Source organism: Balaenoptera ricei, chromosome 7 (assembly GCF_028023285.1).
Source record: "Balaenoptera ricei isolate mBalRic1 chromosome 7, mBalRic1.hap2, whole genome shotgun sequence".
In the NCBI taxonomy this organism is placed as follows: domain Eukaryota; kingdom Metazoa; phylum Chordata; class Mammalia; order Artiodactyla; family Balaenopteridae; genus Balaenoptera; species Balaenoptera ricei.
Window position 1 is genome coordinate 103,241,671 of NC_082645.1, and position 266,969 is coordinate 103,508,639.

General features: G+C 48.4%; 16 protein-coding genes and 2 long non-coding RNA genes across 53 annotated transcripts; 7 read left to right on the forward strand and 11 right to left on the reverse strand.

The window, feature by feature from the left end:
* Positions 1 to 9,130: 9,130 nt before the first annotated feature.
* On the reverse strand, positions 9,131 to 15,618 carry IHH (Indian hedgehog signaling molecule). Its single transcript, XM_059928716.1, has 3 exons — positions 14,950 to 15,618; positions 12,283 to 12,544; positions 9,131 to 10,549 (listed from the first exon to the last, which is right to left on the reverse strand). The coding sequence occupies exons 1-3, from the start codon at positions 15,259 to 15,261 to the stop codon at positions 9,891 to 9,893; spliced, it is 1,233 nt and encodes a 410-aa protein (XP_059784699.1). The 5' UTR covers positions 15,262 to 15,618; the 3' UTR covers positions 9,131 to 9,890.
* Positions 15,619 to 28,578: 12,960 nt separating this feature from the next.
* Positions 28,579 to 103,863, reverse strand: NHEJ1 (non-homologous end joining factor 1). Of its 3 annotated transcripts, none has more exons than XR_009504298.1 (9): positions 103,750 to 103,863; positions 100,585 to 100,761; positions 99,925 to 100,137; positions 92,187 to 92,325; positions 91,549 to 91,607; positions 37,901 to 38,133; positions 30,252 to 30,369; positions 29,565 to 29,683; positions 29,006 to 29,095 (listed from the first exon to the last, which is right to left on the reverse strand). XR_009504298.1 is itself a non-coding variant. In XM_059928717.1 (8 exons), the coding sequence occupies exons 2-8, from the start codon at positions 100,759 to 100,761 to the stop codon at positions 29,021 to 29,023; spliced, it is 900 nt and encodes a 299-aa protein (XP_059784700.1). In that variant the 5' UTR covers positions 103,750 to 103,860; the 3' UTR covers positions 28,579 to 29,020. The 3 variants fall into 3 exon arrangements, 1 of the variants encoding a protein (XP_059784700.1); XR_009504299.1 differs by having other exon boundaries at positions 100,585 to 100,865; XM_059928717.1 differs by lacking the exon at positions 37,901 to 38,133 and having other exon boundaries at positions 28,579 to 29,095; positions 103,750 to 103,860.
* Positions 103,864 to 104,543: 680 nt separating this feature from the next.
* On the reverse strand, positions 104,544 to 113,115 carry SLC23A3 (solute carrier family 23 member 3). Of its 8 annotated transcripts, none has more exons than XM_059928721.1 (13): positions 112,689 to 113,115; positions 111,310 to 111,506; positions 111,025 to 111,182; positions 110,814 to 110,911; positions 110,528 to 110,601; positions 110,015 to 110,196; positions 109,568 to 109,660; positions 109,304 to 109,425; positions 107,895 to 108,148; positions 107,273 to 107,378; positions 106,823 to 106,990; positions 105,710 to 105,805; positions 104,544 to 105,267 (listed from the first exon to the last, which is right to left on the reverse strand). In XM_059928721.1, exons 2-13 carry the CDS (start codon positions 111,472 to 111,474, stop codon positions 104,975 to 104,977), a joined length of 1,809 nt encoding a protein of 602 aa, XP_059784704.1. In that variant the 5' UTR covers positions 111,475 to 111,506; positions 112,689 to 113,115; the 3' UTR covers positions 104,544 to 104,974. The 8 variants fall into 8 exon arrangements, with proteins under 8 accessions (XP_059784704.1, XP_059784702.1, XP_059784705.1 ...); XM_059928719.1 differs by having other exon boundaries at positions 109,304 to 109,412; positions 109,568 to 109,691; XM_059928722.1 differs by having other exon boundaries at positions 109,304 to 109,412; positions 110,011 to 110,196.
* Positions 113,116 to 113,192: 77 nt separating this feature from the next.
* Positions 113,193 to 119,302, reverse strand: CNPPD1 (cyclin Pas1/PHO80 domain containing 1). Of its 3 annotated transcripts, none has more exons than XM_059928728.1 (9): positions 119,220 to 119,302; positions 117,788 to 117,875; positions 117,227 to 117,335; positions 116,607 to 116,688; positions 116,322 to 116,442; positions 116,108 to 116,236; positions 115,139 to 115,200; positions 114,649 to 114,766; positions 113,193 to 114,414 (listed from the first exon to the last, which is right to left on the reverse strand). In XM_059928728.1, the coding sequence occupies exons 1-9, from the start codon at positions 119,273 to 119,275 to the stop codon at positions 113,869 to 113,871; spliced, it is 1,311 nt and encodes a 436-aa protein (XP_059784711.1). In that variant the 5' UTR covers positions 119,276 to 119,302; the 3' UTR covers positions 113,193 to 113,868. The 3 variants fall into 3 exon arrangements, with proteins under 3 accessions (XP_059784711.1, XP_059784712.1, XP_059784713.1); XM_059928729.1 differs by lacking the exon at positions 119,220 to 119,302 and adding an exon at positions 118,777 to 119,192; XM_059928730.1 differs by lacking the exon at positions 119,220 to 119,302 and adding an exon at positions 117,978 to 118,052.
* Positions 119,303 to 119,371: 69 nt separating this feature from the next.
* On the forward strand, positions 119,372 to 124,629 carry RETREG2 (reticulophagy regulator family member 2). The gene is made up of 9 exons (XM_059928727.1): positions 119,372 to 119,731; positions 120,022 to 120,128; positions 120,856 to 120,886; positions 121,249 to 121,384; positions 121,790 to 121,874; positions 122,178 to 122,321; positions 122,483 to 122,577; positions 122,732 to 122,867; positions 123,124 to 124,629. Exons 1-9 carry the CDS (start codon positions 119,451 to 119,453, stop codon positions 123,735 to 123,737), a joined length of 1,629 nt encoding a protein of 542 aa, XP_059784710.1. The 5' UTR covers positions 119,372 to 119,450; the 3' UTR covers positions 123,738 to 124,629.
* A 988-nt stretch (positions 124,630 to 125,617) lies between these two features.
* On the forward strand, positions 125,618 to 132,167 carry LOC132369234 (uncharacterized). The gene is made up of 3 exons (XR_009504301.1): positions 125,618 to 126,064; positions 126,170 to 126,380; positions 131,906 to 132,167. It is a non-coding gene; the product is annotated as an uncharacterized LOC132369234 (long non-coding RNA).
* A 4,481-nt stretch (positions 132,168 to 136,648) lies between these two features.
* ZFAND2B (zinc finger AN1-type containing 2B) lies at positions 136,649 to 139,624 on the forward strand. Of its 6 annotated transcripts, none has more exons than XM_059927420.1 (10): positions 136,651 to 136,742; positions 136,867 to 136,939; positions 137,229 to 137,323; positions 137,551 to 137,682; positions 137,811 to 137,962; positions 138,098 to 138,310; positions 138,386 to 138,446; positions 138,532 to 138,599; positions 138,934 to 139,006; positions 139,227 to 139,624. In XM_059927420.1, exons 2-10 carry the CDS (start codon positions 136,885 to 136,887, stop codon positions 139,269 to 139,271), a joined length of 894 nt encoding a protein of 297 aa, XP_059783403.1. In that variant the 5' UTR covers positions 136,651 to 136,742; positions 136,867 to 136,884; the 3' UTR covers positions 139,272 to 139,624. The 6 variants fall into 6 exon arrangements, with proteins under 6 accessions (XP_059783406.1, XP_059783403.1, XP_059783405.1 ...); XM_059927422.1 differs by having other exon boundaries at positions 139,331 to 139,624; XM_059927424.1 differs by having other exon boundaries at positions 138,215 to 138,310.
* Positions 139,625 to 139,744: 120 nt separating this feature from the next.
* On the reverse strand, positions 139,745 to 147,061 carry ABCB6 (ATP binding cassette subfamily B member 6 (Langereis blood group)). Its single transcript, XM_059928731.1, has 19 exons — positions 146,173 to 147,061; positions 145,711 to 145,848; positions 145,265 to 145,451; positions 144,970 to 145,071; positions 144,619 to 144,802; positions 143,882 to 144,003; positions 143,248 to 143,357; positions 143,000 to 143,065; positions 142,702 to 142,827; positions 142,469 to 142,545; positions 142,317 to 142,380; positions 142,120 to 142,205; positions 141,850 to 141,907; positions 141,530 to 141,634; positions 140,930 to 141,104; positions 140,674 to 140,786; positions 140,337 to 140,431; positions 140,197 to 140,265; positions 139,745 to 140,007 (listed from the first exon to the last, which is right to left on the reverse strand). Exons 1-19 carry the CDS (start codon positions 146,719 to 146,721, stop codon positions 139,899 to 139,901), a joined length of 2,535 nt encoding a protein of 844 aa, XP_059784714.1. The 5' UTR covers positions 146,722 to 147,061; the 3' UTR covers positions 139,745 to 139,898.
* Positions 147,062 to 147,401: 340 nt separating this feature from the next.
* Positions 147,402 to 156,994, reverse strand: ATG9A (autophagy related 9A). 4 transcript variants are annotated; one of them, XM_059928734.1, is made up of 16 exons: positions 156,840 to 156,994; positions 155,796 to 155,850; positions 155,247 to 155,378; positions 155,082 to 155,125; positions 154,161 to 154,225; positions 153,201 to 153,362; positions 152,868 to 153,009; positions 151,882 to 152,630; positions 151,648 to 151,801; positions 151,363 to 151,542; positions 150,713 to 150,961; positions 150,333 to 150,511; positions 150,114 to 150,231; positions 149,099 to 149,321; positions 148,756 to 148,901; positions 147,402 to 148,473 (listed from the first exon to the last, which is right to left on the reverse strand). In XM_059928734.1, exons 3-16 carry the CDS (start codon positions 155,347 to 155,349, stop codon positions 148,468 to 148,470), a joined length of 2,520 nt encoding a protein of 839 aa, XP_059784717.1. In that variant the 5' UTR covers positions 155,350 to 155,378; positions 155,796 to 155,850; positions 156,840 to 156,994; the 3' UTR covers positions 147,402 to 148,467. The 4 variants fall into 4 exon arrangements, with proteins under 4 accessions (XP_059784717.1, XP_059784715.1, XP_059784718.1 ...); XM_059928732.1 differs by having other exon boundaries at positions 155,796 to 155,853; XM_059928735.1 differs by lacking the exon at positions 156,840 to 156,994 and adding an exon at positions 156,494 to 156,731 and having other exon boundaries at positions 155,796 to 155,853.
* Positions 156,995 to 157,200: 206 nt separating this feature from the next.
* On the forward strand, positions 157,201 to 164,108 carry ANKZF1 (ankyrin repeat and zinc finger peptidyl tRNA hydrolase 1). Its single transcript, XM_059928744.1, is given in 15 exon segments — positions 157,201 to 157,334; positions 157,601 to 157,750; positions 158,988 to 159,099; positions 159,323 to 159,423; positions 159,545 to 159,762; positions 160,135 to 160,246; positions 160,345 to 160,487; positions 161,100 to 161,328; positions 161,521 to 161,667; positions 162,350 to 162,646; positions 162,649 to 162,780; positions 162,886 to 163,034; positions 163,166 to 163,318; positions 163,447 to 163,532; positions 163,760 to 164,108. Coding segments are annotated over 14 exon segments (2,148 nt in total). The 5' UTR covers positions 157,201 to 157,334; positions 157,601 to 157,602; the 3' UTR covers positions 163,881 to 164,108.
* GLB1L (galactosidase beta 1 like) lies at positions 162,887 to 174,595 on the reverse strand. Of its 3 annotated transcripts, XR_009504302.1 has the most exons (19): positions 174,390 to 174,595; positions 172,892 to 173,018; positions 172,544 to 172,710; positions 172,138 to 172,288; positions 171,580 to 171,640; positions 167,699 to 167,793; positions 167,426 to 167,600; positions 167,279 to 167,337; positions 167,054 to 167,175; positions 166,904 to 166,944; positions 166,588 to 166,706; positions 166,194 to 166,268; positions 165,985 to 166,074; positions 165,741 to 165,854; positions 165,321 to 165,452; positions 164,628 to 164,843; positions 164,104 to 164,463; positions 163,140 to 163,658; positions 162,887 to 163,039 (listed from the first exon to the last, which is right to left on the reverse strand). XR_009504302.1 is itself a non-coding variant. In XM_059928737.1 (17 exons), the coding sequence occupies exons 2-17, from the start codon at positions 172,958 to 172,960 to the stop codon at positions 164,200 to 164,202; spliced, it is 1,950 nt and encodes a 649-aa protein (XP_059784720.1). In that variant the 5' UTR covers positions 172,961 to 173,018; positions 174,390 to 174,595; the 3' UTR covers positions 164,035 to 164,199. The 3 variants fall into 3 exon arrangements, 2 of the variants coding, with proteins under 2 accessions (XP_059784720.1, XP_059784721.1); XM_059928737.1 differs by lacking the exons at positions 162,887 to 163,039; positions 163,140 to 163,658 and having other exon boundaries at positions 164,035 to 164,463; XM_059928738.1 differs by lacking the exons at positions 162,887 to 163,039; positions 163,140 to 163,658 and having other exon boundaries at positions 164,035 to 164,463; positions 172,892 to 173,030.
* Positions 174,596 to 174,629: 34 nt separating this feature from the next.
* STK16 (serine/threonine kinase 16) lies at positions 174,630 to 178,074 on the forward strand. Of its 4 annotated transcripts, none has more exons than XM_059928741.1 (8): positions 174,630 to 174,684; positions 175,048 to 175,237; positions 175,818 to 176,037; positions 176,288 to 176,421; positions 176,594 to 176,714; positions 176,840 to 176,935; positions 177,343 to 177,464; positions 177,578 to 178,074. In XM_059928741.1, the coding sequence occupies exons 2-8, from the start codon at positions 175,152 to 175,154 to the stop codon at positions 177,714 to 177,716; spliced, it is 918 nt and encodes a 305-aa protein (XP_059784724.1). In that variant the 5' UTR covers positions 174,630 to 174,684; positions 175,048 to 175,151; the 3' UTR covers positions 177,717 to 178,074. The 4 variants fall into 4 exon arrangements, with proteins under 4 accessions (XP_059784724.1, XP_059784725.1, XP_059784723.1 ...); XM_059928742.1 differs by lacking the exon at positions 174,630 to 174,684 and adding an exon at positions 174,706 to 174,753; XM_059928740.1 differs by lacking the exon at positions 174,630 to 174,684 and adding an exon at positions 174,757 to 174,842.
* Positions 178,075 to 179,529: 1,455 nt separating this feature from the next.
* LOC132369238 (tubulin alpha-4A chain) lies at positions 179,530 to 181,521 on the reverse strand. Its single transcript, XM_059928739.1, has 3 exons — positions 181,281 to 181,521; positions 180,821 to 180,969; positions 179,530 to 180,574 (listed from the first exon to the last, which is right to left on the reverse strand). The coding sequence occupies exons 1-3, from the start codon at positions 181,459 to 181,461 to the stop codon at positions 179,603 to 179,605; spliced, it is 1,302 nt and encodes a 433-aa protein (XP_059784722.1). The 5' UTR covers positions 181,462 to 181,521; the 3' UTR covers positions 179,530 to 179,602.
* A 4,834-nt stretch (positions 181,522 to 186,355) lies between these two features.
* Positions 186,356 to 199,452, forward strand: LOC132368821 (tubulin alpha-1D chain-like). Its single transcript, XM_059927543.1, has 4 exons — positions 186,356 to 186,394; positions 197,018 to 197,240; positions 197,572 to 197,720; positions 198,469 to 199,452. Exons 1-4 carry the CDS (start codon positions 186,356 to 186,358, stop codon positions 199,450 to 199,452), a joined length of 1,395 nt encoding a protein of 464 aa, XP_059783526.1.
* Positions 199,453 to 199,881: 429 nt separating this feature from the next.
* On the reverse strand, positions 199,882 to 204,590 carry LOC132369245 (uncharacterized). The gene is made up of 3 exons (XR_009504304.1): positions 204,330 to 204,590; positions 203,667 to 203,856; positions 199,882 to 199,946 (listed from the first exon to the last, which is right to left on the reverse strand). It is a non-coding gene; the product is annotated as an uncharacterized LOC132369245 (long non-coding RNA).
* DNAJB2 (DnaJ heat shock protein family (Hsp40) member B2) lies at positions 204,357 to 213,752 on the forward strand. 6 transcript variants are annotated; one of them, XM_059928755.1, is made up of 10 exons: positions 204,357 to 204,450; positions 205,144 to 205,244; positions 205,921 to 206,030; positions 207,104 to 207,157; positions 207,345 to 207,467; positions 208,213 to 208,305; positions 208,537 to 208,639; positions 208,829 to 208,899; positions 209,762 to 209,968; positions 212,563 to 213,752. In XM_059928755.1, the coding sequence occupies exons 2-10, from the start codon at positions 205,180 to 205,182 to the stop codon at positions 212,823 to 212,825; spliced, it is 1,089 nt and encodes a 362-aa protein (XP_059784738.1). In that variant the 5' UTR covers positions 204,357 to 204,450; positions 205,144 to 205,179; the 3' UTR covers positions 212,826 to 213,752. The 6 variants fall into 6 exon arrangements, 5 of the variants coding, with proteins under 5 accessions (XP_059784738.1, XP_059784737.1, XP_059784736.1 ...); XR_009504303.1 differs by lacking the exons at positions 204,357 to 204,450; positions 212,563 to 213,752 and adding exons at positions 204,679 to 204,866; positions 211,076 to 212,003 and having other exon boundaries at positions 209,762 to 210,866; XM_059928754.1 differs by lacking the exon at positions 204,357 to 204,450 and adding an exon at positions 204,679 to 204,796.
* Positions 213,707 to 233,165, reverse strand: PTPRN (protein tyrosine phosphatase receptor type N). Of its 7 annotated transcripts, none has more exons than XM_059928748.1 (23): positions 233,051 to 233,165; positions 231,545 to 231,595; positions 231,182 to 231,295; positions 228,111 to 228,207; positions 226,363 to 226,624; positions 225,924 to 226,278; positions 225,371 to 225,493; positions 224,732 to 224,766; positions 223,755 to 224,029; positions 223,475 to 223,561; positions 223,066 to 223,145; positions 222,832 to 222,896; positions 221,948 to 222,166; positions 221,322 to 221,522; positions 221,074 to 221,221; positions 220,839 to 220,912; positions 220,555 to 220,632; positions 220,323 to 220,442; positions 219,072 to 219,238; positions 215,557 to 215,610; positions 214,853 to 214,917; positions 214,564 to 214,637; positions 213,707 to 214,357 (listed from the first exon to the last, which is right to left on the reverse strand). In XM_059928748.1, exons 1-23 carry the CDS (start codon positions 233,163 to 233,165, stop codon positions 214,286 to 214,288), a joined length of 2,931 nt encoding a protein of 976 aa, XP_059784731.1. In that variant the 3' UTR covers positions 213,707 to 214,285. The 7 variants fall into 7 exon arrangements, with proteins under 7 accessions (XP_059784731.1, XP_059784730.1, XP_059784728.1 ...); XM_059928747.1 differs by having other exon boundaries at positions 225,371 to 225,496; XM_059928745.1 differs by having other exon boundaries at positions 225,371 to 225,523.
* Positions 233,166 to 241,834: 8,669 nt separating this feature from the next.
* On the reverse strand, positions 241,835 to 247,016 carry RESP18 (regulated endocrine specific protein 18). The gene is made up of 6 exons (XM_059927426.1): positions 246,911 to 247,016; positions 245,143 to 245,247; positions 243,960 to 244,092; positions 243,690 to 243,729; positions 243,479 to 243,568; positions 241,835 to 241,885 (listed from the first exon to the last, which is right to left on the reverse strand). Exons 1-6 carry the CDS (start codon positions 247,014 to 247,016, stop codon positions 241,835 to 241,837), a joined length of 525 nt encoding a protein of 174 aa, XP_059783409.1.
* Between the last annotated feature and the right edge of the window lie 19,953 nt (positions 247,017 to 266,969).

A 266,969-nucleotide genomic window follows, 5' to 3' on the forward strand; every position in this document is an offset into this window, starting at 1 on the left:
ATAGGTTTTGGGTCATTGTGTTTCCATTGTCATTTGTTTCTAGGTATTTTTTGATTTCCTCTTTGATTTCTTTGGTGATCTCTTGGTTATTAAGTAGTGTATTGTTTAGCCTCTATGTGTTTGTATTTTTTACAGATTTTTTCCTGTAATTAATATCTAGTCTCATAGCGTTGTGGTCGGAAAAGATACTTGATACGATTTCATTTTTCTTAAATTTACCAAGGCTTGATTTGTAACCCAAGATATGATCTATCCTGGAGAATGTTCCATGAGCACTTGAGAAGAAAGTGTATTCTGTTGTTTTTGGATGGAATGTCCTATAAATATCAGTTAAGTCCATCTTGTTTAATGTATCATTTAAAGCTTGTGTTTCCTTTTTTATTTTCATTTTGGATGATCTGTCCATTGGTGAAAGTGGGGTGTTAAAGTCCCCTACTATGATTGTGTTACTGTCGTTTTCCCCTTTTACGGCTGTTAGCATTTGCCTTATGTATTGAGGTGCTCCTATGTTGGGTGCATAAATATTTACAATTGTTATATCTTCTTCTTGGATTGATCCCTTGATCATTATGTAGTGTCCTTCTTTGTCTCTTGTAATAGTCTTTATTTTAAAGTCTGTTTTGTCTGATATGAGAATTGCTACTCCAGCTTTCTTTTGATTTCCATTTGCATGGAATATCTTTTTCCATCCCCTCACTTTCAGTCTGTATGTGTCCTTAGGTCTGAAGTGGGTCTCTTGTAGACAACATATATATGGGTCTTGTTTTTGTATCCATTCAGCCAGTCTATGTCTTTTGGTTGGAGCATTTAATCCATTTACATTTAAGGTAATTATCGATATGTATGTTCCTATGACCATTTTCTTTATTGTTTTGGGTTTGTTATTGTAGGTCTTTTCCTTCTCTTGTGTTTCTTGCCTAGAGAAGTTCCTTTAGCATTTGTTGTAAAGCTGGTTTGGTGGTGCTGAATTCTCTTAGCTTTTGCTTATCTGCAAAGATTTTAATTTCTCCATCAAATCTGAATGAGATCCTTGCTGAGTAGAGTAATCTTGGTTGTAGTTTTTTCCCTTTCATCACTTTTTTAAAAAATTATTTATTTTAGGCTGCGTTGGGTCTTCATTGCTGTGCTGGGTTTTCTCTGGTTGCGGTGAGTGGGGGCTACTCTTTGTTGTGGTGTGCGGGTTTCTCATTGCGGTGGCTCCTATTGTTGCGGAGCATGGGCTCTAGGCACGTGGGCTTCAGTAGTTGTGGCACACGGGCTTAGTTGCTCTGCCGCATGTGGGATCTTCCCGGACCAGGGCTCGAACCCGTGTCCCCTGCATTGGCAGGTGGATTCTTAACCACTGTGCCACCAGGGAAGCCCTCCCTTTCATCACTTTAAATATGTTCTGCCACTCCATTCTGGCTTGCAGAGTTTCTGCTGAAAGATCAGCTGTTAACCTTATGGGGATTCCCTTGTATGTTATTTGTTGTTTTTCCCTTGCTGCTTTTAATATTTTTTCTTTGTATTTAATTTTTGATAGTTTGATTAATATGTGTCTTGGCGTGTTTCTCCTTGGATTTATCCTGTATGGGACTCTCTGCACTTCCTGGACTTGATTAACTATTTTCTTTCCTATATTAGGGACATTTTCAACTATAATCTCCTCAAGTATTTTCTCAGTCCCTTTTTTTTTCTCTTCTTCTTCTGGGACCCCTATAATTGTTGGTGCATTTAATGTTGTCCCAGAGGTCTCTGAGACAGTCCTCAATTCTTTTCATTCTTTTTTCTTTATTCTGCTCTGCAGTAGTTATTTCCACTATTTTATCTTCCAGGTCACTTATCCGTTCTTCTGCCTCAGTTATTCTGCTATTGATTCCTTCTAGAGAATTTTAAATTTCATTTATTGTGTTTTTCATCCTTGTTTGTTTGCTCTTTAGTTCTTCTAGGCCCTTGCTAAACGTTTCTGTATTTTCTCCATTCTATTTCCAAGATTTTGGGTCATCTTTACTATCATTACTCTGAATTCTTTTTCAGGGAGACTGCCTATTTCCTCTTCATTTGTTTGGTCTGGTGGGTTTTTACCTTGCTCCTTCAACTGCTGTGTGTTTCTCTGTCTTCTCATTTTGCTTAACTTACTGTGTTTGGGGTCTCCTTTTCGCAGGCTGCAGGTTCATCGTTCCTGTTGTTTTTGGTGTCTGCCCCCAGTGGGTAAGGTTGGTTCAGTGGGTTGTGTAGGCTTCCTGGTGGAGGGGACTGTTGCCTGTGTTCTGGTGGATGAGGCTGGATCTTGTCTTTCTGGTGGGGAAGACCACATCCGATGGTGTGTTTTGGGGTGTCTGTGACCTTATTATGATTTTAGGCAGCCTCTCTGCTAATGGGTGGGGTTGTGTTCCTGTCTTGCTAGTTGTTTGGCACAGAGTGCCCAGCACTGTAGCTTGCTGGTCGTTGAGTGGAACTTGGTCTTAGCCTTGAGATGGAGATCTCTGGGAGAGCTTTCACCGTTTGATATTACGTGGAGCCAGGAGGTCTCTGGTGGACAAATGTCCTGAACTTGGCTCTCCCAACTCAGAGGCACAGGCCTGACACCCAGCCGGAGCACCAAGACACTTTTGGGAAGTCTGAGGTCTTCTGCCAGCGTTCAGTAGGTGTTCTGTAGGAGTTGTTCCACACGTAGATGTATTTCTGATGTATTTGTGAGGAGGAAGGTGATCTCCACGTCTTACTCTTCCACCATCTTGAAGGTCTCCTCTTTCTTTCTTTCTTTCTTTCTTTCTTTTTCTTTCTTTCTTTTTGGCCGCACCATGTAGCTTGTGAGATCTTAGTTCCCTGACCAGGGATCGAACCTGGGTCCTCAGCAGTGAAAGCACAGACTTCTAACCACTGGACTGCCAGGGAATTCCCCTGAGTTTTCTTAAGTTGGGCATCCAGAGGTGTGTGCAGAAGCCAGATGCAGACACACCTGGAGTTTATGAGGGTAACAGGGTACTTCTCAGTTCATGTTCATGGACCTTTTGTCAAGGCCCGGCAAGTTTCTGCTTGCAGGGGCACTCTGAGAAAACGTGGCCAGCAACTGTCTATGGGAATATCCAGCCCCTTTCTCAGGTCTGGCCCCAAACTTTGAGCACTTTTTTCAACATATAACATTTGGGTTTTTTAAATCTCTAGTAGCATTCCTTTCTTGACAGTGTATAACTCCTTGCTACCCACTAGCCCAGATCCAGGAACTTCCTTCCTTCCAGAAGGCTCTTCACTACTCCAAGAGTTTGCTATCACCAGATATCCTGCTACCAGAGTAGATATATAGCATTCTTTCAATCGAGTGTAGAGAGATATGCTTTTCCAACCCTCCCCCTTGTCTCTCTCTGCCCCGAGTCTATTCCAAGTCAGTGTGTCTTCTCACACTGCCCCTTTAGAAGATGAAGAAGCACCACACCTCCTCCAGCCTCATGCAGACTCCATTTTAAAAAAGCTTTTGTGTAAAAGTATATTAAAGGCTTCTGGAGAGCCTCAGGAGATGCCTTCATCAAATCCCATTCCCTCTTTGCCCTTTGTTCTGGTTACCATGGCTGTGTAAGAAATATCATCAAGATTATCAAGATTTCAAACAACCGTTTTATTTTACTTATGATTTTGTGGGTCAGGAATCAAGAAGGGCTTGACCAGGCAGTTCTTACTTGGACTCTCTCATACAGTTACAGTCAGATGTTGGCCAGGGCTGCAGCCTCCTGAAGGCTCCACTGGACTGGACCTCCAAGATGGTGCACTCACACAGCTGATGGTTGATGCTGGCTGTCGGCTGGAAGCTCAGCTAGGTTATGGCTGGGAACACCTATCCATAACCTTTCCAGCTTGGTAAGCTCAGGGTAGAACCAGGCAGAAGCTACATGGCCTTTTCTGACTTAGTCTCAGGCCAGATTCAAGGGGAGAACAGTGTCAAATAATTTATGGACATATTTTAACCATTGCCACTCCCATCAAAATGAGATCCTCTCACAGCATCTAGAACTTTGTTTTTCCAGGACCACCTTCCTGGAAGGTTCTTAGCTACCCCAGCCCTAGCAGATCTTTAGGTGGAGGCTGGGAGTGCATTCGTCCCATTCCTCATCAGTTCCCACCTCCCTCAGTTTGCTGCTGCAGGGGACCTGAGTTCTAGTCTGGACTCTGCTACTGTGTGATCTTGGGAAAGTGACTTCACCTCTCTGGGCCTCAGTTTCTTCTCTGCAAAGTAGGAATTGAAAATAACCTCACTTCACAGGATGTTAGGATTTTAAAAGGATTTTATGTAAATAGCAGACCCAGCAACTGATGCTCCTGATTGTGGAAGAAATATCTGTGGACAAGTCATTTTCCCTCTTGAAGACTTAGTTTATATATCTCTGCAATGGGGGGTAATTGCCTTATCCTGCTTCCCCATGCACATGAGAGGGGTCTTACACGGACTGCAGGGAGTGCCAGCCCAGAGATTGAGGCTCCCCAACCCCTACCTGGGTGGGAAGCCCCCTACGTCTATTCCCTGTGCGTGCAAAGCAGCCTGGGTGTGGCTTGAGGCAGCGCAGGCTTGCAAGGTGGGGCCGCTATCTGCCCTACCTGGCCTTATCAGATCCGGGCTGGCCACAGCTTGGCCAGTGGAACAAAGAGGCTTTGAAAACAAGGCTGGGGTGTGGGATGTGGGCCCGAGCTCCCGGAGGTGCGCTCCACCCAGGGGACAGAGGGCATGGGTTGGGAGAGCGGCCACCGCCAACACCTGCCAGAAGTTTTCCTGCAGCAGGGGCACCGTCTGAGGTGGGGAGCAGGGCCTGTGCTCCCCACTGAGGGCCTCCATTCCTTCTTTGGGGTGTTGCCTGCTCCAGCACTTCCCACCAGGCCCTCACCTCTGCCCCTTTTATGGGGTGAAGCGTTTCTCCCCTCTTACTTCCATTTCCCCTCCTGGCACCTTTGAGCCCCAATCGCACTGGCTCCCAGTCCTTGGCATGCCCTACAGTTCTCCTCCGTGCATCTGCTCCCAATGACCCATCCACCTACTCTTGCCCAAGTCGCACATACCCAGCCCAAAACCACTTCCAGGAAGTCCCCAGACATTGTACATCCCATCCCCACCCCTGGTCATCTCTCCCTACTTCATCCCGTGCGACACTGTAGGGAACTTCTCTCTAAATTTTCACCACCTGCAGAATCTGGCTGAGCCTGGCAGAGGCCCAGGCCCATCGAGGCCAGAGTTTAAGGTTGTACGAGTTATACACTGCACAAGGGCTCTAGACTGGGCAGACAAGGCCGGGGGGGGGGGGCCTGAAATCCAGACGTTTTGCATGCCCCGCATGACCTCAGTGTGAAGCCTTCTCCTAAACAGACTTCCTGGCGCCAGGCCAGGAGAGTTGTCTTTTCTAGTTGCATCTCCTGAAGGGGCGTTTTGCTAAGATTTTTAATGGAGGGTCACCTGTTTCCGGTTCCCATCTTGGGGCTGCAGGTGCTAACAGCAGGCCTGGCTGCCTAAAGGATTGTTGCATTGGTTCAGCCCTTCCCAACACGGTGCTGCTCACTGTCAGAAGCCACTCCATAGGCAGCCCCTTTGGGCGGGAGCTGGGGGAGAGGGCTGAGTGTGAGCCACAGGGCTTTGGAAGAGCCGTGCCCAGCGGTGATGGGGTCTTTCCAAACGAGAGAGGAGGCTGCAAAGACAGCTTGGGGATGGGTACCTGAGGAGAGGCCTCACACAGACTAGTTGGGAAGGCAGGTGCAGTGGTCCCCGTGTTGTGGGCAGTCTGCCCAGGCAGCTTTAGAGGCCTCACAGCCAGGAGCTCCCCTACTTTGTCTCCTGGACTCCCACAAGCCAGGTATCCCCGAGCACCTGAGACTTCAGCATGGTCTTCTATTTTTTTTTTTTTTTTTTTTTAGTATTTCTTTCTTTCTTTCCTTGACTGCGCTGGGTCTTAGTTGCGGCATGCAGGATCTTTTAGTTGTGGTATGAGGGATCTTTAGTTGCGGCATGCGAACTCTTAGTTGTGGCATGCGGGATCTATTTCCCTGACCAGGGATCGAACCCAGGCCCCCTGCATTGGGAGCATGGAGTCTTAGCCATTGGGCCACCAGGGAAGTCCCTCAGCATGGTCTTGCACCTTGCCTGGACTGGGATATCAGGGGCTACTCTCAATCTCCTCCCCATGCACTTCCGGGATGAGGGTAGGGGTGCAGGCAGAGAGAGCAAGAGCCTGGAGGGTCCCTTGAACTCAGGTAGACCAGCCTTGGACAATGAAAAGAGAGGATATCTATATGGGCAAGAAATCCCTGGACATCTCCCTTGAAGGTGCAGACACTAAGGCCAGAGAAGGACCAAGGTCAAGGGCTTGGGGGAGCTGGATCTCATGTTTAAAAACCCAAAGTTGATGTGCGCCCCTTCCTTGCCCTCATTGCTCACCTGAACTGGCTTCAAGTCCTGGTCATTCTGCTGCCTAAATGTCACCTTCTTTCTGACCCCATGGCCACCTCTTCAGTCCAGGTCACCAACTTCTCTGCCCAGCAAATGAACTCCCTGCTTCCACAGCTGCCTCTCTGGTCTGTGCTCCACAGTGCAGCTGGGTGGGCTTTCTGAAACAATCTAGTCTTTTCCAGACTTCAAACCTCCTGGGTGCTCCCCAAGCCCCCGAGATAAAGTCCAAATTTGGGGAACACAAGGATCTGTGTTGTCTAACTCCGGCCAGCTCTCTACATCAGCTTCGCCATGCCCACCTGCGCCAGATGGCTTTGAGATGCTGACCTGATGCTGGTTCCTCCAAGCCTTTGCATTTACCATGTCTTCAGCCTGGATCTCTTCCTTTACTTAGCTGCCATGCAAACTTCTCCTTGCTCTACCTGCAGCATCCTCACCTCCAGGAAGTCTTCCTAGTTCCCAGCATCTCCATGGCACTCTCATAGCCCCTGTGAGGACGTCAGCCATAACACTCAACATATGGTGTGGACCTTTGTCTCCCCATGCTGCTCCCTGCCACCCGGGAGTTCACTGAGTACAGGGACTGCCTCTTTCCCTCATTCTGACACAGTGCCTGGCACAGGGTGTCTAGCAAACGATGACCAAACAATGACCATTGTGGATGCAGCTGCCTTGGGGGCTGAGCTTAGGCCCGAGAGGAAAGGCAGGCATGGGGCCAGTAGCTACCCGGGCCTGGGCAGTATGGTTGACCTTCCTCTGGGCCTCGGCATCGTGCAAAGGATAAGCAAGCTGGGTTCTGGTGGGAGGGATTGAGGCCATCGCACTGCAGAGGCGGAGGATGACTTTCCAGGCTGTTTCTGCTTGTCCAGCTGGCACTGTCACTGCAGTTCTGGGCCACTATTCCCAGAAAAACTGCAGGGCCTCACCTCTACCCCAAGGTTGGTCTTTTGAGGGTCTGAATTCAAAGTGTTTTTCTGAATCTTTGCAGCCATCTCTGTCTGAAGAATAAATGTGTTTCCTGAGGAGATTCTTACAGAACAGAAAGGTCTAGGGACACCAAATGGCTCTGTGTCTGCAGGACAAAGTATGCCCAGGCCCCGTAGGAGAGGCAGGTAGTCCCCCCATAGGGGAGAGTCTCGATCTCTCTCCCCCGAACCACCCTCTCCCCCACCATGCAAACTTTCTATAAAAGAACGAATGTGCAAATGAATGGACAAGAGCCTCCTGACCTTGACCTTTTTTTTCTCACTGCAAATGAGTTCATAGATGTTCTGGACCCTACGAACCTGGTCCATGAGAGTCTGCCACAAGGTGATGAGTAGTACACTCTAGGTGGTCTGACAAAACAGATTTCCGGTCCTGAAATGCTGAGCGTGCCTTCTGGAAAGGACCCAAGTTCACCAAGGGAAAAGCCTTGTGGTAAGAACAGTGGACCTGCGAGCAAGATGCATGGGTTCAAATCCTGCTTCTGTCACTTGCTGCATAATCTTGGGCAAGTTACTTAACCTCCCCATACTTCTGTGTTCTCATCTGGAAAATGGTAAGATTACAGTATATACCACATAGGGTTGTTATGAAAATGAAGTGGGTGCTACATGTAAAGCACTTAGAACAATGCCTGGCAATGGTTAGTCTTCATTAAATGATAGCAGTTATCATTCTAGTCTGTGGGGGCCTATTCCTCCCAGATGACACAGTCTCCAGGGCAATGAAGTTTTCTCTGGAGTTTTCCTTCATGGAAGGGGGGATGGTAAGGTAAGAGTCTGGGCAGTCATGCCCCCCCCCACCACCTTCCAACACAGAAATCTCTGTCAGAGGATAGAACCTGGGCAGGGGTGTCCTTTAACAACTGGCTCTCCATGGTCAGGGGAGCTCTAATTTGTAGCATATGCCAATTTCTATGGTGTAAATATGCCCACTATGGCCCATTTCAACTGGCTCACAATATTCCTGAAAATTTAACAACTGTATCAAAGGACCTGGGAGTCTCAGATGGTCTATAATGAGTACAGAAAAACCTGCCATGGGATACAGAAACCAAGAGAAAAGGAAGAAGGGAGTCATCGTGTCTTGGCAATAAACTGGCATCCTTTAGACTAAGCAATGTTTCTCAAAGTGTGGTCCATGGACTCTCTGCCGTGTTTGGGGTATTTGTAAAAATAAGTTCCTGGGCCTCAATCTGGATCTATTAAAGCAGAATCCTGAAAGTGGGACCAGGAATCATTTTTAAACAAGCTGCCCAGATGATTCTGAGGTTTGAGAACTGCTAGGTTAGGGACCCCTGACTTACCCAAGAAGTCAGGATGGGCCACAAGGCAGGTGTGAATTCTACAGAATATTTTCATACCACGGTTCATTATCCACTGTGAAAAATCAGAAATTCAGGCCCTGAGAAAGACCAGAATAAGCAGGGAAAGCACCTTAAATCAGGCACAAGGAGATTGTTCTAGATGAGTGAAATGACCATGGACTAGTTACATCAGTTCTTTCTCTGGTCTAACTGTTTAGGGCAAACTTTGGAGTCAGCATGGAAAGGCCTTGCCTGGCACAGAGCACAGCTCTCTGTTGAGACTTTGCAGACCTACTGGGTGAGAAAGGGCCCAGAGAGGGGGTGGGAGCTCTGGAGGTTTTGTCCTTGGAGGAAGGTGAGCACAGCCCTGGACAGCCCCACCCATGGCTCCGGGCTATCTGTGTATCGGCCCTACTCGGCATCCTGGACACTAGGGCTCTAACAACTTAAATAATTTTTATTACAAAAGGAAGAAAAGACCAAAACATCCCCAAAATTTTCCCATGGGCTTCCCCCTCGGTGCCAATAAATAAGGTGGGGGAGACTGACCGGAGGAGGGGTGGGGTCATGGTTCAGCAGAAGTGGGAATGCAGAGCCTGGGCAGGGGTGGGAAGGACATCCCGCCCCCTCACCCAGTCCTGGCACTATGATCACATTGGCCGGAACACAGAACTCTACACTGATAGCAACAGTCTCTGGATGTGTCCCGAGGAGCGTGGCCAGAGAGGAAGGTTAAGCCTCAGGATGGCCAGGCTGGCTGCCCCAACCTGCAGCCTTCTGAGTTCTAGGCGGCATTGAGTCCAGCCAGCTCCCTGCTGGCTCCCAGGGAATCTAGCAGCATCAACTGAGGTGCAAGCCCACTTAAGAGGGGCCTAAGATGGATGGAATGAGCCCTCCCCATTGGGGGAGGCAAGTATGAAAAATCATAGTGAGAGCTGGCTGGGTTGGGACCCACTGGTCTCTAGGATAGAAAGAGAGGCCACCCCCCACTGCCAGCTCAGCTTGCAGCTTTGTCACTACACCATGATGGGGGTGGAGGACGCTGGCATTGCCCAAGTCTCAGTGATGTATACCTGTGGTGGAGGAGATGGTAGAAACCAGTGTCCTGCTCAGGTCCCTTCCAGGGCCAGCGCCCTCCTGGCAGGTAGGCCTTTGGACCCATTTGGGCAGTTCTGGGAGGGCAGTAGAGGGATCCTTTCAGCTCCCTGACCCAGCCATGCCCAGCGAGTGGAAGCTGCCCTCTTCCAGCAAGAGACGTCCCAGGCGGTAGAGCAGCTGGGGGTACCAGTGCACACCCTCCCCTGGGGTCCAGCTGCCCCACGCCAAGCTGTGAAACAGTCGCAGGGGCCAGAAGGCCAACTGAGCCAGATGGTGGTCAGCCACGGCCGCGAAGCAAGAGGCCACCACGTCCTCCACCACCAGCGTCCCGTGCCTCGTTAATGGGGCGTAGGCCCCAAGGGCCACATGTGTGGAGACGGCTGCCACTCGGGCAGGCTGCAGGCCTGGGACCCCCGCCACCAGCACATACTGGCCGGGCTGCACTTGGCTGGCAAACGTGGCCCGGAAGTGGGTGGCTGGCTCTGTGTGATTGTTGGCCGTGAAGAGCAGGTGGGCGGGTGTGAGTGCCAGTCGGCGCGGGGGGTCCTGGGTCTCGATGACCTGGAAGGCCCTCAGCCTGTCTGGTTCGCGATCGAGGAAAATGAGTACGTCGCTGAAGATGGGGTTCCCATCCTCCCCCATGGCCAGCACTCGGTCTCCTGGCCTCACGGCTGACAAGGCCACACGTGCCCCACTCTCCAGGCGCACCTGGGCTCCAGCAGGGAAGCAGCCGCCTGTCTTGGCCGCGGCCGAGTGCTCTGTGGGAAGAAGGGACATGAAGGCATTACTGCTGTGGAGCTTGGATTCCCAGTCACAGCATCCCTCCCCAGTCCAGCCAGAGTTCCTCTTGCTCCCAGGCTGCCCCCCATCGCCATATCCTGTCCCCTGCACCCACTTTCCATGCAGCTTGGAATCCACCCCAGCCCACAGTGTGACCTTCTGCCCTCCTCCCTAGCCTAATGCTTTGCCAATGAGAGAGCATACTGAGGCTCCAAGACCCAGTGGGTGTGAGGGAAAGGGCCCCCCTGAAGCCCAGGTGAAGCCCCCCCCATCTGCTCCCAATCCTGACAAGGCTGTGAAGTAGTCAGAGAGGCCAGAGGTCAGCTGAGCCAAGCAGTGGTCAGCTGTGACTTGACACCCAAAAGCTGCAGCTTTGTCGAGAAAGCAAGTTGCTTAGCACCTCTGGCATCTGGATGTCCCATTATTTCTCACCCATTGCTCAGATGCTCCCCAAAATTGCCCTCTCAGACTGACACCCCAAGTTCTGTGCCAGAACCGGCCCTTGGAGCCTATACTCCAAGGGAGAGGAGGATCAGTCAGTGGCGAGAATACAGACTCCTGGGGAAGCTCAGAGTGAATGGCCAGGCCAGGGTGTGGCTCAGTGGCAAGGGTGAAATCACCATCTTCAGTTCATGTGCTGGGTCCTTGTGCGGGGACGGGACACAATGGCATCAGTGGATGGGATGCAGAATAGTGTTTGGGGGTTAGGAGTTATGAAGGCAAGTGGCCACCCTAGGAGCTGGCACCTGGCCGACGTTAGCAGGTGAAGGGTTGATGTGACTTGAAGCAGACACAGTTGACAGGGAAGTGCTGAGGGGAAAGGTCAGGGTGGGGTCACCACTGTGAGCCCAGGTGGGATCAGGAATAGTAAAAGCCTGCCTGGTCTCAGTGTGCCAGGTCTGTGAGTGTGACAGCTGCATGGGGCCGGCATGGAGGGCTGAGCCTGCAACGAGGGGGGAACCACGCTGGCAGTCACACAGGAACCATTTGAAGCATCCATGACTGGGTTCAATGCAGGTGACAGGGACGCTGACAAGATTTGAGGGAGGGGACGAGGCCCCAGTGCCTGCCAATTCTGATCAACAAGGCGGCCAATCTGGGAAAATCCACTTTATTAAGTCCACTCTGTTTATTCTTGCCCTCATGGCTGGCTTTGCCCCCAAATGTCCAGCTTCAGGGCCCTGGAGGAGAGGTTGGGGACGCCTGCGCCCCCTGAGAGGGGCGTACACAGTGCCTTAAAAGGCCTGACCTGCAGCTGGGCTGTGGGTTCTGAACCTCTGGGCTCTTGGCTCCCGCTCAGGCACGCTGCTGTCTGGGCACACTCTGGCCCCTGGTCCCACCCCACCCCCTAGCGTTCTGCACCACACTGGGTGGGGAGGCCGTCTCTGTCAGCCTGGCTTCCTCCATCTGGCCAGCTTGCTCTGTCTTGCACCTCCTGCGGCAGGTTCTGGACTGTGGACCGCCAAGTCAGCACCCAGCGTCGCTGGGACAGGGCCCTGTCTCCCTAGGCTCCTGCCATGACACTATCAGGCACGGGTCGAGCAGGTGGTCAGGAGCAGCAGCGGGGAGCGCCGCGGACGTCCTCTTCCCCGGGGTCCCCGCCTCCATCCCTGGGAGGGCCTCTTCACCTTCTTGGCCCCGGCGGGCCCAGCGCCGCCTGTCCACGCCCTGCGGCCCCGGCCCCGGGCCCAGCCCCCCGGCAGCGGCTCACCGGACTTGACGGAGCAATGCACGTGCGCCTTGGACTCGTAATACACCCAGTCGAAGCCGGCCTCCACTGCCAAGCGCGCCAGCAGTCCGTACTTATTGCGGTCGCGGTCCGACGTGGTGATGTCCACCGCGCGACCTTCATAATGCAGCGACTCCTCCGAGTGGTGACCATCTTCATCCCAGCCCTCGGTCACTCGCAGCTTCACCCCGGGCCACTGGTTCATCACCGAGATGGCCAGCGAGTTCAGGCGGTCCTTGCAGCGCTGCGAGAGGAAAGGAAGCCGAGTTAGGGGGAGGAGTTGGCCCGCGTGCAGGTTACGGCGCAGCCTCGTCCCTCACTCGCCCACTGCACTCGCTGGAGTCGGGAAACCGGGGAGGGTGCTCTGACCCTCTCTCTTAGGAACAGAGAGTCCTAAAGTGCTCCTTCCCTTCTAGCATCAGCTGCCCCAGGGACCTGGCCCGCGCGGTGGCGCCACAAATCTGGATCCGCTCACCCTTGGGGGCTTTTCTCTAAGCTCTCTCTCTCTCCTGCTGGGATTACTGATCCCTCCACAGACAGGGCTCCACCTTTTGAGCGCCGGGTCCCTCGGTCTCACCGCGGTACCAGGGACAGGGACCGCCTGCTGCCTGGAGAATAAAGGTGGTAGCAGAGCTGACGGCCTGCAGCCGGCCTGCTAGGCGTGCAAGGCTCGAGGTGCCCAGTAGGTGTCACCGTAGCCCCAGGGCTGAGGCTCCCGAAGCGGCCAGGGCGCCGCAGGCGCGGCAGGTGCGAAGCGCCTCAGCAGCCTGGGGGGTGTGTTGGAGGGGAATCCCAAGCCTGCCTGGATCCCTCGGCGCCACAGAGCATTCCTGCTGGGACCCTCATGATCCAAAACCGGCCCGCACCCGCTCAGGGGAGGCGGCAGCCCGGGAACCAGAAGCTGATGTAAAGGCCAGCGCCTGGCCTGGCCAGATGGAGGACCACGCGGATCGTCTCCGCTGCAAGGGGTGCGCTCCGGGTTGATAAACCCAGGCAACGTTCTTCCTGAGTCGAGAGCCCTCAGCACCTCTGCGCCGCCCCTGTCTGGGAAGGGACCCGAGAAACAGAGCGTGTGATCTCAGGGAGCCGGCTTCATGCTCCGCCTCCCATGGAGTGGGAGTCGAGCCGCGCCCTGGGGGAAGGACGGCAGAGATCATCGTCTGTGCTGGCTCCCTTCGTGCCTGGAGCCCAAGGGACCCCGCAGTTGACTGAGGGGAGGGGCCTGGGGGAGAGGGGCCTTTCCACAGTCCTTCACTTTGAGGTGCCAGGCGCTCCCAAGTGTAGGCAGCCCATGTTTCGAACTACCCCCACCCCTCAGAGCCCAGGCCCCACAGACTCTTGGACTCGGTCTCCCAGGAGCCAACAGCGGCTAAAACCCAAGGCCCTGTCGGTCCTCCCAGGATGCATCCCAGGCTGCAATCTAGCTGGGGGCGCTCACTGCCCGGGGAGGGAGCTCCGCGTGTTCCTTGCCGCCAGGCTTCCAGCCACCCACCTATGTCCGCTCCGCGGCCCCTGCTCCCCGCCCCTCTATCCCCCACCACCCCTCCCCTCCTCGGGTCCAGAGCCCGGGCACGCGCTGTCAATGATTGCCCAGCCCGTGGCCCGGATCCTTATCTGCATTCCTCGGCGCCCGGCCCGGCCCGGCCACCAGCCAACCTTCGCCCCGACACCCGCCGGCCAGACCCGGCGCCAGGGCGCATGCTGAGGGCCGTGGTCTAGCTGCCGTTCCCAGAGCACCTAGAAAGCAGGCCGCCTGCCTGCGGTGGAAGCCCCGGGAGACCACTAAGGAAGGGGACGGAGATCTCTTCCCTTGCGAACCCGGCCGCAGGGAAGAAAGTTTGCTCTCCGCCACCCCCTTCCCGAGGCGCTTGGGTTGAGCGCCGGTCCTGTTCCGAGCACGCAGAGACTAAAGTTAGCCCTGCTGTGGGGCTGCCCGGCATCCCAGCCCCTCTCTTTCAATCCATCCCCGCCACCAATTCCAGGGACCCCCCGCCCCCTCCAAGTTCGGTCTCAGAGCCCGGAGGCCTGGCACCTCACCCTTCAACTGCAGCTGCGCCGCTCAGCTCTCGGGACAGACACGTGGGCTTGCCCTTCAAGTTCCCTTCCCCACCTCCACCTCCTGGCTCTAATATTCCCCGCTGTTCCTTAAACCCAGACCCCGCCGGGGCGCTGCTCCAGGAGGGGGCAGCGCTGAGAACCGAGAGCGCACGGGAAGGAAAGGCCAGTGGGGCCCTCCGCGCCCGGAGCTTCTTCGCCTCAGGGGTGCCAAAGCGCCTCGAAATGAAAGGGGCGTAGCCGTGCGGAAGATTAGGCCGGGAGGGACTGGTGCATCCCGGAGGCGCAGGAGGCAGTCGGGTAGAGGTACCTCCAGGTGCCGCGTCTGACCTGAGCTGCCAGCACTCCGGCGCAGAGGGGCCACCGCCAACCGGCTGGGCTGTGGCTCTTGGCAGCGGGGAGCTCTTCTCACAGCCTCCGGCGGGCTCGGGGAATACTAACACACCGCCGGGACCCCGGCCGGCCCATCTCGGCGAGAGGGGCAAGTGCCAGGGGGCGTGCCAGCCAGTCAAGGAAAGGTGCCAGGGGGCGGGTAGGGCCGGGCAGGTGGCGGTGCTTCGGCGGCGGCGCCCAGCGAGGGCGGTTCGCGCTCACCTGGGTCATGAGGCGGTCGGCGCCTGTGTTCTCCTCGTCCTTGAAGATGATGTCGGGATTGTAGTTGGGGGTGAGCTCCTTGAAGCGCTCCGAGCTGCGCGCGATCTTGCCTTCGTAACGCCCGCTGGCGCCCAGGGTCTTCTCGGGCACGTTGGGGCTGAACTGCTTATACGCGAGCGGCACGAGCTTGCGCGGCGGCCGACGGCGGCTGCCCACCACCCGGCCCGGCCCGCAGCCCCGCGCCGCCGGCACCAGCAGCAGCAGCAGGAGCAGGCAGAACCGCAGTCGGGGCCGGAGCCGGGCGGGAGACATGGCCGGGGAGCCCGGGAGACCGGCGGGAGAGGACGCCTGGTGGGCTGACGGGTGGGCGAGTCGACGGGAGCGCTGCGGGGGCTCAGGCGTCCGGGTGGCTCCGGGGGGCTCCAGGTGGGGGCGCCATGGGCTGCGCGGCGCGGCGCAGGGCCGGCGGGACTCAGGTGCGGGGCGGGGGCCCGGGGCCCTGGCTGGTGGCGGCGCTCTGTCCCCTTCGGCGCCTCGACTCTGAGCTGCCCGGCTCGCCGGCCGCCAATAAATAGGCCGGCCCGTTTGTTTTGGCAACGCGGCGACGGCGGGGGGCGGCGGGCGGCGGGGCTGCGGGCCGCCGGTCTGGGCTGGGCTGGCCGGGCCGGCGGGCTGGCGGGCCCCGCGGTTAGCACCCCGGCCCGGCGGTCAGGCGGCTGGGGCGGAGCGGGAGCTGCTGCCGTCTGCGGCGCAGCCCGGGGCCGAGTGAGAGGGGAAATGGAAGAGATCCGGGCTCGGGCCCCGCGCAGACCGCACCCTACCCATGTCCCTGCCTCCTGTGCGCTCGACAGCAAACCTGCGGCAAGGGCAGCACAGCCTCCTCCCCCTCGGGCGGGCGGCCGCGGCACTAGCCAGCCCTCGTCCCGCTCGCTCCTCCGCCGCGCGTCCGCCCGCCCGCTGCCCTTGGCGCCCCCTGCACTGCCTGAGTCTGCCCTCCCCGCCCGGACGCGCCCCACCCCGCCTTGGCCTCGCCTCTGGGCTCCCCGCGGCTCCGGGGTGCCCCGCCAGGAGCTGCCACCCCCACAGAGACCGCAACCCACGGCGCGGCCGGACGCGAGGGGCGGGGGGCAGTGGCCGGACCGCATAGCCGCCTACGGTGTCCTTTGCGGGGAAGTAAACCCAAAAGGCAGGAGGCCGCTCATAACCTGGTGCCCCACCCTGGCCCAGGAGGCGCGCCCTCTCAGCTTGCTGGAGCTGAAATTCTGTATCAACCCGGTGCACATCCCACGGCCGTCCGGTCTGAAGCTGGGAGTGGGGCATTCAGCCTCATGAAGAGTAAAGGGGCGGGGGGGTTGAGTTGGGAACACTGTTAGAAGAAGCAAGATGAAGTTGCGAAGGAATAGGCCAAGGTGTAGAGAAGAGAGGCTAAATGGTGACATCAACAGAATACGGGAGAACCCCGACTGGCCACGTTGAAGACGAGCTGGCACAGATCGCAGGGGCCGGGGCTTGCTGAGAATGCAAAAAATGATTCAAAGCCGCAGCACACAGGAGCTGCTAAATAATTACTCTCTTAGTTCTACTTCACAAATGAAAAAGGCCAGAGAATGCGTGGTGGCAGTCAGAGATATAAACATGGGTTGCATGTGTATTTTAATATGACATTCAGGAAAGCTGAATGAATTAGGATTCATTCTGTTAAAACAAGAAAAGACAAGTGTGTTAAAAACAAACACCACCACCACAAATTATGTAATTTGTTTGCAGTGTTTTCTACAAATTCAATCAAGATAGAAATAAAAGGGTTTAAAAATTCTCATTGCAAGAATATTAATACAATAGGTACTGCTTATGTGCCTGATATATGGAAGCTATTAGACATTATTATACTAAGCATTCTACTTGCATTATCTAATTTAAACTTACAACTCCAAATGAGCTATTATCATCTCCATTTTGAAATTTTCATTTTCAAAAAAACTGCAGATTTTGCAGTTCAGAGAAGAAAAGCAACTTGCTCCTGGCTGAGGGATTCACCCCCTGCCCCCCACACCAACTGACACCAGAGCCCGGGCCCTCACTGGGCAGCACTCAGCCATCCAGTACAGCCTGGGTTTTGGACACTGGTAGATTTTCACAGATGTGCTCACATTTTCTCTGGATCGATTTTATGAACACAAATTCAGAATTGGAAGGGACTCAAAAGAGAGTGTTTAATCCAAGCACTTCATATTACAGAAAAGGAAACTGAGGCCCACAGAAGGGAATTTAGGACGGCTCCACCAGGGTGGAGGGATGTCTGTCACTTGGAAACAAAATGGCTCGTTTCCTTTACTTCTCTTTGCCTGTACTTCCTCCCCACACCGCATGTTCGTTCTTATATTTGCATTCAGATTCTGTGTCTCCCAGTTACAGATTACTGTAACATTGCTTCTTTTCCTTGAAAGCTTCCAAAGTGCTTTAATGTATGTTTTTCGGGGTTCAAGAACTATCCCTGCAATATTCCCCACCCCCTCCCTCTCTCCTGCTCAGAACCTCTCCCAATCCAGACAAATAAGGGCTCTCTGTTTTTCAGAGGTCCAAAAAAGAAAATCCCATAGGCTCCCATGGTCACCTATCCCGGTGTTTTATAATAACTTTTTAGAGAAGTTTTGCTTTAAATTCAATCTTTCTTTCTTCTGTCTCAAATGCAAATTCAACTCCTTTCCTCTTTTTCTGGCCATAGAGATTAGGGCCATTATCCTGCTTATTATCCAGTATGCATGGTCTTGAAGAGTTGTTAAATTCACTTTCAATCTTCTTTTCTCCAAGTGAAAGACAATTTCTTTAAGCTTCCCTCAGAGGTTCTACCTTATAACCATTTATTAACTTTACCATTCTTCCTCTCATTTCTTCTCTTAAGCTGTGATCCTGTTGAATACGAATCTCTGGTAAAGATCTGATCAGCGTCAAATAGGAATTACTTATGCAGTGCGGATATAGCTTGGCATCAGGGGTGCTTCCACAGCAGGGCAACCTTGTTGGTTTAGATTGTGCTCCACTAAGTCTAGACCCTCCTCGGCCTAGCAACTTAGGAGCAGTGACCAGGGTGTGTCCTGGGAGAAGCAGATGGGGGGCTAACATTTATTTAGTCCTTTCTCTATGACAGGTGCTTTAAGCACTTAGCAAAAATCTTCAGAATAACCCTCTGTGCACAGCAATTATTCTCATTTTACCAGTATACAACTCTAAAGCTCTAGAAGTAAAGTAATTTGCCTCTGGTCCCACAGTCAAGACTTGAACCCAGAGCTTTTTTGCTCCAAACCTATAATCTTTTCTCAGGACACAATGGCCATTCAAGATCTGAATCTCAAATTTAGGTCGGCTTCAGTCCGATCTCCTTCAGTGGAGGAGGGGTGAGAGAACGACAGAGATTGGAAGCATCATAATTTCTACAGCAATGACCTTGGAGCACTTTTAATCCAATTTGGGGCCTAAGGACCTTGGTCATTTCTTAGCTGCCTATGTTCTTAGCTGTTCAGTTGATGTAGGGTAGCTTCTGAGTTGGGGCAATCCACTAGACCTATCAGACAAAGCCTGGCTCTTTTTCTGGTCACTGCCAGGCTTTTGCCTGCAGTAAAATTGGAGAACCGAGGTGTGTCATTCTGGAGGCACCAATGGCCTGGGGTCTGAGCAGCAGCAATAGAGCCTTATCAAGGCACCTCACATCTGAGTCCTGGGCCTGTTGGTAAAATCACTTTTCTTCTCTCAACTTTGGATTTCTTCTACCCCTCAACCATCTCTATTTTGAAGAAAACAAAGTAAAATCTATTTCTTTGGATAATATGATTTTTTGCTTACAAGAGTAAAAGTTGGGAAAATAGTTTGGAAGGAAAGGGAGGGAGGAAAATACACCATTAGAACCTGATAATTTAAACATCTGTTTAGTAGATTACCATGTTGGCATTTTTAGTCAGTCTTGAATTTAACACTATAGTACAAATACACTGTACTAATAGTGATACACACACACACAGTGTAGGTCCACACTTCTATAATCAACTAGTCTTTTTTCTCCTGACCCTGCTTCTTGACCAGATCAATCCTGCTCTAAATCCACAGGTGCTAAGCCACAACCAGACAAGTTTCAGGAATGCAGTTAGTCAAATATCCTCCACTGATTCAGTGCACAGCAGCCCTGGCTCAGTAGAAAGAACACTAAGGCCTGGAGTTGGCAGATCTGTGTCTGAAAACTCTCTTTGATACCTTTTACCTGTGTGGCCTTGAGCAAGTCACTTGACTTTTCTGAATTTTAGTTCTCTCATCTATAAAGTGAAAATTAATATCACCTACCTTGTAGGGTTGTTAAGAGGGTTAAAAATACAAGCTGTAAAATACAAATCTTATGTATAATTCATTTTCATCCTCTGGACGGTTCACTGGCGGTAGCAGTTCTCTGATTCTTATTACTCGTCCACCGGAAATACATCAGGATGCTCATATATGTGAACCCAAGACAGTGGTGGGGATTAAGAGGCCCTACTTCTTTCTATTAGGGAAGCATCTACCTTGTGCATGCTAGCGTAATAGGCACAAAAGGATGGCAAATGCAAACAGAAAAGTAGAAGACATAGTTGTCCTCAAGGTATATACTATTTAACCTCAAATCATGAAAATAAAAGGCAGTTACAAAGCCATGAATGCCATTCATAAACGAGTACAGAATAATGCATTCTAAACTAGATAGATTAATAGATAAGATGAACTTGATCTAGAAGAATATGGAATTAAGAAACAATTAGCCTGGGGTTAGACCTCTTGGAAGAGATGTTTTGAAGGAGGGAAAGGAATGACTGAAAGAAATGAAGAGGACACTCAGGAAAGGACAGTGGCCCAAGCAAAGATGCTGGCCCTCGTAATCATGAAGAGCCAAGTTGGATGATCTAGTAGAGGGGAGAAGCCCTGATATTATCTGATGTAACCGTCACAAAAACCTTATGAAGTTTACACAACCATCTTCATTTTATGAATGAGAAACTGAGGTTCAGAGCTTCTAAGTGAGGAGGTTGGAGAAGTTGGAGTTAGAATCCAGGCCTGTCTGACTCCATAATAATCCAGTTTCTTGGTGAGTGATTCCTAGCGCAAGCATGCTGGGTTGCTGACCTCTGTTCAAGTCACTCATTTTCTCTCTAAATCTAGGAAACTCTTATTATCTTCATCTTGGGCTTTTAAAATTCATACTCTCTTTGACTAACCATTTCCCCAACTGGTTGGGATCATTCTGACTCCTACTGTTGATTTTTTGAAGAGGTTAGCAACTCCACCATATTTCACCCATATGCTGAAATGAAAGAAGCATGCCTGTCTTTCAAGCCTCTGATCAGTGCAGAACACATTTGGAGATCCAGTTAGAGCCACTCAAAACTAACAATGCTTTAAAAGCTGGCTATTGATTAGAAATGGGAATGTCAAGTTACCTTTGTCCTAACAATAAGCTCATTACAAGGCACTTCAGAGAGATTGAAGCATTAAAGACCTTGCTTTGATGACTTTGACAAGGTAGGAAAAAGTAGCAGAATTAGTTACAAAGAGAGTATTTTCCCCTCAAGTCAGAGACTAAAGACTGTGTGAAACTCTTATAGACAGAAAGACACTTGCAGACAGAAAGACATACATATAAATATATTTCTGTATATGGATGATAACATGTTTACTAACTAATGGGCTTTACTTCCATCCCAGTGTCTCTATTTGGGAAGAAATTAGTTGCTTAAAGAGAATCTTGGAAGATACTAGTTCAGTGAATGAATGCAGTAGAGGGGGAAGGGGTTCTACTCTTTTACTACTCAAGCGATGCTCCTGACATGCCTGTCAGCTTTCTGTAACTGGGTCTGTACTAGTCCACCCACACTCTCTCACCCGTCTCTCTTGGTCAAGATAGCACCCTAAGGATGCTGGATCTATAGCCAAGGATCTATAGCCAAAGAAAGCAAGAAGGTGTACAGTAACTTACTTTTTAATAACGTGTATTCTTAGTTTCTGTAAAATGACAAATTCATTCTGTTATGGTTATAGCTAACAAAATGGTATTTAATCCCCACTCTCACCTTATGACTGGTTGCCCCAAACAAAAAAGATTACATCCATTGATATCCACAAATTTCTAAAACCACTTCAAGATACTGCTGGTGTGGAGGGGTATGTGTGTGTGTGTGTGTGAGTGTGATAATCCTTCTTCATATATTCACTCAACAAGTATTTCTGAGCATCTACTAAGTGCCAGACACTGGTGAGGTGCTCAAGATGTGAGAAAAAAAAAAAAAAAAAAAGAAGATTCCTGCCCTTATGGAACTTTATTCTAGTGGAAAGGCATTGGGGAGACAAAAATAAATATAAAAATAAAAAATATTACTATATATAAAATAGATAAACAACAAGGTCCTACTGTATAGCACCAGGAACTATATTAAATACCTTGTAATAACCTATAATGGAAAAGAATATAAAAAAGAATCACTTTTCTGTATACCAGAAACGAATACAACATTGTAAATGAACTATATCTCAATAAAAAATAAAAATAAAATAAAAGTAAAAAAGCAAATATGTATTATAATGTGTTAGAAGGGAATAAGGACTGTGAACACAAAACATGAAACAGGGTAAAAGGTTGAGAGTACAGCCAGCCTGTGGGCAGCGGTCCGAGGCCAGGAGGCAGGTGGCTCTATTAAGTAGGGGGGTCAGTGGAGGCCTCATTCAGATGGTGTGATTTAAGCTAAGAACTGAAAGAGGTGAGGGCTTCAACCAAGCAGATACCTAAGGGAAGAGCGTTCTAGGCAGAGAGAAATGCAAAGAGCAAAGGCCCTCAGGTGTTTGCCTATTAGAGAAATAGCAAGGAGACCAGTGAGATCAAAGATGAAGCAAGGGGGAGATGGAGTGAATAAGCTTGACTTTCTACTTTCTGATCATGAGAGTGTTTTTCAAACTTTTTATGAAGCTCAGAGTGAAGATAACTTATCCTTTAAAGAGATTTATGTATTCACATGTAAATACAGACACAGTGCAGTTAAGTAAAGGCAGGTAACAGAAAGGAATTTATCCATAGGATTCTTTTAAATTTTTTTAAAAAGAGATACATACTCATGGCTCTCACTTTCTACTTCACACACTTGAAAAACTTTTGGGGAAAAAAATGTATGCTTTAAATATCATCTTTGGATTGTAGACTTCTTGAGAGCAGAAGATATGTCTTTGTGGCCATAAGACAGCAAGTAGCATAATGCCCCATTGGTGGGAATGCTAGTGATTAAGCATTCAATATATATATGAGTTAATACATGTCTAAGTATTCCTGTTTCTTATTGAATGTGGGTTTTTCTATCTCATTCCCAACACATTTCCAACAAACCCGTGCCATTCCTTTGCAGTGATTTGGAATGTTCCTGTTGGACTTTCCCATTTTGCAGTTCACGTCTCTGTACAGTGTAACCAACTTGGTTTCTTACATCCCCTTTCCTGGTCAGGACTATAGCCCATTCTTTAGAGATTCCATGGGGGATCTTTCTTCACACTGAATTCTTCCCACTAGTTGCCCAAGTTTAACTGTTGAAATGTTTTCCGTCATCTTTAAATCATCTTGGTATCAGTTTCATACCTGCTTCAATTTGATTTGATGACTGCCATTAAGGTATTTTTGAGATTCCCACACAGAAGCATACACATCTCTTAGATTCTTAGTCCAAGGAAGTATTTCCCAGATGTCTTTCTGATGGGAAGCTCAGCTCCCACCAAGCAGTCCCTGCTTTAAAATGGCTTTGATGAATGACCCACAGGAGCCATGCCAGTCCCTGAATCATCACATAGCACCCCAGGTGGGAAACATCAAATGTCCTCTGCTGTTGCTCCACTCCTGCCCTATATGAAGAGATTAAATACCTGCAGTTTCGTTTGGCACAGCTCTGCTATTTTCATTCTTCAAATCCTAAAAATGCATACACTTTGACCGTTCAATAGTCCACGGTGCTGGAACTAGGGCCTCGCTGTACTTCACCTCGTTGACTGATGACACCTCCAAAAGCAGTGTGGTGGCAACTTGTGCCCAGTGGGTGTGTGACAGCCAAGTACAAACTCAAAGTTGGCCACTTCACAAGCTGGGTGCCCTAGGATCTACAACAGGAACGTTCGCTGCCTTTTCCCGAACGTAGCACGTGTTAATTTTCCCCTTTAGCACAATCCAGACACTGCATCTTTTTTTTTTTTCCCAAAATGCCATTGTACAGCTTACCTATTCCCTCTGTCCTGCTATTCTAATTATATAAATTACCCTGCCACAGTTAATTCGTACTTATTAAAGAGAGCACCATAATGGACATTACCACTACCAGAAAAGCACTCAAGTTGGGGTATCAGTATCACCTTCATACATCATCACAGTATTATTTATATTGCAGATATATCAGGTTACTAATGAAACAGAAATATTTATTACCAGCTCCCCTTCCCCCAACCAGTGCCTTCCTATTCCCCCATATGTGACATACGACCAACTGGCATTGCTTTGTGCCCTGGAAGCACCAGGCAGTAGTAATAAATGAAACTGGCGGTCTTTCCTTCTCATCTGGCAGGAGTCTTTTTCTGTCTTGAATAAGGGATTTCTTTACCATCCAGGATTCCCAGCAGTACTGCTCTTGACCCCTGAACACACACCCAGACCCAGCGGGGGCTTCCCCACCAGCTCCAACTCGTTTCACCACCCCCTGCTCGACCTTCAAGGCCTAGAGTGGGAGGAGAAAGACAGGACGGAGTGCCAGTCGAGAGGATTACCCTTCCCCTACTCCATCCTCCCTTCTCTTGTCACCCATTTCTGACTGGCTGTCGATCCTATCAGGGGTCCATAAAGCCAGGAGGACTCTGGCCCAGGAGAGGGGGGTAGGGGTTAGGCAAACAGGCCAGGGAGGCAGCTGGTTGAAATTTAACCACAATATTCTTGGTCTCTATTGTTTTGAGTGAGGCCCAATATTTCCACAGCAGGATTATAGGATCTGATTAACCATGTTAGACAACAATGCCAAGCTGGGATGGGCTTCCCCTTCCAGCTTCCAATATGAAAAAGTAAATACAACACCCAGATTTCAGAAGGGACTCCCAGCAGCCCCCCAAGCCCTACTCCCCAATTCTAACCCCAAAGTGAGGGGAGGGAGGAAGAGTGTGACACTGCATGCTCCTTTAACTCCTGGCCCTCGGCCGCCCGCCGGCAGGACGAGTAACCTGGCACAATATTCCCAGGTGAGTCAATGACTGTATGCTCCCCACACCCTGGAGTTTTCCAGTGCTTCTTCCGGGTTCCCCTAGGCTGGCCCAGATTCTCAGGAACCCATGAGAGTTAGGTGCTGAGAGGCTAGCGCTCACTCAAAGGGTCCAGGATTGTGGAAAGCACAGCAAAATCTGTTGGGTTCCAGGACAGAGAAACTGAGGGCAGGTAGGATTTCACAGCTTTGAAGAGACTGAGCCTTTGCTAGAATGCTTTGGTGCTACCTCATGACTTCCCATATGCCAGGGTAGAAAAGTGAGACCCCAGAATTGAGGGGAAGCTTAAAGCCCACCATAAATCAAAGTCTCAGGAGAAAGTATTCCTTGATAGGTCTGGGATGGAAGACAGAGGACAGATGGGTTTCTAGATCCTCAAGTAGAGATGGATTCCCTAGGGTCCCTCGCCCATCACAGACAGACAAGCTACCTCACACCCTCCCCCCTCTGAATGTTTCCCCTCAGGGTGGGATCTTCTGAAGCCCTGTCCAAGAGAACATGGAAGAAAAATAGAGCATTAAGAAGCCCTCAACAAGAATACCCTGTAGCAGCTTCCAGGAGGTCACAGCAGCTAGGGAAAATCCTCTCTCCAGAGCGTGGGCTCCCTTCTCTTCTGGCATTTCTCTCTGTATCTAAGTGCCTAGCAGAATCCACTACAGTTCTGTGAGTCTGTATATTTACTCATGTTGGTAACAGGGACTAGGAACCAAGGGTCCTGAGCTCTGAGTTTAGTGGCTTCCTTGTAGAATGTCACTTACTCCTTTTGAACAGTTTCTTCTTCAGGAAAATTAGAAGACAGAAAAATACTTCTGGAAAGAGCTCAGAAAAGCATATCGTGATTGTACGAAAACCCAGTTAACATAAAGTTGCACCCTTTAGTAGTATAATACCAACACCAACACAGTGATATTTTTTGATTTAGCGTTAAAAACTGACCCTGTTCTCAAAGAGTATATGCCAATGTAAGGATGAAAACAAAAAGCCCATAGGAAATGTGCATATAAACACTGATTATATTAACAGCACAAATAGTGAGGAGGTGGGCAGAACAGATGAAGTGAGCTTACTACATCACAAGGAAGGGTAATTAAGAGGATTTTAGGTTTCCCCGATATTCTCTGGAGCAAATCCCCTTAGCTTCGTAAACAGGAGGAAATGAAGGACAGAATAATTGGAAGAAGGAAATGCCCCTGGTGACAATGTCAAGAACGAGACCAAATCTAGGACGAGGAGAAAAGGCACGGGCTTTTCCATCCCCACTCCCACCATCTCTGTACAGAGAATGACACACCGGCTCCTGTTTATCTCCCCAGCAGACCAGGGAGGAGGAGGTAAGGGCTTCGGAAAATGGGAGGTTTAAGTGAACAGGAACGCAAGAAAAGGGAGTTCAAACGGACCACGGGATAAAATTAAGAAGTAGCGGGCTGAGTATTCAGGAGACTTGAGCATCTCTCCCTCCCCCAAGTGCTCACCGAAGGTGAACTGTATCAGACCCGTGGAAGGATCTTGGTCCAACAGGAACAGATTCTTTCCAAGTCCAGAGTACAGGAGCTCAGATCTCACTCTTTGCCACTTTACACCCTAGGGACTCCAGGGCTAGCTCCTCAGGATTCAGTGGGCAGAGACTAGAAGCTCCTTCCACCCTTTTCAATAATTTTACTACCCCTTGGAGACACTCCTTGATCTGGAAGATTGGCTGACTGGTGACAGAACAGAGAATGACCCTCGTGGGGTTTTCCAGGACCCAGCTCGGGCTCTGCCCTCAGGGTTGCTGAGAAAGCCCTCGGTGAGGCCTGAAGAGAGGAGGTGCTGCCCAGCTGGAGTGCTAAGGGATGAAGATTTCTCTCCCAGCAAAGAGCTGGCCTGTACTGGCTGACCGTGGGGGAGGGGTGAACCACCAGCAGGGCCAAGTAGGCCTTGCAGCCTAGGTGGCGCTATTTCTCTACTTTTTAGGTCAAGTTCCTGCAGGAACTTCCTCGAGGTCCCTAGTCCTGCTCCTGGTTTGCTGGCTTGCTGCTGTAAACCACCTTATATTATTTTTTTTTCTAAAAATACTCCAAAGCAATTGAAAGAGTCCCTTCTCCCACCAGCCAGCCCTGGCCCCAGCCCCGGCCCCGAGGAGCGGGTGGGTAGGCGGGGAGGTGGGCCACTGCTTTATTAAACACAGGGAAAACTAATATTTACGGAATAAAATTTATGGAGCAGCCACGAGAATTCGACCCTTTTATGTGCATGTGGAGTGGGGCTGGGCCAGCCTGGGGGCCTCAGGGAGGGGCCCAAGCCAGGGGGCAGGGCTGGAATACAGCCTGGCTAGGCCAATTTGTCAAGGCAGGGATTTCCCTGGAGTTGCCCTGGGATGAATGATTTTCAAACACCACCCTTTGCGTTGGGGGGCAAGAGCTTCAGAGCAAGAATGACTGAGGCAGGGCCTCGGGGAGCAATGTTTCTCTAAGGGTGTGTTTGGGCAATACCCCCATGGGGGCAGCAACCTCTGGGGATAAAGGGGGCAGTGGGCGGGGAGGTCATTAGGCATACTCTTACTTAACCTTTTTAAAAAGTTACACATTCTTTTGAGAACACGGGGAAAAAAAATTATGCTCTTAAGATTTTACTTATAATTTTAGGGGATTCACAAACCCCTGATCCCGCTCTGATTAAAAATGCCTGCTCTTGAGACTGTGCTCTTAGGGCAGAAGGATTATCTAGGGTGAAGAACCCTTATTCTCCCCCAGCTTGCTGCAGAAATCTTTCCATTTTTCATGTGGTCTCATACCTTGAAATCTGGCCATCTAAATTATGCCAAGAGAAACTAAACTACAAAGTCAGTCATCTGACGGATTGTTTTTACATAGTTCCCAATTCACTTCAATGACAGTCACTACCAGGGCACAGACTGGGTCTGAGGGTAAAGAAAGCTATCAGCAGCAACTGGGAATGAGCCCTGGTGGAGCTCTCGCAGACTCTGCCAGCAGGTAAAGGCCTGGTGGTAAGTCCTGGAGTCCGCCAAGGTGCCTCCCTTGAAGAGCTAATAGGGAGTAGAAAACACATCCTCTTTGAAAAGAGGCAGCGTCATGGGAGAAAGAAGGACATTACATCCTTCCTGGAAAATGTTTTTGGTAATGTATGTAATAATGCAGTTTAGAACTCAGCTGTCTGGGTTCAAATTCTGGCTGTTACTTATTAGCTGTGTGACCTCTGATAAATCACTTAATCCCTTCAAGACTCCATTTCCTAGTGGGTTAACAGTATCTTCCTCATATGATGCTGTGAGGATTCAATGTCAGGCACTCATTAGAGTACCTGGTATACATTAACTGGTAGCTGTTTATTATCGTTATTATTATCATTATTATTTTATGATTACTTGGATCATCCTCTTTCCCCCAAGACTTGACATGGGGACAGACACACCAGTCCCAGCCAGAGAGGACATGTGGACGAGGAGGCCTTTGACCATCGTAAGTAACTAAATCAGAAAAGGCCTCTACCTAACAGCTCCCAGTGAACATCTGAGTTCTACTTCCCTTCCTGTCTCTCCAAGGTAAAGTTTCAGATGGTCTTACCTATAGAGGAAAACCTAGCAGAGAAGGCCAAGGAACTCTGAGAATCCTGGTCTGCTAAATCTTCTTTTTTTTTTTTTTTTTTTTTGGCCATGCCGCGCAGCTTGTGGAATCTTAGTTACCCGACCAGGGCCACAGCAGTGAAAGCACCGAGTCCTATCCACTGGACAGCCAGGGAAGTCTCAAATCCTGCTAGATTTGTCCAAAGAGTTCACTTTCTAACTAAGATTCTGCCTATCTCATACAGTCTTTACATTTTTTCCTGCTAAGCACTATTCATTCTATACATCAATTCTTTTGGTTCCAGAGAACTCCTCTGGCCATATTTCCTGTTCCCTGTCATCCTATCTTTTCTAGTTCTTCTAGTTACTGTGTTATTTGAAGTGAAGTGAAGGATGGGAAAATAAAATTCCTTTTTCTCCCACTCCAGGAAACTAACTTGGCCCTAGGGCTCAGAGCTCTTTGTAATTTCAATCCCATATTCAATCCCGTATTAACCTGTTGTCTATGCCTTGGAAATAGACAAAAAACACCCCATATCAAGTTGGACCAAAGAGCACAGAAACCATATGTTCTGCTATCTTGTGCCCACCATGGAGAGAGGTCTCAAGATCAAAGCGCCCGAATGGAGGCTTAGCACAGGCCACAGAAGAGAAGTATAAGAAGAACCTGAAGGATTAGACCGAGGGCCTAGACTTCATCCAGAGACAACAATGGGGTGGGACCCAGTAAAGTGAAGTGAGTTGGTTATGTGTTCCACAGATAAGCAATCTCAAAAGCAGGGGAGTGTGAGTGCTTTTTATTCCATGCTAAAGAGAGGAGAGGGTCTCTGAGGAACACCTGGGACTGGCTAGGGACTCTCAAGAAAGGTAGACAAGGCTTCCTAAGCATGCTGTGCCTTTTTGCAGACCTGCCCCATATACCTAAAGTCCATGGTAGATCCTGGGTCTAGAGAACCTTCACCAAAAGAAAGGAGGGCATGGGATTCCCAGAGACTGGCTTCCACTCGGACAGGGAAGGCCAGTGCCCGATGGATTGGAGCCAGGATTCCCTCAATTAATAGTATCCATGCCTGTCAACATGAACTTCAGTTATCTCGCCCTTACAGTGGAGTCCCTGACTGTGTAACTCTGTGTCAGAGATGCTGCTGCCACAGGACCTCCTTTCAAGGTGACACTAGGAAACTACTCTCCGAGTCCATCCTCAGCAGTTGAGACAGCGACAGGTTAACTGAAGAGCCCCCTTAGCTTCTTCCTCTTGACCTTCAACAGCTGAGGTCTCTGCATAGGGCCTGAAGTAACCTAGAAAAAAAGGAACCCAAGTTAATAGAGGTTTTGAAGAGTTCCACTTAAGTTAGGAAAAGAAATTCCTTCCCCCCATGGCTCTGGTTAAGACGGGTGGCTGACGCAGGAGTTTTGAAGTCCATGTCAGGCAGTGAATGTGATATAAGACTCTATGCAGGAGATACGCACATCACTTCTCCCCTAGGCAACAACCTCATAGACCATCACTGCAAGTGCGATAAGGCAGAAAAGGAGTCAAGGTCCATCATTCAGAAGAACTGCAGAGAGGAGACAGCAAGGGAAGATGCAAAAGACCATGACTCTCCATCCAGAAATCCACAATTTAGATGCCTGGTCACAAATATCCCCCAGTGTTGTTAAGGCAGTGTCAACTAGGTGACAATTCCAGGGACCACTCGCTTGGGAGCTATAGGTGCAGACTCTCCCAAATCTTGAAATGCTATCTAGGAAGCTGCTCATGACTTACTGTGGGCTCTTTTTCAGGCACTGGGAGGGATGGTGCTGAGGAGACCGGCTCTTCTGGCTGATTCAGAAGTTGGCTATCAGTTTCTTGTGAGGAGGCACTGCTTGAGGTCTGGGGATCTCCTGAAATCCGAAAGATCAAGGGAAGATAGTGATGACTGCCTTCTTCTTACCAGAAAGGCATTAGCATTTACCAAGCATTCTGATAAAGGCCAGGCTTTGGTACTAATATGTAAACAGACACAAATCCACTTCCAACTAACTTCTGGAAAGCGCTGTTTCTATGATGAAGATTCTCCAGGACCACTTTAACCACGTAAGACAAGAGTTTCCCTGACCCAAAACAGCTCACTGTTCTTCTACATATTACCTGTCATGTCTCAGGTAGGGAGATTAATTTTTTTCCTGGTTCTCTCACTAATTCTCCTAAGCATGTAGACCAGTCCTAATAAAGCTTTCTGCAGTGATGGAAATGTTCTGTATCTGAGCTGTCCAACCTGGTAGCCACTGGACACATGTGGCTATTGAGCACCTGAAATGTGCAAATGAGGGGATGAATTTTTCATTTTATTTAATTTTTATTTATTTAAATTTAAATAGTCACTATTGGCTAGAGCTACCATATTGAACAGCACAAACCTAGACCCTAACTCTAACCCCAGGGAGACCAAGTACCTCTAGAGCTACTCACCAGTGCCTTGAAGCTTCTGTCCCACTTGGATCTCTTGTCTGGTGACTGCCATATACAGACTCTGTAGATTTGTGACAAAGGGTTTTCCATCACCAACACTGCATGCCTCTGGTAGTTTCTACAGGGGAGAGGAGATGCTATCATTGGTGACATGGTATTGCTAGAGAAAAGAAACTTGATATCCCACTGGCAGAACTGGCATCAACCCTAAAAGAATTTATATACAGAACTTAGATCCAATATAGGACATCCATATCTAAACCTGTTAGGACCAATATAAAGACCTCTTGGGAGGTCTTCTCCTCTGAAAGGCAACTCCAAACAAATATCTTTATTTCCTTCAATGCTTATGTCTATTACGTTTCCCCATGAATACCTCATAGGTTTGTAGGTTCTTTTGTCCAAAAGGATGACCTCTTAGAGGGCTGTTTTACGAAATCATCTTCCCTAAGTTGTCCCTGAGTTGTACAGATTACTATTTTAATTAAATTCACTCCTAAACTTCTATACTGGAGAGAGAAAAAGGATGAAATCCAGGAAAGGGGAAAGAGAGCAAAATGGGAATGACAGACTGAGAGACAAGAATAAATTATGGAGCTATGACATTCAGTCAAAGGAGATGGGAGAAACAAAGTTTTCAGAGCTTTGGAGGCTTGCCTGCCATTTTATGTTCCTTATGCAATCCCATTGTGCTTTACTATAATCCATGAACTCACAATGGGGGTGATATTTCCCCCCAAGTGGGGAGAAAATTTGCTCTTGGGGGATGAAAAAAATCTTACTCATTTAAAGTATAAAGCACAGATATACAAATAGTACATAAACAGAATTTTGGTTTATCTATGGTATTAAAATTTCCTGAGGGGGGATGATTAGGAAAAAATGTCTTAAAAGGTTCCTCAGGGAGGTGATAATGAAAAAAAATTGAGAAACACTGCTACAATCACATTATATTTATCTATTTCCTTCATTATGGAATGAACTGTGGATTTATATCCACAGCAAAATGCTTTGCCTAGTTCAGGTTTCATACACTTGGCTGAACTGAGTTTAAGTAATGGCTGAAGACTTAAGAAAGTGCAATAAAAATGAGATGAAAGAGTATGGTGTCCAGTGGACCTAAACCTGGCTGTACTTCAGAATCTTGGAAAGGGCCCAGAACCACTTCGTCTGTCCCTATGCATGCAAATCGCCATGGCTCCCAGCCAAGTTAGCAGGTTCTCCAAGGGAAGCCATGCCAGCAGCTCACATGGGAACAAGCCCAAGAATCCTGGATTGGCCCACATCTCATGTCAAGGGCACTCTCTCTGTGCTATAAGGGCATTCATTTCTGAAAACCCACTGTGGGAGAAGGATGGAAGAGAGAAAGTGGGAGAAGCAGTGAAGTAGTTGCTGAACCATGGTCAAGATTATACAGCTCTTTCCCTGAGCATGGTGGTAGCTGAAAAACTTATTGATCCCCGGGAAATGTAACATAGATTTCTACTCCAACCCTACTCACATAAAGACTGTATCAGTCTTGGACTTTCACTGGAAACCACAGACAATCAGTCAGGAGTCTTGAGTGCAGACGTTGCTTCCAGCAGTAATCTCACTAGGAGTATAACAGCCCTCTTCAGCAGCATTCCCTGAGGAATGAACTGAAACAGGCCACGGACCTCTATCTCACCTCACTCTCCTTCCTAAGTTCAGCTCTCCAACCCCCAAGCCACCTCCTCCAGCAGAAGGTCCTCTACTCTATGGCCAGAGAGCCCTGACAGCAGAGAGGCAAATGGCTGTTCTCCGTCCTCACATCTCATGTCTCTGGGATCTCCCTTCATACTGCTCAGGAAGTGTGGCCTCTCTTAGGGTCACCCACACACAGTTTGGTAGGCACTGCACTGTCTGTACAAACAGGCCAGGCAGAATCTAGGCAGTCCAGGGTCATCTCCTCCTGCCCTTTCTATGGAAATAAACAGACTCATAAAATTTCCAGGGTGACCTTTAGCCAGTTCATATACTTAGTCTCAAAATGAAGTGCCAGAAATAAAAGGCCACTGGAGCTACTGCTGTCCTGGACCTAAGTCCAAATCCAGAAGCTGTATCTTAGCCCTTCCTCCATCCTTCCCCTTCTCGGGGAGATCTGGTCCTGCAGCTGCTACCAAAGGTCATCCCACCCGATTGTCTATTCTCGGAAAAGTACTAGGAAGAGAATATTGGTACATTTCCTGCATATTTACTATGTGCTAGACACTGCTCTAAGTATTTAAAGGTATCAACCCATTCTGTCTTACTCACTGCTATTTCCCTGGCACCTAGAACAACCTGGCCCACAGGGGATGCTCAATAACTATGTATGAATGAAGGACTATGGTAGGCATTAGTATGACCCCATCTTGCTGAGGCAGTTACAGCTAGTAAGTGGTGGAACAAGATCAGAATCCAGACCATGTGGCTTCAGGGCCTTCGCATATAGCAACTACCCTATTTACTTCTCTGAAGCATAGAATTTTAGTCTAAAGGGCAATACAGGCTTCCCCAGGATTACAGCCCTTAATTCCTTGCATCACAGATCATCTGCATATATTCCCATCCAGTTCAGAAACAAGCTCCCTCAGGGGACAAGAAAAACACAAGCAGATATAAAGGAGGCAACTGGTCCTACCTGGAACTCTCAGAGGGCTGAAGGGCCATACCCTTAATCCTGTTCTAGCTGTTCCCCATCATCACTGATTCCTTGGGCATCATTCTCAGAATATGCTAGGGAAGACAGGTGGTGAGGCCTGAGCCTGGGAAGGAGAAATATTAGTTCCCTGTGCAGGACAATGGTAGGGGTGAGCTGGGGCGGGCAGCAGAGATCAAAGGGAGAAGCTGGAGTCAGGACTAAGAAAAGCAAATAGCAGTGCCCCCTGCTATAAGTACACCTGAGCCAGGAGCAAGGTGTACCAGCCACAAGCGGGTCACTGCCCAGAATGGGGAGGGGAAGAAGAGCCAGGTCAGTCTACTGTATAATATGTTCATCTGATTAACCCAGAATCAATTCTACTCAGCAGAAAGGTTACTGAGATTCTACCATGTGCCAGGTACTACAGGACTGGGGGAGGGGAAGTGGATGCACCAGTCCTTCCCTCCTCAGAACAGCACAGAGTTAGTCTAAAGATAAATAAGTCAGGGCTTCCCTGGTGGTGCAGTGGTTAAGAATCCGCCTGCCAATGCAGGGGACACTGGTTTGAGCCCTGGTCTGGGAAGATCCCACATGCCACAGAGCAACTAAGCCCATGCGCCACAACTAACTAAGCCTGTGCTCTAGAGCCCGCAAGCCGCAAGTACTGAAGCCCGTGCACCTAGAGCCCGTGCTCTGCAACAAGAGAAGCCACCACAATGAGAAGCCCGCGCACCGCAATGACGAGTAGCCCCAGCTCGCCACAACTAGAGAAAGCCTGCACGCAGTAATGAAGGCCCAATGCAGCCAAAAATAAATAAATAAATAAATAAAAATTAAAAAAAAAAAAAAGATAAATAAGTCAGAGGCCCTGTCTCAAAGAGTTTACAGTCACACATGGGACAGAGGCAGATGCAGGTATCCCCCGCTTTTTGAAAATTTGCTTGATGCCACTTTGCTTTTAGGAAAAGCCTACATTAGTACCTGTTTTTGCTAACTGGAAGAAATCCAAAAAAGATTTTCTCTTTTATGAAAAAAGGTAATTGCTCCTTCACTTTACCCCATTTCAGCTTATGAAATGGTTCATAGGAGTGCTCTACTTTCAGATAGAAGGAGGAACCTGTATGTGTGTGTGTGTGTTTTTCAGGCATTATGCTATAACAGAGTTATAAACAAAGGGTAATAAGAACCCAGAGAAGAAGGAAGGGACAAAGTCTCACTGAGAGTCCTGCAAAACACTTCAGAGGTGGTGACATTGAATTAAGCCTTTGCAAGGTTAGACTTTGAATGTGGTGGAAGTATCTGAAGCACAAAGGTGTGAAAAGACAGGACAGGTGGACAGATCTCATGGGAAATGAGACTGGAAGGCTAAATTCATATCCACGAGATGGCAAAGGACTTTGTTTTCTGAATTAAGGATATGCCCATGGGAATCCCTTTTGTTTCACAAAGTGGCTTTCTCTGCTATACAACTACTTGCCAAGGCTTCCTTGGCATCAAACTATTACTGATACAACATTGAGGAGTCAGAAGTTTCCTCAAGGTTTCCCTTTCTAGGCTTTCTGCTACATTTAGAACCTCTTCAGTACTTACTGCTGGTACTGTGACCCTTTAAGAGCCACAAGAGCTACATCCCTCTCCTGTCTCCAGTAGCTCTGTTACTCTCTCACTTCCAGTCCACTAGGACTTTGGCCCCTGCTATACGGCCACATCAGAAGCGTTAGGAAAACCAAAGTTATAGAAATCATAAAGGGCATTTTATTTCCCCTTCTTGTCCCTATGGCAGCCCATGTTGGTTGCTAGGCCCCAAACTCCCCTCCTTTAACCATAATTCCCATCTTCACTGAGTCTAAAACTCACTCCCAGTGGTCTGGAAATTCTAAGACCCCCTCCTACCCCATGATCCCAACAGGATCTGTTGGAGCAATCCCAACTGCCATTTTCAACTAGAAATAAAAGGTCCGATCCTACCCTCACTCCCCACCCCCATCTCATCCCTCCTTTCCTCTGAGGCTGCTTCAGAAAAGAAACCTTTAGAATCCTGGGTAAGGAAAGGCTGGACCCCGATATACTGCTTACCCTACTCAGTATGGACCCACAGGTGAAGTATAAAGGTTTAAAAGACAGAAGAGAAGGGAGAAATGAGCAAACTGGAGCCCCCAGCACTAGCCCTGAGTAGGTCTTTGGTTCTGCCACCAGCCCCAGAAGCTGGCACAGCCCCAAGGCCCTGACACTGACCATCACAGTATCATAACCGCCAGGGCAGGGCCCCCAACACGTGATTTCCCAAGGGTAAGAATCCTCTCCTCCCTCTTGCAATGTGGTAAACTGCTGTACTGGATACAAACTTCCCTCCCTAGGGGGCCCAAGTCAGGTTAGGAAATCATGGTAATCTTCATCATTAGCTCCTCCTTGCGGTAAGAGCATACTGGAAAACCCTTCTAAGGTCTCAGATTACCAAAGGTTTACCAAAATAAATAGGGAGGAACAAGAAAACTGGTTTGGGAAGAGGACTCCAAGGAGAAAGACTCTTCAGAATAGAATTCCACCCCCCCACACCATCCATTCATTCGGCAAATATTTACTGATTACCTACAGTGTTCGCGATGATGTGGGTGCTGGGGATACAGTATATTGAACAAAAGAGATAAAAATTCCCTGCCCTCCTGAAGTTTACATTCTAGAGAGGGGAGATCAACAACAAACATAGCTAATTAAACCATACTCTCTATCATATGGTGTTAGCACCACAGAGAAAAATAAATCAGCACAGGTTGATTATGGGATGGGGCAGGAATGTGTTGCAATTTTAAATAGAGGTCAAAGAAGGCCTCACTGAGAGATGACACTTTAAAAAGACCTAAAGGAAAGTAACAGGACGATCCACTGGCTATCTAGATCAAGTGACCAGATTCCCAGTTTGCCTGGGTCAGTCCCAGTTTGTGCTTGTTGTCGTTTATTAGTAGAGCTCCTTTTCTCTCTTATAAGTGTCCCAATTTGTATGATAAATTAGATGGTCACCCTATATCAGAGGAAGAGTATGGCAGGTATGTGGATATGTGTCTGTGTGTTTATTTGAAATCGTGAGATAATGTAGCATATGATCTTTTATTCTGTAAGATGGGAAGCCACTGGAGTTTATAAAGAGAAGAGTGAAATGATCGGATACACATTTTAAAAAGATCACTTTGAATGTAGAAAGACAAGTGGGCAGATCTGTTAGGAGGCTGCTACAATAACCAAGTGAGAGAGGATAGTAGCTTGGGCCTGGGTGGCAACAGTGGAGGTGGTGAGAAGTGATCAGATTCTGGATATATTTGAAGGTATGGCCGATAGGATTCATTGATGGATTGGATATAGAACGTGAGAGGAATCAAGGATAACTCTACTCCAGGGCATAAGGCAGATGTTACAGAGGGATGATCAGAAACCTAAAATAAAATCAGAGATAACCTGAAATGGCTCCTGGGTCGACAACACAGACTCAACCTGGGTAGTAAAACAGGGAGACTCAGTGGGAAAGGTGAACCCAATGCCCAAGAGAAGTATCAGAAAGTTAAAAAAGAGGAAGCCATAAGTGGCTCTCACTCAAAGAGGAAGAAGCAAAACTGTCTAGGAATTAGGGGGGGAAAAGTCTCAGAAAAAAAGATAAGTAGAAACAAGCTTTAAGTTCTGGCTTTAGAGTCACAAAGACTCAGATCTGTACCTAAGGTCTTCTAGTTGCTAGCTGTGACATTCTGGGCAATTTACTGTATTTAATCAACGTCCTATTTTAAGAGAAAAAAAGAGATGGAGGGTTGGGTAGATATGGGGGGTGGGGAGGGAGGACTGAGACAAACAATATCTACATCATAGAGTTCATGAGAGGATTAAACAAGCGAGTAGAGTAAGTACCCAAGAAATCTCTGTCCCCTCCCTCTGCAAGACAAAGGAGGCTCAAGAAATGCCCTAATGAGCTCTAGTACTTAGAGAAACCAGGGTCTCACCCAATTGTTAACCTTTCCCCACTGCGTGCCAAAGCATATGATCTAAAGATTCAGTGACTACTCAAAGCCCAGGTCAGGGAGGTACAGTCACAGAAACCCAGCTAGTAACCTGTGGGTAGTTCACTGTCCACTATGGCCACACGAGCCCAATCCTCAGTCTCCAGTAAGGACCAAGGTCCTGGCTTTAAACTCTGACTTTGCCAGTTAGCAGCTATGTTACTAACTTCTTTTAGCCTCTGTCCCCTCACCAGAACAATGAGGAGACCAATACCTACTTTTATGAGACTGATAGAAGGATTATATGAGGTAATACATGTAAAGGTTGCCTGCTCCATATAAATTATGTCTCCTGACCGCCCCTCAAATGCTCTTGTTGCCTCTCAAATATCTCCTTTACTCTCCCAATGTGCAGGACCTACCCAAGAAGCCAAGGTTTCACCTTCATTCTCCTCACCCTCTTTTTTTGGGAGGTGGTGGGTATAACAGTGGAGAGTAAAGCTTCCTATTCCAGAAGCACACAAAGCACAAACAGCTTACTCCCTGAAAAACTTTAGTTAAAGTCCAACAATGATTCCACCAGGAACCCTTTCTCACTGCCGTTTCCTGCTCCCCAATGAGGCCTGGGCTCCCCAGTGAGGCCTGGGCAAGAGGCTCTGCTATGGTGTTTCCATTGTAAAGTAATATACACTCAGTAAAGGCTATTTGGAAAGTAGAAAAACGTGACCTGCAGATATATCATTCAAACAGTCAGTCATATGTTTTTGATGGGATTAATCTCACAGCTTCTTCAGAGTTTGAGAGGGAAAAAAAAAAACGTTAATAGGACAGAGAAAAGAGACGTGGTGGTGATGTCCAGGTTTTCAAAAGACAACCGGTTCACTCTCCCTTCGCCTCCCTTGAAATTTTTCCACAGCAGCTCACTTGGATGAGGTGTTTCAGGCAAGATCTAAGCCCAAAGGGTCCCTCTGTGTTGTCCCTCACAGAATACGCCTCTGAATTCCCTCAGTTCACTGATCACAAACCTTGGTGATTTGGGAGAGACCCGGCGCTCTAAGGATACGAGGCACGCTGCCCTTGAGATCGTATGCGAAGTCGACGAGACAGCTGACCTGCTCCTGTGTTTGGTCTGGTTTGGCTTTGTTGGGTCTGTGTCACACAAGGCCCACCCTGGCCATTGTGCCCTGCCGCGGCTGACCTCACCATGCTCTCCCGTCGGCCTCCGGTTCCTGAGCACCCACCCACTCGGCACTGGGCTCTACTAGGGAAAAAGCACAAACAGATCTGAACTTAATCTTGTGTTTGAGACCTTGCAAATTAATTATAGTCTACCTCAGCCCTCCCCACTTTTAAAACTAGGTGGGAGAATGGATGCATGCATACACTCACCTATCCAAGCATGCGTACATGCAATCCAGTTAAATCATTACATCGCTTTCTTTGTGGTCTGCCCTTCAAAATGGGATAATTTTGCTGCCTCACTCTCCCTCACAGTGCTGGAAATGCAACCATGACAAAATAGGTGCAGAGTTCCAAAGAGTTTGAGATAAAGTCCAGATTTTTCTGGTTCTACTTGAGGCCTAGGTAGCTCCCCGAAGTGCACAGTCAGAAGAGAAGGGAGATGGGAAGAAAGACTATAAAGAGAGGTCCAAACAGAAGGCTTGAATAATGTTAGTAAGATGAACATTTTGGAATGCTTTCAATGTACTAGGTACTAGGCTAAGCATTTTAATCCATTATCTCAATTAATCTCCACAGTAAGCCTACCAGGTAGGCACTAAAATCATTCTCATTTTATACAGGGGAAAACAAAGGCTCAGAGAGGTTATGAAACTTGACTAGGGCCACAGCTAGAAAGTTGCAGAATGGGGCAGCAGAAGGCCCAGGAGGCTGAACTCCAGAACATACACTTGAACCACTTCACTGTATCTCCTCATAAAATCACCCACTGAGACAGCCATTTCTCCCTCCCATCCCCCAGCTCCCACTCCCCAGAAGGAGGTTGGTCCCTGTTCTGAGACCTAGTGGTACTAGAATGTAGCTCTCTCACCTTCCTTCTGAAACCTCCAAAGAGCCCAAGAGACTGATAGAGGGAAAAGACAAAATACCCTCCAGAGAAGGAAGGCCTTACTTAATTAAGTCCTTGACTGTCCTCCAACAGGACTAGAAAATCAGAAAAATGAATCTCTGGTATGGGGAGGCTCTAGACTCTAAATCTCCTTTTAAAATAAGTACAGCCCCTCAAAGTCATAGCAGGAAGGCCCCTCAGCTCTGCCCCAAAAGAAAAATAATGGTAAAGGGAGTGGAAGTGAAGGTGGGGGCAGGGGCCGCCGCTCTCATAAGAGCCCTTTGTGGTGGCTGCCTCTGAAAGGAGGTTTTGCTAGACAAGGTGGAACTTCTCAAGGTGACAAGCAAATGGTACAGCCTGAGCGGTGACCCTCTGCTCGCTCGTAACCACCCCCTCCCCTCCGGAGGGCCAGAGCCTACACTGTCCCCGAAGCCCCACCCAGCGCCAGCACAAACCGCGGCTTTCTAACTAACAAGCAGCAAAGGGGCTGGGGGGATGCAAGTGGTTTCCTGGGGGGGAAGGAATCCTCAGAGCCCCTCAGAAAGCGCAGTAGCAACTCTCATTCCTTCTTTTTCTACTCCCACTCCTTCTCCAGGAAGAACAAGCAGCTCCTGTCAGCTCTGGCTCAGGGAGGGGGCGCCAACCAGCCCATCGGGGACAACCAGTCTGAAGGATAGTTTAGCCCCTCTCTCAAAGTCAGCCACCTCACTATCCTTTCTCCAAGTGGAAATGAAACAAGGAGGTAAAAACCAAAAAGAAAAGAGCATCAGGTTTAAGAACAAAAAGAAAATCACAACAATACAGCAGGTATCTGACTCTGAAAGCTTGTGATCCCTGCCCTGTGCCATGAGCACTACACAGGAGCACATATTTCATTTTTTCCCTCTATCAGTGGAGAAGAGAGGACAGTCAACTGGGTCTGTAGGGCACAGAGGTGATTTAGAGGACCCGGTAGTATTATCTGTAGGACCTCTACCACCAAAGGGATTCTCTTTCACTCCCCATTACACGCTTGACAGCTGGGAACACAGCCCACGGCGGCTGTGATCTCATGGGCTCCTCGCCCCCGCCCTTCCTGTCCTCTCCACCCCACAGAATCTTCCTCTATACGGCGATGCACCGCCTCCCCATAACACACACACACACACACACACACTCATGATAAGGGCCTGATCTTTATGACCTTAGGTAGGCAAAGATTTCTTAACAGGACATAAATCATAAAGGAAAAGATTGATAAATTGGACTATATCAAAGTTAGGAACTTCTGTTCATCAAAAGATACAAATAAGAGAGCAAAAAAGCAAGCTATAAAGTGGGAGAAAATATTTGCAATACATATAACCAACAAAGGACTCATTTTCAGAATATTTGAAGAACTCTGAAAAATCAATAAGAAAAAGACAAATAACCCAATAGAAAATTGACAAAAGGCTCAGTCATAGCTAAGTGATCAATAATTACATGAAAATGAACAGAACCTCATTAGTCACTGGGGGAGTTAAAAAGCCACAGTAGGATACCACTACATATTCACTATAATGGCTAAAAAGAAAAGGCAGATAATACAAGTGTTGACAAGGATGTGGTACAACCAGAACTCTCATATACTGCTTGTATGAGTATAAATTGATATAGTTGTTTTGGAAAACTGTTTGGCAGTATCTACAAAATCTAACATATGTATAACTATGAAGCATCCAACACAAATGGGTAAATAAATTGTGGAATAGTCTTACAATAAAATATTATACAGAAATGAAAATTAACAAAGTACTACTAACATGGATGAATTTCATAAAAATTTTGTTGAGTGAAAGAAGTCAGACACAAAAGAGTACATACCATATAATTCCACTTATATGAAATTCAAAACAGGCAAAATTAATCTATCATATTAAAAGTCAGGACAGTGACCCTTTGGGGGTGGTAGGTACTGAGTACTGGAAATTTTCTAGTTCTTGATCTGGGTGCTGATTACACAGCTAGGCTCATTTTGTAATTCTTCAGGCTGTATGCTTATGATAGGGGCAGTTTTCTGTATGCATCTTATACTTTGACTTTAAAAGTTTATTAATAGAAGAAAAACAATTTGGCAGTTCCTCTGAAAGTTAAACATAGAGTTATTATATGATCCATATAGTTATTATATTGCACTCCTAGGTATATACCCAAGAGAATTGAAAACGTATGTTCATACAGAAACTTACACACAAATGTTCATAGCAGTTTTATTCATAATAACCCCAAAGTGGAAAATGACCCAACTGTCTATCAACTGACGAATGAATAAACAAAATGTGGTATATCCCGATAAGGGCCTATTATTCTGCCATAAAAAGGAATAAAGTACTGATACTTGCTTCAATGGATGGACCTTGAAAACAATGCTAAGTGAAAGAAGCCAGACACAAAAGACCATATACTGTATGATTCCATTTGCATGAAATATTCGAGAGGTGAATCTACATAGAGACAGAAAGTAGATTAGTGATTTCCAAGAATGGGGGGAGTGGGGAATGGAAAATGACTGCAAGTGGATATAGAGTTTCTTTTCGGGGGTGATGAAGAGGTTCTGGAATTATATAGTAGTTGTAGTTACACAACTTTATGAATATTGTAAAACCACGGAATTATACACTTTTGCTTTATACTTTTTTGGTAAATGTTATGGTATGTGAATTATATCTCAATTTTTCAAAAAGATTTTTTTAAAAAGATAAAGTCTCTACTCTCCCACACTCCTCTGCCTGTCCTCCACTCTGTTCCCTCTGTCAGGAATAGATTCTCAGGCTCCCAACAGGCCTGGACAACTTTCAAAGGACTTTAACACAGTCAGTGGAGCAGATTCCTGCCTAGTGGCTGAGTAACTGGCGTTAGCACAGAATGGGGACAGAGCACGGGATCTAGGGTCACATGGGCCTAGCTTTGAAAATAAGCCCGCCACTTACATATTCTTTTTATGATCTTGGCTAAGTGTCTATTAATCTCTTTGAGCCTCAATGTTCTCTCTATAAAATGAGTAGAATAATTCTTATCAATGAGGGTTGTTGTGAGGATTGTTAAATGAGATCATGTACATAACATATTAATTCTGCTCTCTTGGAGTTCCAAGGAACCTCAGCTACCTGAAGGCAACCAGAAGCACTTTAATTTGGCAAAACAGTGTGGGCTCTGGAGTTGAATTGCTTACACTCAGATCCCAAGTCCATTACTTTATCTTTCTAAGCCTTAGTTTCTCCAGTTATACAATGGGAATAAGAATACTACGAGCATTTTAGAGTAATTCTGAGGATCAAATGAGATAACGCATGTAAAGTGCTTACTACACTGTCTGGCACATAGAAGGCACTCAATAAATATTAACTGTTATTATTAATTCAGCCATTAATCAAAACTGTTGACTATGCCAGATAGTGTGCTGTGTCCTAAGGATAAGATGGAGTTCACTGCCTTCAAGGAGCTCATAGTCTGGTTGGGGAGTCAGACACATAAACAGATAATTGTTCTTATGGCTGGGCACACACTGGAGCCTTTGATTGTCAGTCAGCAACACTAGGTCTAAGGCATTATAAAACCAAGCTGGATACGTAAGGAATGGTGTGGGGTGGGGGCAGCGGTGAACAGACTAACCATGAATCAACAGTAGACCCCTTCTTTTTTCTATAAATAGCCTACAAGAACCTAGATAAATACGCAGGCAGACATCGACTTCCTCCTCAGCATTGCTACTAACTGGCCAGGGGCTTAAGGGCATCTCCTGTATATCTGTCTCCCCCTACTCTTCAAGTGGCTGGTTCCTTCTCATCTTTCAGATCTCAGATCTCAGTTCAAACGGAATTCTCCTGGTCCCCTTACCATATCATCTAAAGTATTTGTTCTTATAGCACTCTATTCTTTTTCCTCAAAACAGTCATAATAATTTTCAATTATTTATGTTTACTTGTTTCCTTTCTCTCCCAGTAGACTGTGAGCTCCTAGAGTTCAGGTTCATTCAGCAAATATTTATTGAGTATCTACTACGTGCCAGGCTCTGAATTATGTGCTGGGAATTCAGTTTGGGGGTATAGACATGGCCACTTCCCTCACGGAGCTTATACTCTATATTTGTTGCAGAGCTTTGGGATGGAAGTATATCCCAATCCTGGCTGAGGACCTCTTCTGATTAGCCCAGTTAGAGACGAGCCCTTGGCTGCCAATCTCTCACTGAGTCAAAAAAGCAAGGGGCTGGAACTCTTGGGACGTCTTAGTTCTTCCTTTTGCAGTCCCAGATTCCCAGGCTCACAGTCCAGCAGAGTTTAAGTGAGGGCGAACAGCACAACCTCAGAGACATTTCAGCAAGTTCTTTCCTTATAAAGCTATTCATATCAGCATTCTAAAAGCAAGAACAGTCGGTATCGGGCAAGGGATGTACTGTCTGGGATGGGAGGTGGGGATAGGGAGGCCAAAGTCTCCTTTTAAGTCCTGCAGAGGAGGAATAACTCGAGTCCTCAGCACTTTTCAAATTCAGTGCCCTGAGATTGCTGCTTCCCATAGTCTGAGCTTCTCTAGCATTGATCCTCACCATCCCAAGGCTGCTTCCTGCTAAAACTAGCCTGAGGTCTAGGGATGCTCCATTAGACTTTAGTAAATATATTCAGCAGCAAACTCTCTGGGGATAGGCCAAGAGAACATTGTTTCCCAGGACTGGGAGATAATAAAATTGAAAGGAATATTTAAAAAGCTGCCTCAAATTCTTTGTTAAATGAACAAGAGTGTACATACACACACATACACACAAACACACACGGAATCAATCCTTTATTGATTGATTGATCAATCAATCAGTGTGACTCTGATCCCCTGGCCCCAACTAATTAGACCAAGGGTGGACACCTGACCCAAGAGAAGTCAATCTCTAGATCAACCAGATTCTCTTCATTGGGTGTGTGACCCAAAAGTCACAGCATGGATGCTTAGCTTTTTGTGTGTGCTATGGACTCCTTTGCAGTCTGGTGAAGCCTGGGGACCCTTTTTAAATGCATAAAATAAAATATATAAGATTACAAAGGAAATAAATTAATTAAAATGCCATATTCAAATATTTTTAAAATGTGGGGACTTCCCTGGTGGCACAGTGGTTAAGACTCCGTGCTCCCAATGCAGGGGGCCCAGGTTCAATCCCTGGTAAGGGAACTAGATCCCATATGCACGCTGCAACTAAGAGTTCGCAGGCCACAACTAAGGAGCCCACGAGCCGCAACTAAGAGGAGCCTGCCTGCCGCAACTAAGACCTGGTGCGACCAAATAAATATTTTTTAAAAATAAATAAATAAAATAAAATGTGTAACAGAATAATATATGTACTTCTTTATTAACATATTAAATTATAAGATCTAGTAGTGGGTCAAATAACCACCAGAATTTCAAGTAGTGATGAGCGTAAATTATATTTCATGATATCTGTAGCAACTATAAAATGATATGAAAATATCTGTGATTTCTATTGGTGACAAAGTCACAGATACTGCTAATGACATGGTGAATTTTGCTTACATTTGTTTATTTTTTTAACTGAAATATAGTTGATTTATAATATTGTGTTAGTTTCAGGTTACAGCAAAGTGATTCAGTTATATATATATTTTTTCAGATTATTTTCCATTATAGGTTAAGATATTGAATATAGTTCCCTGGGCTATACAGTAAATCCTTGTTGTTTATCTGTTTTTTGTTTTTTGGTGGTTTTTTCTTTTAATTAAAAAAAAATTTTTTTAACATCTTTATTGGAGTATAATTGCTCCACAATGGTGTGTTACCTTCTGCTTTACAACAAAGTGAATCAGCTATACATACACACACACACCCATATCTCTTCCCTCTTGCATCTCTCTCCCTCCCACCCTCCCCATCCCACCCTGCAAGGTGGTCACAAAGCACCGAGCTGATCTCCCTGTGCTATGCGGCTGCTTCCCACTAGCTATCGGTTTTACATTTGGTAGTGTATATATGTCCATGCCACTCTCTCACTTTGTCCCGGCTTACCCTTCCCCCTCCCCATGTCCTCAAGTCCATTCTCTAGTAGATCTGCGTCTTTATTCCCGTCCTGCCCCTAGTTTCTGTTTATCTGTTTTATGTATAGTAGTTTGTATCTGTTAATCCCATACTCCTAATTTATCCCTCCCACCCTCTTTCTCCTTTGATAGCTGCAAGTTTGTTTTCTATGTCTGTGAGTCTATTTCTGCTTTGTATATAGATTCATTTATATTATTTTTTAGATTCTACATATAAGTGATATCATATAATATTTGTCTTTGTCTGACTTACTTCACCTAGTATGATATTCTCTAGGTCCATCCATGTTGCTGCAAATGGCAATATTTCATTTTTTTATGGCTGAGTAATATTCCATTGTATATATATATATATATATATATATATATATATATATATATATACCACATCTTCTTAAACCAATCATCTGTTGATGGGCACCTGGGTTATTTCCATGTCTTGGCTATTATAAATAGTGCTGCTATGAACACTGGGGTGCTTAAATCTTTTTGAATTACAATTTTCATCTTTTTGGGATACACGCCCAGGAGTGGGATTGCTGGATCATATGGTAGCTCTATTTTTAATTTTTAGGGAACCTCCATACTGTTCTCCATAGTGGCTGTATCAATTTACATTCCCACCAACAGTGTAGGAGGGTTCCCTTTACTTAACACCCTCTCCAGCATTTATTGTTTGTAGACTTTTTGATGACAGCCATTCTGACCTTGTTTATGTTTATAATAGAGGAAATGCTAAATTTGTTACAGGTTAATGAAAATAAAGATGCAATCCCCCCCGCATCCAATTCATGAAACCCTGAATTCTAAGCATGAATTCTCAAGGGACCCATGGATCCCAGGGTGAAAAACTCCTGCTGTAAAGACTCGCATTAGATAACAGTGCTTGCTTACTTAGAAAGGCCATGCAGACCTAGTCAGAGTTAGCAGTAAGGCAAGCCAAAGCCACATGTCAGTCAATAGCTTATAGGAGCAGAAACAAACCTGTCAGTGGGTCTTGAGATGAGCGATCTTGAGATCCCAGAGAAAGACGCTAACTTTCCAGTTCCTGAGAGACATGGTTAGGTGTCCTGAAATTAGACACGGACAGATCTCCTTGTGCCTTTTCAGTAAATTTCCTTTTTACCTAAGCTAATTGAGGGGATTTTCTTCCTTACAATTAATTACTGAAATAATCCTTTAAACAAATGAGCAAACTGAAACATGTTTATAATATACTATGTTTATTTGTGTACATTAACATCCTACTGGATTATGAATTCCTTAAGAGTTCAGAGTATGTATAATCTTAATTCTGTAAAGCCCATAGCTGCTGATGTCCATGAGCTCACTATAGCAGATACTAACAATATCAAATGCGTCTGAGGAGGAGGGAAAGCTGCCTTTCTTCTGCCCATGTGGCTAAACCTGGCAGGCAAACATAGGCAGTTTAGATAGTGAGCTCATAGGAGCCTGACGAAATGGATTAGGATGAAAAATCAAGAAAGAGGTCCTGGTACCATCTGAATCATTGTAGAGCTCTAGGTTTAGGGAGGGCAAGAGCAAGTAAAAATACTTCAAAAGACAGTGAAAACCAAATCAAATCAAACATCCAAATGAAAATGTAAAAAATATTTAACACAACACTGCAGTGACTACCAAAGTCCAAGCATGGCAAACCTGTTGAGGGACATGCTCTTCAGACTTGTACCAGTGCCTGGCCCCCCTGAACTCTTAGTTTAAAGAAGGGCACAGATTCCAAGAAATCTGAGGTTCTAAGAAAAAAAAAAAATTCTGGATACAAAGTCACTTTCCAGAAAATCAAGAACCTGGCAGGCTTCAAGGTTAGGAAGTTGAAGCGCTAGCAGGTTAATTGTTAGGCCTGAGTTACCTGCCACAGTTCAGCTCAAAATACTCATTCACAGCAGGACACCTGCCTAACACATAGCTGGGGTGGTGATGGAGGGGTGTGACCCAAAGTTGTCCAATGATGACTCTAAAATCCAGTGCCTAGGGAAAACTAGGCAGGCCTAATGAGGCATTAAAGAGATGCCAGAAAAAGATGGAATACTAGGAGAAAAGTGGAGGTTAAAAGATACACTTCAACCAGACCACGACTCAGAACAGGAGTGTGGTCACACTATGCGGGAGTTGAGGGTGGTGGGAGAAGGGGGCTGGAGAAACAGAGAAGTGTGTCTCTGCAGAGGGGTCAAGGCAGGCTTGATTAGGAGGGAATTTTCCTAAATGGATGTAATCAGGCTTGAGGCTAAAAGCTGCTTTCTGAGCCTTTCTAGTCCCTCAGCCCGGGATTTCTGCATCCCTTGTCCATTCTCCCCGCTGTAGTCCAGGGACCACAGGGACTCGAAGATGCCTGGATCATTTCTAGGTACAGTACATCTCACACTCCTTTGGATCTAGGTTTCACTGAGGAGGAGACAATGCCCTGGTTACCTAATTAAGCGTTTCCTAACTGATACACTCTCCACTTCCTCGTAGGAAGCCATAATCTTGTGGGTTTAAGATTCCCACTGAGTTTGCTAAACTCTTATCCTCAGGTTCACTTAGGAGGCAAGAACAGGCAGCCCTGACACCAGGCTGACCCTAGGGAACAGAACAGCTACTCCAGGGTTCATCTCCAGGTGAGGGGACGAAGGAAGGACCAAATCTAGGCTCTGGTTACAGGGCATCTGCAACACCTGCTGATAATAAAACATTATCTGTCAAGGCTTTGGCCCTCCAACCCACCAAAACAGAGGAAGAGGGAGAGGAATTTATTCCTTCTGATGCCCACCCCAGGGGCCCCCCACCCCCACTCCACCCCAAAGGCCACTAGCCAGAGTAGAAAGGCACCTAAGGGAGGGTCTAAAGAAAAGACTGACCAAGAGATGTGAAAGGCTGTACTGGTCCCTTCCTAGAAAGGGAAGGTGGGCAGTGGATATGAGAGAAAAGCTAAGGAAACACTTGGCCAAATCAGCTTTCTTCCTTTCCCACTTCCACTGAATCAAGTTACAGAGGTGGCTTTTGTAAGATCTGTGGGAGAATAAAGCAGAGAATGGAAAGGAAATATTCAATTTGAATATGTTGAGTTTGAGATGTCTATTAGACTTTCAAGTGGAAATGTTGAACAAGCAGCTGGAAACACAAGTGTGGGGTTTGGGAAGATCTGGGCTGGAGATACAGGCGTAAAGATGGTATTTGAAGCCAAGAGATTGAATGCAGTCAGTCAGAGTGAAGGTGGGTAGAGAACAGAAGAGGACCCAGGACTGAGTCCTGGAGGGAGTGCAGAAGAGAAGGAATCAGCAAAGGAGTTTGTGAAGAAGTAACCAAGAAGTGGAAAATAAAGCCAAGAAAGTGCACAGCTCTGGAAGCCAAATGAAGATAGTGTGTCAAGAAGGCCTGGGTGACCAGCTGTATCAAAGGCTGCTTGTAGATCAAAAAAGATGAAAACCAAGAACTAACTATTGGACTTGGCAGTGAGAAAGTCAGCAGCGACCTTTTCAAGAACAGCTTTGGTAGAGTGAGAGTCAAACCCCACTGAAATGGTTTTAAGAGAGAACAAGAGAGAAATTGAGCATCATGAAAATAGACAACTCTTGAAAGCAGTTTTGTAGCAAAGGGGGCAGAGAAGTAGGGTAGTAATTACTGGGCAAAGCAGGGTATCAACAGAAGGATTTTTAAGGTAGGAAAAATAATAGCACATTTGTATGCTAATATGATAAACTTATAGAAAGCAAAAAGTTAGAGAGGGGAGAATTACCGGAGCAATTTCCTTGATAGGTAACATGGAATCTAATTGCACAAATAGAGGGACTGCTTTCAGATTGATAGATGGCTAATTTATCTATGCAAACAAGCAGAAAGTCAGTATATGAGGGTATATATGTTAGCAGTAGGTAGAAGTGGTGGCGTAAGTCTGTTACCATTCACTTCTTATTGATTCTTCTTTTTCCCCCAGCAAATTAGGAAGCAAGGTTAAGGTGATAGGGACTTAAGGAAAGAGAAGAAGGTATGAAATAGTCATCTAGAATGATGGGAGAGTGAATGGATTAGGGAAATATAATATGACTGCCTGGCATTATTAAGGGTGCACTTGAAGTTCTTGGTCAAGAATTTAAATTGAAACTAGTCAGCATGCTTTTTTTTTTTTTTTCTGACTATATCTGGCTGCATATGCAGGTATGGAAGAGGTAGAAAAGTTGGGTTTAACTGTATATGACACAAGAGATGGGCAACAGAATCAAGAGTGCATGCAAAGAAGTGATTATAATGATTGACCATAGAAGCTGGGTAAGGAAAGGAAGCAGGACATCAAAGGAGTCAAGACAATGAAAAGGAGGGTAAGGTCAATGGACTGGCCGTCTCTGTGGAATTAAAGGAATGTTGAGTCGAGGTAGAGAAGGAGAGCTGGAATGATAAGAAAAGGAAATGGTTGGAAAGTAGGATGTATAAAATTGAGATTACGGAGGGGTTGCGATAACTGGTGATGACAAAGTCCAGAGTAGACCCTAGAGCAGCTTCTAAACAGTGGCACTACTGACCCTTTGGGTTAGACAGTTCTTTGTCATGGGGGCCATCCTGTGCACTACAGGAGGCTGAGCAGCATCTCTGGATGTTACATACCACACTAGATGCCAGCAGCACCCCACCACAAATGGTGACAACCAAAAACGTCTCCAGACATTTCCAAAGGTTCTCTGAGGGCATAACCTCCCCTTGTTGAGAACCAGTGCTCTAGAGTATGTCCATAGTAATCAGTGAATGAGACAGAGCAGAAGTCAAGGTAATCAGAGAAGACTGGAGAAAGTGGTGGTGAGTCAGGAGCTAAAGTCCCCAAGAAATGAGTTGGAATGACTCAGAGTCAGTGCGTTACAACAACAATGAAGAATAATGGATGATATAATCTTATGACACGAGATTCAAAGCCAGGCTTTTTAGGGAAGAGGAGGGAGAACAGTCGGAAAGTAGCAATTAGAAGCACGGAGGTCGCGTAGCCCACCTTCAAACTCAGTGGTAAGAGGACTATGGGAGAAGAAATAGCTACCATGTGAGAGGGGTGTAAAAAAGAAACATCCTCAGGGGAAAGCCAGGTTTCTGAGCAGGAAGGAGAAAGAAATGCCCAGAGAAGAGACTGAAGCTAAAGAAGATTCTGCTGATGATGTACTATTAATTCCAGAAGGCACAGTGGAAGGGTTCAGCAACTGGGGAAGGCTGGGAAAAGAGGACAGGATGGAGGAATGCAAGATGTGTTCCTCAAACTGGAAGGTGGAATCCAGTGGAAGGTTCACTAAGGGGAGCGGTGGTGTAGAGGACACAAATCTTCAGAACAGAAAAGAAGGAAGCCTCTGTTATCCTGGCACGAAGGTGGACACAAGGTAACAATCTGCTGGGAATACAGCACATGCCACTAGGAGTCATGCTATAATTACCAACCGGAGGCTAGAACTAGTCTAGAACAAAAGGATAGATTTCTAATCTCCAAAGAATAGCACCAGCTTTAATATTAGGAAGTCAACCAAACAGACACATATCTCTCAAGAGATGAGAACAGGGTTTTCAAGAGTCCAGGAGCTAAGGAAACTTTCAAGAAGTGTGAAGCTTGTGTAAGGTTAGTGAAGATAGGCCTAAAGACCTAAGTAGAACTCTTGGGGCCCATTAGGAAAGTGCCTTCCTCGTTAGATTAGAAATTAGGGCGATCTAAGAGGGCCGGAGGAGCTCTAAAGAAGCAATGAAATATGGCCAAGAATCCAGAGGACTTGATCTCGTGCTTACAGTCTGGAAGAGAATTAGAATTTGTAAATTCCCAGAGGGACTGAGAATTATCCCACCGGCAACACACCCACCAAGCCAGACAAGATTGAGGAAAGGAACAAGGACCAGTGGGCCCCGGAAGCTAAACCAATCAATCAGTCTAAGAAGAAGCAAAGAACTCTATCAGGATAAGGAATTGGTGCTGGGTAAACTCATCCATTTATTTTTCTTCCTTTTAAAAAAATTACAGAGAAACATACTGACTTAACACTTAAGTTTACACTTAACACAAGTTTAAACACTACAGAAGTATATAAGTGAAAGACTCCCTCTCTTCACCTCCAGTCCATTCCTCAGAGGTAATCACTGTGAACAATTTGGTGTATATCCTCCCAGACATTTTTCTATTCTTTTTTTTTTTTTTTAAAGTTTAATCTTATTTATTTATTTATTTTTTATTTATGGCTGTATTGGGTCTTCGTTTCTGTGCGAGGGCTTTCTCTAGTTGTGGCAAGCGGGGGCCACTCTTCATTGCGCGGCGCGCGGGCCTCTCATTATCGCGGCCTCTCTTGCCGCGGAGCACAGGCTCCAGACGCGCAGGCTCAGCAATTGTGGCCCATGGGCCTAGTTGCTCCACGGCATGTGGGATCTTCCCAGACCAGGGCTCGAACCCGTGTCCCCTGCATTGGCAGGCAGATTCTCAACCACTGCGCCACCAGGGAAGCCCATTTTTCTATTCTTATGTAAACATACACAGAGGTGATTTTCCCCCTAAAATGGGATCATATTACACATATTTTTATGCATTTTTCTTTTTTCACTTAATAGTATATCATGGCCATCTTTTTAAGTTATAGACAGGTCTACCTCATTCTATTTAATGGCTTCTTTGTATTACATTGAATGGATAAACCATAATTTTTCTTATTTACATAACAGTAGGCATTTAAACTGTTTCCAATTTTCCTATTATAAAGAACGCTACTTTGAACATACTTGTGTATATCTTTGCATGTTAATAATTCTACAGATTACATTCCTACCTGCTGGATTAAAGGATATATCTGATACTGCCAAAAATTGCCCTCCAAAAATAATGTATCAATTTACCTTCCCACTAAAATTGTATAAAGAATGCCCAATTCCCCACACTCTTGCCAAAACTCTAATAATCCATCTTAATTTTTGCCAACTGATAGGAGAAGATCGCATTCTTGTTTTAATGTGAACTCCTTTTTGTTTTGTTTGTTTGTCTGTTTAGGTAGGGAAGGATATTTCAGTGTAATGATAATGAGAACTAATTTCAAATCCATTTATATACATAAACATTGAACCAAGGGATGCCATCTTTATTAATATACTGATTGCTAAATGGAAAGAAATATGAGAAGAATAATTATACACATAACCAGTACCTTTGAGGGTTTATTGTGTGCCCAGACACTGTGAAAAGTACCTAAGTATATTATCTTATCAAGCTCTTACATCTCTATAGGGTACATTAATATACCCATGTTACAGAAAAAGAAACTGAAGCCAGATAGGTTAAGTATCTTTCTCAAAGTCATACAGCTAGTAACTGAGTAGAACCATGCTCTGAAACCAGATCACTTGACTCTGGGGCCCCCACTCAGACAAGTTAAGTAACTTGCTCAAGTGAAGTTGCACAGCCAGCAAGTGGTGCAGTCAACCCAGACTGTCAAACCCAGGCCTGTCTAACTCCAGAGCGTACATATGTAAGGTGTTTGTTTGTTTAGTAGAGCTTGCATTATTTATATGAATAATGTAGTGATGGTGTGGGGAAGAATTTAGTCCTAAGTAAACGTGGGTTTTTTTTTTGTTTTTTTGGTTCTGGTTTTGGTATTTTGGGTTCTGTTTTGTCTAAGGTTTAAAAAAAAAAAGTACTGAGATTGCCTTGGTTGAACTAACAGCAGAGCCGCTCAGTGCATGACTCCAGGGCATCATACTTTATGTGAATGGAACTCACTGGAGTTGTGCAGTACACAACCTGCAGGGCCAAATGTGGTGGCCCCAGGACCAGACACAGACTGACTAAAGGAAAAGGGATATTTCTCCCATAATTAGGCCAAAAGAACTAAGGGAAACAGAGTGGCCCCTAGTGGTTCAGAATGGTGTTAACAACCACAGAGTCTAGCTAGAAATCTCCAGAACTGCTGAACTAGGGTAGTTGCTGTAGTGAAATCAGGAGATATGAAAACTAATTGCTGCTCTCTCTACCTAGAGGGTTCCCTTATAAGAGAATGCAAGATATAACAGGACTACTCTTTAGAGAACAAATGGTTCCCTAGGAAACAAAGGGGAACAGAGGATAAGTAGCACCCACATCTTGGGTGTCAAGAATAAGATGCCTACAGAATAAATGAAGAAAGGAAAAGAAAATTATTTTACTAATCTAGAGAAGGTGGTAGAGAAGAGGGGATACATAAATAGACTCAAGACTAGATAGTCAGTCCTGGAAACTTCTTAGCAATCTTATAAAAGGCACCGCCCCCTCCAAAAAAAAAAAAAAAACCTAGAAAATTAGGAGAACCTTGAAAATGTTCTCAAGGGGGAAAATGATGCTAAAAGAAACCCAGATGTGGTGAATATAAAATGAATGGAATTTTGGATTCATTCCTACTGTCAGCCTCTCTTAGAATTGAGGCAAAGGCAATTGCAGACTTGGGAAGAAAGGCTTAACTTGACCAAATTAAAATGGCCTAAAGCCATGAAGAGACCATGGGTAAAACAGAAACATACATCAGCTGGGCAGAAGATGGGCCTTGAGAATCAGCACAGTAACTGAAAGAAATGGAGCAGATTCAGCCAAGGTAAATATGATTATAGTATCAATCACATGCTTGATTGAGAAGCGGATATTCTGGTTAATCATATTTTCTGGTTTAATATTTACCATTTGTTACATATACAGATTATCAATTTTCAAAGAATTCAAAAGTATACTGTAAAGTAAAAATAACAGTAAAATAGAAGACATCTCATAATCTTCTAATGATATGGGGTGTTTATCAAAAGTATCAATCATCACTATTGCCTAAGGCTTGTGCAGAATCTGGTCTCTGTTACTGACATGTCAAAAATCTAGCTAAGAAGAAATAATCTAGAAAGATGGAGATGGCACCACATAGGGAGATGACAATGCCCAGAGGGTTAAGAGACATGATCTTTTTCAGTTCAAAGGACTTAGTACAGTAAGAAGCATGATGAGTGATAATAGCAATGGGACAGAGGAAAAAGGTCACATTCGTTTAGACAACTCACTGGACTGTCAGTTCTCTGAGAGCAAGGACTTTGTTTTGGTCACTGCTCTATCACCACATCTAGCACAGTGACCGGCACACAGTTGGCACTCACAAATATCTAAAGAAGGAATGAGTGTTGCTCTGTTTAATACGCTCCTTTCCCATTCTCTCAAAAAATATTTCTGGGAAGAAAGAACGAATGTTGTTTGCTGTGTCTAATATCCTTTTCCACATTCTCTACTTAGGGAAATTCTTATCCTTCAAGGTCCAGCTCAAATTTCTTCTCTTTCTCAAAGTCTTCCCTGATCCCTTCCTGCTGCCCACAACCCTACCTCCTTCAAAGAGCCAAAAATCAAACCTACTTTATTCTCTTCTTCCAGAGCACATTAGTTCGACCCATATTTGCTCTCATTTCATTCTGCACTGCATTACAGTTCAGTATATACACGTCAGGGGCCCTTCCACCGGGTTATAAACTCCTTGGGGGCAAAGTTCTGGATACAGTTATTCTTGAACCCCCATCTTCTAACATAATACCTTGCAAATAAATAGTCATTACCTAAATGTCTGCTAAGTTTAATAAAGTAGAATTATATTCTTGGTGTCTAATAAGAAGGAAGCATATAATAGGTGCTCAAGAAATGTTTACTACATGAATGAACTGAAAGAAAGACAATACCAACAAAAAAAAAGTTCCTTGCCTCAAATCCCAGGGCTGGGAGGCATCAAGCCTTGAAGTTAGAGAAACGGTCTCTTTATTGCCTGGTTCATGTGCCCAGTATCGGGCATTCTGGCACCGAAACTGTAGAGATAAGTTTGGGGGAGCTCCAGGAAGAGTCACATAACTGACTTGGGGTGAGGGAGAAAAGGATAAAAAAGGAGTGATTAGGGGCTTAAGCCAGGCAGATGGCCTATGACGTCTGAGACTGGACACGATAACCTTCTGCTAACATTGGGAGAGTGTAAACACCCAAGAGGGGAGGAATTGTTTAGCCTGGTCCAAAGAGCTAAAAGTAGGAGAAAGGATGAAACAAGGGATGGAAGATCAAAGCCCTGGGACAGGAAAGCCAACCAGGAGAGACACTGCTCTCCCTGGACTGAGAAAACAATGTCATATACATTTTCAGATATCAGCAAGTGTCATTATCCTCATCTTCAGGCCTAAAGGAGGTCTACAAACAGACGGATTACTGAAACTAGAAGAACTGAAACCTAATATCAAAGAGCCTATGCTTGGAACAGAAAGTCCTTTTACCATTATGCAAAATATAGTCCCATACTCAGTGTTATTAAAGCAGTGTCCAAAAAAACCATTGCTTCAGACTGCACCCGAAAGTAAAAGCACCTCCAAGAGAAGATGAAAGAAGAAACGGTAAAGAGAAAGAGATCAGCAAAGCAACGGGCCTGGAATCCCGTCGTTCAGTAAAACACATGAAATCTCCCATCTGTGCTCTAATTCACTATTTTCCATTTTACTCTAACAAAGTCATCTCTCAAAGTGGAGTTTGCTGAAAATGTATTCATTACTTCCTACGCCCAATCCCCTCCAAGTCTGCTTGCCGGCCTCTCAGAGAAGTATTAGTGGGCTTTAATGCTGCCTACAACATTCATAGTAAGTGCAGTGAGTGGTAGAGATAGAGAAGATATGGTTTCCTGCTTCAAAGAACTTGTAATCTACTTGAAGAGACAAAATATAAATATGTGAAAATAGCCAGAAAATAATTGCAAAGAAACATTTGATATATGCAAGGAAAGAAGAAAAATATGTCCTGAAGAAGAAAAATAGAAATGGACTGATTGAAATCAATATATGGGTTTATAAAAGCTCGAAGGAACCTTATGGGATAGTCTATCAAGATTGCTCATTGACAGATGAATTAAACAGAAGCCCAGGGAGCTTAAATAATATGTCCAAGTGACAAATAAATAAGTGGAAGAACTGGAATTCAAATCAAAGTAACACCACTGTTCATTGCAGCATTCATTACAGTAGCCAAGTTATGCAAGCAACCTAAGTGTCCATCGATAGATGAATGGAAAAAGAAGATGTATATATATATGGGTGTGTGTGTGTGTGTGTTGGAATATCATATATATAATGGAATATTATATATACAATGGAATATTATTCAGCCATAAAAAATAAAATCTTGCCATTTGTGACAACATGGATGGATCTAGAGGGTATTATGCTAATTGAAATAAGTCGGACAAAGATAAATACCCTATGATCTCACTTATATGTAGAGTCTAAAAAGCAAAACAAACAAACAAAACAAAATGAAAACAAACTCATAAACACAGAGAAAAATGGGTGGTTGCCTGAGGGGAGAGGGGTAAGGGAGACAAAATAGGTGAATGGGATTAAGAGGTACAAACCACCAGTTATAAAATAGATAAGCCATGGGGATGTAATATATAGCATAAGGAATATGGTCAGTGATATTGTAATAACTTTATATGGGGACAGAGGGTTAGTAGACTTATCATGGTGATCATTTCATAATGTGTGCAAATGTCAAACCATTATGTAGCACACTTGGAACTAACAATACTGTACGTCAACTATATTTCAATAATAATTTGAAAAGTCAAAGTATTCTGACTTCAAATCCAGGGCAGATGACGGGAACAAATGCAGAGAAGCAAGAATTAGCAATGCCTGTAAGGAGGAAGGTGAGCAGATTGGTTTAGCCATGACAGAGGGCCTGTTTCATAGAGTACTGAGAACTAAGAAACCCTTGTCTATTCCCAGATAACGAGTGGCTCCATGTGAGACCCTACTTCTCTCCCTCCTCAGGAACACCCACCATATGTTAGTGACAGGGGCCCTGCAGGACTTCCGCATTTCCCACACCACATGTCCTGCTCTGAGACCTTATCTTCTAGCAGTCACCATTTTTACCCCCAGATGCCCGCTAGTCCTGAGGGCCCCAAAAGCTCCAAGATACACATATGGCAAAACTAACCCAGAAGCTACTCCACATATGAACTTCTGGTTCTGCTCACAACCCCACCCTCCTCCTTTGCCCCCACCAATGCTGAGGAAACCAGATGTACAAATGGTTAACGGAGAAAAAAAATCCCACCCAGACCACTTGAAACGCGGCTAGTCTGGCTGGGCTTCGAGTCCACTCAGCGACTGCGCCATGTCTGCTATTTATAGCCTCTGGGTGCCCAGCCCGGCTTCCAGGTCACTAATTGTGGCCCAGCCCCGAGCCAACCCCCACTCCTCCCCCGCCCTGCAACACAGGGAACGAGAAGCAAACCCAGCTCTGTCCAGCCCAGGAAGAACAGCCAGGAGTGAGATCTGAATCCAAGACCCTATATTATATGTCCCGTGGAAGGTATCGAAACTGTCCCAAAGGGTCTGCCCTCGTACTGCGTATCGTGGAGAGCTGAGCTGTATCTCTTCCTTCTATAGCAGGCATCCCTTCCTGATTTCTTCAAGATCATCCAAAGTTGAATCCTGAGTTCAGCTTAATCCATTCAAACACTAGAGAGGGGAGGACATCAGCCAACAGTCCATAAAGAGCGTACCTCTTTGAGTAAGTGTCTAAGCATCCATGGATTGGTAGGCTTGCCCATTCTTAGGGTCTATTTGTTAGATTATCTACCCATTTAGTTGAATTACTATGCCACAACAAGACAAGTACCCGAGTACTTTTTAGTTTTATTAGAGTTCTATGTATTAAAAATCCCTTCTGATTCCAAGATGCTATTACTTGAGTATTATTCCATAATACAGTTTTTCTCCTAGGAATGCAGATGATTCTGAGGCGGACAATGACCATTTTTTGACATGTGAAGCTTTGTGAAGTCACCCTGAGTGGAAAAAAGGAGTTTTTGATTTTTTTTTAAATAAAGGCACAAAGATTAATAACAAAAAGACTTGGCAAAAAGACTCAGTGAAGCTTTCTGTGTTAGACCTGTATCTGTGCCGCACTGGGACAACCACCAATGGGCCACATTCTCAACCATCAATTCTAATCTGAAGCCTTGCCTCCATCCCAATTAAACCTGACCCTTGTCAATGATGTTCATATTCAGAGCAAAGGATTACAACTAGAAATAAAAGAAGAGGTAAGGGCTTAGAATAAAAGTGAGAAGTCTCCTTCCTTTCCTGGTGCTCCAGTGCCTCAACTATGGTTACCATTCTTCTCAGACAGCCCAACAAGTTCCCAACCCTCTATATCCTTGACCGATACTGCCCAAGACTATACATCCCAATGTCAGTCTTCCCCTTCTCACTTTGGTGTTCATTTGGGCCACTGGGTAATATGCCAGAGATTCTGGTTATTGGAGCCAGAACCAGAATGCTGCTGTGCTATCTCATCATCACCCACAAATACCAATTCCCAGCCCCAAATGGCCCCAAATCTTTCCTCCCAAGACCACAAGGGGGAAAAAAGTTTCCAAATTAAAAAACTAAAACTGGCAACAAAGGTGCCCCATGGCAGTAACCTTTAAAACTGGCCATTAAAGTTTATAAGTCAGACGGGCACCAACATGAACGATCAAGAAGAAAAAAACAGCCCCCTCCCTTGGGGACCTGGAGCCACAGCCTTCCCCCTAAAGCCACAGAGCTGATGTCACAAAAAGGGCTGGCTGCCATCAAGGGCTCTCTGTGTCCTGACTACAACCACTCACAATGTAGGCAGCCTCTGTGTGCTGGAGGTGGGTGGGTGTCTGGCTGAGAATAAAGGAAACAGGAGGGGCAAGGAGGCATGGGTTGGAGGTATATAGGAGGTAGGGGAAGGTGGAAAGGGGGAGAAAAACAACAAACAACAAATCTCCTACCATGAGGGTTGCCTGCAATTCCCAGGCCAGGAGGAGACAAGCCTGTCAGCCTGCCTAGGACAGTGGTTCTCGACTTTCTTTTCCCACCCAACACACATGAGGCATACCAAATATTTTCATCAGTAACTACAGGTCATTATGCAATGATCCTAACCATCCTGGGGTTGGCGGGGGCACATATTGAAATTTTTTTCCGTAAGGGTATGAATGCTCAGAAAGGCCTCCAAGCCATTCTGATCACCTCCCCTGTGGGTTATGTACCCCCTATGAAGAATCATCGGTTTAGAGAGCCTACTTCTCCTTCCCTCCCTTCCTTCCTTCCATGTATTCAACAAATACATTTTGAGAGCTTACACATGCCAGGCATTGTTCTAGAGGCACTGGGTAGACGGCAATCCCTGCCCTCATTGAGAATCCATGCCTTCACAGAGGAGGAAAACAACATAATAAAAAAGTAAAAAGTAAAATCTGGGGTACATTGGGTAATGATAATTACTAAGGAGAAAAACAGAGCAGGGAAAGGGGACAGAAAGTACTGGTGAGGGTGGGGGGGGCGGATTTTAGATAGGGTGGCCAGGAAGTCCTCAACTAGAAGGCACAGGGAAAAGGCCTGGAGGAAGAGGAGGAACCAGACATGCAGGTATCTGGGGAAAGAGCATTCTTAGCAGAGGGACCAGCGAGTGCCAAGGGCCTGAGGTGGGGCACACGTCTAGGATGTCCAAGGAAGACTAAGGAGGTTGCCACTGAGGCTGGAGCCCACATCCCACTGTTCACATCAGAGTTCTTCCTCCACTTCAGATCCTGCGGCTCTGATCACCTGTTGGACTAAATTGTCGAAGCCAGGAACGTGATCACAAGCAGAAAACATGTAAATACCTTGGTGAAAGGGGGCACAGGTCAGTAGGTAAGATGAGCTTAGTATTAAAGTATTTCTCATTATTTAAACAGCTCAGAGTTCTTTTAAATAAAATCTCATCCATTTGCACAAAATCCCTCCAAGGAACAAAGGTCATATCCCCTTAACTAAGGACCAGAGGGGAAAATGGCTAGCTCAAAATCATTTGTTAAATGATTTTAAAGCTAGAAACTGGAATAGAATTTACTCTTGATACCCAGCCCGATGCTCCATTATTCATCAAATCATAGCATATTAAAAGCTGGAGAGTCCTTAATAGATTATCTTACGCATTCCCCTCATCTTACACAAGAAGCAGCTACCAAATTAGAACCCAGGGTTCTTGGATAAGGGTTAACACTCCTTAGAGAGCAAAGGAGGGGGATAGTGCAGATTTTAAAAGAAGGGACCATTTCTCTCAAATCTCACATTTCTAGAGTCTCTCCTGCAGAGGGAGGTGGTGGTGATGACATTAGGATTACCGAAGACTAAATAGTGTTCTCTGTCCCCTGACCCCTAGAAAAAGTCTGTTATCTCCACATGTGAGGCCCACTCCCCTTTACCTAGCTCTCTTCAGCCCAAATGTCCTTTGTGAGACAGAGCCTGGCCGAGCCAGTGGGCCGCAGGTCTGGAGGCCAGATGAAGTCTACAGCATGGATACAGATACATACACACACACAGACCCACACAGTCAGGGGGAAGGAGGGAAAAGGAAAGCACACACAACACAACACACCAGGGCAGCTGCAGAAAACAACTGCTTGTTAAGTTAAAATTAAACTCTGCACAAATATTGACCTTTGGAGGGGACAGAAACCGGTCCCATATTTACCAGTTTTATAAATGGGACTGACCACAGCTGCCCCACGCGCTTGGCCAGCATGATGGCAGGATGGGGCGAGGCCATGCTTTGGGGGTGGGGGATGAATGAGAGGGGCAGGAGACATTTTAAACACTCTCTTAAACGTAGTTACTACTGGTGGGTCAAAGTTCCCAAAAGTCTTAAAAGAGGAATTTCTAGGAAAGCAAATAAGGCAGTCTCTGAAAGTGGGGGGTCAGAGAAGTAGGGATAGAGAGGAAAAAGGAAGTGTCAGAAAGAAAAAATTGCTAAAAATAGTGAGAAATGTAACAGAGATTGAAACTGGATGGAGAAAACACTGGGGAGCTTATCCTTTTGAACCCTGGCCCTTGGTCAAACCAAGAGTCATAAGGTAGAAGACCAGGTGACCAACTTAACCCAGTGGAACAATCTAAACTGACTTGCATTGAGTCTTGGCTCTGCTGATTACTTGCTATGTAACCTTGGGAAACTCAGGGACCCCAGCTTCCTCATCTGTAAAATAGGGGTAGTAATATAAAAACATTGTCCTGATTCACAAAGACCACAACCAGAAGACAATGTAAATGTAAGCACTTTGCCAACTATAAATACCACACAGATATAAATCATTACTTTTATTAATTCTATTCCAGCTAACTGTGCACCTTTATGCTCCAAACTGGCCAATAAACTGCAGTCTCTCTAAGAGCAAAGTCAGGAGGGGTCAGAAGGGAGAGCCTGAGCTTCCCCTGAACTTGTTTAAAAACCTCCTAAAGGCATATACCTAATCCTTCCCTTGCTGCAGGATGACAGGGAGCCCAGCTTGCTGAAATAGTCCCCAAAAGCCACACTCACAGCTGCAAAAGGCCTAGATAAGCAGGAGGAGAAAGGACTCATCAGTATTGTTTCCCTGAAAGCTGATCTCTGGCAACCTAAGGTTTTGCAGGAACAAACATCACAGATGCTGGGCAACTTAGTTCTGTTCCACACTCTGATGCCTTCACCCTCTTTTATACTTTCCTTTACACACATGACTTTCATGATCAATAATAATACACATAAAAGGCCTGGATCCAATCTCTACACAGGGCATGATAACACCCTCTCCCCCAGTTGTGCCACCAAGAATCACAATTCTGAAAGTATTTCAACTTTGAACAATACATGAAAAGATTTTGCTGAAATTAGTCACCAGTTTTATAGAAAGCTCCTGTGCCTTTATGTGGTACACTGTTTACACTGTTTATACTCCACACCTTAAAAGCATGGGGTAGACAAGCATCTATCACTTACGGCACATGAGAAAGGTAGTGATGAAATTAAAGTCCTTTACCTCCTCTGTACTAACCAGACACGTCACTAGTATCTTCCAACTCTGCTTCACTTGTTCAATGTTTTACCTTAATATATCACAGTTTATATTGTTAAACGTGTGTCATAAAACATAAACAATGTACAGCACAACCATGTCAGCAATTCAGAAGGAATTTCCAACGCTGCAGTCTCTGTGGTCACAGGACAGGAAGATGTTTTTTATTTGGTGCACCAAACACGTGCTGAGGCAGAGACTCCAAACAAATTGGGGAGGGGGAGACAGACAGGAAAGAAAAGGGGAAGAGAGTGGGGAAATTACACTCCACATGGGGAACCAGCTTCCCTGAACTGTGATCCAAGAACTTATTTTAAAATGGAATCATTGTGAATTTCCATAACCCTCTTCCTATGGCTTTATCCTTCTGCAGGGACAAAGAGAAGTGATATGCCCCCAGGTCCAGCCGTTTAGGGTCTCTAAGAGCTTTTGTTATTCTTTCATAGAAAAGAGTTCTCTCCTCACTGTCCCCCGCCCACAACCTTTCCCATAGGCAAAGGACTCCCCCTCCGTAAGTTTTAGTTCCATCTTCTGTGAACTTTGGAGAAGCCAAGCTAGCTGAGCTAGCGGACCTTCTCTGCAGGAGCCTAAGATTCCTCACCTATTAAGCTATACCCAGAACTGATATTGTTTTCAAGTATTCCCTACTTCTAGAAAAAGGGAAATAGATGTTACCGTAATTAAGAGTGTCACCCATTTAATACTCCAAAAAAGTCCATCCTCACTCTAAGTGCCAGTGCTCCCAGGAGAAGCCCTGAACAGAATGTGTCAGTCTGTCACTCTCCAAGATCCTCCTGCCTCAATGCTCTCATCCAAATAAAATCAATGCTTTATACAGGGAGGTGTCTAGGCTTGGAAAATGGTACAGGAGCTGGAAACAAGTATCTTCAAAAGCAAACTATTCTTAAGGAGAAATTCACAGCTAAGTAAATCTCCAAGAAAATAATAAAGGGCACAATGGGACAAGCGATTATTATCCAGCAGTTAGAAGTGACATGTCCAAAGACGCTTGATGAGGGGGTCTCTTGACCCTCTACCCACAGCTTCACCTGTGAGACCCTGGCGATCCCCTCTCAGACTAAATTCAGGCTGCCCAAATTCAACGGAATGCAGCAAAATGCAGTCCCACTTAGGATTTCTCGTTGAATACTGCTTGTTTCAGTGATCTCCTGCTCTCTCCTAGCCAAACTGGGAGACTGACCTCTCAGAGCAGCCCCTGAGCAGATCACGTGCCAGGGCAGATCCCCACTTAGAATGCCTTGGCTTGACCAAGCAAGCAAAATGTCTTTCTTGGGGGCTTCAAGACAGAAGGGCACTTTAATATCAAAGATGACAGCTCCGCAAATGCTCCAAAGGCCTATTCAGGCCTTTGAGCAATGCTTATTCAGGCCTAAGAAATACAAAATGAAGCCAGCGTCCCCAGAAATGCTCTGATGTAGCCCAACAGTAAGGTCAAGATGGGGACTCTTACACACGGCCTGGGTAAGGCTGGGAGCAAAGTGAAAGCACAAAGAAGGGACCCACAGACCTGAAGAACATCTCCATACACAAGTGCACATCTATTTCCTGTCTGAGGCTCAGACACTGCAGAAGTTTTTGACTGTGTAAGAACTATGTCTGTTACCCAGAAACAACTAAATTTCAAGCACATTAGGAAGCATCCTTCTCTGGTAATCTCTGAAGCCCCTAGAGAAGTAAATAAGGAAACACTGCTACCGGTACCAGGGAGTGCTGCCGCCTCACCAGCCCTGGGAAATGTCTGAACAGAGTCTTATTCAAGCCAAGGGAAAGCACTGTTAAAATACACAAAACTCCTTTGACTAATGTGAGAGGGGGAAAGAGCGTCTATAATTAACAGAAACTGTCACAGGCATTGGGGGCTCCGACATGTTCACGCAAACCGCTTGAAAAGACCTGGTCTTCTAGAAGAAGGCTGGGATTTGTGAGTGGGGAATCCAAGAGGCTGGGGATAGCTTTTCCAAAAGAATCCCACCATATTAAAAAAAGAAGAAGAAAAAGAAGAAGAAAGAAGAAGAAAGAGGAGAAGAAAAAAAGGCGGGGGTGGGGTGGGGTGGGGGAGAAACGAAAAACCCAAACCTCAGCTGAATATTTTTCCACCACTGGAACTAAAAAGCAGAACAGAAGGAGAAAAGTCTGAATGCAACCAGTTTTCAATCAGGGCCTAATTAGAAAGAAAAGTGGCAGTGCTATTATTACAGATCTGGGGAGGAAGAAATGCAGTCAATGACTTTCGCTTGGGCTGAGCCATCCACTTGAAAGCTGTGATGATTAGAGGGACAATTTATGGTGAGAGATGCTGGAGGGGAAGGGAGCAACAGAGGAAGAAGGCCTAGAGGCTGATTGCTCGTGCCAGTCAAGAGCCAAAGCACATAGTCAGAAGCATTTATTGATCACTCGCAATTTGCAAAGCATCACATGAAAGGCTGTACGGAGGAATAAAGATCGTAACAGATGTAGCTCTGACCTGAAGAGGCTTATAAACACTATCCCTGCAATAAGCACCCACCTCTTAACTCTCAGCCACTATATACACATGCACAAGTCTTCAGAGAAAATTTAACCTCGACTTCTTTTACAAAGTCCACTCTGACCACTCATGTGGCCTGACTCCGCATTGCTCCCAGCTCCCTCCTCATCTCCACACACAAGACACAGAGACCTCACGAGAAAAAACAGGCCGTCATGGAATATAATTCCTGAATGAAGCTACCTGGATTCGCCTCAGCCCTCAAAAGAAGCCAGTCAAGGTCTACACCCTGGCTCAGGCAGGCTGAGACATCAAGATGGGGAACCTGAGAAGAGCTGGAAGAGTATTTTCTGCTTTCTTTATGATCCTGAAGGATTCAGGTCCATTTTCTAGGTAAAAGTCACAATGCATGAGAACAAGCAGAAAGGAACTAGGGATGGGCACCCTCATATACACATGGCTATAGGAAGGAAGGGGTCAGCTAGTTCCATTCCATATTTGCAATAGAACAAAGCAGTTTGACTGGTAGAAGCGTGAAGTACTTTCTTCCCTTGCTCTGGGGTACCCTCTCCTTTGTTGATTTAGTTCAGGCAACTTGGAGGAGGGACAGGAAGGGCTAGGGCAAACATGTCACAGCCTGCAGTGAATAGGGCCAACAGAAAGGAGAGGCAAAGAACAGAGCTGAGAGGAGAGGAAAAGAGGAGAGGCCTCTCTTCCCATCCCACAACCTGGGCTCCATCCAACACAAAGTTAATTCCTAACCTCGGCTCACCACCCTGCCCACTGCTTGCATGATTTATCCCCCTATCTGCCTGCGTCGCCTTTACAAGCCTCCTAGCCCTGCACACCATTATAAAAGCTGTCTGTGCTGCTGGCTCGACCTGGCCTGGCCCAGGCTCTTGCCACAGTAACCCTTCCCCATGCCTACATTTTACAAGCCTTCCACCATCATGGAAATCTGAAATCCCACGAAAGAACAGTAAACATCGCAGGGAAAAGAAAATACCTAGCCAGGCCACTCTGGACAGCAGAGTCACAAATGGACTGATGTCTATAAGCCACAGATGAAGCCCTCTAGGCAATAACAATGAGCTGGCTTCTTGCTTGAGCTCAGCTGGATAATAACAAAGAGATGTACACCCAGATGTGCCAATCCTTCATGGGGCACAGCCAAGCATCCCGGTGCCCTGGGAATTCCCAGGCTCAAAGACTCGGCCAGAATGTCAGGGAAACTCACAAGTAAACACAGGTGTCAGGTTTAGAGAACCACGTGGAAATGTGAAATTTTAAATAACATAAAGAGACTAAACATTATTCAGACCACAAACTAAGTCAGAATCAGCTCTATCACCTTCTTATGGGCTCCTTAGGGAGGCAGCATGGCGTAGTGGAAAGAGCATGGGCTTTGGATTTAGCTGACTCACTTTGAAAGCTGGCTTCATCACTTATTAGCTATGTGACTTTGGGAAACTTACATTCTCTGAATCTCAGTTTCACTCTCCATACCATGGGAAATACCAACTCATAAAAAGGTGGTGAAGAGCAACAAGATTTATAGCCAGAGGATCTAGCACTCAAGAGGTACCCCAAAACGGTAGCTATTATGATTATTGGGGATGTTAGACATCCTAAAACGGGGCGGGGGGGGGGGTTCTATTGCTTCCTCACGCAAATTTTAGCCTGCTGAACAGGTTTCCCCTTTATTCTAAGAAAACTTTCCCTTTCTAAACCAGATTCCACTGTTTCATCTCCTGGCCAGAGAATGAGCCAAAAGGGAGGCCCCAGGGGGAGTATTCTTTCCTACCCACTGTCTTGAGTACCCTTGTCACTTCATCACTTTGAACTCATATGACCCAGTTCTGCTTCTGACCCTCCTCACTAGGCCCCCGTTGGCTCCTCCGGCCTCAGTTCATAAAGGCTCTTCTTCTTTCTCTTCATATGCCTCAAGAGAACCTCCCACTGGGTTCCATTCTCTTCAAGAAGCGCCTGACTGCCCTATTACAGCAGAGTCTAAGCCAGAAGTCAGGGTTCATACCTTCCCCAGCTGAGTGGAGAAATGGACACTAAAGAATTCTCCGTGAGTCTCTGGAGTTCCAAAACGCTCTGCCAATGAGGCTGAGTGCTCCCCAGAGCTCTGTTATTCACTTGGGGGTAGGCAGTGGGGACACGGAGGGGGAGGGACGGGGGAGAGCAGGGAGAGAAGAGAGCCTTGATTCAGGGGCCAGACTGAGTCCGTGCCACAGGCCAGGCTCCGCTGAGGTTTCTCGGGTGAAACACGCCTCTGTGATGGCTGTGCCTGTGAAGCGGATGGAAATGCCCATAAAGCCGTATCAAACCCTGCGCAGAGAAGGACAGGGATATATATAGAACCAGGAACCAAAGGGGCCACAGGGGATTCAGGCGGACAGCTCCGCCCAGCCCTTAAACCCGCCCCGGGAAAGGGGGGAGGCCCAAGGAACAAGCTCAAGGAATGAAGGTTGGAGACGCCCGGCGGGTTTGCGAAGGGAGTGGGGAAAGCAGGGGTGTCGGGGACAATGGTAGAAGAGGGCTAACGCCTGGGCTGTGGGAGTCAGTCAGGGCTGCGGAGCCGTGCCTGCTCCAACACCTGGAGGCCAAAGAGTCGGCCTCTGGGTTTTGGCAGATCCTGAGGTGACTTCTAACACTCGCTTTGGTGTCCTACAGTCTGGACAGTGTCCTGCTGCCTTCTCAGAACCAAAGAGCCTCTCATGAAACAGCTTTCCCTGTCCTCCTCTGCCCTCCTGACCAGCACCTCCGGTTTAAATTCATCCAGGGGCCAGTGTTCTCCATTCCCCACTCCCTTAACCCCACTCTCAGCCTCCCAGAGAAACTGGGGTGGGGACAGGTCGAAAAAAGAGATCTACCCATGAGGAAAGTGTCCCAAAACAAGAAAGGTATCCCAAGATGGGCATCTGTCGAAAGATAGAAAGAAATTCACAGAATGAGGCGAGAGCCTCAGAACCCACGGCATCTGGTAGAATCAGGCCCTGAAGGAGACAGTCTTGCCAGGCACAGAAGGTGAGCTGGCCCTTCTTCCACTCTTGGATTTGCTGGGATCCCCCTCTCCTCACCAAACCTCTGGTCTAAGTAGGACATTGGAGGTACAGTCCCTGGGTGAGGCGGCGCGAGCAGACACGGAGCCCGCAAGGATTTCCTACCTGAGCAACAGCCGGGGCAGCCAGTCCCCCCTCTCTGTCCCCAAGAGAACCCTTCCCTCTCTCCACGTCGTGTCTTCCCCAAGCCAGCGTGAGACGTAAGACAATGTTTTGGCGCCACCTGCTGTCTTTTCCTGACAGCTGAGTACACTAGATCCTAAAACTGGATGGACCTCAAATTCTTTGGTTCATCACAAGCCCTAAAGGAACAGAATCCAAACAATGGACAAGTCCAGAGCTCCACGCTTCTCCCATTCCTTTGGACTGACGTCTTAGGAACCCCAACTAGCCAGAACCTTCTTAGTGGGTTCTGAGTTCCAGTCTTAACAGCCATTAGTCTGTGAGGTTCCTTCTCCAAGAGACCTGCTGATTTGAGAACTGTGAACACTCAACAAGCCCTTTCTCTAGTTAATAAATTCCATATATTTTAAAAATATTTCTGTATCACACTGTCTGGTTTTCTTGGTTTTAAGTAGAAATTCTAATTTTGCACCGAGATGACATGATCCTTTGTCATCAAACAGTAGAATGAAAGCAGTGTCACCAACGAGCAATGACTTAGATATTTCACACTGCTCTACCATTCCTGTGGTCCTCACTATGGTCTGGGCAAACATTCTAATAAGCAATATGCTCATTGAGCGGTCAGTTCATCTCACAAATATAAACATTTGTTCATCCATTTAACAAATATTTCTGTAGCACCTACTATGAACGAGGCACAAGCTGGAGGTACAGTGGTGAATAAGACACACAAGCACCCAGCTCTCATGAAGCCTCCATTTTAGCATCATTATCTGATTCTTTAAGGTAATCTAGCAATTTCTCACCCATCTTAAAGAATATCTAGGTGAACAGCAAAGATCAAGAAAAAATGTAAACAGACTTTGTAAAGAGACAGAATGAAGAAATATAAGAGGAAGGATATAGAGTGGGACAATGAATGTGTATAGAAAAAGAACTGTTAATATTATTCCTTCGTCATATTCCTCATGAAGAAATGTTTTTTTCCTAAAACCCATTCCTGGACCTAACTCTAGGAACTGCATGCCAGCTTCCAAGGTCAGCTTCCTCAGACCTCAAGAAGGATTTAGTAGGTCTTTAGTAGAAAGTATGGAGGGATGCCTGGGATTGACAGCTTAAATTATATGCAAGTATTTCCCCAAATGTCACCATAGGAAATATGTGGGGCTCCATAAAAAGCATTGTCATCTGGTAGAAGAGGGAGAAACTTCTGCTAGGCTGTAGTACAAACCAGCAAATCGAGGGGAGTAGAGAGTTAACCATAGAATCTTAGGGCCAGCCATGCCCTCTCCTATTGCTTTCCAATTGTTTCCAAGCAGGGACGACACCTGTCGTTAGGGAAACAGTCTTAAAGAATTCTAGGGGGGTAGTTTCCAAAGCTTGCCTGGTAACATTACAGTCAGGTAAAAAATTCTTCTCTCCACCTCAACTATATCCTTATTGCTATAATTCAAGTTCATCCTTTCTTGTAATATCGTGTATGAAATGTAGAAAAGCATATCCTGCAGATGATAAATTTTCATGTTTAAAAGAATGAGCTACCACTCAATCTACTCTCTCAATTAATTAATCCCATTTTCCTTGGATACTTTTTTAAAAATTCCGTTTCCATCCCTTTTATTATTGTCCTGATCTTCCTATGGGCACTAAGGCCCCGTGCATCTTTCAAACATGACACCAAAATCCTAAGTGGCCAACTAGTGCTAACTACAATGGAAGGGTGGCCTCAGGCTCTCCTACTCTTCTTTTAATTATGCAATCTGGAATTATGTTCATCTTTTTAAATAATCAAACTATGCCAAAAACTATATCACAGTTGGGAGCTCTTACTAGTTAAATCTTTCAGAAAAAAAAAGGGGAAATTTTCCCACCTAAGAAGTAGAAGGATACTTTCTAGGAAAGAAGTTCTATTAAATAAGATACTGGAATAGCTGAAGCATCTGACAAAAGGTGTAGCAGGCAAGGTTGGTAAGCAGGGCACCCGGGGGAGGTGGCATTTAGAGGGGCTTTACACCTTGTTGAGGGTTACTAAAGGAATCGCAGGAAATTCTACTTTTCTTTCCTTTCAAGAGCTCCCTGGAAATCCTTCACTAATTTCCTCACAGAGAACGACTTCCTCATTTGTCTTCGCTCAGCGCTTTGTGTATGTCTCCAGAACAGCACTCTCACTTTGGACAACAGATATATGTATACCTAACTGTCTCCCCTTCTCTTCCACGTGCTTCTTGGGGCAGGAATCATGTCGGTTATCGCTGTATCCCTAGCCCTCACTAAGTACTTACCAATGCTAGTTTCCTACCCCACAGAGTACCTCATACAAGGACCTAAACCCAGCGGTACTCAGTACACACTGGACAAGGACGATGGCATGAACAACAGCCATGCAGCACAACTCCGCTAAGTTGTCAGACCCGTTCAGGATACTGGCATGAAAATTCCTTTTTCTCTTGGCCCAGACATTTACTCTTAAGGTTTGCCTTCTCCTCAAGAGACTCCAGGAAATAGGGCTAGTTTTAAGTTCTAGAAACTCTAATCATTCCTGTTTTCTCCAAGCTAAGGGCCTGAAGGAAGGCTGCAGATACCTCATGAATATTGATGAGTCTCTGCGGTCACATGAATATTAACAACACCCTGTGGCTTTCGGGAACAGCAGCCCAGCTAGAAGGTCTAATATTAACCTTGGCTAGTCCCAAAAGGTGGGAAGAGCATATGCCCATACGACTCCGTGGCGAGTAAAGAGCGAATGGCAGAGTCTAGTTGGGGGTTGGCCCCTATGCAAACGCTGGGCACAAGGGCAGTTAAGAAAGGACTAAACATTGTGCCCACATCCCTGGCACTGAGGACTCTGTTAGCTGCTACCCAGGCAGAAATCCCCAATTCTCAAGCTCTACAGAAGTAAGGATGCAGAAACTAAGTCCTACTCAATTCAGAGAAGAACTGGTAGGGATACCCTGACCTAGATCAAGAGCTACAGTAGAGGGGTAGGGAAGGTTCAAAGTCAGATCTCATTGGACAAAAACCAGAATCAAATAATAAGGCTCAATTAGGCAACAAAATACACAGTTAGCAGGTCACACATTAACAGTAATGAAAGACCTACAGGCTGTGGAATTTCCAGCCCTACACCTTCCGTGAAACAAGCGGACACAGAGACCAATGACTCGGGTTTAAGAGAAAAGATGTCCTAACATTGAAGGAGCAAGAGATAAGAGGGATCGGGTTCCTTAAGCACCTACAGATTCTGAACCCAGGAGACACCAGTAAGAATGATGACTGTTACGAAAAATACATAAATAAAGGAAAAGTACCATGAATCGAATCGACCAAAGAAACCCAGGCACCACTGGCCCTGGGTCTAAGCTTAAAACCTACTTCTATGGCACATGACAATACTATTAAAAGGAAAGGCAGGTTAAGTGCCCCATGCGAGGATTGGAATTAATGCTAATAATAGGATTCCTGCTGTAGTCGCACACCAAAACAGACTTTGCTTAAAACTAGAAAATACCTCTTTACTCCTCTTGCCTGATCCTACCCAAAGGCCTTGACCCCCCAGCTCTGTCTGCACATCTGACCCCGCCCCCTTTGCACACACTCCAGAGGAACAGAGAGGCCTGTGGGCCTAACCCCAGCTGAGGTGGTGGAGGCCACACCTAGGAAGAAGGTGGGAACGGCTCACGGAGCTGTGTTCTGTCACACAATTACCATATTATGTAGCTCTAATAAAAAGAAACACTTGAAGCTTTACTAATGCCATATAATAAAGTATTTATAGAATCTGGGGGGTGGGGTGGGCGGGAGGGGGAAAGGAATCAGAATTGTTCGCAAGAGCCCTGGCAACAGCACCCCCAGTATTCATCACGCAGCTCAACTTCAAAGGGTCAGCCTGGGCCACCTGGCTGGCTCTCACTAGCCCCGATCAAGGTGGCTCCACTCCCTCTCCAGAACAGTCTGCCTCTGACTTCTTCCTGGTTAACAAAGAAAGAGATGAGAAATTGAAAGGGCTGGGAAGGAAGAAGAAGGAATGTCCGCAGAACTGTGTGGAGGCCTGAAAAGGCTGGGGACCAGAGTACAGGGGACGGCAGTTGAAAGAATGAATGGAATGTGAACTCTAAAAGGTTCTATTCTGAGGCTAACCTTCTGCGTCTCACCATCCAACATACCTGACAGTTTCAAAATTTGTCAAAACAGGGTTCTCTGTCATTGCACCCTCCCCTCTGCAGCCCCTCTCACACTCCCCGTGCCGACCCTACACTCCACTTGCAGGCACCAAGAGCGCGGTGCGCTTCACACGTATGACAACCACAGTGTGGCCGCCCCCCCCCCCCCGACACGCACGGTCCCTACGGCCACAGTGCCTCACACACTGCACGCTCACCACAGCACACTCTCCCCCACGAGCTCTCACTGGCTGCCTGGATCTCCCGGGCACCTTCCCAACTTAAGACACATCCTAGATAAAAACACTTTCTGAGTCTACAACCCTCTTTAACATTTCAAAATTTCCTATTACCCAGAAAATCTCCCCAAAGAGAGAGCAGTGAGGGCTGTGGCATTATTACAGAGGAGACTATAAACAGAACAAATATAGAGCTGCTTTATTACAAGGCAGTGTGGGGTTGGTGGCTGGCTGATTACAGGGACACTCCCCAGAGCTCTCTGCAGTCCCAGACCTCAATAAAGGCCAGACTAGAGTCGCTTTCAACTGAGGGGCAACTGGATCCGGGGGGCCCCTAGAATCTCTTCAGATTCCAGGCCAGGATATGAACCTGCCTTGGTTGAAGATAACAAGGAAAGCAAACACAATCTAAGAACACCCATGCTTGGCAAAGCTCCACCAGACCATCTTCTCAAAGGCAAACACAGTTAGTAATGGTTTGGGTTTCTTGAAATCAACAGATATCAAACTTCAGATTTAAAAAAAAAAAACTATTAAAAATCAAGAGCAAATTGATAGATTTGGAGTCTACACACATCAGGGATGGTGTAGAGTGAGGAGACAGAATGGATTCGAAGACAGAAAGAGAAGCAGCGCAGCTTGAGTGACTAAACCAGCCCATATTACGCATAAAATCATAGAAGGAAAGAGTGGGAAATCCACAAGTCTTCTCCTCTGGGCTCTGGGCACACGGCGTCCCTTCCTGGGTGACTCACAGTGGGATCACCTTCACCCCTGCTTCATGTGGTAAGGGCCTCTTTATAAGGAGACACACCGCGAGCCTTCTCCTCCATCGCTGCAAGCCAGGGGGATTGCGTCACTGACCTCCACACACACTCACTCCCTCCTCTTTCCAGCCGGCCACCACACAAGGGATCTTGTCTTGTGGTCCCCGCGATCCTTTCATCTAGGCTCCAAACCCACTGTCACCTTGGCCCTGAATCACTCCCCAGGAGACACTGGGAAAACATTACTGGACAAAGAGCGTCTGGGTCCTATATGGCTAGAGTTTACTGATCCCTGCTGGTGAGAGAACCCGGGCCACGCTCTTCCCTGCCCAAAGGCCAGGGCGCAGGAATAATTTTGAACCTAGCCTTGTGGCCAGCTCTGCCTACAGACTAGGTTTCCGCTGATTTGGGTGATACCAATTCCCTCCAGCTCCCAATAGCTGAAGAATAAACAGGGCTGAGAGGCAACCTTAATGGTTCTAGCTCTGCCTTACTTGTTCAGTGGCTGAGAAATTGTTAGAGCTGGAAGAGGGCTAGCAAGTATCCCACCCAGTTCTGTTCTCATCCCACTTGGCTATCCTGTTCCCAGAGCGGCCCCAAGGGAAACATTTTGGCAGCTGAAAATGTCAGTGTTTCTCAGATCCTTCTCCAAGATAGAGGATTCCCCTCCAACTGCGTCTCAGCTCATTTCTATGTCCCATGGTCCTAACATTTTTCCTTGACCTTCTGTGTGATAATACTCCAGTTTGGTGCTTGGCCGTTCTTTCTATAATTTCAGACCTGTGTTTCAATGGGCAGAGTTAAGAAGAGTTACAGGAATGCTTTTTACTCTCTGAGTATCCTCCCTTCTCAAATGTATTTCATTAGAACAAGAGTCTCTGAGAGAGTGTGAGATAGTGGAAAAAGGCTCTGTACTAGAAAGTCAAAGGATGAGGCTCTGGCTTCAACTGCAATTACTTGTGGGACAAGGTCACTTAATTCTCTTAGCCAATCCATCATATCTCCTTATCCTGAAGTGGCACTAGTGGAGTGAAAAATATTTTTATGTAAATTTGTTCTTTCTTTTTAGCCTTTTTAAAAATCTGAGTAGGTGATCAATATATTATGTTGAATTCTCCTCAGTGAAACCTGCTCATTTCACCAGATAGTTATGAGAATCAAATTAAATAACAACGGCAAAAATTCTCTGCAGAATACATAGCACCACAAAATTTGCTGGGTACTTACGATGGATGAGACAAGTTAAACAAGACCAATAATACCCCTGCTCTCAGGGGCTTCCCTGGTGGCGCAGTGGTTAAGAATCCGCCTGCCAATGCAGAGGACACGGGTTCGAGCCCTGGTCCGGGAAGATCCCACATGCCGCGGAGCAACTAAGCCTCTGCGCCACTACTACTGAGCCTGCGCTCTAGAGCTCGTGTGCCACAACTACTGAGCCCGCGTGCCACAACTAGTGAAGCCTGCGCGCCTAGAGCCCGTGCTCCGCAACAAGAGAAGCCACTGCAATGAGAAGCCTGCGCACCACAACGAAGAGTAGCCCCCGCTCGCTGCAACCAGAGAAAGCCCACGCACAGCAACAAAGACCCAACACAGCCAAAAATAAAAATAAAAAATAAATAAACTTATAAAAAAAAAGAAAATATCCCTGCTCTCGGGGAACTTACCATGTAGTGGAAAGAGCCAGAAAAACCAGTAAGTACAATGCAGTGTTGATAGGGCCTATGATAGAACAAATAAAGTAGCACATAAGAAGGGCAACTAGGGAATTCCCTGGTGGTCCAGTGGTTAGGACTCTGTGCTTCCACTGCTGGGGGCCCGAGTTTGATCCCTGGTAGGGGAACCAAGATTCTGCAAGCCATGCAGTGTGGCCTTAAAGAAAAAAAAAGAAGGGCAACTATCCTGAACTCAGAAGCCAGGGAAAATTCCCTGGAGGAAGTGACATCTTCACTGAAATCCAAACAATAACAGGAGTCATCCAGGTGAGAAGGTTTTGCTGATGGTTGGCAGGAGGTTTCCAGAGGGAAGAGCACGTGCCCAGGACTAGAGATAAGAGAATAATGGGCTCTAGGAACTGACAGCCGTTCACTGCGACTGAAGTGAAGATCTGGGATGGGTTTGGGGGTGTAGACTTGGAAGTGTAGATTTTGGGGTGAGTGTGGCCTAGCAAAAGAGTGGGAGAGGTAAGTAGACGCCAGATCATAAAGGGCCATAATGGTTTTACTAAGGAGTTTGGACTTTATCCTAAGGTCAATAGGGAGCCACCGATCAGTTTTCAGCAGGAACACGTGACCAGATTTACTTTAATCAGGAGCTTCCATCTGGTTTCTTGTCCTTTCTTGAGTATCACCCCCCACTCTCCAATGAGGGCTGTCGGGTAACCCAGGCAATAGTCCACATTTCTAACCCAAGGGCCATTTCTTATCTCTTACTTGAATTCCACCAACTCTGCCAATATTTACTTTTCTCCTCATTCCTGGATCTTTCAACCTGTAGAAACAATTTGGTGGCCTCCTAACAGAAGGCTAAGATAATGCTGCCCAAACACATGATCGATCTGTATAAGAAAGACCTCATAACTGGATGATAATGACAGACTAGCAAATGAACTGTATGAAAAACATCCCCTCCTTTTCTTTCTTTACCTCATTAAGTCAGCTAGAGCCACAGTTTAAGGCTTAGAATCAATACTCTAAGGGAAAATCATCATGGTCATTAACTTTATCTCTTGGCCTCACCATTTAACCTTAGAGTTGCAGAACCTTGGCACTGGGAAAGAAACCTTTAATCCTCTAGTCCAGCCTTCCACCTGAGTGTCAGAGTTCTTTGGCATGACTTGGCAATTGAGATCAGATTATTTCTTACTGCCTGAAATTTCCTTAAGAATTTATTTTTAGATTCATCCCCCATTGAACAGGTTTAGGGTGGGACCTCTATGTCCAGTAGGGAATAGCTCGAACTCACTACATCTTAAGGTTCTAGAAGAATGCTATTCAAAGTGTTATCAACAAACTGGTCCTGGTCCATGGACTCCTTGTTACCAGCCCACACATAAGGTAAGTACAGAAATCAAGTGTAAGTATTTGAAAACTTTTATAGCAACCTGATATTGCCATGACATCCAAACACATGTTCAGAGGACTCATCTCAATGAACAGGGTATAAAACGATTTGAGTATTATTGGACTTGTCACATGTGGCACCTGCTGCATATGAGTTATGCACAGTAAGACCATGTGTCAGATTACTTTGAAAAGCACTGTTCTAGAAGGTTCCATGGGAAGAGGAGAGGTCTTGGGGTAGGAGAGCTAGCTCTCCTCTCCCCCCCGCCCCCTTCTGAGTACAAGAGAGCGAATCTGCTGCCGAGGATGAGAACAGGAAGCTGCTCCCACTAAGCCACTGGCTGTGTGGGGTGAAAAGGAGGGCAGGAGTTGGTGGCCAGGTTATCAGGCAATAACAAACTCAGCATCCAAGCACGCGACTTCCAGCAATGCAAGGAGTTTCCTTTGTTTTGGGAAAACAAGAGCTGCAAGAAGCCTCTCCTTGACACGTTCTTGCCTGGCTTCGGGAGGAGCCCAACCACTCCTGACACACAAACAGGACAGTCCTGGCCAGTGAGAGACAAGCCAGTACCCTGACCACAACCCCTGTTTGCTTTTCCTTTTCCACCACTTCCTCAGTTGGAGGGCCACTGTGGGGCCATAGGGAGCTGCCAGCCTAGGTCACCACTCAAGAACTTCACCCCCAATGACCCAGTACCTACTCCATATGACTCTTCCGATGCCCTTTCTACAGCCTACTTTCTCTCCCCAATATGGTACTTTTGGTCTGAGACCAAGGGCATCCTTGCCTAGAGCTGTAGGTAAAGCTAAGCCTCAGAGCACCACTCCGACAAAGGTCATGGTATGCTCTAGCAACCTATGCTATTTTAACTCTAAAACCAAGAAAATCAGCACCTATACAAGTGCCCAAGAAGAACAATATTTGAGCTTTCAACAAAATGTTCTGAACAAGTATTTTTAAGTTATCTGAATAGTCACTTAATTATATTAGGTTCTCAGCTTCAAGAACCCAGTTATCACCAAGACTAACATATATAAAACAATGCACCTCTTCATGACACAGAATGTTGTCAAAACTAAACTTCTAGTAGCTAGCTAGGGAGTGAGGACCCAAGACCCAAACATCTAACACCACCTGGGAATCTAGCTCTTGGGGTATAAACAGAGTAAGAGTGTCAACCTCTCAGACTCACAGGAGAGCACCTTCTAAGACCAAAGACTTCAGAATATTTTCTCCAAGAGCACTGAGAAGTAGGGCTGGCAAGTCCTATTTATGACTTCACTATGATCAATCAAGAGCCTTGGGGACCAGGAAACCTTCCTCCCTTTCTGATTAATCAAGGGAGCTTACTCTTTACCCTGCTGGCTCAAGAGTCCAAGTTTCTATGAAGACTCATTTGTCCAGTCAGAGGAGGGGTGTGGCGGCGGGACTCCCCCCACTCCAGGCCTCCTTCATGCCAAAGAAGGAGGAAACAGAATAAGCAAAATAAAATTCATAAAGCGAAGCAGTAATTATGGTGTGGTCAACAAGAGGCTGTCCTCAGGCCCATCATTATGTGGCTAAATTTAACGCCCTGCGCGGCCAGGGGAGCCGTGCGCCCCGGGCACCGTGTGTCCACACAGACGCCAGCTTTGCCACCTTCACCCGCTCGACAGCCGCCAGGGCTGCCAGAAAGCAGGTCACAATTTTTTTTATAGTCTGTTTACCAAGATGCTGTTTTTACTGCGAGGTTTCTCTCATTTTATCTCTTTTTCCCTTTTCCCCAAACAGACTGGCCTGTATTTTCTGTCCTGGTTTTTTTTTTTTTTTTTTTTTCTTTCTCCCTCTCTCAGTACTATTTTCAGAACTCTAATTTTATATGGTATGTCCCTTTTTTTTTTCTTTTTTTTTTTTGGTAAATATTTGCCATGACTAAGCCAGGCACATCCAGTTTAAAAGGCTCCGTCCCACAAAACATCAGGTCTTTAATGATATGCATCTCATTAGCCTTCCCCATGAAAGGGGGTATAGAAAAAAAAACAACTTACAGACTCTCTCACTTTTTATATCTAGAGAGACCTATATTTATATATGAGGACAAGTTGGAAACTGACATTCTGAGCCTCGATATGAGGTTAGTACAATGGCCATTTGATTCAAGAGAGAGGAGCTATTGGTCTGTGTGTCAGTTGATGGCTAGTTGATCCAGGCGGTTCTGACCAGATCAGTACAGCCAGAAACAATGCTCGAACTTCTGAGATATCAGGGCTCACTAGATCAGGGGAACAAAACTCCGGGAAGTTCTCTGACACTAAATTTTCTAAAATGGAACAAAGAGAGTCAAAGGGGCACCGATATTTCCCTCCTCCACCAGTGGATGAAGTCAAAGAAAAGAAAGCTATGAGTTAAGAGAGCGCTGAGAGAGACCCCCTTCCAGTTAGAACTTCATACCTCCCTTCACCAAAGGGCTTCTCCAGCTGGGCAAAGCCCCAAAATTGATGGGAGGACTTCTTCCTGTACATGTTAGGTTTGATGAAAGGGGCCGCGTGTACATTTACTGCACTGAACAAAAGGCACAGCATCCAATACCCACTCTCCGAGGACTGATCTGTGATGCGTTTAAAATCACCTTGATCCTCCAAGAGGGAGTCAGATGAGCCCCTACTATTGACAGTTTTCAATAAGAAATGCTGGGGGAGGGAAATAGATACATGGATTGAGAGACCCTGAGTGGCTGCCGAAGCAGCATCTCAAGGGGAGTCTCTACTTTGTTGGCATCACCAAAGGTCCAGAGTCTTTAACTTGGTTTTCATTGGTTAGTTTAGGGATAATCAGACTCTAGAGGATTAACTGATGCTAACTAAAATCATAAGAGACCAATTTAGAAATTAAAGTACCAATTTATTAGTTTACAAGGTGAGGGCTATACTATTCCAGTGACTGATATATCTTCAGCTGATTTTTCCTGGGACGCTGAATAAACACTGAGAGTGCTACTTGCTAAACACAGAAAAAAGGCAAACACAGCAAATGACTTTATGTGATAGTTCATATACACTGTGGAAAAAACTAGCCATTCATCCTCATTCTACTTTAGCATTGCTTTGGCACTGTGCTAGACAAATTAATCAATTGTTACTCCTTGGCTTTTCTTTTCCTAAATTCTATACAACTCTGCTCCTCTGTTAGTACATCTCCTCAGACCTCATGAATTAATTATATAACAGTTTTTCTCAAATTGCTTGTAAGAGCCAAGAGGTGTGCAAGACGAAGAGTTGGAAGAAAGGGATATGGGGTAAGAAATGAGGCGGTACTTGGGGCAGAGTTCTCTAGCCATGGACCACTTCCTTATCTCAAAATGAAGTTACGAGATAGTTACGAGTCTCCCTACTGCTCATAGATGGGTCTCAGTCTTGCCTCCTGCCCACAGAAAGTTCCAGGTGTAGCTGTGTAACATGTGGCAAGGCAATGGGACATGATGGAAGAACACTGGGCTGGAAGTTCAGAGCCCTGGGTCCTGGTGCCAAATTCTGGGTCCTGGTGCCAAAATCTACCACTGTTTTTCTACATAAGAGTTCTTTCACCTTTGTAGGCCCTAATTTCCTCATAAGTAGAACAAAGAGGCTTGATATATCCTTAGATTGATAAAGTCCCTTCCAGCTCTTAAAATTCTATGGCTCTAATCTTCTGAACAAGATATCTGAGATGCCATAATTTCCTTCTTAAGGTACTAGCCTAGGCCCTTGAGATCTATAACCTCATCTCATAAGCAATATATTTACAAACAGTTGGGTGGATTACTTCTGTAGGTAGCTAATCTCATCCACTTTATATTAATTCTTATTTATCTCAGTATCAGAGGTGACCCCAAATTGGGGGGGATATTCTGCTTGAGACTTGCATCTCCTTAGGTACCCACTAAATTCAGCAGTTTCACTCTGCTCTTCCCCGGCTGCCGGGTACTGCAGAAAACTAAATGCTAAGATGTTCATTGACTATTCCTTCTTTACACCGAGCAGTATCATCATCCTTGTCTCAAAGCTCCTCTTCATTCCTAGCTTCACTCACACCAAGTTGGAAGGAGTTCTTTGGAATAAAGATTCGAAGAAGACAATGTACAGCATCAGAACTTAGGCTTAGGCTTCAAGGGTAAGAGTAACAGATGCCAAAGAGCTTTTGAAGGATTCCCTCAAACCACCACACTTAGGGAGAGCCTCTCAGATTGTATAAATGAATAAAATCCCTAGATGTGTCTTTCCTTCAGCAGCTATTCACCGTACAAAATCCCTCTAAACTTGTAGCTCAAGATTCACCTCTTCCAGAAGTACCTTACCCAAACTAGCCTGGTATGAACCCCAGATCCCATCCAAATGAATCTATTTCTTCCTCCTCTCAGACAACATGTATTTTATGTATTTAGAATATTCTTTGCATATGTGTAAACATGGTCTAATCTCTCTCTTCAAAAGTCCATCTTTCAAGGGCAGAAACCATGTTTTAACTTCTCAGTATGACTCCACGATGTTTAATATTTCACTGGTACTTAATAAGTACTGTCCACACAGAGTTTAAATTTCCAAATAAAAAAACAAATAGACCAAAGATCTCCCACACAGAATGAAAAAAATGCTTCCTGAGACTCCGGGGCAATTTCCCCTTTGACAATTCCCTTATGGGAGATAACAAGGATGCCCACGAATCCTGCTGTCTTGTTCCCTAAACACTGGACAGCTGAGCTGCCAACCTACAGGACTCAGACTCCCTCTCATGTTTCACTGTGGCTCATTATCCAAAACAGGTTTCACCCACAAGCGAAGGCCATCATAAGAGACCACTTCAGGTATAAGGCTATATAAAGTCAATAGATCAGGCAAATCTTAAAGGTAAGTCGTTGGATACTTTTGTTTTCTCTCTTCCTTTCTATAACCAGAGACATTTACCAATGTGAGAAACTTCTCCAATGCCAAGACCTTTGAGCTACAAGCACTCATTATTGTGTACCTCCTACTACAGTGCACTGCAGTAGGTTCAGAAGAGGAAACAAAATGAGCAAGACAGTTTTGCCCTGATGGAATTTATCACCTAACAGGGGCGATAAGTACAGAAATTCTTATATACAAGGCCAAAGTGATAAGAGACACAGGAAAGATACAAAGCGTTGTGGGATCTCAGAAGAGGGAAAGAATATAGCTTATACCTTGACTTCTGTCCGTTTCACTATTTCTAGCATAACAGAAACGTCATGGAACCATCTGATTCTCTTTTTAAGTAAGGAGAATTAAATGCCCTTGGAAAGAACTGCAAAATTCCTGGATGAAAAGGCTACATCCCCTGGGGAAAGAAGAGGGAAATAGGCAGAAATCAAGTCATCTATCTTCAAAATATCGCCTGTGCCTTCATGCCACCCACAAATCCCAGAGGAAGGCCTATCCCCTCGCTTTGCTCCACTCCGTAGGTCCTTGCTTTCACACTGTCATTTTCCCTTCACCACCGTAAGTTTCTCCTTCTCCAGTGGCTTCTTTGTTTTCAAACACATATGTGTCTTCTCTTCTTTAAAGGGGAGTTTTGCTGGGCCACTTCTAGCTCTCCTAGCTAGCTCTCATTTCCTTTTCATTGTGAAACTTCCCGATGAGAGTTCTACACTTATTGCTTCCATTGCCTTATCAATCGACCCTTCTTTAGCTGCCTACAATCTGCTGATATTGCCCAAGATTCCGAACTGCCTGATGATCTTTCCTCGGGCAGTCAGTCTAGTCTCTATCCAGCACGTGGCACGGTGGATGACCCTCCCTGGTGATGGGAAGAGCATGGGATTTGAATAGAGACAAATTCTGTGACCTGAAGTAACCCGAAGCAAATTACCTAGCCCTTGAGCCACTGCTTCTTTATCTTTACAATGAGGATAATATCACCAACCTCATAGGTTTGTTGTAAGGATTAAAAGTTATAACTTAACTGAAGCACCTACTGCTGTATCTAACACACGTGCAGTATGTACTTGATAACTGCTAGTTCCCCTTTCTTAGCTAATTTACTCCTCTATCCAGATTCTCTTCCTATCTCACGTTTCCTTCACTGGCTCCTACTACTTTCCAATTATGATTGTTCCCCAAATCTCAATCATTGGACTTCTGTTCTTTTCTCCATGCTGTTCCCAGCAAAAGATGCTTCCATTCTCATGCCTTCAAATGCTGCTCCTTTGTAGAACATTCCCAATTCTATTTCTAGAGGTCCTTTTTCAACCTAAGCTTCAATCCTATTTTTTAAACTCTTTCCTGAACATTCCCACTTGTATGTCCTATAATCAATTTAAATCCAACATGTATTGAAAAAGATTTTCATCTTATGTTTTTAAATTAACTCTAATTATATATAAGGCATTGTTGTTGTTTTTTTAATAAGCTAAGGCATCGTTAAGTGGTCATACTGGAATGAATGAGCTTTTATGAAACCCTTCCTCTACTAGGGGATGACGAGGGAGACTCAACTGTGTGAATTGTGGCAAAATGTTCCAGGGGTATGTGAAGCTTATAGGTTAGACCTAAAAGGACTCGATATTTGCCAGAAATAAGGTATCAGTTATCACTGCCTCACTACTCAATTCTCAACTAAGTGTATTTCTCAGACCAGAGATTGAAACCAAATGAGAGACTAACAGTGGATTCGGTGAAGCTAAACAGAAAAAAAGAAAAATAGTTTTCATTTTAGAAGAGTTGGTAACTTCCTTTGAATGAAATAAGGTGCACAGCCCCTGCGGCAGTGTCTGTTAAACTGTGTTAGCCAGTCTGGGTCTAGATGCATCTAGACATGCAGGATTTAGTTTTCCACAGGCCCCTACAAACTCTGTTGTCTTTTATCCAGCCGGATACATGTTTCTGTTATATACCTACCCCCTGTAGTCATCTGAGTTTGTAATACCTGGTTTTGAGTGTTTTAGGATAAGAGAATTTAAATGTGATAAAGCCCTTTACTACTGAGATTCTCAGAATCAGAAAGCCCAAGTTTTGGAAATGAGTAATTTTAACCCATTTGTATTTTCTATATTGATTTCCTTTTTGTTTTCCCACAGATTTTTGGTGGGTTTTTTCCCCTCAGATTTTTAATAAATTTTCTTTTGAAAGTATAAGCCCTTATAGAGCTTTGTAAAAGGAAAATAAAGAAAGAAGCCTTTTTATACATTCTTGGGGCAAAAAGAGAGAAGTGGTGACCCCTGGTAGCAGGGCTCAGTGGTGACTACAGGAATCCCAGTGAGAAAACCCCAAAGAGAAGGCAAAATTCAGAAGAAATATGGTTGAGAAACATGTGCAGCCATCCCTTCCTCCCTGGAGATTTTCATTCCAGACCTCAAATACTGGTGGACTTGTGTTTTAAATAAGGAAAACCATTCCTTTATATGCCCAAGATTAGATTTAATTGAGCCCCACCCATGATTTTTCCAGTCTGTCAATGGCACCACTATTCTTCAGATCACATAGGCAAAGCACTGACAGCCTAATCTTCCTAAAAGATCACTTTCATATGTCACTTCTCCAGTCAAAACTTCCAATGGTTTCCCACTCTCTATAACAGTAATTAACTGCAAGAAGGAAGCGCCCCATCTCCCTCCTAGGAGACGTGCCCCTGTTTGAAAATCACTGCATGTAATGATAGATGTTAATAACTGGACTGAAACGGGCAAATAAATGGATTACAGGCAGAAAAGAGCTAAAAAACATTTACCTTCAGAACAAAGCACCAATCTTCCAGGCCAGCATTTAAGGCCTCCCCACAACCTAGCCTCAAGTTATTATCTTGCTAACTTTATTTTCTACTAATCCTCACCCACTCTTCTTCTTATTTTACATCCTTTGCCCATGTGTTTCTCACCTAAAATGCCTTCCACATAGTTCCCTAGCAAAATCTGAAAGAAATACTAAAGTCCAGTTCAAGTAATGCCTTTTACAGGAAGCTTTTTCCAATCACTCCACTACTGTGGCCCCTGTAGCCATTCATTAAGTACAGCAAGCTCTTTGATGGCAATATTGCCATTTATGCTCATAATACATATGCACAATACTGAATACTGTAAGGATGAACTAGCTGCAAGTCTCTCGAGATCAGAGAACTGACACACACAATCGTATGGAGGATGTTCTCATGCATCTAGACTTATCCTTCTTTATGATGCCCATGAAGGAAACTGAAAAAACATCCTCTGAATGCTATGTCTTCCTCTACATATTGAAAAACAGATATATGGCAGAGGAGCAGCCCTTCCAGCCTTGGAAGTAGAGTCCAGACAGAAGAAAGACTGAGGAAGGAAGAAACTTAATAACTTACTTTAGGCTCTATGACTAATGTTCTTTCCAGGATTTTGTCAGGTTCTTATTCCTTTGGTTTTTGAGATATTTAATTTCTTAACTGGCTCTAAAAAAAGAGGTTCTAGGATCTCTCAGTAATAAAAGATTCAAGGTTTATACTTCATCCCAAAATTGGGACTGTCTCCCAGTAAACTAAGTGTCAAAGAAACAAGGCAGGTAGTAGAATGGCAATCTGACAGTGATCTTCTCCTTAGGCTACTCATCTGTTTACAGTAGGGCTGTCTAAGTCTCAGGCTACCAACAGGTGATGGTTTCATTGCCTATTCATAAGACAGTAAAAATAAGGAAGAATGGGAAGATATGACTCCTTCATCCATCAACAAATACTTCGTGAGCGCCAACTATGTGTGGAGGCACTGCTCTAGGCACTTTGGATAAACCAGCACGCAAAACACACATCCTTGTCCTCATTGAGTTTATACATTCGGGCAGGGGGAAGACAGGCCATAAACCATAAGCATAATAAAATAAGTAAATTTGATGGTAATATGGAAGATAAGTGCTATGGCGAAAAAATAAAAAGCAAAGCATGGTAAAGTGAAGTGGGAGTGCCAGGTGCAGAGGGGCAGGGATGTGGCTTACAATCTTAAATAGGATAATTAGGGTAAACCTACTGAGAAGGTGACATCTGAACAAAGACATGATTGTAGTCCATGTAGATATGCCAGCACATTTCTTGACATGCCTCCCCTGAAGAGGTGGAGCTTAATAACCCTTTCCTGGAGTGTGGCCTGGACTTAGTGACTCACTTCTAACGAAGAGAATATAACAAGACGGTGATAAGGTGTCACTTCTGAGATTAAGTTATAAAGAGACTGCAGCTCCCATCTTGGTCTTGGTCTTGGTCTCTCAGCCTCTCGGATTATTGGCTCTGGAGGAAGCCAGGGCCGTGTCATGTGAGCGGCCTTATGGAGAGGCCATGTAGCAATGAAATGGCACCTCCTGCCAACAGTCACATGAGAGAGCTTGGAAGTGAATTCTCCAGCCCCTTATGATGACTGCCTTTCCAGCCGAGATCCTGACTTGCGGTTTCAAGGGAAACTCTGAGCCAGAATCATCCAGCTAGCCGCTTCTAGATTCCCGACCTTCAAAACCATGTGAGATAATAAATGTTTATTGTTTTAAGCCACTAAGTTTTGGAGTAATCTGTTATACAGCAATAGATAACTAATACAGACAGAAAAGAAGGGAGGGATTTGGCCATACAAATATCTGAAGAAAGAGCATTCCAGGCAGAGGGAATAGGCAGTGTAAAGGCCTAAAGGAGGTGATGCTTAGAGTATTAGAAAACCAGCAAGAGGCCAGTGTGGCTGCAGTGGAGTGGGAGTGGGGGGAGAGGGAGGAGATGAGGTCAGAAAGGTAATAAGATCCAGATCATGTAGGATTTTGTAGGCCATCATAAGGTCTTTGGGTTTTACTCTATAAATGAAATGTGAAGCCAGCTTTGAGCGGGAGAGTATCACGATGTGATTTGTGTTTTTAAAAGATCACTTTGTTGGTAATGGGCCCAGAAGGGAGGAGAAGTAGCAACAGGGATACTAATAAAGAGGTTAATGCAAAAATGCGGTTAAGAGACGATGGTGGCTCAGCCAAGAGTGGTAGCAGCAGAGGTGAAATTACAGGTGTACTTTGAAGGTAGAGCCAAGAGGCTGATAAACTGGATGTAGGATGTGAAAGGACAGAAGTCAAGGATGACTCCAAGGTTTTTGGCCCTAGCAAGTAAATGGATGAAGTTTCCATCAACATGGGAGGGGGTTTTTAGAAAAGCAAATTTGGGGGTTAGGATTAGGAGTTCAGTTTTGGACATGTTGAATTTGAGATGCCATTAGACTTCTATGTAAAAATGTTGAGGAGGCAGTCTGAAGTTAGGGGCAAGGTCTAGAATGAAGATTAAACTTGGGATTCATCAACAAGATGATATTTAAAGCCATGGGACTAGATGAGATCACTAAACGAGTGAAAAAAGATCAGAGCATCACGGACTGAGTCCTAAGGCACTCCAACATTAGGAGGTAAGGGAGAAGAACCAGCAAAAGATTCTGAGAAGGAACAACCAATGAGACGGGGAGAAACAGGAGAGTATTGTTCTGTGGAAGCCATGTTAAGAAAGTATATTGAGGAGAAGGAACTGACAAGCATTATAAAGGAAAAACCTAAATGGGAAAGGATGAGCCAACTTGATTGGCTTCTGTCTCCCTACCCTTCTTTTCATTTCCACATCCTCCCTGATGTCAAATTCTACAGCAGTGATAAGTACAGGGGGCTGTGGGGATAGCAGGGTAGTGTACTTATCCCTGGAGGAAGGAGAGCAGACTGAGAAAAGGAAAAACTGTCATGGAAGACTCACAAAAGGGATGACACCAGTGCAGAGTTGGGAAAATTGAACAGGAGTTTGCCATGAGGACAAGAGAATACCAGGCAAATGGATCACGAGACGTACGGGCAGGAAGCTGTCAATACTTGAACATGATGAAAGGGTGGGGTGCTACTGGGGAGTGACAGAAGGTCAGGCTGAAGAGGTCAGCAGGACCAAATCATGAACCATCTTGTGTGGCGTGCAAGGAGTTTGAACTTTACCCTGCAGGCTGTTGGGAACCAGTTAAGGACTTTAAGCAAGAGAGTGACATCATCATGTTCCTGTTTTAAAGAGATCACTCTGACATAACTGCAAGTTCAACTGGAGGAAAATAAGTATTGACTGGTAGACAAGTTAGGAGGCTGTGGCACAGTCAAACCAGCAATGGGGTGGGGAATGGCTAATCTAAGGCAATGGAAGCCGGAATAGAGAAGAAGAGCAGATTCAAAAAAGGGTTAATAAGTTAGGCTCTGGAAGTAAGGACAAAGAGAAGAGGGGATAACTCCCAAGTTTCTAGCTTAGAAAACTGAATGGATAATGGTACAATTCCCCAAGATAAGGAATATAGAAGAGAACTGGGTTTGGGGAGAGTAGATGATTAATTTTGGACACGTTTAGGGTATTGCATTTGGGACATCCAGGTGGGAATGTCAAATATGCAGAAAGAAATATGGGCCTGAAACATAGTGGAGATATAAAACTGGTACTCAGGGGTGTACTACTGATAGCTGGAACTGGGTTCTGGATGAGATCACCCAGAGAGAAAGAGAGTGAAGGGTGGGAGGATGGAGGACCCAATCCTAGGTAACACTAACATTTGAGGGTAGGGAAAGGATGGAGAGTCACCCAAGGAAACCAAGTAGAAGCTGTCTGTGAACTTAACAGGATAGCAATTTTCAGGTTAAAGAACTCTGTATCTTCCCCAGGTGTCTTTGATATAAGCTCTAGCTTCATAAGAACAGCAATGAATATCTTCATAGCTTGAAGTCTCTGCTCTAGAATCAGGCTGCAACCAGACAGGGGGTGAAAATACTAACTAAAACTAGACAGGACACAAAGGCCATGGCTACATTTAGGATGCTGAGTCAAATCAATGTTAACTATAGTTGTAGAACTATAACTATATAATAGAAATTGGTTAAGATATTACATGGAACAGATTCTTTAAGTCTTACAAGGCATTCAGAAAGCAGTAACAGGAGTGACTGCTATGCTGAATATTCTCCTCTGAAGATAGAGAAGGAGAGAACTGCAAAAATCTCTATCTCTGCTAAGGCCTCCCTCCCCGAGGAAGCCAACTTCACGCAACTGCCCAGGTTTCGGTGTCCAGGGCTGATTCCCAGCCAGGGGTTGCCAGCTGCAGAGGGCGGGGCTCTATTTTGGGCTGCCTGCTGTCCCTGAGCCCAGCCGCGTCTGGTTTGAGCAGCATGCAGCCCCAGTGACTCACACACCCATGCAAACCGCCTGTGGCTCGTGGCATGGCCTCGGAATGCCAGCCTTAGGCCAGCTCCCTCCTCACCCCATTACACTGGGATAAATAAATAAAGAGCACGCCAGCAGCCGTACAGCCTGATGGCAACCAGATGAAGAGAGGGAGGCATGGACGCGGCCAGGGGAAGGAACTCCCTCCAGTGGACCCTGCTGAGCGTGGGCCATGCCAGCCCACTCATCCTAAACTTCCTCTTTAACACTGTTCATACTGGCATGTAGTAATAGCCCCCAATTCCTTGACTGGTCTTCTATTCCTAGCTCCTAGTCCTAGGAAATGCTCTACATGGGGATGTTGCCTTCTGTGAGAACAGGGCCAGCCCTGACTTGAATGGGCACTGCCAGGAATCCCCCTCTAGTTAGGCCACCATCGATTGGCCCCCTTGGGCTCCCTGGAAATGAAAATCAGGCTCCTAAGGGGAGAGGAAAAACAAAAGGACTAAATGTGGAGAAGTAACCCCTGTCCGATCCTTAAATATTCTTCCTGGCCTTAGTATCCTAGAAACCTCCCATCCTACTGCCTCCTGTGCCCTATCTCAATGGCCTCTTGCCTAGCAATAGTCCTAACGAGAAGTAGGAAAAACAGACCCCAGACACTGACCGCATGGCCCTCTGACATCAGCCCTGGCCCCCCTGCACCTTCATCCCGAGCTCTCTGTCCCTGGTTTGTTTATCTTCCTATGTTGCTTATTTTGATGGCACATCCTTTCAGCTCAGTCTTGGGTGACCCCGTGACCCTTCTGTGTCCTGTTTGTAGGACCCCAGGCAAGCAGAGTAACTGAAAAGATGCACTGGCCATAAGAAATGCTGCAGTCCCGGTAGGAAACCTTTCAGTTCTAGCAGTTCTGCAGGACATTCCGAGGACAGGGCAGTGATCCCAGAGGTCACAAGAATTCTACATTATCCTAGCCCTTGACTCTCCTCTTATTTGTGTGTACGACCAGTAAAAGTAGCAAAACAAAATAGGGATAATCCTAGACTATGAGTCAAGAAGTGTGGATGGTCCTAAACATACAGCTACCACCATATGACCTTAGGCGAGTCACTTAACCTCTCTGAGGCCCAATTTCTTTTTTTTTTTTTAATTTATTTTTATTTATTTATGGCTGTGTTAGGTCTTCGTTTCTGTGCGAGGGCTTTCTCTAGTTGTGGCAAGCGGGGGCCACTCTTCATCGCGGTGCGCGGGCCTCTCACTATCGCGGCCTCTCCCGTTGCGGAGCACAGGCTCCAGACGCGCAGGCTCAGTAGTTGCGGCTCACGGGCCCAGTTGCTCCACGGCATGTGGGATCTTCCCAGACCAGGGCACGAACCCGTGTCCCCTGCATTGGCAGGCAGATTCTCAACCACTGCGCCACCAGGGAAGCCCCCCAATTTCTTAATCTATGAAATGGAAAGCTACAACTATCTATCGTCCAGATCCTTTCCAGATATAATAAAATTCTACAAGTCTATGCAGTTTGGATGTGATCCACCCAGAACCTAGAGGACCAGAGTTCTTGAAGTAGTTGGTTCCAAACACCAATCCCCTTCCTGGGCTAGCACCTGTATTCCGTATGCTTTCTCATTCAGTTCTGCAGTGTTCCTCCACCCCAATAGCATGAAAGAAATGAGACTTCAATTCTACAAATGAGAAAATAGAGGCTCTGAAAGAAGTGATTTATCCAAAGCCGCAAAATAAATCAGGAGAATAACTGAAGATCCCAAGTATGGGTCTAACAAGCAACACTATATCCACAGCCCACACCACCACAATTTTCATAAAATCCAGCCAGTGTAGGTTTATCAACATATTCACCCACAAACTCGTTGAGAACCTATTACTTCTAAGCACTATGTTTGGTGCTGGGAACATAGAAACACATTCAACGTGGTCCTTGCCCTCAAAGAGTCCATAGATCAGTAGAAAAAGACACAGTCTTGCAGACATACAAACAGCATCATGACAAAGTTATAACTAGTAAAATAGAGGCATGAACCAAGGCACTATAGTAGCAGGAAAGAAGGATTATCTTTACAAGGACAGTCCGGAAAGGTCTCCCAAAGAAGCTGAAGCTGACACTTGAAAGATTAATAGAAGTTTACAAGGTAGATAAGACCAGGGCACTGGGCATTCTAGATAAAGGAACAATGTGTGCAAAGACACAAAGGCTAGAGAAAACAGCATTTTTGGTAATTCAAAGCCATTCTGCATGGCTGAAGCATAAAATACACAGAGAAAAATGTTGAGAAACCCAGCTGGATACGTATGCAGGCACTAGATCAGGAAGGGACCTCCCTGCTGAGCTAAGAATAAGCCTCTCATTGTTTGACTAAGGGGCTGAGGTAGGGAACTAGTATGCCATCCCAGCCTACATTAACCTCCTTAATACCCAAACCTATCTGAGAGAAAAATGGGGGAAGCTATCTGAGAGAAAAATGGCCTAGGAAATCTCTCTCTGTCACAAGTTTAGGTTTAATGATCTCTCTTTCCCCATGAAGACCTGAAACCTATTCTGCTTCAGGACTTAGCAACACATGCTTTCCTTCTGCTCCAGAATTACAACTGCTTCAGTAGATGAACTGAGCGCTCAACTCACATGTTTTGTTCTCACTGTTAAGACCTCAAGCATCATGAGGCTACTGCTCAGTCAACGGACAGAGGCAGAACAGAAGGTTCCAAATCACCTGCTTTTTGCTCAGCCCTGTGAAAAGCACTAATTTCAGGTTCAAAAGAAGTAGGAGTCCCAGTCCCTGTCCACAACAAGCTTACAAATTAGCCTAGAAGACAAGACAGAAATATAAATAATCTATACATAACACAATATTACAACAGCATTATTTACTTACACAATAAAGTACCAACCTGGGTAACATGTATAATTAGAAAATAGTGCAATAATACTAGGGTACTAACTGTACAACCAACAAGTCTCAGAAGAGTTAGAGAAAAAGATCAATATTGACTGGTATTATCAAAGGTCACTATTATTAATATTACCGCTGCTTGGCATTTAATAGATGTTTCTTTTGGCCAAGTTCAATCCTTAGAAGGGAAACCTAGGCAGGAGCTTCTGACAGGCCACAATTATCTACTCCCCATTCATTCCTTTGCCAGTCCCCTTGTATAAACACTGTGATTTTCCACAGCCTACTGTGCCCACAAGACAGTCCCCAAATGGTAGCCCTGTGCTTTTCACCTTCCTCTACTGCGGGATGTCGAAGGGGCCCGGATAAGTAATAATGACTAGCCCCCCGCTCCACAATCCAGACCTGGGATCAGATCTCAGCAAGCAAAAATTTAGCAACTGGTCGACCAAGGTTTCCAAGAGAATTCCAAACAAAATCCCTAGGTACTTTAGCAGAGATGTTTTACAAATGTTAATCAGCTCACTTTTGCCTTTTACATCTTTCCCCCTACTTCTCCCCATCATCCCCAGGTACATCTTAAGCTTTATCAGACTTTCTATAGGTAACTTTTCCACAGAAAGGGCTCTCCAACGATGCAAGCAAACCTAACACCCAAAACGCAAGTCACCACTCAGGCACCTGGAAAGAGGAAGTAAAGCAAAGCTGCACAAGGAGAAAGGAAATAACTAATACTCTACCTCTACCATAAATTGTTCCAAGAAGGAATTCTCTTCAAATGGCTCTGTCTTCAACCGATCTGTAACAAGAAGGGAGGCAGAAAAGAAATATGAGTCTTAGAATGAGTTTCCTACCTGTGAGATGGAAAGGGAACAGAGCCCAGGACTTCTTGGGAAAGAGGATAAAGATGCAACACCCAGAGACACCTAGTCCAGTGGGAGAAGAGGACAAACAGGAGGAGGAAAGGGTGATTAGCAATAAATGACAGGTTCAGTGGCGGCATGTGCTCTAGAAGGTTTTCCCACCACAAAGACAGGTGAAATTGAATTTTTATTCTGAAGTTGGAGCTATGCAGCTTCCTAAAGTCCCAAGTCATTTTTCCCTCATGCAATTTTATATAGCTGTTGGCCCTTCCCAGAGTCTTTCCTTGCCATTGCCTAGGGCATGTCTGGACTCAGTTACAGCTTCTATTGGATACTTGGGCCCCAGCCAGGTACTTGAGGCAAAAGAAGTGTCATCTAATCTCCAGTCCTGGTCAGCACCCAGCACCCACCCTCGGGAAAGCACCTCCCTAATGCAAATGAGTCTCCCCCTTTGCTAAGGCTCTTCGACTGTCTGTACCACTCCCGACCCAACTCCTCAAAGAATGTCCTCTCACCTCGGCTCAGCGTAGCCCCACTCTCCTGGTAGTCCTGGATCTCTAGATCTTTCATACGAAGCAATGTTGCTAGGTCCCTCACCTGGCACTGCAATGCCAGATTCATGCCCATCAGAGGACGAATCAAATGTTGGGAGACCTTCCATGGAAGAGATACCAATTAGCCAACAGATAAACATAAAGTACTCCCTAACAGGGTATAAGGTACCAGGAAAAAATACTGAAAAACAAATGTTTTCACTGGAACTTGTATTTTCATAGTCAAGCAACCCATTTACATGAATGTAAACACAAATATAATAATTAAATAAGTATATGAAAGAGGTTCAAGGATTTTCTTTGTGGCACAGATAAAAGGATGGGAAGAATAAAGGAGAACATGTATGAATAGATAACCTAGAGTTGTGATTTAAAGAGAAGGATGTGATACAGGTGATGAGAGGTAAGTGTGGACTCAACTCTCAGCAAAAACTGAGAGATGAAAGCAGAAGATCCCAGTAACCTCCAAGAAAGTAGGTGCAACTAAAACAGAGTATGCTAGCTGGAGTGTAATAGAAGACCAATATCAACAGAAAGTAGAGAACTGTGAAAGTCAAATCAGACCCAGACACCAATTATGAACCATTTCAGGGCTGACGATAGCCCAGAATGAGGCCAGAGTTTCCATCTGTTCCCACAAATGCAGCAAAGTCTAAGGTCATTGTTGTAATAGAAACAAGCCAGTCACCAAGAGACCATCCTAGGAAGGAATAAACCACCCCTCCACACAGCTCGCTCTTAACCAGAGGTAAGAAGGATGTAAGCATGGCTACACTGCATTGCAGCTAGAGTGATGCTCTCATATGATAATGCGTAGCTATATAGAGTAACCATTCCATTCACCTATACAAGGTGTCCATTAGCCGTCAAAAAAATTAGCTAAAATCGATAATTTGTGGCTGGGGGGTATTATGAAAGTTCCTTTCCCTTCACGCAAGGAGATGAACTAAAGGAGGCAGTGAGAAGAAACGCCCTAGATCAGAGGTCAGCAAACTTTTTCTGTAAGGGCCAGAGAGTCAACATTTTCAGCCCTGTGGCCCATACAGTCCCTGTCACAATATTCAACTCTGCTGTTGCAGCAAGAAAGCAGTCATAGACAACATGGAATAAATGAGGGTGGCTGGGTGCCAGTATAACTTTACAAAAATAAGCAGCAAGCCAGGTTTGGCCTGTTGGCCATAGTATGCCAACCCGTACCCTAGACCTAAAAAGGATAGCTTTTAGACAAGAAACCCCACAGAGGCTTGAAGTGAGGAAAAGGTACTAAAGTGGCACATAAGATGTGCAAGCTGGATCAGGATCAGAAGTCTGGACTCTTCAGACTTGTATGTTTTCATTTCCATTAATTTTCTAGTAAAACTTATTACTAAAGACTTCAGGTGTATTGTGGCTCAAACTAACAGGAAATGATTCTTTTTCTCTAAAGACAGAGTCGAGGAGAAGACACTGGGTGTGTGTTAGGGTTGCGGGAGGTTAGGGTTTAGTGGCAGCAGCTTTTGCACCAGCACCAGGACCCAAGAAACGCAGGGTAAACAGTGCAGAGTGGAAGGCCGGCAATCAGGTCCAGCTATAGACACCCGTCACTTCTTTCTGTCACAGAGCACATCCCAACCTAGAACTGTCTCCCAGCTCAGTCCTTAGTATAAACTTAAACCTCCAGGAAGTACTGTTCACAATGTGGCAGAAGCTCTGCTTTTGGAAAATGTATCTGCTCTAGACTCAACTCTCTTTCCTAGGAATTGTTTTAAGTTTGGTCCTTCGCAAGGGAGATCAGGAGGAAAAATAGGTGAATACTTGTATGAAAGCAAGTCAATATTTGGTGAGTTGAATTGAAAATAATTGCCACTGCTAACCAAGCAGCATCACCATCCATTTGCTGGCAGCACTCAAATAACAGAAATTCCTAGAGTTAATAGCCAACCTTTCTCTGGGGGCTACTTTCACAGCAATTCCTTTGAGTAGTGGTAAATATAACAGCATGAAACATGATGAGAAACAGTTTTTAATCAATGCCATGTCTAATTAAATGTAGTTATTATTGAAATTATTGATAGGACTCCAATGTCTATATAGCATTTTTTTAAACTAATTTATTTATTTATGGCTATGTTGGGTCTTCATTTCTGTGAGAGGGCTTTCTCTAGTTGTGGCGAGTGGGGGCCACTCTGCATCGCGGTGCGCGGGCCTCTCACTGTCACGGCCTCTCCCGTTGCAGAGCACAGGCTCCAGACACGCACGCTCAGTAGTTGTGGCTCACGGGCCTAGCCGCTCCACGGCATGTGGGATCTTCCCGGACTGGGGCACGATCCCGTGTCCCCTGCATTGGCAGGAGGATTCCTAACTACTGCGCCACCAGGGAAGCCCTATATAGCATTTTTTAAAAGCTTTTTATCCTTAAATATTTCAACTTCTCAAATAATTTCATAGGATTGGGTTACACCACTCTGACTCATTGGGGTATAACTCATTTCAAAGTTAGTTGAACCCTAACTTAGATCAATTAATTAGAATAAAACACTGTGGCTGAAGCAACATATTTCAAAGCAAATCCACAGATACTACAAAGAAAAATCTTGAAATGCTTTAGGAGGCTGGGACACTCCCTCCCTTTCATTTACAGACAGCAACATACGAAAAGATGCAGTTCAATAAATCAATTCAACAAATACCTACTGGGTGCTGAATACACGCTCTGACCCTGTGAGGCTTCTGCCCTCAAAGAGATCACAACAGTTAAGGAAGTCAGGAAGTGTGGTGGATATAGAACAGGAGTCGCCAATCTTCTCCAGAGGAAAAGCTATTTATAATTTTCCCCAGCATCTTCAGATTTCCCATAGAAATGTTCATATGTCATAGGCAGAAGAGCAGGATGGCAGTTATCAATCCCAAGATGAAACGAATCATGTTTGGATATAATGAAAAGAATAGTAGACTGGGAATTAGGAGACCAAGATTCTAGTCCTGGCTCTCATAGCACCTAGATGTGAAAATGGCTTAACCCCAAGTACTCTCATGGTCCTTGTCTTTTTTATTTTTATTTTATTTATTTATTTTTAAAATAAATTTATTTTATTTATTTATTTATTTATGGCTGCATTGGGTCTTCGTTGCTGCACGCAGGCTTTTTCTAGTTGCGGTGAGCAGGGGCTACTCTTTGTTGCGGTGCGTGGGCTTCTCATTGCGATGGCTTCTCTTGTTGCAGAGCACGGGCTCTAGGCACGCGGGCTTCAGTAGTTGTGGCTCGCGGGCTCTAGAGCACAGGCTCGGTAGTTGTGGCGCACGGGCTTAGTTGCTCTGAGGCATGTGGGATCTTCCCGGACCAGGGCTCGATCGCATGTCCCCTGCTTTGGCAGGCAGATTTTTAACCACTGAGCCCCCAGGGAAGCCCCTTGTCTTTTTTTAAAAAGACAAATTATGGAGTTGGACTATTTGCTCTCACAGGCCCACTATAATACTAAGGTTAAGTAATATTACATATGTTCTCTTATTTAATCCTCACATCTCTGTGGTAAGGTCAGGACTGGTATCGCCATTTTACAGATGAAGAAACTGAGTCTCATAAAAATTCAGTAACTTATCCAAGGTAATACAAGTAGTCAAAGTGATGGAGCTGAGTTACAAATTCAGGTCTGCCTGTGCTCCTTCTACCACCAAAAAAACCTTCAGATATGACTCCTGGGAATCATAATCTGGCCAAAGAGGTGACAAATTTGAAACTTAAAATATGGAATATAAAGAATTACATTAGAAAACAAAGATAACAATAACAACAACAAAAAAGAATTACATTAGATACTAGGAAGAATAGACAGTGGGAAGGAGGAGGGGGTGATGAAGAGAAGTTGGCCAGAAGTGGAAATGGGCTCAGTGTTAGAAAGCTTTGTATATTCCATAATATCCTGCAGAGACATAAAAAGTATTACATTATTAATGTGAATGTGGTAGGGAGTGTGGGGAAACAGGTACTCTCCTACTCTCAGATATGACTAGGAGGAGTTAAGCTGCACAGTCTCTCTGGAAGACAATACAACATTACGTTAGCGAGATCAAAGATGCAAATACTCCTTGATTCAGCTATTCCACTTCTAGGAATTTACTCACACATTTACACATAGAAAAAGTAAATACAGGATATTCACTACATATAAAAACAAAAGAATGGAAACAATTTAAGTGTCTACTAGCAGCAGAGCAGTTAAATACACATTGATATACTCATTCATCAAAATGCTATGTTGCCATTAAAAAATATTAAGGCAGGTCTTCTAAATGTATTGCTGTGAATGATTTCTACGTTCTAAAACTAAGTGAAAAAAGCAAGGTACTGAACACTGCGAACAGAATGCTGCCATTTGTGAAAATACATATATCTAGATATGTATTTGACTATATGAGTATATTCATATATACATATATATATACTGATATATATGTGTATATATACATACATACATACACACACACATATATATGTGGCTTTCCTTGAGAATTCACAAGAAGCTGACAGCAGTAGTTGCTTCAGAGAAGGAAAATGAGGGACTGGAAAGGGAGTAGAAAGAAGACCTATTTCTTCCCTACATACACTTAAATGCTATTTGAAGTGTTTGCCTTTTGCATGAGTTACTCATTCAAAAAGAATTAAATAAAAACTATGACAAGAATGAGTAACAAACAAAAATTATGACTGTGTGACCTCATAGACACACACACAAGCCTGAAATAGTATCCGCCTACATCCTCACCGGTGTCCACTGGCTCTAACTTTTTCCCTATAAAGCTTCCTCAGGTACAGGGATTTCCCTGGGATGGCATTCTTCTTCGTTTAATAATATACCTTGAAGCATAATTATTAATAAGTTGTTCTCCCCATGGCCAACCAAGATTCATTCTACTCTAAACACTGTTGCCTCTTTTTATTTATTTATAATTTATTTTATTTATTTATTTTTTTGGCTGCATTGGGCCTTCATTGCTGCATGCGGGCTTTCTCTAGCCGTGACGAGCGGGGGCTACTCTTCATTGCAGTCCGCGGGCTTCTCATTGTGGTGGCTTCTCTTGTTGTGGAGCACAGGATCTAGGCATGTGGGCTTCACTAGTTGTGGCACACGGGCTCAGTAGTTGTGGCGCACGGGCTTAGTTGTTCCGCGGCATGTGGGATCTTCCCGGACCAGGGCTTGAACCCGTGTCCCCTGCATTGGCAGGCGGATTCTTAACCACTGCGCCACCAGGGAAGCCCCTGTTGCCTCTTTTTAAATTGCAGCTCCCCAATTAGAGGAATTTGCCTAGAATAGCTAGGTTTTCTTCACCCATTACTTTTAATTATATCATTATACAAGTGTTCTTTACTGTATTCTTTTTTTTTTTTTTTTTTTTAATTTATTTTTGGCTGTGTTGGGTCTTTGTTTCTGTGCGAGGGTTTTCTCTAGTTGCGGCAAGTGGGGGCCACTCTTCAACGCGGTGCGCGAGCCTCTCACTGTTGCGGCCTCTCTTGTTGCGGAGCACAGGCTCCAGACACGCAGGCTCAGTAGTTGTGGCTCACGGGCCTAGTTGCTCCGTGGCATGTGGGATCTTCCCAGACCAGGGCTCGAACCCGTGTCCCCTGTGTTGGCAGGCAGATTCTCAACCACTGCGCCACCAGGGAAGCCCTTTACTGTATTCTTTTGAAAGAAAAAACTATTAGAGCCCGTCAGCTTCCAACAGGAACTGCCTCCCCAATCTCACTCTTCTGAATTTCCAGGGCTGTGTGATATAAAATGAGAGTAGCTATTGCTAGGGCTTCCCCAAGGCTGCCCAAATGTTTTGGTGCCAGAACAAGCATTATTGAGGGAACAGTGCCTCCTGGTGTTACTTAGAAAAAGTTACGGGGTTTTGAACAAGATGATAAACTCTACTTAAAGCGAGGTGGAAATTTTCAAAAGAAGTTCAATTAAAATGAACAAAATTGAGTGATTATTGTTTGCTAAGCACTGTTTATGGGCCTTAAAAATTCAGAGGTTAATGAGCAGTAGTTCTCCAAACACTCAAGACTAGCTTGGGTCAAAAATACTAGATCAAAAACAGGGAACAGTTTGTTGAAAAGCACTTTGTTCCATCACCCTACTGTTGCTAAAGCATCACACTACCTCTGGGAAACTAAAGAAGGGAGACAGGAAATGATGCCCACTTGTCTTCAGATCCCTCTGCTGATAAACCTACAACCTTAGGACCCCCATAGAAGACCCTGTCATCTAATGCTAAAACAAGCTCTGTTTATATAAAAGGGTAGAAGGACAAGCAGAAGTAATTCCTGCCAACTAGTTCTTCACTCTCAACTAACTAACTGCTAATGAAAGCTCTTGGGGCCTAGAAAGCTACAAGTGAGCAGAGGACATTATCTTCTGAGTCCGTGAAAATGGGCTCTTGAATCAGACCTACCTGGGAGTCAAATTCCAGCTCATTCATTTATAAACTGGATGACTTTGGACAAATTACCTTCAGTCTCAGCTTGCTACTCTGAAAAGTGGCAATAATACTTATCTTGCAGGACAGGACAGTTGTGAGGATTAAATGACAAGATAATGTTCAGAAAGGTACTCAACACCGGTATATAGCCTACCCTACTACCAGAGTGATCTGGATAAATTACAAATTGGATCGTGTTAAACCCCTGCTTAAAGTTTTTCAGTGAATCCCTGTCACCTTTGGGGTAAAATCCAAACTCATTAGAATCCTTCAAGATCTGGCCACTGTCTACCTCATTTCTCACGGCTCCCTGTAGTCATGAAGTTCCCCCACTTGCCCCACACTTATACATCTCCATACCTCTCAGAATGCATTCATGCCTAGAATGATCTTTTTATTTTCTCCCGGTTATTTCCTACTCATCTTCAAAACTCAGCTCAGGGCTTCCCTGGTGGCACAGTGGTTGAGAATCTGCCTGCCAATGCAGGGGACACGGGTTCGAGCCCTGGTCTGGGAAGATCCCACATGCCACGGAGCAACTGGGCCCGTGAGCCACAATTACTGAGCCTGCGCGTCTGGAGCCTGTGCTCCGCAACAAGAGAGGCCGCGATGGTGAGAGGCCCGCGCACCGCGATGAAGAGTGGTCCCCACTTGCCGCAACTAGAGAAAGCCCTCACACAGAAACGAAGACTCAACACAGTCATAAATAAATAAATAAAAGAACGTGAATTTCTTAAAAAAAAAAAAAAAAAGAACTTTACACTTATAAAAAAAAAAAAAAAAAAAAACTCAGCTCAGAAACTCTCTCTTCAAAAAGGTTTTTCAGATCCTCAATCATCCTGGGCTTATCTCAATCAAAGTATATACCATAATTTATCCTGTTTCCTGTCTGTCTACCTTCTCATTAGATTATGAACTCTAGGAATAGGCTATATTGTTTTAGATCTGAACACCCAACAATTAGCCCATAGTAGATGCTTAATAAATGTTGAATAAATCAAATAACGAATAAAGATACCCGGTAAAGCATGTAGGCCCAAACTATGCTCCTTTTGAAAGGAAAGAATGTACCAGTCAAGAAACCTTTTTGCCTTCTTTCTAGTCAAGGAAAGTTTTCTAATTGGAGACGAATTTCAAATGGGGTTTACCAAAAAAAAAAAAAAAAAAAAAAACAACACCTAAAGCTTCATTTGAGAAGCTTGGAGAGGGGGAAGCAGCTGGCACCCCTTTCCCTACCCCGTATTTGAATTGCACTTACCAGCGAAGGGCTAGCTAGGATGCAGTGGAAATTCCAGTAGAATGGGAGACCAGAGAGCTCACTCCGCACCCGGAGTATCAGCGCCTCTGCCACACGATCACAGGAGAATGTAGCTTTGCCAGGGCAAGCAGTGTCCTTCAACAATGGGCAAAGCAGATCATCCAAATGACAAAGAAAAGCCGCAGGAGGAGCAGTCAGGCGCTTGTTCAGCTCCTAAAAAGAGAGCAAGCGTTGTACAGGGTGAGAGGGCTAAAATGAAACTGACTCCCTGGTAAGTAACAGCAAAGGAAAGCTCTGGTTAACATGAAGACAGTGGGCAGAAGAGGAAGGGAAGGGAAAATAAAAACATCAGAACAGGAAAGAAGAAAACAAAAAGAAGATAGATCATCTGGCCTACTTCACAATTCTGCCTTCCACTGAATGCACTACAGAAACACACACACACACACACACACACACACACACACACACACCCATATGGAAAGATTCTAGGGCTAGAGGTAGAAGTGCAGAACATTAATGGGAATTGTAGCAACCTAATTTGACCTTCCTTGGCTACCTATAGGTGAATAAGCTGGGTGACGTTAATGCCCCCTGACCTTCACTAGGAAAGAAATTATGTCCATTGCCACCCATAGCAGTACTTCTCTTCACACTTACCTTGGCTCGCTGGCTGACCACACTAGTGTCCACCTGTTCATGCCACACCTGTTGAAGATCTGAAACCAGCAAGGCATAGCCCTGCTTGGTGATATAAGCCTTGGCCAAGAGGGAGTTCTCGGCAAGCTGTAGCCATGCCCACGGCTGCATCAGCAGGCCTTGCTCCAGTTCCTCCATCTGCAGGAGAGTCTTAATTTAGCAAAGTGCCCCCAGGGTGCTGTAGGCCTGGGGGTACACCACTCAGAGAGTCCTCTATCAAATACATCTTGTGAAAATCCTCCCTGAGAAAACAGAAGGCATTGATTTACATTCAACCCCCTCTCCTTCACCCTCCCAGTATATAACCAGCTGAGCACCAACCTTACCACCTCTTGCCACTAAAAATCTATTTAGAATTTTGAGTGGTTTTTTTCCCGTATTAAATTCCTAGAAAACATAAAATATCTCCTTCTTCTATAGCGGTTAAGCCTTACCATATTGGTACTAGTATTTCTGCTTTCTAATAATATAACAATATTGAAACCTAGACCATTCTTGTTGCATCTTTATCACATTCCTAATAAATATGTCAATGCTATCCTTTCCCAGAACTTCTAGAAGAGAAGAAATAGTTCTTGTTTTACAAAACATCATAAGTCATAAGTGTCAGGTGCAGGAAATTCAAATTATTTGATCATTATCTAAAAACAAAACTCTGGGCTTCCCTGGTGGCGCAGTGGTTAAGAATCCACCTGCCAATGCAGGGGACACAGGTTCGAGCCCTTGTCCATGAAGATCCCACATGCCGCGGAGCAACTAAGCCCGTGCGCCACAACTACTGAAGCCCTTGCGCCTAGAGCCCGTGCTCCGCAACAAGAGAAGCCACCGCAATGAGAAGCCAGTGCACCACAGGGAAGAGTAGCCCCTGCTCGCCGCAACTAGAGAAAGCCAGCATGCAGCAACGAAGACCCAACATAGCCATAAATAAATAAATAAATAAATAAAATCTAAAAAAAAACTCTGGAAGCTCTCAGAATTTTAAATATGTGTGTGTGGGTATATATATGGGTATATATATATATATATATATATGTATTCCCTAAACATATACATATATTTCCTGAATGAATATATGTATGTGTGTGTGTGTGTGTGTGTGTGTATATATATATATATACATACATACATTTATATGCCCCCTAAATATATTTTTTCCCTAAATATATATACATTCTCTAAGACAGGGATTCTTAATCTAGAGTCTATGCATGTAAACCCTCTGGAATTATATGCAAAATTTGTGCATACCTGCATATACCCATTTGGAGGGAAGAGGTCCACAGCTCTGGTCAAATCCTCAAAGGGATCAATGAGACACAAATAAAGAGCTAATAACTCTGTGTCCAGAAGCAAGGAGAAAAGCCCCAACCCCATTTCAAGAAGACCCTGAATGACTAAGAAGTCAATACAAGGCACAACACAGCACAGAGGTAGAGACCATGAATTAACTCCACTTCACTCATCATCCACATCCACATCCAAGGCACTGCCATCAATGATATCATGCCCTGCTGCACATCCTGGAAACCAACCTTTCTACTTCAACAACTAAATTTGTAGCTTTAATCTAGTAGATGTTCAGTAACTATGGCTACTTTACAGGCAGTTTGATCATTTTCCCTGAGGGTTAAAAAAAAAAAAAAAAAAAGCGTGGACCTCCCTGGCAGTAAAGACTCCATGCCTCCACTGCAGGGGGCACGGGTTCAATCCCTGGTCAGGGATTCTGTGTGCGATGTGGCGCAGCCAAAAAAAAAAAGGTGATGTAATTTCAGTTTATAAACACAAAGTGAAGTGGGGGGGGGGGGTGGCGCAGATCTTAGAATACAAAGAAAACAATGAAAATCCTTGGATTTCATTAACGTGGTTAACACAGTGCTGTTCTTCCAGTCATTTTCATCTCTATCTAAGCCATTATTCTTCCAACCATAACCTAGTTTTTGAAGCGCGGCCTTGTAACATAATTTGTACAGTCACTAGACAGGTGAAATAGAACTATATACATTGCGATTTTTATCTGCAGCAGCCTCAAAACCTTGTGTTCAGAGGATGGTATTTCAGTCACATTCCCACCTGCTGTTCCTACTGGGAAGAGAAAATCTTGGAATGATTAAGCTAGTCCTCACGGGACCAGAGTTCCACATTGCCCAAGGTCAGAAACAGCAAGTCGGTCACAAACAGCAAGTCCAAGTCGCCAAGCCCTTCTCTCCCTTACAGGCACTCCCCAGCGTGCGCTCTAAGAGTCACCAAAATTGGGTTGACTATCCGAGCCTGTCACTTCGGAAAGCCTGGAAGCTCAGGACCCTCACACAGTATGTTTTGTTTTTGCGGGCAGGGGAGGAGTTTAAAATGTGGGATCTGGGATCAACAAGCCCCCTAAAAAGGTCTGAGAAATTCAGCATCAGACCTGGGTTTGCTGCTCCCACCACGCGTGTCCTGTTTTGAGGCCTCTATATCTCACCTTTCTCTTGTTTCCTTCAAGAATGCCTTTAACCCTCACGTTAACCAGAGTCACCCGTTTATTATTTTCAATGAGGGAGGGGAAGCGCCGAGGGCCAACAGAGGAGTGGGGTGGCCTAAAGCGGGTCGGCACCCAGTCCCGCCCCTTGGCCGTGAGCCCCTCCCTCGGCGCAGTTCCTCCGCCATCCTGCAGAGGGCAGCAAAACCCCAGCGACCGTCCGGGCTGGGCCACGCCCCGCCCTCGGTCCCTTCACCACAGCCCCACCCCAGGAGCCCCGCCTGGCGTCCAGTTTCCATTTGCCCTCACTAGAAAGGCCTTCACCGTCCACGTTTCTATTTTTACAGCACCGGCTGCATGAGGCGCGGCTCGGGACCCCTCAAAGGGTAACAAAGCCGAAAACCGGCTACTTGGTGGCACCGAGCTGCCCGCATAGGAGTACCCGCACAAACCCCGCCTCGCGGCCGGGAGGCAAGCTGCGCACGCGCGGCCCCCCGGCTCCGCCCACGCCCACCCCCGGAGGCCTGTCCCAGAATCCTGGCCGCGCGCGGGTCCCTCCTGGGAGGAAAATTCGGGGAGGAAGCGCGTTGCCAGGGCCAGCCCGCAGAGTCCGAGCAATCTCTCGCCGCCCGCCCCGGCCCTGGCCCCGATTAGAGCTCGACCCCACCTACCGTGAGCGGCCTCGAGAGCTCTCACTCTCCCCGCGGCAAGCTGGCCCGCCCGCGCAAACCGAAAGGCCTAGAGTAGGGTCATTTCCCCCCAACCACGGGGAGGCGGGGTCTTGGGACACTGAGGCGGAGCCCAAGCCTGATGTGGGCGGGACATCTGGGCCCACGGAGCTGATAAACTGGAGCCGTCGGAGGTGGAGGGACACTGTGGCCGGGAAAGCAAGAAGAGAGGCTGGAGGACCCCCTGGCAGAGAGGTGGAGGGGTAGTGGCGCCCCTCAGAGTCGCGCTGGCAGAGGAGAAAGAATGCCAGACGAAGTGCAGGAGAGGGGACCCCGGATTTGGATTTGTTGATAAACCCAAAGTCATTTCCCTTACCTACGTGTCCAACCTCTTTTTTTGTTGTTTTGTTTTTAAATAAAACGATGGGATTGAACTTCACTAGATATCTCTTTTGGGTCTCCACCAGCACTCGAGTTGTTTAAGAGATGAGTCTCCCAGGCATAAATCCCATGGTCTGACCTCATCCTTTACCTCTCCTGTCTCATCTCGCCCTCCATGCACCCCCAGTTTATGCTCCACCACCACAGAGAAGCTTGAAATCCTTCAACTCATTTTGCACCTTGTTCAACTTACTGTTTTGCTCGAGCTGAATACTTGAACCTAAAAAATTTTCCCCATCCCTGTTCCACAATGAAAGATCCTCTTGTTAAGGCCAGCCTCAGTGCTGCTTCTATGTAAAGCTTTTCCCACTATCCCCAATCAGAATTCATTATTTCTTCCTCTTTGCTCCCATAGCATTGTTTCAATCTTTATTGCAGACTGCTTTCTGCTTTGGATTTTAGTTGGTAATTACATGTCTTTTTAAGCCATAAGTGTTTGAGAGGGCAGGGACCCTGTCTTATCCATATCTGTATTTCCAGGACCTTGCACATAGGAGGCACAATAAGTATCAGTTAGTGAAGGCTGGGGTTCGAGTATAGATAGTTCACAGGCAAAATATCATTCAATCATGGCCCACTAAACCATGGCCCTGCTCTGGAACAGTTGGGCCTAATTAAGAGAAGGAAAGGCAAACACACCTGTTGGGAAATGAGACCTTTAGGTGGGCCCGTGTGAGACACACACACACATCCTCTCCCTGGGAGAAAGTAGAGCCTGGGATCTGGCTCTCCAGCAAGCTGAGAGATAGGGCTAAAGTAATCAAGGTGGAAGCTGGAGTCCTGGTAATTACTGGGACCTAAGTTCTTCTCTGCTAGACCCAGGGCACTGCTCCCCAAAGCCAGGCAGCAAGTCAGCTGTCTCTCCTGGCTCAGAGGGCCCTCCTTCTTCATTCCCAGAGTCTTCGGGTAGTGGGCAGAGGCAACGGAGGGGCTGCGGAATGCAGGGACACAGGTTTTGGATGGAGAAAGGAAGCTCATACTCTTGAGCAGCCTTGTCCCTGGACTTCTGAGGCATCCGAACCTCTTGGGCAGTGAAAGAAGATGGCAGCCCTTGACCTAGGCCTCGCTCAAGCTGTGTGCCTGCAAAAGAGAGGGTGGTCAGGGCTTCCCTGGTGGCACAGTGGTTAAGAATCCACCTGCCAGTGCAGGGGAAATGGGTTCAAGCCCTGGTCCGGGAAGATCCCACATACCGTGGAGCAACTAAGCTTGTGTGCCGCAACTACTGAGCCTGTGCTCTAGAGCCCACGAGCCACAACTACTGAAGCCCGCACGCCTAGAGCCCGTGCGCCACAACAAGAGAAGCCACCACAATAAGAAGCCCGCGCTCGCCGCAACTAGAGAAAGCCTGCGCACAGCAACGAAGACCCAACAGAGCCAAAAATAAAATAAATTTTAAAAAATAATTTTTTTTTTTTAATTCAAAAAAAAAAGAGAGAGAGAGGGTGTTCAGGCCATTGCCCAACCCAGGGAGTGATGACTTCCTGGCCATTCCCCAGTCTGCTGGGGCCTGGCCTCAACTTACCAGGAATGGTGTTCTCTAGGAAGAAGCCCAAGAGTCCCGCCAGGAAGATGGGCTCTGTGAGCAGTGAGCGTAGTAACACATCCAAGGGGCTCCAGCCTACAGGGGGTTGGGGCCAGGCAGGAGGGGAAACTCTGATCCTATGCAAAGCCAAGGAGCCTAATACTTCCAACCTAAGCCTAAGTCTTGGACTAAGGACAGATCTTTCTGAATTGTTCCATGTCCCCCCTCCTTTGTCCCTCTGCTCTCTATTTCCCACACCCAGGCCCTTCCCACAGGGTCCCTGCTCAACACCCTATCTTCTGAGCATACACGTGCCCTCCAGATATGCTTCAATAGTTCCAGGCTCCCTGTCTCCTGAAAGTTTGGTATTGAAAGCCCCAACCTTATTTCCCATTTCTTACCTTCTGTGCTCTAGCCTGGGTTCCTCAACCTCAGTACTACTAACATTTTGGACTAGATACTTTTCTGTTTGAGGGGGGCTGTGCTGTACATTGCAGAATGTTTAGTAGCATCCTTCTACCCACTAAGTGCCACTAACAATCACCTCTCCCCTGCTTATAACAACCAAAAATGTCTCCAGACATTGCCAGATGTTCTCTGTGGGACAAAACCATCCTCAGTTAAGAACCACTGCTATTTGCTAAGCTGAGCTAACTAAGTTATTTGCCGCTCCCAGGACATACCCTATGACTTCCTACTTCTATGTCTTTATTTATGGTGGTTCCTCCACCAGGAATGACCTTCTCATCAAATATGTTTTTAAATCTTACCATCCTTCAAGACCAGCTCAATGTTACTTTCTCCATAAAAGTTACCCAGATCATCTCCAAGAGAAGCCATCTTTCTCACCGCCGAGCACCATAGCTCTTTATCTGAACCTTTCTAGTTATGTTTCTACACATCTCATCTCTTTTACTAGACTGTCACATCTACAGTCACCTTTGTATCCCAAGGGGCTAGCACAGTGTTCAATAAATATTTGCTAAACAAATGGATGGACTATACCAAAACCCTTTTCTGGGTGCGGGCGCCTGGAATCCAGAGAAACTCAAGCCTTGAGCCCTTGCTTTCCCACTGCCAAGCAACTTCTCTTTCCATCCCCCCTCTTCCCACCTGTGCTCAGTAGGACTGGAGCTTCCCGAAACCATCTTGGCAGCAACAGAGCCATGAAGATGGAGAAGCCAACAATGAAGACATTCCGCCCAGAGTCAATGTCAGCCAAGTGGAAGCTGGAGAATCCAGTGGACAGAACCACGGCCTGGGTCACCCCCAGCACCCCACCTGTCTCATACAGAAGTAATTGAAGACGTTGGGAGAGGGCTGGCACGGCAGAGAGTATTGCAGGCCAGGGCAGGTTGTAATGGGCAGAGACCACCAAAAGGCCCAGGAGTAGAGAAGGCCAGTCAAGAGGCCAAGATATGGCTGAGAAAATAGGACAGCTGACACAAACATCCATATATTAGGGAGGCTATTCAGAAAGAAAGGGTGCTGACCACCAGCAACCAGTTGGGCCCTGCTGGGGGGTACTGGTTCAATACCAGTCCTGCTGATACATCCACTCACCAAGCACAGGCAGCGGGATGGTGGTGAGGAGCTGGACCAGCCTTGGGGAGAGCCCAAGCGCCACGCAGAGCAGCCCCACCAAGTGGGCCACTCGCCGAGATCCAGCCTAGATGACGAAGATACACTAGAAAACACAGCCACCTCCTCGACCGTTCAAGGTTTTCACCTGGCCGACACCTTCTCATCGTTTGGATCCCAACTCAAATGTCACTCTCCCAGGAAGCATCCCCCAGCACTCTACCTAAAGGGGCTTCCCTTACTCAACCACTATCCCACCCCAACTTTGTTTTCTAAATAGCACTTATCACTCTTGGAAATTATCTTTTTTTTTTTTTCTTAAATTGTCCACTTCTCTCTCTCTTGAAGTCCCCAAGAGAGCAGGGACTTCATCTGACTTGCTTCTCTCTAGAACCTCAGCCCTGGTACAGTGCCTGAGGCACAGAAGGCGTTCAGTAGTGATTTAGTGTCCTCCTCACACTCCTAGCCCTTACCACTTCTAGGTACCTCTCTAAATGAGATCACTGCTGTGAAGTGCCTGGCAGAGGGCTGGGCACAGCTGGTAATCAGTCCCCTTCCCTCTCCTGCACCTCCGGCTCCCCTCCCCCCACCCCCGTCCACATACCTGGAGAAGACTCACTGTGCCCACGTTGGGGAAGCTGGATGCAGTGCCCATGGGGCTCCCCAACAGCCCGGCCAGCACACTGCCCAGACCCTCCAGGCTCAGCCCTCGGCTACAGGCATGCGGAGGTGGAGAAGGCAAATGCAGCAGCTGGCCACACAGGGCGTAGCAGCCCAGGGAGCTGGTGGAAGCTGCCAAGGCCATAGAGATGCCTGCAGCCAGAGCCCTGGGTGTCAGCAAGGGCCAGTCCCACTCAGCTGGGGAGGGAGAAAGAGCTGCTTTGGGGCCAGACTCACGTCTGAAGCATCCCCCTGCCTCTGACAGCCTATGACACAAGAACCCTAAAGGCCCCATTGTCTCTGAAGATAATGTCTTGGGACAAAACCATCAAACTCAGGGTAAAGACCCATCCCTTTACTGTGGTCTACAAGGTCCTCTTTGGTCTGACCCTTACCTCTCTCTCTAGCCTCATCTCCCACCACACTCTGCCTCACTTCTTTCACTCCAGATACACTGGCCTTGTTTCAGGCCCTTGTACTTGCTGTGTTGCTGGCCACTAGAGGGCCTTTGCATATGCTGTTCTCTCTGCCTAGAATGCTCTTCACTCTTGACTTTACCCAATAAGCTCCTACTCATCTCTCACATCTCAGCTCAGTGATCACTTCCTCAAGAATGCCTTTCCTGGGAATTCTCTGGTGGTCCAGTGGTTAGGGTTCCATGCTCTCACTGCGAGGGCCCAGGTTCAATCCCTGGCCGGGGAACTAAGGTCCCAGAAGCCACACAGTGCAGCCAAAAAATTAAAAAATTAAAAATTAAATAAATAAAAATAAAAACATAAAAAAAAGAGTGCCTTTCCTGACCTCTCCTATAAAGTCAGATTCCCCATTATGAACTTTCATCACACAAGGTACCTGCCCTTTTTAATTTACCACATGCAATTTTACATTTACTTGGGTGACGATTTAATTTGTATCCGTATTCCCCTACGTATTATAGGCTTCATGAGTGCAGGTACTGTGTGTGTCATGTTTACCACCATGTCCCCTATCACGTGCCTAGCACATAATAAGCACTCAACAGACCATTATTAAATTGATGAGTGAGCAAATTTCATATACAATGCCTCAAAAGCAATCTTTGTGCACAGGTCACCAACTCAGATGTCTGTGGGAGTAAGTAACATAAATGTGTAAATTGGGTAAGGAGTACCAACACGCAGTGGTGGGGCTTACAGATGTCTCTAAACAGTAACAAAGACACCTGTGGTGAGCGGCTGGCATTGCCCCTCAGACTGGCAATTTCTCTCCCTTGTGTGTTTTGAGAATCCGTACAGCTAATTTCATTAACTCAGAGTCCAAAGAAAGAGACACCTTTATGTGAGTAAGAAGATGGAGGACTAGAAGAAAACCTACCTGGGTGAGGCAGCCAAAACCACGGGGCCTCGGCAGACAGCTCCCGGGGGATGATGCTGAGACCCAGAAGGGCAGAGATGATCCACACACAAGCTACTGGGATCAGCACCTGAGGGACAAGACTGAGACGGGAAAGAACCCCTCCCCAAGAACTTTTCAAGCCAGCCTTGGAGGGGTAGACAGAAAGCAAAAGGTAGGGGGCCGAACGAGCATTCCGTGCCAGCCCTTCTAACTTCAACTGCCCCTGCCCAGACCTCCACATACCGAGAGGAGCCTGAAGACAGGGATGTGAGTGTGGGTTGGAGAAGTTGAAGCTGGCCTCCAGGGGTGCGGCGGTAACAGGCGGGAGCCCAGGTGCTGAGAACAGACCACCATGAGCAGGATAAGCCTAAGAGAGGGAAGGAGCTTTAGGAGCAAGGGGAAGCAGGCATCCTGAGGCGGGGGAGTGGAGGTAGGAGTGGCAGAATACCATAAAAGGGGGTCCCGGAGAAGAAAGCCCCCCATGGAGGGGGAAGGAGGGCACCTTGGGGGTCAGTGGGAGACAAGGTGAAAGTCAGGATGAACAAATGAATCCAGCAAAAGTCCTGGATTCCAGATCCACAAAGTGTTGTCCCTTTTGAGATGGCAGCTGAACCTGGTGGAGCCAGCACCTCGGCCCTCCCCCGCTCCCACACACCCCACCGAGCGCCACGCCTCTCAGGACTTACGTACAGCGATGCCAGGCCCCAGTGAGCAGAGCAGAACAGGGCTACCTCCCTGTGGGCCGAGAGCCCTGCCACAATTAGGCTGGGGGCCAGCACCAGGGGCCCACAGTGGGGGAGCAAGTGGCCAGGACCCCCGAACAGCCCCAGCGTGACCTGCAGCAGCCCGGAGACCACCACGGCCCCGGACACCTGGTGGAGTGGAGAAGTGGACAAAGAGAAAACATTCTCTGCTCAGTTGAGATGACCTCAGCCTGGACATCTTAACTAATTCCAGGGAGTTCCCTGATGGCCTAGTGGTTAGGTTTCCGGGCTTTCACTGCCGTGGCCCAGGTTCAATCCCTGGTTGGGGAACTGAGATCCCGCAAGCCACGTGGTGTGGAAAAAAAAAAAAATTCCAGGAGGGGTTCCCCCCACCCAACTCTTTGCCCTAGAGCATCTCAGTCCCTGAAAAATGGAAACAAGAGCCTCCCCAGTCGGGCACCACTCTTAGCTCTCCTCCTCCGCATCCCCACCTACTCACTTCTCGGAGAGAAGTGTTCCAGAGCTCCAGGCCATGGCAGCCAGGTCCCCCACACAGGCGCAGCACAAGGGAGGCTGGGAGAAGTTGGGGACGTGGAGAGGAGAGAGGTAAACAGGTTGGAGATCCATTGCTCTACAGTTCTGGCTGGTGCCTGACACAGCTCCAGCACCCCATGGTGCCTAACCCTCCCATCATTGCCCCATCTCAATCCTGCACCCACTTACAACTGTGTGCTCAGGTGAGCACCCAACCTCACCCTCACCCTGTGCCCTTGCTCTGTGCTCACAGTTTCCAGGTGTCCGGGTGGTCAGAGGTAGCTTCTGACTGGTCAGCACCAGACCAGGGATAAGAAACTCTAAGGATGGAGCCTGGATAAGAGGCAGCCTGTAGGAACAGCAGCCCCAGCAGGTCTGGAAACATGGGGCAGCTGAAAGCCTCCCCGAGCCTCTCCTACACGCTGGGACCCTGTCCCCTTCTCTCCAGGGAGTTCCCCTCACCTGCTGCCCATCCAAGTTTGCAGGGCTGTAGACACGCCACATGAAAAGAGGCTGGAGGCCAGGAGCTGGGCAGGGGAGGAAGAGAGTCCTCCTGCAGGGAGACTTTGAAGCAGGAGCAGGTGGGAGGCGCAGAGCAGAGAAGCCAGGACCAAGATATGCTGCAGGCAGAGGAACAGTCTTCAGAAACAGGCAGAAATACCTATTTCCAGAGGGTTTCTCAGGCCACACCTCCTCCCTCCAAACACCCCCTTCAGCCAGCACCGACTCCTGCACCTCTGCTCCTACCTGCAGAGCCAGAAGACAGCTGAGGCCCCAGGGAGGAGACCCACACAGAGAGGTCCAAGAGTGAGAGGAGGGATTTTGGACAGCAGACAGTTGCGGCAGGGAAACCATGGTACTCCGGGAGCCCACGGATCGGAGTTGTATGGCGTTGGGGGGTGATCGGCTCATGCTGCCCTGCCTTTCGTCTTGTCTTGCCTGCCCTGGAGTTAAGGAGGGAGAGTAAGAGGTCAGAGTTTGTGTGAAGTTAGCTGCCTGGAGCGGGCAGGGGGCGGGAGTGTCAATGAAGCAGAGCGAAGGGATGAGGGATTTGGGGCAGGACACGGCCCTTTCACCTTTGCCCAGCTCTTGCACAAATTCCATCACCCATTAACCGGGGAGCCAAGTTCTGGACCCCTCCCCCCAAGAATCTCCATCTAGAGCCCCTGTCCCAGGAAAGGAGTGGTGGGGAGGAAGCCTCTAAAATAGCCTGGGGAGATTTTACAGATTGTATTCCCTCCTCACCACTGCCATTTGGAACCATCACGACTACACTACAGTTCTCAACCCTATTAGGGTCCAGCCCCCTGGACTACCTCAAAAGGAAACATCCCTACGTCATGTACGACAACAGTGACCACAACTCCGTATAATGTCCTCACTGTAATATAAAGGAGAAATAAAAGTAATTTATCCTTTCAGTGTGTGAAAGCTTGGGCCCAACTAAACCAGAAGACAATGAAGTAGTCCAGTGCCCACCCCCATATGTGGAATCAACGTGGATGTGACAGCTGCAATGCCAACTGATATCGGTGCTTTCCTGATGACACATGTACCACAGGCACTGCTGCCATTAGTGACCTGATGTTCCAAAATAGTGAACAAGTTCTTGGTAAAGTGATGAACAAAGCATAGTTTTAATTTACACAGAGGTGCATTCCTAGCAAACTGAGTCTTTTTCCAAATGTGCAAAATCTATTCTGTGTTCACATGTAAAACACTGCATAATTCTAGGCTCAGATAAACAGGCTTTTCATATACGGGACGTATATCCGGTGGTTCAAAAGTTGTCTCAGGAATTCTTCATAATAAGAGGGGGGTTCCTGAGCGTTTCAGGACGTGTAGCATCCTGTACAGGGCGACTAAATGCCAGCGAGTCCCTTCCCTTCAAATTTTTGTCAATCAAAAAATGTCCCACAGGGACTTCCCCGGTGGTCCAATGGTTAAGACTCCATGCTTCTACTGCAGGGGGCATGGGCTCCATCCCTAGTCGGGGAACTGAGATCCCACATGTCACACGGTGCAGCCAAAAAACAAACAAACAAAAAGCCCCATAAATTTCCAAGATGCACCCTAGGTAGCAGCACCACCCCTGCTGAGGATTTTCTTCCATGGTCCCAAATAACCTTAGTCCAGCTGGCTGCTCGGTTTTCCTTCTTCCAGTGATAACCCAGCCTTGGTCTTCTCTTTAATAACACTGACGACGACCACGTGTCAGACCAGAAAGGATGTCAGGAGAGAGATAAGGTGTCCTTGGGCTTGCCCTCAAGCTCATGGGGCTCCGCTGGATACTTGGCTTGGCCTCTCTCCACGAGATGTGCTTAGGGATCCACAAAGACGGTGCTCACTCAGAACCTGTGACAGACAGGGCTACCCCCAAGCGTGGCACAGTCACCCTCTGGGCCCCACTGCATCCAAGTCGAGCAGTGCTTGGGGCCCCAGGGTGCTGGGAGCAGGGATGAGGGAGAAGCTTGATATGGGAGCCTATGACCATCAAACAACAGGGAAGTTCTGGAATGGGGCTGAGAGAGAATGAGTTGCAAGATGATGGGATCAGGGAGTAGGGAGGCTAAGATGGTAGATATGGGGAGGAGAGTTCTTCGAGGGCTGCTACAGAAGGAAGAGTCCAAGCCACGCAACTGAAACTGTTTATTGAAATCTTGGTTCTACAAAAAGCGTGAAAAACCCAGATACAAAGCAGTGGCCAGAGAGGCCTGTGAAGAGAACACCCGGGAGAGGAACCAGAAGAGAGGGAAGCCCAGGAGCAGGAGACTAAGAAGAGAAGGGTGGAAGACGAAAGGGCCAGGTTGCAGGTCACAGCAGTCCCTGGCTCTTCTAGACTAAGTCCCAGGGATGGGTGTGGAGAGGGTTTCCCCCCTCACCCCGCCTGCCCACAGCAGCTCCCACTGTGGGTGGCCCTGTCAGTCCCTGCCTCTCCTGCATCAGGGACATCACACAGACCATGGCCAATGTTTCCTCCCTCCCTCACCCCATCCTAGGAAACTCAAAAGCAAAAGTCTAAAAGAGCCCAGGGGAAATGGAGGGACAGGGGCTCCTCCCCTGTCCACCTGTGACACGCCCCTGGTCGCTGAGCTGAAGCTTCTCCCGGCACCACCACTGCCCTGGCCAAGCAGCCAGCCACTGAGGGACGGAAGAGCAAGTGACCTTCAGTCCTTCTGCCCCACAACGCCCATAAGCTCCATCACTCAGGAGGACAGGGGACCAGCCAAGAACCCAGATCAAGCTTTGCTCCTCCAGGTTCTCAGGGACTCCCAAATCCTCTTAATGCATTCCTCAGAACCCTACCTAGCCTGGAAAAATGAAAGACCTAAGGCGGGCCAGTTCCATGATGCCGAAGAGGGAACACTGCTGGGGCTGTGGGAGCAGCGGGGGCATCGGGCTCCAAGGCCAGGGGGGAGCCAGGCCATGGGAGTGGTACCAGAGGCTGGGGGGCCCAGTGGGGACGGTATGGTTGGGGTGGTGGCAGGTACGGCAGGTCGGGGAGTCTTTCTGGAGCTTTTGGCAAAGGGGGCAGTTGTGGAGAAGAGTGGGAGGAGCAGGAGGAGCTGGGGGAGGCAATGATGGTGGAGTCAGTGAGGCCAGAAGACTGCCCCGGAGTGGACGCAGCCCTACGTCGACTTCCAGGCAGCTGGAGACGTTAGCAGGAGACGGCAGGCACCGTGGCACCGAAGCAGATATGCAGGGTTCCAAAAGGCACCTGGAGGCCAGTCCAAGGTCTGGGGGGCCAGGTGGGGGGCTGCAGGACAGCCCCAAGGACTGGTGTATTACGGCCATCGATGCCACAGCCAGGGCCACACTGCTCACATATGCCATAGCTAACAGGCAGGACAACTGCAGAAGAGGGATTAAGAAAGATCAGTGCCCAAATCCCCTTCCCCCAACCCCACTTCTAACTGTCTTTAACACACCCACCCCTTATTTCTGAACACCTGTACTCAAGTGAGAGCTCTCTATCACCATCTACTCCCAAACCTCATCTCCTGAGCCTTTCCTTATTTGCTTTACATCATCCCACCCTACACCGCAGCCGGCTCAAGCTCCCTATCCTTCCTGACCCCTCCTCACCTTTGCCAGCCGCTGGCAGAGGGAGCCCAGGGCCAGTTGCCAGGCAGGCTGCTCCAGCAGCACACACAGGTCTGTATAGGTGTACCAGCCCCGCCGGCGCCCCTGCTGCTCAGCCACGCTGCAGAAAGAGGAGAAAAGACAGAGAGAGTCTGCAACCCTCCTGCAGCTGGCCCACTGGCACCCTCTTTCCCCTGGGGACCCACCAGGAAACACTAGGGAACTTGTTAAATGTACAGATTCCTAGACTACCCGTTGATCCAGAAACTGAGAATGAGACCAAGATCTGTATTTTAAATAAGCTTCTCCCGCCCTCCCAAAGGTTATTACAAAGAGGACCGCAGACAGCTTTGGGAACCACTACCTTGCGCGATTCTTTTTCCCGTCTTCTCTCTCCCCCAGTTACACAGACCCTCATCTCTGTTTAGCTCCTATGGCTGAAGCCTCAGCCCCCAAATCCCTCAAGCCCCTCTTCCCAACTCCTAGAACCTACCAGCTCTCCAGCCAGCTCAGCACCTCAAAGATCTCCCGAGGGTCAGTGTAGAGACGCCAATCCTGTGGGTAGGAAGAGAAGAGCGTCGAACCAGGCTTGGATATGAGTCACAGTCAATTAATAACCAGACCCAGAGGAGCAAGTACAACCACTGCTACGGGTAACACTTGGCTCTTGCTGTGTGCCAGATACTGTTCCAAAAGCTTTTATTTTATTTTATTATTTTTTTTAAAAAATCAATAAATTTATGTATTTATTTTTGGCTGCATTGGGTCTTCGTTGCTGCACACAGGCTTTCTCTAGTTGGGGCGAGCAGGGGCTACTCTTCGTTGCAATGCGTGGGCTTCTCATAGCGGTGGCTTCTTCTCTTTGTTGTGGAGCATGGGCTCTGGGCACGCGGGCTCAGTAGTTGTGGCTCACGGGCTTAGTTGCTCTGCGGCACGTGGGATCTTCCTGGACCAGGGCTCGAACCCATGTCCCCTGCGTTGGCAGGTGGATTCTTAACCACTGCACCACCAGGGAAGTCCTGTTCCAAAAGCTTTTACATATTAACTTATTTAGTCACTACATATCTGGTTTCATATTGCAGCCTCCATTAAAAGCAAGGGGAAAAAGTATTCTTGAGGATGGTCCATACTCATAGGGAGCCCAGAACCTAGGAACAGACAAAGTCTGGAAGCAAATAATCAGAGCCCAGTAAGATAAGCTCTGACTCAGAGCATCCCCTGTGGTGTCTGGAAGACTGGTGATGAGGGATGCTCCATTTCTGGCTTCACCATACCAGGAACCTCCAAAGGGTGTGCTTATTCCAGAAAAGCTAGAAGGGAAGACAGTAACAAGGGAAGACACAGGGAGGACAAGCAAAAAGAGAAATGAAGAGACAACAGAAAGCTGGGAGATAAAAGACAAAGGGTGAAAGGAACATAAAGATGGGCCAGGAAAACAGAGCGAGAGAGAATAGTTACTCACCATGGCACTCAGGAAGCCCCTCTCCAGGGCATTGAGAGTGGGCACGGCCACACCCCCAGCAGTTCCCCATTCATCATTGAAGACTTCCTCCTCCTCCCCTTCATCATAGAGGTACTTACTGGCCACCATCTGCAGAGGAACCAGAGGTGGTGTCAGTAGAGCTCACACGGGGCTCCTGGCTCACCAGAGAGATGAAGGGAAGAGGGCATCTTACCATGGAGATCAGGAACAAGTCAGACGATGACACATGCTGTAGGTAGTCTGGGTTTCGATGCCGGAGCCGCTCAATGTACACCAGAGCTAGCATCATAGCACACGGGGAAATGCATGCCTCCCTGGGTGGCGAAAAGGATTAGTAATTAAACCCAAGGGTCTTTCAGCTCTTGTAACTCTTATGATGCTCATCCCTGTATCTTTACAACTTCTCCTTAGAGATAACCATTCCCCTCTCTCTAGGGCCAAAACACTGTCACTCCGTCTCTCTCAATCGCAGACTCACCGGGACACATGGGCTACATATTTCTTCTGGAGCCTGCGAATAGGACTGGGGGCTGCCTTCTGGAGCAGTTCCACAGCAATGTCTGCAGGGGGCAGAAGGAAAACAGAGTGAGCAAACAACTCATCCAAAGTTGTCCCCACTGTTATCAGCAGAAGACCCAAAACTGTATTATCTGAGGCCTTGGGGGCAGAACCATAATAACAAAATAGACATCGAATTCTCCCACACTGAGATGAAAAGCCCATTCCAGGTTTGAATTTCAGCTCCTTCCAGCAGGAAGGCTTATTTCCTGTCACCTGAAATTATCTAGATTTGTTCTTTACTCTAATTCATTTGAAAAGTTACACATGTGTTGTTTCAGAAATATATGACATGTATCCTCGGAAAATTTAAAGTTTCTGGTATACAAATCAAGAATAACATAGACTTGTAAAACAGCCATGTTTCCTCATCTAGACTTTTAAAAAAAGTGAAGTACAAACCTAGTGCTTACACCAATCAAATGCACTAGCTATGAAGAGACAGTGCAGTTCCCAGGGTACACCCAGAGTCATTTTGGTGACCACTGACAACTCCATTTTCAGGCTTCTCGTTGGCCCATTCGCACAACACTGTCTAACCTGCCACAGGGCTGGAGAGCTCTTCCAGGCTACAATCAGCTTCCCATTCCCAGCCATAGTAGAGTCTCCTTCGGATCCGGGCACTCAGCTTCTGGTGTCCTGGGAGGAACTGAACAGGGCAGGAGGGTGGTGGAGTGCGAAGGGCAGGGAAGAGTATGATGGAGATCGTGGCTCCAGGCTGGAAGGGGGGTGCTGGGCGAGAGGCCTGCCTCACCGCTAGCGGGGCCCATGCCCCACCCAGCCCTGCATTCTCCGGACTGTTTGCCAACAGCAGTCTGTCCACAGGGGGTGGAATCCTCCTCGCTGAGGGCTCTGGAGGAGAAGTTCTCTGCGAAGGGCCCCGGCTGGCCACCTCCTTACTCCATAGTCCTGTACCCCGCGGCTCACCCCCTGGGCCCAAGCAGCCAGGGCCTCGAGTAGGCACGGTTAGAGCGACTACCGCCTGGTTCCCTGGCAGAGCCATCAGGCGAGCTCGCGGCCCCGCTCGGGCCCCGACAGGAGCGCCCGGAGTCCCGACTCCAAGCGCGGGGAGGCAGGGGAGGGGGCGGGCCGCACGCTCACCGTGAAGTCTTGGAAGCCGGTGAGGGAGAATGTGCCTTCTTCGTCCAGCAGGAGCCCGGCCAGGTCCATCGCGCCGCCAGCCGCCGCCCTGCGTAGGTGGAAGGAACGGGAACGAATTGTAAGGGGGCCGCAGAACCGCCCCTGAGCGCCTGTCCACCTGCCCGCCGGCCTCCCTCAAGCGGGCCCCCACCCTCGCCGGTAGAGCACCCCCCGCCACTGGCCAGAGGCGGCAGGCGGGGCCGGGCAGGCGGGAGCCTCTTCCTGTTCCGCTCCGGGCGGGGCTCCGGGCTCCCGGCCCCGGGATCTGGGCTCCGGACTCGGGGCATGGAGCTCAAGGGCCAGGGCGCCCACCTCACCCTGTAGAGAGGAGACCCGGCTTCGAGGCGCGTGCTGTGCCTTTGCCGCGCCGCGAGTCTGCCCTGCGTTTAGAGGCCGCGGGGGCGCAGCTGGCCAGTCAGCGACCGACACTTCTGCCGCCCGCTGGCGCGAGCCGCCGGCCCCGACCGCCGGGAAGGAGCCGGGCTATTATTCCTGGTATCGCTGAGCCCCAGCGTGCCCTCGTCTGAGAAATCGGAACAATTCTTAGGGGACCATGGCGCACTAAGCATGAACGAGCCCGGCTCACCTTTTCATACCGATGTAAATAAAACAAAGACTCGGGACAGGGAGTTGCTCGCAATTGTTTTTTTAAAGAGGAGATAATACGCACACACAGAATTATACATAAAAAAGCGTCAGTAGAGTACACAAAAATTTAACAGTAGTGAATTGTGTACAAAAGGCAAGGGCACTTTTTGCTGTATATCTTCCTATTGTACAGCTTGGAATTTTAGACCTAATTAAACACGTATTTTGTAGGATTATTGCAGAGATTAAATGATCTCAAGGAAACACAAAACGCTTGTTACGTTTTAAGCCTCAATAAATGGTGTTAACATGCCCCCCAAAGAGTAAACAACACCTAAACAGGGTTGTATTTTTAAACTCACCCCCAGACCCCAATCTCTTGCTTAAGCAAGGGACTGGAAGGAGTTTTCCATGCGTAAAGGCGGGAGAGTTTACAGAAAGATGGGAAGGAAACTACTTCTCTGAATAGCTGAAGCTGTTTTTGAGTCTGTCGAGTCACGCGCTGCTGTTTGTTTATTCGCTGAGGAGAGGGAACTGGGAGGACTAGTACCGTCGAGGGTTGCGTAAAGGGACGGTCGCCGCCCTACCAGAGCAGAAGCAGGTCTCTCGGGGGATGCTGGGCATCTGAAGCCCACTCCCTGACCCTATCGGCCGCATCACACCAGAAATACCGGGCCAAGACCAGCCTCCCTAGCCGCCCTGACTACACAGGGAGAAGAAAATTGGCTGGGGTGGGTAAACGCGGAGGTTTCCGTCCTTCCGTCCGAAAGAGGCAGACACCACTCAGCGCAGCCAAAACACGAACCTCCGTAGGAGCAGGGTGACCGGCACCCCCCTGGGCGCAGGCTCGGGCCGCCCCATCTCGGCGGTTAGGGCGTGTCACGTGACAGATTCGTCGCTCCGCCGTCACGTGACGCCTGTTCGCGGCCTCAGCGGCCCTCTCCGCTGCGGGCGCCCCCTTCCGCCTGACGCGCCCCCGGCGGCGGCCGCGCAGCCCTGGCTCCTCGCGGGCTCGGGCGGCGGCTGCGGCGGGGCTATGGCGAGTGGCGGTGGCGGTGGCGCTGGTAACACCGGCGCAGGTGGGGGCTCGGGGCTGGGCCTGGGCCTCGGCCTGGGCCTGAGCCTAGGCATGGGTGAGGCCACCGGCGAGGCGGAGGAGGAGGCTGCCACGGCCGAGGCGGTGGGACGCCTGGCCACGGCTCTGTGGCTGCGGCTCCGCGGCTGGGAGGCGGTGCTGGCGGCAGCGCAGCGGCTGCTGGTGTGGGAGAAGCCGCTGCACAGCCTGGTCACGGCGGCCGCGCTCAACGGCCTCTTCTGGTGAGGGCCGCGGAGGAGGGGGGCGGGGCCGGGCTGCGCGGGAGAGCGGGGGCGGGAGAGCCCGGGGTACCATTCCTCTTTCTGGGGAAGATGCTTGTCCTGGGGGACTGACCCATCAGCTGGGTTTTAAAGGTCGTCATCCGCCTGGGTTGCCCCATTTCTCTGTCTTCTGGTGTCGAGTTAGGCCTGGAGGTACCCATTCCCCCATCAGTGGGCGCTTTTCCGCCTTTGCGATGGATGTGGGAGCCTCTCTCACCCACTCACCGCTGAGGTGCCTGTCTCTCCCTAAGGTTGCTGTCTTCCTCCTCCCTACGGCCCTTCTTCCTACTCAGCATCTCACTTTTGGCCTATTTTCTGTTGGATCTCTGGCAGCCTCGCTTCCTCCCTGACATTCCAGGTGAGTGTTACTTAATTCGTTCAGCAAGCCCCGTTGAGCACTTGTTTTGTGCCTGACTCACCTGGCTGGGTTGAATGGTGAGGGCGAGCGTACAGCAGGCCACCTGCCTCCCAAAGCACGACTACTTCCCCAGATGGGAAATATAATTTCCCCTTTCTCAAAATTAATGTTATTGTGTGTGTAGTAGTTAAGACTGCGGACTCTGCAGCCAGATGGCCTGGGTTCCATTGCCTGCTCTCCCATTTACCCTGTATGTGACCTTGGAAAAGTCACTCGATCTCTGATTTGCGTTTGCCTGTTTCCTCAACTATAAAACAGGGACTGTAAAACTTATTTCATAAGGAGGTGGAGAATAAAGGAGTGAATACACTTTATGTGCCTGTGGTAGGGCTTCATATATGGTAGGAACTATAGGAACATTAGCTCTTCCTGTGTTTTTTGTTGTCCGCATATTCACTTAATTGACATGTTGGAGTAACTAGGTGTCAGGCTGTGTGTGAGTTGTTTGGGGTGTAAACGTGAATAAGATGTCGTTTCCACTGTGGAAAAGGGTAAAGTCTAAAGAAGGAGACAAACATACAAATGACAGTAACAATGTAATACTTCCTGCAAATGGCATTTCAAAAAAGCACTCTGGGACTGCAGAGGAAGGGCAGCTGTTTCTGGCTTGGGGAGTGTTTCCCAGAGCTCTACACCTCAATAACTTGTTTCCCTTTTCTCTCTGAAGCATCATCCCCAGAGGAGCCACACTCTGACAGGTGAGTGCAGGCCACCCCTTGAAGACAAATGCCCGATCCCTGTCTTGCTTTGGTGCCAGTGTCTCACCGCCACAGTGCATAGCAGTACTGCAGCTTCTGCAGGCACAGACCCCAGCATAGTGAATGCACTGGTAACAGGCTTGGTCCCAGGTTCTTGCGTAGGTGTTTGTGTGCCTGCTCCTTTCAGGCAAAGGGTTGGGAGCTCTGGGCTTTGTTCCCCAGGACCCGGACGTCCTCCCTCTGGGAGGTGGGGTTGTCCACTTCCTTAGACTAAAGAGCTCATTGGCATTCTCAGAGGGATTTGAGTGCCTATTTGGAAGCTGGTGTCTGAGGCCTCCAGGGGTCGTGTCATGTCTCCCCAGTGAGGGTGCGGGGTCAGGCGCCCGGCCGCACCTGCTGAGTGTGCCCGAGTTGTGCAGATACCTGGCTGAGAGCTGGCTCACCTTCCAGATTCACCTGCAGGAGCTGCTGCGGTACAAGAGGCAGAATCCAGCTCAGGTAACCTCCCCCACATCACACAACAGTTCTCTAAGCTGTGGAGAAATAGAGGCGGGGGATGGGGAGGAGTGACTCGAACTCCCCAGCTGGAGACTGAAGGATAAGGCCTGGTGCCTTCTTGAGGCAAGATTTACAGCTAGGAGTCTGGTACAGGAGGCAGAATAAGCTTCTGCCGTTCTGACACTTACTTGCCGAGAGAGACCAGTTTGAATTATAGGTGTTTGGCAGTGTTTATCGCAAACTCCCTAGTTGGTGGTCCTGGGCATCCTCTTGACTAAACTGGATCACCGCATTCCTAGAGGGCATACGCCTCCTTCCACCAGCTGAGCAGTAATATTTCTTACCTACATAAGTGCAGCGCATACCTCAGCCTATAGTTCTTAGATCTTGTGTTCTCCTCTGCAGTTCTGTGCTCGCGTCTGCTCTGGCTGTGCTGTGCTGGCTGTGCTGGGACACTATGTTCCGGGGATTATGATTTCCTACATTGTCTGTGAGTAGGGTCTGACCTCTCCCCTTTCCAAAGCCCTGTCTTTGTTTTCTTTCCATGGACTGACCCAGGGGCGGATGGTACACTGTCTGCCCAGTTACCCATTTACAGAGACCTCCAGGGGATGCTGTAGTATTAGTAACAGTGGAATAGTCATCTGGGGAGGGCAGTGGATGTGGGAAGAAGTTGGAACAGCCTCAGGAAGGGACTTTATCTTCCTTCAGCCTTTTCTGTTTAAGCATCAGTTGAATGAGGGCCCTTGGGAAATAGGCTTAGGGATCTCTGAGTGGACACTCTAACCCCCAGTGCTGAGTATCCTGCTGTGGCCCCTGGTGGTTTATCATGAACTGATCCAGAGGATGTACACTCGTCTGGAGCCCCTGCTCATGCAGCTGGACTACAGCATGAAGGCGGAAGCTGATGCCCTGCATCACAAACACGACAAGAGGAGTAAGGGGATCCCATGACCCAGAAAGGGGGGAATTGGGGAGGACCTTGGCTTGTAGCTTGTGAAGTGCCCTGGGATTTAGATACTTTCCATACCTTTGGCAGTGTTTGTCCCCCACCACTGTTCCTGCTTGGTCACTGCCCAGCTGTTCTTGGTTCTCTAGAGCGGCAGGGGAAGAATGCACCCCCCGGAGGTGATGAGCCACTGGCAGAGACAGAGAGTGAGAGCGAGGCAGAACTGGCTGGCTTCTCCCCAGTGGTGAGGTCCAGGGGAGGTGGGCTGGGGGAGAACTGCTCTGCTTTAGAGCAGCCACCTCTCCAGGGGGTGGGGGTTGGTGGTGGGGCAGGGATGCTCCCGGAAAGTGGGCGCTCTTACCCCCTTGCCTGGGGCGTTCATCCTGGTTCTCCTGCAGGTGGATGTGAAGAAAACAGCACTGGCTTTGGCCATTACAGACTCAGAGCTGTCAGATGAGGAGGCTTCTATTTTGGAAAGCGGTGGCTTCTCTGTATCCCGGGCGACGACTCCACAACTAACTGACGTGTCGGAGGGTATGGGAAGTCCTTTGTCCCCTCCAAGCTTCCTGTTCCCTGTTGTGGGATGCTGGCTGTGCTCTCTGGCAGTTGCCCCCATAAGTGTTTTCTGTGGGGAGCTGATCCTCTAGTTCTACTCCAGACTCCTGAAAGACCTTAATGCCTAAGGCCTGGCCCAGCATTCCATGTCTTGAGTTCTCAACCTCGAACTGATCGGTCTGTTGCAGCTACTCAGCACAGCAGGCCCATTCCTGGCCCTTTGTTTTCTGCCCAGATTTGGACCAGCAGAGCCTGCCAAGTGAGCCAGAGGAGGCCCTGACTCGGGAGCTGGGGGAGGGAGAGGAGACAGACCTGGCCCCTCCCGAAGACCTGCTGGGCTCCCCTCAGGCCCTCTCAAGGCAAGACTTGGACTTGGAGGAGGAAGAAGATGTGGCATCCAAGGAAACCTTGCTTCGGCTCTCATCCCCCCTTCACTTTGTGAACACACACTTCAATGGGGCAGGGTCTCCCACAGATGGAGTGATGCTCTCCCCTGGAGGACCAGTGGAGACACTGAGCCCAGAGGCAGTGAGTGGTGATCTCATCACTCCACCTAGCGCCCTGTCACCCCTACTTTGCCTTGCTGAAAATGACCCGCCCCCTTCCCCCTCAGTACTCCCGCCTCTTCCCCAGGACTCACCCCAGCCCCTGCCTGCCCCCGAGGAAGAAGAGGCACTCACCACTGAGGACTTCGAATTGCTGGATCAGGGGGAGCTGGAGCAGCTGAATGCAGAGCTGGGGTTGGGGCCAGAGACATTCCCAGAGCCCGCTAATGCTCCACCCCTAGGGCCCAATACTCCGTCTCTGGTACAGTCAGCCCAAGAGGCTCAGGCCACGGCAGAGCCATGAACCCCAAGGGAAGGAGTTGCAGGCACAGTAGGGCTTCTTGGCTAGGGATGTCACTGTTTCCTCCGTTCCCTACTGCCCTGGGGAGGAGCAATATGTGGGGAAGCTGGCTATCAGACGGAGCCAGTCCGCCCTCCGCCTGCCTGCCTGCCTGCCTGCCTGCCTGCCTGCTGTCCTGGGCCTGGTACAGTACCTGGGATTGGTTTTAAGCTTGTAAATAATTTTACATTTGGGTTAGTGGATGTGAACAGGGCTAGGAGAGTCCTTCCCACTTGCTTCCCTGCCTCAACTCTAGTCTCATTCCACGATGCCCCAAGCCCTGGTGGTCTGTCCCTTTCTTTTTCCTCCTATCCTCAGGGACCTGTGCTGCTCTGTCCTCGTGTCCCACTCGGTTGTTTAGTTCAGGCACTTTATCATTTTTCTCTCCTGTCCCACGCTCCTCTCTGCTTTATTTCCCTGCTGTGTCCTGTCCTTAGCAGCTCAATCCCCACTCTTTGCCAGCTCCTCCTTCCCAGCAGGCCCCGGCTAAGCTTTAGGGAGGCTCCTGTCTGGGAGGTGCAGACGAAGCCCGGGGTGGTGGGTCAGGTCAGTAGTTATGCACTTAGTCGCTGTAGCCCGTGTAACCTCCACTGCACCCTTGCCCTGGTTCATCCCAGCCTTTCCCAATGCAGGATGGGAGCAGGGATCCCACAGCACATGCGCCAGCACGACGTTAGTGAGCAGGAGCTCTGTCTTGTGGGGCGAGGGGCTTTCTTAACTACCTTAGGGAGGAATAAGGAGACCTGCTTCTCTGGGCCATGGTCCAAGTGTGGTGGGACCCCCTACTAGGGTCAGGAAGTGGACAGTAACATCTGTGCCGGTGTTGACTGGAACAATAAAGTATTGATGGCTAGAACTGCTGCTGCCTGCCTGCCTCACTGTGAGCTATCTCCCTCACTCTGTGCTCTGCCCTTATTTCGTTGTCCCCCATTTTGCTCCTGGCTGTTTATTTACCTTCGTGCAAAACAAGGCAAGAAGCAAGGATAATCCTGACATAACCTGCCCTTAGCCATGTTCTCTGATGGTGTGATATGCTTGGTGAGATTGAGCACGTACAAATAAATTGTATGCAGGAGGAAATTGCTTTGGCTTCCCAGTCAGTAGAAATTTGGGATCATAACAATTGTTTTCTACAGTGTTGCCCACAACCTTAACACTGTCTTCTTAAGAAGTCCTTACCCATCTACATGCTGACAATTAACTCCTTTGGTCCTCATTTATCTATCCTGGGAGAACCAAACAAGCAGGACCTATACCTGTATTAAAACTGATTCCAGGCCCAGGAACATTAAAGAGATGGTGTCCAGTGCTAATTGAATGCAGGATATGTGCTTGGCACTCCTCTAGGTGATTTATATTAACTCATGTTTTTCTCTCATGACCCTGAGATAATAGATACTGTTATTTCATTTTACAGATGTTGACTTTCACAAGGCCACAGCCTTAGTACATGGTGGAGCCAGAATCCAAACCCAAGCAGTTTGGCCCCAGCAATCACCCCGGAACAGGAAGCCCCTGTCCATTAATAGGGCGCGAATGGGAAGATGCTCAGGGCGTGGGAATGATAGAGAATCAATCTGCGTACTATCTCAGCTTCACAAAGAGTGGTCTCTTAACAATCCTTGCTCTTTGGGGGAGAACAACGTTAAAGGAAAGCCCAGAACTGGGCAGATGGCCTTTTTTATGAGTTCACATCCTCGGCCTTCAGCTGGAGACACCATATGGCAATGCTCTCTGGCTTTTTGAGGTTGACTTCTATGCTGCATCTCTCTTAAGCGTGTGAGAAATTTTTCTTTTCCATTTGTTTTACATTTGCCTGAAAGACTCAGGGTTTCAATGGCCCTCCCTGTCTTTTGTCACTGAAGGAATAAGAACTTGTAATCATCTAGAAATTTCTGAAGAGAATGAGAAAACAGTTATAATCATCAAACAGGCAATTCAGGAAAAGTAGAATTAATCAGAAAAACAATGGCTGCCGTCTGCCCCACCCATAAACTATTTCCTTGTTAAACTTGCAGCTTGAAGATAGAGCCAGAAGCCTGTAGTTAGGTCAAAACATTAACCATATGTTTGGAGTTCCATGAGAGTCCATTCTTGACACTTGCCTTGGTCTGATGGTTGCTATATGTTTGTCTACAACTTTTTATTATCAGGTATCCTGGCCATTTCCTGCCCCAGGATGAAAGAGACAAGAAGAAAGCTTTTCATATGAGTGAAAGAAAAATGAGCAGAAATGTGAAACCTACAGTTAGGCTAAAGAAAAAAACGAAGTACAGGCTGGGGGAAAAAGGGTTGGTTACATGTTTATGTTTGCAGGGGGATGGCAGTGCACTTTAGTTAACTACACATTCAAACAGCTAATAGTGTAATGTTGCTTCTCCTAAACTTAATTTTAGGCTGCATTACTGGAAAGAATATAATACCTAGAGTGTACTGTGCACAAGTTAGACTACTTCCGGAGGATGGCTTGCTATGCTTGTGGACAAGTTGGCAAATAGCAGAGTGCCCAGAAGAGGATCACCAGAGATGAAGGCTGAAAATGTCATCACATGGAGCGTATGGGGAACTGTGAAGTAACAATGTTCAAGCCAAGAAGGGAATGCTGAAGTAAGTCACATTAGCTGCCGTCAAACTTTGCAGGGTTATCTGTAGCACTGCAGAGGGCAGAAATTAAATCTTTGAGAAGAGTTTGATTAATAATAATGTAGGCAGAATTTGTTTTTCTGGTCAGGGATATTGCAAAACAGATTTAAATGATCTTTAAAAGTACAAAGATCAAGGACAGAGAGTATAAGAATTTTCCATCATGCAAGGACAATATATCACCATGTTTTGCTTTTCGTGTCCAACTAAAGTCTCTTGGACTTCCTCCTCCTCCCTTAAATGTTGGTTTTTCACTGGGTCTATCACTGGCTCACTTTTTCTTTGCAGTCTGCCTGGGCAATTTCACTTGTTCACCCATTTAGTTTCCACTCATATGCTGATGACTTCTAAATCTTAGCTCCTTTCCCAGAGCTTCCGACTAAGCATCTCCACGTGAATGTCCCACGAGCACCTTCTGCTCAACATAACAAAAACTGAACCCATGCTCTTTCCACTCTGCATTCCACCCCACTACTCCCCTACACAGATAGGCTTTTTCTGTATTTACTATCATGCTTGTCGTCACCACCAACTCTGAAGGCCTGCTTTTCTCTCATCCCACACCCAGTCAATCCCGAGTTGCTGCTAATTTGATGTCCTAATTATTTCTTCATTCACCCGCCTCACAGCCCTGATTCACAGCCTCCTCATCTCTCACCTGGCCCAATGCAACAGTTGCCCTGCCCACACTCTTGTCCCCCACCGAAATTTATGCCCAAAAAAGTAGCTAAATAAGTTAAAAATACAAATTGGATGAGCTTTCTGCTATTTAATAGTAATCAAGGCTCTCCTCCTACAAGGTATCATTCAAGCTTCCTGATACGGTTAACAAGCCTTCTGAGGGACTTCCCTGGTGGCTCAGTGGGTAAGACTCTGCGCTCCCAATGCAGGAGGCCCAGTTTTGATCCCTGGTCTGGGAACTAGATCCCACGTGCATGCCGCAACTAAGAGTTCGCATGCCACAACTAATACCCAACACAACCAAATAAATAAATATTAAAAAAAATAATTTCAATTAATTTATGAAAAAAAAAAGAAGCCTTCTGAGATCTGCCCTTGCCCTGTCTTGCTCTTTACACTACAGCATCAAACCCCAGACAGATTCTTTCCTTGGCTCAGCTGCACTGCCCTCCTCCACCCCTGCTCTACACCCACACCCCTCATCCCTCCAGTTGCTAAACATTTCACTTGTCTTTTAAGATGTACTTCAGACCACGTTCCATTTTCGAAGCCTTCCCTGATGTTCCACATCACCCACCCCACCCCCACCATAGCAGACCTGCTCTCCTAGTGCTCCCTCAGTATACTGCTGTTTTTCCACATATCACGGAGAATCTTCATATGAGTACGGTGTATGGAGTACAGAGGTGTATGTGTATATGGATAGATAGCTGTTGACAAGAGGCCTCAGTTCCTCATCACACTGACCTCTTCCTATGGCTGCTTGAGTGTCATCACGACATGACAGCTTCCTTCCCTAGAGCAAGTGGTCCAAGAGAGAGCAAGAAGAAAGCCATAGTGCTTTTTATGACCTAGTGTCAAAAGTCACACTCTATCACTTCCACCGTATTCTATACATTAGAAGCAAGTCACTGAGTCCAGCCCAAGCTCTTTAAGGGAAAAGTAGAAAAAAATTTGTGGACATTTTTTTTGGCTGCACCGCTTGTGGATCTTACTTCCCTGACCAGGAATTGAACCCGGGTCACGGCAGTGAAACCACTAGTTCTAACCACTAGACCACCAGGGAATTCCCTTGTGGACATATTTTAAAACCACGACACCAAGCTTATCTGGAAATTATATTCAAGAATTTGGACTGGCAATCTACCCATTATAAAAAATAAAGACAATGTATCAACACATGGAAAATGAACAAATTTAGTAATAATGAATAATATACACAGTTAAACAACTAACAATACACATATGTTAGATTATTTAGTATATGTTAGTCGTAGATCTAAGTGCTTTACATGTATCATTTTTGTAATCTTCACCATCATGTTTGGATGTAGGACCCCTTCCCCATTTTACAGATGAGGAAATTGAGGCTTAGTGAGGTAAAATGGCTTGCCCAAAGTGTGAGGGCTTCTCATTGCAATGGCTTCTCTTGTTGAGGAGCACGGGCTCTAGGTGTGCAGGCTTCAGTAGTTGTGGCATGTGGGCTTCAGTAGTTGTGGCTCGCGGGCTCTAGAGCACAGGCTCAGTAGTTTTGGCCCACAGGCTTAGTTGCTCCGCGGCATGTAGGATCTTCCCGGACCAGGGCTCGAACCCATCCGTGTCCCCTGTGTTGGCAGGTGGATTCTTAGCCACTGCGCCACCAGGGAAGCCCCTTGAGCCAGATAATTATTTGTTGGTGGTGATAGGGGCTGTCCTGTTCATTGTTGAATGTTTAGCTGCATCTTCCTTGGCCTCCACCCATTAGATGCCAGTAGCACCCTCTCCCCCACTATCCCCTTCCCCTTCTGGACATTGAACAACTACAGGGTAGAGGCCATAAGTTATTCACCTCTATGCCCAGGGCCTAGTATAACATCTGATAAGACTTGGTCAATATTTAGTGGGTTGAATCAGATACATGTGAAATCACTGTGTAACCTATAAAATCATATGAATTTGAACTATGCGCCTAAACTAGGTCTATAATTAATCCACAGGAGAGCTAGGGCACTTCAGGACAAGTGACTGAATATTGTCACAAAGATTGTATATCACGTACCTGAGAAAGCAAGGCAGACCTCAATGAAGGCAGAGCCATGCTGGTCTTCTGATCTCCTGGGGTCTGAAGACAGTTCCAATCAAAGAGCTTCCACACCTGTTATTTAAATAGTAATATTTAGATATTTAAATAGTACCTTGCTCTGAAAGGGTGTTTGATTATTGATAACCCATGGAGAGATTTGGAATTTTCCACACTCTGAGAAAACCACCACTTAAGATTCTTCTTTTCAGTTGCTGAGGAGGTTATTGAGTCGATTTGGGGGAGGCAATGTTGTATAATGAAAGAACATGGCACTTAAGGCAATGCACAAACCTGGGTCCAGATCCCATCTCCAAAAGCAAGTAACTTCATCTCTCTCAATCTCAGTTTTCTTATCTTCAAAAGGGGAATACATAATATCCACTTCAAAAGGTTTTCATGGGGGATTAAATAAACTAAGAGATGAGTAATAGTAGGACAGGACAGTTAGCAAAACGGTTTTTCTTTCCCTTTCAGTATGCACTGTTTCTCTAAGAGTCATTTGAGGAGGAGGAAAACCACTAAACTAAACAGATATCATTAAACTAATATTTGAGTAGAATTGGGCCCGAGACATCCTTGCTGGCATCCTCACGTTGACCTTGTCTGCTTTAAACCTGCTGAAGCTGAGATAAGAGGTGTCTGGCCGTGACTGCCCCTGCTGGTTTGTAGAGGAGCCCATTTCTCCTTTTCCTGTGGGAGGCTGCAGCTCAGCTTCCCACAGCTGAAGCACAAAGCTGCTTAGCATGTCTGCGTGTGCTTTGTTGGTCTACAATAAAAGAGACTTAAGCAATGCTCAATTGCTAGTTGATATCTTCTGACACAGCTTGTTCAATGTGGAAAGTGTTACTGGATTTCTCTCAATGTTCTTTATTCCCTTGTTCGGAAGCAAGGAACCTACATCCACACTATGTAGCAGGAGGTAGTGGCTTTGGTCTGTTCATCATCCTTTTGCATCGTGGGAAGCTCCTAGGCTGCTGATCAGCATGCATAGCTTAATCTGGACTATTACCCATCAGTCAGGAAAAGTTTTGCCTGAGACAAGGGAGACTGTGAGGGCTTCGTTCTCTCTTGTGGTCTTTGGGGTGTCTGACAGTTAAAACATTCTGGCTCATGCTCAAGAGAGAACTTCCAAGATTTTATTTTTAGGGTTCTCTAAGCTTTTGGTTATCTGAGCATTTGTGGAGTGGGAGCGGGGAAAGAGGCAGTGTTTCTCTTTGTTTAGTCTGTTCCACACAAGGTTCCAAAAAACTGGAAGCCTACCACTCTAAAGCTATGAATGTAGAGAGGAAAAAAAATGAATAAATAAAATTCTTAAAATGAAATGATTATAGTTTAACATGAAAAAATATTTAAAATCAGACAGCTATATATTAAAACAAAATAAAAGGATTTATAAAGCCCTGGAAGTAATTTAAAATTAAAAGCAAGTAAACAAAAATAAATAAATAAAGATTAAAAACAAGTAAACAGAATATTAATGCGCAGAATATAATATCACTGTATCAGGAGTCTTTCCAGAGCTGTGAGGGGAGGATCTCTAAAGTTGATTGGGAAACTCAGTGATCATTCCACTGCTACCACCAGAGCCACCATCATATGTTGACGATACACCAGCAAAAAGTTCCATCTGGGTGAATCAAATGTTCACTTTTATTTAGATGAGCTGCCACAACAGGTGTATCACAAAGGAAGCTTTGGGTTGCAAAATGTAGAAAACATTGCTAACAAGGACATTTACTCTCTTACATAACAAGAAGCCAGATGTGGTATCCCCAGGTTGGTTAATTTATCAGTGACCCTGGATCTTTTCCATCTTTCTTCTCTGCCATCTTCAGCATGTTGGCTCTGCTTGGCTCAACTCATGGTTACAAAATAGCTGCCTGAGTGCTAGATGTCACAGGTAATGTCCAGAGCAGAAATATTATAAATTCTCATTCAAATAGACTATATGCACATTTAAATCATTCATGAGGGAACTGATAATACAAAAAATTGGTTCTCTGAGTGTTTTCAGGAAAAAAATGTATACATATCAGAATGAAAAAAATTACTAGGTTAGATACTAAACTGATTAACATTCCACAGGGCTAAAAAATAACAACTTTTAGGTTAATATTTCTTCAAGGCTATACAAGAACAGCACCTTATCAATTTCTACAGGTTAATGTTACAGAACTGTAACCTCTGTGCTTTTATCAGTAGTGGATTGTTAATCAAATATACTGTGACAACAGTTATATTCCCAGGAGTATCAGGTGAAGGTCAAGTTGGATTATTAGGAAAACTCTAGCATTATATTAAAAAAAGAATGATCATCATTTTTTGTCTTCTTTATTTTTTAAAAGTCTTTATCTTTTTAGGTCTAATTTATTATTATTTTTTTGGCCACGTGGCTTGTGGGATCTTAATTTGGGCCCTCGGCAGTGAAAGCCCAGAGTCCTGACTACTGGACCACCAGAGAATTCCCCATTTTTGTCTTCTTTAAACTTTGGGATAAATTTTTCTTTCAGATACAAATTGTTTTACATGCCTTAACAAAGGGGAAGTTTTGATGGCTTAGAGAATTTGGGTTTTTTCCCAAACTGAAGGTTGTAGCCCCTTAATGGGATGGTGGATGGAAATCAATGTAGTGTATGGCAACCAGCATTTTTAAAAAATGAAATATAATAGAATATCAAAGTGTATCAAAAATAATAAGGTCAATTCCCTGGTGGCGCAGAGGTTAAGAATCCACCTGCCAATGCAGGGTACACAGGTTCGAGCCCTGGTCCATGAAGATCCTACATGCCGCGGAGCAACTAAGCCAGTGCGCCACAACTGCTGAGCCTGTGCTCTAGAGCCCGCGAGCCACAACTACTGAAGCCCTTGCGCCTAGAGCCCGTGCTCCGCAACAAGAGAAGCCACCGCAATGAGAAGCCCGCGCACTGCAAGGAAGGGTAGCCCCCGCTCGCCACAACTAAAGAAAGCCTGAGCCCAGCAACAAAGACCCAACACAGCCAAAGATAAATAATAGATAAATTAATTTAAAAAAAAATAAGGTCAAGTATCAGGCATGTATGTGTGTGTTTGCGTGTGTGTGTGTTGGGTTATGAAATGTATTTCCTATTGTGAGTAATGGTTAAAAAGTTTGAAAAACATTGACTTAGGCCATTTAAGACTCATCCTAGGAGCTGCAAAGGGACCTATGCAAAAAAAAACTACTTGGAAAAAGATGATTAAAATCAGAGTTTTGTCCTCAAGGAGGGAGCTGGGGAATGGCTATTGGGTAGAGTGGGCTACAATCGAAGACTGACCAGGTGGTGCTTGGTCCTGTTGTTCTCATCCTCCAACCCCCTGAGCTAAGAGACATGCCTTACACCATTCTGGCTGCTGTGTGCCTTTAAGTGACCCACCACCTGCTTCATTACTTCAAGCTCAGGACGGCCCAAATACCATAAAAGTCATCCTTTATTTCCTTTTGTGACACTAGTTGTCCCCCAAATATCTGTTCTCCTTCACTGACATAATAACTGAAATTTTATCTGGACACATAGCCACCCAGCTAAAGACTACATTTCCCAGCTTCCCTGGAGTTGGGTATGATCATGTGACTAAGTTAATGATTTATATAATTATAGCTGGTCTATACAATGTTCACAGAAGTGATGTATGCAAATTTAAGGTCACTGAATGGCGGGGGTGGGGCGGGTGGAGGGGATGCCTTCTTTTTCTTCTCCCTCATTCTGCTGCCTAGAACAAGGACTCATTTGGTACCACGTAGACAAAGGCAACACCTTAATGATGGTGAAGCAACAAAATAGGAGGTGTCCAAGTCCCCGACAGGTGCTATCATACCAGCCAGCCCTGGATAATTACATAAGCAAGAAATTAAACTTCTTTCTTGTTTATGCCACTGTTTCTGAGTCACTGTTATGGCAGCTTAACCTATATCCTACCCAATACCCTCTCCTTATACATTGTTAGTAGAAAATGGTGCAAGTTTGAAGTGCTAAGGTACATAGACATTTGACACATCTGATTTTAAGGTGTGTGGACTTTAAACCATACTCCCAGACAGTGCCTGTTTGTCTTCATATCTGGGCTCCAAAACCCAGCAGGGTGAGGATTAGATTGAAGGTCAGAGGAAAAACAGTTCTTGCCTGTGACCTGTGCTGCTTAGATTAAGCCATATGAAATTGCTGTTTTTGTAAATTAAAAAAAAAAAGTCAACTATTAGCAATTTCATATGTTTAAATCTGACAGAACTGATGCTGGATTCCACAGATATGGAGTCTTGGAACTCACAAATAGCAAGCTCTTCAACAACTGTCCTTTCTGAAGGGCCTAGGCCAAAAGCTGAATCCCTATGGCAGAGGACGCTTAGGTGCATACCCGGATCAAGAGTCTCCTGCATGTCAATAGCCTGACTTCTGGGTGTGATAAGAGAGTCTGACAAAGCCTTGGGAAATATCTTGAATCTAATGGGATAACTTATAACTGTCTTAAAAGGGACAAAGTGAAACTAATGAAATAAAGGCAGTAAGCCACAGTTTTGTTGGGGGGTGTAGACTTTGGGAAGAGGCAAAAGAGGTAATGATATGATTTAAACCCATGTGTGTAAGCTACAAAATCAATCTCTTTTTATGGGGCTGTGTCCCATCAGTCATAGTATTGCAGATAACAATCTATTCCTGTCCCTCAGTCAGTATGACAGTATGGTAGTATGGCAGATGGCAAGCCCATAGCTTGTATGTTACAGATCCAATGGTCTTATGAGCACTGATTTTTTTGGCCTCGATTCCAAATTCCCAGGAAAGAATCTGATTGGCCAAATATAGCAGATGCTCCTGGTGCCCTGTGCCTCGTCTGCTTGGCACATCTTGGACTTCAGCTGTCGCTGTGGACAGCTCCTATGAGCCCAGATGCCTTCCCACCTCCAAGCTGAGCCAGCTTCAGTATTTCTGCCTCAGGGCTTTTCCCAAAGCCCCTCGTAGCTCAGTCAGCTTGCACACAGGTACGGGTTGGCTGTGCAAGGTGGACATGGGGGACTTATCACTCCCAGGAGAAACCCCCAACTTACAGAAGACAGGAGTCAGCCCAGCCTCCTGTCCTTTAGAAGGACGATTCTGAGGTGTATTTTACATGCTTCCTCCTAGGGCTCCCAGTGGAATTGGGAACCACAGTAGTAACCAGTTCAATAACACACTTTATTAGTTTTCCTTCCTTCCCTGTCTCCCTCCTTCCTGCTCTCTTACTCTGGCTAGGATTACCTCCTACATGAATTATCTGCACCCAAATCCTTGTCTCAGGTTATGCTTTTGGGAAACACAAACTTAGATACCCAGTGTGGGTCAGATGACCACTCCCAGACCAATCATCTTTTGCAGAAACATGGCTGCCCAGGGCCTACCCCAGGGTGTGAGGATGGGTTTAGGGAAGGAGCTGACAAAATTTCCCTGCAAGATTGGCCAAAGGTGTCCCATACACTCACTGAATGTTGGCCTGAACTTTTGCATAGAGGTAGGTCGAGGTGTTTCCCACAGATAAAGTCACAATTTTTTCTCTGAGGAAATTTCCTGGCAGTCCAGTGGTTAGGACTCAGTGCTCTCACTGCTGAGGGCCCGGGTTCAATCCCTGGTTGGGGAACTAAGATCCCACAAGCCGCATGGCATGTGCAAAAAAAAAAAAACCACATTTGTTCTGTGTACTTTATGGTTGCTCTAGGAACAGAATTTCTTTTTTTTTTTTTTTTACCATTTTATTCTTTCAGTGATATATTGGAAAGTTACTTATTTTAAAATATCTATCTCATATCTAACCTCTATACTGAGCTTTCATTCATTCTAAGCATCATCCCTAGTTCACGCCATCATCTCTTGTCTCTATTATAGCAACAGCCTTCTACCTAGTCTCCCTTCTTCCAATCTGTTCCCCACTGTGAAGCCAGAGTGACTTTCCCAAAATACAAATTGGATCATGTTACTCTTCTGCTTAAAGCTATCTACAGTTTCCTATTATGTTCATGTTAAAATTCTCAACACTAATGTGGCCTCCATGACCTGAGATTTGACCCCAGCTAACTCGCCAGCTTTATCTTCTGCTAAGCTGTCTCTTACACTCTAAGATCCCGATGCTATAAGCTTTTAAAAAGCTCATCTAAAGGATCTTGTTCCCTCTTATCTCCAGGTTTTTGTCCTTGCTGTTTCCTCTGTCTGGAATACCATCTCCTTCCACCCCACTCCTTTCTCCCTTGGCCTTCACCTAGCCAACATCTACTCACCCTTCAGGTTTTGGCTTGAATAACACTTGTCAACTCCAGAATGGGTGTACCTGAAATGCACTGCCGTATTGCCTGGTAGATCCTAGTCTACACAGGTATCATCTCGTGACAGGCATGTGGGAGGACACTCAGTATATTGTTGAAGGAAGGAAGGAATTGAATGGACTCTCTTGGGTTTTCTGGAAGGACTGTCCAAGCCAGCTTGGTGATTTTCACTCTAGGTGAAGCTGACTCACTTCCCCCAAACATGAGACTCAGGCCTGGCCCATCAGAACAACACATACCCTGGCCCCTGCGCCACAGGTCAGAACTTAGCAGGTAATCCAAGTCAAGGCAATCAGGCCCAGTCAGAGCTGAAATTAGGCCTTCTGCTTGAGGAACCAGGAAAAAATGGTTTTAATTTTCACTAGCCTTAGAGCTGTAAGGATGTAAGAAGCAGACACAGAGGGAAACAGAGCCAAAAGTTGGAGAGGGAGAGGGAGAAGAGAAGAAGGCTAGCTCCTCCTTTCCAGCCGTAGCCTGGTTCTATCTCCATTTTGGAGGACACTGTTCAACTCTAAGTTTATTTCACCTGTTTACTTGTCCCCATGCCCAAACTTTTGGGAAAATAAGAGTGCAACCAAGCCCACGCATGAGGGGCCAGAGAGGCATGTGAGAAACAAAATGTGCTGAAACGGAAGGTCTCAACCTGGGGATCCCTAAGGTAAAGCAGGACATCAATCCAGTGACTCTCTAGCTTCATTCAAGAAATATTTAATAAGCATTCAGCATATTCTAGGCATGTGTTTTTCAAAGTGTAGTACATGGATAATCTGTCAGAATTCTCTCCTACACTTCCTACTAAATCAGAAGCCCTGGGGGCTCAGGAATCTGCATTTTAAAGCAGCTCTGTAGGTGATGTGGATTCACACTGAAGTCTGAAAACCACAGGCACTGAGCTGGGTGCTGGGGCCTAACATTGTCAGCTCGTGGAGAGTAAGTACAGCAGTGGCTGCGAACGAAACGGCTAGTGGGAGAGTGTAGAGTGAGAAGCGGACGAAGGACCCAATTGTGAAAGACCCCAAACCACCCCAGCCCTCCAAGATGTCATCTGTCCTTGCCTTCGCCGGCCCTTTCGCCCTTCGTGGAGGCAGGCCCGCGCCCAAGAGAAACCATCCAGCTCCCAGCCTAACGCAACAGGAGGGGCGGGGCTCGGCTCTTCCGGGACGCTCCCCCGCCCCCCGGGGACTGCGCGGGACGTGCCCGCCCTGCGCGACGACGTCAGCGCGCCCGCGCGCGCCAGGGGAGGAGTGGGAGCTGCGGGCCGGGAGGCGCTGACGCTCAGGTAAGCCGGGCTGGGCAGGGGGGAGGAAGGGGCGGGACAGAGAGTCCCCCGAGAGTGCGGGGTCGCGGTTTGGACCCGGAGCGGGAACCCTAGAGGAGCTCAGCATCGCTTCCTCTCCCAGCAGGCCCCGTCCGGTCCGGCGATGGAGTTTCCGGACCTTGGGGCTCACTGTTCGGAGCCGAGCTGTCAGCGCTTGGGTGAGGGGGTGAGGGGGTGAGGGGGTGAGGGGCGGAGCAGGCGGGAGGCGGGGCCGGGCGGAGACGGGCTTGGAACTGCAAGTGGCGGGAAGGGTGGGCTCCCAGGCTGGAAGTGCCCAAGGGGGCGGGGCTCGAGGTTGGGGCGTGGCTTAGGAGATAGTGGACTAGGTCAGGGGTGCAAGTTCACTGCGAGTACGACAGCGTTTTCGTTTCCCTGAGTGGAAGGCTTGAGTGAGCGGGAACGAGGTCGAGGTCCCCCTGGACCTGCAGTCCAACCCACTTCCTGCAGATTTTCTGCCGCTCAAGTGCGACGCCTGCTCGGGCATCTTTTGCGCAGACCACGTGGCCTACGCCCAGCATCACTGTGGATCTGCTTACGAAAAGGTGAGGGGGCGGTCTGAGGGTGAAAGGGGGCGGATGGAGGATGGCATGCAGAATCTCTGGAACCCCTCTGCTTCCCATTTCCTCTCTTTTACTGTATTTCTGAGGCTCAGTGCTGGGAACATTGTTTCCTTTTGCGTTTATGGGGGGCATGTCCAGGTTCTTTCAGGACCAGAGATTTGGCTGGTTTGGGAGTAGGCCACAGACCGACCCCTGCTCCCTGACTGTAGGATATCCAGGTACCTGTATGCCCACTCTGTAATGTGCCTGTCCCTGTGGCCAGAGGGGAGCCCCCTGACCGTGCTGTTGGGGAACACATTGACGGAGACTGCCGCTCTGATCCAGCTCAGCAAAAACGTAAGGTAAGCGTTGGAGGGGTTAACCGTGGTCACCTGGGACTACAGATGCCTGGAAGTCTGTACAACTGTTAGGATGGGGTTGAAGGGGGATCAGAGTCTCAGCAGAGACAATCCTCCCTACTCCACCTCAGATCTTCACCAATAAGTGTGAACGCTCTGGCTGCCGGCAGCGGGAAATGATGAAACTGACCTGCGACCGCTGTGGCCGAAACTTCTGCATCAAGCACCGTCACCCACTGGACCATGATTGCTCTGGGGAGGGGCACCCCACAAGTAGGGCAGGGTAATTGCAACCAAGTCCTCTACTTGGCTTTGGGACCATCCCATCCTTTTGAAACTGACTCAACCTCTGTCATTATAGTTGGGAAGCATCAACCTGTCCCCTTTGGCTAGAGAGTCTTTTTATTTCCTTTTGAAGTGCATGTTTTCCAGACCTTGTGGAGGAGTTCCCCTCCAGACTTCCTTGGTCAGGCCAGGGAGGAACATGCAAGCTGACTGTGCCTGGAGGCATGCCAAGAGTGTCTCTTCCCTACAGACTGGCTGCCATCTCCAGAGCACAAAGCCTAGCTTCTTCTACAAAGACCATCCCCAGCCCAAACCAGACCTTGCCTTCATCTACCTCTGCCAGCAGGTAGGCCTGCCTGTTTCTCCTCTTCCTTTTTTCCCTTCACATCTCTGACCTCAGCCTCTTGAATGTCTGCCATAGAGCCACAACTCAGTCTCCATCCCGGACAGCCTCTCCAGTGATTGCTTTGCAAAATGGCTTGGTGAGTTGGGCAGAGGTCAGATGGACAGAAGCAAACCCACAGAGAGTAAAGTCCAAGGCAGCTGGTCTTATTTTTCCTTTTGCAGAGTGAGGATGAGGCTCTGCAACGAGCCCTGGAACTGTCCCTGGCAGAGGCCAAACCCCAGGTCCCAAGGTACCTTCTCTCTGGTGAAAGAGGGTGGGACGTGGGCAAGGGCTTAGTTTGGAGGGAGGTAGGTGGGACCACTCTCATCCAATGCAGGATAACTGTTAGGAACTTGGGCTCAAAATTAAGCTTTTGAACTACAGTATATGAACTCTGACAAGTTCTTTAACCCATTAAGAGTCTTAATGCCCTCTATAAAATGGGGACAGTACTAATACCTTATAGAACCCTACCTATGAAAATTGAGATAATACTCAGAAGTGCTCAGCACAGTGACGCCTAACAGATGAGATGCTCACATTTTATATACTGTCATCCAGCTTAAGCTGTTCCTCCCTCCCAGTTCTCAGGAGGAAGAAGACTTAGCTTTAGCACAAGCACTATCAGCCAGCGAGGCAGAATACCGACAGCGGCAGGTATGAGGACGGGGTAGAGACAGGCCCTGCGCTGGGAGGAAGTAAGGAGTTTACGGGGGGTTGGGGGATGCTCTTCCAAGTAGTAGAGTTTTGGAATGGTGGTTATCCTTGTGTTTTCAATGTGACTCCAGCCCATGCTGAGCTCTGCAGTGAGGACTGTCCCCCTCATCTCCTTGATGTCGAACCCTGTCTTCCTCTCCTTCCCCTCCCCTTGCTCCAGGCTCAGAGCCGCAGCTTGAAGCCGTCCAACTGCAACCTGTGCTAGGGCCTTGGGCTTGGGGAGGGAGGCTCAGCTGAGGAGGACTGTGGCCCTCGCATCTCTAGGGTCCACAGGGAGAGGAGGCCCGGAGCAGCCTGGAGTGAAGAGGAGGAGTGACGTGGAGGCCGCCTTCAGGGAGCATCAGAGGAGAAACAGCTTGTGGAGCTGAGCCTACAGATGGCTCTGCTGGCCTCTCCAGCTGCATGGGAGAGAACAGCTCTGAACTGTTCCCTGGCCAGACCCCACATGGCCCCCTGCATCTTGACATTCCCCGTATACTGGGGCTCCCCCCACGTGTAGGGGGCTGGGAGGGGGCGCTAGAAAGAATAAAGAATCTTGGCAGTCAGTAAGACACCAAAGTGGTGTGTTTCTTTCTCCTCTCCAACCAAAAACAGAAGAGTCCTGTCAAGAATGCTCACCTGATCTAAGGGTGGAGGCCCGCTGCAGTCCCCCACACCAGAAAGTCACAGTGATCCCAGCACAGTCCACACTTTTATTTCCCCCAAAAGTGCTTTTTTGAAAGGCCCCTTTCCTTCACTATAGCTAGCACCAAGACCAGGATGAAATATGGCAGGGAAGAGGGATACAGTGTTATTTCCCTCAGTTATCCTTTGGGAGGGAAGGATACTTTTGTCACCATGCCTTAGTCTGGGGCTTGGTGTCTTCAGAGACTTCTTGTCCCTGCTGCTGCAGCTGCCACATGTCAGCATACACCCCGCCTCGGGACAACAGAGCCTCGTGCCTGGGGCAAGGAGAAAAACATAAGTCCCAGCCAACTATCAGTTTTACCCCAAGAGTCCTCGCCACTAGTCTATGAGATGACAGGGAACTGGTGAGGGAGATCCTTCCAGAAAGCCCTGCGATTCCACAACCTTTTCCTGGGGCCCTCAATTCAGAGGCCCTTCCCTATTCATCCTGCTGTGTCCCTTACCGTCCTCTCTCCACAATGCAGCCATCCTTGATGACGAGGATCTGGTCAGCACTAACCACAGTGGAGAGCCTGAGAGGTCAGAGATCAGTCACCTACCACACCACCAGTGTGGGCCCCGCTGCCTGCTGCCCGTCCCGTACCTGTGTGCCACCACGATGGTGGTGCGGTTGGCGCAGACTTTGGCCAGAGAAGCCTGGATGGCCCTCTCATTAGGTGTATCCAGCGCGGATGTTGCCTACAGAGAGGGACTGGGTAAAACTGCCCCTGCCACCCAAATCCCCAGTGGGAGGAGGATGCAAGCTGCTGGCCAAAGCCTCAGGAATCAAAAAGAACCTTGTTTTTGCGCTTGAAAACTGCAAGGTGTTTCTGTGAAACATGGATTTGTGCTGGCTCTCCTAGATGGAGACGGTGCCCAGCAGGAATGGCTGGGGCACAGGTTGGGGAGGAAGGAGGGGAGAAGGCACTCAGGGCCCTCACCTCGTCCAGCAGAACGATGTCTGGAGCCTTGAGAATGGTGCGAGCGATGGCGACACGCTGCTTCTCCCCACCGCTCAGCTTCAGTCCTCGCTCACCCACCTGCGTATCGTACCCTGTGGAAATTGCCCACCTCCCTCAAGTCACAGTAATAAACTTGTTTTCTGTGACCAGATGGGCAAGGAAGAGGTGGAACCGAGGTCAGAGGGAGTAACGGGACTGAACTGGGCAGGAGGGGGACTCTGCAGGGGAGGCTCACCTTCAGGGAAAGCCATAATGGTGTCATGGATGCCTGCAGCCTGAGCCGCAGCCTTCACCTCCTCGTTCCCAGCTGTGATGCGGCCGTAGCGGATATTGTTGGCAATGGTGTCATTGAAGAGGACAGTGTCCTGGGGCACGACTCCAATGTGAGACCGGAGAGAGACCTGGGTCACCTGGGGCCAAAAGACCATATGCTCTGGTCTGTGAGACCCACCCAGGCCTGGAAGGTAGGATGGGATGGTGGGAAGCACATGGGATGAGAGGCCCTGCGTGAGAATCCTGCCTCCACCTCCCCAAACCCTAGCTGTGCGGGCAAATCACTTAACCTGAGTCTGTTTTCCCATCGATAAAGAGAAAATACACTTTCTCTCCCTGCTTCCCTGGGTTGCTGCAGATCTTTGTGCCTCATACAGCACCATACCACTCATTCTCATGACTACTTTCCTTATGTAGGTCGTCTACTGCTAGAAAGGCTGAGGTCTCCCGGCCCAACTCTCTGCAGGGGTGACAGCTCCTCCTCCCCTCCCTGGACGCCCAGCACCTGCCATGCTGTCACACACAGGCCCCTAAATTACAGCCTTCTCCCCAGCACCCTTACCTGTGAAACGTTCTGCCCATCTACTCGGATGCAGCCAGAGCTGATGTCATAGAAGCGAAACAGCAGGCGCAAAATTGTGCTCTTCCCTGCTCCTGATGGGCCCACCTGTTGCACGAGAAACAAAGGGAAAACATTCTAAGGCCCATCGGCTTTTAAATCTTTCTCTCCAAGAGGCCACCAATGTCCATGGAGGCTGCTACATTCACTCCAGTAACCTGGCATGACAGGGCTAACTCCACAGCCTTGGTCCCAAGCTACCACGGGCACTAGAATAAGGGAAGCTCAAGGAGTCTGGGCCAACTGGCTGGGTCTCCTCTCACCAGGGCCAGTGTCTGTCCAGGCATCACGGTGAAGGACACATCCTGCAGGGTCTCCCGCCTGCAAAGAAGGATGGGCGTGCTCAGCAGGCCTGCTGCACTGCCAGGGGCCCCCTCCAACACTAGAGCCACTACTGGGCCCTGCCCCTCTCTTGCTCAGGCTCTCTTCCCAGGTAGTGGTGGGCTGAGAAGCAGGGAGGAGGGGCAGGAAGGCAGTGTGTAAATGGACACCGGAAAAGGGGGCTGGGGGACAGTGAAAGGGGAGGGGCTCACCCATCGGTGTAGCTGAAGTGCACATTCTCAAACTCAATCTGGCCCCTCTGAAAGTGAAGGGGCCCTGCTCCAGGAAGGTCCTTCACCTGGGAGAGTGCCACCAATGTGTGCCATTACAGGCCTGGTATTCTCCAGACACGAAAAACACCACGCAGGCTCCCGCTCCCTACAAACCCGGCTCCTGTCTCCCCACTCACTTCTGTCTCCTCTTTTAGCAGGTCAAACATGTTCTCCATGTCAATGAAGTTGGTCTGGATCATCCTGCAAGAAGAGTGCTGGCTGGAGCTCCTCTGAGGAGCTGGAGAAATAACAGTGCACCCTGAACAGGTGAGGGCCAGGGTCAGGTTACCTGTAGTAGGTGCCAAACCAGTTGAGGGGCATGTACAGCTGGATGATGTAAGTGCCAAACAGCACAAAGTCCCCAACCTGTGGACATCAAGGGAAGAGGACAGAGTCACAGGAGGCCTGCGGGCTCTCACCCTGCCCACTGGCTATCACCCTGCCTGCTTCCCACCCAGGAACCTGGTGGCCTAAACAAAGACCCCAGTCCCCTCATCCCCAGGCCCAGCACAATTCCCTCACCTGTAGCTTCTGCTCACTGACAAAATATGCACAAAGCAGGGAGCCAGAGAGGAGCCCAAGTCCAATCACCAGGTTCTGGGTCTGATTTAGTAAAACCAGTGAAGCACTTGACTTCCACTCCAAACCCTGGGGCCACGACATGAGAGGAAGGAATATCACACACATGCTGACAGTCACCAAATCCCAACCTGGCCCTGGGCACCTTCAACCTCACAGCCCAAATTTTACTCCTCTCTGTCCTGGCAATTCCACAAGGCCAGGCTGTTGCTCTCAGTCGGCCTCAAAGTAGCATCCTCACCTGATATTTGATGATGGCCTCGCGATAGCGTTCCACTTCATAACTCTCCGCATTGTAATACTTCACCTGATGAATTCAAACCACCGCTGTTCCACACGGCCACAGCTTTCAGCTCAATTCCCCATCCCTCCTCCCTAATTGTAAACAGCACACCTCGCACCCCCCAGCTGCTTATCAGCCCCGATGGTCCCAGGCACACTCTTCCACATCTCCGAGCCTCACGACACTGCCACCAAGGCCTCTGTTACCGTCTCAAAGTTTAGCAAAGAGTCCACAGCCCGTGCCCGGGTAGCATTCTCCTGTGTGTTCATAGCACGTCGAAACTTCGTTCTCCACTCAGTGACCACAATGGTCAGGGCTAGAGAGTGACAGGAGGAGGGAGAGGGAGAAGAAGAGAGCAAGACATCACTCCCAGCAGCGGAGACCATGTGCATGTCTGCTGCCGGTCACATGCGCACTAACCCTGTGCTACAGCTCAGGGACCCAGATTCCAAAGGGGAGGGAATCTTAAGCTCCCTGAGGGAAGGGGCTTTGTCCAAGACCTCACTGCAGGCTGCATAAAGCCTGTGTGAAAACAGTTGTGGTGAACAAATGAACGCAAGCTGCATCCTGTTACAAAAATGAGGTTCGTCCTTGACTCGCATCCAAAGCGGGCATCTAATGTGACCAGGATGCCCTTCCCCAGCCCGCCCTCCAGCCAGGGTGAGCTGAGGTTCCCTCAGCAGAGGAGGCTCACCCGTCACATTGGGGAGCAGCAGGAGGCTATGCGGGTCCACTGATCTACAGCCTCCCAAAGCTGGGTCACCTGAGGCGGGGGCAGGGCTCATGCCCAGGGGAGTCCGTGGATAGTTCAGGGAGGTGGTTTCACCAAGCAGCACTCACCGAGGTAAAGACTCATGCACAGGAACACAATGAGGCCAAACCAGGCATTGAAGAACATGCTGAAGTAGATGATGCCAATGATGATGTCGGCCAGCGTGGGGATGATGTTGAACACCAGGTAGCTAGGAGGTAAAGTCAAGCAACGAAGAAAGGTTTAAGGGCTCCGAGCCAGCAACTCTCCCTAGGGGGTTTCAGCGTAATGTTTTGTTTTCAACAGCAACAGACTGGAATCAACCGAATTGCCCCTTAAGAGAGAGATGGCGAAATAAGCCATAGAATGCCCAAATTATAGAATGCTCTGGATCAATTATAATGAATGAGGAAGATCTTCATGTGTGGGTTAAAAATACATCTCCCTAACAGTTTGATAATAAGGCCATTCTGAGAATGACATCTACGTCATGACACCATTCATTTTAGGAAAAACCTCCACGATACCACATTAATTCTGTGAGTCTGCATGTATATATGTAAAAAAACGGAAAAAAAAAGCAGAACTCAACATACTGAACGGAGTGAGAACCTCTGGAGAAGTGAGTGGAATTCAAAAGAGATTTGCTCTCTGCCTTCCTTATTTGAATTATTACGAGAGCACGTGTACATTAATTTTACAATTAAAAAAAAAAAAAAGAGGACAGAGGAGCAGCTCCTCAAGCTGGGTCGGTTCTCCTGACAGCCCCGCCACCCCTGCTTCTCCAGACCCGCCCTCCCACACTTCCTTTCCATTGGCTTGGCACCTGAGCAGCCCCGTGACACTGGATGTGCCCCGGTCCACGATCCGCAGCACCTCCCCCGTGCGGCGCCCCAGGTGCCAGTGCAGCGAGAGCTCGTGCAGGTGGGAGAAGAGGCGCAGCTCCACCTGCCGCGAGGTGAACTGCTGCACCCGGATCCATAGGAACGTGCGCAGGTTGCTCACGAAGCCTGGGGGAAGCCAGGGGAGGCCTTGGTAGGGCTGAGAAGCCTAATGACGTCATCCCAGCAGCAAGATGTAAAAGGTCTGAGAGCACCAGGGGGCCTGGGGGAGGGACGCCTGTGGGAGAAGGGAGAGGGGCCAATACCAACCAAGGTGAGAGCAGAGTCCCTCATACCTGTACTGCCGGTGCCACCCCCCTGGAGGAACTTGAGGAAGACATAGATGATGACAGTCCAGACCAAGGAGCTCCAAGGTGCCTTCTGGGTCAGCAAGTTCACTATGGAGAAAAAGTCCGAGCCCACTTATGGACCCTAGAACCCTCTTCAGGAGAAACTGCCCCAGGAATCAGCCACAGCCTCTTTCTGACCACCCAGCTCCCAACTCTGTCCCATTTCCCTAGGCTAGTCCCCTGCACCAACCAGGCCAATGAAAGACCAGAGTGCTGAGCTGACAACCCTTCTCCCCCTCACCTATGTCCCTATAGAAGATGGGGACCAACACGTTCAGTCCCCGGTCCAGCCCCATGAGCCCCAGGCAGATGAGCACAACAAACTGCAGAGCTGGACTCCCCCGAGGCCACAGGTAGCCACTCAGTAGGCGGAGTTTCCTGCCAAGGTCTTGCCAGGTAGACCGTGGTGGCTCCTCTGTTGACTGAACCTAGGATGGTGAAACGCATAGGGGAGGGAAGCTCAGAAATCAAAATGAAGTGCACTAGCCAGAAACCCCCTAGGGAAAATGTACGGGATTACAGCTCCCCGGTAACGGTAACAGACCAACAAGCAATCCCTGATGGGATCAGAAAAGCTAACAGGGCACAAACTGAGATTCAGGAAAGAAATGGGTTTTTATGGTGGGAAGAAATGATGACAGAGAATGGAATTAAGATAGATCCGAAGTTTCAGAAACTGAGGTGTACCTGGCTCCTGTCTACATCTTGATCCTCTTCATTGACCCGCAAGGTGTAAGACTGGGGACGAAGTCCAGGGGCCCAGAGCCCCAGGACAAAAAGCCCTCCAGAGACCACATAGCGCAGCACCCACAGGCTAAACTGAACCTGGAATTAAACATATGTGGGGAGACTATCAACGAAGGCCAGAATCCCATTGTTACTACTTACAACACATCTGGGGACTGGGGTAGGGCACACACCCCGGTCCTCCTCAGGGGCCCAGCATCTAATAGGCTTTAAAAAAAAATCCACAGTGACTCAGCACAGCCACTCCCCACCAGCTGGCTATCAGCTCCCAGCAGCGCTGGCCCCTCCTTTCTTCCCTTTCTTATAGGCATTCGAAAGCATGGAGCCAGTGTGACCAGACATGCCATCTTTCTTCCCAGCGCCCGCTACCCACGCTTCCCCTCCCCCCACGAGGTCACTCACCTGCTGGCTCAAGTTCGCCCTTGCCCACCACCACTGTGGGCTGTTCCAAGACACGAGGGCCAAGTTCTCGGCTGCAAAAGCCACAGTCCAGAGGAGCAGGAGACCCGGGCTGTGCGTGAACTTGATCCAGACGCCCATTGCTAGCTTCTGCCGTGCCTGGCTCCGTTCCACCACAAGCAGCCCCAGGCCACAGGCACTGGCCACAGTCCCCAATACAGAAGCCAGCAATAGGTAGCCTGGCAGTGGGGCACCCTGGGCAGTGCCCACCCGGCCAACCAGGCCGGCTAGGGGCAGCGCCACCTGAAGTGTGGCCAGAAGCAGCTGCAGCACGTAGGGAGCTACGCGAGGGCCGGCCGCCCAAGACACCGCGTCAGCGCCACCTGGCCGCTCCGGACGTTTGCAGGGAAGAACCGGCACCAAGGCCAGAGCCCCCAGGCCCATCAGCGTCGAGGGTACAAGTGTAAAGAAGAAGCAGGGGCTGAGGCCACCCTTCGCCCAGACCGGACCCGCGGGTCCTTCGGCCTCACAGTAGTTGCCCACAGTCACCATGGCAATGCGTGGCCGCCGGCCGAGGCTGAGGGGACTGAGGAACGGGAGAACTGGACCGGCCGCTCGGGGCGGGGCGCGGAATCCCGGGTATCTCGGGTCATGGAGCCTCGGGGCGCTAAGCCGCGGGGGTCGCGGGGCAGGGACGAACGTGGACCTGGCCACACCACCCACTCGCTTCGCGCACGCGCCGCCGCCACGCACTCACGCCGGGCACGTACGCCGTCTCCGCCGTCAGCCCCTAGCTCGCGGCCGGGGACCCTCCGGCCAAGTCGGGGCCCACAGGAATGTTCAGCCTCTGCCTCCAGCCGCTCTCTTCCGCAGCAGCCCCGCCCACCAGGGCCGCTCCCAGCCCCTACCCAGTGCCCCATTGGCCGAGTGTCTCCGAAGGGGCGGGGGAATGGTGCACGCTGGGGAAGGCAAAATAGACCAGCGGAGTCGGCATGGTCACGTGCTCAGGGCGGGAAATCTGACCGCACGTCCTGCCGGAGTCCTTGACCTCCACGGAACCAGGGATCGGAAGCTGCCCTCTGCTCTCCCACTAGGTCGGTATATCCAAGCGATCGCATTGGCCAGCTTTCCCACAGGGCCGACCCGGTCCCTAGCCACCTGGGTGGTTCACACACACCCCACACCCCGCTTGCCCCCAGAACCTTGGCCACTCGAGACAACAAGCCGCGACCTGGTCAAAATCCCTTCTTTATTAAGGGTTGTCAAGCTGTACACGGTCCCCACCCCACTCCGCTGTAAGTTCGGGCAGCGTAGTTCACCGCTCACCCGCAGCGGACCGCAGCTGGGCGAGGGGTGGGGCTGAGGGAAGGAGCTGGGTCCCGGCATGCAATGCGGCAGCCCAAAGCGAAGCCGTCCTGTCGCCCCTCCATCCCCCTCTAGGGACAGTGGGATGCAGGCCAGAGCTCTCTTGCTGGTAGACAGCCAGTCGAGGGCACACTTCCAGCCCTGTCCATCCCATGTGCAGGTGGTGGGGGGGTACAATAAGCAGCAATAGGGGCCAGGAAGGCCTCAGTCTCCCGGGGGGCCCATCCTAAAAGTTGGAGAGGACAGCAAAGAATTTCCATCCTGCTCCTGCAATTTAGAAACTTCCTTCGTAGTGTCAAAAGATAGCATGAGGGGAGCTAGGAGCTAAAGCCGCCACACCAAGACAAAGCAAAAGCTGAACAGAAGGGGAACAAGCGAACAGAACAGGAGCAAGTGGCACACATGCCAGTGATGTGCAGGAAGCAGGGGAGAGGTGAGCAGGCTGCAGCACTGGGAGAGAACCGGGGGTGAGGTAAGGGCCACAGCCTGAGCTGCTCATCTGTTCAGGGTGCGGGGAGGGAGGCTGCAGAGGTTGAGGGTCCAGGCCCCACCTCCCCACTCCACAGTTGGCACAGGTTCTCCCTGCTTGGCAGCTTCTGTGGTGGGCAGTCCTCTGGAGACTTGCAGGGGTGGGTGCAAAGGTGGCAGTACTGGGGCTGGGCTGGGGACCAGTTTCTAGCACCACACTCTGAGCCAACGGGTGTCCTGGGGCTGAGGCTAGAGTCCTGTGTGCCCTGGTTCCTAGGCCCCCAATCTCTCTCCTGGGGCTGTGGCGAGCCCAGCATTGGCACCTTCCTTGGCCAGGCACAGACACACAAACACCACACACGTGGGGCCAGGCAACACTCAGAGGAGCCCTCCATGGCAGGCGGATGGGATGGCAGGGCAACGGTGGCCTCCATCCTGGGGCATAGGGACCCTCCTCAGCCTCGTCTATACCTGTGGAGAGAAAAGGGTTGGTAATGGAGATAGTCTTCAGCTATCTGCTTACACAGCAGAAGCCTGGAGATAAAGGAAACGGAAAACTTGATTCTTGAGGAGGTAAGCAAAGGAAAAATCAAGTCCTGGATTTCACAGCAGGTGAGGGAAGAAAAGTGTACTTTGGTGGGGAAGTTGCAGTATCTCTGCCCGAGAGGCCCACCTCCCTTCACATGAGAAGCTTTGACCTCAGCCTGGAAGTTACTGCTTCTGGCAGTTGTTTTTGGGTCTTGAAGCCCTTACCTTGTGCACCTGAGGGGGAAGCTCATCCTCTGAGCCCTCTTCAGGCACGGGCTCTGGGTGCCTTGATGCTGACTGCCCATCTTCAGCCCATCCTCCAAGGGGCAGCCGAGAGAAGTGAGAGGGAGCCCGGGGCACTGTTCCAGGATCTAAAGATACAAGTAAATACTCTTAGAATGAACACAAACAGGAACGAGGAGAAGGGTTCTGGGGCTTTTTGGGGTAGGTGGAGGTGCGGGGGAGGGATTAGTCTCCTTGGGTCCGGTCCCTCTGACTTCTTTCGTCCCCTAGAGGCCCCAGAAGGACCACCCTTCCCTGAAGACTCTATGTCCTTCCCAGTGGATACCTGTGATGCCTCCGTAGCGCCTCTGGAAGCCCCCCTGCAGGGCAGTGGTCTCAGGAGCTCCAGGCCGGGGTGCAGCACAGGGATAGCTGGCGGAGCAGGGGATAGGCTGGGGACCCCGGGCACCCTCTCCCCCCTCTTCGGGGGCACTCTCCCCACTCTCATCACTCTCCCGGCGGTGCCACACATGCCGCTCAGGTTCAGCCTGGGCCTGCTGCTTGTGGAGCTGAGAAGTGGGGGATTCATTAGTTGGGGACAGAAGAATATCTGTCTGAAATAGCTACCCTCCACCATGGTATCGGCCAGTTCCCATTTATACTGCCTCGCCTAGAATCACTGACCCAGGGTATCTGATGTGTTAATAATGTGTAACATACACGTGATATCTTACAGGTTAGATTCTCAGCAGATCCCTGGAACAAGCCTGTGCATAGATTGTAATAGCTCTCATTTTCCCCAGTCATTTGATTCTGGAACAAATTGGTTGTGAGTCTAAGTGCCAGGAACTCTTTTAGGTGCTAGGGATACAGCAGTGAACAAAATAGACAAAAATTCCAACTCCTGTGGGGCTTATATACTTGGGTGAAGTGGGGAAGGATAGATAATAAACAAATAAATAAGGGAAAAATACAGTGTCACATGGTGCTAAATGCTGTGGAGAGAAAAACAGAACAGGAAGGTTCAGGAAGGAAGGCAAGGGAGGTTTTTACTCAGGGTGGCCAGAGGTGGTCTCATGGGGAAAGAAAAGAGCACACTTGAATGAGAAGGAGGGAGCCCTGTGGATATGTCAGGGAAGTAGATTCTTGGCAGGGGAAACCACAAGTGCGGAAAAGCCCTGGGTGAAAGTAAGCTAGGCTAAAAAGGATAGGAAGAGAATATATGTGGGAATGGAGGTTGCAGAGCAGGTAAATGGCAGAGAAGAGATTTGAACCCAGGTCTTGCTTCACATCTAAAACCCTCTATTCTGTTTTCAGCTGCCACCTTGGTTCTACGACCCTGCCCCTTCCAGCCCACTCACCTGGTGCATATAGAGGGCATGCAGGCTCATCTCAGTGGATGCATATTCCGACAGCACCAGGCTCTGCAGCTGTCCTTCCCACACACTGCTCCCGGAGCTGGCTGTCCTGGCATCCACCCTGCCCCCCAGCACAGACAGCAGTCATCAACATTTCTGAGACCCACACAAATTGCTGGGGGCTACTGCCATGCCCTCCTCTCATGGCCCACCTCTACTCACCCAGAGCCTGTCATGGTGCTGGGAGCCCGGCCTGTGGGAGCCTGACCAGGCTGCAGAGGGGAGAAGGAGCGCAGGGCAGAGGCGACTTCAGCCCTGTGCCTGGAGCCCTGCAGGTCTCTGGGCAGTGGGGGGCCCCGGCAGGATGAGCCAGCTACCACATTTGCAATAAGGCTCAGTGGCTATGAAAGAAAAGGGTGGGTAGAATTCTCAGGGCATAGGGAGGCCTCTGGGTCCCCCAGTATTCTGCACATTAGGACCCAGTGGCACAGACTGGACAGAAGGAAACTGACCCGGTAGGCCCTTCCGCCCCATGCGCACGTCCCATGTCCCAGCTCCTGGAGTCCACTCTTCCTGTCATCTCCCAGTCCCTAGGAACGCACCTCAGACTCAGATTGTAAGGACTGGATGGACGTAAAGAGGGCATTTTCTGGGAGCAGACCCCCTTGGGCAAGGCCTGCAGCTGCTCCATCCCGCTGAACTTGCTCCTTGAGGAAACCTAGGAAGGCCGTGCTCTCACGTGGTGGCTGCCAGCCGGGGTTGGTGATGGCAAAGTGCATGAGCGACAACTCTGTCTTCCCATCTTCGGCTTGCTGGTACACTGAGGCCTCCGTCTGCCCACCGGATAGCCACTGTACAAGGGAGGCTGCAGTGAACAGGACTGTCCCCTTACAGGAACCCTTTTTGTACCTTTCCTGCTAGTGGGGAGGCCTTGCCCCTGGAGGACAGAGACCACAATGCACTGTTGTATCTTGTCCAGGGGCCCTGGTGCCCACCCCACAAGTGGCCACATGCCAGGCTAGCTGCTTGGTTTGTGCCTTTCAGGAAGCTTGGCCAAGGGTGCAAGTTTAAGGCTATAATCGAGCCCAGGCTCCTGTTTACAAAGCAGTGTGTGCCCTGGTACAGGGTTGCCCCAAGGCAGGGCTGCCTTTTTGTGATCTGTTGGCTCAGAAGGGTGCCTTTTTGCAGTTTGCCCAGACACTGTATATGCCAGCATCACCTCTGGCCAACTGCCTCCCTCCTTTCCTAATACCTGGGGGTGCCCATGCTGGCGAACGTCCATCTGAGCGAAGGAGCAGGTATCTCCAACACCAACGACCTCCACGGTGAAATTGCGGAAGAAGTCTATAATCTCCAGGGCCCGTGGGCGCAGGCAGAAGATGAGGATGAGGGGTGTGACAATGGGGCTCAGTAACTCCTCCAAGATGAACACCTAAAAGGGAAGGGATCAGGGTCACAAGAGAGCAGGAGAGAGCCCAGCCCTCGCCACCGGGCTATCAGCCAGTCTCTAGCAGGCCCTAACTCCAACTCCACTCACTGCCTTGTACTGGAAGAGCTGGGCAAACTCGTCCCGGGTCTGCGAGCGGTGGGCATTACCCTGCCAGTGGTCAGGCATGTAGTGGATGTGAGCGAGGATCACGCGGAGCAGCTGCTCAGGGCAGAACACCATGTGCTGGTCCGGAATAAAGGACCTAGTGGGATCAGGGTCATGGTGAGACATAAGCCCCCGGGAATGCTAGTTGGCTTGCTCCCACCTGCTCCCCTGGCCCACCTGCACACGGTCACGGTGACCCCCAGGAGCGTGACAGTGGTGAGGACGTGTTCCACAGCCAACACGTCTTCGTCGTAGATGGTGAGGGCAATAAGTACGGCCAGGATGGAGCCAGCAAAGAAGGCGCAGTTCTTGGCCAGCAGTGTCAGCAGAGGTGACAAGAAGCAATTCATGTACTTGGATGCGGGCTTGTAGCCTCGGTTGAGGCGGGACTGTAGCTCGTGCTCCAGCTCGTTGAAGTGGCGGAGGTAGCAGCGGCCGTAGAGGGACCAGCAACGTGCTCCCAGGGCCCCTGGCTCCCGCTTCAGCACCTCGGCGTAACTGAAAAAGGCATAGAGGATCTGCCAGATGAGGATGAGGGGGCACAGCAGGAAGTTGGCGATGCCAATCCACAGGATGCGGTTGCTGAGACGCTGGGCCAGCTCAAGCCGTTGTCCCCCACGTTTGTACTCAGCCTTGAGGCTCCATTCATTGAGAAACAGAGAGCCAGGTCCCCAAAAGAGGATCAGCTCGAAGTTGTACTTGAGGCCCCGAGTGAAGAAGACAACCTCCCCGAGACCGGGCAGGCGGAAGCGCAGAGGCAGGAGGGATTTGTTAACCAGTGCCACCATGTAGTTCTGGAAACGGAGGATGCGGTGGTAGATGTCCAGCTCTGTTAGCTCACGCTTGTGGATGCAGATCTGGTGCTCCTTCTGGGTCTGCACAATCCGGGCCTGTACTTCTTGCCACGTGCAGTATGGAAGTGCAGACTATGGGGTGGGGAAGAGACGAGGGATGGAAGGTGGGGTTGTTGCCTCGGCCCCTTGCCCTGCATGAGCTGTGAGGCTCAGGGGTCCTCTGAGTGGAGCCTTTAACCGGATGCTCCTTGATCTGCCAAGGACAGGTGAGGCTGCCCGATGCCTGGGAATACAACCGCCCCCCCCACTTCCCAAGCTGCAGAAGACGTCCTGGCCTGTGGTTGTAACTGCCCAACTTCCCAGTCTCACCATGGGGATGCGCAGAGCATGCAGGTAGAAGGAGTGGATCTCCCAGTAGCAGCAAATGTTATAGATGAACTTGATGAGCCGGTGAACCCAGAAGACACCAGCAATGACGAGGATGGTGATAAGGGAGCCATTTTCCTGAATCCTGGTGGGGAAAAGAAGGGGAGGAGGAGTGGCCCTTGAGGAGCCTTGGCAGACATGCTGCTGTCCTGAAGGATTTGGAGAGGCTGAGCCTGAGCCTGTGTTCTGGGGAATGTTACTGCCTCACACTCCACTCCACTCCCCACCTGCTAGCTGAACAACAGGCTCTGGTGCCCTCTGAACTGCAGCACTTACCTGGCACTACAGACTTGGGCAGGCAGAAAGGCATCTGGCAGAGTAACCTTGACAGGCTCGGTAGGGTGAAGACTGTGGTTCACCATCTTGTTGGCAAATAGGATGTCGTAGTCCACACAGCTGACCAGGAAGGTGGTGAAGGCAACCACAAAGAGGAACTGCCTGGGGAGTTGGGAAGAGAGGGCACAGTCCGAGAGTCAGAGAGATACCAGTGAAATAACATGGGAAAAAGGAAGAGTCTGGAAGCCCCAGACCAAGATTAGGGAGCAGCTTCTGGGGAAATGGGCTGGAGAACTCCCTGTGGGCTCTCTCTACTGCTTGGCCCCAGGAGACCCAAGCCAGCTCTTATTTTTTGCTCTTAGCTTCAGGCACCACAGAATCAGCCTGCTTTTCTACCTCATAGTAATCTCTGCCGCCACTCGCTGGACTCTTTCAAAGGTCTTAAATTGTGGTCTGTGGTCCCCAGTACCTGATTTCCTTTTGAGATGGTAGTTAGAAGCCCTTTGCGGATCTGAACTCTTTGCTTACGGAGGGAAGGTTTCCCAACCCCTTGACATTTGGCAAAGCCATATGGCTCCTTCCTCCTAGCAGGCTCTCTACTCAGCAGCAGGCCTAAGGTGCAACCAGGGCAGAACAGAGACATTTTTCTCAATTAAGTGGCTGGCATCTCTGACACCTCCTGCCTGAACCATGCCCATTCCACTAGAGCTCTGATGAAATGATCAAGTCTGACTTCTCTTTGTGGAAGAGATAGGACTTGGAAAGCTTTCCTTATAAGCGAGATTTAAAAAGATAAGGCTGTAAAATGGTGTCACACCCAGTCCTTAAACTATAAATGTTTGCAGAGTTTTGAGCCTAGGACTGACTTGCATTGGCGGTTTGGGCCAGGCGTTGAGCTCAAAGAGAGGAAACACTGAAATGTATTCCTTCGCCACATCGTCCATCCCTTCTTATACTTACATGAGCTCAAAGATCTCCCCGATGAGCATACAAGTGAAGCCATTCTTCTGGTGTAGATTATAAACGTGTAATTGTTAAGAAAAAGTGGTCTGTATAGACAGCAATTAAGAGCACAGGGACTTCCCTGGTGGCGCAGTGGTTAAGAATCTGCCTGCCAATGCAGGGGACATGAGTTCGATCCCTGGTCCGGGAAGATCCCACATGGAACTAAGCCCATGCGCCACAACTACTGAGCCTGCGCTCTAGAGCCCGTGAGCCACAACTACTGAAGCCCACGCTCCTAGAGCCCATGCTCTGCAACAAGAGAAGCCACCACAATGAGAAGTACGTGCACCGCAACAAAGAGTAGCCCCTGGTTGCCACAACTAGAGAAAGCCCGCGCAGAAATGAAGACCCAACACAGCATAAAAAAAATTAAAAAAAAAAAAAAAAAAAGAAGTACAGACTTTGGTGTCACATACCTGAGCTGAAGTCCTGGCTCCATGACTTTCAAGCTGTGTGACTTTGGCCAAGTTACTTAACCTCTCTAAGCTTTTGTCTGTAGTGGTGTGTTGGGAATAATAGCACCTGCCTCATAGGATTATTAGGTCTGAGATAGTGCATATAAAGTATTTAACACAGAACTGACACAGAATAAGTCAAATGACATTAATTATTATGGTTATTAGCATACCATCAAAAAGGAGAATCACCCTTAGAGAGAGAGGTTCCTTATAAACTAACACTACAAAATGCAAGGCACGTAGCTCTTGATAAATGTGAGGTATCATTATTTATAATGATCATTATTTCTCTAGCCTCTTTCAGGCTCAAGGTGCCTGAAAAGGATTAGACCCAAACCCACACCGACTTCTCATCAGGGGCCTGGCTTAGAGAGGGGCTAACGGTCCCAGAGCGCCAACACAGAGACACAAAGGATATTCGAGAGAAGAAGAGGTCAAGGTTTTCGATGTGGTGCCAAGGTGCTGTGGGTACAGGAGCAGAGATGTCAGAGCCCTGAAGAAGTGGAAGCCCCTGCTCCCTCAGTGATCCTCCACCAATTCTCCCCCCAAGCCCCAGCTCTGGCCGTCATGTCCAAGAACTCACACTTGCTCCCCTCAGGGACATGCACCAACAGGTCCTCCTCCCCGGGGGGTGAATCGCTGTAGGAGGCCTCTAGGCGCTGGTATTCAGTGTCAAACTGCGCCATCACCACCGCCCCCTGTCCACCTTGTCCACCTGGGGGTAATGAGGAAGGAGAGACCCAGGTTCAGACCCCTGGTGCTGTTCATCTTCTCCCCTGCCTACTAGACCAGAAATGAGTGAGAAGGAATCCTGGGCTTGGTCTCCACTACCAGTCTTCTTGGATCAAAGGCAGAGAAAGAGCAGTAACCCAAGGAGAGCAGCAAGCTCAGGGCTTGGGAGGCCCTCACTGACCAATGAGGTCAGTCATTCCCAGAGCCTTTATTGAGTGTCTACCGAGGCCTTGCTGGCCTGAAGGCAGATTCTGGCCCTGTGCGGGGTCTGCTTCATCTTCTATTCACTGGAGAGAAGGCGTCCTCCCCCTCCCCTCCTAGAGAAACCTTGGTCTCCCAAGAGACTAGCAGTTTGGAAGCACTTTGTAAACAGAGGTTTGAGATAAGCACATGGCCCTACCAGCTCCATGGGCAGTGTCTGCTCCACTCCAGCCCTCGATGCCCTGGCTCTGCAGCTGCTGGAGGAGAAGGTGTCAGGCCCCGGAGAGTGGGGAGTGGGAACAGAAATAAACCCAACCCTACCACCCCCCCATGCCCCACACTCAGGGGCGGCCAAGCAAGGGGCAGGGAGGCTGCAGTAGGAAAGAGGCACCCTTCCAGCCTAGGGCTATGCGTACTTCCTCTGGTTGTATTATACACGGCCACTCATTCAACTCTAGGGTCCCAAGAAGTGGCTTAATGAACCTGTGGAGACTGAGTCTGTACAGGGCTGGACTGTTTCTCCATGGCCCCACTTCAGCCTCAGAAATTAGATGGACCGTTCAGGGTCCACAAAGCCCCAAACCCAAAAGCCAAGAAGAGAGTCTTTTTCTAAAGAGGACCTTTCTGGTCAACTCCTTCCCTTGCTTCCCTAGCCCTAAAGAACCAGCAGGCAGGCAAAGTTCCTGGATGGGATATACTGATTGGGTCGGTGTAGACCCAGATCCTGGGTGAACTGTGGGTTGCCTTGGTCCTGGAGCCAGGCATGATCTAGGTGGCACTCAACCAGTCAGTGCAGACCCCGAGGCTGTGGAGCCCTGCCCAGCCAGGCCCCGGTGGGATTCCCTGGGTTAGTGAGAACCCTGGGTCCTAAGCTGACCAAGCCCTCAGGGAACTCACCACTTACTGGGTCAGTGTAGACCCAGGGCCCATAGAGCCCCTGCCAGCCGGGCCTGGGCTCAGGGGTTCCTGCGAACGTTGGAGGAATCGATCCAGTCCGACAGCCGATACCCGCAGGTGGGCTGGGTTGCCTCCCTACACCCAGCTGCCACGACCCGAGCCCAGCGCGCCCCCAGATCGCCCGGCCACCGGCAAAGGGCTCGGCTCCCAACAGCGGACAACCCTGTGCGCGGCCCCGTCGCTCGCGCGCGCCCCAGTCCGCGCGCCCCCGCTATCAAAACATTCCGGCTGCGCGCCCCCGCCCCGCCCGCGGCGCCCCTTCCCCGGTTACTCGCCGCGAGCTCACTTAGGGCTCCGAGGGCACCCCTGGCCAGGCCCGAGCCGGGCCGTGAGATTTCGGTATCCGGTCTCGCGTTTCACCTCAGGGACGGCGACCCGGGTGATTCCAGGGGCTCCGTCGGCTCCACTGGGCTCAGCCCGACCCGGAGCAGTAGGCCCGGCGTCTGCCACTCACTGTCACCCGCAGTTAGCCTGACCAATGAACATGGTGGGTGGAGACACGACGGCCAATCTCGGCGTCTAGGGCGGGACTAAAGGCTAGAGGCGGGCCTTGGAAGTCAGGGGACCAATTGTGCGCTCTACGTGGGGCGGGGTTCAGGTGCGGGCGACGCCTTTTGTCCTCTTCGCTGCCCCGTAGTGACGAGATTGTTGTGCTTTTGCAGAAATCCGTGCTTCGAACTGTAGACGGCTGTGTCACTCCGCTCCCCGGGACCTTTGCGGCAGCTTCTGAGGGCGGGGACGAGTTCACGCGGTTTAGTCACTGCTGGAGGTGGTCGCACGGGTAATGAGGAGCGGTTGGTTAAGGAACCTCAGTGATTTTAATTCTGTTGGACTGGATTTGGTTGCTGAATGCGCCTCCATTTCACTCTTGTGTGGTCCGAGACTGGGTGGTGTGAGAAAGCGGGCTGGGGTCACGTATTAACCCCTGGCACCAGGGTGAGGGCCGTGGTGCCTTGCGGCGTGGGGGAGACCAAGTCATGCTGGCGGGAGACGCGGCATAGGATCTTGCTTTGGGGAGCTCTGTTTCTTAACCGCCTTTCTGCTCAGCCATGTCGCCGGCTCCAGCTGCAGCCCAGGCGTCTGTGTCGGTCTCCCTGTTTGACCTCAAGGCGGATACTCCGGTCCTTCAGGGCCTGCGCCTGGTGAGCCACGCTCCCGGAGAGGCTCTGGCCCAGGCTCTGCAGACTTCGTTTCCAGGTATCTGGGAAGGTTTGGGGTGGACCCGTGAGGGACGTGACAGGGCTCCTTAGAGCTTATTGCTCCTTCAGGGAACACATTCTTATTGGTGTTTCCCAGCTTAGGAGCCCTTGTTGACATCTCCTTCTACTGGATAAAATTTATCAACCCCCAACTGCAGAGTGTTTGTTTTTTACTTTTCCATTTAAGCTGAAGTTTGTGTATATGTTTCTTAACTATTATGAATTTAAGGCAACATTTGTACGTGTAAAATTAAAGTCTATATTTTGGTCAAAAAAAAAAATTCACTCGATCTCTGGATTTCTAGAACAGGCTCCTGAATTGTCTCCAAACAAATCTCTTGACATTGTTTATGCCTCATCACATTACCACCACTGCCTGCAAAAACACTTCAAAATTCCTTGACATAGTCCAAATTTAACTATTCCAATCAAATCATTCCTTCTTGCTGAATATAAAACAACTTACTCTTGGTTTCATACAGCTTTAGTTTGGTTGTTTCTCTTGTACCTTTTTAAAAAACAAACTGCACACTGTAATTGGAAATACAAGCTAAAAAAGTGGCACTTGGGAAGTGATTTTTTCACAGTTAAAAAGAATTTTAACCTTACCAGAAATCATTTTCTAGGATTTCTCCAAAAAATCCCTTTGGTTAATTTACATACAATGTTTGATTTATATTCATTTTACGTACATCTTTTCAGAAGCATATTTATTGTATAAAGTGATTGCTGTGCTATTCGTTTCATTATTACTAGATTGTAAATTTTTTTTTTTTTTTAATCCAGGTACTTGTCTTTTTTTTTTTTTAATTTTTATTTATTTATTTATGGCTGTGTTGGATCTTCGTTTCTGTGCGAGGGCTTTCTCTAGTTGTGGCAAGCGGGGGCCACTCTTCATCGCGGTGCGCGGGCCTCTCACTATCGCGGCCTCTCTTGTTGTGGAGCACGGGCTCCAGACGCGCAGGCTCAGTAATTGTGGCTCACGGGCCCAGCCGCTCCGCGGCATGTGGGATCTTCCCAGACCAGGGCTCGAACCCATGTCCCCTGCATTGGCAGGCAGATTCTCAACCACTGTGCCACCAGGGAAGCCCAGATTGTAAATTTCTTGAAGGCAAGGACATGCCATCTCTTTCTTTTGTATCCTCCTCTGCTTTGTATATCAGACACTGAATGTAATCCTAGATACTGTGGATTTGGGCTCCTTTTCTACCTCTGTTTACCCTCCCCTTATTTAGGTTCAGGGGAGAGAATAAGTCCAGAAAGAAAACCACTCCAGGGTCCTCTGGATATTTCAGAAAAGTTGTTTTGTTCAACCTGTGACCAGACCTTCCAGAACCACCAGAACAGGTAAAAGACCAGGTACAGAGCTAAATGGTGGAAGCAAAGGTGTAATGGTGGGTGGGGAGAGGTAGACATTTGTCTTTAATTAATAAAGTTCCATGTTTTAACTAAGAAAGTTAGTGTTACCTGGTCATACTTCCTGGAGTTCTGTTAGAGGTCTTGGATACCATAAAAGGCCAGGCTGGGGCATGCTTCCACACTGTGTTTCCTTCTTTGCCTCCTACTAGAGGGAACATTATAAGCTTGACTGGCATCAGTTTAACCTAAAGCAGCATCTCAAGGACAAGCCTCTCCTGTCTGCCCTGGACTTTGAAAAGCAGAGCTCCACAGGTGATGACTGTTGGGAGACCTGTGTGGGGATAGGTCATGGGGATGGAGAAAGACCCTAGTTTAGGAGCTTGAGGAAAGGTCAAAGATGGGACACCAAACTTGCGTTATCTCATGTTCTGAGGAGATCTTTCCAGCATCTCAGGATCAGAAGACTCGGACTTAGCCAGTGAGGAGGACTTGCAGATACTGGATGAGGAGAGGGCTGAGTTTGAGAAGCCTAACTGACCCCGAGGCTTCCACCCCCATCGGGTTCTTTTCCAGAATGCCCAGGGCCAGTTTCTTTATGCCTACTGCTGTGTCCTAGGCCCTCGCCAGGCAAGTGCCAGCACAGGTTGTGTGGTCAACTCCAGCCTTCTGTACACTCAGCCTAGATTTTTCCCTCAGCACAGTCCATGTCTCACTTCTTTCCTTCCTTCCTGTTGGGAGTGGGTATCACACTTGACAGCACAGTCTTGGATTGAACTGGCTTGAATCTTAGAAGGGTCAAGTGTAATGGAATTAAGTTTGGAAATAGACCAATCTAGGTTTGAATTGTGGTTCTACCACTTGATCTTGACTACCTCCACAAGCCTCAAATTTTCTTATTTGTAAAATGGAGACAAATAAGTTGTATTAAAAGAGATGATGCATGTGAAGCACTTAGCATTGGCACTTATTTCTTGCTGTCAGTAAGTGCCCCAGATATGTTTGTGCTGCTCCTCCGTCATCCAGGTGCCCCCAGAAGAAGCAGAACTGCTGCTACAGAACCTGCAAAGTGGAGGTCCCAGGGACTGCGTGGTGCTCGTGGCTGCCGCTGGGCACTTTGCTGGTGCTGTTTTCAGGGGTGAGAGGGTGCTGCATGGGGTAAGGATGGAATGGATCCTGGTAGCCTGGGAGTACCAGCTGGTTTCCAGTACTGAGTCTGTGCTGTCTACAGACAAGAAGTGTTGACACACAAAACCTTTCACCGCTACACAGTGCAGGCCAAGTGGGGCACAGCCCAGGGGCTTCAGGATGCCCGGGGTGCGGCTTCCCACTCTGCTGGAGCCAACCTGAGGCGCTACAGTGAAGCCGTGCCGTATTAGGTGAGTTAAGTGTCCAGATCTGGTGCTCCTCTAATCCACACTTTTCCCTCTCAACTGATTAAATGTTACAGTAGGGAGGCTGGTTCCGGTATCCTCCGTCTTGGTTATTTTTGGGTAGATGAAGGTAGAATGGGGTGAATGCCCAGGAGTCTTAGTCCTGTCATTCTCCCTCCATTATCTTCTTTCTTTCTTTCTTTTTGGCTGCATTGGGTCTTCATTGCTGCGCGCGGGCTTTCTCTAGTTGCAGCGAGTGGGGGCTACTCTTCGTTGCGGTATGCGGGCTTCTCATTGCGGTGGCTTCTCTTGTTTCAGAACACGGGCTCTAGGCATATGGGCTTCAGTAGTTGTGGCACGAGGGCTCTAGAGTGCAGCCTCAGTAGTTGTGGTGCACGGGCTTAGTTGCTCCACAGCATGTGGGATCTTCCCGGACCAGGGCTCGAACCCGTGTCCCCTGCATTGGCAAGCGGATTCTTAACCACTGTGCCACCAGGGAAGCTCCTTCCATTATCTTCTACCTCCCACTCCCTACACGTGATCTGTGGGTCATTTTTTGGTTGGAGATTTAAAAGTAGCAAGTGAAGAGATGCAGGGCTGAGTTACTTTCTTCTCTAGGATGTTCGTGACCTGCTGGCAGGGCCAGACTGGGCTAAGGTGCTGGAGAAGGCTGGGACGATACTGATGCGTGCACCCCACTCTGGCCGGTCCTTGTTCTTTGGAGGCCGTGAGGCTCCCCTGCAACGTGGGGATCCCCGACTTTGGGATATCCCCCTCGCTACCCACAGACCCACCTTCCAAGAGCTACAGCGTGTGCTCCATAAGCTGACCACCTTGCATGTCCATGGTGAGCCTTCTGTCCAGATCCCCAGACTCCCTAGACCTTCCCGTACCTCCCAGCCCAAGCCTCGGCTTCTCATTTGTGCATCCAGATGATTTTCTAGCCCTCGTACTGCAGTCCGATGGCATCTTCATTGAGAGAAACCTGGGCTGTCTTCTCCTCAGCTAAATTTGAGAACCATCTTTTGTTTTATGGCAGGCGAAGACCCCCGGGAGACAGTCAGGTTGGATTTACCTCAGACACACTGGAAGACAATGAGAGAAAGGAAGGCCATTGAGGAAGAAAGAAAGGTTTGCAGTGATGAAAATGAGGCACTCAGGCGGAATGAGGAAGCTCCCAAACAGGGTTTGATCACCATCTGGCAATTGTCAGATCTCTCTCGGGGTCTGTCCTAGAACTGCAGTAGCAAATCCCCTACTGTCATAACTTATTCACTTCCCTATTTGTAGGTAAACCCTTACATACTACACACACACACACACACAGGTCTGTTTATAGTGTGGGGTATGTGGTAGCAATTACACGTTTTCTGACTTTTCCAAATCTATCATCTCTTTTGCTCATTGATGTATCCCTAGTACTTTGAAAAGCCTTAGCATGAAGTCGATGCTTGAACGTGTGTTGTGTGGATCTTACATAATTTACCTGTCTTCTTGGACGCTCTGGTTTGGGCTAAGGGCTGCTTGCCTCGCTGCAGACCGCTGGCCTGCATGGCTGTCCCTGCTCGCACTTTCCTCTGTTGGGCACCACCCTAAGGCTGTCCTGGGGGTGTCCAGGGACTCTTGTCCCTGCATAGCTTCTTCTGGGCCTGTCCTTGTCTGGGCTGCGAGCCTCATTTCTGCATGTGATACTAATGGCTTCAGCTCTTGATGGGCTACTTTATCTTGGGTGACAAAATACAAACAATTTTATTTCAAGTGATCTGGATTATCTCTCTATGTACATTCTTATGCATCTGGGGCAGCCCACAACCTTCTACCCTCTGCTTATTCCTTAGATGGATCTAACATAGCAAATTTTTCCCTAGGTTCAGAGTCAGAGGGAGAGGATGGCTCCCAGGTAGAGTTGGAGCTAGCAGAGGTGATACTGGGGACGCTGGATCTTCGTGAATTTGAGGTATTGCCCAAGCAGAGGAGGAGAAAAAGGAATAAGAGGGAGAGAAACCAAGACCTGGAGGCTGGGGCGCAAATGACTCTTTCCTAGCAACCTCAAGAAGATGAGGCCTTTTCAGAGTCAGCCCCTTTGGGGCCTTTCCCAGATGAGGCCAAGTCCCCTGGTCAGCCAGAGCTCTGGGATGTGCTTTTGGCTGCTTGCCGAGCTGGAGATGGGGGATGCTGACGCTCCGGCTAGCTGCCAGCCCCGTGGACCCTGGAGTTCTGTCTCTGCTCAGTGCCCCCTTGGGCTCTGGTGGCTTCACCCTCCTGCACGCAGCTGCCGCAGCTGGGAGAGACTCAGTAAGTAAGGGCCCTCGTGCCGACCCCTCCTGACAATGATCTTGGCACCAGCTACTTGGCAGTATTTCCCCTGGTCTGCTTGGGTGATGTTGGGAGGAACAGGAGGCAGGTGATGTTCAACTCATTTTTTGGGTTTTCGCACCTAGGGACTCCCGGACCCAGCCACCGTACACAGTTGCAGCTGACAAATCAACACGTAATGAGTTCCGGAGGTTCATGGAGAAGAATCCAGATGCTTATGATTACAGCAAAGCTCAGGTCAGCTGGAAGAGGAAGGAGCAGAGTGGGAAGGCATCAGAGATGCTGGCTAGATCTTTTCTGTTTTCTTACAGTTTTACCAAGGATAGTTTGTATAGGTCTTACCTTATACCTTCCCAGAAATCCTCCAGGTGCCAGGGCCACTGACGGCGGAAATGGAGGCGCGGCAGGCCATTCGGAAAAGGGAGCAGAAGGCAGCCCGGCGGCAGTGGGAGGAGTGGCAGGCGCAGAAGCGGAAGCAGGAAGAGCAGCGGAGATTTGCTGCCCTCAGCGACTGAGGGAAGGTGAGGCTGGAGGTTCTTTCTTCCCCAGCAACACCTCCTTAGAGGTCTGATCAGTGTGCAGCATCACTTCTTGGGTACCCTCTGCACCACTGGGGCCTTGTCCTTAACACAACTTCTCTTCCCCTCAGGGAGCTCTGGCTGCAGAGCGCCGACTGGCTGCCCAGTTGGGAGCCCCTACCCCTCAGGTCCCCGACCCTGCCATCATCAACGTTCGGTACGTAGAGGGGGTGGGCGTGAGTGGGTAGGTTGTGATGAGTTAGAGGCCATTCTGGACAAGTAGAATGCGTGCCTGCTCAGTGTTCAGAAAGGTTGTTGAGGGGATTTGAGACACTCTGGGAACCTTTGGAATAAAAACAGAAGTGGCAGGAGGAGGGATAGGGAAGGCTTGGATTAGAAAGTTTCTGGGATACCTCTCCAGCCATTTTTCTTCCTCTTGTTCAGACGCCGCTGAAGCTGTGGGACATCCCTCCAAGGCCTCATATTCCCTTTCACTACTTTTTCTTTCCGCTCCACACGCTGCCTCCAGGATCATCGCTGTCGGGCTGGGAAGCCCTCTTCCTGATCTCTTACAGCTCCACCTGGGGCCAACTCTAGGCTCTGAGAGGGCACATACACACTGGTCCTAGGTTTCTTCTTCCCCACGGAACCAGAGTATTTGGAAGACTGGGGTGAGGGACATTCAGGAACCAGGGCAAAGACAGGGCCATAGAGGTGTGTGGAGCTGGTACTGTCTCTGGAATTTTAATCACAATAAAGTTTGGCAAGGAAACTGCACTTGTACTTACACTCAGACCTGTGGCCTTTGTTTCCTTATGGTCACCATGGCTAGCACCAAGGGATCCTGCCCACTCCATGTCCCAGGTCCAAGGGTTACCTTTCTTTCAGTGCCCACTTAACTCCATCGGTTCAGAGGCACTTTCAGCTGAGAGGGAATAGATGTATGTCTTATGCATAGTGCTATTGAGGATAGGCCTATCCAGGAATTGGATTTGGGGCTGAAGAGGCACATTTTCTAGCTCCAGCAACGTGATTTTGTTGAGGGCTCCCCTAGGAAACAGCAGGGGTCTTGGCACGTAGAGGGTCTGTTGTGGCCCCCTCTTTGTCCAGTAGCGGCCCAAGTTAAACCCATTGATCCAGACTTGGCCCTGGGGAGGAGGAAGGAGAGGGATATAAAGGATCAGCTCTCAAAGGGGTAGAATTATCCCCTTTGAGGTTTCTAATCAGAGGAATAATTTCTGCTCTCCCTCCTTCCATGATTTTCCTCTCTTAGCACCCTACTCCCCAGCCCCACCCTCACCATCAGCAATACCTTGGTCCATCCAGGTAGAAAGAGAAATGTGTCCCCGCCTGAGCCTAAAATTGGGAAGGTTGTAGAGTAGAAGGTGGGGCCAGAGGGAGTTTGAGGATGTGAGCTTTTCAGCAACTGGTTGGGAAACCACCACTTTACAAGATTATCAACTTTCAGAGGGAACATCAGCCACTGGGTAAGGACTGTTTGCCCCAGAACTGGTGGCTCCAGTAGGCCCTGTGAAGAAGGCAAACGAAAATTCATCATTCTCTAAGTTCTAAGGCCAACCTATCCCTACTCAAGCCCTGGGATGCAACTAGTGGCCATGTCCAGATCCCCACAAGCTGCTACTTTGCTGCCTAAGCCCTAAGGACATAGCTCTTGTTTATCTTCCATTAGGCCCCTATCTTTCCAAGGGAGTTCGGTCAATAAGAATATTGGGGGGTGGGAATTCCCTGGTGGTCCAGTGGTTAAGACTCTGTGCTCCCAGTACAGGGGGCCTGGGTTCAATCCCTGGTCAGGGAACTAGATCCTGCATGCCACAACTAAAGATTCTGCATGCTGCAACTAAAAAAGATGGCGCGTGCCGCAACGAAGATCCCACATGCAGCAAGTAAGGCCTGGCGCAGCCAAATAATTAACTAATTAATTAATTTTAAAAATGAAATTAAAAAAAAGAGTATGGGGGCAAGGGAGTGGGCATAGCTAGCTCACCTTGAAGTCACTGCTGTTAGACCCGAAACTGAGCCTCCCCATGTTCTCCAGCAAGACATCCAGTTTGGCCCCCTTTTTCCCCGTCAAAAATAGGTTGCGTTTCATGTTTCGTTCCAAAACACCCTGAAACACCTGTGGATAAGAGTATCTGTGAAAGGGAGGAGCTCAGCATCTAGCCTGTGGCCACCACACAGGAAGCCACATTAGGACGCTGATTTAGAGGGCAAAGAGAATGTAGCCCTTCGGTCACTTATCCATTCATAATGGAACCTTATCCTTAGTCAAACTCTTCCTCATCCCAGCTTATCCCCTCAAATGTGAGCAGGCAGTGGGAAAAGGTAGATATGGGAAAGTTAAGACTAAAGTGTGCTGGGGAGGAGAGGAAATGGGCTCAGAGGTAGCCTGGTATTAGGTTCTCACCCCATCCACCATCACGTAGGCACGGTCATGGACTCCACTGTTTGGCACCCAGAATTGTGTTGGCTCAGAAACAGTATGGGTCAGATAGGTCCGGTACAACATATACCCATGGTCCTGTGTGTGTAAGAATAAGTTTATAAGCTGTGCTGAGAGATAAGAAAGGATACTGTGGGGAAGATGCATAGCTGAGGGAACCCTTGGTATAGCTGTTGCCATACCAACCGGATGGGGGATTATGCTTTACCTGGTTGACAGCCTCAAAGGTCATTGGCAGGATTGAATGGATGGGCCCTTGGGGGCATAGGAAGTCTAGGAAAGCCAGCAAATTCCCATCCTATTAGAATAAGGGGAAAGTATCAGAATATGAGAGAACTTTCAGAATAGAGGGTAGGACAGGCTGGGCTATTTAGAGAATAAAGGGGTAGAATTAGAGAGTAATGGGGAGAAGCTTACCAGGTGTAGGCTCAAAGGTCCAAGCGTCATCTTGGGGCTGGGGGGAGGTAAAGGTCCCAAGGGAACTTCCTGGAACTGAGCCCAAATTCTCTCAGGAGCCATAGGAAAACCACACAAAGAACCCCTATTCCAAGACCCTAGTGCAGGATTCTTAACTGGGGGTCCAGGGAAGGGCTTCAGGGGTCATGAAGATTCTGTAATTTTACACATATTTGTGTGTATCTCCCCTGGGAATCCCATTTGGGTGGGTGAGAAATGCTGCCATAGGGTGCTCAGAGGGCTCTCTGGCCCAGACAACAGCCACTGATTTATGGGATCCCTTTACAAACAATTTGGGTACTCCCTCCCCCCAAATTAATAAAAGCCTTTGGTGCTTAATGAAGTGGTAGGGCACCTTGCTGATGACATTTCGAATAGCAAAAAGCTTAGGTGTGGGGTCCCCTGCTTCAGATATGGGTGCATCGTAGTCGTAGCTGGTAGTAATTGGAAGAAAGCGTCCCTTCTCATCAGCACCTGGCCAAACCAATTTAATTAATTCAATATATCTTTCAGGTGATAGGCACTAAGCAAAGACATGCATGCAGAGGATTTTGCTATCAGAAGGGGCAGCAGTGGCCATATCCAGCTTCTAGAATCCTAATCTGTGCAGCCCGCAGATTCTAATTCCTTGCTGCCTCCCTGCTGCCACCCCAGGGACCATCTGGACTCACCATTCCAGTATCCAAAGTTGGTGCCTCCATGGTACATGTACCTAGAGTGGGGGAGAGCAGGGGGAAAGGTAAAAGCTGACCCACTGAATCTTAACCTTCATCCCCAGCACCCAGTTACAGATTCATGCTGGCCCCGGTGTCTCCAGTTACATGTTCACACTGGCTCCCAACTTTAGCATGTTCTCTAGTCCTTTGGTTACAGCTGGTACGGAGCGTGTAGAGTGATTCTGGCCCCAGTAATCCAGCCAGCCGGTGTAGTACTCAGAGTTCACCTACAGCGTGAAGTGAAAGGAGCTGTGAGCCAGATGGGAACCGAGCTCAACCCATTTCCCACGCTGACACCTGCTTTGATTGCCCTCCCCTCTGGCTCCTCACCAATGGCCCGCGGGGTTCATACTTCCGAAGCAGGGCAAAGATTTTGGTCATGTTGTCAGCTGCAGAAAGGAGGCAAAGGTGAAAGATAAGCAACGTGGAACAGGTGCCCCTTCCCCAGACTTCACTCCGAACCCTTGCTCAGGAGACCTGGGCCAAAATCTATAGTGGTATAGAGTCCCTGGAGGGAGCCACATTTGAGGCCTTCAGGGCCATCTGTGGTGAAGAGCAAGATCTTGTCTCCAAGCAGTGCACGGAAGAGCCCAGCAAGGTGTCTCATGTAGCTCATGTCACAGGCCCTGTAGCTACCGTATTCATTCTCCACCTGCCAGGGGAAAGGAAAAGTGGAGATCAGCTATGAGGTGGAGAAATTAAGGACACCGGCACCTCCTTCCCCTAGCCCAGTCAACTTTCCACTTGTACCTGAATGCTAATGATGTTGCCCCCATTGTGGTAGAGCCATGGATGTATCTTGGGCAGCAAGACCTTGAACCAGGAGTCCACTGCGGCAAGGAAGTCTAAAGGAAGGGGCAGTGCTCTGCTCATCAGGGCACCACCACTTCTGCAGCCCCCACCCCTAGCATCAGTGCTAGCAACTTCAGTGCTGCCTGAACTCTGGGCTGCACTTTGCATCCCACTTGTCCACAGCTGTGTCTGGGAAGCAGTGACTTGTCAGAAGAATCTCTGAACCCTAAGCACTTGTATAGTTGCATGGCAATGAAATTTGAGCATAGGAAACAAAGTAGTATTTCTTGTAAATTCATTTTTTAAATGTAAGAAAACTGTTAAAACACATCACATGGAGCTGTTATTATGTAATCATATATACTTGAGATTGCTATGAAGTAGCATGGGAGTTTACAAAAGTGTAGAATATCTGACCTGCACCCTGATGTAACTGACAGTCCAGGAGATTTAAGTCATCAAATGGAAGATCATTATATTAGGTATCATGCCTTAAATTCTCAACTCCTATTGGTGATTTCTGTTGACTCACCCTCAGAAGACTCATGCATGACCTCTGCCTCCTTACCTAAGCAACTCCAACTCAGGCTTCAGGTCTTAAATTTCACTTCCCCAAGAAAACCTCTGATATCCTAGATGAGGGTAGATTCCCCCTGTTACACACTCTCACATCACCTCCTACTTCCCTTTCGAGTGCTTAACAAATTATAATTAAGCATTTATTTCTGTAATTGTTTCCTGTTGGTCTCCCCCACTAGTGAGCAGGAACCTTGTCTGTCAGGTTCATTTGCTGCATCCCTGTCATTGAGGACAATGCTTAGCAGATAGCGGACTCTCAAAGGTGGAGTCAACGAAAGATATTTTAGAGGGTATTTTTATATTCTTAAAACATTTAATTCCTTTACATTTTGTGTTCCGTATAAAGGAGGCCCAGGTTGTTTTGCCTCCTTTAATCCAAGCATACATTAACTCTCATTCAACAGGTATTTATGGGTGCTCACTATGCACTAAGCAGTGTTCTAGGTGTTAGGGATACAGAATGGAACAAAATGGACAAAGATCTCTGTCCTTGTGGAATTTCCTTTCCAGTGAGGGAGGCAGTGAATTAAATAATCAGGTAAAATATGTAGTGTGTTAATGCCAAGGAGAAAAAATTAAGCAGGGAAGGAGGATATAAAATGGTGGGGCGAAGGGAGCTTAAATTTTAGAGGGTGGCCCAGGGAAGGCATCAGCGAGGTCATTCTGCAGGAAGATAGTGGCAGTACCACCTGCAAAGGCCTCAAGGCAGGAACAGCAGAGAAGCCAGCATGAACAATGGGGAGAAGAGTGGATGTCAGGGAGGTGACGGGGCCAATTAGGTAGGACCTAATAGACCATTTTAAGGAATCCATGGTTCGTATTCTGAATGAGTTGAGAACCTATTGGAGAGGTTTAGACAGAGAAATGACATGATCTAAAATATATATTTAAACATATTTTAAGAGGATCACACTGACTGCTGAATTAAGAATAGACTACATGGGGGAGGGACAAAAAAGGGAAACCAGTTAGGAAGGTATTAAAGTAATCCAGCTGAGAGAGGTGGTTTGGACCAGGGTGGTGGCAATGGGGGCGATGAAAAGTAATTGAATTCAATATATTTTGAGGGTGAAGCTCACAGGATTTTCTGATGGACTGAATGAGGGGCCTGAGAGAAAGACAGGTGTGAAAAATTCCACCACAGTGTTTAGCCCGATCAGTTGGAAAATGGACTTGCCATTAACTGAGACAGGGAGAGTGTATGAATAGCTGGTTTGGAAGGAACTTAGTTGTATCTGTATGCCTTTTAGACCTCCAAATGCAGAAGTCAAGTAGGCAGTTGGATATATGTTTTTGGAAGCCGAGGGAAGGTCCTGACTGGAGATATATATTTCAGAATCATTAGCTATCAGATGGAATTTAAAGCCATGCAAATCGATGAGATCATAAAGGGAGTAAATATATATGGAAAAGAGAAGTGTCTAAGGACTGAGCCCTGACACACCCCAGTATTTAGTGGAAAGGGAAATGGAGAAGGATCGGTAAGAGACTGAGAAGGAGTGGTCGGAAAGATTGTAGGGGGAGGGGCAGGGACCAAATAAGTGTGCTATCATGGAAATAGAAGAGTATTTCAAAGGACAAAGTGATCAACTGGGCTGAATGCTGCTGACTGGTCAAGGGGGATAAGATCTGCGACATCACCATGGATTCAGCAATGAAGAGGTCACTGGTTTTCTTGAGAAAAACAGAGATTGCATGTTGTTTTTCCATCAATACTTTATCATTTTAAATGTATTTCATAGTTGAGTTTTGGAAATGCTATAAGTGGCATAAAGCTCTCCAGCACCCTAAGAAGTGAAACAGCACCTGGAGAGTCCCCAGCAGATATAAGGAATTTTGACCTTTTTAAAACAGTAAACTTTTTAAAAGATGTAAAGCAGATAGAATTATTCCCTGCTCTAATGACTTCCTACTTGCACCTGAAATGAAATCCAAACACCTTGAAATATTGGGCATCTCATCTTTTGTTTCTCACGCTCTTTCCCTAGGTGATATCTCAGTACGCATGGATTTAAATGCCATCTTTACACCGATGACTCCCAAATTTATACCTCTAGCTCAGACCTCCTCCTAAGCTCCACATTCACACATCCTATTGCTTACTTAATATCCTCCCTTGAGTGATAAAAATTTAACATGACCAGAACAGAACCATTGTTTCTTCCCCAAAAGTTGTTCTTTTGCCACCCCTTGTCTTCTCTAGCTTCCCTAAGTCAATAAATGGCACCACAATCTTGACTGGCCAGAAACTTGATTTCTTTCTTTCCTCATCCTACCCACACTGCCCCCACCCCTCCCCCTCTCATCAAAATCTGTCAGTAGAGTCCTGGTGATTTTTATCTCCAACCTATAGCTCAGTTCTGCCCTCTTCTTTCTATTTCCACCACTATCACAGTCCAGAAGCCATCATCTCTCTCCTCAGCTACAATCATAGTCTCCCAGTTAAGTTTCTCCACCTCTACCCTTGCTCCCCTCAATCCATTTTCCACATCCAGGCTAACGTAATCTAAAAACAAATCAGATAATTCTGGTTAAACTCTTTCAATGACTTTCTACTGTGCTTATAATAAAATGCAAACCCCTTACAGTGGCCTGTAAGATCCTGCATTAACAGTCCCTGTCTATCTACAATTTCTTGTCATACTACTCTCACTTACCCACTGTGCTCCAGCCATGCTGGCCTCAACCATGCCATGTTACTTCCTATCTCTGGGCCTTAAAAGACACCATATCCGGGAACTCCCTGGCGGTCCAGTGGTTAGGACTTCACACTTTCACTGATGAGGGCCCATTCAATCCCTGGTCTGGGAACTAAGATCCTACAAGCCCTGAGGCGCAGCCAAAAATAAATGAATTAATTAATTATAAAAAAAATACATCATTCCCTCTACCTGGTCGTTCTCACCTCACTCTTCATATGACCGGTGCTTTCCCTTCCCTAGAGTAACTGAAATGTCATCGTCTCAGGAAAGCCTTTTCTGGCCTTCCTACCCAAAAGACGCCCTGTTATTCACTATCTCAACTCCTTGTCTATTTTCTTGTGTAGTATTTTTAAATAATCTTATAAGTTTGGGGTTTTTTAAAATTAATGTTTCTCCCAGACTGGGTCTGTCTGGTCCCCCAGTTCCTAGCGTTCTGCTGGGCATGATGAAAACAGTAAATATTTGAATGAATGATCTCTGTTTTGGGCACTCAAATGACCCATTTTGTTGTTGTCCTTTGCTTTTTTCTGTGTCAAGTCTTTTTTTTTCTCAACTCACCTGGATCTGAGGTTCTCAGATGAATTTTAGGTTTTCGAAGCAACCAGGCTGGGAGACCCCCCTGAGACAAACATAAGGAAAACAGAGACGTGAGTGGGGGACTTCCCTGGTGGCACAGTGGTTAAGAATCCACCTGCCAATGCAGGTGACATGGGTTCGAGCCCTGGTCCGGGAAGATCCCACATGCTGAAGAGCAACTAAGCCCGTGCACCACAACTACTGAGCCCACATGCCACAACTACTGAAGCCTGCGCGCCTAGAGCCCGTGCTCCACAACAAGACAAGCCATTGCAATGAGAAGCCCGCACACCACAAAGAAATGTAGCCCCACTCACTGCAACTAGAGAAAGCCCGTGCAGCAACAAAGACCCAACGCAGCCAAAAAAAAAAAAAAAAAAGAAGTGACTGGGCTTTGTTGTCTGGGAGTGGAGTAGGGGAGATAAGAAGGGAGGAAGTTGAGTATAGTGATGGAAGTGGCCCTAGAGTGGGGGCAGATGCGAGCAGTCTGGGAACTGCACTTGGGAGGCTTTGCTTCTATCCATTCTCCAACTAACTCACCATCTCCCACTCTGCACAGATGTAAGGTCCTGGTCTCAGTATGACCAACAGGTTCGCTAAAGTTGCCTCTTTCAGAAATGCAAAGAGGTCACGGCTGCCATTAAATTTATAGACCCCAGGCTCCGGCTCGTGGTAGTTCCAGGGCACATAACTGAGAAAGGAAGAGGTTAACAAGGGCCCAAGGCAGGGAGATGCCGGGGAGGCCTATGGGCTCAGGCCTTGCAGGGAATCTCCAGGAAGCTGTTGAAAGGAGGTCCTGGCCCACCCTTTCCCACCCTTGTCTGGGACGCCCTGGAGCTAGAACCCCTCTCATACGCAGCCAGTCTTCCTGTCCTGATCCCCTTCTTAAGGGGGTGGTAGGAAGGGTAAATCCCACCCTTCCATGGCTCTCGGGAGCACTTCTTACAACTGTACGGCGTTGAGGCCACTCATTCGCATCTTGAAAAGCCGGTCTGCCCAAAGCACCCGCGGTACCCGAAAGTAGTGCAGGCTGCCAGACACGTAGCGGAACGGGGCCCCATCCAGGAGGAATCTGTCATGATCCGGATCCACTACAAACGACCGAGTGTCTGCCTGCAAGGGGAGAGACGGTGCTCAGCTGTGATCTGGAGTCGGGGGTCAGCGTCTGCAAAGAGCAGAGGAGATGGAACTAGCCCTTCCCGGTATTCTGTTGTTTTCACTTTCGTTCTCTCCTCCGCCAGATCCGATCCCGTCTCCCCGCACCCAGCCGGCTGGTTCGATACTCTCATCCTACCTGGGGCAGCAGCAGCGTCAGGAGTGGCAGCAGCAGGGAGGGAAGGCAGAGCAGCTTCTTGGGAGCCATGGCGCTTTCGGGGCTCTTCTAGTCAGAGACGGTGGTCCGACCGTCACGTGGCGGATTCCTGGGAGGGAACCTCAGCGAGCAAGTGGGCGGAGACCACCTCAAGTTGCCAGGCGAATTAGTCTGGACTTTGTCTACAGCCTGCAGCTACCCGCTACTCTACTAGTTTGTAAAATCCTCTACATCTTGCTACTCAAAGTGCAGTTCATGAGCCAGCTTCACCAGCCTCACCTGGGAGCTTGTTAGAAATGCAGAGTCTCAGATCCTACCTCAAACCTATAGAATCAGATTTTGTAGTTTGACAAGTTTTCCAGGTGCTCCTAAGCAAACTCAAGATTGAGAAGCTGGGACTTCCCTGGTGGTCCAGTGGGTAAGACTCTGTGCTCCCAATGCACTAGATCCCACATGCCACAACTAAGAGCCCACATGCCACAACTAAGAGCCCATATGCCACAACTAAGACCAGCGCAGCCAAATAAATAAAGATTGAGAAGCAGTGCTCTACTACACTGAGCCCCCTGAGGGTGGGGAGAGTCTTATCCATCCTGAATCCTCTGCTTCTATCACAGGGCCCGGCACATAGCAGGTTAAATCTAGATGAATGTCAGAAACAGGTTCAGAACCAAGGGAAACCAGAGGAAAGGGGGTGTGGGGGGGGACCAGATTACAAGAGGGATCTTTTTCCTAGAGAGTCCTGTCCTGCTTCAACAAAAGAGACCATCTAGGCCATCCTATTTTCTTTGGATGTGCACCCCTTTCCAATTTATCCCTGCCTGCTTAGGCAAGAGACGTCAAGGACAACTGCTTGGTTCCAAGGCTTGGGAATTTGTGAATTTCCATTACTCCTGCCTTCACAGTCCCAAGCCTGGGATGTGAGGACCAGGATAATATTATTATTATTATTAATTTCTGCTTATTGACACTGCTGAGGGCTATGTGTCAAATACTGTGCTAAGCACTTTACCTCTCATTTAATCTTCAAACAACTCCATGAGGCAGATGATTATCATTCCCATTTTACTGATGAGGAGATTGAAGGATACAAATATTAAGTAGCCTGTTAAAGGTCACACAACTAGTTTAGTAGAGCTGGGATTTCAACAAGGCAGTCTGGCCTCACAGTTCATGCACTTAACCTTAGGTACTATTATACCTATCTTACAGTGAGGGAAAGTGAGCCTCCCAGAGGTTAAGTAACTTGTCCAGGTCACACAGCTAATAGGCTATTAAGACAGGATTCAGACCCTAGTCTGTCAAGAGCCTGAGCTCTTAACCACTGCGACTGCGGTAATGGGATACAGGCCAGAGCCCTCAAGGTTGTACTGATCAGAGCTCCAGGGGTCCAGGCCGCCAGCACCCGCGCCTCTCAGCATCCACCTCGGGCTGGACCGTAGTTGGCTACCCAGTGCGCGGGAGGTATGACGCCTCCTACCTCTGGCATTGGGAGATGGAGGTCCTGGAGGGCCTCGGGCCGAGCCCGGCTTTGCTCCCCTTTGGCGTAGGTGCCTCCGTCTTGACCCCTATTGAAGGCCAGGTGTGGAACCCTCACTCGGGTCCTGGGACCCGTCCTCCCCCAGGCCTAGCCAGCCCCGGGCTTCTCAGCTCCACGCCCCCACATCTTCTGGGTGCCCAGCGGTTGCTAGGATACTGCGGGCCGTTACACAGGCGCGTACTGATGACGTAACCGCTGTTTCCGGTCCCTGGCGCTTCCCTCCAGCCAAAGCCAGGTGAGTGGGGAGTCCAGGCTGGCTCACCCTGGGCTCTGCGCGCCGAGACTGGGGTGGGCTCTGCAAGTGGTGGGTCCGGGCCTCGCACCTCCCCCCCGGAACCACCCCATGACCTGCCTTTGCGGCCCAATGGGCGTGGGAGTGGGAGCCGCCTAAAGGTGGGCCGGGGTTGGAGGAAGTGGCCTGGGAGTCGCCGCGGGGCCTGAGGCTTTTAGGCACCTGACCCCAGCCTTCTCGGAGCCGGCGTTGCCAGGGCCCGTTTTCTCTAGGTTCCGAGATCTGGGCCTGAGCGCTCCACTTTGCCACTTCAGGGGTCTTCTGGATTGTGCCCGGCCCGCGACCCTGCCGTTCCTTTCCTTTCAGCATGATCCGCTGGACCCCCAGCGACTTGCCTGAAAGAGACCACTCAACCTGGACGAACCTTTTGGCAGCCCCAGACCGTCCTTGAGGAGGATGACTGAGACACTATGGGCCACGCGCTTTGTGTCTGCTCTCGGGGAACTGTCATCATTGACAATAAGCGCTACCTCTTCATCCAGAAACTGGGGGAGGGGTGAGTATTTGGAAATCATTTAACTAGTCCCTAGGGTTATGGTGTTTGAAGGACAGCGGTCTGCACATGATAGGGGCACAAAAGTTTTATCCCTAGCCTCTGATTCACCTGACAGAGCCCAGCTACGTGGTGGTCAAGAAAGTGGATTGTGGAGCCAGGCTTCCTAGATTCACCATGTATGGCCTTGATAAGCCATAGTTTCATCTGCCTATTGGAGCTAATTATGATTTACTTGCAGGGCTGTGAGGACTAAACCAGATACTGCGTATCAAATGTCTCCCCTACGGCCTGGTTCATAGCACTTGATAAATGTTGACTATTATTTATTTAAGATTTATTGAGCATCTGTCATGTGCGGAGCCCTGCATTAAGATCATAGCACCTAAAAGGTGACTCTGTCCCTGGTCTTGAGCTCAAAGTGTAATAATCTTCAGACTTCTTTTTAGAGTCACACCTTGGGAGGGTTGCTACTAAATGGGAAAGACACCACCCCACCCCACCCTTCTCCCCAGGGAATTCCTCTGGGTCCAAGCAGTGTGGGAGATGACCATGGTCCTTCACTGACCCCTTTGGCCCACAGTGGGTTCAGCTATGTGGACCTAGTGGAGGGGTTACATGATGGACAGTTCTACGCCCTGAAGCGAATCCTGTGTCATGAGCAGCAGGACCGGGAGGAGGCCCAACGAGAAGCAGACATGCATCGCCTCTTCCATCACCCCAGCATCCTTCACCTTGTGGCTTATTGTCTGAGGGAACGAGGCACTAAACATGAGGCCTGGCTGCTGCTACCCTTCTTCAAGGTCAGAAAGTCTCCGGGCTATGGAGGGGGTTGCAACAGAGCCACCTGCCAAGGGCTGTGTGAGCAGTCAAGCACGTTGGGAAGCAGAGACCATGTTCTAGTTTGACTACTTCAGATTTGGGGTTTAAGGAACCCAGATGGGGCTGTGGGGTGTGTGGTGAAATGGTTGATAGGCTTTGACATAGGGAAGGACTCAGGCTCAAGGAGCAGAGGCTAAAAAAACAGAAACCGTGGGGAAACTTGTTTTGCAGAGAGGTACGCTATGGGACGAGATAGAAAAGCTGAAGGACAAAGGCAACTTCTTGACTGAAGAGCAAATCCTTCGGCTGCTGCTGAGTATCTGCAGAGGCCTTGAGGCTATTCATGCCAAGGGTTATGCCCACAGGTCAGTGGGAGGCTCCTGTGTACCTGCTGGGCAGAAAGGAAGAGCCTCATCAAGAGAAATGAGAGGTCTCTGCGCTCCTCCCAAGGAACAGCCCCCATGATTCTTTTGCCACCCCTAGGATTCCAGCCTTCCTGTCCAAGGATGCTCATGGTTCATTTCCACTTTCCTGCAGGGACCTGAAACCCACCAATATCTTGCTTGGAGATGAGGGGCAGCCAGTTTTAATGGACTTGGGTTCCATGAGTCAAGCATGCATCCACGTGGAGAGCTCCCGCCAGGCTCTGGCCCTCCAGGTAAGAGTCTCTAGGTTCCTTTGCCCACCTGTTCCCCATCCTCAGCCCCTTCTGGTACATGCCCCAATTTGGTCACATGACCATGACCTGTGCCCCACTTTTGAGCTCTGGGGCCACTGTTCCAGGACTGGGCAGCCCAGCGGTGCACCATCTCCTACCGGGCCCCGGAGCTCTTTTCCGTGCAGAGCCACTGTGTCATCGATGAGCGGACTGATGTCTGGGTGAGGAGCATGTGGGTGGGAATCTGGGTGGGGAGGAGTGCTGCTCTGTACCTACTGTGGAGTAGAGGAACAGGTCTTTGGTTTCTCGCGCATGGGGCCCCAGGAACCATGTATGTCCTCATCCCCCCTCGACTTTCTTCCTGGAAACTGTCACTGACACTACTCAGTTGCTCAGGAAGTGGTATAATCCCGCCCTTTGAACAGGGTGAGTACAGCTAACTGTCAGGGCTGAAGGAAGTGCCTAAGCACAGGGTGCAGAGGCCTCCAGCTAACTCGCAGTTTCTCTGGGCCCTGGTGGTGTCATGTGACTGAAGTCTGCATATTGTAGTTTCCTTTCACTACAGAATTAAGCGGAGCGATATCATCTCCATTGGTCCCCTTCCAGGGAATAACCAAGTTATGCTTAGTCCCTAGGCTGTGTGCTATATGCCATGATGTTTGGGGAAGGCCCTTATGACATGGTGTTCCAGAAGGGTGACAGTGTGGCCCTTGCTGTGCAGAACCAACTAAGCATCCCGCAGAGCCCCAGGTGAGCAATGAAGGGGGCAGCAAGCAGTTCAGACTCCTCCCAGCCATTTGCGGGGCTGGAGCTGTAGCATAGGGGATGGCTGCTCTCATCACCCTGCCCTCCTCCTTCTACAGGCATTCTTCAGCCTTGCGGCAGCTGCTGACCTTAATGATGACTGTGGACCCCCAGCAGCGCCCTCACATTCCTTTCCTCCTGAGTCAGTTGGAGGCACTGCAGCCCCCGGCTCAGAGCCAGCACACTACCCAAATCTGAACAAACCAGTGGCCATGTTGAGAAGGTGGCCCCTGTGCCTTGGGAAGAAGCTCCCATTCCTTAGTGGAATCTCCATCCCTTCTAACCAGGACAGCTCTCTTGTAGTTAGGGGCAGCTGGGGGGTGGGGACAGTCAGCTCAGTCTTCTGTCTCTGATTCTGCTCTCTTACGCCCAAGAGCAACAACTGGACTGGGGGCCTGACTGGGTAGCGGTGGGTGAGGGTGGGGAATGGGGAAAGGGGAACTGATAGAATCTGGTAAAGGCTCTGAGCAGGACTGCTGAGCTTACATCATGATCTGCCTCCAAATCTGGGAGCAGGAAAATGTATGAATAGAAGAATAAAGTGAAAGTAGCTTGGTGTGATCTTAGTTTCATTGTGCCTGGAGTGAGAGAAGAGGTGCAGGGGGCCAAAAGTCTGGTTGCCATTTCCAAGGGAGAGCCTGGAGAGAAGAGGGACTGGTGTTGCGTCAGGAATGGCGTGACTTCATCATTCCACGTACAGAGGCAGGTGTGTCTACCTTAGATCTGGCTGGTTGGTGGGGGGCAGTTCTTCTCCTAGCTTGTCTTATTCAAAAACTTCAAGATGCTCTGGTTTGAGCTGGCTTCTGTGCCAAGAACTGTGACCAGGGCCGCCTTAAGCACCCTCAACTCGCACTTTCATCTCTTCATTCCCAGGGCTGGGTAGCTTAGTCAGAGCAGCCCAGCTGGTTTTCCAGGCAAGGGCTTCTGGGTGGAGACACCTGAGGAGTCTCTGGGACAGCTACATAACTCGTCTCCAGCCTCTGCCTGGGGGAAGGGGAGTGGAGGTGGCAGCCATTTTGGCCCAGAATCTCTCCCAGATGGTTCTAGTTCACACATGGTTAATGATTAATGAGGCCAGTGTGGCGTGGCAGTATCCAGCTACCATTTCCTGCCTACGCTGCTGAGTAAACAGGGGCCCTGCCCTTGCTGGGCTTGAAACCTGTTCCCCCGGGAAGAGCACTGTGTCCCTGAATCACCAGGGAGGGGAGGCAAGGGCAGGGTTGGCATCTCCTCCTCCTGAGATTGAAGCTTCTTCCCCGCACTGTGCCCGCCCCCAACTGCTGACGTCAGTGTGGGTCCTGGGGTGCCTATTAGCAAAGTTGAAGTTTTCCCCAGGGCCCTGGCAGGAGGCTCCCACCAGCTAGCACAGAGGCTGAGGCCAGAAAGAAAGCACAAACAGAGGGGAAATGACCTGACTTTTAATGGCACAACCCTAGGCCCCAGCAAAGCAGCAAGACCAACAGTAAGCTTTGGAAAGCTGCTAGGAGGTGCAGTGACACAAACAACTCTAGGAGATCGCCCTTGTTCCCTCCCATCCCCCAAGCTTATGACTAGGCTCCATGCCCAGGAACTCTGGGCCAGCTCAGCCCCACTCCCAAGCCCTCATAACGCACAGAGGTACCTGGGCCAAGCTTGCTTCCAGAGTCAGTGAATGCAGAGCAGCAGGAAGAATAGGGTAGCCGTCTAACTCTCAAATACAGAAACTGCTGGGCTTAAACTCCTACTTGGAAAGGAAGTGAAGCCTCAGATCCTTTAACAGCTCATGGCTGGACAGACAGGTCCAAGATTTGGTCCTCGTCTCCCCCCTATCCTGGGCACCTCTAGGATCATACACGGGGTCATGTTTCCTGGGCCTGGCAAGGAAGGTCTTTCTTTCCTAGCCTGAAGGTCTCACTTTCAGCCATGGAAGGGAAAAAGTCATGAGCAGCACATAGTGAGGGCAGCAGCAGAAGCAGCAGCAGCACAAAAGGGGAAGGCAGCAGAAGCTTAATCACTCACAGAGGGGACAAGAAACCGTGCAAGGAGACTGTTTATTTCGAAAGGATTTTGCAATAAACATAGTGAGTGGACTCCAGGCAGCTGTTCTATTCTTCTCCCTCATCCTCGTCCTCGTAGGAGTCGATGCCTACTTCCTCATAATCCTTCTCCAGGGCAGCCATATCCTCCCGGGCCTCGGAGAACTCACCCTCCTCCATGCCCTCGCCCACGTACCAGTGCACAAATGCCCTCTTGGCATACATCAGGTCGAACTTGTGGTCCAGGCGGGCCCAGGCCTCAGCGATGGCGGTCGTGTTGCTCAGCATGCACACGGCACGCTGCACCTTGGCCAGATCACCCCCGGGCACCACAGTGGGGGGCTGGTAGTTGATGCCAACCTTGAAGCCCGTGGGGCACCAGTCCACGAACTGAATACTGCGCTTGGTCTTGATGGCAGCGATGGCGGCGTTGACATCCTTGGGCACCACGTCTCCACGGTACAGCAGGCAGCAGGCCATGTACTTGCCGTGACGGGGATCACACTTCACCATCTGGTTGGCAGGCTCGAAGCAGGCATTGGTGATCTCTGCCACCGACAGCTGCTCGTGGTAGGCTTTCTCTGCAGAGATGACTGGCGCATAGGTGGCCAGGGGGAAGTGGATGCGAGGGTAGGGCACCAGGTTGGTCTGGAACTCTGTCAGGTCCACGTTGAGGGCCCCGTCGAAGCGCAGGGAGGCCGTGATGGAGGAGACGATTTGGCTGATGAGGCGGTTGAGGTTGGTGTAAGTCGGGCGCTCGATGTCTAGGTTGCGGCGGCAGATGTCATAGATGGCTTCATTGTCCACCATGAAGGCACAGTCTGAGTGCTCCAGGGTGGTGTGGGTGGTCAGGATGGAGTTATAGGGCTCCACCACGGCTGTGGACACCTGCGGGGCTGGGTAGATGGAGAACTCCAGCTTGGATTTCTTGCCATAGTCAACAGAGAGCCGCTCCATCAGGAGTGAGGTGAAGCCAGAGCCAGTGCCCCCTCCAAAGCTGTGGAACACCAGGAAGCCCTGAAGTCCTGTGCACTGATCAGACTGAAAGGCAAGAAAGTAAAGAGCAATGTGGGCAGGGAAGGGGCCTGAGGAACTCTTACCTTCTGGCTTCACAGAAGCCTAAAATTTCTCAGGAGTCAAGGCAAAGACTAATGAGTATCCCATAGCTGCAGCATGCTCTGGGGCATGTACAATTAGAGATGACCCCATGAAATGGATCTGGGAAAAAATGTTTCTGACCATTAGCATCCTCTCAAACGCTCCCTTCCTTCCATCCCAAGTTCTCACCAGCTTGCGGATCCGGTCCAGTACCGGGTCAATGATTTCCTTGCCAATGGTATAGTGACCACGAGCGTAGTTGTTAGCGGCATCCTCTTTCCCAGTAATGAGCTGCTCGGGGTGGAAGAGCTGTCGGTATGGGCCATTTCGGATCTCATCTGGAAGGGCATAAACCACATCATTAGGGCAGAAACCACAAGGCTGTGCTCAGCACGTACCTCCCTCCCCCAGCCTGGTAACTGTGGTCAGATGTATGGAAGAGCTCATCCTTCTGCCACCCTGAGATACCAGTGTGTGAGGGAAACCCAGACCTGCTGCCCAGGCCAGCCTGCAATCAGCTTGCCTTCTTTAGCTTCCAGCAGGGCAAGGGGTTTTTAGGGCCAGGAAAGCCAGGTCTACACACCCTCTGTCCAGAGAGAAGCTTAGAGTCACTTTCCATCCCCTCAATTCCACCCTCTCTTCCTCTCACCGATTACGGTGGGCTCCAGATCCACAAAAACTGCCCGGGGCACATGCTTTCCAGCGCCGGTTTCACAGAAGAAGGTGGTGAAGGAGTCGTCCCCTCCACCAATGGTCTTGTCACTGGGCATCTGCCCATCTGGCTGAATCCCATGTTCCAGACAGTAGAGCTCCCAGCAGGCATTGCCCATCTGAACACCTGCCTGCCCCACATGGACTGAGATGCATTCACGCTGAAGGATAAAGAGAGGGGACATGGCATAAGCTCCGCATACATAAGTCTTTACCTCATGAGCCTCTCTCCCACCCTGTCACCTACCAGTTAGGATCACTCAGTTGGCAAAAGTGGAGGCTTGGGGCTGGGCAGAGGTCAAAGAGGCTGGCAGCCTGCCCAGGCTCCCCTGCATAGGACTTTCCAACTGGAGGCACCCAGTAGGACAGGCCAGTCCCTCAGCCTACTTCTCCATGGGGACCTTGTCAAGTAAGAGCTGTGGCTCCACATGACCCTGCCACATTCATAGGACACTCAGGGAGGACGGAGAGGGCAAGTGCGTATGAGACAGGCAGACACTGCAGTAACTGAGACAAGGACAAGCGATTTTTCAGCTGTTCCCAATCCCTACTCTCACAAATCAGCTTCTCAAGAGCCTGAGGAGGGACAGAAGGTTTTCCAGAGCTATGAATTTATAGCTAGAGGTCCCCTGCTTGATTAGTTCTTTGCTCTGAGGATGGAACAACTAGAATTTCATATCACCCTCTCCCCATTTCATTCTTGCGGGCTGCAGAGGTGTCTCAGCCTTCCAGCCAGGCATCAACTGACCACGCTGGCCAGCAGGATGCCCTCCCTCCACCGCCTTTCAAGCCCGTCTGGCTGCGCTCGTCACCTCCACCCCCACACCCTGGGTGTCTTCACCACCTTCGTCCACTGCGGAGCCCTCACCGAGACCGCAGAGAGCGAAAGACGGCAGGCGCAGGCAATACGGGTTGTGGGTACTGGGGCACTCGCTGCCCTAGGCTCATCCCTGCCAGTGTGAAATTAACCTCTGAAGAGCCAAAGTGGTGCCACGCAGGGCCGGCGCAGCCTCCCTTTTCGACACCGAAATGGCGGGGTGACGGTTTCCAAATACCCAGAAAAGGAAGCGGAACCTGCGGTGAGGCCCTAGAGGTAACCGCCTTGCCCTGGGCAAGGTGAGCGCCACCCTGCACCCTCGCCCTGCATTCGCCCCCCCTTCTAGATTCTTTCCAGTTACATCCCGGCGGAAAGCGAGGATTGGATTTCGGTCCCGGTCCCTGGGCTATAAATACCACCCCCCTACACACACCTCTTTCCCCTCCCCCCAACCTGGCCCCGGCCGCGCTCTCGCTCAGCGCCAGCTGTCTCTGCCTTTCCCTGCACCCTGATTCCGGTTGGAGAGAATCCGGCTCGCCTGACTAGGCTGAACCCCATTCTCGCCACCCCTCCAGGATCAGAAGAGGGGTGCTGAGTCACAGGGGGCTGTGGGTAGGAGGGATACACACACAGTCGGAGCAAAGGGGGATGCTGCACCAAGTAATCTGACCCCCTCCACCTTCTTGCGCCAAGCACGTGTTTGGTCAGCTCCGGGGACCGGGAAGTGAAGCGGAGGCTAGGGGTGGAGGTCAGCCGAGCGGCTCTCCCTCGCCGGCGGAGAGGACTGGGTACGGGACCGCGTGACTCCCCTCAGGAGAATTAGGGCACAAATGCTTCGTGGAGCAGGAGGGGATTCCAGGAGGACTCCTCTCTGCTCGTGAAGAATCCCACCCCACTCCACTCCCTTCCCCAGCCTCCGAAAGTGGACAACGTGGCTCAGCCAAAGTCACCGGGAGGGGGTGGGGTGGGGGAAATGCACACCCCCCCCACCCCCCACCCCCGCCAACTCCTCGAGACCAGGAACTTCGGATGGAGGGCTCCGAGCATCCCGGGAGGGAGGCTCCCCGAAGAAGAGGGGCAATTAAGGGATGGGCGAGATGCCGGCGGGGCCGCACTCACCATGGTGAGTCCAGGCGGTGGGTCTCACGTAGAGTCCGGGTGACGGGTCTCAGTGAGAACTGCGCTAGCTGCAGTGCCGCACCGCTCTTATACGCGGGGGGCGGGCCCACGCGCTCCGACCGCCCACTAGGAGCTGGGCAGCCAAGAGGCCACGCCCCCCCAAAGGTAGGCGGCCCGGAGGGGTGGGGCCAGGGCGAGTCCCCTCCCCCTGGCTTGCCTCTGTCCCTCACCTGTCCCGCGTGGGTTAGGAGTAGCGACCGGAGCTTTAACCGTTCGCTCCGGGTTTTGAGCCGACACACAAAGCTTCCGAGCTCCGCTGTTGGGACGCAGGGTGCAGTGCCAGGACGAGTCTCGCCTGTACCTGCGTCATGGGGGTGCCTGTGGCTCAGGTGTTCTGACTTAGGCCGCGTGCTGTAGAGGCTGTTTTTCCGAAGTGGCTGTAGCCAGCCTTCGCCCGTGCCCTCCCCGACCCGCCTCCCTGGAGGCTCCGGCCGACTGCCTGGCTCTGGCCTGTCCCCCAGGAACCCCTTGCAGCCGCAAGCGGCCTGCTGGTCCCCGGCCGGGACGGCTGGCCTTCGCCAACGCCCGTGGGCGGCTGAGGACCAGGAGCTGCACAGCCTGAGCCCCAGGTTGCCGATCCCTTAGGCTGCTCCGCAGAGCCGAGCCCCACAGTCTGTCTGCGAGGGCCGACGCCCGGAATCTCCTGTGGCTCGCCGGCTACCCGCCGGTCAGTGGCCCCGTCATCAGCGCCGTCACTATTAGCTGGCCCTCGCCATCGTCACCTGCCCGTTTTCCTGCTGCCAGAACCGCCTGAGCTCTGGACCGAAGCCCTCAGTACCTGGATTCGCATCTTGACTGCCCTATGTGACCTTGGGCAAGTGACTTAACCTCACTGAGTCCTTGGCATTTTCACCGGTGAAAGGAGACAATAATTCCACCCCCAGAAAGCATTGTTGTGAGGTATCATAACGCTTGTTGACTCCAAAGAGGAAAAAAGAAAATGGAGATTCCGATATCATGGCTGATTTTGACTTCCCCACCCTCTTCTGTCCCTAAGCCATAGGCAGGATCTGCGACCTGCATCTCAATGCCCTCAGAGCTCAGGTGGAGGTCTCAGCTGAAGCTATTCCTTCTTTTTACGTTTCATTTCCATTTCTTGCAAGAATGGGCTTTTCAATCTACTTCTGCTTTCCCTTGCATGCCTTACATTTTCTAGCTGTCTCCCTTCACTGGGGAAATCATCAGAAGTGCCCTATGTGCCTATTGGCACGTCATTAAGAAACCTGTCTCCTAGGCTAGTCACTTAGAAAGGATTCACCTGCCTCTCCTATCATAGTGTTTCCTAGGGCCAGGGCTGCCTGACAAAACAACACAGGAGGATAAAATAACTAGCAATGGCAACTTTCTACCAACAAAATAGCTAATTGACGCCTTACTTAGGCAAGGCATGGAAAGGAATACAGTGATATATGACAAGGTCTCTTTTCCCAGTAGACTAACCATATGGTTGGGAGAACAAGACTCATTCATAAAAAAGAAAACTGGCAAGGGCATACAATGAGGCTGCTTTGGGAAATGGGGTCATGGTCTCTACAGAGCAAGGGGCCTTGGTGAACACACGGCCTCTTGCAGACCTTCCCTGGCTCTCTTTTTTCCTTGTCCACCCCAACCCCAGCAGAATGAATATTTTAAGAGGATTGCGCTATCTTAGGCAAAATCCAAAACCTATTTGCCCTTCAGGTTCAGCTTCTTTCTTTGTAAAACTGGGATAATAACTTCGGATTGTGAGGACCAGATGAACTGAGGGATGTGTACATACACAGCAAAGCACCGTGTATGCAGTTGTCTGGACTCTTAGAGCATTTTATTCATTTATTTTAGTGTGTGTAGCACATCACACTGCAGTTATTCTTGTACATGTCCATCTTATTAGATAGCGACCTTGTTGAAGGTAAGGATTGTGTCTTATTCACTTTTGTGTCCGTAGCTCCTAGTATGCCGCTTAGCATGTGGTAAGGATTTGCTAAGTGTGTGTCAGGTGAATTTTTTCACTACAGAGATGGGACTAAAATTAAGGTGAAACTCTAAGAAGTCAGAAGTTTCAAATTAGCAGCCTGGAGGCCAAATTCCCCCACAGTGTTAACCCCCATAGCGTTTAGAATATGAAAAAAATCAGGAATTGTCTTTGGGGCATCCCCAAAGACCACCCCTATGTTAGGAGACTTGCCAGACGGACTCACAGGACTCAGCATAAACTTGTACTCACAGCTAAGGTTTATTACAGTGATGTAGGAACAATACACAACTGGATAATAAGGGGAAAAGACACAAGCGGAGTCTGAAGGAATCTATGCCCTCTCCCTCCCATAAGGGCTCACACAGTGTACTCTTCCTCCAAAATGAAAATGGGACAACGTTTCCTTGCAGTGCTTCTGCCCAAGAAAGCCCGTTAGAGACTCAGCACCCAAGGTTTTTAGTGGGGGCTGGTCGCATAGGCACCTCTGCCTTGCACTTACCAAAATTCCAGACTCTTTAGAAGAAAAGCAGGTGTTCAGCATAAATCATATCATTTACACACACCATCTAGGCACAACAAACCATCCTTATCAGTTAGCTGTTGACTGGGTGCACTCTAAGAGCCAAATTCCCAGATGCCAGCCAAGGGCCAACCTCGCGAGCAGGCCTTTCTAAGTCTCAGTTCTGCTATGTTAACTCTTTTCTGCATGATCGTGTAAAAATCCAGATTTCTAGCTTATCTTGAAAAGAATTGGAAGATATGGCTATTCAAGGCCTGCATTCCCATTTAGCAATTGTGATAGGCAGAACAGCTCCCCACCGAGATGTCCACATCCTAATCCCTGGAATCTGTGACTATGTTACCTTACATGGCAAAAGACTCTGTGGATGTGATTAGGGTAAAGGTCTTGAGATGGGAGACTATTCTGGATTTCCTGGGTGGGCCCAATGTAATCACAAGGGTCCTTATAAATGGAAGAGGGAGGCAGGAGAGTCAGAGTCAGGGAAGGAGAGGTCAGAAGCAGAGGTCAGAGTGATGGCTTCCAAGATGAAAGGAGGCCATGGTAAGGAATGTGGGCAGCCTCCAGAAGATTGAAAAGGCAAGGAACATATTCTCCTCTAGAGTCTTTAGAAGGAAGACAGTCATGCCAACACCTTGAGTTTATCCCTAAACAGGTTTCCAATTCCAGTGTGCGGGGCGGGGGGCTTCCCCACACACCACCAAGCAGTTCTCAGACACCAGCAGGGTGTTGAAGAATACAACTCAATTCTCCCACTTTCTGCCTGGAGATAGCATCAGATTCCCCGATTAAGGGTTTGGTCCTACAAGACTGTCACCCACTCCCCACTTCAGAGGCCAGTCGCTAGCCCAGGTTGTTGCCTGTGCTTCTGACCCACCAGCTACAAATTGGAAGTTCCAACAGCCCCCGCCAACTCAGGATACCAATCACAAGTCCAGGTTGTTACCTGTCTTTCTGACTGACCGGCTGTAAATTAGAGGTTACCATTACTTCTTCCTTGGGTTCAATTAATTTGCTAGAGAGGCTCACAGAGTTCAGAGAAACATTCTACCTACTAGATCACTGGTTTATTATAAACGGATATAAGCCAGGAGCAGCCACATGGAAGAGATGCAGAGGGCAAGGTACGGGGAAAGGGCATGAGCTTCCACAGCGCCAGGAGCGCCACTCTCCCAGCACCTCCATGTGTTCACCATCCTGGAAGGTTTCCAAACCCCATCCTTTTGAGTTTGGATGGAGGCTTCATTACATAAGCACGACTGATTAAATCATTGACCATTGGTAATTGAACTCAATCTCCAGCTGCCCGCCACTCCCGGGAGGTCAGAAGCGGGTGGTGGGACTGAAATTTCTAACCCTCTAATCACTCAGTTGGCTCCACTGGCAAGCAGCCCCTCTCCTTAGGTGGGTCCAAAAGTCACCTCATTAACATAACAAAAGACACCTTGATCACTCTCGACACTTAGGGAATTCTCAGGGTTTTGGGAGCTGTGAGCTGGGAGGAGTAGAGAAAGACCAAATAATATATAAGAAATATATTTTGGTCATCTGAGTAACCATATATATTTTTTTCTTATAAATCATAATACTGCAATCCCTATAAGACCTATTTTGGACTTCTGACCTCCAGAACTGTGAGATAATAAATTTGCGTTGTTTTAAGCTATTAAGTTTGTAGCCATGTCTTACAGCCTCCATAGGAAACCAATAGGCAACAAATGCAGCTGGGTGGCGGCTACTCTCTTAGGATGGGCACCAAGCTGCTCCAGTTCAGGCAGCCCTCATCACTCTGTGTCTCCCTGACACAGAAGACCAGTACCTGTTGCCATTTAACATCATATGCTCAACCCACATCACACATTTACATTACTCTGGCCCCTGTAGCAAGGAGTTCACAACCACTGAGCAGGCCTCCTGGCAGGAAAAATGGAGCAGACAAGGTTTCAGGGAGACATGCCCAAGGCGTGTTAGTGGAACATAGATTCTGCTTCTGATTGTGCATGCGTGTTTGAGTGCGCACGCTCATGTGTGTATGTGCATGGCTGTGAGCATGTATGTATCTTCTCAGGGTATATACAGATCCCCTGAATTAGGGCCATAAACTCCGGGTAGGTGTGCAGGTAACAGTCCATATTACCAGATGGAAAACTCTTAGACATTCACATACATGTACAGAATCTAGGAAGACGATGCCAGGCACTTCTTCACTCTTCCTCATGATGCATTGCTTAGTCCATTTACCCTACATGGATGTCCATTCTCTCTTTGGATCGCTCTCCCTCTTCACCATGACCATTGTTATCTGTGTCTTTTCTAACTCCTTCTCAGAGTCTCACCACAACCTTGGAGCAGTGCAGCAAGGTCATCAAAGTTTAAAATGTCTCCATTGATTCCATCTGGGAGAGGTGGAGCTGAGCCTTGGTGCACATCCTTCCATTTTTTCCGATGGGGCATCTACCAGCTGTCCTCCTCCTCACAGAACCATCTTTCCAAAGGAATATCTCCATGTCTTCTCTCCTTCTTGCTGTCCACGCAGACCTGGTTCACACGCTCCACTTAGATGTTCTTGCCAAGGTCTCTAGTGACCTCCATCTTGCCAAAGCCAAAGGTCACGTCTCTCTCTTCATCGTTCTCAGCCTCTCAGCAGTATTTGACATAGCTTATCCTTCCCTTATAGTGTTTCGTAGTTGAAGCACTTCCTTCTTGGCTTCGATGACACCTCCCCTCCTGGTTTCTGTCCTGGCCACTCCTTTTTGGTGGTCTTTGATTGTTTACCTCTAAAGGGTATTCCCCATAGCTCAGTCCCAGGCTCTCCATGTGCTTTTCTCCCTGAAGGAGCAATCGTTGAAGGTGGGTGATGAGTATATGGGGTTTTATTATGTTATCTCTACTTTGGGGTATATTTTTTAATGTCCTTAATAAAAAGTGATTGTAACATATCTAGGGTTACTCAAAAAAGAATAACTAGAGTATATACATTGCCAAACTGAAGTGCAAGAATAGAACAAAAAGAAAGACATATCACCTATATGCTGCTGGCTCTCAAATGTATACCTCCATTTTGGACCTCTCCTCTAAACTTCAGATTCACATGACTATTTGCCTTCTTGACATCATACCTTGAAAGCACATTAGACATCTCAACATAACACATTCAAAGTAGAGCTCTCAGTATACTACCCTCATCCCACTCCCTGCCAAACCTGCTTCTATCCTAGGCGTCCGAGTCTGAGTCAACAACATCACCTTCCACCCAAGTGCTTAGGTAAAAACCTAGGATCATCCTGCATTCCTCTTTCCCGCTCTCCTTCCCCTCTTTTATTAGTGAGAATGTTTTAGCTTCAAATAATGGAAAGCCTAACTACCAGCAGCTTAAACAATGGGTATATTTATTACCCACAAGAAATCTTGAGTATAGGGCGGTTCCAGGGTTGATTCAGTGATGTCACCAATAAGTCCGGTATTTCCAGCTTTCTGCTCTGGCATCCTCAATGGGCTGGCGAAATCTTCTCTCCTAATCACAGGATGGCCGCAGCAGCTCCAAGTATTATGCCCTCATATGACACCATCCTAAGGCGGGAAAGGGGGTTGGTTTCCTCCCACATCTCTTTTTATCAGGGAGAAAAACCTTTCCTTAAGTCACCCTAGCAGACTTTCCCTTATATCTCCCTGGCCCTGGGCCTAAACTAGTCACTGGAAGGAGGGAATGGAACTACTATGAATGGTTTGGACTAACCTATACTTAGCCCTAGGTCTAGGGAAAGGCCATCTTCCATGACCAAGTGGAAGGGTGAATAATTACACAAAATTAGGACCATGCCAGCAAAGAAGAAGTGGAGGCAGGGGTCAGGCGAGGCCGTTGGTGAGGTCTGCACACCCCAGATTAGCATGTCCTATCACTTTACTTCAAACCCAGCTACTTCCCCCATCCCCACTCTAGTCCAAGCCACCAGCCCCTCATTTCTGGATGTCTGCCATAGCCTCCTAACCAGCTTCCTTCTCCTACTCTTGAACTCCTATAATGCATTCTCCACATAGCAGCTGCAATAATCTCTCTAAAACAAAACACAAAGTAGGCAATGAGGCTTGCTTAAAACCCTCCCATTACACTTGTAATAAAAGCCATTCTCCTTGCCAGGCCCCTTTACCTCTGTGACCTCATCTTGCATAGCCCCCTCCCTCCCTCCCTCAGTTTCCTTATATACACCAGGCTTGCTCCTTTGCACTTGCTATTCTCTCTGCCTGGACCACTACAATCCAGATCTTGGTGTGGCCATCTCCTTATCGCTCAGTTCAAATATCACCTTCTTAGAGAGTGGCTTCTTCTCAATAGTAGCCCCCCACCTCTTTCTGGGCCATTATCCTGTTTTGTTTTCTTCACGTGTTCATTGCTATCTGAAATTCTCTTGTTTGTTTAGTTATTATGTCTTCCACAAAAATATAAATTCCTTAAAAGCACAGACTCTTGGGGTTTCCCTGGTGGTGCAGTGGTTAAGAATCCGCCTGCCAATGCAGGGGACACAGGTTTGAGCCCTGATCCGGGAAGATCCCACATGCCACGGAGCAACTAAGCCCGTGAGCCACAACTACTGAGCCCGTGTGCCTCAACTAATGAAGCCCACGCACCTAGAGCCCGTGCTCCACAACAAGAGAAGCCACCACAATGAGAAGCCTGAGCACCACAATGAAGAGTAGCCCCCACTCGCCGCAACTAGAGAAAGCCTGCGCGCAGCAACGAAGACCCAACACAGCCAAAAATGATAAATAAATAAATAAATAAATAAATTAATTAATTAAATAATTTTTTTAAAAAAAGCACAAGACTCTTTTTGCTACCACTGTATCTCTGGCATCTGGAACAGACTCTTTTTGCTACCACTGTATCTCTGGCATCTGGAACAGTGCTTGGCACATAGCAGACACTCAATAAATATTTGTTGAAGGAATGAAGAGCATTGATTACCTCTCATTTTATAACTTAGATACATTAACATACTCTCAAAAAATCTCAGTCTCTTTACTCTGTTTTACAAAAGACCCCTCCCCCTGCCTGCCTTTAGGATAATTTTCTTTCCAGAATTAGTGTTGTCTAGGTTGTCTCTGAGATGCCCAACTTCAAAGACCAGTTGGGAGAAGTTGGAGTGCTAGCAGGAGACTTTTGGGCCCAGTGGGCCCCAAATCCATTCATCTGGATAATAATTCCTGAGGTCTATGGCTTCATGGATCAACCCAGGGTAGACTGGGCTTCCTTACCTTTGAAGTGTTGGTTGGCTGTGTCTTCTCTCCAGGGATCTTGGCCTCTTAGTTTCAGGTAGGAGAGAGAAGACTTCAGTCCATAGCCAAAACCAGAGTTAACCATCTTAATATTCTGGGTTGCACCCTTGTATGCTGTGGTGAGAAGGGCTCTGGAAAAAGCCACAACCTCAGGAAAACTCTCTCACCATTTGCCACATTGACTGAAAATTCACATTAGCATCTTCTTCCTGGATAGGGTTGCTAGAAAAAATTCTTTTATTTGCTAAATCTAGCATTCCTATTCCTGGTCACGGTGCTGGCTGGAAGTGTGACTGGAGAGAGGTAATGTGGTTTCCAGGCAGCATTAGGGTCCATTTGAGGTTAGTGGTCATGCATTTGAAGTCAGATCAGTCAGTATGGTTCTGGGTTTTTCTACAGCCACTGTTTAGCTGGGTCAGTGCAGGCACAGAACTGGTGAAGAAATGGATTTAACCAGGGTTGTGGTTTAGTCAAACGAGGAAACTGAAGCTAGACGGAGGTGAGGGAGTTGAGGGATATGCAAGGGAGTGATGACAATTGACCATAGAATTTTTTTTTTTTTTTTTTTTTTTGGCTGCATTGGGTCTTCGTTGCTGCGCATGGGCTTTTTCTCTAGTTGCGACGAGCGGGGGCTACTCCTCGTTGCGGTGCGCGGGCTTCTCATTGTTGTGGCTTCTCTTGTTGCAGAGCATGGGCTCTAGGCATGTGGGCTTCAATAGTTGTGGCACACGGGCTCAGCAGTTGTGGCTCGCGGGCTCTAGAGTGCAGGCTCAGTAGCTGTGGCGCACAGGCTTAGTTGCTCCGCGGCATGTGGGAATCTTCCCAGACCAGGGCTCGAACCCGTGTCCCCTGCATTGGCAGGCGGATTCTTTTTTTTTTTTTTTTTTTTTAAATTATTTGCTTTATTTTTAAAATTTTATTTATTTATTTATTTATTTATGGCTGTGTTGGGTCTTCGTTTCTGTGCGAGGGCTTTCTCTAGTTGCGGCAAGCGGGGGCCACTCTTCATCGCGGTGCACGGGCCTCTCACTATCGCAGCCTCTCTTGTTGCGGAGCACAGGCTCCAGACGCGCAGGCTCAGCAATTGTGGCTCACGGGCCCAGTCGCTCCGCGGCACGTGGGATCCTCCCAGACCAGGGCTCGAACCCGTGTCTCCTGCATTGGCAGGCAGATTCTCAACCACTGCGCCACCAGGGAAGCCCGGCAGGCGGATTCTTAACCACTGCATCATGAGGGAAGCCCCATAGAATTTAGGATGGGAAGAAAGAAAATAAAAACGCAGCAGGGGAGCTTCCCACACGCCGCAGAGCAGCTAAGCCTGTGCACCACAACTACTGAGCCTGCGCTCTAGAGCCCACGAGCCAAAACTACTGAAGCCCGCGTACCTAGAGCCCATGCTCCACAACAAGAGAAGCCACTGCAATGAGAAGCCCACGCACCGCAACGAAGTGTAGCCCCCACTCGCCGCAAGTAGAGAAAGCCTGCGAGCAGCAACGAAGACCCAATGCAGCCAAAAATAAAATAAATAAAAATAAATAAATTTATTAAAAAAAAAAAAAACGCAGCAGGGGGATGAGGGACATCGAAAACTCTGCCATGTGGAAAGGGGAGAGTCACTGAGCCTGAGTCCCAGAAGAATCTTAATTCCACCACTAATTAACTCCCACGTGACCTTGGGCAAAACGCAAGAGGCTGCAATTTCCTTTTCTTCCTCTGGGAGTGGAGGCCTCACCTTGCCTACCTCACAAAGTTGTTGAGGGACTCAAAGGAGATAAGGGGTGAAGCTGCCTTAAGAACTACAGAGCAGGATACAAATGTGAGAGAGTAACATTTTTATCTCCTAATTTTGCCCAAGGCCATATGGTGACTCCTTCTGTGGGGAAATAAGGCCAGGCTGGAACAGCAAAGACTTGGATTGGAATAGGGAGAGACACTTTGGAATAGCCCTGAAGATGCTCAGCATCTTGCTTTGCCTGTGGAGAACAGCAGCAATTCTGGACTAAACATGTAAGAAAGTTTATCATCTTGCTTAATCTCACAATACTACCTCTCCCCATTCTGCAGATGAGAAAACTGAGGCAAAGGAAGTTAAGTGCTAGAGACAGGGCTAACCTGAGCTCTAGTTCCCTCTGTTCTGTGATATTCTGAGTTTCCACCCAGAAGGCCCTGAGTTGACCTCTTGCCCTAGGACTCATCATTTCTGGTCCACTGCAGACTTTTCTTAGCCCCGCCTACTCCTCTTCCAATCCTGACCAACCTTGGGGGTGAGGGCGGTGCTGGAGCTCAGGCGGCTTGACTTCTAAATCCCCTCTCACCTGTGAGGGCCAGGCTGCACCACCAGGAAATGGAGTTGTGTGACTGAGCAACAGACACCGTGTACCCAGCGACCTGCATACCTGTGTGGGGCTACCAGCAGGTCCCTCCTCTGCCTGCCCACCTTGCTCCCTTGCTTAGGCCCAGGCCCAGCGCCTGCCGGCTGCACGGTAACCACGTCAACAGGCCTGCCTCTTGGGGCCGTTTCTAACAACGTTCCCGCCCCCCCATCTCCCCGAGAGCAGACCAGAGAGGATAAGGAGGCCAGCAGCTGTGGGTCCATCACAGACCTGTCCCTGCCTTCCATCTTGCAGCAGACAGACAGACAGATGACCCCAGCCAGCCCCTAGCCAGGCAGCATGGTAAGCAGAGGTGGGGCTGAGCATGCAAATGAGGGTCCCACGGTCCGGGTGTTCATGGGGTTACAGCGTGTGGGCAGGTCAGGTGGGGGAGAGGGAGAGAAGCTTCCAGATGTGAGTGCAGCCCCCCAGATGTGCTGGTATGTTCAGGGAATAGAGAGGGACAGGCCATGGTAACTAGGACATGGTCTGAATCTGAGGGGCTGCTGAAGGGCTCTGAATTTAGGGGTAGGGAGAGTGGGGTAACCAGGACAGGGGCAGAAAGTGCAGGCACTTTCCTACAAACCTTGGGCCCCTGCTGGCCTCTGGTCCCACCTCCCGGCTGTAAGGACACATCCTCATAGTCCTGTCCTTCTGCTGTGCCTTGGTCTGACCCCTCACTTCAGCTACATACCAGTGGGGAGAGGGAGGGTGCTGTGTATGGGGCTCATTTGATATCTTTTACCCGGCTCCCCGACAGGCAGGATAGAAGGGCAGTTAGGAATGTGGTTGGACCCAGACTGTCCCCTCTCTGAATATTCCTGGTTTTGCTGGTGACTTTGAGCAAGTAGTGTGACCTCTCTGAGAGTCAGTAAAATAGGATAATAAAAACACCTACCTAAGCGGGTTGTTGTGAAGATTAAAGGAGATAGTGTATGTGAAGCGCTAAGCACAGTGCCTGGCACCTAATTAATGCTTAATATACAGAACTAAACAACCTAATGACAAAGCCTGCTGAGTTTGAGATTATACTATTTTCACCGGCAAGAAAAGGGAATGGGAGCAGCTGAGGTGGGGTTTGAGGCCAAGTCTGTGTGATTCCAGGGACTGAGTTCTTTGCCCAAACCCAGAGTGAGGGGCGTCGTTTCCAGCGACTCTGGCATACCCCAGGTCAGACACACCTTGCGTGGGCCAGCAGCTGTGGGAGCCAGGACAGGGTCTGGCTTTGTGCACAGAGCCTGGGCAGGCTCTGAGGTGCAGCAGCGGGTGCTGGCCCTGCCAGCCAGGTGATTGGTGAGCTGAGTCAGCCCTCCCTCCTGGACCTGGGGATTTCTGGAGTCCTTTGTCCCTAAATCCCTCCCAGCTTAATTCATTACTTCCTCTTACTATGACCCCCGGGGTTGGGGGATGGGGAATTGGTAAGGGGGTCCAACAGGTATGGTACACCCTGCTCTGTGTCGTCCAATGAGCCAGGCAACTTACACGCATTCTTTCATCTGCAGAGTGATTCTAGGAGGGGCTCTTGTTATCGCCCCACTTCACCAGGGGAAGACGCCCACAGAGAGGCAAGTGGGGGAGTAATGGGGCTGGGATACAGATGGTCTATGTATTAATTCCAGTCATCTAAAAATCATAAAAAGTCAAGGCCCTTGTGTCATATTTACAAAGTCAGAGAAGTGTAAAATTTATGGATAAAGCATCCTCATTAAAAAATTATGAAATATTTCAGACATGCGAAAAGGTATAAAGAATAATATAATGAACACCTGCTGCCCAGCTTAAGAATAGAATCCTTCTCCGAATGCATTCACCTCCCTCCTCTAACATTATTCCAAATTGGGTGCTAATATTTTCCCTTGCTTTCTTTATTTCTGTAATACATTCCAAGAATATACAGCAAATATAAAAATTTATCTCTAAATGATGCATACAAGTTAAAGATTTATATAAATGGTATTGTATTATGATTCTTCTTAATTTGCTTTTTTTCTATTAAGAACTTTGGGAGGTAAGATTCTTTTTTTAAATAATTAATTAATTAATTAATTTTATTTTTGGCTGTGTTGGGTCTTTGTTGCTGTGCACGGGCTTTCTCTAGTTGCAGTGAGCGGGGGCTACTCTTTGTTGCGGTGCACGGGCTTCTCATTGTCATGGCTTCTCTTGTTGTGGAGCACGGGCTCTAGGCGTGCAGGCTTCAGTAGTTGTGGCACGTGGGCTCAGTAGTTGTGGCTCGCAGGCTCTAGAGCTCAGGCTCAGTAGTTGTGGCTCACGGGCTTAGTTGCTCCGCAGCATGTGGGATCTTCCCTGGCCAGGGCTCGAACCCGTGTCCCTTGCATTGGCAGGCAGATTCTTAACCACTGCACCACCAGGGAAGCCCAAGATTCTTTCTTGTATTCATCCACGTCCACTTCTGAATCATTCTTTATTCATTTTCTCCTGTTGAAGGACATTTAATTGGCTTCCGTCGCTGTGGTACTGTGACTGTTCTTGCACCTGTTTTCTTGTGTACCTATGTGAGAATCTCTCTAGAGCAAGAGCATCTTCAGCTTTCCTAGATGTTGCCAGATCACCCTCCGAAAAAGATGCACCACTTTGGGCTTCTAGCAGCAGTGTGAGAATTCTCATTTCTCTACATCCTCCACATGATTAAGCCTTAAAGCTTGGGGAAATTTGATGGATGTGTGTGCTCGTTTTGTTGTTAAGGTCTGCCGTAAATACTTCTCAAGCAGGAAGAAACATTCTGGGATCCTACTTACCACACTGTCACATATCTGTTATCGTATGAAACGCTCCCTTCCCCAGACAGAGAGTTTCTTAAGCGCAGGGACTGGGTATTAGGTGTCATGTATCCCCAGTCTCCGCCCAGTGTCAGGCAGATAATGGAGGCTCAATACATGATGAAGCAAGAGGGTCAAGTCTTTTTGACGCTCATGGGGCTCCCCAGGAAGGGCAATGACCTTTCTCTTTTTCTAGGACCAAGCAGGTTACCCCAGTCCTGCTTCAGGGGCCAAGAACTCTTTGACCAGCCTTGAGTCATGTGAGGAAGAACTTTCTTCCCAGCCCCTCATCACTCCAGAACCACACACACCCAAGAGGAAAGAACAGCACACACACATCCATTCCAGGCCCACTTTCCCCTTCCTTGCTGGCATTTCTAGCCGTAACACGAATCCAGAGTTCTTTCTGCTTTTCTAAACCTCATCCTTGTCCCTGATCCCTGAAAGCTCACTTGGATCTTGTTTTCCTTACTAATGGCCCCTAATTTCTTTCTGGACATGGGTGGGTTGCCTATCATGCTCTGTCAGACTCATCTGAGCCCCTCAGTGTTCCTCAAGATGCTTAGTCACTGAGCAAAGACTCTATAATCTTAGAACTGGTCACATCTTCTGCTTCCCCTGAGGGTTTTGCCCCCCGCCACTGCCCCCCACCCACGGGACGCGGGGCACGGAGAGCAGAGTCCAGGAACTCTTGCTCTCAGCCAGAGAACCACTCAAGGAAGGAAGGCAGGAATCGTGTCCAGGCATGATACGCTTCTCTCTGCCCTTTGTCCACTCAGCGTGAGTGTATCTCAGTCCACGTGGGGCAGGCTGGAGTGCAGACTGGCAATGCCTGCTGGGAGCTCTGCTGCTTGGAACATGGGATCCAACCAGATGGGCAGATGCCCAGCGACAAGACAATCGGGGGAGGGGATGACTCCTTCAACACCTTCTTTAGTGAAACTGGGGCTGGAAAACATGTGCCCCGGGTGGTGTTTGTGGATCTGGAGCCCACTGTGATCGGTGAGTGATGACCAGCCCCTGCCACGGCCTTGTCCCAGGTACCACAGCAAGTCCTTCTCCATAATTGGAGAGCACTGGTTTGTCGTTCCCAGTTGCTGCAGCGAATCAGAACTCCAGCTCTGCTGTCACTCAGCTCCAGAGTCTCAAGGTCACTCCACATCCCTTTCCTTTTCGTTGAAGTACACTTAAAGTCAAGGGCAATAACAGCAGCCTGAATGGGACTCCTCTAGGGTAGAACTTCGGGCCTGGTGACCCCACCCCTTCTGGGTACCCTGGGGCTCCAGGAGCCAGGCTGCAAGGGGAGGGGGACCGAAAATTCTGCCCATTGCAGATGAGGTTGGGACGGGCACGTACCGCCGGCTCTTCCATCCAGAGCAGCTCTTCACCGGCAAGGAAGATGCTGCCAATAACTATGCCCGTGGCCACTGCACCATCGGAAAGGAGCTCATCGACCCGGTGCTGGACCGGATTCGGAAGCTGGTGAGAGAAGAGCTGAGGGCTGGGGAGGGGGGAATCTGGATTCCTGTTGTGAAGTGGTCTGGAGACCAGATGGGGGAAGGGCAGCCTCCGTCCTTGGGAGAATCTCCTGGACAAGAATTAAACACACAGGATCAGGACTAGTGAGGAGGGGAGGCAGAGTGTGGGCTCCAGCCTGGAGCTGGGTGTCCCTTTTATCTGCCATAGTAAGTGGCCCGATGCTGGGCAGAGTGGCTGCGAGTTGATAGGCTGCCTGGCCAAGATATGAGCACCCATAAACAGTCCCAGAATGTCACCTTGTATTGTAGGTATGTGGGCAGAAGGCCCTGTGAAAAACAGAGATCCAAACAATACCAGCTCAAGGCTCTCTGATCAACTTCAGCCTCCAGCAAGGACGGGGATCAGGTTCCTGGGTTGTTAATCTCAGGAAGGAAGTCCTCCAGAAACATCTGGTTAGATCAGGGGGCACGGGTAGGAAGCCGGGTGGAGTGGGCAAGTTATGATGACAAAAATGACCATGGCACAAGAGTCAAGAGAGCTGTCTGTGGAAGGCTTCAGGAGGTTTGAGAGAGGAAGAGAGACAAGGAGGAGAGAGTGGGACCTCCTTATCAGGGTCTATTTTGTGCCCTTGGAAAGGCCTTCCAAGGATTTTATGAAACTTTTGGGGAAATCTCAAACAGCACATGCTGGTTCTTTGCTGTTGGCCAGCTGTGCTTCACATCCCATGTTTCTCTTCGCCTTCACTTTCTAGGCTGACCAGTGCACAGGACTCCAAGGATTCCTCATCTTCCACGGCTTTGGAGGGGGCACTGGCTCTGGCTTCACCTCACTCCTGATGGAGCGGCTCTCTGTTGACTATGGCAAGAAATCCAAGCTGGAGTTCTCCATCTACCCAGCCCCGCAGGTGTCCACAGCCGTGGTGGAGCCCTATAACTCCATCCTGACCACCCACACCACCCTGGAGCACTCAGACTGTGCCTTCATGGCGGACAATGAAGCCATCTATGACATCTGCCGCCGCAACCTAGACATCGAGCGCCCGACTTACACCAACCTCAACCGCCTCATCAGCCAAATCGTCTCCTCCATCACAGCCTCCCTGTGCTTCGACGGGGCCCTCAACGTGGACCTGACAGAGTTCCAGACCAACCTGGTGCCCTACCCTCACATCCACTTCCCCCTGGCCACCTATGCGCCAGTCATCTCTGCAGAGAAAGCCTACCACGAGCAGCTGTCGGTGGCAGAGATCACCAATGCCTGCTTCGAGCCTGCCAACCAGATGGTGAAGTGTGATCCCCGTCACGGCAAGTACATGGCCTGCTGCCTGCTGTACCGTGGAGACGTGGTGCCCAAGGATGTCAACGCCGCCATCGCTGCCATCAAGACCAAGCGCAGTATTCAGTTCGTGGACTGGTGCCCCACGGGCTTCAAGGTTGGCATCAACTACCAGCCCCCCACTGTGGTGCCCGGGGGTGATCTGGCCAAGGTGCAGCGTGCCGTGTGCATGCTGAGCAACACGACCGCCATCGCTGAGGCCTGGGCCCGCCTGGACCACAAGTTCGACCTGATGTATGCCAAGAGGGCATTTGTGCACTGGTACGTGGGCGAGGGCATGGAGGAGGGTGAGTTCTCCGAGGCCTGGGAGGATATGGTTGCCCTGGGGAAGGATTACGAGGAGGTGGGCACGGAGAGTGTGGAGGGGGAGGGAGAAGAGGAGGAGGGGGATGAATACTAGGGGAATCCTTCGTGTCTGTCCTAAATAAAGTGCTATGGCCTTATTGTCTCACAAATGCCTTTTCCTCTTGGGAAAAACCATGGGGGTGGGGGGCTTTTCCTTCATAAGAGATAGGAAGGCTGGTATCTTAGCCTGGGTTCCCCAGAAAGCAGATCTGACTTCAGATTTCATTAATGAGTGCAATTCCAGGGAGCAGAATGGGGGCCGAGGTGGGTAAAGCAGAGAAGGAGGGAGAACTCACCCTAGAGAAGATGTAGCTGGATAAATGGCATCTCAGACCATTCCCTGGGAGAGTGGGCAGGAGGGGAGGTGAGGGTGGGGAATTTCTGCACTGGCTCCATTCTTCCCTTGGTTAAACCTTCGCCTCATCAAACATTAACTTGCCTGTACTTCAGGTTGCACACACTTGGGCTGCAGGGTCAACAGGGAATCCCTGGGCAGGAGGCGAGGCGCTGATAGGTTGTCTGTGTGAAGCTGGTCCGAGCTGCACAGGGCTGCAACAAGAGCCTGGTGAGGCCAGGGGATCTGAAGTAGTGCCTTAGGGTAGTCTGATACAGCTGGTCCTCACTAGCCCACCCTCCTGTCTTCTTCAGTGTAGAGTGTAGAGAGTCCGGAAGCTGGCATTAAGGCAGAAGTGGTACAGTGGAAGCAACAACGGGGGAATGGGGGTCAAGGGGGAGCTTACCTCCCTGTAATCTCCATCACATTCATCACTTTTTGATAAAGACAAATCACCTTTAAACTATTCCACATGCACAGCTTTAAGCCCCCACTTCCAACCAGGTGGCTGCCCTAAAATCCTTGTATGTGGATTTTCTGCAGCGCCTTCTGGGTTAGGAGGATAACTTAATTATTTAGGAGCCCATTTTGGCTGCATAGCTCAGCTATGTCCTCCAACCTATTTTTTTTTTTTTCTCTGAAAGGACTGAATTTCAAATCTCTGTCCTGTGTCTTTCTCTCTATTAACTGGTTTCAAATTTGGGGAAGGAAGAGAGGTTATTTGGGGAGACTTTCAAACCCCAGAAAAAAATCGCTGTCATTTATTCAGCACCTACTGTATACTAGGCCCTGCATCCATACGATCTTCTTTAATCCTGAGGTAAACGCAGTTATTGTACCCACCCACTGGACTGGAAGCTCCATAGGAACAAGGCCTGTTCTACGCTCAGGACCCAGAATGCTGTCTGACACATAGATTCTCAAATTTGTTAAACAGACTTGTTCAGTGAATGCCCATTTTATAGATGTGGCGACTGAGGCTTGGAGAAGTCATGTGACTTGCACAAGGTTACCCAGCTAGTAAGTGGAAGAGTCGGGATTGACACCCAGGTCAGCCTGGGCCAAAGCTTATGCTGCTGCCCTCCCCTTCCTAGGGTGTCCTCCCCTCCTGCCCTCAGCAGACACAGGCACTTCTCCAGACGCCACCTCTTCCAGGCCTGCCAGCTCCGCAGTGCCCAGACAGTGACTCAGGTGCCTCGAAGGCAGGCAGGGGGTGACGCTTGACACTTCCCTGCCCAGGCACTGTGGTGGAGGGCATGTGGGGCGGAGGAGGAACCCAGCTTCCAGGGCTGAACAAGGGCAGAGGTGTCTCTGGGGCCAGGTTTTGGGGTCGTCAGTGTCCTCTAAAAGCCCCCTGCCACTGACATCCAATAGGTGAGGTAAGGGTTTGGGAGAGGCCAGGAGGGAGGGCCCTGAGGAAGGTGAGATCTTTACCACCCAACATGGCTGAGCATCCACAGAGGTGGCCAGGCTCCCCACCTGATGGCTGTACCAGCCAGCCCACCCTGGGCAGCTGGATGGCCACCTCTTCTCTGACCCCGTGAGGCCTCCCACCTACTAACTCTGCAGGCAAGCCCTGGCAGGCCTAGGTTGGACTGGGTGTGGGTGTGGGGAGGTGGCAACCCAGATCTCCATGGGACAGCTGGGAGCGCCACCCAGCCTGGCTCCTGGGGACTCCCTCAGTGCAGGGGAATGCTGTCATCCCTGAGGCTTCTAAAGCCAGGGTACAATTACCTCTTGCAGGCTGACACAAGAGACAGAGCCCCAACCTTGGATTCCACCCAACACATTTACTCCCTCGCCTCTAATGTGTCAGGAGCATGCCTGCCTCCGAAGCTGCATTCCCTCCTTCGGGAACGCCACCTCCCCCTTCTGGCCTCAGTGTTGCCATTTCTTCCAGGTTAGATCACAGTCACCCAGAACCCGTCCAGCACTGGAGACCTCTCCCTCCTCTAGATTCTCCCTCTTACTGGCTGTCTCTATCACTCATTCAGTACTTGGCATGGACTGCCTTGTACCATAGCACTTAGCTTGTTGCTGATATCCTATTTCCCCAGCTAGACTTAAAAATATTACATTTGACCAGTTACTATGTGCACATGCTTCAGTATTCATAAGGTACCAAAGAGATTTACAAACAGCAAAAATAAGTCACCTTCATTTGTTCCCCTCTTGGCAGCCAGCCACCACTGTTCACTTTTTTGGTTAGTACTTCCTTCCAGACATCTATGTATATACTAATGTGTGCACACGCATTTAAATACACTTTGCTCTGCATCTTGTTTTTTTTACTTAACAATAAATCTAGAAGATGGTGCACATCAGTACATATAGATATACCTTATTCTTTTTGGTGACAATATAGTATTCCACAGTACATTGTACCATTGCTTATTTAACCAGTCTGCTATTAATGATATAGTATTTAGGTTGTTTTTAATCTTTTGCTATGAAAAGAATGTTGCAACCCTTGTACATGCTTCTTTGCACATATGTACAACCACAAATTATTAGAATTGGCATTACTGGGTCAAAGGCTATACACCTTTAATTTTGATATATACTTCATACTGCTCTCTTTAGAAGTTATATCCAAATACCTCTCCTACTACCAATGTATGAGACCGCCTGTGTCCATACAACATATTACACTTTTTGATCTTTGTCAATCATCCGAGAAGTGAAAGTATTTTGCTGCAGCTTTCCTTTATATTTCTCTTGCTATGAATGATATTGAGCATCTTTTCATGTTTAAAAGCCAGTACTTTCTCTTCTGTGAACTGTCTTGTCTGTGCCCTTCACCCACTTAAAAAACTGCATTGTTTGTCTTTTCTCATAAATTTGTCTGAATTCCTTGTGAACAAAGGAAATTAACCCTTTGCTTGCTAGATGTGTCCCACATAATTTCCCTTGGCTGTCATTTGTCTGTGTCCCAACGAGGTTTTCATCTCCCTGAGTACAGGGACTGAAACTTAAAGCTCTTTGTATTCCTATTCTTAATATAAAACCACATACATGTTAGGGTGCTAGACAAATGTCTGTTGAGATAAGAGAAGTAAAAAGAAAGAGATTTGGAAGATTTTGGAGTGACCTAACCTAATCTATTCCTTCCTCTTATGCCAAGGTCAGTCAGGACTGGAAACAGCAGGAATTAACTCTGGCAAAATAAAAAAAGAAAAGGACCCCCCGACACACACACATATACATACAACACACACACACACACACACACACACACAATTAGAGAGACACTGGGTAGCATACAGAATCAATACAAGGGCTGCCAAACAAGTCTCCGCAAACAGGTAGGCACCAAGGGAAGTTGGGCAGCCAGCACCACAGTCAAGGTCAGGGCACAGGACAGCCTGCTTAAAAAGCCCCTGGCCCCTCCACCCACTGTAGTGAGGCCTCCTCTCACCCAGGCATCGAGGCTGACATTTCCTCCTCCAGACACTAGAGGCCACTGCTGGCTCTGCTTGCCACCACTGCAGAAATGAATTCGCAACTGCCCCTGCTTCTCTGTGACTTGCTCCAGATTCAAAGACCCAGTTGGAGCTTCCGACTGGCAGAACATCCGGCTTTTGCCTACACCTTGGAGCCAGGAAGTCTGGGAGAGCAAGTGTCGGGTTTTGTGGCAGGTAGTGGCCTGGCTCCCATCAGAGCCTACGCAATGGGAATTTGCCAGATGTAGGTAGGTAGGAGGCTCAGACTGTGAGCAGCCAGGAAAACTGGACAAACGCACACCAGGCTCTTCTCTCACGTCTGGCTCAAGCCCTTCTCTTTGATGAAGCATTTCTGGGTCACCCAGCCTAAAATATTCTTCTGGATTCACATAACCAGTATTGCTTGGGCCAGTCATGATGCCAGAGAACTTTTGTACCAAGACCTACTATGTACCATACCTCATTTGACTTTCAAACAGCCCTAGGCGTTACCTGTATTTAGGGAGGAAAAACTGAGTCCTTAGAGGTTTTCTTGTCACACAGTAGTACCAGGTTGCAAACCCAGGTCTGTCTGTTTCCAAAGCCTTGGGGTTTCCCAGTGGTCTATACTGATGGGCTGGTAGTTGGAGCTCTGTGAAGGTAGGGATTGGGCCGCAGTCTTCTTTTTACATCCTGGCAGCATCTACAACATAGAAGATGCTCAATTAATGCTTGTGGATTGGCCTGGATATCAAGCGGGAGCCAGTTCTAGAAGGTTCTCTAACTTTCCCATGAGGCCTGAAGCCAGAAATCACTCTAAGGTGGAAGAGGTCTACTCAGGATCAGTTTGGAAAGAAAAACCTCGAATCTGGGGAACTTCCTCTCCTTTCTTTTCCCCCATATTCCCATTAACCACCCATTAATCCCATTAATCTCCCAAATGTGTCAAAACTGTTAATAGCATGTTCCCATCTGTTCATTATTTAATCATCCAATGGATATTTTTGAACCCCACTACTGTCCTGAATACTCTAGTGAGAAAAAAGACATAATCTCTGCCCTGTGGAGTTTGCATCCTAGTGGGCGAGGTGACTGTCAATCAAATAATCAAACAAATAAATGCTCTGACCAGTGGGAGGAAGGTTGCCAAGAGATGCTATGAGAGGCAGGTCTGACCTACTCAGGGAAGTCGGACAGCCTCTTCTGAGGGCCGGGGCTAGAGCAGGGATCTGAAGAAGGGGGAGGATTTAGGCCCAGAGGGGAGTCTGTGAGCCCTTGAAGTGGTGATTTCCTCTGGGTGAGTAATCCTCGGTCATCGAGCCTGTCTTTAGGAAAGCCACAGAGGGACCAGAGGCTGGGGGGCTTGTTTGTCCGCGAGTGCGTCACTCCTGGATGGAGCCTGCCGCTGTCTCCCAGGTCCTATCTGGGGATGACGTTGTCCTGGTGCAAGCCCAAAATAGCCGGCTCCGCCTCCATCTCCCGGCAGCCCCTGCAGCAGCACACCCCCCCCCCCTCCACCCCCGAAGGTGACAGGCCGAGCCGGCGTCCTCTGGGTCTCTAGTAGTTTCCGTGCCGCTGACGCATGCTTGCGCGCACAGCTGGGCCTGCCGCGTCCTACGCAGCAGCCGCGAGCCGGGCAGCCGGTGCCAGACGGTTCCCGGCGGGGGGCAAGGGAGGGGCGCTCCAAGAGGCCAGGGACTCCCGGCGGAGGAGGTGCGGGCGGGGGGCCCCGGTCAGGCTGGGGGGCCCTGGGCCGGGCTGCTGGCGTTTGGGGGCTGCGATAGGGCGCCCCGGCCCTGGGCCCCGAGATAGTCCGTGGCACCGGCCTGCGAGGGCCGATAAGGCTGCCCGAGGGAGCCGAGTCACCGGCCGCGAGGAGAGCCAGCGGGCTCCGCGGCCCCCTGGGAGCGCCTCCCGCCGCCCCCGGGGTCTCCAGCCCCGGGGAGGGGCTCTCGGTTCTTTCCGCCTGACTGTACCTTCTCTACCGCAGCCTCAAGGAGGCCCCCCTGACGACTGACGAGTTGCCATGGCATCCTACTACGAGATCCTAGACGTGCCGCGAAGTGCGTCCGCTGATGACATCAAAAAGGCGTAAGTGCCTCCGCTGTGCACCAGAAAGCCACTCACCCCCCCCCCCCACCTCCACCACCCTGGGGCCCTTCAGAGGCGGGGCTGAGAGAGCCAGGTCGTTAGAAAGGATTGCGGGCCTCCCTAAGAGAGTGACCCCTGTAGGGAGGAAGGAGACCCCTGTAGGGAGGAAGGAGATCCCTGGATGAGTAGGAGAAAGTCTACAGCGTGAAGCTCCGCTGGGAGGTGCAGTGTGAGCTCTTTTCCAGTACAGCCCCCCCATCCCCCCCTTCCCCTTTATTCCTACGCCAACCCCCAGCCTCTAGGTGTGGGCTTTCTCAGGATGCAGTGCAAAGATGCTCAAGCACTGTGCCCCTCTCCCTCCCCATGGCCACATGTACCCACGTCCTTAGCAACCCCAGCCCCAGCGAGCCCCAGGGAGGCGTTAGGCCTGGGGCTTTCTCATCCTCACGTTATCATCCTCTAATACAAGTATATAGTCCCATCACTGGCTGCAGAGGGGCGAGACAGGGACTCCGTTAAAACACTGCTGCAGGGGCAGCCCTAGCAGCTGGCATGGGCCGGGATCTGAGTGGTGGAAGGGCTATGGTGGGCTAACAGGAAGTGGGTCATTCTGTTCCCTAGTGGGAAGTGCGTGCGTTTGTCTCCTGACCCTCCCCTCTGAACCCACTTCTTGCAGGTATCGGAAGAAGGCTTTACAATGGCACCCAGACAAGAACCCAGATAATAAAGAGTTTGCTGAGAAGAAGTTCAAGGAGGTGGCCGAGGCATATGAAGTGCTGTCGGACAGTAAGGCCCAGGGTCAGGGGGCAGGGCAGGGCAGCACCTGTCACTCCCACTTCATAGCCCCCTCACGCTCCTTCCCAAAGCCATGCTGCCACCACCCCAGTCTCCTCCATGCCTTTTTCAACCTGGCATTTAAGTGCCCCCCTCCCACAGGGACTCTGGGATTTTTTTGTTTGTTTGTTTGTTTGTTTGTTTCAATTCAGAGGAGCACCTACTGTGTGTCAAGCACCCTTTTATTCTTCCCCTGATCCCCTGTCTCAGTGTCTGCTCCCCAGGGTCTGCTAGTTGCAACATGGATCCTGACAAGGGGAAGGAAGCAGGGCAGGTAACCAAGGTGTGCCGAGCCTCCTCTGTGCCAGGCATTGGTAGTTGTAATCTCCGTGAGTCCTCACAGCCATCCTGTGAGACAGGATTTATCACCCCCATTTTTCAGGCAAGGAAACTGAGGCTGAGAGAGGTGAAGTAACTTGCTCGAGGAGTGTGACTCCAGGTCTTTCATTCATTAATTCAAAAAATATTCATTGAGTGCTTATGGTGCCGGGCCCTTGTTGGGTACTGAGGAACGATGGAGGACAAGCAGGCAGTACAAGTCCTGATGGGTTTATCACAGTCTGGTCAGGGAAGGCCAACATTAACCAAGTGAATGCATAGACAAGATTATTCCAAAGGAACGTAGCAGGGTGATGTGATAGGGAATAGGGTATAATAGGCACCAATTTTAGGTAGTCAAGAAAGGTCTCTCTGTGACATTTAGGCTAGGCCCTGATTAATAATAACATAGTAATAATTAGCTAACATTTATGAAACACTATGTATCAGGCACTGTGCTAGGTGGATTATCTTATTTAATCCTTGCAACTCTGAGGTCGGTGCTGTTATTGTGTCCATTTTACAGATGAGAAGGAGCCACTATGTGAAGGGCTGAGCTGCTGCTAAAACCTATAGCCCATGTCCCCTGTGCAACCTGCTGCCCCCCAATTGTCAGTCTCTGGCCAGTCCTCTGAGGGGCCTAGCCTGGAAGGCGGGGAGGCCGTCATCCCAGAGGGAGGGAGAAATGATCTATTCTCTCTTTCCAGAGCATAAGCGTGAGATCTACGACCACTATGGCCGGGAAGGGCTGACTGGGGCAGGTAGGTGGAGCGGGGGCGCCCAGGGATGGAAGTGGGTCAGGGAGGAAGGGGGAGGGCAGATTCCTGCAGTGGATGCTTGCTCTCACTCTGCTCTCGAGGCTCCTGGAGTCTCTGTGCCTTAGGGGGGCCCCTGGCTCAGGGCAGGGTGCACGCCCTAAGCCTCCTCCTCATCCTGCCTCTCCTTCAGGTACTGGCCCGTGTCGGGCGGAAGCTGGCAGTGGCGGCCCTGGCTTCACCTTCACCTTCCGCAGCCCAGAGGAGGTCTTCCGGGAGTTCTTCGGGAATGGTGACCCTTTTGCAGAGCTCTTTGGTGAGTGGACTCAGGAGGCCTCTGACAAGCTCGACTTCTCCCTCCAGGCCTGCTCTCCATCAGCTGGGAGGCCCTTAGGCGGGAGGCTGAGAGGGAAGCAGAATTCCACGGACAGAAGATTTTGTGTGGGTGGATCCAGTGAGCTCTGGGACAGAACCTTACACATTCCAGAACCCACGTGACCCTATAGTGACACTTCAGAGACTCGCCTTATTAAATGATAACAATAATTCATTGTTAAACCTCCACAGTGACAGCCATGAAAGCAAGACTCAGAGCATCATGGGACAGTAATAATGCTGTTACAAACAACAACAGATACCACTTTTTTTAATGGTTAAATGAACCCTGTGAGGTAGATAATTTTATCCGCATTTACAGATGAGAAAACTGAGGCACATTCAGATGACTTGCTTACAGTCACACAGCAGATGGCGGAGCCGGGGCTTGTAGCTATGTCTGCCTGACATCACACCAGCCTTATCTGCGTAAAACTGAAGGAGCTATTCCCCACCCCCCTTCCTTTATTCTTCATAGTGGCCAGAATTGACCAGGGAACTTTTTCATATAATAATACTAAAAAGGAATTTAACTTATAAATCAGTCCAAGCAAAAAAGAAAAAAATCAGAAATGTACCCAGTTGCTTAGCAGCTTATATTTCGAGACTTAAGAGCAGGCGTTCACACATTCTAGGGGTGGGGGGATCTTTTCACCAGATGATGTTCATCTGCTTACTCGTTGCAGACGACCTGGGCCCGTTCTCAGAGCTTCAGAACCGGAGTGCCCGACACTCGGGCCCTTTCTTCACCTTCTCTTCCTCCTTCCCTGGACACTCTGGTAAGTGCCGTCCCTTCCCATGCTTGCAAGAGTTTGGAGTCCTGGAGCCCCTCGCCTCAGCTTGTCACTTTCCCACGCCTTCTCTTTGTGCCTCCGGAACCCTGCCTCTGGGCAGCTCTGCGGGGAGACCCCACAGAGGTTCCTGGTCCATTGTGAGTGCAGCCTGCCTGGTACAGCCTCTGTCTAACATCCTCTTCTCCTCCTCCTCCTTCTCCTTTGTCCCAATGCCAGATTTCTCCTCCTCATCTTTCTCCTTCAGTCCTGGGGCTGGTGCTTTTCGCTCTGTTTCTACATCTACCACCTTTGTCCAAGGACGCCGCATCACGACGCGCAGGTAAGGGCTCCTTGTGGGACCATACGGGGTGTGGGGTGGGTGGGGGTGGAGTGGAGCCGCATACGACTGGAGAACAGCTCCCTGAGGGCAGAGCGCAGACTGCCCTGTCTACTGCAACGTCCCGGAGCCTGGACAGGTGCCCGCAGGACTCGGGCATGCCCACCGAATGAACCCTGCTATCTCCCCCAGGATCATGGAGAACGGGCAGGAGCGGGTGGAAGTGGAGGAGGACGGGCAGCTGAAGTCTGTCACAATCAATGGTGAGGAGCGGCTCTGCCACCCAATCCCCATCGGGAAGCCCCAGGCCCCAAAGCCCCTTCCCCTGACTGCTCCTCTCTGAACTCCCCTGGGGCAGGGAGGCCAGACTGGCAGGGTCAGAGATGGTGATCCCGGGGAAGGGGGCTGGGACAGAGAATTGTGGAGTCTCAGAGGGCCAGCTAATCGCCGTCATCATGAGTGGGGTGCCTGGAGTTTGCAGAGCACTTGACTATTTTTAAAGCACTTGCGCACATACCACATCCCTTGTATTCTTAAAACAGCCGGGGGGGGGGGGGGAAAGCAGGGCAGTTTGCATTCGCCCTACTTTTCGTTTGAGGAGACTGAGCCTCAGCACAGCTAAATGGCCCTAACTCCCAAGTAGCCCCAGGCCCAAGGCTTTGACCTACTTAGCAAAGGGTAAAGCCAGGAATAAAACTCAGGACCCAGGGCTCCTGGAGCTGAACTCTTCTTCCCACAGCGCTGCCACGCAGTACAGGATGGTCACCATGACTACCCTTTTATGCCTGCCGACTCTGGGAGCTCTGTGTGCTAAAGGCTCTTCATGGGCTGTCTTATTTAATCATTGGAACAATTTGACCATGCAGGCACTCACGCCATTCCCATTTTATAGATGAGGAAAGGGAGGCTTAGGGAGGTTGAGTAACTTGCCAAAGGAGACAGCTCATACCTGCTGGAGCCGAATGCCTGGCCATGCTCATAACCACTATGCTAGGTGCCAACATGCATGCACACCAGTTCCAGAGGAGGGGCTGTAAGTGGTCCGAGTCGCTGCTGCATGAGGCAGCCTGGCCGGATTCCTGCAGCCTGGATCAGAGGGCCTCATGGTGGCTGTTACTCCCACAGGTATCCCGGATGACCTGGCACTGGGCTTGGAGCTGAGCCGTCGCGAGCAGCAACAGTCTGTCACCTCCAGGTCAGGGGCCACACAGGTCCGGCAGACCCCTGTGTCGCGACCCCCTGACAGCGACCTCTCTGAGGATGACGAGGACCTGCAGCTTGCCATGGCCTACAGCCTGTCAGAGATGGAGGCAGCTGGGAAGAAACCAGCAGGTGGGCGGGGGGCACAGCGACGACGGCAGGGGCAGCCCAAGGCCCAGAACCACCATCCAGGCACGGGGGAGACCCATGAGGGTGCAAGGGGTGACACAGCCAAACCCAGCCCATCTCCGGAGGAGAAGGCCTCTCGCTGCCTCATCCTCTGATCACCAGGCCCAACCCACCCGATTCAGGGGGCCAGGGGTCCTGTTCACTGTCAGGAGAGCAGAGAGGGGCGTGGCCTGAGTTGCAGGAGCCCCTCTCCACCTCCGTGCTCCCTCCTAGGTCCACCCCCCTCCAGCGTGGAGTCAGGATTTGCTGTGCTCAGCCCACGGCTGATAGGTCCCTGGCAAAGCCCAGGGTGGGGGGCCTCAGGGCAGTGGGAGGGCCTGAGGAGCCAGGATTCACTTATTCTTATTAGACAGGGAGTTTAAAAGGGGCATTAGTGGCTTGGGTCAGGCCTTTCGTGCCCAGGTCTTCTGCCACCTGTGTTGCTGATGACGTTAAGGAAGGAGGACTTGGCCTGAGGTTCTCTGAGCCAGAGTCGGCAGCCACGGCTCTCCTTGTCCGGCTGCAGACAACCCCACCCTGGTTTCTGCGCAGTGTTGAGCTCTGACGTCTCTGTTGCTTCCCTCCTGGTGCTGCTTCTCCCTCGCACTCTTCTCTCTGCAATTCCCCGTGGGCCGCATCGCTTGCTTTCACTGCCGTCTGGCTGGGACTCCCTTCTTGCTTCCCCCAGAAGGCCTCTTTGTGGCGAGGAAGATTCTGTGGCCAGTAGGGCCATAAGGTCTTCCGGGGAGGCTAGCTGGGTGGGGCGGGAGCCTCTCGGCCGTCCAGATTCGGAACCGGAGCCTACTCCTCCTCCCTTCCTCTTGCTGCCTCAGCCTGCCCCAGGCCTTGGGACTAGCCAGAGGTGAGGCCGGCTAACCCTGGAGAGGGGGGATAAGGCCAGGTTGCCCCAGGAGGGAGGCTTAGGAGGGGACCGTACCCCATCCTCCTGCACCATGCATCAGGGCTCAGGGAAAGGCCACAGGGCTAGCCCAGGGCTGCATGCTCAGCTCCGTCCTCCACGGCTTGCTGCTGACCCTCTCTCCTGTCACCCCGCCCCCACTCTCTCCCCAGATGTGTTCTGAGCTGGATGTCCGGGACCCAGAATGGCTGCACAGTTCCAACAGGACAGCGCCCAACCCTGTGCACTGGGAGGGGACCCTCCATTCCTCTCCCTCGCCCATGCTGAGCGTAGAGCCGGGCCTGGGTGGTGGGTGGGGGCTGGGTGGGAAGTAGTCTTAGCCTGTAAACGCTTCCCTGGGTGGGGGGGGGGGGGGGGTTGGTGCTGTCTCTTGGGGACTACAAGTCCCAGAATTCAATGCACTATGCCTCCTTTCTGTTAGATCATGCTTGGGGGAAGTGGTGCACAGTTACAGAGCTGTGCATCTTGGGACATGTAGTTCCAGCCCTGGTCGGCTTGTTAACTCACTGTGAGATGGGGAGATCGTGTCCTTTGATTTGTCCCTGGCAGGGGTGGCAAGAATGTGGATGAAGGGGTAATGGTCTGAGCTTTGTTTCCCCTGACGCCTCTTGCTAGCGCCGGGGTTAGAGTGTACCAATCAAGGCCCTGTGGCATCTCGGAGAGGCTCTTTTTCTGTGGGCACTCCCGGGGTCTGAGAATGAGCCACGGCTGATTGGCTAAGCAGGGCGTGGTCTCAGAAGGCTGACAGGCGTGGGAGCTTGGAAGCTAGCCGTCTCGGTGGTGAGGGGGTGGGTGTGTGTGTGTGTGGCTGGAATTGGTGTGTGATGGGTGCTCTGGGCATGTTGCTGCTTGTATGGCTTCTTCGGCCTCTGACCCCGCTGCCTGTTCTTTCTCTCCAACACCACAGAAGCTGCCTCTCCTCCTCCCTCCCTGGGGAGCCCGGTGGCTGGGGAGGGGAGTGGTGGAGCCGGGGTGTTGTCAGACCCTGTGCCGTTGAGTCTCAGAGACCTATCAAAGCCAGCGGGGCTGAGCTCAGACCAAGAGGGAGACACTGGAACTCAATAAAGCTGAGTTTCGAGAGTTTGGTGGTGTGCCGTGTTCCGTGTGCTTCCTTCCCCGGGGCGGGGGGAACCCTGGGGGACCAGCGGGTGACACACCTCCCTTTATTGCCCAGGCATCCAGAGGTTGCAAGCTTTCCCAGCTGACAGCAGAAGTCCCCTCTTTGACCAGGTGGCCCTCTCTAAGTATGTTGTAGAAGTCCATGAAATGCTCGCATTCTTCTGCCCTCACTTCTTGGGGCCCCACAGCTGGCTTTCCCCAGGCAGCTGTTGTTCCCCTTACGCAGGGTGCCACCACCCAATACTCTGCGGCACAGCTAGGACCAGACTGAGTAATGACTTGACTGAAAGCATGGGGCCAACAGAAAGCTGGGAACACGTGGTGAAAAATCTGTAAAACCTTCTCCCAAGGCCCAGAGAACCCTCCACAGGTCTCCTTAGCTTAAGGCCAGTGGGCTGTGTCAGAGGCCTGCCTCTCTCATGTGGAGTGGCACATGTCCACCCCACCCAGGGTCCAGGCCCCAAACTCATCAGGGCCCCAGGGAGGAGAGAGCCAGTTACCTCTCCCCCTTCTCTTCCAGACACCTGCAGAGATGCCCTCCCAGCCACCTTTGACAAGCACCTTTCTATTGCCAAGCAGGGAGGTGTGGCTCCCCACCAACTCTGTCTTCCATTCCGGGATGAGCACTTGGCTTCATCTTCAGTGGCCAAAGGGTCTATATTGTATTTTTCTCAAAGCAAGGAAGCAGCCTGCCCTGAAAGAGGAATTTCAAGCCTCTCTCTTGAGAGAGAGAATCTGCTAGAAGTTTGTAAAATGGCTGTTCTGCCCACTTCCGGCCTTTGAGATGACAAACCAGTGGTGTTGAACCTCAGCAGAGCACAGGTGAGGGGTGAAGGGCCTGTGGTCCACTCACTGGTCCCTTCGCTCCCTGCGCAGGACGGGTGGTACTCGCCCATTTTTCATGTGACGGGTCTGAACCTCGGCAAGGTTAGGTGGCCCTAACTCCCGAGTAGCTCCATGCCCAAGGCTCTCTTGCCTCATTTCTACGTCTACCACCTTTGACAAGGACACCTTATGACATGCAGATGAGGGCTCCTCTGGGGCCATAAAGGGTGGAGCGTTTTGGGGGAGGGGGGAGAAAGTGCCCCTTGCCCCCAGGTGAATGGCTGTTGTCACGTCTCATAGGCCTGGCCTGCGAGTCGCTATCAGAGTTTAGCTACTTTTGCTTAAGGTGTGGCGAGCACTTTGCCTGCATCACCTCGTTTAGTCCTAACCTCAATCCTGCTCGACGTACATTATTCCTGAGGCCGAAGGACATGAAGCAGCCGCCCAAGAACTGAGAGGACCGGCAGCAAAGAGGTCAAGCATGCTTGCGTTCGAATCCTAACTCCACCACTTAACTAGTTGTGGTACCTCGGGCAAGTTCTGTGCCGCTCTTCGTCTGTAAGACGGGTCTAATAATTGGCAGCGTGTCCTGAAGATTAAACAAGTTAATGGGTGTAAAGCACCTTGGAGACTGCCAGACACATAGGGAGCACAGCATAAAAAAACCACTGCCTAATTGTTATTAGCTACCATTCGAGCCTTGGAGAGCGTGACTCGGCAGCCTGGCTCTCCCATCACCCTCTCTGCATCTCCTGAGAAGGGCATCAGGGCCCGGCTCCAGGCTGAGGCCGGGGCTGGAGTCTGGAAGCAGAGCAGACAGAAGTGCGTAGGAGTCCGGGTTGCAGCTGCACACACGACACACTAACTTTATTCACATTGATACAAAAGTAGATTTTTCTAGAAATGTTCTCTTGTGCCAGGGGGAGAGAGTTGAGTGGCATGTGGCGGCGGGAGGGCCGGGGGAGGGGTTAGGAAGGGCAAGGGCCAGAGTGTGGGTCGTGGAGGCAGGTCAGCGGGCAGCAGGGGCTGGGGGAGCAGGAAGAGCTGGACATGGTGGCCCCTCCGCCCCATTCTAGCCACGCTGGAGGGTGGAGGGCGTCCACACAGACATATTGGGAGCATCCAGAGTGGTGGGAAATGGGGACCAGGGAACTCAGGCAGGAGGAGGCTCTGGGTGGAATTGTTGACTTTCCTCTCCTCCTGGTCGGCTGCCAGCTCCCCCATGGGACTGATGCCAGGGCTCCCGGTGTGCCCCTTCCCACTTCCCCTTCCTTACACGCTCCTCTTGGAAGGGCCAGTCATGCCCAAGAGGGGCCAAGGTGGCAGGTGGGAAAGTGAGGAGTGAGTACACAGATAGATGCTCACAGAGGCAAAGAGGGAGCAGAGGCTGGGCTGCCCACGGAGGGGCCCCAGGGGTCTCACTGGGGCAGGGCCTTAAGGATGGCATTCACCTCCTCCGCCACAGCTGTCAGGGCAAATTCAAACTGGTCCTGGGGAAGGGCAGGGGGAGGAGGGTCATGGGGGGGCCTGGCCTCTGCTCCTGCCCCGGGGGTGGGGGGTGCCTTGGGGAGGTCACTTGCGGGGGGGAGGGAGCCCTCCCGGGGGAGGGGTATGGAGGCAGGCAGGAGAGGCCGGCTGCTGCCGCTTTGGCTGGGGAAGGGTGGTGGCTAGGGTGGGTGCAGGGAGGAACGGTTACCTTGGAGCGGACGAGGCCAGGCCGCTGGTCACGGACATGCTCCAGGGTGGCAGCGATGTCAATCTCCTTCACTCCTGGGTAGGGGGAGCGCGGGGCTGCTCAGGGGGTGTCCAGAGGAGGGTAGGACCCAGAAAGCGTAGGGCATCCTGGGGTGGGAGGCTTGGAGGACTGGAGAAAGCCTGGGGGTGTGGCAACCTGCCCTCCACGAACTCCTGTGATCCCGGGGGCTGGGGAGACTCTAATCAGAGGCTGGGCTGTGGGCGAGCTGTTGGGGGAGGGGGGTCGTCACCTTTTGCCATGCGGTTCAGTACCATGTCGATGAGGATGTAGGTGCCAGTCCTTCCTGCACCGTCACTGAAAGAGGAGATGGTGACAGGCTGAGTTTGGGACCCAGCAGGAACCGGGAGGGGAGGGGGAGACTGGTGGAGCTGTTAGGGTTAGCTGGGGATGGGGTGGGATGAGTGAGCGGAGGAGGAGGGAACGGTCATAGCCCCTGGGTCCTGGGAATTGGGCCTCGAGTGGGGAGCCTGTGACCCATGGGGTGTCTCTTGGGCAGTGAGCTAACCGAAAAGGATAGCTCTGGCTCTGCTCTGAGGTAGAGGCAGCAAGAGGAAATAGCTTTTTTCCAGCCTCTGGCCAGGCTTTCATTCAGCAAACTTCTTATGTAAATGACAAGATGGTAAATATTTTCAACTTTGTGGGCCACATATAGTCTCTGTCGTACGTTCTTTTTTTTTTTTTTTCTTCAACTGTTTAAAAATAGGAACATCATTCTTAGCTCATGGGCCATTAAGAAAACAGATGGTATGCTGAATTTGGCCCGTGGGCTGTAGTTTGCTGGCATCAAGGGGACAGGCAGGCAGTGTGCTTGGGAGGTGGGCTGAGGGAGCAGGACCAGAGAGGGGGTGGGAACCAGGAATGCCCCACCTCAGGGCCCTCTGGCCTGGGCTGTCCTGTCCCCCTCCATCCCCACCCCAGCCCCCGTGAACGCACCTGCAGTGCACAATGATGGGGCAGGAGCGGCCCCGGTAGCACTTGTTCACCTTCCTGCAATAAGAAATGGGCGTGAGGTCAGGGGGCACCGGCAGAGGGAAAGGGGAACCGAAACACACACCTGAGGGCCTCTCTTTCTTCCTTTTCTCCCCACATGCCAAGGGCAGAGGAGGGAAGAGGGCTGGAGACAGGAGTCAGGGCTGGAGACAAAGAACCAGAGATAGTGTAGGTGGCACTGGGCTTGCCTCATCACTTACGAGCTATGTACCCAAGCTGTGCACCTGGAACAACTGATTTAACCTCTTTGAGCCTCAGTTTTATTACCTGTAAAATGGGGATGATAAGAGTAGTAACCTCCTTCTTAGGGTTCTTACTATGATTATGTGAAATAATCCATGTAAAGAACTAAGTGCAATACCTGGCACACAGTAGATGCTCATTAAATGATAGTATGATTAATAATAAGACATAATAATATTAACAGCCACCTCTGCCAGAAGTTCAGGGAGGATAGGCTTTCTGGTGACTTCAAGGGTGTCAATCTTGCCACATCCTTGCTCTGCCCCTACAAGTGCCCAAGGTGTTCCCCTCACCACCCAGGCTTCCTGTGGTCCTCACCAGCAGTGAGGTCGGGTAGTAGCCCTGGGCACAGAGTCCCTCTGGCGAGGGGAGGACAACACCTCCGCTCTGAATATGATGCTGCGCCTGTCTCCCTGGATAAGTCTTGCCTCCGCATTGGTGCTCCGTGGTTGGGTCATATTCAGACTTGGTCCACCTGGACCTCAGACTCTGCTGCCCTGATCACAGCAGCTCAGCAATGAGCAGGGGGTTTCTTCCTCTCTCGGTGGCCCAGTCTAACCTGCCCTTGTCCCTTATGACATTCCTGCTTTGAGAGTCACTTGCAGATTTCTGATACCTCCAATGGGCCAGGGCAAGGGAGGACCTTCTGAGGGGTTATTAGAGTACATCAGGGGAAGCTTGGAACTTAGTGGTCCTCCATCTGGTTCCTCCGGGCTTGCAGGGGCCAGGTGACTTTGAAAGGTTTTCCAGGGCTTCCCTGGTGGCGCAGTGGTTGAGAATCTGCCTGCTAATGCAGGGGACACGGGTTCGAGCCCTGGTCTGGGAAGATCCCACATGCCACGGAGCAACTGGGCCCGTGAGCCACAACTACTGAGCCTGCGCGTCTGGAGCCTGTGCCCCGCAACGGGAGGGGCCGCGATAGTGAAAGGCCCGCGCACCGCGATGAAGAGCGGCCTCCGCACCGCGATGAAGAGTGGCCCCCACTTGCCGCAACTAGAGAAAGCCCTCACACGAAAACTAAGAGACCCAACACAGCCATAAATAAATAAATAAATAAATAAATAAAGTATTAAAAAAAAAAAAAAAAAAAAAGGCTCACAGGTTAAAATTTAAAAAAAAAAAAAAAAAAAAAAAAAAAAAAAAAAAAAAAGAAAGGTTTTCCAGGAGTCCACATGGTTTTCTAGCATATTGGCTGGTACATCAGGGCTGGGGTTGAACAGAAGTTGCCACAGTGGTTCTCAATCATTTAATAATAATGATAATAAACAGTATTTAGAATTAATAGAGCCCTTGCTACGTGCCAAGCACTTAAAGCAGATTTTACAGACTTTATGCTACTGACTTTTGTAACAACCCCTAAAGTACGGGTCATCATTCTCATTTCACAGGTAAGAAAACAGACAGAGGTCAAGGAACTTGCTCAGAGTCACTTTCTAGGACTTAAAGAATTATTTTGCCTTGCCTCTGGTGGACCTTCACCAAACTATATTTATTAAGCAGCAATTAATTTGTTCTGGGTGTCTAATGCCAACTGAGTTTACATAATCCCAGCCTAAAGCAAAGAAATATAACCTTTTAGCTTACCTGTGCAGCCTTAAAACAGGTCCATGCACTAGTTCTATAAAGATTTTTAAAATGTGGAAAACAAAAAAAATAGCTCTGATGCCCCTAGCGTTGCTTTTGAGAAGCCTGTGCCTCAGGCCCCAGGGACCCCAGTTAGAAACCATTGTCCTGAGGCTCAGAAACTATCCCCAGGTTCCTCCCTCAACTGCCCCCGCCAGCTCTGCTCCTCTGCTCTCTGCCTAGCGCCTAGAGACCTCAGGCCAGCCTGGCAAGGGGCAGAGCAGCAGGAAGCGGCCACAGTGTGGGTGAGGCCCCTGCCATGGCAGCAGGCTTCTCAGCCACATGTCTAGGGAGGGGACAGGCAGGGGATGCTGGAGGCCTGGCCTGGTCACGGTTTCAGCGTCAGAACAGGGCAGGTCCCCCTGTTAGCCTCCTGTCCCAGCCCCCACCTGGTTCCACTGAGTCCCCAAGAATCCAGAGATCCTCCCGCACTCCCTTTGATAGTATTTGTCCCTTCCCTGAGTCCCCCCAACCTCCGGCTCTCCCAGCAGCCTTCAGGGTGGTCCCTGGGCCCACATGTCCTCATGTCCTGTCCATGCAGCGGCCACACCTGCCAATGATCACTTTTGTGACTATGCAACTGGAGTGAGAATACTAGCTGCAGATCACAAAAATGACACTGGCAGCCGTGAGAGAGAGAGAGAGAGAGAGAGGGAGGAGGGAGGGGACAGAGAGGGGAGACAGAGCGAGGGAGAGACAGAGCCAGGTAGAGAATGAGAGATGGTGGGGGGAGACAGAGACAAAGAGAGGCAGAGTAAATAGGCAGACATGGGAGGGGGGTGGAGGAAACAGAGCAGGGAGAAGGAACAGGGAGAGGTGCAGAGAGGGGGAAGCGTGGATGGAGGGGAAGAGTGAGACAGACTTCGAGACAGAGTGATGGAGAAAGAGGTGGGCGGGGGAGGGAGGGTGGGGGAGAGAAAAGAGGGAAAGAAGGGAGGGAAAGAGAGGGAAAGACAAAGGGAAAGAAAAATAGAGGCAAAGAGACACAGAGGGATAAAGAAGGGATGGCAGGAGGGAGTGAGAGACGGCGAGGGGGCAGCAGACACAGAGACTAGTGCTGGCCACTTGGAAGCACAGGACAGGAGGAAACAGGCAGCAGAGACCAAGGAGAGGGAGAGAAGGAGAGAGGGAGAGAGCTAGAAACAAAGTGAGCCCTTCTTGGGGGGAATGGGGTTATGGAGAAAGCACCAGACATGGAGAGGCAGGGAGACAAACAGGGCAAGAGAGAGGGAGGAGACAGCTGGCCAGCAGAGAGAGAGCAGACAGGAGCTGGACTACAGCAATGGAGGAATGGGCACAGCGAGACAGAGCGTCAGTTCTGGCTTGGGGGGTGGTGTCTGGAAGGGGGTCCAGGAGGTCAGAGTCAGTCCTGGTTTGGGGTGTCTAGCAGGGGGCACCAGCGGACCTGAGGCCGAGGCTCCAGGTCAGGCTAGAGGATCTGTCTCACCTGAGCTGGGGCCCTAGGAGGACCTGATGGACTGGGGGAAGGTAAGGGAGCCCACCTCCTGGCCACCTGCTCCTGTGCTGCTCTCTCCCGGGCTCCTCGGAGCCTCCCCCGGGCCGCCCCACCGCCCAGGCGCTGGGTCGCTCACCTGCGGAAGTCCAGCAGGGGCCGGGTGGAGGCCGGGGTGCCCTCTGCCGGCCAGCTGAGGAAGTGGAACTGCGTGAGCGTGCGCGTCTCCTGGGTCTGCACGTTCTTCAGGTAGAAGCTCCGCACTAGGAAGTCCTCGCACCAGATGTGCTCCGACACCAGGTTCACCTGCGGAGGAGGGGGCGCAGGCCTGAGCGCGGCCTCCCGGCCTATCAGGCCAGTCAAATTCTAAATCCTCCAGGAAGCTCACCCAACCGCCCACCCCAACTGTTCCAGCTGTCCCCAAGAACCTTAGCTGTTTGTGTCACTTATGGACTGCTCAGGACAACTGGTGGCTTTTTCATCTAGACACAACTATTGTGAGTTTTCGTTTATTTGTTTGTTTGTTTGTTTTGGCTGCGCCCCGTGGCTTGAGGGATCTTAGATCCCCGACCAGGGATCAAACCCAGGCCCAGGGCAGTGAAAGCACCACTGGACCGCGAGGGAATTCCCAATATTGTGAGCTTCTTGAATTCAAAGTTTCTCCTTCCTCTTCTGCACAGAGACTAGCAAAGTGTTTGTTCTACACACACCATAAACTTTGATAAAATTCTATATTTTCATTTGATTTTTTTCTTTAACCACAAGCAAGACCAATTTTTAAAACTTAAAAAAAAAAGACTATTGCGTGCTCATCTGATGATGAAAAACTGCTATCCAGTGCTCATGAGAAACTGGATGTGTGCAATTAATGTCTCTTGTTTTATTGGGGGGGGTGTCACTTCCCATTTGTCAGGAATGTTGCTCCTTCCCTTGCTTTGCCTCTGCCCAGTTCCCCCCTGCCTATCTTTTCTCCTAATGAAAAAGTTTGTTTCTCTTTTAAATAAGCAATATATGTGACTGGTGGCATTTCCTTCTTTGCTTTGGCCTCCAGGAAACTCAGATCTAAGTTAGGCTCAATAAAAGTAGGTCTCAATCTTGGTCTTTGAGTATACTTATCTTCCCTGTCTCAAAACTGTTCTCCTGACTCTTAGCTTCTTACCTTAGTTTCAGTGGTTTTATAGCTTTATATCTGTACCTTTCATCATAGGTCCTTACAAGTGCTTTTTGGCCCTAGACTGGACACACACACATACACACATGTATATGCATGTATGTGAATATATATGTATGCACATATGTGTTTATATACACATATGTTCACACATGCATGAGTGGTGCACCATCCACTTTCTCCACCCCCATCGTCTCCTGGCCGTGGGGTCCTGCTGACCTCATATACATGGTAGAGGGAGGAGCCCTCATCTGGCCAGTAGCGGTCACACTGCTTGACACCATCCTCCACCAGCGGGGTCAGCATGACAATGACGGTGCAGCCACTCTCCCACACCATCTAGGGACAGAGACCCAGGTAAGCTCCATTCTAACCTCCCTGGGACCTGGCTGGCCCTGGCTGGCCACAAGGGCGCATGCTCCCTGGAAAAGCCCTCCTTCCAAAAGCCCACCTGCCAGAAGTCTGAGATGGTATGTGACAGTGGGCCCTGTGTGGCTATGTAGGCTGGCATCCGAGGGTCGTGCTCAATCTGGAGATGGGAAAGATACATCATGAGCCAGAATGGGAAATGCCACTATGGAGAGGCTCGGTCAAAGGGAGCGGGCCAGGGTCTGGGGGAGCCTGAGAAGCCCCATTTCCATGCTAGGATATTAGGCTCACAATTCTGGGGACTTGGTGGGGAAATGGAGTCTATGGGGGCAGGATGAAAACGGGGAGGAGGTGGGGGCCACTCACAATGGGGCTGGCGTTGATGTAATCGCTCCGAGAAGGGCTGCTCTCCACCTTCAGCTTGATGCGAGCGTGGTCATCTGCACAGACCCCGCATCCCACCCCAGAAGCCCCTCCAGTCATTGGGGTCCTGGCACCTCTGCCACTCAGCTTGAGCCAGGAGCCCGGCCCTGCCCCCAATCCCTCCAGAGCTCCCAGCCGACAGAGGGCTGGGGCCTGCGGGTCAGCAGAACTCACTCACAGGGCAGGAAGTCAGGGTTGCGGTTCTTTTTGATGTTGCCCTCCCCCTGGGCGGTGGCACAGGTGTTGGGCTCCGCCTGGTAGGCACACAGGGCCTGCCACTCCTTGGCCAAGCGGTCCCGGTTCCGCAGGTGGTCCTCCATGTACGCCTGCAGGGACACCACAGCCTGGCGCTGGCCCCCACTGCCAGCCCTGCCCCTCCCACCGTGCGGTCCCCTCACCCCCTCTGGGCCGATGCCCTGTCCTGACCAGAATCATGTGTCCCGTGGAGATGTCCATGTTGGCCTGGGCGGGCTCCTCGCACCAGGACGGTGTGCTGCTGTGGGAGCTGGGGCTGGCCTGGGCCGCATCACTAAACTGCGAGGACACGCTGCTCACCCGAGAGGGCTCCGGTGGACCCTCTGCCCGGTTGAACAGGGACTTCGTGGCCATGTGCTGGCGGCACAGGTCCTGCGGAAGAAGGATGGGGCAGGGTCCAAGGTCTCCTGAATCCTTCTCAAGAGTCCTGGGCTCAGTTCAGTAGAGTCCCTAGGCTTGTCCTTGATTGCTTTTGAATGAAACCCATTTCCTCTGGGGTAGGGTCTTCTGCCATGGCTCTCATCCTTTTCGGGGCTGTTCTGCTTGGCTGGTGCCTATGACAACCTCGGATGTCACAGAGCAGAAGCCTAGAGCCCCCCCGAATCGCAGGACTGGGGAGAACTTCAGCAACCATCTGCCCTCAGTGCCCATCCACTCAAAATGGCCCCGCAGCACTCCCACTGGGGCTTCCCCAGCCCCTGCCTGGACATCCAGCTCCCCACCCTCATCCCAGGCGAGACCCAGACTCCAGAGCCCCTTCCATTCCCTCTCATCAACAAGCGTCTGGGGCTGCACACCTGGTACTCAAAGGTAGTGTCACCGTGGGCGCCCTCGGGTCCCAGCGCGGCCAGGCGCTCCTTGTCCCGCTGCCGCGCACGCTGCCGCGCACACAGGGCCACTGCCAGAGCCACGAGCAACCCGGCCACACCCGCCAGGGCCACCAGAGTAAGCAGCACGGAGCGCACGGGAGAGGTGCTGTGGGCCGGTCGGGGAAGGACGGCGGCTGCCTCCTCCCTCTGTGGGAACAAGGCTAGAATCAAGGGGGGCGGTGGTGTGGGGAGACTTAGGAGCTGCTCCCCACCCCTGTCCCATGCCCCACTCCCTGCTAGGATATCTCCTGGGGCAAAGCTGGGAGGCAGGGGCATGGCGGTCCAGGCAGAAGGACTTGGAGAGGCCGAAGATCTTCCTTCTCAATCCCCATTGAGGCAACTCAACCACATTGCACTGACAGAGACTTAGTGGGTGACCCTCCCTAGGAGTTTCTGCATTTAAAAATGGATACAGAGAAGTATAGAGAGACCCAAGGGATCAAATAGTAGAATGTGAGGCATCAGTGTTGGATGCAGAATAGAAGCATATTTTGAGTTCAGTGTCCTTTCTGTGTCATGTTTTCCCTTGGAATTTGAGACTTTGCTCTAGAACATCTATGGACAGCTATGGCCATCTCAGGTAGCTCTTCCAAGTAAGCTGGCTTCGGAGAGAAGGCTGGACCTGCAGGGAGCAGGAGCCGCTGGGGCCATCTGCTGGTCAGAAAGAAAACTGCATGGGGGAGGGCTGCTTTGGCAAAGCTGGGGGACCAGCCAGATAGATCTCAGCTCCTATTCTCCTGTCGTTTGCCTTCATCTCTTGTGGGCAACAACAGCCCTCTGGGGCTTTGACTGATCCTTCAGTTATCTCATACCTGTCCCACGCCTGTCTGCAAGATCTGGAGCCCTGTCTGTGCTTCCAGTTCAGACTTCACCATCCCTGCAGGGAGGATGTAGGTCAGATTCTGTCCAGCCCCATGTGGTCTCCACCCCATGTCATGCTATGCCAGGTAGCAGGCAGGGTCCATGTGGGCTGGGAATATTTCAAGGGGAGCACCAGCCACAGGCCTGGATATATACAACTCGGGCTGGGGTCAAGGAGTATTTACCAGCTTGCTTGGTCACATCGGCCAAAGACAGGTTCTGTTCATTGTGCCGGATGCGGAAGGTAAGGGCTGGTCCCACGACACTGCCGAATAGGAGGTATGTTACTGCCTCACCCACCACAGACGCCAGATTCAAAATGGAAGGTCCTCTCTGGCCCTGTCCCTGTTAGAGGATGGGGCTAAAACCAATCAGAGATGCCATACAGGGGTGCTTGAGGCTGGGAAGATACTGGATTGGGCCAGTAGCAGGGCTAGGTGTGGCTGTACCTTCAGTGCAGCTGGAAACATCTTTGACCCGACCTTGGCCCCTTACTCACAGTTTGTCTTCCCCTCCTACCCTGAGCCCCTCCAGCCACCTCCCGCTTCAAGCTACCTGCTAGATCCCTGCTGCCCCAGCCAGATACAGCCCCACCTGATGTTGATGAAGCTGCCCGAGGACATGTGCACATGCTCAGCCAGGATCTCCAGAAGCTTCACTCCTGCAGCCAGACTCAGGGGCCTGGAGGTGGGGAGCCGGCAGAGGAAGGAAAGTGGGGACCCTCTAGGCCACTTTGGTGAAACAACCTCCAGGGGTGCAGAGCAGACCAGCCCCCTGTCTACTTCACATCTGGACTTCTGCTCTCTGCTTCCTGCCAGGCAGGCCAGCCCAACACCCAAGGGACCAGGAGGCTGCCCCAGACTGGAGCCCTTACTTCTGGTCAGTGACAATGTAGCCATATTCCTCTGCTGATGGCCTAGCAGAGGGCTGCCCTGCCACCGTGGGCTGGCTCTGGCCCAGTGGACTTTTCTTCTCTAGCAGGATGGGCGTGGCAGGGGGGCCGGCAGCTTTGGGAGGCTCAGAGGATCCAGAGCTCAGCTCCTGCTGGGCTTTATTGGAGGTGGGACCAGCAGTGGGGGATCCGGGCAGGGAGGGCGTGGGCGGTGGAGGCTCCGCTGCGTCTGCGCCCTGCACCTGCTCCTCCATTGTCTGTTTAGAAGAGAGGATAGAGGTAGGGTCTCTAACAGTGGAGGGGTCGGGGGGAGGGGGTCCACACTCTGGACGCTGAGCTCCCACAGGGGTGCTTAGGACATGTTTCTCTTTCTATCCCCAGGCCCAGGTCAGCACTGGGTACAGAGAGGGCATCCAGGAAAGTGAGCCAAGTGGATGAATGAATGAATGAATGAATGAATGAAAAAAGGACTGAATGAGTGATTATTCATGATCAGTAATAATCCACAGGATGGGGCTGGAGTGGGGAGGAGCTCCGGAGTGAGGAAAGCTGGGGTTAGGGGAGAAGATGAACAGGCAGGCAGTGGTTTTTCAACTTTTGTTTAGCCACACAATCTTAGAAATCCAACACGTGAAACAGATAGAGTGCCTCAAGCTGCAGAGCAGTCAGGAGCCTGCCTGCTCGCGTCCCCCCGCTTCCCCTAGGGACCCTCAGAGTGTGGTCTGAAATGACTGTAGTGTAAAAAAGCAGTGAATCAAGAATTCTAGCTTCTGGTCCCAGCTCTGCCTTCAACTTGAGGTGAGACCTTAAACAATGACTTGCAGCCTCTGGGCCTCAGTTCCACCAAAATGAGGGCTTGGAGGATACAGATTCTGGGTCCTGATCCTGAGATTTAGATTTCAGTCAAGGGGTTTGCTGCCGTTGGGCACTTATGGGTCAGGGAGGTGTCACAAACTCACTTTCTTGATGTCAGCTCCAATGTTTACAACCCCTCCTGCAGAGACAGGAAAAACAAGACTCTGGGCAAAGGGCCAAGGCCAAGGTCCACACAACGCAGGCGGGAGAAAAGGCCAGAGGCCCTGAGCCTGTTACATTTGCTGTGGCCTCTTTCCCCACAGTCAGTAACCAAGACCCTATCGCTGGTCTCATCCTAAGCATGGCCTCATGCCTCTGTGCATCTGCCTTATAATTCATTGTTTTATCAACTCCTCCCTCTGTTATTGGCCACACCTCTCAAAGCTATTCTTTGCTCAGTCCTCCCTCTACCCATCAATCATTGGCTTCTCCTTTTTAGTGGCCATGCCCCTCCTTAGGTCTTCATTATCTTCCGCCCAGCTTTCTCCGTGCCTCCTGATCCCGGCTCACACCCCCTGTGGCTTCTTTTCCCATTGCTTCCATCCTCCAGTCCTTTCCTGCTCTAACTCCTCGGCTCACCACCCCACCCCTTGCTCCCTGCCCTTGGCTGGCAATGACTCCGTGTCTCAAAAGAACTCCTTCCCCTGACCTTGGCCCTTCCCCTCTAGGTTGCTTGCTGTGGTCTTGAAAAGTGGGGCAAGAGGCCTCCACGGGGCTGGTAGTCTCTCTGGCTGGACACTCACCCAGATTTCGTCCTGCACCCTTGGGCAGCAGCTGCAGCAGGGTGGAGAGCTGCTCAGGAGTCAGCTGACGGAGCTCCACCCCGTAGCCCGCCAGCACAGCTGCCAGTCTCTGCAGAGTCACATCTGCTGGGAGCCAGACACGGAGCTTAAGGGCTGGTGCCGAGATGAACTTGTGGGATGCATTTGGGGGTGGGAGGGGACCGGCACATTTAAGAACTTCTCAAACACCAGGACACTGATGCCCTCCCCTTCCCACCCTTGTCCACACTTTGGGGGAAAGAGCTTCCTGTGTCAAGACCAAACTTCAGGCCCAGCAGGGACTCCTTGATCCCCCAGCTGAAGAAGAATCATGTCAGCTCTACCGCCCCCACTGTATCCCCACTGCCTACCTAGTGCCTGGCATAGAGCAGGTGGTCGGTAGACATTAGCTGAGTGTGCAGATGACTTTAAGGACAAATTAACAAATGCGTGGGTAGTCAGGAAGGACCCGCCCCGCCCCACCTCCCAGAAAGCAGCCCCACAGGCAGGGAGTGGATGCTGCGGACTCTGTTACCTGGCCGCTCTTCTGGGGAAGGAGGCTTCTCCCTGCGACCCTCTAGTCCTTCCTCCTCATAGCCTTCTGAGGAGTCATCTCCCTGGCTGCTGCCCCCTTGCTCTGGCAGCCTTGGTGCCCCGGCCCTGCTGGGCACTTGTGGCTCCTGGGCCAGGTAGAGCAGCCCTGACTCCTGGAAAAGCCGAGCAGGCGGAGGCCCTGGAGGGTCCCCATAGGAATGGCCAGGGTGAGCCCCGAACGTGCCCTTGGAGGCAGTTCTGCTGAAGAGGGCTGGGGGTTCAGCCTTGGGCAGGGGGCCAACACTGACCATTCCCGGGGAGCTCTCTGAGCTCCGGGGGCCATCGCGGGAGCCAAACTGTGGGAAACCAGAGATTCAGATGAGAGCAGACATCAGGGCTGGGGGACTGGGGTTGCGGTGGGGCGGAGGTCTAGGGCTCACCTGATGGAACAAGTAGGGCTGCAGCAGGGCAGGTTCATAACTCAGGGCAGGGTGGGGGGGCTGCGGGGGCAGCAGCAGATGCTCCAGGAGAGGGGGCAGCAGCTCAGCCTGCAAAGGGGAGAGGGGGGAGCCTGCCCCAGCTCCGCCCCTACCTACTGGAGGTCGAGGAAGCCGATGCTGGGGGGCAGGGGCGGAGCCAGTGGGGATGCCCTGTAAAAGCAGCTCCCCAGCGGGACCCGGTCTCCTGGGCGCCAAGCCAGATCTGGGGAGGAAAGCAAAGTGTGTGTGTGTGTTTATGTTTGTGTGTGTGTGCTTGTGTGTGTGTTGGTTGTGTGGGGCAAGGGCATATAGAGCCTACGAGGCAGAGATGGTGGGTCCAGGCTTAGCATAGAATGAGCCTGCTCTCTTAAGAGATGAGGTAGCCTCAGGCGAGGAGACAGTAGCATGGGGAAGGGCCAGAGGGCCAAGCCTGGGGCAGAGGTCATTGCCTCCCTGGTAAGCATGCCTGGGTCCCTGAAACACAGCGGCAGAGCTGGAAGCGTGAGGCTAGGGATGGAAAGGGGAGAACAGGAGAAGGGGAAGGCAGCTGGGAACCGCTCTAGATGAACTGTGTCTGCAGCTTGCCACACTGTCCCTGTGGGCATGTCCCCAAGTACGCATTCAAACATTCAGTACCGTGCCCCCTCGCTCTGCTCCCCCTGCCCCACTCTGCCTTCTTCACCTGGTATCATCATCTGAGCCCCAAGCCGTCATTTACTTTCCTCTGCTTTACAGGGTCTGAATGATGCCTTCAGAGGCCCTAACCACAAAAAGATGATGGTACCTCCTACCATATACAATTCCACATAGTAACAAAACTGAACATTAAACAACTTCAGTCCGACAGAATTCTAATTTGTTCCATGATGACTACTTTGATGCTTCTTTTAAAATACCAAATGTCCTGTATACACTGCTATATTTAAAATAGATAACCAACAAGGACCTACTGTATAGCACAGGGAACCCTGCTCAATATTATGAAACAATCTAAATGGGAAAAGAATTTGAAAAAGAATAGGTACACGTATATTTTTTAAAAAACTGTAAACAGGGACATAATTTTACACGTACTTATAAGTACTTATATATATGTCTGTGCCAATACCATGTAGTATTAATTATTATAGCTTCTCCACTCTCTCTATCTCCTGATGCATCCCAGAAATCAGTTCAAGTACTACCATTATCCGATCCATATCTGAGTCTGATGTGGGTGAAACTTTGCTAACATATCTTTCCTATGTCAGTACTAGAGAAAAAGTAATTTATCTTGTTCTACTACTTTGTATCCGTAAAGATTAGCACAGTGATTGGCACATAGTATAACCCTGTATTTTTTGCTGAGTAAATGAATTCATTAAAAGACAAACCAGACCAAAAACAAAATACCATATGTCCAAATGTTTCAAAACAGTTTTTAACACTGTAAATCAATTATGCTTCAATAAAAATTAAAAAAAAAAAGACTTTGTCAGGCAAAAAAGAAAAACAAAAAACAATACAGTTGTTAATGTCCCTCTTTTGCTGGATCCCCAGGGATGAGCTCAGCTCGTGTTGGGCATGTGAGCATGTCAGATGACTACTCCAGAACCTCTTTTACCCGTGCCCCAGACTGCTGATTTTTGTACCCATTCCCCTCTGTCCACCAGGGTGACCACAGATCCAACAGCCTTGCTATGATAGAGTTGATGAGAAATGATGCCTACCTGTCCCTTGGATGGGGCTCTGTGGGGTGAAGCCTGGGGATGCGCTCCATTTCCTGGGAGATCACATACTGGGTGAGGTCATCGTGCCAGGACAGTCCTGCCAGGGGACAGAATAGGGTGAGATTGAGATTGGCTTGGGACAGTCTGAGGGCCCAGTAACAGAGACCAGTGTAGATCAAAACTGCACCCTCTACCCAGCAGTGTATTGAATTTGGCAGGGCAGAGGAGCAGCAGAGGGGGTGTAGAGATGCGGTGGGTGATTTGAGCTGTCCTTTTCCCACACTCAGGTATATATTTGGGAGTGAGACTGCTTCCAGTGAGACTGGGTTTAAGTCCTCTGCCACTTAACTAATTGTGTGACCTTAGCTGAACCTATCTGAGCCTTAGTTCTCTCATCTGAAAAATGGGGGTTTATACTTCTTAAAATTGTTGCGATAATTAAAATACACAATTCAAAATGGTTAGAATAGTACCTGACACATAGGGAGCTTTCAATAAGTGCTAGTATTATCATCATCATCAATATTATTATTCACCTTCTTTTTATTGATCCTGAACCTTAGTTTTCTTTATTTGTAAAGTGGGAATAATATATACTTCATGGGTCTGTAGTAAAGATTAAGTGCAATCTGGGAAATAAAAGTGCTTGGAAAACTCCAAAGCACTATACACCTGTTTTAAACATTCATCAACATCATCTTATCCTGAGGCAGATCTCCTGTTTGGCCGTTTTCCTCCATGAAACTCTGCTCTCAGGAAAGGTCAGTCATCATTTTAAAGGGATAATCTCCCACTCTCCGCCCCCATTCTCCCATTCCTTTTTCCTTGTTTCTGGATTAATAATCTGTACTGCTCTTAACTCATATCCTGGGATCTATACCTGCTTTTTTGCCTATTAACATTAGATGAACTCTCTGTGTTCCTATCTGTGTTCCTCTTAACTCATATCCTGGGATCTATACCTGCTTTTTTGCCTATTAACATTAGATGAACTATCTGTGTTCCTATATAAGGCCAATTCCTCTACATGAGCACTAGATTTCATCCCCTACTACCTACTCAAGAACATCTTCCCCACAATTCTCCCCTATTTCCTACATCATCATTTTCTCCTGTTCTCTACTGAATTATTCCCATTCGCATACAAACATGATGCAGTTTCTCCCATCTTATAAAAATACTGTTTGATTCCACATTCCCCTCCAGCTATCAACCCATTTCTTTGCTTTTCTTTGCAGCAGGACTCTTTGAAAGTGTTATCTATACTGGCTGTATCCAATTCTTTTCCTCCCATTCCCTCTTATCCACTCTATTCAGGATTTTATTCCCAACTATTCTACCAAAACTGCTTTCATCAAGATCACCAGTGGCTTCTGCATATCTAAATCCAGGGTCAATTCTCAGATCTCATCTTACTTAACCTACCACCATCATTTGACACTGTTGATCACTCCTTCCTCCTTGATACACTTTCACTTAGCTTCTAGGACACCAAACACTCTTGTTTTTCCTCCTACCTTGCTGGCTCTCCCTTCTCAGCCTCCCTTGTTGGTTCTGCTCCTTCTCCTGGTCCTCTTAATAATAGAATTCTTTAGGGCTCTTCTTCATAAACACACAATCTTTTGGTTATTTCATTCACCTCATGGCTTTAATTACCATCTATATGCCAAAGAATCTCAAATTTATATCTCTACTCCAGACCTCTCTCTTTCAAAACCCAATCTTATATACTCAACTTCCCACTTTATTGAATGGATATCTTAAACTCAGTGTATTCAAAACTGAACACCCCTTTCCCCAAGTTGATCCTTCTGCATAATTAATGACATGTCCATCAACCCAGTTGTTCAGGCAATAAAACCTAGGTGTCACCCTTGACTCCTCCCTTTCTTTCATGGCCCAATCCAACCTTTCATGAAATAATGTTCACTACCTTAAAAATACAGGCAGAATTCTGTCATTTCTCATTACCTCCCTACAACCACCCTGGTCCATGCTTATTCATCTCTTACATGAGTTACTGTGATAGCTTTTAATGTTTCGTGTTTCTGTTTCTACCATTGACTCTCTACATTCTATTCTCAACACAGCAGCAAGAGTGATCTTTTTAAAGTAGAAGTGAGATCATGCACCCCTATGCTCAAACCTTGTGATGGTTTCCTCTTTTACTCAGAGTAAAGCCAATGTCCATACATTCTCATATAAAATCCTAGAGCATCCCTTCCCTCATTACCTACCTGACTGCATCTTCTACTCTGCCTCTCCATCACTCCTTTAGAGCCACTCTGTAGAGGGGTTCTCCATGGTGTTCCTCAAACTCATGCTCCTATCTTAGGGCTTTTATTCTAGCTCCCTGGCCACCCGAAACACTCTTCCTTGAGATAACCTTCTGGAAAACATCCCCACCTCCTTGATGTCTTTATTTGAATTGCATAGTCTCAATAAGGTCTATCTTGACCACTCAGTTTAATACCACAGCTTCCTACCTCACCATTTCTGATCCTTTTATCCTGCTGTAATTGTTTTCTCCATGGCACTTATCACCTTCTAACATACTAATGTTTTCTAATTTCTAGTGTATTCCCTCCCTTCACCCCTGAATGTAAACCCCAGTAGGCAGAGATCTTTGTTTCACTCCCTGATATATCCCAAGCACCTAAACTATGTTTGCCACGTAGAAGTACCCAATAAATATTGGTTGAATGAGTGAATTGGATGAGTGGGGTATTCTCCTGGCTGAAGACTCCAGGATTCATGGCCCTGGAGTACTCAGTCAGTTCCAGAGAGTGGGTTGGTCCTAAAGATATAAATTCTGGCCTCTTCCAGTGGCGTCTTCTAGAAGTCTCCTCTGGATTCCTCCAGAGAGTCTAAGTGTGAACAGCCTATCTCTAGGGTTCCACCCCCACTCCTGTCTTGCCTCCTTCTCCAGTAAGGTCTGGGAAGGTGAGGTTCCAGAGTGGGTGTGATAGGAATGTTCCATGAGAGAAATCCTGGAGTCAGGTGGCCCCTCCCTTCCCCACCCTTATCTAACCAAGTTACAGTCTCTCTCCTCCAGCGCATCTAGACCTCACCTTGGGACATGAGCTGTCGGAGGACACCTTGTAAGCGTTGAAGAACTGGGGAGGTGACTTGCAAAAGGGGCCGGGCTTGCCCCACTCCCACCTGGCATTGTCCAAACAAGCCATCTAAGAGCACAAAAGTGGTGTCAGCGTGGGGCTTGGACAACAGGCCTTCCAAAGTCCAGGCTGCGAATAGACAGCACTCCCTCAATCTCCTCTCTTGGCTTCAGAGAGCTCTGCTCCTCCAGTCCAGTCCCCCTTCTCTCCAAGCCCAGTTCCCCTTCTCCCTTCCAGCACCCCCCCCCCCCACTTCTTTCTTATTGTATACCCACCCCCAATCCTGTTTTGTAAATCCTATGTTTGGGCCTCACTCACCCTGAATACAGACTTCGAGGTGAGAGCAGAGTCTGCGGTCAAACAGACAGCCTGTAGAGGACAGGTGAGCAGAGGCTCAGACACCCACACACATAGAATGGTCAGATGGATGAACAGGCTAGAAAAGGGGGAGGCAGATGGGATCCATTCTTTCGTTCTAAGGAAGGCTTTAAGCTGGGAGGAGAGGAGGAAGAGTCCTCCTCTTAAGAGAAGAAAGCACAGGATCTGGCTTTGGATTTTAAAGATCTGCAAGTCTGGATTCTTTCCCTAAAAGCCTCGGTTAGCTTAAGTGAGTAATGGGGAGAAGAAGCCCTCCAGGTGCATGGGAGTCGTGATGGTGGAGAATCATATATTGATACTTCTACTCTCATAGAATTACTATGGGGTAGTTTTTGTCCAAATTCTGAGGAAAAGGGGACTTTCCTTTCCCAATCTCCACAAGCATCTTATGATGGCCTGGGACTCAGAAGAGATGGGAACCCCAGCACACTTCCCCTTCGTGTGGGAAAGCGGTAGCGGCGGGGTGTCTCTAAGGCAACGCTCCCCACGCTGTCCCTGCAGTCCGCGGCCCCTGAACTGCTGGGGCGGTTCGTGGTGCTGAAGCTCTGAGCCTGGCGCCGCTGAGGGCTTGCCTGGAAGCAGTGATGGGGGAGGGAAGGGTAACAGGGTGAGGAGTCTCCAAGGGACCTGACCTCTCCGCCATTCCAGCCTTCATCTTCCACCCTACCTACCCGCGGCGCCACAGGAAGTATCTTGCATTGGCCTCCAAGCCCGGCGGGGAAGAAGAGCGCCAGACGGCGAGCTTGCCCCCTTCCCCCACGTGCGCCCCGCCCCCACCCTCCCCCTGCCCGTGAGTCAGCGCTGACTGTCTCTGTCCGCACAGACGTGAGTCAGCACCAGGCCTGGCCGTGGGGAGGGGGACGTGAGACGACCCTTCCGTCTTCATCTTCTTCGGCCCCCTCCCCCAGCTGTCCCTCTCTTATCGGAGATCAGATTACAGCCATCGGCCTCTCTGGGCTTGAAGAGAAACCCTGGCCCCTCCCTCGGCCTGATACTGTACGGAAAGCTGGGACCCCGGAGCTCGCGGCCCCGACTTCTACTCCCGGCAGATCAGGGTTCCCTCTCCTTCCCTCCCCTCCTCCATCCCTCAGCGCCTGTCGCCACTTTTTGGCGCCTCGGAGAGACTTGCTTCTCCTGTGGTCCTGTATCCCGTCTCTAGGTCCCTCTGTCCATATGCACCCCCATTCCTTCTCCCCAAACCGCAATCTTCCCCTGAGCCCGCTTCTCTTAGGTCCCGCCCCCGGGCTCCCAGCCCCACCTCCAGGCCTACGCCCCTTTCCTCGCAGACGCCCTCTCATCTTCCTCATCTCACAGTGCCTCCCCCTACCCCACTCCACACACACATTCTACCTGAGCTCGCGACCTGCGTGACACTTCCCCCCACGCCCCCCACCGAGTTTTGCTCCCGGCACCATCCTCCCCCCAATCCCCCCATTTCCTCCTGACCGTGGGCGCTAATGGCGTTGCAGCCTCCCGGACGGCTGCCCAGCAGCATCAGGCAGAGGAGCACCCGGAGACCCCCAGATCCCCCGGGACCCCCAGGCCGCCGCGGGCGCCGCATCCTTCCGGGCTCCGCGCTCCCGCTCCGCTGCCAGAGCCGCAGCGACTCGGGCCGGAGCCTGCCAGAGGGGCCGAGGCGGGGCCTGCCACTCCCCACCCACCGAGGCGGGGTCTACACGCCCCTCTCGAGGCAACTCCGCCAACCCCAGGCGGATGGTGACGACATTCCCACCCCCGGCTCTTGCGTTGATTTGCGTCATTCGTGACGTAAAAGCGCTGTCTTAGTGGGGGTCCTACCCACGCCGTCCCTCCTACCCCAAATAGTAGGCGCCTGTCTAGAATTCGCACTTGGCCTCACCTTGACATATGCTTCTCCCCAAGGACCACCACCTCTATCACGCAGTCGCAGGGTTGGCGAGAAGGGTTCCAGTTGGGTGGGGGCCAAGAAAGATACGTGAGCCGGGTAGTATAAACCTTAAGATGAGGAGCATACAAGTGAATACACTATGTACTCTTTCGCATCTCAATTAATGGTACAGATGTTATCCTTAAGAGCAGGAATGGTTTTGCGTGTGTGCTCGGATTCCAGTTCCAGCAATGCCACCTACTTACGGGTATAACTTTGGGCAAGTTGCTTGACCTCTCTGTGCCCAAGTTTCCTGATCTGTAAAATGAAGGTGCCAATAGTGCCTCCCTCACAAGGTGGTTGTGAAGATTTACAGGAATTAAGCTCACGTGGCTCACTTAGAACAACCACTGCACTGGCATATACTAAACACTGGATACATATTGGCTTTTGTTATTAGCCTTGACTCGCCTTTCTTTCGCCCTCTTCCGCCTCGAGCCTATCAAAATCTTATGGTTTACTGCCTGCAAAATATGTCTCCCATCAGCCCACTTCTCTCCATACTCGCTCTCCTATCCAAACCACGATGCCCTTTCATGATGACTACTGCAGTAATCATCTAACTAGTCTTTTGCTTCCATTCTTGTCACCCAACAAGCTTGGGAGTGAGCTTTCTAAAGGTCAAAATTGATCACTTTACTCTCTTGCTGTTCAGTAAAAATTTTCCAAAATACAAAAATAAAAAATAAAAAAAGATAGTGGTGCATGGTACTCATACACTCACCACCTAGACTGAACAGTTATTGATTACTTTGCCACATTTGCTTCTTTTTAGTACTTAAAAGTGAACAATAGACATTATAGTTCCCTTCCAAAAGTTTCAATATGCATTTCCAAGAAATAAGGGTAGTTTCCCATATAACCTAAATGCCATTATGACACCTAATGAAATTTATGATAATTCCCGAATATCATTTCATGCTCAGTTCATATTCAAATGTCTCAAATTGTTTCCAAAAATGCCTTTTTTCAGCTGTTTTGTTCAAAATAGCAGTCAATCAAAGACCACCATTGCATTTGGTTATGTTTCTTAATTCTCTTTAAATTAACATAAACAGTGCGTCCCCCCCTCCCTATTTTTTGACATTTTCTTGTGGAAGATACCAGGTCAGGTTTTCTTTACAACTCCCTACCTTCTGGATTTGTGACTGTTTCCTCATGATGTGTTTCCCTGTATTTTCCCTGTATATATCCTGTATATCCCCTGTATTTCCTGAAAAATAGAACTTAAGTCTTGACTGGATCAGGTAAAAATTTTTTTAAAACAAAAAATTTACAGGTGATGCTGTATGACTCCAACTGCATCACTTCAGGAAGTGCGTAATGTCTGGCTGTCCCACTATTAGTGATGTTATAATTGATCACTGGTTTAAGGTAGAGACAGCCAGATCTCTATCATAAAGTAGTTCCCCAGCAACTTTTCACCTAGTGGTTTTGCCATTCATTGATGATCTTTGACTAAAATGGTGATTTTCTAGTTCTATCACTCCTTTAACATTTGTTAGCTGATATTATTTCATAAAGAAGAGCATTCTCTCATCAACTGGGCTTAGTTATATCCTGAGATACAATTCTGACTGGAAAGGTAGCATACATTCTTAGTTTCTTCTCTTTAACTATTAATTTGCAGAGTCATGAGTTGGTGTAATAGTTACCGCCAAGAGTGGCAAATAAGTTTTGTGTTTTTTGGGGTTTTTTTTAAATAAATAAATTTATTTATTTTTGGCTGCATTGGGTCTTCATTGCTGCGCAGGCTTTCTCTAGTTGCGGCGAGTGGGGCCTACTCTTTGTTGTGGTGCACAGGCTTCTCACTGCGGTGGCTTCTCTTGTTGTGGAGCACGGGCTCTAGGCAGCGGGCTTCAGTAGTTGTGGCTCGTGGGCTCTAGTGTGCAGACTCAGTAGTTGTGTCACACGGGCTTAGTTGCTCCGCGGCATGTGGGGATCTTCCCGGACCAGGGCTTGAACCCATGTCCCCGGCATTGGCAGGTGGATTCTTAACCACTGCACCATCAGGAAGTCCCTAAGTTTTAAAAAATATTTGTTATGAGTTTTTTTCTTTGAGAATTACTATGGAAGTATGGATTTTTATATATTCAATATGTACCAGTCAATCACAGTAATATTCAAATTGTCCTGAAGTAAGTAATTAAGTGAAAGCTCCTTTAAACTCGTTCTTATTTCCTTTTGAAACGTCCCATTAATCACTGAAAGCTCCCTTGCTTTCTATCATTCCAACATGTACCAGGTTAATTTTTTTTATTCCTTGCCCTAGACATGGAAGCAGTCATTCCTCCAAAGAGACTTGGTAGCTTTTAGTAAGAACTGACTTTAGAGACCACAGTCTGGGTTCTAGGGGTGATAATGGCTACTGAGGTGATTGATGTTGCTTCTAGGTCTTTTCAGTGCACAGAGCTAGGATATTAAGATATCCTCACAAATACACACACATTCACACACACACTGATATTTCCAATTAAAATTTAGCTGTGATTTTTACTGAACTCTTAATTTTATACTTGTATCTCTTTATTACACTGAAAAATTTGGTTTCCCATAACATTAACATAATCATTTATATGTTTAATCCTACAATATGCATACAATAATTTACAAATAATAATATAGATATTACTCTACTAATAAAACAGTGAATACACTTAAGACTTTGGGTAGTTTATGTTGTCCTTATAGTCCCTAGGGATATAACATCAAAATATTGTGTTCTAAAGTCATTTGAAATAATTCTTTTGTTTGTGTAGTCATTTTTACTAATCTGATATATAATTTGGTTAGTTTGTTTATTTTCAATATTAAGATTTGCTTTTATTTTTATATACTTTTATTTTAGAATATGTAAAATATTTACACTGTTTAAAAATCAAACTTATATAATAAGATATACTCAGGAAAGTCTTCTCCTCACCTTCCACAATTCCCCCTGCCATCTTTATCACTTCACCCCATTTATTTCCATTTTAAAAACTTTGTAAATTTTGAAATATAAAAAACAGAAAAATGCATAGGACAAAAATGAACAGCTCAATAAATTATCACAAAATGAACACCCATGTAACCCAGGTCAAGGAATTGAACATTTCCAGCACCCTAGAAGATTTATTGTGTCCCCCAACCATTTCCTCTGATGTGCTCAAGAAAACATGATTCTGTAGTTAAACCAGCTATTTTCTTGTTGTTAGAATGAGAGTGTTTATCTTTTGAGTTTCTTACAACCCAGACAGAAGTGGAACTCCTTCCTTTTGAAGGATAATTTTGCTAGTTATAGAATTCTAGGATGACAGTTATTTTCTTTCAACACATTTAAGATGTCATTTCTCTTTCTTCTGGCCTCTATTGTTGCTGTCTTGGACTTAATTATTAGACTAAATGTTGCTCCTTTGAAAATAATCCCCTCCTCCACCACATTCACAGCTGCTTTTAAGAATTTTTCCTTTGTCTTTGTTTTCCTGCAGTTTCGTCATACTTTCTGTTTTAGTTTTAGTTTTTTAATATTTTGCTTGAGATTTGTTGGTAATCTTGAATCAGTGGATCGATATCTTTCAACAGTTTTGGAAAATTTTCAGCCACAATATTTTAAAATATTGCTTATGTCCTATTCTCTTTCTGGGATTTCAATTAAAATGAATAGTGGACCTCCTCACTGAATCCTCTTGATTTCTTACCCTTTTTTCTGCATTTTCCACCCTTTGCCTCTTTGTATTTTTTGGAGGGAAGGGCTAAGTTTCTTGTGACGTATCTCTGGGACACCAGTTCTGTTTCAGCTGCCTCTAATCTGTTATTAAACCTATTCAATTAGTTTAAAATTTTGGTTCTTACATTTTTAAGTTTTAGAATTTCTATTTGATTCTTTTTCTTTTCAAAGAACCAGTTTTGAGTTTTATTGATTTCTCTTTATTATTTTCCTGTTTTCAATTTTATTGATTTCTCTCTAATTTTAATTATTTGTTTTCTTCTGCTTAGTTCAAACTTAAATTGCTCTTCTTTCTCTAGTTTCCTAAAGTGTGAACTTAGTATACTGATTTTAGATCATTCTTATTTTCTAATGTATGTATTCATTGTATAAATTTCCTTCTAAGTACTGTTTTCACTTCATGCCACAAATTGAGATAAATTATATTTTAATTTTTGTTTATTTCAAAATACTTTAAAATTTCTCTTGAGATTTCTTCTTTGGCCCATGGATTGTTTAGAAAGGTGTTGTTTTCCAGATATTTGGAGATTTTCCAGCTATCTTTTTGTTATTGATTTCTAGTTTAATTCCATTGTGGTCTAAGAATGTATTCTGTATGATTTCTAGTCTTTTAAATTTGTTAAGGTGTGTTTTATGGTGGTCTATCTTGATGAATGTTCCATGTGAGCTTGAGAAGAATGTGCATTGTGCTGTTGTTGGATGGTATATTCTAAATGTCAATTAGATCAAATAGAATGATTATTCTGCTCAGGTCATCTGTATCTTTACTGATCTTCTGCTTGCTTGATTTATCAATTTCTGACAGAGGAGTGTTGAAGTCTCCAATTATACAAGTGAATTTTTCTGTTTTTCCTTTCAGTTCTATCAGTTTTGCCTCATGTATTTTGACTTGTTTGATTCTTTTAAAAAAATCTTCCATATTACTTTCTGTGGTTTCTAGATCCTTGTCAAAAATTACAATTTGGCTTTTATATGCTTGAACATAGTAAAGCACAGTTGTTTTGCTTTGCAGTCATTGGATCACTATGGGTCTGTTTCTGTTATCTATAGTGCAGACTATAGTATTGAAAAATTTGTGAAAAATTTTTTGTAGAAATAATTTAAGGTCTTAGAGGATTTTCATTTACTTCTGCAAGTGCCTAAAAGCACTAGCAATCTGATATAACCTTAATACAATTACAAGGACATGCTGCAATCTGAGCAAGGGTAGATTGACTTCCATTTTCCCCTTATTTCTAGAGTGTGCTTCTTGGTCCCAGACCAAAACAGAGAGCAGTTTACTCGAATTCTTTCTTTCACAGGCCTGGACACTGACATCTACTACTCTAGCTCCATAGGCTGTCTAAATCAGCTTTTTGACTGCTTCTTAAAATGGAAAATTTCCCCAGTCTAAAGCAACTGTGAACATTGGGTTTACCACCTCTGGATTCTGTTCCTTTCCTGGATCTTGACCTGAGTCAATTACTCCTCACTCTTTTGCTAGCTCCTTGATGCTTTTAAGAAGATTTTGGATACTTTTCCATCCAGCTTTTAAGGTATATTAGACACCATTTATTGTCCCATTTTGCATCCTCTTGGGTTACCTTTTAATTCTAGCCATTACTGCAGCCACCAGCTAGATGCAGGTGTAACCTGATACCGCCTGCCTCACCTGCACTGCAGATCTTTTGTTTTTGGCCTGGGTCCTCTGCTACCACAGCATTAGATATCCTTGGGACTCTGCTCAGACATTCTCACGCATGAAAAACCTGGATATATGAGGAAATTAGCATCCTGTAGTGCAACCCTTTATCCAATGGGGGATGGGCCCATAGGATAAATACTTTCCTTTTCTCTGTCTCAGAGAACAGTTCTGAGGTGCATTGTACATGATGCCTAAGAGAGTCCCCACAAGAACTTTCCTCAGTTGCCTATAACTCCTTAATGCACCCTTCAATAACTTTCCAAGCCCTCTGTTTCACCCTTCCCATTCTCTCACTCCTCATCTTGAAATCTAATCCCAATCTACATGACCCACATGCAAGTCCTTACTTCAGGCTTTGATTTGGGGAGGAATCAGGCTAAGACAAGCTGTCTTCAGCAGGCAGAGATAGTATGAATTATGTAGTGCACCATTACCAGAAGCAGAAGTTGAGAAAAAAATTAGATCTAGGAGATATTGCAGCATACTTATATATTGATGAAAATAATCAGGCATGCAGGGGAAAAGTAATGATGTAGGAGAGAATTGCTGTTGTGATGTCCTTGAATAGGCTTTTGGCTTTAACCCTTAAGAGTACATCCAGGACTGAATGTCAATATTATGACATAGTATGAGTGTGTTTCATGTTTGGTAATTGCAATCATTGTTGCTTTTGTTGTGGTCATCCATTTACAATGCTTGGTGTCAGTTTATCTCTTGTAAAAATAAAATACAGAGTGTGTGTGTGAAAAAAAAAAAAAAAAAAAGAGTACATCCAGGGACTTCCCTGGTGGTGGAGTGGTTAAGAATCCACCTGCCAATTCAGGGGACACGGGTTCGAGCCCTGGTCTGGGAAGATCCCACATGTCACGGAGCAACTAAGCCCGTGCGCCACAACTACTGAGCCTGTGCTCTAGGGCCCACGAGCCACAACCACTGAGCCCACATGCCACAACTACAGAAGCCCGCACGCCTATAGCCCATGCTCCACAACAAGAGAAGTCACTGCAATGAGAAGCCTGCACACCACAATGAAGAGTAGCCCCCGCTCGCCGCAACTAGAGAAAGCCCGGACACAGCAACGTAGTCCCAACGCAGCCAAAAATAAAATTAAAAAAAAAAAAAAGAGTACATCCATTTTCCTTTCCCAACCAACACTCCAGATGTCCCTGCTCCATGAGCAGCATCATTATTCACTAAGGCAAAACATCTCTAACAAAAACAAAAATCACCTGTTTTAGTTCCCTAAGGCTGCTGTAACAAAATACCACAAACTGGGGAACTTAAACAATAGAAATGTATTGTCTCACAGTTCTGGAGGCTAGAAGTCTAAAATCAACGTGTTATAAGGGTTTGTTCCTTCTTGGGCTAGAAGGAGCTGTTCCAGGCCTCTCTCTTTGGCTTGTTCGTGGCCATCTTCTCCCTGTATCTCTTCATGTCATCTTCCCTCTATGCATGTCTGTCTCCAAATTTCCCCTTTTTATAAGGATACTAGTCATACTGGATTAGGGCCCACCTGAATGACCTCATCTTAAATTAACTAATTACATCTGTAACACTCCTATTTCCAAATAAGGTCATGTTCTGAGGTACAGGAGATTAGGACTTCAACTTATGAATTTTGGGGGGGACAGGATTCAACCCCTAACAGTTGCCAAGGCCTATTAATTCATCCTTCAAAATATCTCTCTTATATGTCCTCTTTCACTCAAGTTCAGGTCCTTGTGTGGCACACTGCACTATTTCAACAGTCTTTCTAGAATGTTGCCACTTTTCTCCTACTCCCTAACCCATCCTTCTACAGAAATGTGAGATTGTTCTTCTTAAGCTCAGCTTTCATTGTGTCACTCCCTTGCTCAACAGACCTTCAGTGGCTTCCCATTTTCTATCAAATAATATGATCCAAATCATATAATCTGCCCCTCTGCGATAAGAACTAAACTTACTTTCCTTTTAAAAATGCTCATCTTCTTCTCCCCATTTTCTGTCTTGGAAAGAAAGAGCGAATGAATGAAGGGGAAATGTGGGTGAGTAGCAGGGGTTGCCCAATTTAATGAGAACTAGGTACAAATGAATATGAGTGGTCTAGTGTTGGGTTTAGGTACATTCCTGAACACAACGAATAGAGGGGGAGAGGGCAAAAACAGCAACATGACCAAGAATCGGTGCCATCAAGACCTAGTTATTTAATTTCTCTGTGTTGCTTAAATGCATGAGATGTGTGGCCAAGTGCCAGTTCTTTAGAGAAACTAAAGTTTGGTATCTGCCCACATGCTTACACCTCTGATGTATGAGAGTATCTTGGGAAGTATAAAGCTTTGCAAATAGGACATTCTGGTATTTGGCTGGGCTGAGCATGAGTGATCAGATTACTCCCTCCCTTGTAAGATTTTAAGCTACCAGGAGCAAACTGGCAAGAGTCAGCAAAACATTTAATGTGTGTACACTTTGATTACAGCATTTCTATGTTGATTCTTGAGAGCACAAAGAGTGGGAGAGCAATGGCAGGGGCTGTAATACTGGAGGTGGGAGACCCTCATAAAACAGCAGAGTGCAGGCCTGTCTGACATGGAAGTATGGGCAACTAGACCACACAGCATAGCTGGATGTGCGTAAAGAAGGCTGCCATTCCAGCTGTGGTCCCATCCTTGCTTTCCTCACTTCAGAAATGGTCACTGGAAGGAAAACAAGGCAGAAGCAGCCTCTGGCAGCAGAGAGGAGGTGTGCTCTCCTCACCGCAACCCTTGTTCTGGTCCCACCTCTCTCACTTTGAAGGCTGTGGCCAGGTCCAAACCCGACCCATCCTGCCTCAGGGCAAGTCACAGAGAGTTTGCATCAAAGCCACTTTAATGATCCAGATTTCGGTCATCCTGGAATTGCCCCTCCAGAGGGCAATGGGGAGGGCACTGGGGCAAAGCAGCTTCGCATTAGGTCTCAATCAGCGACAAGGTTGTGGCCCACAGTGGGGGGCGACTCAAAGAAGCCCTAAAACCAGAAACAAAGGATTGGAATCAGTATGTGGAGAGGTGGCCCCTCCCTCACCTACTCTTCCCCAAATGCTTCAATAACAGCCTGATTTGAGTCAGCTCACAGTGACTCAACCCATCGACTGAGTGCCTGTCCCCTTTGCTCCCACACAGAATTCATAGAGTTCTCGTCCGCTGATTTTCCCTTGGGCTCAGGCTGGAGAAGAATGGCAGCACCTCGTTTGCTTTCATGAAGGCACCGCAGCGACCGGTCTCTCACAGGTGGGTCTGTCACTTAGCTCTGAGTGTGTGGACCCAGTGACCAACCTAAGCTTAGGAAGCTCAGCTGCCATCTTATGGGAGTAGGAACTGGTTTCCTAGGAGAGTATGAGAGGCTAGAAGCCCCCAGAGGTGCAGGCTGCCCCTGGATGGAGCACGTGGCTAGCTGGCAGTGCCGGCTCTGCTGCCACCACCCCAGTCCAAGCCACCTCCGTCTCCCCTGGACCAGGATGATCGGCTCTTTACAGGACTCTCAGTTTTCACTCTCGCTCTTCTCACAATCCATCCCTGATACCATTAGAGTGACCTTTTAAAATCATATCACATTATTACATCCCCGTCCTTAAAATTTCCTAGTTAACTTGCTACTACCCTTGGAATAAAATCCAAACTTTCACCATGACTTATGAGCCCCTGTGTGGTCAACCCCGAGCCTACTTCTCCAACCTAATGTTCTACCACGGACTTTCCCTCAGTCTTGCCATGGTATCCTTCTCTCAGGGCATTTGTCATTGCGGTGCCCTCTTCCTGGGAGGCCCTTCCTTCATATCTTCCACTGGCTGCCACCTTCTTGTAATTTAGGTCTTAGTTCAAAAAAGGACTTTTGTCAATGTGGAGGAGTCTGATGTTTGGGGCAGCACAACCCACACTGCAGTCCCTGCGAGGAAGGGCAGGGACTGTGCAGGGGAAGGGGCTGGGAATCAGGAGACCTGAGTCCAGTCTTAGCTCTGCCATGAACTTGCTATGCAGCCTTGAGTAAGTTGCTTGACCAGCCTGGGCCCCAATGTCTCATCTATAGATAGATGGGAGTGCTACATGGGTGTTTTCAATCTGGATTCTGAAGAGTTCAAGCATCCTAGGTAGATAACTCAGAGCCTTGCCCAGTTGACTTGCCCAGGCCACAGAGTAGAGCAAGGTGGGGAAGAGGTGAATGTGAAGGCCTCTGGGCTACGTCTGCCATTCATCCAAAGGAGCTTTCCAACACTTGCTATATACAAGGGAGTACATGGAGAAAAGGAGGACTTTTTACTTAACATTGAAAACTCTGCAGTTTTCTATGCCTTTGTAAACTCAGTGCGTGTGAATGATCCTATAGATCATTTCATCCTTAGAGACTGCCAGCACCTGCATCATGCCCCCCAACCTTTCATATGGATGCCCACAAGTAGTCTGAGAGAGACAGGAAAATGGGGATACCCTTCAATTGGGAAAGATCTGTTCTTCAGCTTCTCTGTTCACACACCAATACCCATTCCCCTCCTTCACACCTGCCTCCCTCATTTAAACATGTCCTTGGTGATTCCAACTTCCCTAGAAAAAGCGAGCCCCTCACCTTGACAGGGTTGGTCACCTCTCGTTTCAGGGCCTTCGAAACCACTTTGGAGGTAAAGCACTGATCCCTGTTCACCTTGACCATTGGGGTCTGTGAGGAGGGAAGCCAGGAGTCAAGAAGTAGGCAGAAAAGGGTGACAGGGCCCCAGAGGGAAAGAGATGGGACCCAAAGTCAGGGCTTTAAAAGTCTTGAGAAGACACATGAGTCTCACCTTGGGGAACAGGAGTCGAAGTTTCTCCCCTTGCTTGCCCCTAGAAGAGATGGGGATGACAAATGGGACCTAGGCTTGCTAGCACCTCCCTCGTCTCCCTTTGCAGATGTCACTAGTGGTTCATGGAACTGTTTCCTGCAGATCCCAGACAGGACTTCTGAGTCATTCTCAGAGTGCTCCTGGCAGCTCTTACCTGCAGTTTTAATACCCGTTCCCTCCCTGCTCTCTCTGTCCACCAGACAGCATGGACTGACCATAGGCTTCACACACCTCACTCCGATGGTTTTGGTGGGAAAGGCTGCCTGCCCGATCCTCACACATGGATCCTGGGAGTGGAGTTTGCCAATGTGCCCCATCTTCTGTGTCATCACATCCTGGGTCATGTCATCCTTCCAGAACAAACCTGCAGGTTGAAAGGATGTGGTGAATTAATACCTGGGATGCTCTGACTGGCCCACTCCAGAGACCAGAGTGAGGTCAACACTCCCCCTCTCCCTCAAGTAGCCAAAGGATCACAATTTGTGGAGAAAATTAAATGAGATGGCATATAAAATTTGCTTAGCACAGTGCCTGGCATATAATAAACATTCAGTTAGGATTAGGACTACACTCTTTTTGCTGACTCATTTGATGCTATTGTGAAAATTAAATGAGATTAGGGATGCGCAGAGTGAGGAGAAAACTGTAAGGCAGTGATTCCCAAACTTGAGAGTACATCAGAACCTCCTGCACGGCTTGTGAAAACACAGATTGCTGTTCCTCCCTCCTAGAGTTTCTGATTCAGGAGGTCTGGGGTGAAGGTCATGAATTAGCATTTCCAGCAAGTCTCCTGGTGATGCTGATGCTACTGGTCTGGGGGTGCACTTTGACAACCACTACCCTAAGGCATTTTTCACATATTAGACATCAGTAGAGGTAGTAGTAACATGAACTCAAGCCAGATTTCCTATCTGACTCTTCTCCCATTCATGAAACTCTGCTCTAAGGAAGGGTCAGCCATCTGTCTTCAAGGGAGTCCCCACTCCCCTTCCTTCCTCTCTTCTGTTTGTCATACAATTTGCTCTGCTTCCTACTCAGAGGCTTAGGGGTGTGTGTGTGTGTGTGTGTGTGTGTGTGTATTCTCCTGGCTGAGAACTTAAGGATTCCTGGCTCTGGAAAAACTCAGATAGTGCCTGGAGTTGGGGCTAGTCCCAAGGAGTTAGATGCTGACCTCTTCCAGGGGCTTCTTCTAGAAGCCTCTGCTGGGCCCTTCCAGGGTGTTCAAGGGCAAACAGCCTGCCCTTCTAGCTCCATCCCCATTTTGGTCTCTCCCAACTCTCCATGAGGTAAGCATGACAGGAAAGTGTCAAGTAGAGACATTTGGGGATAAAAGCCTGTTCTCAGATCAAAAAGCCCCTCACTATACCCCTGTATCTGATCAAGCCTCAGCCTCTCTTCTCCAGCTCTTACTCACCTTGGGGCATAATCTGCTGGAGTACAACTTGCAACTGCTGGAAGACTGGAGAGGTAAATCCTTGGAGGGTCCAGAGGTGCCCCACTCCCACTTGGCCCTGACCATCTAAGGGCAAAATAGTGCTGTGAGAAAGGAGCTTGACCAGAAGCCTTCCAAATCCCAGCTGAAGGAAAGCAGCTTCCTTCCACTATCATCCTTGGGTTCAGTGGTCTCTGTCCCCCTCACCAGACCCCCACGTCCTTTCAAGTCCTCCTTTTCATTTTTCTTTCCCCCGTCACCACCTGCCCTGTTCTTCAGCCCCTGCACTTCATTCACCTTTGGTACCAACTTCCAGGTAAGAACCAAGCTCCACAGTCAGCCTGTGGAGGGTGAGGTAAGAAGAGACTCAGAAAGCTACACACATACAATGGATAATCAGGTGAACAGGTAGGGCATGGAAAGCAGGTGAACTGCATTCAGGGAAGGCTTTGAAGCCTGGAGGGGATTGGAGAGGACGCCTGGAATTCTTCGAGGAAGAAAGTATTGGTATGTATAGGGTTTGACTGTCTGGATCCTTGCCCTGAAAGCCACAGTTTGCCCATCTGTGCATAAGGGAAGGACGGGGGTGGAGATAATTCCTAATGCTATACACACTTTCCTCATTCCAGGTAAATGGGGTAGGGTTGGAGTCTGGGTTTTTTGTTTGTTTGTTTGTTTGTTTTCCTATAGTGGAACTACCATGAGTCATTATAAAAAGGAAATTCTCCTCCCCAGTCAAATGGATCCTAATATCATTTTCCTGGCTTTAGGAAGGAGCAGAACCTAATATTGAGAAGGAAAATAGCTTCTGGAAGGAGAGATCTTCTCTGAAGCAGCGCTCCCAGAACTGATAGAAAAGTGGTGACCCAGACACCCTCAGTCAGACCCACAGGGCACCTGGCGCTGTCCGTGGTGCTGAGCGGTGGCCAAAGCCTGGCATGGAGGCGGCTCCGGGCAGTAAAGAGAGCGAGTCATCCCCACAAGTCTTGCCGGTCCTCTCCCACCCCACGCGCCCCGCCCCCAGGTCTCCTCCTACAGTTTTTCGCGAGTCCTCTGCATTGGCCTCTAAACCCAAGAATCGGGCGAGGAGAGCTGGCATCAGGCTAGGAGTTTGCGCCTGCCCCAAGCGCAGGGCGCTGGAATCCTCGAGTCTGCGCAGTCGGTCTCTGGCTGCTCAGACGTGTCAGCGATGGTCCACCCGGTTGGCGCAGAGTGAAGGGGGAGGAAGAGGATGGACCCTTTCCCCCTCCATCCTTTTTTACCCCATCCTAGCCTTCCCGTTCTTACCGGAAATTGGATCGCGAACACCAGGCTCTAGGGGCTTATAAAGAAGCCTTGCCTCATCCCTCGGCCCAGCCTTCTCTCCGGAGCCCGATACCCGCGGTCCCTGCTCCTATTGTCCAGAGATCCTGGTCCCCTGACTATCCCTCAGCCATGGGCATCTCTTCCCTGGCCCCTCAGCGCGTCTTGGTTCTCTTGCGGCCGCCCAGGCCGGTTTTACTTCCCTCTGCCCCTGTGTTTTTCCGTCCTTCTCCCGAATCCCCAATCTTCCCGAGTCCGCTTCTCCTAAATCCATACCCCATATACCGAGCCCCACGCCAAGCCTGCGCCTCTTTTCTGCGCATTTTTCTCTTCTCGCCCCCCCAAACAGATTCCTTTCCTCCTAAGTTCCTAACCTTGAGGCCCCCGGCCCCACTTCTCTCAGAGTCGCTCTCTGGCCCTGCCCGCACCCGCCAGGTTTCCTCCTGACCGTGATCACTAACGTCGCTGCCGCTCCCTGGGCGGCTCTTCAGCAGCAGGAAGACGAGGAGCAGCCAGAGCCCCCGGAAGCCCCCAGGCCACAGCGGGCGCTGCATCCTCCCGGGCTTGGTGCGCTGGCTCCCCACCTAAGTCGCAGATAAGGTAGAGACAGCTGCTGGAGGGACTGAGCGGGGCCGTCGCTTTCCACCCGCTAGCGAGACTGGATCTGCACAAAGCTCCCTTGGCAGCTGGACCAATGGCCGGCGGGCCCTGCCCCTGCGGACGCCTACCCAACCCTTACTTCCCTACCTCCCCACAGGCCACCCCACCCTACTCCCAGGAGCCCACTCCTTTTTACATAAACCAGATCCCGAGGACTACCGCCTCAACTCCCAATCCCAAGCCTGGAAAAACGGATTGCATGTAAAATGTGGCTGCGAATTGTACCTGCCTCATGGGTTTGTTGCGAGGATTAAATATGAACAGCGACTGGATAGTCGGCACTCAATGAATCTAGTCTATTTTTATTATCCTGATGTTTACTTCACCCTTACCCGCCTTAAAACCGTCAGCAATCATGGGTTTGACCTGCTGAGTATATGCACATCCATTACTTCTCCACATCCACTGCCATCGCCCAGGTTCAAACCACTGTACTCTTTTTCATAGAGCTACTGCAATAACTAGCTAAGTAACTATTAAATAACCGATCCCTTGCTTCCACTCATGTTTAGTTACAGGCTAATATGTGAGCTTCCTAAGCCCTAGACTGGCATTTCAATATTTTTTTTTCATTAAGCTTAAAATTTTATTATGAAAAATTTCAAATATTAAAAAAGAGAAGACTCAAATAAATAAACATGAAGCATGAATATACCTACCACCCAGACGTAACAATTATTAAGATTTTGTCATGGGACTTCCCTGGTGGCGCAGTGGTTAGGAATCAGCCTGCTAATGCAGGGCACATGGGTTCGATCCCTGGTCCGGGAGGATCCCACATGCCGCGGAGCAATGAAGCCCGTGCGCCACAGCTACTGGGCCTGCGCTCTAGAGCCTGCGAGCCACAACTACCGAGCCCGTGTGGCACAACTACTGAACCCCATGCGCCTAGAGGCCACGCTCCACAGCAAGAGAGGCCACCACATTGAGAAGCCCGTGCACCACAACGAAGAGTAGCCCCCGCTCCCCGCAACTAGAGAAGGCCCGCGCGCAGCAACAAAGACCCAATGCAGCCAAATATAAATAAATAAATAAAATATTTTTGTCACAATTTCTTCTTTTTCTTGCTGAAGTATTTAAAAGTAATTTACAGACATCATGACATTTCACTCCTAAATAATTCAATATGCATCTTCTAGAATTAATGATAGTTTTCTACATAACCAAAATACCATTAAGATATTTACGGTAGGCTGAGTAATGACCCCCAAAGATGTCCACGTCCGAATCCCTGGAACCTGTGAATATGTTACTTTACATGGTAAAAGGGATTTTACAGGTGTGATTAACCTTAGAAGGTGATTCACTTCAGATGGGGAGAATATCCTGGATTTTCTGAGTATGTCCAATATAATCACAAAGGTCTTTATAGAAAGAAGCAGGAGGGTCAGAGTCAGTAGTGGGAGATATAATGTTGGAAGCAAGAGGCTGGAATGGTGCAAGGAAGGGCCCACAAGCCAAGAATGCAAACAGCCTCTAGAAGCTGAAAAGGTAAGAATATGTATTCTCCCTTTAAACCTCCAAAAGGAGCACAGCCCTGCTGACATTTTGATTTTAGACTTCTGACTTCCAGAACTGTAAGGTAACAAAATTGTTTTTGGCCACTAAATTTGAGGCAATTTGTTACAGCAGCAATTGGAAACAAACACAATGTCTAAAAATATTTACTATTCCCTAATTTACATAATTAATACTTCTGGTTACAACTCCTTTAACAGATTAATGGTTTGTGAATATTTTCTCCAACTCTGAGCATTTCATTTTAATTTTCTTTTGCCAAACTTTTAAAAAAATATTTATTTATTTTCTTTATTTATTTTCTTTTTTGGCTGTGTCAGGTCTTGGTTGCAGCACTCGGGATCTTCGTTGAGGCATGCAGGATCTTTCGTTGTGACGTGTGGGCTTCTCTCTAGTTGTGGCCTGTGGGTTTTCTCTCTCTAGCTGTGGCGCGAGGGCTCCAGAGTACGTGGGCTCTGTAGCTGTGGTGCACGGGCTCTCTCGTTGAGGTGCCGAGCTCAGTAGTTGTGTTGTGCGGGCTTAGTTCCCCCGCGGCATGTGGGATCTTAGTTCTCTGACCAGGGATGGAACCCACGTCCCCTGCATTGTAAGGTGGATTCTTTACCACTGGACCACCAGGGAAGTCCCTAATTTTCTTAATAGTGTTTTTTGAAGAGCAAAATAATTTAATTTCAAGAAAGTTCAATTTATTAATTTTATCTTTTATGGCTAATGTTTTCCGTGTTCTTAGAAATGTTTGCCTATCCCAAAGTTACAAAGATTTTCTCCTATGTTTTTTTTCCAAATGTTCAGTTATGCTGACCCAATAAATTTGGTCAGAAAGCGTTCCCTCTTTTGTTATGCTCTGAAAGAGTTTCTGTATGAGTGATATTATTTCTTTGAGTGTATGGGCCTGGAGTTTCTTTGTGAGCAAGTTTTATTACAATTTCAATTTCTTTAGCTATTCAGATATTCTATTTCTTTTCATGTCTCTTTTGGAAACTTGAATTTTTCAAGAAATTTGTTCATAATATTCGTTACCACATTTGTTTGCATAAAGATATTCATAATATTTCTTTATTATCCTTTTAATAGCTGTGGAAATTTGAAGTTTCACTTTTTAAATTCCTGATTTTGATACTTCGTATTTTTCTTTCTTCTTCATCAGTGTAGCTAGAGATTTATAAATATTATTGATCATTTTAAAGAACTGACTTTTGGTCTTATTGCTTTTTCTCTATTGTTTTGCCCATTTTATTGATTTCCATTCTTTATTATTATTTCCTTCTATTTTTTTGAGTTTCACTTCTTATTTTTTTCTAGCTTCTTTAGTTGGTAACTGAGATCATTGATTTAAATGTTTTCTTCTTTGCAATAGTCATGTAAATCTATACATTTCCCTCTAAGCATTAGTTTTTTTGTGTTTTAATTATCAACGGTAAATATTTTCTAATTTTTCTTGTGACTTCTTAGACCCAAGGATTATTTAGAAGGATGTTACTATTGGGGACTTTTTAAGTTTTTTTTTTTTGCTTTTATTTATTTATTTTTGAATTTCATTGTGGTGTGGGAACACGCTTTGTATGACTTCAATTATTTTGACTTATTGAATTTGTTTCATGGATCAGCCGATACTCTATCTTGGTGAGTGTTCCATGTACATGTGAAAAGAATATGTATTTTGCAATTGTTGGTTTTAGTGTTCTATAAATGTCAAGTAAGTCATATTGTTTAATGTTGAATTTTTTCGTATTTGTATTTACCTTTTTCTGCTTGATCTATTCACTATAATCAAATACATTTGTGGAATTGTCTATCTTTCCTTTAGGTTCTATCAATTTTGCTTTATGTTTTTTAAAACTGTTATTTGATGCATCCACATTTTGGATTTTTATATCCTCTTAAAGGTTTGATCCTTTTATCATTATGAAGTATCCCTCTTTATCTCTAGTAATACTCTTTATCTTAAGCCTGCTTTTTCTTTTTTCAAAAAAATTTTTATTGGAGTATAGGTTTTTTTTAATAAATTTATTTATTTATTTTTGGCTGCATTGGGTCTTGCTGCTGCGTGCGGGCTTTCTCTAGTTGCGGCGAGCAGGGTCTACTCTTCTTTGCAGTGCGCGGGCTTCTCATTGTGGTGGCTTCTCTTGCTGTGGAGCACAGGCTCTAGGCATGAGGGCTTCAGTAGTTGTGGCATGCAGGCTCAGTAGTTGTGGCTCATGGGCTTAGTTGCTCCGTGGCATGTGGGATCTTCCCGGGCCAGGGCTCGAACCCATGTCCCCTGCATTGGCAGGTGGATTCTTAACCACTGCGCCACCAGGGAAGTCCTTGAGCTTGCTTTTTCTGATATTGAGATGACCACACCAGCTTCCTGTTGGTTAACATTTTCATGGCATGTCTTTTTCCATTATCTTGCTTTCAAGTTATCTCTGTCATTATATTTAAAGTATATCTCTTGTTTATGGCTTTGGAGGAACTAAGGTGATTGACAGAATCAGAATGTGAAATTTATTGACTTAAATAATTTTGCTTACGTTACACATAAGTAAAAAAAAACCTTTACACTTTGTGCAGAAAGTAAAAATATATATATATATCTTGTAGACAAGATATAGTTTGTTTTTCTTATTTTTTTGTAATCTAGACTGGCAATCTTTGCCTTTTAATTGAATTGTTTAGTTATTTATATTTAATGTAATTATTGATATGTTTGGGATTAATTCTGCCATTTTGTTATTTGTTTTCTATTTTTCTTACCTGTTTTATCTTCCTTTGTTTCTCCTTCTCTCCTTTCTTTTGGAATAATCAAATAATTTTTAGTATTTAACTTTATTTTATCTACTGACTTTTTAGCTGTACTCCTTTGTATTATTTTAAGAGGTTGCTCTAGAAATGACAGCGAGCATCCTTAATTTATCACAACTACTTTAAGTTAATATTATGTCACAACACTCAAAATGTATAAACTTTATGACAATATAATTCATTTGTCCCTCCCATTGTGTATTATTGTTATATATTTTATTTCTACATATTTTGTAAACCACACAATACTTTTTAAACTTATTTTGCCTTAGTAAGTCAGTAGACTTTTAAAGATAGGAAGAAAAAATAGTCTTTTATATTTACTCACATATTTCCCATTTCTGGTGTATGTTCTTTATTTCTTCCTTCAGATTGCAGTTTCTATCTGAGATCATTTTCTTTCAGGTTGAAGAGCTCCCTTTGGCATTTCTTGTGCAGGTCTGCTGACAACGACCTCTCACACTTTTTGTTTATTTAAAAATATTTCCAGGGCTTCCCTGATGGCTCAGTGGTGAAGAATCTGCCTGCCAATGCAGGGGACACGGGTTCGAGCCCTGGTCTGGGAAGATCCCACATGCCGCAGAGCAACTAAGCCCGTGAGCCACAACTACTGAAGCCCGTGCGCCTAGAGCCCGTGCCCTGCAACAAGAGAAGCCACTGCAATGTGAAGCCCGCGCACTGCAACGCAGAGCAGCCCCCGCTCTCCGCAACTAGAGAAAGCCCGCGCGCAGCAACAAAAACCCAACACAGCCAAAAATAGATAAATAAAATAAATTAATTTAAAACCACCCCCCCAAAAAAATCTCCATTTCTCCTTCATTTTAAAAAGATGTTTCCACTATGTATAGAATTTGGGGTTTAACTTTTTTCTTTCAGCATAAAGATATTATACTATTGTCTTCTGGCTTTTATGGTCTAAAAGATTGCCTTCATTTTTAGTGTTGTTCCTCTGAAAGAGATACATCTTTTTCTCTGTCCACTTTAAATATTTTCCTATTTCTTTTGGTTTTCAGCAACTTAGTTATGATGTGCCTATATGTGTCCTTTCTGTATTTATCCTGCATGGGGTTGGCTGAGCTTTTTATCTGTGTGTTGATGTAGTTCATCAATACTGGAAAATTTTTAGACATTATACCTTCAAACACTTTTTGTTCCCATTGTGTCTCTCCTCTCCTCTCCTTCTAAAACTCCTATTACACATATGTTAGACTACTTGCTATTATCCTACAGGTCTTAGACTCTGTGTTTTGTTTTTGTTTTAATCTTTTTCTCCCAGTGCTTCTGTTTGGATGATTTCTACTAACTTGATCTTTCCTTCTGCTGCATCCAGCCTGCTATTAGACTCATTCAATGAATTTAATTTCAATGAATAACAGATGATATTTTTTCATTTATAGATTTGAATTTTATTCATTTTTATAGTTTCTATTTCTCTACTGAGGTTCCCCAATTGCTTGTCTTTTCTTGTAAATTAACACATTTATAATAGCTATTTTTAATTCCCTATCTGCTAACATCTGGCTCACCTATGGGTCTACTTCTATTGAAGATTTTCTCTTGATTATGGTTTATATTTTCCTGCTCATTTGCCAACTAATTTTTTGTTGTATACTGGACATTTTGGGTTGATGCATGGTAGAGACTCTGATTTATATTATCCTCATTTAAAGGCTGTTGAATTTATTCTGGAAGAAACAAAATTTTTCGTAGAAAACCTTGAAGCCTGGTTAGGGCAGGAGTATTGCAGTTCTTCTCTTAATCTTAGGCTGTATGCTTTAGTCCTGGGACATCATACTTACACCAAGGTTGTGGTCCTTTTGGGATTTCAATGAACACTCCTCAGTGTTTACCAAGGCCTTTTAATTTTGGGAGTCCTGAACCCCAAACTTGGTGTCCCAAACACTGTGGAAGCTGCAAAAAAAATCCCTGTTCAGATATTTGACTTTTCCACTAAGTTCCTTAAAATCTCGCCCTGCACTTGTGCCATTTAGAAGGTATCTAAGGATGTGAGGGGAATTTGCATGTGGATTTTGGGTTCCCCTCTCTGTAGCTCACTCATTTCCCAGAGTTCTTGCTCAATTTCCACCTGCTCTGGCATTTCTGTACTCCAACCACTACTTCCTTGGCCATTCAGACTTCCACTCTCTGCCTTTCATGCCTATTTCCCCATGTGCTACAGGAAACTGTGAAGTATCATTAGGGGAAAAGCCTGTTAAATGTGGAACTCATTGGTTGCAGGGGGAGGTTTTCCCTTTTTTCAAGGATTATATTCTCTCTAGTTTTTCTTGCTTTTGGCTGGTCTCCATGTTTTCATACAATCACTTTTATATTTTGTCTAGAATATATACGTTAAATGTTAATGGGAGGGTCTGACACAAGCTATTTTATCATGCCAGTAACTGGTTATCAATGATTTGTGTTGTACATAATATTCAAAAATTGTTTACAGAAATAATTTAGGCCTAGGAGCAAATGAGTGTGAGCCTGCTTTGAGAAGTACAATGCTACAAGAAAAAGGGACATATTGGTCTTTGGGTGGGTTGAGCAGAGGTGGGTGTGCTTCCGTCTCCCTTTTAAGATTTCAAACTACCAGAGAAATAGCCATCAAAATGATAAATTATATGTGCATTGATACTGCATTTCTTTTCCCTATTCATTGGAGGGGACCCTAATGTTGAGAGTAATATCCTCAGAAGACCAAGCAGGTTATCAGGCCTATTGGACTTGGAGTTCAAGGGGAGGAATTTCCTTTCCCAAGGGAAAAAAGACCACCATAAAGTGTGGCAGGTGGTGGTGGTGGGGAAGTGGATGAGGAAAAATTACACTTCAGCTGTGGTCCTACCCTGCCCTGCATTCATGTTATGAATGACGTCTGGAAAGAGAAAGGGATCAGAAACCAGGCTTCCAGCTGCACCAAGGAGCTATTTTACATCCCGACTCCAAATGTCCTCTCTGTTCTGATCCTATATATTTTACTTCAGAGGCTCTGCCTGGAGGCCACCTGTCCTACCACCGGACAAGCCCACAGAAAGGGTTTTGACAAAAACCCACTTAAAAAATTCAGAAGCAGGTTGTCCTAGAACTGCCCTTGTAGATGGCATTGCAGGGGGTGGAGGATAGGAATGTTTCAACCAGCTGCAAATTTTGCTCAGAGAAGAAAACAGTTCAAAGAAGCCCTAAAATGGTAGGAAACAAGGGATTTTGAATTTGTGTATATATGTGCTAGATTATTCCCCCTCTAAAATGTAAACTCCCCCTCCCCCAATAAATAACAGGCTCTAATAACAGTCTTGATTTGGGCAAGTCCTGAGGCACAGTGACTTAGCAATTGCCCCACAGCTGGCCTTGCCTTGGCTCCTGTGTTTGATTTTCTCTCCAGCCCCTGATTTTCCCTTAGATTTAGAGCCAGTCAAGGACCTTAACCTGGAGAAGAATGGCAGATTCTTGTCTGCAGACTTTACACCATGGTAACCAGTTCTTATCGTGGGGCTCAGTCACTCAGTGCTGATGTGTCACCCTAGCAACTGATCTGGGCAAAGGAAGCACAGTTGCCATGGTGAGAGGAGTCAGAAGCTGTTCCCTTGGTGAGTATGCAGGTCTGGATTCCCCTTGAGGCTCAAGCTCCTCCGGGTAGAGTTCATGGCCAGCTGGAGGTGCTCAGCCTTCTGCAGTTGCCCAGTCCAAGCCACCACAGTGTCCCTTGAACCAAAACAATACTTCCTAACAGATCTATCTGTTCCACTCTTGCCCTCTATCAGTACATTCTCCAAAAGTGCTAAGGTGGTCTTCTAAAATTTTAAATCATCATTCTATTCATTTCCTTAAAATATCTGGTGATTTTCTTCTGCCCTTTGTGTAAGAACTAGTACTCTTTACTATTACCTGCAAGGTCCCATATGGTCAGTTCTGGGCCTACTTCTCCAACCACATTTCCTACCACTAGCTGTTCTGTTTATTTCTCTTATGTGCTATTTAAAACTACCAAATACAATAGCCAAAATAAAAACTCACTGGATAGGCTCACTAACAGAATAAGAATGACAGAGGAAAGTGTTAGTTAAGTTGAAGATGGATCAATATAAATGATCCAATCAGCACAACAGAGAGAAAACATTGGGGAAGAAAATTAGCAGAGCCTCAGGGACCTGTGGGACAATACCCAAAGTTTAACATTCTGTCATTGGAGTCCCTGAAGGAGAGGAGAAAAAGGGTAGTACATAAAAAATTACTTGAAGAAATCATGGCTGAAAACTTCCCACATTTGTCAAAAGCCATAAACCTACAGATTCAACAAGTTCAGTGAACTCCAAACAGGATAAACCCGAAGAAATCCATGTCCTGATACATCATAATCAAACTTCTAAAAACTAAAAGCAAAGAAAAAAATCTTGAAAACAGTCTGAAAGAAAAACAGCACATCACTTAAAGGAGAATAATAATCCAAATGACTGTGGATATTTCATTATAAATGATGGGAGCCAGAAGTGTAATAACATTTTTTTAATAAATAAATTAATTTATTTATTTTTGGCTGTGTTGGGTCTTCGTTGCTGCGCATGAGCTTTCTTTAGTTGCGGTGAGCGGGGGCTACTCTTCGTTGTGGTGCGTGGGCTTCTCATTGTCGTGGCTTCTCTTGTTGCGGAGCACGGGCTCTAGGCGTGCGGGCTTCAGTAGTTGTGGCACGTGGGCTCTGTAGTTGTGGCTTGCGGGCTCTAGAGCTCAGGCTCAGTAGTTGTGGCGCACGGGCTTAGTTGCTCCACGGCATGTGGGATCTTCCTGGACCAGGTCTTGAACCCGTGTCCCCTGCATTGGCAGGCAGATTCTTAACCACTGCACCATCAGGGAAGCCCTGTAATAACATTTTTTAAGTGGTGAAGAAAGGAACTGTCAACCCAGGATTCTATATCCAGTAAAATGCACTTCAGGAATGAAAGTGAAATGAAGATGAAGAAAAACTAATTAATTGCCAGCAGACCTGCTCTTCAAGAATTGCTAAAGGAAGTTCTTTGGATAGAAGGGAAATTATATCTGAAGGAAACCTGAAACATAAGGAATAAGGGAGGGCAATAGAAATGGGAAATATCTGGGTAAATATTATAGACTATTCTTTCCCTCTTGAATCATTTAAAATATGTATGATGGTTGAAAGCAAAAATTATAACGTTGTCTGATAGAGGTTTCAATGTATGTAGGTGTAATTGATTCTAATTGACCACTACAACAGAAATGGGGGAGATTAACGGGACCTGTATGCTGGTGAGATTTCTACATTCCACTTGAGATGGTAAACCAGTGATTATAAGTAGACTGTGAAAAGTTAAGCATGTCTACTCTGATCCTTAGAGCAACCACTTAAAAAACCATAGAAAGATAGTAAAAAACACAGTTGATACACTAAACTAGAATACTAAAAACTGTTTCAATAATCCAAAATAAGGAAGAAAAGGGGAAGCACATAATTATGGAGGTTGAGAAGTCCCGTGATCTGCCATCTGCAAGGAGAGAACCAGGCAAGCTGGTGGTATAATTCAGTCTGGGTCCAAAGGCCTGAGAACCAGAAGCACTGATATCCAACCAAACTCAGAAGATGGATATCTCAGCTCAAGCAGAGAGCGCAAATTCTTAATGTCTTTTTTTTTTTTGCTGCACCACGTGAAGCATACGGAACTTCCCCAACCAGGGATCGAACCTGCAGCCCCTGCAGTGGAAGCACAGAGTCTTAACCACTGGACCACCAGGGAAGTCCACAGAGACAGTGAATTTGTCCTTCCTCCACCTCTTTATTCTATTCAGGCCCTCAATGGATTGGATGATGTCTACCTGCATTGGTGATCTTCTTTACTCAACCTACTGATTTCAAAGGCTAACCTTTTCCAAAGACACCTTCACAGGCACACTCAAGAATAGTGTTTTCCGGGCTTCCCTGGTGGCGCAGTGGTTGAGGGTCCGCCTGCCGATGCGGGGGACACGGGTTCGAGCCCTGGTCTGGGAGGATCCCACGTGCCGCGGAGCGGCTGGGCCCGTGAGCCACAACTGCTGAGCCTGCGCGTCTGGAGCCTGTGCTCCGCAACAAGAGAGGCCGCGATAGTGAGAGGCCCGCGCACCGCGATGAAGAGTGGCCCCCACTTGCCGCAACTGGAGAAAGCCCTCACACAGAAACGAAGACCCAACACAGCCAAAAATTAAAATAATAAATAAAAAATTAAAAAAAAAAAAGAATAGCGTTTTCCTAGCTATCTGGGCATCCCTTAGTGCAGTCAAATTAACACAGAAAATTAACCATCACAGTGAGCAACTGGGAATGAATCCTGCTGGGGACCCCTGAGGGTCTGTGTGGAACTTAGATTGACCCCCACCAAGGGAGGGATATGCTGAAACTTTTACCCACTAAACTAAGTCCTTAACTGGTTGAGGGCAGCCTCTGAGGGTGTTAAATCCCAGATATTTCAAGGCTGTCTTGAGCATAGGTAGGCAAGTTCCCTGGGCCTTCCAGAAAATCCACTGGATGAGAAGAGTCCCATGGCTTGAGGTGGGAAGCTGTCAGCACATGCAGATATTGTCCACCTGCAGCTGCATGTGGGTGCAGAGACAGGCCAGGGGACACGGAGCAGGGCTTCTATGGAGTCAGCTACGCAGGTGTTCAATAAATATCTATTGCATGAATACATTGTATCTACGACTTACAATACTTCCCTGACTAGTCTTCAATTGCCTTGAGGCAGGAACCATGCATTGCAGTGGCCAGGCACAGTGAATATATGATGGGAAAAAGTAGGGTGGGTCATAGGGGTCAACCTGGTTAATAAGAACTAGATATAGATAAACATGCTGAGTGTTATGTTTAGCTATGTCCTTAGATGCAAGGATACAGGGGAGAGGACCTGCATTGGCAGCATGATTAAGCCTGTATTACCAGAGGAGTGGCTCTTAATTTCTCTGGGCTGTATAAGTGGGTGGGGGCTATGGTCTGAATGTTTAGTCCCCCCCGCAAATACATATGTTGAAATCCTAAACCCCCAAGGTGACAGTATTTGGAAGTGGGGCCTTTGAGAGGTGATTAGGTCATGAGGGTAAAGACCTCATGAATGGAACTAGTGCCCTTATAAAAGAGACCCTAGAGAGATCTCTTGCCCTTCCACCATGTGAGGTTATAGCAAGATGGAGCCATCTATGAACCAAGAAACAGGCCCTGACCAGACACCTGATCTGCCAGTGCCTTGATCTTGGTCTTTGCAGCCTCTAGAACTGTGAAAAATAAATTTCCACTGTTTATAAGCCACCAAGTTTATGGTATTTTGTTATAGCAGCCTGAACAGACTAAGACAGTGGGCTTGATACTTTGCCACGTGCTCCCATTTGTGAGGATCAAATGAGTTGAGTGTTAAAGTGCTTTGAGAAATATAAAGCCCGAGGTGTGGGACAGCTGGAGTTTGGCTGGGCTGAGCAATGGTGGCTAATCTCCCCGCTCCCAGGGGCAAACTGACCGTAAGTATAAACCTGTTAAATGTGCGTTACTCTCTGTGTGGTTTCTTGGGGTCTGGAGGGAAGACTTTCCTTCCACAAATGGAAGGAAGACCAAGAAGACACAGCTGAAAGCTTGGGTGGGGATGGCAGTCGTTCCAGCGGCAATTCCACCTTGCTTTAGAAATGGTCTGTGGGAGGAGGGAGGGATCTGACACCAGGCCTTCGGTGCAACCAGGGGCTGTGCTCTCCGTACCCTATGCCCCAAGCTTCCCTGTGTTCAGATCCCACTTCACTCATCTCAGAGACTGTGGTCGGGTCTAAATCCCACCCATCCTGCCTCCAGACAAGTCTGTAGAAAGAGTTTGCTTGAAAATCAGCTTTAATAACCCAGATTTGGGTCAGCCTGAAATTGCTTCTTGAAAGCACCAGGGAAGGTGTGGGGCTGGGAGTCTTCCCCTGAGGCCTTAATCAGCTGCAAGCTTGTGACTCAGATTAGGGAACAGCTCAAAGACATCCTAAAATGGGAAGAAATGAGGAATTTTCAATGAATACCATGAGGCAGGTGTTGCCACTCCCTCCCTCGCCCACCTCACCCTCCAACTGAATTCAGAACAAGTCTCAATAGCAGTCTTGATCTGAATAAACCCTGAGACTAGTGACTCAGGAACTGTCAGACTGCAGGCCCTTCCCTGGTGCCCATCTCTAGTTCTGGGGATTTTTCCATTAGACACAGGGCTGGTCTGTCCCCTGAGCCTGGAGGAGAATGGCAGCTCCTTGTTTACATAACTGATAGAACCATGGTAAACAGCCCCCATCACAGGGTCAGCCACAGTACCAATGACGAGGTCTAGCAGCCAATCCAAGCTAAAGAGGCCCCGCTGCCATGGTGACAGGGATGGAGACCAGTGTCTTTGAAAGGGGTGAAGGGCTGGAGCACCTCTGAAGTGCAGGCTGCCTCCGGATGGAGCCCAGCTAGGAGCTTCCCAGCAATGTTGCCATGATCTTAGTCCAAGGTACCAACAGATCTCCCCTGGATAACTCAATAGTCCCAAACAGGTCTACTTGTTTCTACTGTTGTCTGTTTCATAATCTATTTTCTTTTTTTAATAAATTTATTTAGTTTTGGCTGCGTTGGGTTTTCGTTGCTGCACGTGGGTTTTCTCTAGTTGCGGCGAGCAGGGGCTACTCTTCGTTGCGGTGCGTGGGCTTCTCATTGTGGTGGCTTCTCTTGTTGCGGAGCACGGACTCTAGAGCGCAGGCTCAGTAGTTGTGGCGCATGGGCTTCGTTGCTACACGGCATGTGGGATCTTCCTGGACCAGGGCTCGAACCCGTGTCCCCTGCATTGGCAGGTGGATTCTTAACCACTGCGCCGCCAGGGAAGCCCTCATAATCTATTTTCCATCAACATCAGTGTGTCTTAGAAAATGCTTATATTTTCCTATTCCTTTCCTTAAAAAAAAAAAAATCCCGTGTTGGAGAATTCCCTGGCGGTCCAGTTGTTAAGCCGCTCAGCGTGGCTAAAAAAAAAAAAAAAAAAAAAAAATCCCATGATGATTTCCCAGTGCACTTCGAATAAAACCCAAATGCTGTCTGTAGATTATAAGCCTTGAGTGATCTTGGGCCTCGTCCCAAGCTCATCATGCTGTCTGTTGCCCTAAGAGCCCTACCATCACACCTAAGGGCAATTGCATTTGCTGTTCTCCCTGCCTGTGGGACTCTTCCTCCAGATCTCCCCCTAGCTGTTTCCTTGTGTCATTTAGGTCAAAGTTCAAATAGTCACCTCCTCAGACTGTCCTTAGTGTGAATTGGTCTGAGTTGTGAAGCAGCCCAACCTCTACTGGGGTCCTTGCGAGGAAGGGTAGGGGCAGTGGAAGGGGAAGGCTGGGACCTGGGCTAGTCCTGCTCCACTCAGTTTCTCAGCTGTAAAGATAGATGGGTACCTACTTGGTGGGAGGTTTCCTATCTGAGCTCCAAAGAACTCAAGGGTCCCAAGGAGATGCCTGAAAACCTTGCTCAGGGGATTTCCTCAACACCACAGAGGAGAGAAAGGGGGAGGCTGAATGCGAGGGGCTCTGGGGACTCTCCCATTTAAGAACTAAGGACAAAAGCATAATGTATATACACATAATGTATATGGATGGATGGGCGAGGGGAAGATTAGGGTCATGTCATACTCAAGATTTTCTTAGAAAAACAGAGCCTGTATATATATCTATGTATATATAGAGAGAGATATATACACATCTATCTATCTATACATATATATATATATTTTTAAGTTAGAAAATCTCTGAAGTAGATTTCTGCAGGCACTTCAAGCTCTGTGCCTATGCTTGGTCTTACAGAACCCCATGCCGCTAGAGGCCCGCAGCCCCTGCATCCCACCGTTGCTGAGACATGTGTAAAGGTGTCTGTGAGACAGAGAAGGTGGGTGCGCCCTCTAGTGGTAAAAGGAAGAATCCCCCTTAGAATCCAGCCGCCACTGGCAGGCATTTTTTCATACCAATACATTGCCTTTAATCCTCACAGCAACCCCCGAGGGTTGCCATGACTACCATACCCATTTCAGAGCTGTGGAAGAAGGGACTTGAAGACTTTAGATAATGGGTCCAAGGTCACAGCTGGGCAGCGGCAGAACCAGGATTGGGCTGGCTCTGTCTGTACTGAAAGCCCTGTTCTTTCCCATCCTCCAGGCCCTCTCTTCCAGAAGGCTCTCCGTCAGGTTCAGTGGAGTCCTATCATTCCTTATCAGCCAACATCTATCCCCTCCTTCACCCTGCCTCCCTCTTTAAACAGGCTCTTGGTGGGCTCAACCTTCCTAGACAAGGCCAGGCCCTCACCTGCAGCAAGGCCTTGCGGGGGTTGGTCATCTCTTGGTTTAGGACCTCTGAAACCACTTCAGTGTTGCTCCCAGTTCACCTTGGTCACTGGGCTCTGAGGGGAGGCAAGGCAGGAGTCAAGGGTGAAGAGACAATGGTGAAAGAACTCAAAGGGAAAGAGAGGAGGCCCAAATGAAGGATTTCAAAATCCCTGAGGGAATCTCACCGTAGGGAACAACAGCAAATAGGAGCTGTGCTTCCCAGTCTCCTCCCTTTGCAGACATCGCTAATGGATCACGGGGTTGCTTCTGGCTGAAATCAGACAGGCCCTCTCTTCATTCTATTCACTGGACTTCTGACAGCTCCTACCTACAGCCCTAACACTTATTCCCTTTCCAGCTGCTCTGTCTACCAGATATGTGTAGTGCACAGGCCTCACACATCTTAGCCTGGTGGTTTTGGTGAGAAAGGCTGCCTGCCCATCCCAGAAGCCAGAGTGTGATTAGAATTTCCACTTTCCCCAAAGTGCATAGGGACCACAGGGCACTGGAGGGATCCAGAGTACAGGAGTTTGTCTTCTGCCAACCTCAGCAGTTGAGTCCTGTTGTTGGAAACTTAATTAAACTTGACAAGCTTCAGTTTTCTCATCCATGAAATGATTAACCTCATAGGGTTGTTGAGAGAATGACAGGAGATAATGCATGTAGGTTTCTTAGCACAGTGCTTGGCATGTAATAAGTGATCAAATGGGAATTTAATAATGATGCTGTTGTGAGAATCAAATGAGGCTGAGGATGGAAAGAATGCCTTGAAAGCACTAAGGCATTACTTTCACATTAGACACTATGGTTATTAGTAGCAGTAATTCAAACTCAAAGCAGATCTCTCTTCTGAACCCTGCAACCATGAAACTCTGCTTCCAGGAAGGGTCGGACACTTTTTCTTAAGAAATCATTGCCCACTCTCCACCCGCATCTTTCATGTCTTCTATTTGCCATACACTTGGAGCTGCCCAATCCCCCAGTTCAGAGTCCAGGATATATGGAGGTGGGTGGAGAGGTTCTGTCTGGGGACCCCATGATTCCTGGTTCAGGAGCACTTGGACAGCACCAGGGGGTTGGGCTAGTCCCGAGGAGATGGATGCTGGCCTCTTCCAGGGACTTCTAGTCACCTCTACTATGCTCCTCTAAAGAATCCAGGTAAGAGCAGCTCCCCTATGAAGGCTGGGAGACCACCACCCCTGTCTCGCCCAGGGTCTTGGCAGGTAAGGCTCCAGAGATGGGTATGATGAGAAGTCTGGGGAAGGAGCTTTTAATGTCAGTTTGGGAGTCCCTCCCTACCCCTATAGCTGACAGGTCCAGCCTCCCTCCTCCAGCTCTTCCAGTCTCTTCTTGAGGCACCAGCTGCTGGGGCACACCTTGCCAGTATTAGAAGGTCCAGTTGATGATATCTTGGAGGGGCCTGGTCGGCCACGCCTCCAGCTGGCTCTGTCCCTCTACGGGCACAAGAACGGCATCAGCATGGATCTTGGCCAGAAGCCTTCCAAAGGTCCCGGTTGCACAGGAGCAGCACCCTCTCCATCATCACTCCCAGATCATCCTCCCTCCCCATTATCTTTTCTCTGTTAGCTCTTCACATTCACCCTTTGCCTCTTCATCCTCTGGGTCTCACTCACCCTTGGCACAGACTTGCAGGGAAGAGCAGAGTCTTTGGGCAATAGGCTGCCTGTGGACCTGTGGACAGACAGGTGAGCAGAGCCTCAAAGGACTACAAAAACTGAATGGACAAACAGGTGGACAGGCTAGGTATAGGGGAAGAAATTCATCTGCTTCCTGGGAGGAGAGCTGGAAAGAGTTCTGGAATCCTTGGAAGAATAAAGCATGGAACCTGGTTTCAGGCAGGTAGGATGGGCGAGTCCAGGTTCTTTTCCTGAAAGCCACAGTATATCCAGCTACACAATGTGGGGCATGAGCTTTCTACTACAGACCCTCTTCAATCCAGGTAGATGGGGTGGGGTGGAGGAGAATCCGGTATTTTTTTATCCTGAATCTCTCTCCTCCTCCAGTTCACAAGCAGATTCTAACATTGATGCAAAAAGGTGAAGACCCAATTAAAAGACAAATAACCCAATTTTAAAATGGGGAAATAAAGTGTCCATCAACAGATGAATGGATAAAGAAGATGTGGCACATATATACAATGGAATATTACTCAGCCATAAAAAGAAATGAAATTGAGTTATTTGTAGTGAGGTGGATGGACCTAGAGTCTGTCATAAAGAGTGAAGTAAGTCAGAAAGAGAAAAACAGGGCTTCCCTGGTGGCGCAGTGGTTGAGAATCCGCCTGCCAATGCAGGGGACACGGGTTCGAGCCCTGGTCTGGGAAGATCCCACATGCCGCGGAGCAACTAGGCCCGTGAGCCACAACCACTGAGCCTGTGCGTCTGGAGCCTGTGCTCCGCAGCAAGAGAGGCCGCGATAGTGAGAGGCCCGCGCACCGCGATGAAGAGTGACCCCCGCTCGCCGCAACTAGAGAAAGCCCTTGCACAGAAACGAAGACCCAACACAGCCATAAATAAATAAATAAATAAATAAATAAATAAATAAATAAACTCCAATCTCTTTAAAAAAAGATTGTATTAAGAGCAGACTTCTGGGCTTCCCTGGTGGCGCAGTGGTTGGGAGTCTGCCTGCCAATGCAGGGGACACGGGTTCGCGCCCTGGTCTGGGAAGATCCCACATGCCGCGGAGCCACTGGGCCCGTGAGCCACAATTGCTGAGCCTGCGCGTCTGGAGCCTGTGCTCCGCAACGGGAGAGGCCGCGATAGTGAGAGGACCGCGCACTGCGATGAAGAATGGCCCCCACTTGCCGCAGCTGGAGAAAGCCCTCACACAGAAACGAAGACCCAACACAGCCATAAATAAATAAATAAATAAATAAAATATTAAAAAAAAAAAAAAAAAAGAGCAGACTTCCAATTATACAAAGCAGATTTAAACCATACCTGTGTCTCTGTTCAATAAAGTATTCTCTTTTAAAAAAAAAAAAAAAAGAAAGAAAGAGAAAAACAAATACTGTATGCTAACACATATATATGGAATATTAAAAAAAAATGGTTCTGAAGTACCTAGGGGCAGGACAGGAATAAAGACGCAGATGTAGAGAATGGACTTGAGGACACGGCGGGGGGAAGGGTAAGCTGGGATGGAGTGAAAGAGTAGCATTGACATATATACACTACCAAATGTAAAACAGATAGCTAGTGGGAAGCAGCTGCATAGCACAGGGAGATCAGCTCGGTGCTTTGTGACCACCTAGAGGGGTGGGATAGGGAGGGTGGGAGGGAGGTGCAAGAGGGAGGGGATATGGGGATATACGTATACATATAACTGATTCACTTTGTTATACAGCAGAAACTAACACAAAATTGTAAAGCAATTATACTCCAATAAAGATGTTAAAAAAAAAAATCCAATGAGTTACCACTACACACCCAACAGAGTGGCTAAAATTAAAGAGACTGACAATACCAAGTGTTGGTGAGGGTGTAGAGCAACTGGAACTCTCATACATTTCTGGTGGGTGTGTAAAATGGCATAGCCACTTTGTAAAATTGTTTGGCAGTTTCTTATAAAAACAAGCATGCATCTACCCTATAACCCACCAGTTCTATTCCTAGGTATATATCCAAGAATAATGAGTATTTGTCCACAAATATATAAGAATGTGCATAAGAGCTTTCTTCATCATAGCCAAACAGTGGAAGCAACCCAAATACCATCAGTAAGAGAATGGGTAAGGAAACCATGGTATATAAAGGAATAATATTCAGCAATAAAATGAAAAAAAAAAAAACTACTTCCACATGCAACCACATAGATAAATCTCAAAAACACTACGTTGATCAAAAGAAACCAGACAAGTTGAAAAAAAAATAAGGAATCCGAGAATCTGGACCAAAAAAGAGTATATATGGTTCCGTATGTGAAATTTGTGGAATTCAAAAACAGACAGATCTATAGTAATGTTTTGTCAATCTTCTGTATCCTTTTGTTTTAGGTGTGTCTCTTGTAAACAGCTATAATTTTTTTTATCGAGTCTGACAATCTTTGTATTTTAACTAAAATAGTCCACTTATTTTTTAAGTAACAACTTTGAGATATAATGAGTCCACTTATTAATGTTATAACTAGAGATATTTGGGTTTCAGTCTACCACCTTAAGTGATTTCAATTGCTTCATCTCTTTTTTTCCTCATTTCTCCTTTTGGATTGAATTTTTAAAATTTGTTCCCACATTTTTACTATAAAAATGTTCAAACATACAAAAAATTCGAAAAAAAAATAGTACAATGAACACCCACAGTCTCTCCACCTACAGTCAATACTTTTTGACCTATTTTACTATTTTATCAACTCATTTTACTATTTTATATCACACACAAATATATACATAATATGGTTTTGCTGAACCATTTGAAGCGAAGTTGCAGAATAGACTGATCACTTTTTATTATCCTATTTCCCTCACTCAATAATTTTGAAGTTACATTCATTTCCTAGGGCTGCTGTACCAAAGTACCACAAACTGGTTGACTTAACACAACAGAAATTTGTTCTCTTATAGTTCTGGAGACTTAGGAGTCTGAAATCCTGGTGTTGGCAGGGCCATGTTCCCTCTGAAGCCTGTTGGGGAATCCTTCCTTGCCTCTTCCTAGCTTCGTGTGGTTTGCTGTCAATGTTTGACATTCCTTGACTTGTATATGCAATACCCTGATCCTTCATTTTCACATGGCACTGTCCCTGTGTCTCCACATCTTCTTCCCTCTATGCATGTCTGACTCTGTGTCTAAATTTCCCCTTTTCATAAGGACACAGTCCTATTGGATGAGGGTCCACTATAATGGCCTCATCTTAACTTGATCATCAGCAAAGACCCTATTTCCAAATAACATCACATTGACAGGTACTGTGGGTTAGGATTTCAATATCCTTTGGGGGACACAATTCAACTCCTAATAGAAGCTGTAGACTCAAATTCTTTTAGTGGCTTTCTTAAAAAATACAGTATGTATCCTTGACTTCAAAGGATAGTATTAATTGATTCCTTCACTCTCTTCCTGGACATTACAAGAAACTTAGCACACTTTAACCAGTTTATCTCTCCTGAGTTTTGCGCTATTGTGGTCATACAGTTTAATCATATATATTTTAAACCCCACATACAATATTATTGTTTTATGCATCATATTGTTTTTAAAA

Coding starts and splice junctions, on each gene's coding strand:
- IHH (XM_059928716.1), bottom strand. CDS start 15,261: ATGTCTCCCGCCCGGCTCCGGCCCCGACTGCGGTTCTGCCTGCTCCTG. Junction 12,545..14,949: donor CCGACCGCCTCATGACCCAG/GTGAGCGCGAAC, acceptor TTCCTCTCGCAG/CGCTGCAAGGACCGCCTGAA. Junction 10,550..12,282: donor GCATTGCTCCGTCAAGTCCG/GTGAGCCGCTGC, acceptor TTCTTCCCACAG/AGCACTCGGCCGCGGCCAAG.
- NHEJ1 (XM_059928717.1), bottom strand. CDS start 100,761: ATGGAGGAACTGGAGCAAGGCCTGCTGATGCAGCCGTGGGCATGGCTA. Junction 100,138..100,584: donor TGGTCAGCCAGCGAGCCAAG/GTAAGTGTGAAG, acceptor CTCTCTTTTTAG/GAGCTGAACAAGCGCCTGAC. Junction 29,684..30,251: donor ACAGAAGCTTCAAGGCACTG/GTGAGTAGCTCT, acceptor TTCGGATTTCAG/GAGATCCCCAGACCTCAAGC.
- SLC23A3 (XM_059928718.1), bottom strand. CDS start 111,474: ATGAGCCGATCACCCCCCAACGCCATACAACTCCGATCCGTGGGCTCC. Junction 110,912..111,024: donor CAAACTTGGATGGGCAGCAG/GTGAGGGGAACT, acceptor CTGTTCCTACAG/GCTGCCTCTTATCCAGGCTC. Junction 108,149..109,303: donor GTTTTGGCTGCCTCACCCAG/GTAGGTTTTCTT, acceptor CTCCCTCCCCAG/CTGAGTGGGACTGGCCCTTG.
- CNPPD1 (XM_059928728.1), bottom strand. CDS start 119,275: ATGGGGCGGCCCGAGCCTGCGCCCAGGGGGGTGCCGGTCACCCTGCTC. Junction 117,876..119,219: donor GTCACCCTGCTCCTACGGAG/GTTCGTGTTTTG, acceptor CCACCTACGCAG/GGCGGCGGCTGGCGGCGCGA. Junction 114,415..114,648: donor TCTGCCAGCGGCTGGCAAAG/GTGAGGAGGGGT, acceptor CCTCTTCTGCAG/TTGTCCTGCCTGTTAGCTAT.
- RETREG2 (XM_059928727.1), top strand. CDS start 119,451: ATGGCGAGTGGCGGTGGCGGTGGCGCTGGTAACACCGGCGCAGGTGGG. Junction 120,129..120,855: donor CTTCCTCCCTGACATTCCAG/GTGAGTGTTACT, acceptor TTCTCTCTGAAG/CATCATCCCCAGAGGAGCCA. Junction 122,322..122,482: donor TCACAAACACGACAAGAGGA/GTAAGGGGATCC, acceptor TTGGTTCTCTAG/AGCGGCAGGGGAAGAATGCA.
- ZFAND2B (XM_059927420.1), top strand. CDS start 136,885: ATGGAGTTTCCGGACCTTGGGGCTCACTGTTCGGAGCCGAGCTGTCAG. Junction 137,324..137,550: donor GTGGATCTGCTTACGAAAAG/GTGAGGGGGCGG, acceptor CCCTGACTGTAG/GATATCCAGGTACCTGTATG. Junction 138,600..138,933: donor GCCAAACCCCAGGTCCCAAG/GTACCTTCTCTC, acceptor CCTCCCTCCCAG/TTCTCAGGAGGAAGAAGACT.
- ABCB6 (XM_059928731.1), bottom strand. CDS start 146,721: ATGGTGACTGTGGGCAACTACTGTGAGGCCGAAGGACCCGCGGGTCCG. Junction 144,004..144,618: donor AGTGTCACGGGGCTGCTCAG/GTGCCAAGCCAA, acceptor TTTACCTCCTAG/CTACCTGGTGTTCAACATCA. Junction 142,381..142,468: donor TGGTTTGGCACCTACTACAG/GTAACCTGACCC, acceptor CTCTTCTTGCAG/GATGATCCAGACCAACTTCA.
- ATG9A (XM_059928736.1), bottom strand. CDS start 155,349: ATGGCGCAGTTTGACACTGAATACCAGCGCCTAGAGGCCTCCTACAGC. Junction 153,363..154,160: donor GGGGAGATCTTTGAGCTCAT/GTAAGTATAAGA, acceptor CCAACTCCCCAG/GCAGTTCCTCTTTGTGGTTG. Junction 150,962..151,362: donor GCCAGCATGGGCACCCCCAG/GTATTAGGAAAG, acceptor TCCCTTGTACAG/TGGCTATCCGGTGGGCAGAC.
- GLB1L (XM_059928737.1), bottom strand. CDS start 172,960: ATGGCTCCCAAGAAGCTGCTCTGCCTTCCCTCCCTGCTGCTGCCACTC. Junction 166,075..166,193: donor GACCTTTGAGCCTACACCTG/GTAAGCTTCTCC, acceptor TTATTCTAATAG/GATGGGAATTTGCTGGCTTT. Junction 164,464..164,627: donor TTCTACCTGGATGGACCAAG/GTATTGCTGATG, acceptor CCTCCTCCCCAG/GGCCAAGTCTGGATCAATGG.
- STK16 (XM_059928741.1), top strand. CDS start 175,152: ATGGGCCACGCGCTTTGTGTCTGCTCTCGGGGAACTGTCATCATTGAC. Junction 176,422..176,593: donor GCCAAGGGTTATGCCCACAG/GTCAGTGGGAGG, acceptor ACTTTCCTGCAG/GGACCTGAAACCCACCAATA. Junction 176,715..176,839: donor GCCAGGCTCTGGCCCTCCAG/GTAAGAGTCTCT, acceptor CCACTGTTCCAG/GACTGGGCAGCCCAGCGGTG.
- LOC132369238 (XM_059928739.1), bottom strand. CDS start 181,461: ATGGGCAATGCCTGCTGGGAGCTCTACTGTCTGGAACATGGGATTCAG. Junction 180,970..181,280: donor TCTGGAGCCCACCGTAATCG/GTGAGAGGAAGA, acceptor ATGCCCTTCCAG/ATGAGATCCGAAATGGCCCA. Junction 180,575..180,820: donor TGGACCGGATCCGCAAGCTG/GTGAGAACTTGG, acceptor CTTGCCTTTCAG/TCTGATCAGTGCACAGGACT.
- LOC132368821 (XM_059927543.1), top strand. CDS start 186,356: ATGGTAAGGAATGTGGGCAGCCTCCAGAAGATTGAAAAG. Junction 186,395..197,017: donor GCCTCCAGAAGATTGAAAAG/GCAAGGAACATA, acceptor TTGTCCACTCAG/CGTGAGTGTATCTCAGTCCA. Junction 197,721..198,468: donor TGGACCGGATTCGGAAGCTG/GTGAGAGAAGAG, acceptor TTCACTTTCTAG/GCTGACCAGTGCACAGGACT.
- DNAJB2 (XM_059928755.1), top strand. CDS start 205,180: ATGGCATCCTACTACGAGATCCTAGACGTGCCGCGAAGTGCGTCCGCT. Junction 208,900..209,761: donor GAAGTCTGTCACAATCAATG/GTGAGGAGCGGC, acceptor TTACTCCCACAG/GTATCCCGGATGACCTGGCA. Junction 209,969..212,562: donor AGCTGGGAAGAAACCAGCAG/GTGGGCGGGGGG, acceptor CTTCTCTTCCAG/ACACCTGCAGAGATGCCCTC.
- PTPRN (XM_059928745.1), bottom strand. CDS start 233,165: ATGCGGCGCCCGCGGCGGCCTGGGGGTCCCGGGGGATCTGGGGGTCTC. Junction 226,625..228,110: donor GAGCCCCATCCAAGGGACAG/GTAGGCATCATT, acceptor TTTCCTCCCCAG/ATCTGGCTTGGCGCCCAGGA. Junction 224,767..225,370: donor GGGTGCAGGACGAAATCTGG/GTGAGTGTCCAG, acceptor CTGTCTCTGCAG/GAGGGGTTGTAAACATTGGA.
- RESP18 (XM_059927426.1), bottom strand. CDS start 247,016: ATGCAGCGCCCGCTGTGGCCTGGGGGCTTCCGGGGGCTCTGGCTGCTC. Junction 244,093..245,142: donor CCAGCAGATTATGCCCCAAG/GTGAGTAAGAGC, acceptor TTCAACCTGCAG/GTTTGTTCTGGAAGGATGAC. Junction 243,569..243,689: donor TTCGACTCCTGTTCCCCAAG/GTGAGACTCATG, acceptor CCCTCCTCACAG/ACCCCAATGGTCAAGGTGAA.